The sequence below is a fragment of the Chiloscyllium plagiosum genome, unplaced genomic scaffold (genome assembly GCF_037043375.1).
Source record: "Chiloscyllium plagiosum isolate Xiang-an unplaced genomic scaffold, Cpla_swu_hap1 HiC_scaffold_36, whole genome shotgun sequence".
In the NCBI taxonomy this organism is placed as follows: domain Eukaryota; kingdom Metazoa; phylum Chordata; class Chondrichthyes; order Orectolobiformes; family Hemiscylliidae; genus Chiloscyllium; species Chiloscyllium plagiosum.
The window spans coordinates 13,729,893-14,018,250 of record NW_028270174.1 but is presented as its reverse complement, the minus strand read 5'-3'; the positions used below and the strand labels follow the sequence as shown (position 1 = coordinate 14,018,250).

At 43.8% G+C, this 288,358-nt stretch overlaps 1 protein-coding gene across 6 annotated transcripts; it reads left to right on the top strand.

The window, feature by feature from the left end:
- Positions 1-121,774: 121,774 nt before the first annotated feature.
- lef1 (lymphoid enhancer-binding factor 1) lies at positions 121,775-285,996 on the top strand. Of its 6 annotated transcripts, none has more exons than XM_087979973.1 (10): positions 121,775-122,435; positions 123,060-123,126; positions 123,350-123,486; positions 208,252-208,384; positions 216,221-216,311; positions 223,727-223,849; positions 224,209-224,371; positions 227,659-227,766; positions 231,645-231,696; positions 285,184-285,996. In XM_087979973.1, the coding sequence occupies exons 1-10, from the start codon at positions 122,214-122,216 to the stop codon at positions 285,258-285,260; spliced, it is 1,173 nt and encodes a 390-aa protein (XP_087836099.1). In that variant the 5' UTR covers positions 121,775-122,213; the 3' UTR covers positions 285,261-285,996. The 6 variants fall into 6 exon arrangements, with proteins under 6 accessions (XP_087836099.1, XP_087836100.1, XP_043530262.2 ...); XM_087979974.1 differs by having other exon boundaries at positions 121,777-122,435; positions 231,648-231,696; positions 285,184-285,995; XM_043674327.2 differs by lacking the exon at positions 285,184-285,996 and adding an exon at positions 272,135-273,524 and having other exon boundaries at positions 121,781-122,435.
- Positions 285,997-288,358: the final 2,362 nt, after the last annotated feature.

Genomic DNA, 288,358 nt, shown 5'->3' with positions numbered 1-288,358 from the left:
TTTATACACCATTCCCTTTGAAATAAAGGCCTAAATTCCATTTGCTGTCCCTCTCATCCTCTGAATCCAGATGCTAGCTTTTTGTTATTCATGGACAACGGCTTCCAAATCTCTCCATTCCACAGCTTTTTATAATTCACTGATGGGACATGGGTGTCTGGCTGGGCCAGAATTTATTCCCCGGCCTTATTTGCCATTGAGAAGTTGGTGGTGAGTGCTTTCTTAAACCACTGCAGTCCACCACTGCAGGTTGGCCCACAATGCCCTTAAGGAGGGAATTCCAGGATTTTGACCCAGCAACTCTGGAAAACAAATAATATGTCCACTACTTCTCCCTTATCGATCCTGCCTGTTACCTCCTCAAATAATTTTAATAAATTTATCAGATGTGTTTTTCTCTTCATGAAGCCACGTTGGCTCCATGGAGTCCCTACACTGTGGGAGCAGGCTATTCTGCCCATCAGATCCTGACCAACCCTCCAAAGATCATCTCAACTTATCCCTTTAACCCTGCATTTCCCATGGCTAAGCCACCTAACCACCACTTCCCTAGATACTATGAGCAATTTAGCATGGCCAATCCACCTAACCTGCACATCTTTGGACTGTGAGGCAAAATCCACATCGACGCAGGGAGAATGTGCAAACTCCACACAGACAGTTGCCCAACGATGGAATTGAACCTGGGTCCCTAGCACTGTGAGGCAGCAGTGCTAACCACTGAGCCACTGTGCCGACTTCACTGACTAGATAATGTAATTCTAAATGCTCTCCATTTAATCTTCTATAGTAGATTCTAACATTTTCCCAATGATGGATGCTCTGATAACTGACATTGTTTTATGTCTCCATTCTATTTTGAAGGGGGAATGTTACATTGGCCGTTTTCCAATCCTTTGGGACTTCATCCCTGTAATTCACAGTTTGCTACCAGTATATTCACTACACCTCCATCTACTTCTTTAGTAACCCAGGTGAAGATACCTTTGTCATTTTAAACACTTTGAACAGATCATCTCTCAACAAGTGCAATGTAAATCAGCCATTAGCAGTGAGGTTTTAAGGTTGATATGTGGGTGCTGGGATTGGGGGTGGGATTGGAAAGTGGACAACCCTGACAGCCCATCTCTGATTATCCGCAAAGATGGAGCTGGCCTTCTCTTTGAGATCTAATCCAGGAAGCATGGTGTTGAAGGATAGAACTGAAACTAATCTTTATGCACTTTTATCAATTTGTAGTTATGGAGGTACGCATTACAAGCATATACTGTACCTCCCAACACGAACACTGGGTTTCAGTTTGTCCCTGTCTATAAAGACACATATTCAATTAAGTGCAATTAAATATATAAGTAGCATGTACTATTGCAGACTTTATGCAGATGTGCTATAATAATGTTGACACATAAGGAGTTCCATGTCATACAGTCCTGAGGAAGTCCTGAGGCCACTGTCCAACATCTTACCTTTTCGCTTCCTGATTTTCCCTTCTCTAACACATTGCCTTAAGCTGTAAAGTCCTTTTGGGTGGAAGTTTGCTCGCTGATGAGCCTTCCATCCCAACAAGCAAACCTACAACCAGAACCTCAACCTAAGCTACAAATCTTCTGAAGACTCACTGTAAAGCCTTATGTCATCTTGACTGAGTTACCAGTCTGTACAAGTTGTGCTTGCTTTTAAAAACACCACTTCCTAGTTTCCACTGTAGCTTTGTAATGGGATAAGCCCAAGAGATGTGAGTGGAAAGGCAGTCACCTTAACCCATTGCAGCAGAAAATGGGGCATCGGTATTTTTCAGGTTGGCAATATTCAATGAGTGATGTGCCACAGGGATTGGTGCTGGAACCTAACGGTTTACAAATTATGTAAATGAGTTGGATGAATGGATAGAAGGTTTGATCACTAAATTTGTTCATCACACAAAAAAAACAGTAGGAAAGCAAGTTGTGAAGAGCAATAAAGGATACTTTGGAGGGATATAATGGATTAAAAGAGTGGGACAAAGATACGGCAAATGGAATATAATGTGGGAAAATGAAGAAGAATTTAATCTAAATGGTGAGAGCATGCAGAGATCTGAAATTCAGAGGGATCTGGGTGTCCTAGTGCATGAATAACAAAAGGTTGGTATGCAGCTACAGCGAGTAACTAGGAAATCTAATAGAATGATATTATTTATGGAGAGTGGAAGCAAATGCAAAGGTATTTATACGAGCACAGCTGAGACTACACTGAGAGTCATGTTCACAGCATTGGTGACCTTATTTCAGGAAGGCTGCAGATGCCTGGCATGGTGACTTAGTGGTTAGCACTGCTGCCTCACAGTGCCAGAGACCTGGGTTCGATTCCATTCTCAGGTAGCAGTCTGTGTGGAGTTTGCACTTTCTACCTGTGTCTGTGTGGTGCTCCAGTTTCCTCCCACAGTCCAAAAATATGCAGGTAAGATGGTTTGGCCATGATAAACTGCTGTGGTATCCAAGGATATGTAGGTAAGGTTGATTAGCCATAGGGAATGCAGGGTTACCCATAGGATCTGGGTGGGATGCTCTTCAGAGGGTCAGTGCATACCCACTGTTCCCACACTGTAGGGATTCTAAATGTGATGGATTCAGTTCTGCAAAGGGTATTCCAAACTCATGCCTGGAATGAGTGAGTTGTCTTATGAGGAAGTGTAGGACAGGTTAGGTTTGTAAACTCTGCTGGAGTTTAGAAGAGTAAGAGGTGATTTGATTAAAGTATCGAGGATTCCAGAGGGTCTTAATGGAGAGAATGTGCAAGAATCTAGAATCACTGAGGGATCACTGTTTAAAACCAAGAGTTGCCCATTTAAAACAGAGAAGTGATTCTTTCCTTTCGGAGGATTTGGAATTCTATTCCTCAAAAGGCAGTGGCAGTAGATTCCTTAAATATTTTTAAGACCGAGGTACATAGGTACATAGAGGAGGGTCGGCAGGAGTGTGGGTACAATTAGATCAGCCATGATCTTATTGAATGGTGAAAGTGGTTGAATGGCTCACTCCTTTTTCCTGTTGGTGTGTTCATGATCTCTACAGAAAGGACGTATGCAGGAATACTAAATCTTTGAATACCTAGAAGGATCCCTGGGAACAGTTATTTTGGAGATTTCTTTGGGTTTTCTTTTGCTGAGTTCCTTATCGAAGCTGGGATAGTTCTCCTCAGGACTGGAGGAGAGGTACGTTTAGTGTTCAGGAATTATGAGGGAGTTGTGGACAGTGGACAGGGTCAGTGAAACGAAAAAGAGGAACTTGCATTGACAGAAGGGTCGGTAACCAAAGGACACTGACTTTAGATAATTCATAAAGCAGCCAGAGAGGAGATGGGGAGAAATTGATTCTAGCATGGTGAGTTGTTGGAACAAACTGCCACAAAGGCTAGTGATAGCAAAATCAATGAATCAAAAGGCGATTTTGGATGTAGACTTGAAAAGGAAAATTCGAGAAATTTGCACACATAATGAGACTGACACTCCATATGCAGTACTGAGGGAGTGCCATCCTGTCAAAGATACCATCTTTCAGATGAGACCATAAATCCCTTATTACCCTCTCCAGTGGACATCGAAGATTCCATTGTGCTATTTGAGAAGGAACAGAATTTACCCAATGTCCTGACAAATATTTATCCAGTTCTGAAGGATTGTCATATCAAAACATTACTTCTCTGTTTCTCTCTCCATGGACACTGCCAGGCCTGCTGAGCACGTTTTGTTTCTATATCTTAAAACTTCTCCATTGGCTATACTGTACTTCAGACTTTCGCTAGGTCTTAAGAGGCTGTTTATAAACATAATTTCTTTCCGTCTTTTAGCGATAACCATGCACATGCACACAAATTTTCTTGGAAGCTAGCAATGTGGGCACAGCTTTAAGGATTCCACTTGAAAGAGTTGAACAATAGTCACATATTTCAGTGCCAACTACAAAGTTTTCCCTCTGGCTATATCTGAATGCACGCAAGTGTGCAAAAACATGAAGAGTTGTCTGAGTGGATTGCGCACGGCCTCAGTCAAGCTTAGCAAATTGAGAGTAATCTGTGTCGTGCAGTCTATAGCCAGATATATGAGGTTTAAAAAAAGTTATTTGCATTCATATAGCACCTCTCATGACCACTGGATGTCTTACAGCATCTTACAACCAATGAAATACATTTTGAAGTGTTATTCATCCTTGTGTTGTAGAAAACTCGGTAACCAATTTTCACACAGAAAGTCCCCCCTAGAGGAAAGTGCAATCTGCAAATAACCTATTTTAAATCAGGTGGCTTGAGGGGATAAATACTGCTCAGAAAACCAGGGGTTACTCCCTAGCTCTTCACTGAAGTAGTAATCCATTATATCCACATGCAGGCAAAGAGGGCCTTGAGTGGAAAATGGCTCTTTCGACAACACAGCAGTCCTTTAGTACTCCACTGGAGTGTCAGCCTTCATTTGGATGGTAACCCAGAGTCTAGCGACAGAGAGGTAAGTGTATTACCAGCTGGGCACCTTAGCCACCTTCTAGCTGACAACGAATGTTCACAATTTCTCCTCTGATGACCTGCAAATATAATAGATTGTCACCTCCCTCCAGCCTTGGGTGCAGATAGCTGTGAGGAGAGTGAGGACAGTGCACTGTTATCCCAGAGGGGCTGAATGGTCTCTGCAGCACGTACAGCACAATCACATTGAGAATGGCATTTTCAGCAGGAGATGAGCCGCCTTTACTCATATCTTCCATGTGCTGAAATGTCATCATTCAACATCCCATCTCTTTAAGTAGCAAGCAACCGCCCTTTAACATCTGTTGTACAGTATGTCCTTTGACTGAAACTGCCAAACCACGGACCCGAGGCAGGATCTTTTCTCAATAGCTAATTGTTCACGGCTGTGGGGGTCTGCTGGCTGGGCCAGCATTTGTTGGCCCTCCCTAATTGCCCCAGAGAAGGTGCTGCCTTCCTGAATTACTGCAGTCGTTCTGCTGTAGCTGCGCCTGCAGGGGCCTTAGGAAAGGATTTTCAGGATTTTACCCCCACGACACAGGGCTGTGGAGGGGGGGGGGGGGTCAGTTGTTAACACTACTGCCTCACAGTGCCAGGAATCCGGGTCCAATTCCACTCTCAGGCGACTGACTGTGTGGAGTTTGCACATTCTCCCCGTGTCTATGTGGGTTTCTCCGGGTGCTCCGGTTTCCTCCCACAGTCCAAAGATGTGCAGGTCAGGTGGATTGGCCATGGGTAATTGCCCGTAGTATCCAGGCTAGGTGGATTAGCCATGGGAAATGCAAGGTTACAGTTGGCGATGGGAAGCCGTTCAGGGGTTCAGTTTGGACCTGATGGGCCAAATGGCCTGCTTCCACATTTATAGGGATGCTACGACGGTGAAGCATTGATTCAAGACAGGACCATGGCTCAGTGGGAAATGTGCAGGGTCGAAGCTGGGCAGGAGAGACAGGCATTCCTTCAGATGACTGAGACTGCAATGACGCAGGTGGCAACCATAAGCCAGTCTGGCGGTACGGCCTCCACTGCTGGTCCTGGGGGAGGAGGATGTCTCATCTGTTCACCCCTCCCCCCACACTGTCCTGCAGGACCTTGAGGCTTCTGCCCAGAAAGGGTGTGATTTCCCCTGGGTTGGCTAAACACCAGGCAAATATTAGCAACCGTGCAAAGCAGCTCCAGGCTGAGAATGCTTCATAGAAATCATAGAAACCTTACAGTGTACAAACAAGCTATTCGGCCCATCGAGTTCACACTGACCCTCCAAAGAGCTTCCTACCCAGACTTATCCCCCTACCTTATCCCTGTAACATTACATTTTCCATGGTTAATCCACCTAACCTACACATCCTTGGAGGAAACCCATGCGGACATGGGGAGAACGTGCAAACTCCGCACAGACAGTTGCTCAAGGCTGGAATCAAACCGGGTCCCTGGCACTGCGAGGCAGCAGGGCTAACCACTGGGCCACCATGCCGCCCAACCACAGCTTTTAAAGATGCTTTGAGTACAATGGATTCCAGTGAATTCTGGGACATTCTGGCTGTGGTGAGTTGTTCCAGGAATGGTGCATGGTGAGGTGGGGCAGAATTTGGACATGAGGCGTGCCACTGGGGTGTGGCAGATGATTAACGAGGCCTATTGGGTAAGGTATGGTTGTAAAGCACGCTGGGCCTCGCTGTGAGAAACCTGAAAAAAAAATCATAACTCAGACTTGGCCACAATTTGTGGAAGTTTTAACCCAGTGTGTTGTAGCCACAGCAGTGCTGGGAGAGACTCTGGTTTGCATGTGATGCTCAAAGCACAAAGTGTGTTTCAAGGTTACTAACCTTTCAGCCGTCTACCTCCACCATTGAGAAGGCTCACTGGATCAAGCTCCAATCAGGTTGTTACTAGCTTCTTGGCAAATCACAAGTCTCGACATTGAAACCTTGCCTTGCCAGAAGCCGCTAGTGAATTGGAGGCTGCCAGCGCCAAGGTCCTGGAGATTGTCACTCGAGGCTTTTGTCTTCAATGGTGAGTGAGCTAGCCATTTTCTTTCAGTTTCGCAGCATGGGCAGTTGGGAGGAGAAAGGGGTCCAGGAGTTTGAAGGCAAGGGCAGGGGTTTGGTTTTCAGTGGCCATTCATTGTTTCTCCATCCCTGCCCCACTCCATCTGCACCTTGCAGGCAGATCGTAATGCTTTTCTCTCCAGGCAGTTCTCTCTCACCTGGCGTGAAGTAGATATTCAGACCCACAGATAGTTGAAGCCCTTAAGAAGCTGTTCATTGATTTCTTTAGGTCTTTAGTTGGTATTGAGTTAAGAAAGTCCTTTAGGCTCTCTTGCCCAACACTGAACTGCTGAATTAATGAGAGGGATGCATGTATCTCTCCAAGGCCAACTTGCTTAATTATTTGCCCTTACCACCTTCTTCACTGGTTCCAAGAAGGGTATAGCTGTGCCATCTCTGTCCATTCAGAAATCCCACCACATGGGAAAGTTGTCAAATTACTGTTATTTTTCAGTGAGCAAGGAGGGAAACCCTGCTGAACAATTCTTCTGCCCTCTGTTTTCGACATCCTGGCTTGCAAATTTATAACATGTTTGTCACTGGTACTAAAGAAGCAGATATGGAAAAGTTGAGAGAAAGAAGTCAGAAAGAATATGCAATTCATGCAGCACTATTTATGACTTTGAGATGCCTTAAAAGTCCTTCACACCAATTAAATGCAACGCAACAGTGACCACACCTCAAATGTTGAGAGCATTGCCTTATTACGCTAAAGGTTAGCTGTAAACTGCCTTGCTGCAGATAAAAGTGTCATACAACTGATGCAATGTATTGACGCTTTGATCTTTTACTATAAATTCTGTATCCTATGATCCTGCCCCACTAGCTACCTGATGAAGGAGCAGCGCTCCAAAAGCTAATGCTTCCAAATAAACCTGTTGGACTATAACCTGGTGTTGTTTGATTTTTAACTTTGTGCACCCCAGTCCAACAGTGGCACCTCCACATCATATATAAACAAAGTTCACCCCAGATAGGACGAATTTTGTTTATTGTACGTTTCATTGTATGTTCTGCTATAAACTGTTGCGAAATGCCAAGGAGCTTTCTTTGCTTGAATGAGTGAGTGGAGGATCTGACCATCATACGTACATGTACTGATTTCCACATTATCGATCTTTCAAATGAACTTCTCTCACATTACCTAATGGAAGCGTACTAGTGTCATTCCAAACATTGCTTCTTGAAAATCTTGCTCTAGCCGCCATCCTTGCCTCAATGGATAGCCCTTCCAAGTTATGAGAGGTTCAGGAGTTCAAGACCCACTCCAGTGATGACAAGGTATAATTTATGTTGCCACCAAGGACGTTGAGTAAATGTGACATCGTCAAAATGGTTTTGATGAAAATGTAGACTGAGATACCCTTTTGGATGGCACAATTTGAAGAAAAACAAGTGTGTTGTCCTTATCAACATTTATCCCTCTCCCAACCCCATTGAAGCAGATTTTATCTGATCATTTATTTTGCTGCTTGTGGCTCCTTGTGGTGTGATAATTGGCTGCAACACTTGCTGACATAACAACTGCTCTTCGAAAGGTATTTCGGTGCCAATGGAGCAGAGTGGGGTATGTTGACGACATGAAAGGTGCAATATAAACATTAGGTTTCTGTCTGACCATTCCCGTGTTCTGGGAGAATTCTTGAACAAACTCTGACAGGGTTTTCTGTCTCTTGGCAAACTTTTCAATAGCTACAGAAAGATCCAGCTCAGGAATCGCCACAAGGTCGTGAACTATGGTGATGCAAACCCGAAACCATTAAAAGAATTTGTGTAGAGTTGGCAAATGTCAACAGCGAATATAACATTCTGGCAATGGGCAGGCACACAATCTGGAACATATGATTCTGATAGCTATGCAGTACAGTCAGGCCAGTTTTGGACATTTGAAAGGAATTCCCACCCCAATCATTGTACACAGAGATCCCTTTATCTAAATGCTATTTGAGTGACTCACTGACTTTGGGGTTCCCATGAAATGGAAAAAGCTCTTTGATTAGTAAACATGTCAAACCCTTTCTCGTTGGGTTAACCCTTTTTGTATAGTAATATGTAAGCTGTTTACAATCGATTTTAAATTAGTTCTAGCACTGTGTGAGGCATTAGCAGCAGCATCTCTTGTAGTTGGGGATGAGTAGAAGATCGTAATGCCCCTTCTGTCACTCTAACACGACATGGTTGATCTAACCATTATCTTAAAATGCCCATCTTTCCTTCCCTGCCTCCTACAAAGTATTTACTCTGCCCTTCACATGAAAGGGTGCCACCTGATGTCGTTCTTAAATAGTCTAATTTGAAGATTAAAGCCCTTTGTTCCAGATTTTAACAATAACAACTTACATTTATATAGCTCCTTTAATATAGTACAAACCCCAAGACATATCAGCGAAGCATTATTCAGCTAAAGGTTAGCAGGTAACAAGATATTCAGAGAAATTAATAAAACTCAATAAAAGAGGCAATTTTACAGGATCATCTTTGTGTGTGTCTGTCTGAGTGTGTGAGTTAGTGTGTGCGCATATGTTGTGTGCATGTATGTGTGTGTGTTTATGTGTGTGTATGTGTGCATATGTATGTGTGCTTTGTGTGTGTGTTTATGTATGTATATGTGTGTGCACATGTGTGTTAACAAGGTTTCAGGTTGCAGGGAAGAAGTTACAGATGTTAGGGCTAAGGCAACTGAAGGCATGATCATCAACGGTAGAGCAAAAACTATTGTCAATGTTAGGAAAACCCGAATTAATGTTTTGCAGGTATGTCGCTGGTTGTAGGAGATTAAAGGGATAGGAAGGAGAAAGGCAGTAGAGGGATTTGAAAATGAGGAAGAGAATTTTAAGGTTGAAGCATTGCTTACCCTGGAGCCCAAATTTGGCTGAGCTGACTGAATGGCACAGTTTAAAATAGAATACAAGTAGCAGAATTTCACACAAGTGTAAGTCTTTGGAATGTGGGGAATGGGAGATTGGCCTGGCTTCCAACAGAGAAAATAATTTCTCTGCATCTAAATATAAGAATATAATTTAGAACACCTCAACTAGATCAGGGCTCAACCTTCGAACCTAATGGAAACACGAGGCAAGTTCATACAACCTGAATTCATAATTTAACCTTTTAAGTGCTTGCATCATTCGGGGGGGGGTGTTTGGCTTTATCTATTTCTCATGAAATGCTGCCACCAGAACAGGACGCAATGCACCAGTTGGCTGTGAGTGAATCTCTGCTTATATTAGTGGCAGCGTTAGACCGGAATCAGCCTCCCAAAAGCTGAGTCAATAGTGGTACGCAAGTCTGTAAAACACCTCCTCTTCAACAGGAGTAAAATCACAGGGCTCCTTTCCAAAGAGAGTGAATTGATAAATGTCCTTCAGTCCAGGAAACATGAACCAATTTTATGAGATTGTGAACCCTCTGAAAAGAGCTGTGAGAAATTAAATATGAACATGGGTTTCTCCCAGGCATTCAATGATTCTGAGGAGGGTAGGGAATGTATAACTTTGGCTGAACCCTACAAAGAATCATTCAATTGTCTTTTTGGCAGGTTTCCTCTCCATAAGCGAGAGAGTGAGTTTTCATCGAATCCCTACATTTTGGAAGCATGCCATTCGGTCCATCAAGCTCATGCCGACACTCTGAAGAGCTTCCCATCCAGACCCACCCCTCATAATCCTGTATTTTCCATGGCCAATACACCTGCACACCCCTGGACACTATAGCACGGCCAGTTTACATAACCTGCACATCTTTGGACTGTGGGAGCAAACTAGCGCACCCGGAGGAAACCCACGCAGACATGGGGAGAATGTGCAAACTCCACACAGTCGCCCGAGGGCGAAGTCGAACCCCTGGTGCTGTGAGGCAGCCGTGCTAACCACTGAGTCACCATGGCACCCTAGCTTTCTCGCAGTATTTTCCCAATCTCTCCTCATTATTTATACACCACCACCACCATCACTGTCACCCATCCCCACCCTCCCCTCATCATGGTGCCCCCACTTGTCCTGATCACCTGCTCACTGTAGGCTGTGGTTGAGGCCACTGCCAGGACCTCCCAGGATTCCTGGCACTAGTGCCATCTTTAAAGCCCAGCCGGGCACCCAGTCAAGCACTGCCAGTCTGCAGCTCAGTGCACAAGTCATTGTATTTGTCATGGGCAATCAGACAGAGGATAAATGCCACCTGCTCTGCCAATGGAGATCTGGAGGTTGTACTGGTGGGGGTGGGGGTGGGGGAGTGGGAGAATGAGCAATTGCTGCCTATGGACCGTGCCCTGGGGCATTGGTGACTGAACTAAGAGCAAGTGACAAGACAAGTCATCAAGTTACTATTCTGGTTTCCATGCCAGGAGCTGTCGTTGCCTAGTTTCTATCCAGTGGCTGGGAGAATGGGACATCGCGCATCAGAGAGGTGAGGTCATGCAGTCATGAGGATGTTAATGCATACTTAATATATTCTCTCACCAATGAGAATCCTGTCCTTGGTTGGAAATTGGGACTTGCTGTTATCATTGGAGTGGCACTCCTGACTGCCAATCTCACGTGATTCTCCCAACTCTCTCACCGATGCATGTGTCATTCAATATCTGGAACAGACTTGATGAGCAAGAGGATTCTAAAATAGACCACTGCCTCCTCAGGATAAGTCAAACATTATTCCACACTAAGGTGCAGTTGCACAATATTTTTTTTTAGTCCATTCTTGCTTTTGGCAAGAATTGAGCTGAAAATGTGTTGCTGGAAAAGCACAGCAGGTCAGGCAGCATCCAAGGAGCAGGAGAATCGACGTTTCGGACATGAGCCCTTCTCCAGGAATGAGGAAAGTGTGTCCAGCAGGCTAAGATAAAAGGTAGGGAGGAGGGACTTGGGGGGAGGGGCGTTGGAAATGCGATAGGTGGATGGAGGTCAAGGTGAGAGTGATAGGCCGGAGTGGGGGTGGGCGCGGAGAGGTCAGGAAGAAGATTGAAGGTTAGGAAGGCGGTGCTGAGTTCAAGGTATTTGATTGAGACAAGGTGGGGGGAGGGGAAATGAGGAAACTGGAGAAATCTGAGTTCATCTCTTGTGGTTGGAGGGTTCCTAGGCGGAAGATGAGGCGCTCTTCCTCCAACCGTCATGTTGCTATGGTCTGGCGATGGAGGAGTCCAAGGACCTGCCACTGTAAAAGCTTCCACTGGCAAATAACAAGGAAACATTGGTTAAAATAAATGGGGGGGGGGTGCAGTGGTCTCCATTACAGGGGATTTATAATGGGCACGAGCAAAATGGCAGATAAGCTAAATGTTTTCACTGAGGAAGAGACTAGAAAACTCACAGGATTAATGGTGCGAGTGACTTGGGTGAATGAAGGAAATTAGCATTCGCAAGAAGATTGTAGTGGAAGAAATAACGGGGCTGAGAGATGATAAATCTCAGAGTTTAGGAACTGGTCAGTGTTGAAAGGCGTGGTTATAGAGATAAAAGCTGAAAATGTGTTGCTGCAAAAATGCAGCAGGTCAGGCAACATCCAAGGAGCAGGAGAATCGACGTTTCGGGTATGACCCCTTCTTCAGGAATGGGAAGTAGGGCTCGTGGCTGAAATGTCGATTCTCCTGCTCCTTGGATGCTGCCTGACCTGCTGCGCTTTTCCAGCAACACATTTTCAGCTCTGATCTCCAGCATCTGCAGTCCTCACTTTCTCCTAGTGGTTATAGAGATAGTCAATGTCTTGGTGAGCACCCCTCAGCCTCCGATGCTCCAGGGAAAACAGCCCCAGCCTATTCAACCCCGCCCCCCAACACAGTCCAACACTGCACCCCCACTCACTCCCAACCCTGTCTAACCCCGTCTGCCCTCCAACCCAATCTAACCCTACCGTCCAACACCATACCCAACCCTGCCCCCATCCCAGTCTAACCCCACCGTCCAACACCATACCCAACCTCACCCCCATCCCAGTCTAACCCCACCGTCCAACACCATACCCAACACCGCTCCCAACCCAGTCTAACCCCACCGTACAACACCATACCCAACACCGCCCCCAACCCAGTCTAACCCCACCATCCAACACCATCCTCCCGCTCCCCCCGCCAGTTCCCCCCAAGCCCGTCCAACTCAACACCATCCCCGTTCCCCCCACCAGTCCCCCCAACCCCGTCCAATCCAACACCATCCTCGTCCCCCCAACCCCGTCCAACCCAACACCATCCCCGTCCCCCTCGCCGGTCCCCTCAACCCCGTCCAAGCCAACACCATCCCCATCCCCCCCGCTGGACCCCCAACCCCGTCCAACCCAACACCATTCCTGTCCCCCCCACCGGTCCCCCCAACCCTGTTCAAGCCAACACCATCCCCGTCCCCCTCACCCTCACCCCAAACCCATCCAACACCGACACCCTTCCCCCCACCCCTTGCAACCCCGTCCACACACCCCCCCTCTCCCGGGCAGCCAGACTAGACATCAACAAGACTGCTGCTCCTGTTGCTGCTGCCTTTGGGGGGCAGGAAGGGGGTGGTGAGTCTCCAAATAGCGTGTATGCACGCATGCACACGCACACACGCACACACACACATACACACACACCTTTTTATCGCAACTTTTTGACAGATTCCATCTTTGCCCTGTACAAGGCAATGTTGGAGAGATTATCTGGGCAAGGGGCGTTTAGGGTACACCTTTGTGTAGAACTCCAAGGAAAGTGTTGAGGGGAGAGAGAGAGGGCAGGAGGTCAGTCATTTGGAGACAGTGCCTGGGCTCCCATCAGTTCAGGACTGTTCTCGGCAGCGTTTCAGTAAGCAGAGTTCACTTTTAATCACTGCCTTTGATGTAATATATATAAATGATGAGAAGTAATGGACCTAGCACTGATCCTTGTGGCACTCCACTGGTCACAGGCCTCTAGTCTGAAAAACAACCCTCCACCACCACCCTCTGTCTTCTACCTCTGAGCCAATTCTGTATCCAAATGGTTATTTCTACCAGTATTCCAAGAGATCTAACCTTGCTAACCAGTCTCCCATGGGGATCCTTGCCAAACGCCTTATTGAAGTCCATATAGATCACGCCTACTGCAGTTAGGTCTGAGATAAGGAGATGTTTTTTACTCAGAGGGTTGTGACCCTTTGGAATTCTCTACCACAAAGGACTGTGGAAGCTCAGTCTTTGAGCATATTTAAGGTTGAAATTGATAGCTTTCCGATTACCTGCACCATACAGAAGTATAGGGATGGGCTGAGTAAAAGGCATGGAAATGTTTGAGCAGCCGTGATCGTATTGAATGGCAGCGCAGGCTTGATGGGCTGAATGGCCTACTCCTGCTTCTATGAAACTATGAGACAACATAATCAAAGACCCCTCCCACCCCAGTTGTACCCTCTTCCACTCTCTTTCATCAGGCAGAAGATATAAAAGTTTGAATATGCATACAAACAGATTCAAGAATAGCTTCTTCCCTGCTGCCATGAGATTTTTGAATGTACCTCTTTAATATTAATGTTGATCTATCTCTGCACCTTTTCTGTGGCTGTAACATTGTATCCTGCCCCCTGTACTGTTACCCTGATGCACTTGTGCAGTCCGCTCTGTCTGTAAAGTACATAAGACAATGCTTTTTACTGTACCTCGTGTACGTGACAATAACAAATCAAATCAATTGAGACTGAGTAATGATCGAATCTGGTACAGGAAGGATAGGCCCAAGGAGATTTCAAAACAAGTCACAGCTAACCCCAAAGATACAGAGGATCACGTATGTGCTGAAAGTCTGGTCATTGTCATTGCTGCTTAAATTAATCCAGCGACAACTAATTCCTGCTTCTTTGGGCGTGTCACAATGCCCCTTTTTAGATGCTGGTGAATTGTCCAACTGTGCAACTAATGTGTCCCTCTGACTGAATGTACTGATTGTGGCTGTTACCCTCAAACTCAATTCTTGCACAATGTCTAATGGAAAAGTAAAATATATTATTCCAAATATGTTTGTATAATCTTAGTAACATATGCTCAAGTGACATGATGGAGCAGGAATTAATTTGTCTCTTCAAAGAAAACGCTGTGGTAACATCTTCCCTTTTTATAAACGTTCCATCTGTAATCAATTAAGAGTTTTAGCGCAAATATATTTATCTTTCCTACTGTTGATGAACTTCATTGTAACTGAATATGGAAGTTGCAAATGAGGTATGCATTAAAATATTCAACAGGAGGGGTCTAATTTACTCTTCATGTGGCAGCTTCAATATTTCTGACTTAAATTATCTCCAACAAGAAGGGAAGAGAGAATATGTCCCGTTGTTGCATGCTGAGTATATGGAAGAATGGGATTGGATTGTTACAGCATCTTTCAATGGCACAGGATGTCCCAAAGTGCTTTGCAGCATCAAGGTACTTTTGAAACATCATCCTGGATGATGAGGAGATGATTGTATGATGGAATTTTTTATTTATTCATTCAGGGGATGCATTTATTGTCCATCAGGCAGTTAAGAGTCAACCACATTGCTGTGAATCTGGAGTCACGTATTGGCCAGATCAAAGAAGGAGAAAGTGGGGACTGCAGATGCTAGAGATGAGAACTTAAAAATGTGTTGCTGGAAAAGCGCAGCAGGTCAGGCAGCATCCAAGGAACAGGAGAATCGACGTTTCGGGCATAAGCCCTGAAGAAGGGCTTATGCCCGAAACGTCGATTCTCCTGTTCCTTGGATGCTACCTGACCTGCTGCGCTTTTCCAGCAACACACTTCTAAGCTCAGATCAAAGAAGGACACCAGTTTCCTTCCCTGAAGGACAGTAATGAACCATTTGGGTTTTTCCTGACAATCTACAGTGGTTTCATGATCATTGTTAGACTCTTAATTCCAGATTTACTGTGGCAGGATTTGAACCCAGGACCCCAGATTAATGTTTCAATGATAATAACATGATTGCCTCAGATAATAATAATGTCACAGAAATAGTAATATATGGTCCCAGGGTGATTGTCGGGAGTGTAGAGTCATACAGCAAGGAAATACGTCAATGCCAACCAGATATCCTAAATTAATCTAGCCCCATTTGCCAGCATTTGGCCCATGTCCCTCTAAACCCTTCCTAATCAAGTACCTATCTAGATGCCTTTTATATGTTATAATTGTACCAGCCTCCAGTACTTCCTCTGGCAGCTCATTTCATGCATGCACCATGTGAAGAGGTTGCCTCTTAGGTCCCTTTTAAATATGCCCTCTAGTTTGGGACTCCCCCACCCCAGGAAAAAGACCATGGCTATTCATCTTGTCCATGCCCCTCATGATTTTATAAACCTCTGTAAGTTCACCCCTCAGCCTCCAACATGATTGCATTCCCCAGCATGGTAGGGGGTGGAATTTAATTCATAGGTTCTGTCCATCAATAAAAACCTGGAATTGAACGCTAATTTCAGTCAAGGTGAAAATGGGCTGCATTTTATAGAGCACTCTATTCCAAGCATCTGGCACCTGTCTCCTGACTGAAACCTAGGTTGTCAGACATGTGGAGATATCATGCTGGGAGCAACTTTAATGGGGTGGGTGGAAGATTCACCCCCTTCCAAACTCTCCACCCCCGCCAAGGAAAGCTGCCCACTAATCAATGTCAGGGTCAAATGATGACCATCGCTCAGACTATATACAGCCCCCAGGAGGTGACGAAAGGAGCCTGGACTTAGTAGGTATATTTGTAGGCCTGACTTGTAAACTCTCGTTGGAGGGTTGGGAATGTGGACGAAGCTTAAAAATTACCTACCTGATGGAATTATCATTGATTCTTTAAAATGAAAAGCCCTCAGGTTCACTAATGTCCTTTAGGGAAGGAAATCTGCCATACTTACCCACTCTGGGCAATGTGTGACTCCAGACCCACAGCAACCTGGGCTTCAAAGGTCGGTGCAACATCGAGGGCTGAAAGGCCTGTACTATGCTATCATGTCCTATGTTTTATGTTTTATGTAAATGATTCTGAACTTCTCTCTGAAATGACCTCACAAAATCACTTAGATATTCCAAACCAGATGTTCAAGAAGGCAGCTTGTCATGACAATGAGAGATGGGCAATGAATGCTGATGCAGCCAATGATGTCCATACACCCCACTAAGTATGCAGGGTGACCAGGCCTGAGTGAAGCAGAGTGGAGAGATATTTCCAGGAACATTTTCTCCTCAATAGTAGGTCAGGATTCAGGGAGGAATTTCTGTCACAGTACCTTATCTATTTTTCTGAGGTTCCTGTGACTCGTTGGCTGGAGCTCTGACAGACAGTTGGTAGACATCCAGCCTGCATCCTCCCTTCCTGCAATGGAATTTCAAGTTCTCCCCTCTTGACCATTTTGCCATTGTGAATCAAGAAATAAATATGTGTAACAGCGGTTGAGGGGACCTGCAGAAAAAAAAGGCACTGGAGTTTGTTGTGCGAGGGATTCAGAACTGTGGAGCAACTTTGCAATGATGTCATGGAGCTGCACATTGCTGGGGCATAAATATACTGATGTGGGTGGAGTTAGAACATTCTGGAAAATTTTAGTAGGCCACACAATACTACCTCTTCAGACTGGAAGACTCACCCAAGCACATGGACATCAACACATGAAGATGAGCTTCATCTTTTCCAATGTTCCCTCAAACTGCGCATACTATGAGTACACGAAATGGCTTCCAGACACATCATGGAACATGCACATTGACCTCATACATCTGCAGAGCACCAGGACAAGTTCCAGGGAATGTAGATCCTTACCTAATCTAACTATAAGATCAGAGCTTGGTCTATCTATGATTAGCGAGTTTTAATATTTTTCATATTAATGTGTAATAAGTAGTGTTATTTTGAAGTGTAGGCCTGCAGTCAATCCTTGACTTTGCCTCCTTGATAACCCAGCTGCATCAAACCCAGACTCATGATGTAGCATCAAACCACATGATAAAAGAGAATTCATAATGTTCGTCCTGAAGATCTGATGTCTCACTGACCCTGGATCCTCAACCACAGCAGCTAGAAGCATTTAAAAGCAATGCTCTCTTTCTGAAACAGAGGAAGTAACTGGAACAGGCATAGAGAGTGCTGGAGAATCTCAAGCACTGTGGAGTGAGAAACAGAGTTACTGTTTTGAGTCTGGTATGACTCTTCAGTATCAGGATATGAAGACAAAAACTTCTCAATTAGAAACATGTTTGTCCAGTCAGAGAGCTGGTGAATTGTTTAACCTCAAGTTAGAATCATAGAATCCCTACAGTGCGGAAACAGGCCATTCGGCCTGTTAAGTCTGCACCAACCTTCCACAGAGCATCCCACCTAGATCCTTCCTAACCTTATTCAATGTAATCCTGCATTTCCCATGACTAATCCACCTAACCTACACATTCCTTGACACTATGGGCAATTTAGCATGTCCAATCCACTAACCTGCACATCTTTAGACTGTGGAAGGAAACCGGAGCACCCGGAGACAATCCACAAAGACACAGGGAGAACGTGCAAACTCCACACAGACAGTCGCCTGAGGATGGAATCAAACCTGGATCCCTGGTGCTGTGAGGCAGTGTTGCTAAACACGGAGCCACCATGCTAAATAAAATGCATTGTCTTGTTGCAGTGAAAATCTTATTTTTTATTCATCCATGGGATATGAGCTTCACTGGCTATACCACTATCTATTCCCAGAGAGCCCTTAAGAGTCCTACATTTCTGTGGGTCTGCAGTTATATAGGGAAGACCTACAGTGGATTCCTTCCCTGAAGGATAGCAGTGAACCAGGTGGGTTTTTTAAAAGAATTGATATGGTCACCACTAGGCTAGCTTTTAATTTTCATTGTAGGAGCAAATTTCTGTAGATGTTGGAATCTGTCCTGAAAACAAAAAATGCTGGAAATCACAGTGGGCCGGACAGCATCAAGAGAGAGAGGGCTAATTCACGGTTCAAGTCTAGATGATTCTTTTGATTAAGTCATCTATACTGACCCACTGTGATTTCCAGCTTTTAATTTTCATTGCCATCTGCCATAGGGGGCGTTGAACCCATGCCCCAGGTATATTAACCTGGGGTTCAAGATTACCTGCCTAGCTTCATTATCACTATGCTACCATCTCCCATGGTCTAAGGGTTTAATTGTGTTAAGGGTGACCAAGGGTACCACTACGCAGAAGTGGATACTGCTGATGCTAGAGATTAGACTCAAGATTAGAGTGGGTGCTGGACAAGCACAGCAAGTCAGGCAGTATCCGAGCAGTAGGAAAATTGACATTTCGGGCAAAAGCCCTTCATCAGTTGTCCCTAAATGTATTGATACAGGTTAATAAAACCATAAAAATAGCAATCAAATCCCTGGGGTTCATTTCTAGGGGATAAAATTGTAAACAAGTGAAGTTATATTTAAACAAAATGTCTGGAACTTTCATTAGATCACACGTGGAATATGTTGGCCAATTCTGTTTTCCATATGATAAAACTAACATAAAGGCAAAGAGGAATGATGTCAGAGCTGGAAGGACTCATAATAGAATCCCTCCAGTGTGGAAGCAGACCATCTGGCCCATTGAATCCACACTTACCCTCCGAAGACCATCCCATGCAGACCCATCTTATTTCCATATTTCTCATGGCTAATCCACCTAGCCTGCACATCTATAGACAGTGGGAAGAAACCAGAGCACCCAGAGGAAACCCGTGCAGACAATGTGCAAACTCCACACAGACAGTCTGGAAGCAAACCCAGAACCATGATGCTTTGAGGCAGCAGTGCTGACCACTGAATCACTATGCGGCCCAGCAGAAAGATGGAACAGGCTGTGTTTTAGCTCAGAAAGAAAATATTGAGAATTGACCTGGCAGTGGTTTTCAAGGCTCTGTAGGATTTGATCAAGTAGACACAGGAAAGATACTTGGATTTGTGAGTGAGATCAGAACTTGGACCCATAAGTACTGGATTGTCATTAATGAATCCAAAAGGAAATGAAGGTGAAACCTCTTTATCCTGAAAGTTATTAGCATATGGAACTCATCATCAAAGAGAAGAGATGGTTCACATGCATGTATTCACAAGAAGACAGGGAGGAAGTAATTTAAGGAAGTTTTGATCGCTTAGATGGAGAAAGGGGTAGGCTTTAACGCTGCCATTGAGCCATTCGGAGGAATGATCCAAACCATTGTACAAAGGAGGACATAAAGAAGCTGGTATGTCACCCTGCTAACTGAACGCATAACCCTCAATAGGGGCAAGGAGATAAAGATAGAAGAGATGAAATCAGAACACTGAAGTGTCTGGATGTTGATAGATTCTAAGTTAGCGAGAAAGATTGAAGTCAAGATATGTAATATGTCAGTCCTTTTGTGGCCAGAGTTTGACTTCCTTGGTCTTAACCCTCTCAGTCATGCATGGATATTTTTAATCAAATGACTTTATCCAGAGATGCTATTACACACCTGTAAAGCAGTTGAAACTTGAACACGCTTCTGTTCCATCACAAGAGCCCTTACCCTACTTGTAGTGGTTTTTCCAACACTTGGCAACGGATTCATGGTCATCATTGGACTCTTAATTCCAGATTTTTAAAATTAAATTCAAATGCCACCATCTGCTGTGGCAGAATTTGAACCCCAGGACACTACCCAGAGTAACAGTCCCATGAGATTACCACTCCTCCAGGGAAAAGTAACCCCAGGTATATTCTATACAAACCTATTCATAGATGCTATTATACACCTCTAGAGCAGCTGGAACATGAACACATGCCTCCTGGTTCAAAGGTAGGGGCACAACCTTTGCATCAAATGATTCCTGCCCTACATGTATGTGCTCAGACAATGAATAGCCACCACCTGTTTCTTCTTAACCCTAAATAAAGACATTATAAAATGTAACAATGTAGTTAACCAGATATTGACTTTTGGGGTTGCAGGTTGAGGAACTCGAGTCAGTTATTGAGATGAAGAAGGGTAAGACTACAAAGGCATTTCAACGCAAGGATGAGATTTCTGAAATGTAAGTCTTTGGGAGACCGAGAGCAGGACATTGTTCACAGTAGGATATAGGCAGCAGACAGCTGACTGACACAGTTTATCACTGGTCTTTGGAGTACCTCCAGGACATTGCTCCGTTTGTGACTTGAGAACCTAACGAGCTATTAGGTTCACAGCCAGCACTTTAATTCAGGGCTCATCATGAACAGGCAATATGAAAACGAGACGGGATTTATTTTAATCCAGGCTCAGTATTAAAGGCTGACAGGTGATAAAATCAGCTTTTAATCCCATGCTCAGCGTCAAAGATTCTTCACAATCAGAAGCTATGTTTTACAACTCGAATTTTCACATAAAGACAGTTACGAGAATTGCACATGGTGATATAATTTTTATGTACAAGTTCAAAAGCTGTGAACAAATATTTATCCATGTAGCTATATACAAGTAAAAGAATGGAGTATGACTTTGGATTTTTCTCCTTCCAATTTGTGTGAAATTGCTTCAGTCATGTTTACTAGTGAGATCGAGAACCGCTGGGGTCGCTTGCCACAAATACCACAATATTCAGCTGGTTCTAATCTATGAAATGAAATCATTCCACACACCAAAAAGAAACTCTTCATCTGCAAAAAGAATTAAACGCAAAGCAAGAAGTGCAAGATGAAAGATATTATGCTGCATCGTATCAATAATTATGGTGGGAGTTGGTTACTTTTAGAAGTGCTGTAATCAATGACTGCACTTTAATCATTGTGGCTATCATCTAATATAAACCATTACATCTAACAGTTCAAATTTCTAATTGCATGTTGTTCCACTAATTGTATGAAGAAGTATTCAAAAGTATCTAAAAGATTTTAGTAGTTTACACAATCTACAGTTCATTCTTAAACCACAAAGTGCTGAACATGGTTGAGACTACAAGGCTTCAACATTATTTCTCTGCCTTTCTGAGGGCGATAACTGATGGAATAACTCAAGAAGCTGTCTGCCCTTTGACAAAGTGTTAGCCATGTAGCCTACCTCAATGTAATTGGTTTTGATAATTTGGAACCCATAATATTTTATGTTGATTACAAATTCTAGTTGAACACTAATGGCATATATGAAGGAAAAAGCTTGCATGAGCTTGCATTTATATAACACTTCTGTCTCAGCAACATGGTCATTGCTGATTTATTGACTATGATCTTCCACAACCAAAGAGATGATTGATTCAAGTCACTGGTGTTGGTTGAAGAGTAGATGTTGTTCATGGCACTGGAATATCTCCCCTATATTTGTTTGAACAGCGTTGTGGGATCTTTCCATGCATTTGAGAAGGTACTTCATTGAAATGACAGCTCCAGTCTCTGGAGTGACACTGAGCCAAACTGATGAAACCTGTGCACCTTAAAGGTTAGAGGACCCATTTTAAAGATGACTGTAGATGTAGGTTTTGCTGCATATCTTTGTCATACTACTCTGAATTTGGGTTCAAGAGAGACTGGAAGAGGAGAATCATAGAATCCCTACAGTGCAGGAGCAAGCCATTTGGCCCATTTGAGTCCGCACTGACACTCTGAAGAGTATCCCACCCTGACCCAACCCTGTAATCCTGCAACTTCCATTGCTCATCCATCTAGCTTGCATAACCCTGGACACCATGGGCTATTTAGCAGGGCCTATCCATCTAACCAGCATGTCTTTGGACTGTGGGAGGAAACCACAGCATTCAGATGAAACCCACGCAGACATATGGGGAAAATATGCAAATGCCATACAGACAGTCACCTGAGACTGGAATAGAATTCGGGTCCCTGGCACTGAGAGGCAGCAGTGATAACTACTGAGCCACCACGCCACCCCAAGGCAAAGTGAAGGACAGTCTTCAGGCTTAGGAAGAATGAGACAATTTAGTAATCCTTCACACTAAATGCTGTTATGCATGGCAAACTAAGCTATACCAAGCTCTGACTTATCAGTAGATCGGCAAGGGCTACACTATTTTCTTCATGTGTTCATATCTACGTGTTCTCTATGCTTCACCCAGACAGTTTCATTCCAGTTTGTCTTTTAAAGTATTTTAACTCAAGTTATTTTAACTCTGCTATGCTGTGATATTTATGCTCAGTGATGTGCACTTCCATTACATCACGACAAATTTGTCCCACAGTCCTGAAGCCGGCACATTTCAACATACTAAGGGGCGGCATGGCGATTCAGTGGTTAGCACTGCTTCCTCATAGCCCCAGGGACCTGGGTTCAATTCCAGCCTCGGGCAATTGTCTGCGTGGAGTTTGCACATTCTCCCTGTGTCTGTGTGGGTTTCCTCTGGGTGCTCTGGTTCCCTCCAACAATCTAAAAATGTGCAGGTTAGGTGAATTGGCCATGTTAAATTGCCCATAGTGTTTGGGAATGTGTAGGTTAGCTGCATTAGTCAGGGTAAATGTAGAGTAATAGGGGACTGAGTGTGGGTGGGTTACTCTTTGGAGTGCCGATGTGGACTTGTTAGGCCAAAGGGCCTGTTTCCACACTGTAGGGAATCTATTACTCCCGTAATCCTTCTAAAGAACAATGGTGTGTTCAAACTCCCTTCAACAGAATTGAACAGTAAGTGGTAGGTTTTTCTTGAATCTGGCTTAATTGGGAGCACCTCATCTCTGAATCGTAAGAACCTGAGGTCAAGATTGACTCCAGGATGTGAGCATTCAAAAGAAAAATCGAGGTTCCCTACACACTACTGAGGGAATGCTACACGATCAGATTGGCAGTCTTCTGACTGAGTTGTTATATTGAAACCCCATCTGGCTGAATGGAAAAGATCCCAGTATCGTGTGATAAACAGATTTGTAGGAGGTGAACTTGACAAACCTTGGTCTTCTTTGCATCCAATATTTCCTATCTGTTCTAAATGATGAACCGTGGTCCTTTAGCCCCTAAAGAATTGGAATTTGGGATTTGATATTGAGGTCCTGAAGACACCTCTTACTTTGCGATTGACATTGGAAAAGTAAATCCCTAAGTTATTAGGAAGGTAATATGAAGATAGTCATTGACACTCCCCTGAGCCTATTACATCTCTCTAAATTAAACAATAAGCATGATGACCACTGAGAGATTTGACCTCAGATTAGCCCACCCAGGTTGTCATTGACAATAAAGAGCGCACAAACACAATTCAGATTCTCATTACTTTAGAGTCAATCAGCTCGGAAACTGGCCGTTCAGTCCAAAAGACAGCTATCCAAAGCAACCTGATGTCATATGTAATGTGAAACTTCTGAACTTATCTGTGCCACGAGTAGACATATTATGCAAAGAGATTATTCCTTTAGAAAGATTTTCACCAGACACTACATAGTCTCTATAGAGTTTAAAAAAAATCACACAACACCAGGTTATAGTCCAACAGGTTTATTTGGAAGAAATACCACTGCTCCTTCATCAGGTAGCTGTGGAGCAGGATCATAAGACACAGAATTTGGAGATCTCAGTGTCGTGCAACTGAAACGATAATCTTGAACAAACCTAGATTGCTGTTAAGCCTTTCATCTTTTAGAATGGGTTGCAGGTTTCAGTTCATTATATATATTATCTCTATTTCTCATTTTCTCTATAGAACATACTCCTGCCCAATCCAAATGAGTGAAAAATGCTATACGTACAGATCTGGTTTTGTAGGCTAATTTCACCAGCAACATTTATTTGTGAGGAAGGAGATTACACAGAAGCAACAAAATACAACAAATAACAACCAACATAATGCTTGATTTAAATACTAAATTTAAATTGTCCCCAAATAATAAATAAAATCCAAAGTCTTCATTACAGATTGTTTGGATGGATGTAGCATGAATGTGTGAGTGTCATGGATGCTGTCAGTGCCACAGTAAAGATATAGACAGTCACATAGGGAAATGAGCATCCTAACTCTGCTGTCCAGATATATTCATGGCTTCCTTTGAAGTTGAAGTTGGCTTCTTTGAAGAACACCCTAGATCAAAGCAGGTTTTTTTTCCCACTAGGCATGCAAACATGTTATTGATTAATTTCACAATTCCAGAATATGAACTGTAGCCCCTGGCTGTGTGTTGGTCTCGTTTATTTCTTGACACCTGACTTGCATATCAAACAGCTTGATTCCACGAACAATCCTGAAGGGTCAGGCAGGTATACGTAACTTTCTTACGGATTTAACATGGTAACAGCACACAGGAATTCCTGATGCAATTAATTTATGAGTTAAAGCAATGAAATTTGTCAGCTAACCACACCTTGAAATTAATAGCTCTTCCTAGATTTGCATATTGTCTTGACTATAAAGTCAATTTTTTAAGTGTAATATTTTGGTGTAATTAAAGACTGTTATGATAAAGATGTGCAGAGCCTTTGCAGATTGAAACAAGATGAAAGTCTCCCTTCACCTCAATAACTACAGCCTCTAGTTATGAATAAAGCAGCTGGCAACTGGAGATGGCATCTTGAAAAATGTTTTTAAAACATCAGTTATCATCATAAGAACATAAGAAACTGCAGCAGGAGTATATGATTTGGCCCTTGGAACATGCTGTGCCATTCAACAAGATCATGGCTAATTTTCTACATCAATCCCACTTTCTCAGTTTATCTCACCTTTACTACAGCATCAAAGTCTATCACCAATTTCTTTGAATCTATTCAATGGCTGATGTTCCACAGCCTTCAGGAGTGGGATTCACAAACTTCTGAGTAAAGGAATTTCTCAGCTTCAGTCTTAAATGGCCAACCCCTTATCTTGAGACCCTCAATTCTAAGCTCTCCAGCCACAGTAAACAACCTCCCAGTCCCTGCCTGCCAAGTTATGAACATCTGAACAAGGAACAAGAGCAGACCACTCCACCCTTCTAGCCTGCTTCACCAGTCAATGGGATCGCGGCTGATTTAATTTGAATCACAACTCTACATTCCTGCATATCCCTCATAATCTTTCATCCCCCTTTGGTAAGCAAAATCCATTTACCTCTGTGAAATAACTGCACAGATGCTGGTATCCTGTCACCAAGTCACTCTTTATTTACTTGTGCATAGTACACTGGTTGTGGCCAGCCATCTCAGAGTCAGTCCTTAACTGAGGAGATTCTAATCAACTGTTTTTTTTTTGCAGCTGAACATAGCCCAAAGAATTAAAACAAAAACACAAAGAAAAGGAAGGCAATGTTTCAGATCAAACGGACTTTTCCCCAGTATGACACTGGCTGTGGCCAGCCAGCTCGCAGTCAGTCCTCTACTGAGGAGATTCTAATCTCCTGGTTATATTGGTCAGCCAGGGCTTTCTTGATTGGGGTTGTTAACCCCGGCCAAACAATTACCTCATAGTCAACAAAGTCAACGTGATTCCAATCTCCACACCTCTCCCCGACTAAGTCCGGGGATGTAGGCCTGGTCTTTGGCTTGAAGGTTTTCCTGCAACATTTTCACCCAGGTCCCGTTCCTCTAACTCAGACTCTGACACAGGAGGCATGTACCAGACCGTAACTTGTCTCTTGTCCAGAGCATCTTGGGAGAGTCTCCTTCTCTTCTTTCAGCAGTAATGCTATCAGAACTACATTCATCTCTGACTCTGAGGTTTCCTCGGCTCCATTCGGAGGGGGTGAACGTATGGTTTCTGACAGGCCATCTGGCTGTTCTGAGAGGCCAGGTGTGTTTTGCCCCGCCCCATTTGTGAGGTGATAGCTTTCAGGTGATCCACATGTTTGTTCAGGACTGTGTCACCTACCTTGTGAGTCACGGGACCTGACCTCATAGAACATTACAACATAGTACAGGCCCTTTGGCCCTCAATGTTGCTCTTACCTGTGAAAACAATCTGAAGCCCATCTAACCTTGCATCAACCTCACCTCATACCTGCACAGGGCCGTGTCTTTGGTTCCAGCAGCAAACTCTGTTCCCCGAATGAAATTGTCTCTGTCACTTAGAGGAGGCATGAGGCTGGCATTGGTGATACTACTGCTGTTTCACCCTGTGCCCCCTCCCTCCCCAAGTCTGGGAACACCAGGTTTAACCTGGAGCATAGTCTCCTTTCCATCAGCAACTCTGCCAGAGCTTTCCCTGTTGTTGTGTGTGGAGTGGTCCTCTAATCAAATAGGGACAGTTTGGTATCAGTTGACACTGTAGGCTGCTTCTTTAAGCCTGCCTTCAACTTTTGGATCGTCCTTTCCACTAGACCATTGGAAGATTGATGGTATGGAGCTGTCCTTATGTGCCAAATGCTGTTTGACTTTCGGAAATATTCAAATTCCCTACTGGTAATTGTCCGTGACTAATATATCCGAGAGACCGTGTATCATGAACGATGCTCACAGCTTCTCAATTGTCATCTCAGTTTGCCGAATTAATTTTATGCATGTCCAACCAATTTGAATGGGTATCCATAATGACCAGGAACATTTAGCCCATGAAAGGACTAGCATAGTCAACATGTAATTGAGTCCAGGGTTTATCTGTCCATTCCCATGAATGCGGAAGTGCTGCTGGTGGCAATATTTGTCCTTGTTGGCACTCTAGGCTCTGCCCCACCAACTCAGCTATGCCAGCATCCAATCTCAGCCACCAGACATAGCTTCTTCATTTTGGAAACCCCTGGATGACCCTGGTGGAGTTCAACCAGTACCTGGCTGTGAGACGTGGTTTACTGTTTGCTTAAAATCCCCACAAAGGTGGTCCAAGCCATCAGACTTCATAATCGGTATGACCGGTGTTGTCCATCCTGCAAACTGCACCAGTTTGATGATTCCTTTGACTCTCCAGCCTCTTGGTTTATGCCTTTACTTTTGCCTGCAAGGTAAGTGGCTCCAGGCAGGCCTTGCGAAATCTCAGGATTGCTTCCTGGTCAACATGTAAAGTGATTTTGGCCCCTTTGATAGCCCTTAGCCCTTCTTGAAATACTCCTGGGTATTTCACCATGACTTCACTGAGGCAGCCATTTTCCAAATGAAACATATTGAGCCAATTCAGGTGAATCTTTCTCAACCAATTCTACCCCAATAGGCTTGGGCCCGAGCCCCTTACTACCATCAGTGGTAACTCCACCAACTGCTCCTCACAGAATTTGGACCCGAAGCCGTACCCTTAATCTGCAACAGTTCCCCAGTGTATGTTCTCAGTCTGGCTGAGGTCTTGTGCAAACTTAAGGATTGGAGTCCCAAGTGAATCTTGTTCAGGATAAATTCTGTAACCACACAGATGTGCTGGTATCAGCCTCCAAGGGAACTGGGTGACCATTTAACCAAACATTAATTGTAATTGGTTCTGATTTGTGTGATACTAAGCAATTTAATTGGTCCAACCCGCATGCAGGGGGATTTTCCAGGGTGTGCACCCACCTGGGTACCAGCCTATGAGTTTTCTTAGCCAAGTCAGGCCTTGTAGGACTCTTTTACTGCCTCAGGTCTGCATACTGACAGCAACTACAATAGCTTGCCAACCCAGATCCTGAAGAACTTTTTAGCCACAGTCCGAGGCCCGGCTTTGTTGTGGTGTCCTGCTGTGGGCTGGCCTAGGATCCATCTGCTCAGGATATGCCCTGCATGAGGCTCTATGATTGCCTCCACTCAGGTGAAGGAGTCGACTTCTATTGGGATGCCCTATAGTTCCCATATTTCACTTGCCACATTTTCTAATGACACTGCCAATTGCAGTGCCTGTTTAAAGTCCAGTTGGATTATGTCATTAATCCCTCATACCAAACAGTCTCTCAGCAGCTCATTCAGAGTTAACCCAAAATCACTTGACTCTGCCAGTTGTCTCAACCTTGTCAAAAATCCTGATACGGGCTCCCCCAGTTCTCTAACAGCCAAATAAAACCCGTAGTTTTTCAGAATTACTAGAGGTTTGGGGTTGCAATATTCCCTAACCAACTTTACCAACTCTTGGAAAGTTTCAGCGTCCAGTATCTCTGGGAAAGTTAAGCCCCTTATAACCGAGAATGCTGCGGGTCTGCAGGCAGTCAGAAAGATTAATCTTTGCTTTTCATCTGCCCCAATATCATTTGCACAGAAAAAATAGCACATTCTTTCCACATACTGGGCCCAGTCTTCGACGGCAGGATCAAATGAGTCAAGTTTGCCAAATAAAGGCAGGATGCCAGAAATGCTTACCCTCACTCCAAGATGCCTGTTGAAAGCAAATGTTCTTCAGACGTGTCCTGTTTTCTCTAATAGTCACTGAAATAACTGTACAGAAACCGGTATCTCATCACAAAGTCACCCTTTATTCACTTGTGCATAGTATACTGGCTGCAGAGTCAGTTGGCTCAACTGAGAAGATTCTAATCTCCTGGCTATTTTTTTCTTTTTTTTAACCTATTTTCTCCTCACCCCACCCCCTGCCTAATACTACCATACAGCAGGAGTGCTTCTATTTCTCAGCACCCACGTTTGTGTGTGCATGTGTGTGTGTGTGTGTGTGTCGGTGCAAGATACAGTGAAAGCGCCAAGTGAAAATAACTTTATTAACAGTCCACCAATGTTAAAAACATCCGTGAGGCCAATGAACCAGCGACTAGCAGCGCACAAAGCAAGCAATACTTGCGTGAGAAAAGGTGAAGGGGAGGATAGGGAATTAATCAAAATAGAATTGGAGCGGGAAATAAAGCATCTCCTGGTTATGTCAGTCAGCCAGGGCTTTCCTGATTGTCCCAGTTTAACAGTGCACACTGACTGTGGCCCAGTCAGCACAGAGTCAGTCCCCTAGACTGAGGCAATTCTAAATCTCCTGATTATATTTTTTTTCACTGTGGAGATTCTAATCTCCTGGTTATATTTTTTATCTGAGGAGATTCTGACTTCTCCGTTTATATATATTTTTCTTTTACCCCCACACTACCGCCTAACTGCGACAGTGCTTATTTTTCCCCAGCGCCCATGTTGTGTGTGAGACACAGTGAAAGACACAAGGTGCACAAATCTTTATTCGTTCCCCACCACCAGGAAGAAAGGAAACTCCAGAGTGGCCAGTGACAAGCAGTGCCCTTCTCAGAGGGCAATGCTGTGTGATCAAACAGTGAAGGGGAGGGCAGGAATTAAATCAAAATAGAGTTGGAGGGGGAAATAAAGCATCTCCTGCTTTATTTATACTTTTTTTTCGCATGCTCTCCTGGTAACTTTTTTTCTCTTTCTAATACCCCCACACTACCACCTAACTGCGATAGTGCTTATTTCCCATCCCCCCCCCCCCCCCCCCCCCCCACCCCGTACCCATGTTGAGTGTGTGCAGGTGTGAGACACAGTGAAAGACACAAGGTGTACGAATCTTTATTCATTTCCCACCACCGAGGAGCAAGGCAACGCCAGAGTAGCCAGTGACAAGCAGTGCCCTTCTCATCAAATGGCAATGCTGCATGATCAACAAAGTGAAGGGGAGGGCAGGGATAAATCAAAATAGAGTTGGAGGGGGAATAAAGCATCTCCTGGTTATATCAGTCAGCCAGGCGTTTCCCGATTGGCCCAGGTTAAAGACCTCATAGTCGACAAGGTCAACCTAGTTCCAATCACGACACTCTGCATTAAAAATATTGAAAGATTCTGCATCCACTGGCTTTTAAGGAAGGGAATTCCAAAGACACACAAGTCTCTGAGAGAAAAAGAACATTTCCTTATCTCTGCTTTAAATGGTGACTCCTTTTTTTTTAACTATAACCCCTAGTTCTAGGTTCTCCCACGAAAGGAAAGCACCCCTTCGACATCCACCTGGGTAAGTCCTCTCAGAATCTTATAGATTTCAATTAAATCAATTCTGACTCAATTTGCCATTTGTTGTGTCAATGTTGGAGAACCACAAAAAAGATAGAAGTTGCATCTAATGCTGGATTGATTGAAAGTCAATATGAGTGAGAATAGTGTCTCATGATAATTGTGATGAAATACATCTACAAGTTTTCAGCAGGGCTTGGCCTAAGGAAAGGTTTATACACCAATGCATTATATTTCTCATTCATTTTCAGCCTTAAGTCCAGATAGAGCAGACAGATAGTGAATGGTGATTTATCAAGTTTGGCCACTTCCAGGTGGGAATGCAATCTGAATTATGTGCCAAGCCATCTTGGAGCAGCAGCACTAACATTGAAACCTGTGATTGGGATCTTACCCCACCACCCATATGACCTGTTATTCTTGTGATGGCAGTCTTGTGAATTGCTTTGAGGACTTTAGGGCCAATGTGAAGAGATGGAGATGGATTTCCCTGTAACATTGGTAGAAAACTCAGTTACCTATGCATTAGGGGATGACACTGAAGCTACAGTGTTGGAATGGGAGAAGCTCTTATGAGCTTCTTATGAGCATTTTATTCTCATAAGTATCTATATGCAGTACAGGTAGACAGGATGGTGAAGGAGGTATTTAGCATGCTTGCCCTAATTGGTTGGATGTTGCAGCTGTACAAGACATTGGTAAGGCCGCTTTTGGATACTACGTACAGTTCGGTTGCCCTACTATGGGAAGGATATTATTCAACTGGGAAGATTTACAAGGGTGCTACCAGGATGAAAAAGTTTGAATTATAAGGAGAGGCCAGCTAGGCTGGGACTTTATTCCCTGAGCGTAAGAGGCTGAGGGGGTGACCTTACAGAGGCTTTTAAAATCATGAGGGACGTGGATAGGGGGTGAATTGCCAAAGTCTTTTTCCTCTTTTTAAAACTAAAAAGTGTAAGGTGAGAAGGGAAACTGTGGGGCAACTTTTCATGCAGTGGGTGGTGCGTATATGGAATGAACTACCAGAGGAAGTGGTAGAGGAGGCAGATACAATTACAGTATTTAACAGGCACTTGGACAGGTACATGAATAGGAAATGTTTCGAGGGACCTGGCCAACAGCAGGCAAATGGGACTGGTTTAGTTTGGGAAACCTGGCTGGCATAGACACGTTGGACTAAAGTGTCTATTTCCATGCTGTATGACTCTACGACTCCATAAGTAAGAGAATAGTTTCATTAATACTTGCTCAACAAACATTTTCCAATCAATTGGGTTTGGGAAACAGAAAATTACAAGTTAAGTATTTTGAGGTAAGTACTTTCAACCAACCTGCTCAAACATGTTGTGACACATTTCCTGTACAGGTGGAATGTGAGCCTGAGACTTTGTATTCCAAAGGCAGGACACTACCACTTGTACACTACAATTTTGAAATAGGTGTCCTGAACACTTGGTATTAATGCGGCAAGCAAGTCTTTACTCTTATCACGTCATGAGAAATGAAAAAAAGAATAGAAAGCCCAAAGTCAGAGTGCCAATTAAGCCAAGTAGGGAAGGTCGGATGACTATAAGAAGGTAGTCAAGGAAGGAACAACAGCTCTGATGAAGAGTTATCTAGGCTCGAAATGTTAGCTTGCTCTCTCTCCATGGATGCTGTCTGACTCACTGCGATCTTCAGCAGTTTTTGTTTTTAGTCAAGGTAGGAAGATTATTCATGGAACCGAGATCTCAAAAGGCAAAAGATATTAACGTTGACTAGCCCAAACATATTTTTAAAGCTATTTTTGAAGATTCACAGACCAATTCAAGTGGAATGACAATTTCAAGATGAACTGGCCAAACGGAAATTGATGTATCAGTTATTGTAAAATCAAATTACTCATCTTGAATATGAGTGTTACTTGAAAAGACACATTCTATTGAAGTTTTTTTGTCTAGCACACATCAGGACAATTCACAAGAATGACAGAAAGCGAAAACAACATTTATGTATAAGTAAAGTATGCTGATTGGTTTAAAGAAGGATTTGCAGTTAGTTGTTGGTCATTACCAACTGGTGCATTCTCCATGACAATGCGTCAACCAATCTGAGTCGACTTGTTAACCAACCAATGTTTTCCTCTTATATCGTGTAATTGTTGTGTTTTTTTCTTTATATTGGTATTCTTGCAAATGTCCTGATGAGTGCAAGAAGATGCACTTTGATAAAATGTTTTCCTTTATCATAGAATCCTAAGGATTTACAACATGGAGTGGAAGAAGACTTTTCAAACCGCTGTGTCTGTGCAGCAAATTAGGGTAACATCAAAATCAAAACTACTTTACACCACGCACCAAGCAGATGCAGGACATCACTAAATGACAAGATGTGTTCAAGCAGGTTTTCACATTTGTTTGCACACCATCCTTAAATTTTACATCCAGCTGAAACTGTACAGCAGAGGAACAAGTGACCACCCAGCCCCACCCCCTCCGGAGCAAAAGGAACAAGATTGTTATTCATGGGAAACACCTCATATAAATATTCAGTGAAGTAATTGTTTAGCCTGAATTCAACTGTTTGAAGATTTTGGATTAACGCATGACTTTATCAGAACAAAGCACAGTCATGTATGTTATCACAGGCTGAGGGAAGCAAGACATTTGCTAGATTAATGCATGCTTTTCATCAAAGTGGGATTTAATCATTTTTGATGATCAGCTCTGCGATGGTTACAATACTACCTGACCTGCTTCAGTCAGTCAATCAGGAGCTGCAATGATCACATTGTATGCAGTAATTCAATATTGACTAGCGAATGTAACGTGCACAGACAAGATAGATATACCGAGAAGAATTGCTGAAGATCCGAGTGACTCGAGTTGAGAGAATTCACAATATGCTTTAATCCAGCAGTTAAACTAAGGAAATGAATTTTCTTATGTGGCCTTTTTTATCTATCTCCAACCCAGTTGCCCTATAATCCTCTGCCTTATCACCAATGCCTTAAAACCTCTGACCCATGTGATCTATTGTCAATCCTTTAACTCCTTTCATCACCCCCATAGTGATCCTGCCTTCTCTTCTGGAATTCCTTCCCTCAATTTCTCTGCCTCTTCATCTTCAGGATCATCATTAAAATCTATTGCTCTGACAAATATCTTGCCATCCCCTTTGGTGGATTTTTTTTTTCTTGTGCTGTATGAGGTAATCCAGAGGTGTGTGGTTTAATAATCCAGTGTATGTGTGTTTGAGTCCCACTGAGGCACCTTTTGAGTGTCTGAACTCAGGTTCAGAGTAAACCTTGAAATAATAAACCTGGTATCAGTAAAGGTTAGCACGATGCTGAATGCCCCTGATCATCTGTGTCTTTATACAGGGGAAACATAGCCTTTGTGGTTACACCGGCTCGAAATGCATAGCCTTAAGTGAAGACTAGTATTGGAACAGTTGGATATTGATAAGAAGAAAAACATTAACTGCAGAGGATGGTAGGAGTCTGATAAATTGATTATAGCCACCAAATGTTTTTTAACTTCATTAGTCGTGAGCATTGCTGGCTGTACCAGCATTTATTGCCTGTCCAAGTGGTCCTTGAGAAGCTGGTAGTGAGCTGCCTTCTTTAACAACCATGGACTCCCAGTCCATGTACTGTAGGTACACCCACAATGCTGTTAGTGAGGGAATTTCAGGATTCTGATCTAGCGACAATGAAGGAACCACAATATATTTCCAAATCAGGATGGTGACTGGCTTGGAGTGTGGTGTTACAGGTATCTGTTGCCATTGTCCTTCTAGATGGATGTGGATTTGAAAAGTGCTATCTCAAGGTGTTTTGTGAATTTCTGCGGTGCATATTATAGATAGTACACACTGTTGACACTGAGTGTCGGTGGTGAAGTTATGTGGATGTGGTGCCAAACAAGTGGTCTGCTTAGTCCTGGATGGTGTCGAGCTCCTTGAGTGTTGTTGGAGCTGCACCCATCCAGGCAATTGTGGAGTATTCCTTCACACTCCTGATTTGTGCTTTGTAGATGACGGACAGGCTTTTGAGAGTAAGGAGGTGAGTTACGCATGGCAGTATTCCTATCCTCTGACCTGCTCTTGTAGTCACTGTATTTGTGTGGTGAGTCCAGTTAAGTTTCTGGTCGATGGTAACTCCCAGGATTGTTGATAAAAGGGATGATAATGTTATTGAATGTTAAATAGCAGTGGGCAGATTCTTTCTGGCATTTGTGTGACAAAATTATATGTCACTTGAGAGTGTAGTGCTGGAAAAGCACAGCAGATCAGGCAGCATCTGAAGGAAAACTTCTTCAAGGTAGGCATCCTTGGAAGAGGCTTTGCAGTAGGCTTCGCAGTAGGGTTGAAATCAGCTCGGAGAAAGTGAGCACGGCAGATTGTGGAGATCAGAGTTGAGAGTGTGGTGCTGGAAAAGCACAGCAGGTCAGTCAGCCTCCGAGGAGGGCTTATGCCTGAAATGTAGATTCTCCTGCACCTCGGATGTTGCCTGACCTGCTGTGTTTTTCCAGCACCACACTCTCAATTCAGCCCCTTAAGCCTGTTCAACCATTCCATTGGACTGTGGTTAATTCGTAACCTCAACCTACTTCCTCACTTTTAACCCATACTTTGGTCAAAATCCTGGACCTCCCTTCCTAAAGGTGAATGTCCCTATATCTAAGGGCAGCAGCAGGTCAAGAAGCAGCAAATCATTACTCTCTGGAAGGCAATTAGGGATGGATAATAAATACCAGCTTAACCAGTATTGTCTGAATGAATAAAGAAAATTATCTCATTTACCTCACAAAAAAGCTTTTGATAGCTCTCTTGAAAGTTTCAATTGACCCAATGTTCACGGTTTAGAGACAGTTGCTTTTTCCATTTCCCTTTTGGTGAATAAACCTCAGATTCCATGCCAGCATTTCTCCCATGCAGACAGCCAAATATATTCCTCCAGTTAGCACCACGCTTCAGGATGCTGGTAACCCCATCAAGTAAAGTCAGGAATGTATGGTCTAATTAAAATGTGCAATTAAACCTGAATATTCAATTACCTCATTAAAAAATTAATGTGAATCACAGACCAACATCAAAATTGTGTAAAGAAGTCATATGAAAGACCACATGGTAGATGGGGTAAACATAGAAATAAATAATTGAGTAACCTATAGAAAGGTCTAGTTACAGCCCTCCTGAGACCATTAATATGTCTCTCTGGGAATTAAAGCAGTCAGGATAGATAATATGTAGGTATGATTCAGACTGATATCTTGGAGATCACTGGAGGGGCTGGAGAAATAAGTTCGAAAAGAAATTAATTATGGTCAAAGAAGCAGCAGCAGGAAGAGATACTCATGGGTCAAAGGATACTTTCTAATTCCATGTTTTATGTTGACTCTCACAGCTCAACAAATACAAACACTGCCATCCAACTACTAACCAACCCTGTATGGAACTCTGTCCTAAAACTGAAAATACTGAAATATTCATCAAAGTACAATAAATTAGAATTCAGAGACTATCCCCTGAATGATACAAGTGAGATCCCCTTCAGGCATTACAGGAGTCAGAATTCACTTCTTAAAAATTCTGTTTCATATGTTTCTCAAACTTAATTCTCTCCAGTACAGATTGGTTACATTATTTTATACTTTTAAAAATCACCTAATATTCTTGAAGTGCTCCCATGGTGAGGTTACCATGTACACTGACTCACAGTAAGATAATTGCATGATGCAGGTTATCACATTTTGCCAGATTTCTTCACCATCTCCAGATTTGACTACTTCCAGTATTCTTCCGTCAGTCTCACCTCCTCCAGAAACGCCTGTCCTTTCAACATGTTGCTGCTTTGGCCTAAATCCATGAAGTGAAAAGTCAAGGATTCATCATGTGTTTGCTGGCTTACCTTGACACCTGGTCCTCTAAGACGTTGAACATATAACTTGTAGCCCTGTGTTCAAACATCTCCCTGATCTCTCCCTACATAACGTCCCCCAACCCTTAACACTCAGGGAACTCTTCCAAGCTACAACTTTGGCCTCTTTTGACTCCACTCTCTGAAGTTTTCTTCATAAATTGTACCATTGCTTCATCTCTCAGTCCTACTTTGAAATCCTGCCAAGAATAAAGCTACCCCTTTTGACCAAGCCTATAGTCACCAGTGCAAACATTTCCTTCTTTGATTTGGTTTGATTCTGTCTATTTTGTTCCTGCAATGTGCTTTAGATTGCTTTTCTACATTAAAGACACTGTACAGGTACAGGTTATTTTTGTGCATTGATTTTTACCTAGAATTTGCAAGTTTCTTTCCCTCACTATATTGAGTGGGGCCCTCCTGATCAGCTGAATGAAATTTCAGATGCAGCCTTTGAAGGGGCTGTATTGTCTCCTGAAGACTGAGGTCAGTGGATTTAAGCCAAATCTCCCTGGAAATGGAAGGTTTCCATCCCCTAGACTCAGATTCATGTCTGCCATAGGTCCTTGAATAGATCAGAGGAAAATGTTATTTTCTTGCTGCAGGCCTCATCTATTATATGAGGCAATGTAAGTCAACAACCATAAAAATAAGATACTCAGTGCATCTAAAGAAGCAATTATGGGCACAGAGCTTGTCAAAGAGACTGCAGGAAACTTTGATTTGTAACGTCAGTAAAACCAACATTGGGATCACAGGGTTGCATGGAGGCCAATCAGCCCACCAAGTCTTTCCTAGTTCTTCACAGAGCAATCTAGACAGTCCTTATTCCCCACTCAATCTCTGTGGCCCTACAAATTTATTTCCTCTCAGCACAAATCCAATTTTATTTTGAAATCATTGATCATGGAACACAGGGAGAACTAGCCATCTGGATACAGAACTGGCTCGAAGGTAAGACAGAGGGTGGTGGTGGAGGGTTCTTTTTCAGACTGGAGGCCTATGGCCACTGGAGTGTCACAAGGATTGGTGCTGGGCCCACTACTTTTTGTCATTTATATAAATGACTTGAATGTGAGCATAAGAGGTATAGTCAGTAAGTTTGCAGATGACACCAAAATTGGAGGTGTAGCGGACAGCGAAGAAGGTTACCTCAGATTACAAAGTGATCTTGATCAGATGAGCCAATGAGCTCAGGAATGGCTGATTTTAGATAAATGTGAGGTGCTGCATTTTGGGAAAGCAAATCTAAGCAGGACTTATACACTTAATGGTAAAGGCCTAGGGAGTGTTGCTGAACAAAGAGACCTTGGAGTGCAGGTTAATAGTTCCTTGAAAGTAGAGTCGCAGGTGGATAGGATAGTGAAGAAGGCGTTTGGTATGCTTTCCTTTATTGGTCAGAGTATTGAGTACAGGAGTTGGGAGGTTATGTTGTGGATGTACATGGCATTGGTTAGGCCACTTTTGGAATATTACATGCAATTCTAGTCTCCTTCCTATCAGAAGGATGTTGTGGACATGAAAGGGTTACGAAAAGATTTACAAGGATGTTTCCAGGGTTGGAGGATTGAAACTATATGGAGAGGCTGAGTAGGTTGGGGCTGTTTTCCCTGGAGTGTTGGAGGTTGAGAGGTGACCTTATAGAGGTTTATAAAATCATGAGGGGCATGAATAGGCTAAATGGACAAAGTCTTTTCCCTGGGTTGTGGAGGTCTGTTAAAAAACTGTTAATCGCAGCCTTTAACATATTGACTAACTTGTATGATCAAACAGTCTTGTTTCCTTCAGATAGTCCTGGTTTTTCATTACACATCCTGACATCCTGATGGGTTTTCTCCAAACTACTCAAATTTCTCACTTTGGAAAAGCTGCCCAGCCAATGATTGTCCAGTTTCCATGGCCCCTTGGGGAGGCAGGGTGGGTCGTGGGTCGGGTGTATGGGGTGGAGAGATTCAGATTTGTGTGAAATTGTGCTTCCAAATTTCATCATTAAGATTGTTTCCCTCTGTTCTGGATTGCCCCACAAGAGGAAGTATTTCTTTGCATCCAGGAAGAGATGAGAATGGGATTTGGGAACAGTTGTGGTTCATTCAGCACTTGTCTCACCATTCAACGGGAATGCTCCTTTCCTGCTTGCTACTCTCATGACCCTTGACTCTTTCCTCGATTATTAGATGATCCGACTCAGTTATGGATAAATTCATTGATCCAACATCCACAATTTTTATGGTGAAGAGATTTTCACTAATGGAATGGCCCATTGGAAGAAGACATTTCTCCACATCTCTGCCTTAAAACGGAAACATCTTATTCTTAAACTGTGTCTTCTACTTGTAGTCTCTCCTAGAAAGCGTTATACCTTCTCAGAATCCAGCTTGTCAAGTCCACTTGGGATCTTCTATATCTCTATACCGTCAACTCTCATTCTTCTGAAGCTCCAATGGATACAAATTCCGACTTTCTGGATAAGCCCTTCAACCCCGGAATGAGTCAAGTGAACATTTTTCTGAAGTGCTTCTAATTCAATTACATTCTTTTCCAAAATTAGATACCAATGTTTTACACTGAGCTCCCAATGTTATCTCACCAAGGCCTTGAACAGCTGCAGTAGAGCATCTCTACTGTTGTGTTCCATTCCTTTTGCTATAAACATCAACCTTCCATATACCTGCTCTACCTGCATCCTAACTTTTGAAATTCCTGAACAACAGATCTCTTTGGGCCTCAAAGTTCTGCAAATACTCTCAATTTAAACAATATGCTGCCTTTCTCCTCTTCCTGCCAAACCGGACAAGATCACATTTTGCCACATTACACTCCCTCTATCAAATGTTTTATCTACTCACCTAGCTATATCCCTTTGAAGACTTTCTACCTCCTCTTGTAACTTACTTTCTTACCTAACTTGGTATCATTGGCAAATGTAGCCAGTTTACACTTAATCTCCACATCCAAGTCATGAATGCAAACCCTAATCTGTTTATGCCCCACCACTGATCACTATTGTACTCCACTATCAATATCTTGCCAATGTAAAGAAGACCCATTTGTCCATACTCTCTGCTACTTATCAGCTAACCAATCCTTTGCACACACTGATGTGCTACACAATACACCACCAGCTCTATTTTTTTGTATTCATGTGTGAAGCAGCATCTTACCCAATGGCTTTTGAAAATCCACAGGTTCCCTTTTGTCCACCTTGCTGGTTGCTCCTTTAATAACTTAACTACACACAGTTTCCCTTTCACAAAACCATGTTGACCCTGCCTGGCCACATTATGATTTTCTAAGAATTTGTTGTGAATGACCAAGAAGCGGGTTAAAATGACTTGAGCCATATGACCCCTCCTCACATGATCACAAAAGAGGAGTGAATAAAAACGGTGAAAAGAGCAAATGGTTGTGTATAACTGACATAAGAGAACTCAGTGAGTTGGGCTTTGTGACAGATAACCCAGTCGTGAATAACTTCATGGAAAGGTGCAGAAACAGCAGTTCCTGTTCACAACAAACATTTTCATTTATCCTAATACAACAGCTATTATTCTTCATTTAAAGCAGAATACTTGACAAATTTAAGAATCCAGTGACAAGATTTTTTTCATCAAAAGACAGCTTTTTAAACTTATTAAACCTGGAGGAAATAATAAAAAGCAAACTCAAACACGCACACACAAAAATACATGTATCAGGTCTTGAAAAAGAGGCAGTGTCTGGTACAGACAGGAAGGGTAAGGGCACATAGCTTAAAGGCCATTAGAGTCATAGAGTCATAGAGGTGTACAGCACGGAAACAGACGCTTGGGGGCCAACTCGTCCATGCCGACCAGATATCCTAACCCAATCTAGACCTATTTGCCAGCACCTCGCGCATATCCCTCTCAACCCTTCCTATTCACATACCCATCCAGATGCCTTTTAAATGTAATTGTACCAGTCTCCACCACATTCTTTGGCAGCTCATTCCATGCACCACCCTCTGCATGGAAAAGTTGTCCCTTAGGCCGCTTTTATACCTTTCCCATCTCACCCTAAACCTATGCCCTCTAGTTCTGGACTACCACACCTCAGGGAAAATACCTTGTCTATTTATCATATCCATGCCCCTCATGATTTAATAACTTTCTATAAGCTCACCCCTCAACCTCTGACACTCCAGGGAAAAGAGCCCCAGCCTATTCAGCCTCTCCCTATAGCTCAAACTGTCCATTCCTGGCAACATCCTTGTAAATCTTTTCTGAATCCTCTCAAATTTCGCAACATCCTTCCGGTAGCAGAGAGACCAGAACAGAACGCAGAGTTCCAAAATTATCAAAGGATATTACAGCATAGAATAAGACCACTCAACCCATCATGTCCATGCCAGACATCATGTACCTATCCAACACCTTCCCATTTCCCAACACGTGGCCCATAGCATCTCATTATATGACATTTCAAGTGTTCATCTAACTACTTCTTAACCATTGTGATGGCTCCAGCCTTGACCACCCTTTGAGGCAGTGTGTTCCAGAGACCCATTACATTTAGGGTGAAAACAATTCTCTTTAAATCCCTTCTAAACTTCCTACTCTTTACCTTCAACCTATGCTCATTGGTAACGACCCCTCCACCAAAGGGAAAAGTTGATTCCTATTGACCAATATACATATGTCCTTCATGATCATGTACACCTCCATCAGGACTCCTGCCTCTGAATTCTCTGCGAAGGAAAACAACGCTAGCCTGTGAAGTCTCTCTTCATGGTTGAAATTCTGCAGCCTGGGCCTATTCTGGTATATCTCTTTTGCATCCTCTCCAGTGCAATCATGTCATGTGGTGTTCAGAACTGCACACAATACCCCAGTTGTGGCCTAAAAAATGTCCCATGGAGCTCCATCATAACCTCCCAGTTCTGTATTCTGTGGCACGACCGATAAAGGCAAGTAACCCATCTGCTTCTTAACCATGCTTGTCTTCAATGATCTAGGTACATGTAGATCCCTGATCCTCAATGCTTTCCAGAGTGCGACACTTCGTCATGTACTCCCTGGCTTCATTAGTTCTCCAAAAATGTGTTACTTCGCACCTTTAAGGATTAAACTCCAATTGCCACTGTTCTGCCCATCTGACAAGCCTGTCTATATATTCATGCTACCTTCTAAGATTAATGCACCATGCTCCCCCCAATTCTCTGTCCCTGCACACTCTTTACAACAGTGCTATTAAAACACTCCATAGAATAGTATCCTTACAGTGTGGAAGCAGGCTTTTCGGCCTAGTGAGTCCACACTGACCCTCTGAAGAGCATTCCATCCTGACCCACTCCCCCACCCTATCCCTGTAACCCTGCATTGACCATGACTAATCCACCTAGCTTACATCCTATGGACATTTTATTATGGCCAATCCACCTGACCTGCACATCTTTGGACTGTGGGAGGAAACGGGAGCACCCGGAGGAAACCCACGCAGACACGGGGAGAATGTAAAAATTCCACACAGATAGTTGCCTGAGGCTGGAATTGAACCCAAGACCCTAGGGCTGGAAGCAGCAGTGCCACCCCTTAAATCTACGTTGCCTCTCTCTTTATCCTTTCTGCCAAAATATATCACCTTATACTGTCCTGTATTAAATTACACTTGCCATTTGTCTGCTCAATCCATTAGACCACCTTCTGTTGCAACCAATTGGTATCATACCCATTGTTTATGCTCCTCCAAATTTGGGCTATTGGCAAGATTTGAAATTTCACTTACTTTACAATATCCAAGTCATTGAAACAAACAAAGCAATATCCTGAGTGCTGACACTTGGGCAGCACCCTGTCTATTATCTTCCAATCTGTAAAATACTAATTTATCACGATTCGCTATCTCTCTCCTCATGCCACTTTTTCATCTAAGTTCACACTGGTCTCCTCCTCCATAAAGCATCCGAGGAGCAGGAAAATCGACATTTCGGGCCGGAGCCCTTCATCATCCTGATGAATGTCAATTTTCCTGCTCCTCGGATGCTGCCTGAACTACTGTGCTTTTCCAGCAACCCACTCTCAACTCTGATCTCCAGCATCTGCAGACCTCACTGTCTCCTACTCCATAAGTCTACTCCATTTGTTATTTAGCCTTTGATGTAGTACTTTGACAAACACACTTTTAAAATCCATACACACAACATCCATTGCATTACCCTCACCAAACTTTAGTTTTATTTCATTAAAAGGTTAGTCCAGCACAATGTGTTTTTTTTAGAAATTACTGCTAGGAATACTTAATCAACAAAAGCCTCCCAAGTGCTCATTGATATTTTTTCATTGATATTGCTTTGAAAACCTTCCTGGAAAAGCGCAGCAGGTCAGGCAGCATCCAAGGAGCAGTAGAATCGACATTTCGGGCATGAGTCCTTCTTCAGGAAAGCCTGAAGCTTCAGGAAGCACCGCTGCTTCCATCGCTGGGGTCTTGGGTTCAATTCCAGCCTCAGGCCACTATCTGTGTGGAATCTATACATTCTCCCCGTGTCTGCGTGGGTTTCCTTCGGGTTTCCTGAAGAAGGGCTCATGCTCGAAACGTCGATTCTACTGCTCCTTGGATGCTGCCTGACCTGCTGCGCTTTTCCAGCAACACATTTTCAGCTCTGATCTCCAGAATCTGCAGACCTCACTTTCTCCTTGAAAACCTTCCTCCCCACTAACCATTCTTTAGTCACTAGGCTTATCCTTTAAGGGAGTTATATTTGCCACTGACCTTTCCTGGCACCTCTCCTTCTCTAGGGAAGATTGGAAAATTATATTAAGCCCTTCCACAACCTTTTACGTCAACTGCCATTCTATTCCCATACTCTCTCTTTACCACTCACTACATTAATTAGGTAACTGATTACAATGGATTCAGTACCGATGGTGCTTAGACACTGTTCTATGTGGGAGAGAGTTATTTCCAATTGCACTCCTGAATGGCCTAAGTCCAACTTTGACCTGGTTGAGATACAATTTAGGAATGGTTTTAAGAAAACGAAACCACGTCACCATGGCTTTACTGTGTGGGAATAAAGCACCTTGGGAAACAAGTGTTTGCTGGATAGTCACCACGTCTGTCTAAAAGGAGATAGTGTGTTTTATTATATGCATCCAATTAAGTCCAGAGAGATCAATGAAGACTGCTGTAAAGATATGGTTGCCTTTGTGAAGTCATAAAATAAAAGAAATGCCTCCATCTAGTCAATATTTGGATAATGATGAAAGAAGGAATAATTAGTTCATTTTATATTGTCTATATGCAGTTTCAATCAGATGAAGTGTGTCAGTTAGTGATCAGTCTTCTCATTGCCGGCATTTATTTTACTCTAGGAGTTCCGACATTGATGTCCTTACACTAAGGTTATTGTCTGTCAACAATCACAAACACCATGTTTTATGCCAGAGATGACCCTAATCAGTGGAGAGCTTCCCCTTGCGATCCCCACTGAATTAAAGTCTCCTATACTCAGCATTGAACCAGGGTTGGTCATTGGCTTGATGGTAGTGATAGAGGGAGGGATATGTTGGCCATGAGTTGACACATTTTGCCAGTGAATGCTCAGTTCATAATTAATCCCACTTAACATCATCATGGAGGATTAGATTAGATTACATTACATTACAGTGTGGAAACAGGCCCTTCGGCCCAACAAGTCCACACCGACCCGCCGAAGCGTAACCCACCCATACCCCTACATTTACCCCTTACCTAACACTACGGGCAATTTAGCATGGCCAATTCACCTGACCTGCACATCTTTGGACTGTGGGAGGAAACCGGAGCACCCGGAGGAAACCCACGCAGACACGGGGAGAATGTGCAAACTCCACACAGTCAGTCGCCTGAGGCGGGAATTGAACCCGGGTCTCTGGCACTGTGAGGCAGCAGTGCTAACCACTGTGCCACCGTGCTGATGTCCCCAGTGTGTAGGTGTAGCTTGGCTGAGAGGTAACTATTCCTGCCAATGTTGTCATAGTCAGGTAGATTGGTGAGAACAAAAAGGAAAGCTAAGTTATTTCCTTGTGGTGGCACAATTGGAAACTCAGTCAGGCAGCTATGTCCTACAGGGTTTGGCCAGCTCAATCGGTAGTGGCACTACTGAGTTAGTGTTAATAATGAACATTGAATTCTCCCAGGCATAATCTGTATACTCACTAGCCATGGTGCTTCCCCCCAGATGAAATCGATTTGTTGGTTACCAGTTTTTAATCCAGCTTTGTTTAAGTCAAATTTGTACACCGTAGGAATTTAAACTCATGTCTTCTCGAATAGTAGCAATTTCCACCCATAAATATAGCTGCCGCAATAATCAACCTAATACATTTCTATAGCGCCTCAAACCATCCCAAAGCATTTTGTAGCCAATTAAAAGCACTTGAAGTGTAATCACTTTTATAATGTAAGGAATGTGGCAGCAAATTTGCAAACATCAAAGTCTTATAAAGCGCAGTGTGAATAAGACAAGATAATTTATTTCAGTAGTGTTGGTTGAGAGATAAATATTAAGCAGAATTCAGGAGAGAACTCACCAACTGCTTTTCCAATGTATGCTTTGGGATCTGAGGGGACAGATGGGATCTTGGTTTAATGCCACATCTGACAGACTGTACCTCTGATACTGCAGCTCGCTCTCCATGTTGTACTGAAGAACCAACTCCGATCATGTGCTCATGTTTCCAGAATGGGTCTTGAACTTTTGGATTCAGAGGTCAGAATGCTACCAACTGAGCCATGCATACTGCTTCCAATCTGTAAGATAGCACAGAAACCCATGCAAATGCCCAACCTTCAAATGCAAGGGTGTGAACAGCAAAAATACATAGAGTTGGCAGGTGAATCCATCCCAAAGGTCCCCAAAACCTTCCAGAGGATTCATACCCAAAGGCAACAAAACAATTCCTCCCACTATCACATAGAATGGAAGGAAATTAAGATGAGCTACTCATCCAATCACAGACTGGTTCTCTCCCGTGCTTGTTGCTGATAGGCCCACTGGTGAATTGGCAGCAGCAAATGTGGGAAGGAACTGGACTGTGATTGGATCAGAAGCCAGTAGTTAGGAAAACAGAGAGTCAGTGGGAGGGTTCTATGTCCCCAGTCTGGAGTGGGGTGTCTGACCTGGGAGGGTGAGAAAAGAGGTTGCATATTGTTGCTGTGAGGGTGAAATGCTGGGAAGAAAGAAGCTGCAAGGGGGTAGTGGAGGACAGGGAAACTGCAAAAAAGAGAACAATTATAAATTGTAAAAACTCAGCTTACTGGGATCCAAGCAAACTTTAAATCACTGAGGGAATTACTTAGCTGAAAATTGATGTGGAATCTTTAGTTTAAGATTTTGTAAGTTGAGGAGTTACTATATTTGGAAATAGTGTTGTGAATCCGAGTGTAATGAACACTGTCAATTGGAGGAGAAAGTGAGGTCTGCAGACGCTGGAGATCAAAGCTGAAACTTTATTGCTGGAACAGCACAGCAGGTCAGGCAGCATCTAGGGAACAGAAGATTTGACGTTTCGGGCACATGCCCTTCTTCAGGATTCCTGAAGAAGGGCATGTGCCCGAAACGTCGAATCTTCTGTTCCCTAGATGCTGCCTGACCTGCTGTGCTGTTCCAGCAATAAAGTTTCACACTTTGTCAATTGTCAATTGAAATCTGAGAACCAAATTGCAGTCAATAGGGTTGTAACAACAAATATAAAATCTTCCAGCCATGTGTGATGGTAAAACATTTGCCGATCTTACCAATCTGTAGAAGGCATATTTATGTTGATGGCTTTTTGTATATAGAAGTGTGTCTCAGATAATTTGAAAAAACTTTTGTTAATTTCTACCTGCAGTCTTTTACTAATTAAACTATTTTGGTTTCTCGGAAATCAATGTTGTCCTTGTGTATTGTAGTTTTAAGTTCAGTAAAGTGGTTCATTATTGGAGATATTGATGAATCGTTTGAATATTGCTTCCAGGTGAGTTCAACTATTCTATGTGTCAACATAAATACAGAAGATATTGTTACTATGTGACTGCACCAACTAATAAATAAGAGTGAGAGTGAAAATGAAAACCCATAAAAACCCAGAAAGTAAACCCTTGAGATAAGCACTCATAAGAAACAATACTTTGTCCCTGGGTATGAATATTGCTGATTGCATCATAGCAATGTGGGCATCTTTTATTATTCCAATGCGTGAGCACCATTAGGTTTATCCCTTCCTTGGGAAACAGCCATGATTTATCTTCCTTTTGCAAAAAGTTTTCATTTCGGGCAATTTCAAAGAGACTTCCTTCTCCAAAGATAATTGGCGCTATATTCCCAGACGTCTTGAATTTGTACCATCTTTCTGGAGCTTTAGCACACACTGACTTTTGATGAGACCAGGTTTATTGGTCCACAACTTTAGTCTATTCTGTTTGAAGATGTGTTCTGGATGCTCAATCAGGATTGACATTGTACTCCTGTGAAGATCTGCCAAAACTGGTGCAGCACAGAGAGATATCACACAGAGCTGCCTGCTTGAACACTACTGGACCCTCCTGAGGAAGAAATAAACATTGTTGGACAGAAACGTCTTGACAATTCACTTGGAATAAAGCATACAGCACTGTGTCTCTTGTGCCCTATAGTCCTGAATCTGGCATTGATGTCCTTCACAAAATCTTCAGCCAACTTGAAAATGTCCTGCTCTGTAATACTGTTTGATCAAAGAGCAAAAAGAATGGTATTGATATCGGAGACTTTACAATCCACTATTTGGAATAGAATCAACGGAGATTGAAGAGGGCCCAGGGACAAACTGACCTGGGGACTCTCGTGCACAAACCTTTGAAGGTGGCAGTGCAAGTCAATAAAATTATTGAAAAAACATTAGGGATCGTTAGTATTATAAATGGATACAAAGGCCAGAATTGTCCTGGCAACAGTGAGGTTGGGATGAAGTCTATGGGCTGAACCTGGGCCAGAGGGGATTGGGAACATGGATGGTTACTTTACTGTTTGCAGCCAATGAAAAGACCCACTAATCCACTAATTATGAATGCCACAGTGCCACAGAGGGCAATGGTCCTTGCTGAGGCTCCAAGGTGAAGGGGAGGGCATCTCGAGTTTGGTGTAGGGTAAGGACTGTTTTGAGTTGTGTTGAGACCAGATGGGAAGCTCCTGCTCTCCAGTGGATGTGTCCGAGTCAAGTGAGTGGGCAAAAGCTTGGCAGACGGAAAATAATGCATGGAAAGGTGAGGTTACACATTTTGACACAGAAGGTTAGAGGAGCTGGATAATACTCAGGTGAAGAAAGAATGGAAAAAGCTGCGGAACAGGAGGATTTGGGTATCCTTTCCATGAATTACAAAAAGCTAGCATCCACATTCAGCAGGCAAGAGGGAAGGCAGATGTAATGTTGACCGTTATTTCAAAGGGAGTTGGGTATAAAAGTAGAGGGGTTTTGCGAAAGAAAGAATTGCAAGGTATTTGTCAGACCACAGCTGGAATACTGTGAACAGTTTTGGGCCCCTTACCTCAGGAAAGATATATTGGCATTGGAGGCAGTCCAGAGAAGATTCACTCGGATGCTCTTGGGTATGGAGGGACTAAGAGAAAGTGAGGACTGCAGATGCTGGAGATCAGAGCTGAAAATGTGTTGCTGGAAAAGCTCAGCAGGTCAGGCAGCATCCAAGGAACAGGAGAATCGACGTTTCGGGCATGAGCCCTTCTTCAGGAATGAGGAAAGTGTGCCCAGCAGGCTAAGATAAAAGGTAGGGAGGAGGGACTTGGGGGAGGGGCGTTGGAAATGCGATAGATGGAAGGAGGTTAAGGTGAGGGTGATAGGCCGGAGTGGGGTGGGGGGCGGAGAGGTCAGGAAGAAGATTGCAGGTTAGGAAGGTGGTACTGAGTTAGAGGGTTGGGACTGAGACAAGGTGGGGGGAGGGGAAATGAGGAAACTGGAGAAATCTGAGTTGAACTCACCTTCCTAACCTGCAATCTTCTTCCTGACCTCTCCGCCCCCCACCCCCACTCCGGCCTATCACCCTCACCTTAACCTCCTTCCACCTATCGCATTTCCAACGCCCCTCCCCCAAGTCCCTCCTCCCTACCTTTTATCTTAGCCTGCTTGGCACACTCTCCTCATTCCTGGAGAAGGGCTCATGCCCGAAACGTCGATTCTCCTGCTCCTCGGATGCTGCCTGACCTGCTGCGCTTTTCCAGCAACACATTTTCAGGTATGGAGGGACTGTCTTGTGAGGAAAAGTTGAGTAGATTGGGCCTGTACTCATTGCAGTTTCGAAGAATGACAGGTGACCTATTGAAGCACAGATTCTCGGGGGATTTGATAGTTTAGATGCAGAAAGATTGCTTCTCTCACATTGTGGGAGAGTCCAGAGGGTATAATCAGAGGGCATAATCACAGAATATGAGGTTGCACATTTAAAACAGATGTGAGGAGGAAGTTCTTCTCTGAGGGAAAAGGCAGGTAAGTGAAATTGAGGGTGATCAAATCAGCCATGATCTCATTGAAAGGCAGAACCGAGTCAAAGGGCTGAATGGCCTACTTCTGTTCCTATGGCATATGGTTTTATAGGTCACAGGTTGGTCACTGTTGGTTTCCCTCTGTGGGGTAGGCATACACCTTAGAAACTCAGGTCCACACTCTAGAAGACTTTTCAAAGCAATTCGGCCAATGGATTGAGGAGAAGCAGATGGAGTTGAGTTTAGATAAATGTGAGATGTTGCATTTTGGTAAGGCAAATCAGAGCAGGAGTTATAGAGTTAATGGTAGGATTCTGGGGAGTGTTGAACAAAGAGTTTAATCCGGACAAATGTGAGGTGATGCATTTGGAAGCTGATGTACAGGTGGAAATTATAAAGTGAAAGGCAGAACCCTTAGGAGTATTAATATGCCAAGGGGTCTGGGTGTGCAGGTCCACAGATCACTGAAGGTGGTGGGGCAGATGGATAAGGTAGTTAAAAAAGGCCTATGGCATGCTTGCCTTCATTGGAAGGGGCATTGTGTACAAGGTTAGACAAGTTATGCTGCAGTTTTATAGAAGTGTAGTTAGGTTGCACTTGGAATATTGGGTACAGTTCTGGTCACCAGACTACCAGAAGGATGTGGATGCTTTGGAGAGGGTACAGAAAAGATTTACCAGGATGTAGCTTGGTATGGGGGGTTTTAGCTATGAAGAAGGGTTGGATAGACTGGGTTTGCTTTCACTGGAATGCAGGAGGTTGAGGGGGGAGACCTGATAAAAGTTTAGAAGATTGTGTATGGCATGGATAGAGTGGAAAGAATGAGGCTTTTTCCCAGTGTGGAGGGTCAATTACTAGGGGACACATGTTCAAGGTGCAAGGGTTGATAAAAGAGATGAGTGAAGCAAGTTTTTCACACAAAGGGTGGTGAGAGCCTGGAACGCGCTGCCAGAGCAAATGGTGAAAGCAGTCACAACAGCAGCATTCGAGAAAAACCTGGATGAATACATGAATAGGAAAGGAATAGAGGGATACGGATCTTGTAAATGAAGACAGTTTTAGTATGGAAGGGCAAAATGTATTGGCGCAGTCTCAGATGTGTGTTCCTGTACTGTATTGTTCTTTGTTCTTTGTACCCAGGGGTGCAGGTGCATAATTCTTTGAAAATGGAGTCGCAGGTAGATAGGGTAGTGAAGAAGGCATTTTGCACGCTTGCCTTCATTGGTCAGGACATTTGAGTGCAGGAGTTGGGATGTCATGTTGTGGCTCTACAAGACATCAATGAGGAAACCTTTAGAATACTGCATACAATTCTGGTCGCCCTTCTATAGAAAGCATGTTGTTAAACCTGAGAGGCTGCAGAAAAGATTTACAAGGATGTTGCCAGGAATGGAGGCTTTAAGTTATAGGGAGAGGCTAAATAGGCTGGGGTGATTTTCCCTTGACCGTCAGAGGCTGAGGGGTGATCTTATAGAGGCTTGTGAAATCAAGAAGCACATGGATAGGGTGAAGAGTCAAAGTCTTTTCCCTGCAGTGGAGGAGCCTAAAACTAGAGGGGATAGGTTTAAGGTGAGAGGGGAAATATTTTAAAAAGACCTGAAGGGGAACATTTCCATGCAGTGTGTGTATGGATTGAACTGCCAGATGAAGTGGTGGAGGAGGGTACAATGACAACATTTAAAAGACATTCTGGATGGGTACATGAATAAGAAGGGTTTACCGGGAAATGGGATAATTGTCGGCAAATGGGACTAGGTCAGATTGGGATGTCTGGTTGGTGTGGACGAGTTGGGCTGAAGGGACTGTTTCTGTGTTGTAAGACTCTATGACTGTAACTGGAAGACTCTCTGTGCAACAAGTGCTGCATTCCAATGCTAATAAAATGTCTGAGAATTAATCAATTTAACCAGCTGTGGCATAAAGATGTCAGATTTTACTCCATCCCTTTCTCTGCCATTCTCCAGCCTTCTTTAAGGAGCTAGTAAAATCAGAGCTGGATACAGAGTTCAAACGCAAGAAGATGATCAAACTTCTATAAATCTCCAGCCGGGTCTCAGCTGATTATTGTGTCAATTCTGCGCATCCCACTTCATGAAGACTATTATGATCTTGAAGAGGTGTAAAAGGGATTTATTAGAATTATATCAGAGATAAGGAGCCATCATTATAACTGGGGCTGGCCTCCTTAGGGGCTGAGAAAATTCAGGGAAGATTCAATTGTGCTGTCCAAAATCATTACATGTTTTGATAAAGAGGGAAGGAATTATTTTATTGGTAGAAGGACTTGTAACTAGAGGCCAATTTTTTTCAACTTGCCTAAAGATCCAGGGAGGAAATGAACAGAATATTTTATGCGGTGAACGTGTTATGATCTGGAATTCGCCACCTGAAAGGGCAATGCATGAAGATTCAACAGCAAGTTTCAAAATGAAGTTAGATAAATGCTTCAAAAGAAAGAGCTTGCAGGACAGAGGAGAAAGAGGATATTTCAAAGAGCTAGTATAGGATGAATAGACCAAATGGTCTCCTTTTGTGCTGGCTGAGTCTATGATAGCCCATGCAGCACTTTTCCAAAAGGAAGAGAGGGAGAAATCGGATAACTGAAGGCCAGGATGTCAACATTAAATTTTAGCAACCTCTTAAAGTTATAAGATTTTATGAGGACAACGCTGGTTCTTAGTACAGCCTTTAATATCTTAGTCCAACTTAATTCTTGCATAATAGGCTATGATATTGAAAACTAATTCAACACACAATTGACCTCAAACACTCAAGTCCAAATGACAATCCAATTGGGGCACAAAAGAAATCTCTCTAGCTTTGCTTTGGAGTATTTCTAGGTTAAGAGTAAAACATTTCCTGACACCACGTTTTGTTAGCAGTGTTTATTTTGAAAGCTAGAAAACTAGAGAGGAAATGTGCCATTCATGGGGGTTAAACAAAGCATAAAGGATGTGGTGTTTACAACAAAGTTATGTTGACTTCAGGATCTAGGGCGTGTGAACCACAGGCCTATATAGCGTGGCTCAAAAATTCATCTGCAGCAAAAAAAGGTCAAGAGGTCCCCAGCAGAAACAATGGACTCTCGTGATAAAGGAACACACTGCAAACTTTAGCTCTTACTTTTCAAAACGCAAGCACATAATGAGAATAAAGGGATTTATTTACAGTGCAGTCACTGAACCAGTTTTTGTAACACTCTGGCATAACTAATTTTTAAAGTTCTTCCATAAAACATTTTGACTTTGGAAGAAAGAAGACAAGATTATAGAAAATTTCCTCACATTAAATGGCATGCAGGATTGACCAGTTTGCATTTCTCCTCTGAAGATCAACTTTGAACACAAGACTTTTATATCCTGGTTGTATGAACCAGAATGTGGACATCAGGGTAGAAACAGAGAAAACAGGAACAGGAGAAGGCCATTCAGCCCTTCAAGCCTACACAGTCCATCCAATGTGCTTGTGGCTGATCATCTAATTCAATCCCCCTTTCCTCTATCCTCCCCATACCCTTTGATCCCTTTAGCTCGAAGAACCTTTCTCTCTGGAGACAAGGAGGAAGAGAGGTGACCTGATCGAGGTATACAAGGTAATGAGAGGCATGGATAGAGTCAATAGCCAGAGACTTTTCCCCATGGTAGGATTGACTGGCATGAGGGGTCATAGTTTTAAGATATTAGGACAAAGGTATTGAGGGGACATCAGAGGAAGGTTCCTTATGCAGAGTTGTGAATACATGGAATGCGTTGCCAGTGGTGGTGGTGGAAGCGGAGTCATTAGGGAGATTTAAGCGACTGCTGGACATGCACATGGACAGCTGTGAATTGTTGGATGCGTAGGTAAGGTTATTTTATTTTAGATTAAGATTAATCCTTGGCACAACATTGTGGGCCAAAGGGCCTGTTCTGTGCTGTACTTTTCTACGTTCTATGTTCTATTAATTATATCCAACTCTTTCTTGAAAACATTCAATGTTTTTGGCCTCAGCTGCTTCTGTGGCACAGAGTTCCATAGGCTCACCACTCTCTCAGGGAGAAAGACATTTTCCACATCTCAGTTAAAACCCTGTATCCTTAGACTGTGACCCTTGTTTCTGATCTCACCAGTCATAAAGTGAAGATATTAGCTAGTGGCAAGTTTAGCATAGGTGGACAGGGGATATATTTGAGATATGAGTTATTTTAACTCTCAGGAGATATAGTGAGGAAACATAGTCCCACGTGAATAGATTCAGGATTTGCTCTATTCATCCATCAGGTAAATTCTACAAAACTGGATGAAAAGCAAAGTTGGAAGCAATGTCAGGATAGTGGTAAAACATGGCTTATCTTCCATTTTCTAACTTCTGTTCTCTGATTTTAATATCTGAGACCTTTTAAAGGCTAAAATAATTTTAAGATGATAAAAACTGACTTATCTGATCACAGAGTGAGGCAGGTTCAACTTGGAGTAATTTATTGAGAATAATTTACAAAATCTTGAGAGACATAGATAAGGTGAATGACAAGTGACTTTTCCCTTGGGTGGGGGAGTTCAAACCTAGCAGACATATTTTTAACATGAGAGGAGAAAGATTTAAAAAGGACACAAGGGCCAATTTTTTTACGCACAGAGTAGCTAATGAGTGGAATGAACTGCCAGGAAAAGTGATGGATCCATTTACAATTATAATGCTTAAAATACATTTGGGTAAGTTCATAAATAGGGACAGTTTGGGGGGATATGGACCATGTGCAGACAGGTAGGACTAGTTTAATTTGGGAACAGGGTTGGCCTGGACTGGTGGAAGGAAGGGTCTGCTTCCATGCTGTGTGATTCTATGACTCTATGAAATTGCCTTTTTATCCAAAGACATTGTAACTAGTCGCCGAGTCATGCATCAAGAAACTCGCATCTCCTGTTTCAATTTGCATATCTCTGATAAGTAGCACAAATTGGACATAAAAGATTGCATGCAAAATGTTCAACTTGGGGAGACAATGGGACCAGATGTGGGAATATAAAAATGAATCCGAATTCAGCAGCTGATTTTGATCAGCCGAAAGTAGAACAAACTATGGATTGGTAACTGTGAGGAATGGAAGTCCCTCTCTGACTCCCTGTCCTGCCTTACTGCCCTCCTGAAGACAATGTCTGCTGAAAAAGCAAGTTGGAAAAACAACCATTTCCTGAGAACTCAAAGATAACTGCAATTTTGCAACTGCTGAGAATATATGTCAAGCCTTCAACTTTTGTAATCTGATGTTAAAATCTAACACCTCAAGGACTAGGCTGGTTAGCAAGGTTAGATCTCATGGAATACAGGGAGACCTAGCCTATGTAGACAGACATGACTCGAAGATAGAAGACAGAGGGTGGTGGTAGAGGGTTGTTTTTCAGACTGGAGGCCTATGACCAGTGTAGTGCCACAAGGATCGGTGCTGGGTCCACTACTTTTTGTCATTTACATAAATGATTTGGATGTGAGTGTAAGAGATATAGTCAGTAAGTTTGCAGATGATACCAAAATTGGAGGTGTAGTGGACAATGAAGAAGGTTACCTCAAATTTCAACGGGATCTTGACGAGATGGGCCACTGAGTTGAGGAGTGGCAGATGGAGTTTAATTTAGATAAATATGAGGTGCTACATTTTGGGAAAGCAAATCTTAGCAAGACTTATACACTTAATGGTAAGGTCCTGGGGTATGTTGTTGAACAAAGAGACCTTGGAGTGCAGGCGCATAGATCCTTGAAAGTGGAGTCGCAGGTAGATAGGATAGTGAAGAAGGCATTTGGTATGCTTTCCTTTATTAGTCAGAGTATTGAGTACAGGAGTTGGGAGGTCATGTTGCAGTTGTACAGGATATTGGTTAGGCCACTGTTGGAATATTGCGTGCAGTTCTGGTCTCCTTCCTATCGGAAGAATGTTGTGAAACTTGAAAGGGTTCAGAAAAGATTTACAAGGATGTTGCCAGGGTTGGAGGATTTGAGCTCTCGGGAGAGGCTGAATAGGCTGGGGCTGTTTTCCCTGGAGCGTCGAAGACTGAGGGGTGACCTCATAAAGGTTTATAAAATCATGAGGGGCATGGATAGGATAAATAGACAAGGTATTTTCCCTGAGGTGGGGTAGTCCAGAACTAGAGAACATAGATTTAGGGTGAGAGGGGAAAGGTATAAAAGAGATCTAAGGGGCAACTTTTCCATACAGAGGATGGTGCATGGAATGAGCTGCCAGCAGAAATGGTGGAGGCTGGTACAATTACAACATTTAAAAGGCACCTAGATGGGTATGTGAATAGGAAGGGTTTAGAGGGAAATGCGCCAGGAGCTGGCAAATAGGTCTAGATTGGGTTAGGATATCTGGTCGGCATGGACGAGTTGGCCCCCAAGCGTCTGTTTCCGTGCTGTACACCTCTATGACTCTATGCCTCTAATGGCCTTTAAGCTATGTGCCCTTACCCTTCCTGTCTGTATCAGACACTGCCTCTTTTTCAAGACCTGACACATGTATTTTTGTGTGTGCGTGTTTGAGTTTGCTTTTTATTATTTCCTCAGGGTTAGTAAGTTTAAAAAGCTGTCTTTTGTTGAAAAGAAAATCTTGTCACTGGATTCTTAAATTTGTCAAGTATTCTGCTTTAAATGAAGAATAATAGCTGTTGTATTAGGATAAATGAAAATGTTTGTTGTGAACTGGAACTGCTGTTTCTGCACCTTTCCACGAAATTATCCATGACTGGGTTATCTGTCACAAAGCCCAACTCACTGAGTTCTCTTATGTCAGTTATACACAACCTTTGTTGCTCTTTTCACTGTTTTATTCACTCCTCTTTTGTGATCATGTGAGGAGGGGTCATATGGCTCAAGTCATTTTAACCCGCTTCTTGGTCATTCACAACAAATACTTTAGAAAATCATAATGTGGCCAGGCAGGGTCAACATGGTTTTGTGAAAGGGAAACTGTGTGTAGTTAAGTTATTAGAGGAAGCAACCAGCAAGGTGGACAAAGGGGAACCTGTGGATTTTCAAAAGCCATTGGGTAAGATGCTGCTTCATACATGAATACAAAAAAATAGAGCTGGTGGTGTATTGTGTAGCACATCAGTGTGTGCAAAGGATTAGTTAGCTGATAAGTAGCAGAGAGTATGGACAAATGAGTCTTCTTCACATTGGCAAGATATTGATAGTGGAGTACAATAGTGATCAGTGGTGGGGTGTAAACAGCTTAGGATTTGTATTGATGACTTGGATGTGGAGATTAAGTGTAAACTGGCTACATTTGCCAATGATATCAAGTTAGGTAAGAAAGTAAGTTACAAGAGGAGGTAGAAAGTCTTCAAAGGGATATAGCTAGGTGAGTAGATAAAACATTTGATAGAGGGAGTGTAATGTGGCAAAATGTGATCTTGTCCGGTTTGGCAGGAAGAGGAGAAAGGCAGCATATTGTTTAAATTGAGAGTATTTGCAGAACTTTGAGGCCCAAAGAGATCTGTTGTTCAGGAATTTCAAAAGTTAGGATGCAGGTAGAGCAGGTATATGGAAGGTTGATGTTTATAGCAAAAGGAATGGAACACAACAGTAGAGATGCTCTACTGCAGCTGTACAAGGCCTTGGTGAGATAACATTGGGAGCTCAGTGTAAAACTTTGGTCTCTAATTTTGGAAAAGAATGTAATTGAATTAGAAGCACTTCAGAAAAATGTTCACTTGACTCATTCCGGGGTTGAAGGGCTTATCCAGAAAGTCGGAATTTGTATCCATTGGAGCTTCAGAAGAATGAGAGTTGACGGTATAGAGATATAGAAGATCCCAAGTGGACTTGACAAGCTGGATTCTGAGAAGGTATAACGCTTTCTAGGAGAGACTACAAGTAGAAGACACAGTTTAAGAATAAGATGTTTCCGTTTTAAGGCAGAGATGTGGAGAAATGTCTTCTTCCAATGGGCCATTCCATTAGTGAAAATCTCTTCACTATAAAAATTGTGGATGTTGGATCATTGAATTTATCCATGACTGATTCGGATCATCTAATAATAGAGGAAAGAGTCAAGGGTCATGAGAGTAGCAAGCAGGAAAGGAGCATTCCCGTTGAATGGTGAGACAAGTGCTGAATGATCTACAACTGCTCCCAAATCCCATTCTCATCTCTTCCTGGATGCAGAGAAATACTTCCTCTTGTGGGGCAATCCAGAACAGAGGGAAACAATCTTAATGATAGATACATGCCATGAAATTTGGAAGCACAATTTCACACAAATCTGAATCTCTCCACCCCATACACCCCACCCACGATGCACCCTGCCTCCCCAAGGAGCCATGGAAACTGGACAATCATTGGCTGGGCATCTTTTCCAAAGTCAAAAATTTGAGTAGTTTGGAGAAAACCCGTCAGGATGTCAGGATGTGTAATGAAAAGCCAGGACTATCCAAGGGAAACGAGACTGTTTGATCACACAGGTTAATCAATATGTTAAAGGCTGCGATTAACAGTTTTTTCTGTTAGTGACGGATACCATGGAATTTGGAACAAAGTCAGGTCTTTGAGACCATGAGCTAATGGAGGAGCTGGCTCCTGAGGCCTATTTTTGCTCCGATGCAACGATTATCGATCTGACTGGTTGAAGATGCACCCATCCTGTTTCGTGAGGGGAGATGATTGAATTGCCATTATTGTTGATTTTGTTGACTCCACATTTGGACATTAATTACAAAGCAGCCTGTCTGCCAATGATGTGTTACTGGGAGCCTTCTTAAAGTAGAAAGAAAGAATTAACTCCAATGTAAGTCTTAATCATTGCATAAAAGGCAAATTGATGCTCCAGGAATTTTGGCTTCTTCCAGAGCATGGAATACTGTCCAACTTGTGTAGACTTATATGGAGCTTGCCATTGTAACTCTGTGTACAGTGTGCTCTGTGTCTCATAGAACAGCAGAGTGTCTAATAATATATATTTAGGGCACATTAGACATCATTTATTGCTTCAAGTCAGTGGAGCTGTTTTGGACAAGGTTAATGTCTTCATATAGACACTTTAGTGTCAAATAATACCTCATAAGCTTCTACAAACTACTCAGTAAAAACAATGGACTCAGAACCATTGGATAGGATGTGGAGGTAGGCTTGCTCACTGAGCTGCAAAGTTCATTTCCAGACGTTTCATCACCTTACTAGGTAACATCTTCAGTGGGTCTCCCGGGAAAGCACTGTTGATAATTCCTTCTTTATATTTATATGTTTGGGTTTCTTTGGGTTGGTGATGGCATTTCCTGAGGTGACCTCATTTCCTGTGGTGATGTCATTTCTTGTTCTTTTTCTCAGGTGGTGGTAGATAGGGTTAACTCGATGTGCTTGTTGATAGTGTTCTGGTTTGAATGCCATGCTTCTAGGAATTCTTGTGCATGCCTCTGTTTGGCTTGTCCTAGGATGGATGTGTTGTCCCAGTTGAAGTGGTGTCCTTCCTCATCTGTATGTAAGGATACTAGTGAGAGAGAGTCATGTCGTTTTGTGGGTAGTTGGTGTTCATGTATCCTGGTAGCTAGTTTTCTGCCTGTTTGTCCAATGTATTTATTACTGTCCTTGCACGGTATTTTGTAAATGGCATTAGATTTGCTTGTTGTCTGTATAGGGTCTTTCAAGTTCATTAGCTGCTATTTTAGTGTGTTGGTGGGTTTGTGGGCTATCTAATCATTGGATAGATCAGGAGGGTTGGGGACTCTTTTGGTGCAGTGACAGTGACAGTGCCCCTTCCTCAATCAGAACAGTTGGGTTTAAATCCCATCTGCCACAGAAATGGGCATTAACATGTCCAAACAGGTGGATTAAACCCCTGTAGCTGAGGAAAATCAATCAAACGTTGGCATGGAATTCCACTACAGTAACAGAGAAACCAGTATTTATTCATCACTTAAACTCCTGAATATTTCCCTGTTTCTTTCCCTCTCATATCCTGCTTTGGCTCCCCCTTAGGTTCATTGAAACTATTGGGTTCAAGTATTCTCCGTGATAGAGGAATTTCACATTCTCATCACTCTCTTGGTAGTGAAGTCCTTTCCAATTCCCTACTTTATTTCTTGTGCTTATCTCATGGAGTTTTGCTGTTCCCCGCTGTTGGAGAATTTCCCACCAGTAATGAATGCAGGGCTTTGGGGGATGTGTGGGGAGTTAAATGCCCTAAAATTGACTTTGAGTTTTGCCCTCTTCTAAGTTTTCCACAGGTGGGATTGAAAATATGCAGGTGACCCCCCTACACCCCTCCAGTAAGTGAAACTAAGAGATAAGGAAGCATTTGGTAAGTGAAAATGAAGAGTTCCGTATATGGCCAGTCAAGAGTCTATTGTTCACAGCACTCCTTTGCAGAGACTGCTTTCCTTGCTTGATGGGTGTTTGCCAACTTCTTGAAGGCACATCAGTGACCCCCCAGCTGGAGGGGATGGATACTAAGATCCAGTTCCAGGGAGGTGAGACCCCCACTATCCCTAGCACTGGGTTTACAGACAGACAATTAACTCTCTCAACAAGACCAAGCACCAGTGCCTCCGGCAGCTCAGTTTTTATGGCAGGTCGATTGCAGTCTCTTGGAAATGAGCTGTCTTGCAGACGAGGATCTGGGCACGCATTGCCAATGATGGACAAAGCACCTGTCATTGGAAAGTCACTCCCTGTCTTCATGTCTCTATCATAAAACCAGATCCATGACCATTTCCTGCCATGCCTGAGTGGACTGAGACATTGTCCACTGCTTACCATCCTTCACCTCACTGTAGACCTTAAGATACTTCAGGACCTCCAGTTAACAGTGAGTGACCCTCAGGTCAGACTTCCCAGGTCTTGTCTCCATAGCTGAGGCTGCTGTAGCCTCAGAAATACAAGTCCTGGACAGCCCTTGTAAACCATTCACTGGTCCCTCCTCATTTACTACCCTTCCATTGACAGATCTAGCATTGATCTGGTTTTTGGGTCCAACACAATTGCCAATATGACATGGTCGGTGTGTTCTCTATGTGTTAGCCCTTATAACGTAGAGCATGAAGACTGGAATCTTGTAGAGACAGATGTCTTCAAGTTTGTTACAACACTAATTGCTTACATTGCTATAAGATCTACAAATTACAGTGTGGATTCAGTGCTTGCGCTGTGATGACTGATTAAATAATAATAATAACAACAATAATGGCTATCAAAGCAGGGCAGATACCTTGAAACTGGAATGTCACATGTCACGATGCTGTCTAACTGCCTTAAAGGTGTACCACATGTCGGGTCCAGAACCTAAGCAATGGCACAGCAAGGATGCTATCGCTCCAACATTCCCCGCTTAGAGAGGAATCTGGAAATGGAATGCTAATCACATAGCTCAGTCAAATGTGGAGATGATTCAGAATCATAAACGCAACACAGAGTCAAAGAATAAGCTGGAGGGGTTGAAAAATGACTGAGGGTCAGCTGAGATAAAAGTCGGAGTGGGAATGGATTCATAGAATCATAGAGTCAGAGATGTACAGCATGCAAATAGACCAACTCATCCATGCCGACCAGATATCCTAAATTAATCTAGTCCCATTTGCCAGCATTTGGTTCATATCCCTCTAAACCCTTCCTAGTCATATGCCCATCCAGATGCCTTTTAAATGTTGTAATTATAGCAGTCTCCACCACTTCCTCTGGCAGCTCATTCCATACACACACCACCTTCTGCATGAAAAGGTTGCCCCTCAGGTCCCTTTTAAATCTTTCCCTTCTCACCTTAAAGCAATGCCCTCTAGTTTTGGACTCACTCACTTCAGGAAAAAGACTTGGCTATTTATCCTATCCATGCCCCTCATGATTTAATAAACCTCTATAAGGTCACCTCTCAGCTTCCCACCCAGCCAGCCTCTTCAGTCTCTCCTTATAACTCAAACCCTCCAGTCCTGGCAACATCCTTGTAAATATTTTCTGCACCCTCTCAAGTTTAACACCATCCTTCCTATAGAAGGGCAACCAGAATTGTACGCTGTATTCTAATAGTGGTCTCACCAGTGTCCTGGACATGAGCTGCCAGCGGAAGTGGTTGAGGCGGGTACATTAACAACACTTAAAAGGCATTTGGACAAATACATGGATAAGAAAGGAATATAAGGATATGGACCAAGTGCAGGGAAATTAGGTTAGCATGGATGGACATTTTGTCGGCATGGACCAGTTGGGGCTAAAGGGTCTGTCTCCATGCTGTAGGACTCTATGACTTTATAACTCTAACTGCAACATGATATCCCAACTCCTATACTCAATGTTCTTACCAATAAAGGCAAGCATGCCAAATGCCTTCTTCAGTACTCTGTCTATCTGCGGCTCCACTTTCAAAGGACTATGCACCTGAATCCTATGTCTCTTTTTTTTGGCAGCACTCCCAAGGACCCAACTGTACAAGTCCTGGCCTGGTTTGCCTTACCAAAGTGCAATGCCTCACATTGATCTCAATTAAACTTCATATGCCATTCCTTGGCCCATTGGCCCATCACACTAATACGAACTACTGCTCTGAACTCTCAATATCTCATTTCTAAAGCCCTCCCTCATCCCAACTGTTCCTTTATCTGTGACTAGCATCCCCCAATCAACTATTGAAAGTGCCTGTTTAATACTGTCAAAATTAGCCTTACTGCAATACACAGATTCAACTTTTTGATCAATTCTATCCTTTTCCATAACTATTTTAAAATTATTAGAATTATAGTCACTTGCCCCAAAGTGCTTCCCCACTATCACCTCAGTCACTTGCCTTGTCTTGTTTCCCAACAGAAGGTCCTTCTCTAGTAGGTACATCCACTATTGAAAAAGGAAGTTTTCTTGTGCATACTCAACAAATTCCTCATCTAACCCCATCACACTGTGACAGTCCCAGTTTATGTCTGGAAAGTTAAAGTCCCCTACCATTACAATTGGTTCTTTGTAAAGATATAGGGTTTGTGGAAAAAGATTTTAAAAATTCTTGAGGTTTTCCAAACGCTCAGTTGGATTAAATTGTAGACCATTCAAGCTTAGATCATGGACAAGCAATCCAATGTCACAACAGCAGCGAGAGAATTGAGAGAAGTATTCAAAAAGCTGCAAGAACTTGGCTTGTGCATGCCAAACATGGGGAGGTTTCCTTTTCACAATAACTGACATAATAAGTCTTATCCATGTCAGCACAAAGTGTTATCAAAGTTAGTCGTCTAACTCCAAATTGTTCAGAAGGCAAGTAAGAATGAGAAATTAAGTGAAGCCAAAAGTATTTATGTAACACCTGTCTTGACTTCACAAGGTTGCAAACCATTTCAGACCCAATTAACAATGACTGGAGCACAGTCCCTATTGCGATGCAAATCTAATAGCAGCTAATTTACCTACAACATGTACCTATGAGCAGTATTGTATAATCAATGATAGAAGACAATTTTATTTTTCAGGGACAGTGAAGTTGCAGCTTCAGTTTGACAGCTTAGATATTGCTTCCATGTCTTTTGACTGGAGTTGGAAACCACAAGTTTCTGACTCAGAGGCAGGAGTATTGACAGCTTGGCCAAACACAACAGTGTTAAAGTTTTCACATTGTAGAACTGGATTCATGGACAAATGTTTTACTTATAATTCACACACGTCTTTTAATGGGGTGAATGGGTGATTCACCACCATCATTACTGGTTTGCTTTGAGTGTTAAGTTGTGCAACAGTTGTAACACATTCTCACTCCAAATCATGGTGTGTGTTAGCCTGTGACCTCCTGTGGGTCTGCTTAAAATAGCAAGAAGGAATTAACTCTGATTCATAATTATTACATGAAGGCAAAATTACTGCCCTAGGAATTTTGGCTTCATCTAGAGCATGGAGCATTACCCATTCCAAGTCGTCATTCGTGAAGCCAATAGTTGTAGCTGTGTGCATTGGGCTTGGAATTTCAGAGAATATCAGACTCTGTAACCGCACATCACCAGCAGGACATCGTGTTGATTTGGGTGAGGGTGATTCTGGAGTACTGTGTCCAGTTCACCCTGTTATAGAAAGGACATTATTAAGCTACAGAGGGTTCAGAAGAGATTTACCAGGATGTTGCCAGGTATGGAGGGTTTGAGTTATAAAGAAAGGCTGGGACATTTTTTCACTGGAGCATAGAAGGTTGAGAGGTGACTGTACAGAGGTTTATAAAATAATGAGCTGTGTAGATAGAGTTAATGGCAGGTGTCTTTTCCCCAGAATGGGGGATTTCAAGACGAGGGGGGGCATTCTCTTAAGATGAGAGGAGAGAGAATTAAAAGAGGTGCAAACTTTTTTCACAGAAGGTGGTATGTGTGTGGAATGAATTTCCTGAGGAAGTTGTGGATGCAAGTATGGCTACAGTGTTTAAAAGACATTTAGATAAATACACGAATAGGAAAGGTTTGGAGGGATATGGGCCAGGAGCAGGCAGATGAGACCAATTTAGTTTGGGATTATGTTCGGCACAGATTGGTTGTACCAAAGGATCTGTTTTGGTGCTGTATGGATCTATGATTGTGTGATTCTATAAGTGAGGCAGCATTCAAAGGACATTACTTGCTCCGAGTTTTGAGAAGATTTGTAGCTCAGGTTGAGATTCTGGATGTAAGTTTGCTTGCCGAACTGGAAAGTTCATTTTCAGATGTTTTGTCACCATACTAGGTAACATCTTCAGTGATGATGTTACCTAGTATGGTGATGAAACGTCTGAAAAAGAACCTTCCAGCTCAGCGAGCAAACCTACATCCAATTACTTGCTCCATTTGAATTGTGTTAACCAGCAACATTAATCTGCTCTTTTCAGTGACCTTGGGGTGGAGGGGATTGCACACAGCAGTCCCATGTAACTACAGATTTGTGGTGATTTACGGGCTCCCAACCCCAGTTGTTTATGTTGTGGAGTCTGTGGACCGTGTATATATTGGTTGTGGGCAGTTCCACCCCTCTTTTTAGCTAACTGGAAACCCTTTTGCTGTGCTTCTGATCATGCTTCTGCCCCCATGCTCCTGATCTTTGGCCGTCTGATACGGAAGGTTGTGGGCAGATCGGAAGACCTATTTGTGGCTTTGCTCTTGGGCGTGGTCAAGTTGTCTTTAGTAGATCCAGGCTGCAGGCAATGGAGGGGGTCATGGATGACAATTGCCTGCCCATGTTCTGTGGCTGTGTTCGTTCCCTGGTATTGTTGGACTGAGAGATGTGGGCACCACAGAGGATAGAGTGCATTATAGCCCTCTCCCACTCTCTCCCTACCTCTCCCTCACCTTTGGTGTGATTGCATTACCCTTACTGGGTTCTACATATAAACTGATTAACAGGAAACATGAGTGATTTGCTGGTGGTGGTTAATAGATGAAAATTTCGGTGGGTGAATTGGCGGTAGGTTGTGTGTGATAGCACTTCCAGCTATAACGAGAAATAAAAAGGAACCTGCTGTTTTCAAATGGAATAATACCCCACTGAACTTTGCAAAGATATCATTCAAAGAATGTGGAAGCAGAACCGAGGTGTGATAAATTGAAAGGGTCAACCAATGGTTTAGCTAAAGAGGTATGAATTAAGGAGAGATTAAAGGAAAACAATCAAAATAAGGCATTTGACAACAGAATGCACTGCTATTAATGGTGAACAAAAGACTGAGTTAGGGAATTTAGGTGGGCTGTGCATTTGGACGAGATATTGGAGATTGGAAATGGACTAGTCCATTGATAGCCCTTAAAAAGAAAATTGAAAATTTTAACTTGAGACATTTTGGGCTCAGGAGTCAACTTTTGTTAGTTAGGGGAGAGTAGATCGACTCTATGGGTGTTGCTGCCATTTGTTGTCCATTCCTAATTGCCCTTGAACTGACTGGCCAATTCGGAGTCCAGGTAAGTGCCAAACTACATTGCTGAGAGTCTGGACTTCCCAATGGCCAGGCCTGTTAAGGGGCACCAAATATCCTTCCTCAAAGGACATTCGTGAACCTGATGCATTTTAACAACAATCAATGATAATATCATGGCCGCCATTACTGAGACCAGCTTTTAGTTCCAGGTTTTATTCGGCAGATATTTGAACGAGGTAAAGTTTCTATAGAATGCAGGGTGAGAGTGAAATAAATCCGCAGAGGTCAGTATCCTGTCACCAAGTCACCCTTTATTTGCATGTGGAGAGTCTTTGACACTGCTCCAGCTCCCTCAGAGTCCGCTCTCAGAGTGAGCAGAACCTCTGACACTCACGTTTATATCTGTCAGCTAGGACTCCCTGATTGGACCAGATTAACAGCCCCAACCAGGAAACCCATATTCTATGAGGTCCACCTGGCTGACCTCATTACAATCACTACAGAGAGGACACCAGAGTGGTCAAGTATGGAGGTGGCAAAAAATGAATGAAATTAGACAGCAAATGGGCTGAGGAAAAAAATAGAGCAATGAATATACTATAATGTATATTGAAGGTCTTTGAAATGGAGAGGATATGAAATGAGAAGATCACTCAGGATCTAGTAGACAGGGAGAGAATGGAGAGATTGCCAAGGTTGTAGGGTTGGTGGCAATGGCAAAAACAGATGACCTTCCAAATGTTTAGTTAGAGGAACCTGCAGATCGAAGCTACAATATTTGACAAGCAACTTGCTGTCACAAAAGTAGTGCAGGGGTGTGTGCAAGAAAACAGTCAGGACTTGAACAGAAGTTGAGAAGTATTCAATGAACCATGGCTAATACCTTTAGTCTCACCCATATAGGTACAATTAACTCAGCAGAAAATACAATATATGTTGATTAATCAACCCCAAATTGCTTACATAATAGAGTCATAGAGTCATAGAGATGTACAGCACGGAAACAGACCCTTCGGTCCAACCTGTTTATGCTGACCAGATATCCCAGCCCAATCTAGTCCCACCTGCCAGCACCCGGCCCATATCCCTCCAAATCTTTCCTATTCACATACCCATCCAAATGCCTTTTAAATGTTGCAATCGTAGCAGCCTCCACCACTTCTTCTGGCAGCTCATTCCATACACGTACCACCCTCTACATGAAAAAGTCAGCCCTTAGGTCTCTTAAAGAGAGAATGAAAGAAAGTAAGAAAGAGAGAAAGAAAGATAAAAAAGAGAGAAAAAATCAAGAGAAATAAATTAATGTCATAATTTATATAAGAATTTTTATGTTCTTAGGATACCCCAAAGCACTTCGTAGCCAATGAAATGCCACTAAATCCCTCTGACTGTGATAATAATGTAAGAAATGTGACAGCCAATTTCCACACAGGATGTTCCTGCAACAGCCATGAAATAAATTTGTGTTACCATCTGTTTTCAGATGTTGGTTGAAAAACAAACATTGGCTAATGCAAACATGTAAAATCACCACCTCTCCCTGAACTAACACCTAGCATCGTTTAAGTTCCACTCTGGGCGTCAGTGTTTGCTTCTCATCAAAAGCACAGCACATCCAACTGTACAGTACTCCTTCAGGACTGTTAGCCTGGATAACTTCCCAATTTTGTGAAGAGGGAATTGAGTCCTCAATGGTTTGTCTCACAAATGTGCATGTACTCAACTACATTAAGGCTGAACACCCAGTAGCTTGATGTCCCACAGATCAGGATAGCCCAAGTCTAATATTGTTTTGTGTCGAGTTTGCCAATGATTAAACTGCTTGTGTGCTGACATTAGCTACATAAAAGACTGGATAAAAAGCGAAAGAACTGCCGATGCTGGAAATCAGAAACAAAGACAGAAATTACTGGAAAGGCTCAGCAGGTTTCGCATCATCTGCGGAGAGAAATCAGAGTTAATGTTTTGGGTTCCCAAAACATTGACTCTGATTTGTCTCCTTAGATTCTGCTGAACCTTTCCAGCAATTTCTGTCTTTAGTACAGAAAAATCTGGACTTGTGAGACCTTCCACAATCGAATTGTCCACTAATAGGACTTAATTGGATACAAAATGGAATGCAACACTGGCATGATCAGACGCTGCCAGTACATTGGTGTCTTTGGAACAAGTGGAAATGGAGGAACTATGATGGAGAAGGGAACTTGCTGTCTTTTTGTTATTAAACATGAAGACAAACAGCTCCCCATTTTTGCTTTGAAAGGCTCAAAATATTTTAAATGATTCCAGTTCGTGTGCGATTCATTTTCCAGCTGCACTTCGCCTGGTCTTATGAAACATATCCAAAACATGAAGACGTGCACTCTAAAGGGAACCAGTCACTGTATTCTGAGATAGCCTTCTGTCAGCTGCCTGCCATTGAATTCATAAACATAACGGCCCCGGTGTGTTAGTCAATAGATTTAATTATTACTCATGTAATTAGGAACTCATTGAATCTCAATTACACATTAAGCTACAAATCATTCTCAGTTGCAACAGATACTCATTTTGAAAATGCATGTGTTTTCTTGCAATGTGTGTGTTTTTTTTAAGTAAATAATTGTATCGTTATTGGAATTCTAAGTATTGTGCCTGATCCAGGTTAAAATAAAAGCGTGTATTAAAGAAGCAAGCTCAACAAAATACCCTTTGATTTGAAGACATAGCTACACAAATATCTTGTAGACAAAACAAGCTTTGATGATTGAAGGGAAAAAAATACTGCACGGTTGTGGGAATTATGGTTGATGTAGTGTTCTTTCAGCAACTATTCAATCTTGCAGCTGTTTGAAATATGAGACAGAGAGAAAAAAATCAAAGGAGTGGGATTCGTTAATGGGCAAGGTTTGTGGCAGAGTCTGTTAATATCATGGTTCTACCACATATATAAACAAACTACAGCCAATCATTTTCTTATGCTCTCATCTAAATTTATAATTTTTATAAAAAATCTTTTTATGTATCAATTGCATTTTAAGCAGGGCAGTTATCTGTATGATGTCGTCAAAGAGCCTACAATGGAACAAGAAGTTCAATAGACTGCCTGTGTGCAAGGCCAGAGCCGTATTAATATAATGCATTTTCTTTAGAATTAAGTCAATGTTGCAGAGATAAGGGTAGGGTATTCTCATATGAAAATGCATATATTTAAAACCTCAAAGGGAGAGGCTGTTCAGTAGACAGTATCAGACCCAGAAGACATATTTCTGAGTCAACTGTTGCTCTTGCCCATGAGTCAGAAAGTTTGGGTTCGAGTCCTGCTCCAGAATATTCATAAAAGAAATTTCAAAGCTGATGTTTCAATTTTCTTTTGGTTTGCATGTGACGCTAAACTGAGACTTTTTCTCACGTGGATGTAAAAGATCATTTCAAAGAATAGAAGGGAGTGCTGCCTGTTGTCCTGGCCAACATTCGTCCCTCTATCGACATCACTGAAACAAATTACCAGGTCACAGATCTTGCTGTTTCTTGGAAATATGTAATGCGCAGTCTAACTACACTGTCACCAACATCGCCAGTGACTAGACTTTGAAACTGCATCACTGACTGTAAGGTATGGTCCGATGTTGTGAAAGCTACTAAAGAAATAAGTCTTTCCACCAATCTGCGTCTAGCATTCTAGGGATGTCTTTCTGTGTGCAAAGTGCCATCTAACCCTCGTTATACTCTCCATGAGATTCATTTCTCTTGAAACAGACAGAATTGTAACCTCTATGGAACAAATTGCCACCAAATCAAAAAGCACTAGCTAGATTTCAATTCCACCTGAAACATAGACTTCAGAGCAGCAGCCTGTTCCATCATTCAATTAGATCATAGTTAATTGGGTTGTGTTCCCAGTCCACATTCCTCTCTGCCTACCATTACCATTGACCCCCTTATCAATCAATAATGTGTCTAACTCTGCCTGCAACAAATCCAATGAACAAGCCTATTCCACCCTCTCAACTCTGCTCAGATCACATATGTTTCGATGGGATCATTTCTGATTCTTCATAACTTCAATGGGTGGAAGTTCAGACTGTCCAGCTTTGTTTCATACCCTAATCCCTTCAACCGAGGAATGGGTCCAGTGGCTCAGTTGCTTCTAATGCTGTTTTATCCTTCTGCAAACACAGTGAACAAAACTGTCCTCTACCTCACATTGTAGCTGAGATTTTCCATTTTGCAGTAAAGTGTGGGGGCAGGAGGAGACTTACTGGATCGACTTCCCATCAACTAGTTGTTAAGAGCTGACCAGAAAGTCTGCTAGCCAATCAGAAGCCAGTACCATCTGGGGCTTGGACATTATTGCTGCAAGTCTAGTCTTCAGCAGATCCTACACTGAGATGTTTCACTTTTAGGTCTGTTTGGTTGGAGGGGTGTTGCAGGGAGAATGGTTTTGGGGCAAGGAGAGAGGTGTGGCTTTTCGCGGTCTCTCCCTTGCCAAACCCCCTCCACCGCCATCACTGCCCTTGGTCGGCACCAGTAAATGGGATCCCCAAACTAGCAGGCAGGGTGCCCAGGTTTTCCAGTGAGGGAACCAGTCAAATGTCTTGCCTGCCTTACTTTTCTTCCTTACTGGGAGAAATCTTTGCTGAGAATTATTAAATATCCCCTTTAAAAACCAGCCACTATTTCTCTACTTTCCTGGCTATGATTGTTGTTCTTGATCAAATATCTTGATGCCTAATGATGAAAATGTCAATTCCAGTAGGAAAAGCAGATCAATGATAAACACTAGGACTCCGAGAAAGTTTTCTATGGAATGTCCAGAAAGCCCAACACTTACATTCTCATTTGGTTTAATGTCCCTTTTTTTAACAGGATATTACCATCAGACATGATCTGTTGAATGGCCTCCTTCTGTACTGTAAAATTTTATGATTCTATACCTACCTTGACATCATTTTATCTCACTTGAAAAGCAATCTTTAAAACTTCAATTAGCAACCAGAGTATGAGTCAGTATATTTTTGTTTCAACAGGAAATACTGATGTCATCATTGCCGGAAATAGCATGGAAGACCTGCTGTGCTTAACAAAGAGAAGGTGTGTCATTAATGTTATGGAATACAACACATCAGCATGTGAGAGGCGCAGTGTTTAGTTTCTGACAGGCTAACGAACATGCTTATACAAGTTCCTCCAGAGACAGTGAAGAAATTCACTGAGCGATGTCTAGATTTCTGGACAGTAATTAAACATCAAGGCTGTTTTGCAGAACTGGAAGCAAGTTAGATTTAGTGTGCATTTGAAAAAAAGGCAACAGGATTATTGGTGTTAATAATGGCTAAAATGTATCTCTCTGATCATTCAAAGTCACTTCATTCGCCATTAGGAAATTAAATGGTCCATTAACCTGAATTAACCAATGTATAGGACAGAGCAGTGCAGAAACTTCGAGGTTGAAACTGTCAGATACCTTCAATAAAGGGACTTCATTCAACACTTTTTTCTTCTATAGTATAAATTCTGGTGAGTATTTGCAATTTGGCATTCTTGTATTGGTCCTGACAAGACAAAAAGATTCAAAAGCATGTCTCTCTTTTCAGTACAGTTCACAACACTTTGCAGTGTCTGAACTAGGCTGTGGTATATGCAAGTAATTCCTAGACATAGACCAGAGGTATCCTGTATGATAAGAAGAAAGAGCGAGCAAGGGTCTTGATGGGAAAATTCCATCTTTTTATAGATAATTACAGAGGAGGACGGATATTTAGTCCATCTTAATTTATTCATTGGGCAAGAATGTAGACCTGGAATTTCAAGAGTCTTTCCATGTTAGAATGGAGCTGAGAAGCTTTTAAAAATGGTAAGTGGCAACAGTTATGGGGATCCTCAATCGCAATCCCATCCTGTGGGCTTTTTATGATAAGAGCACTGCATTCAGCATTCCGGTTATTGACTGTTTGCAGGTGGGAGAGTGTAGTTGGGGGGGGGGGGGGGGGGTCACATGTTAAACCAAATCCCTCCCCTTAATTTTATAATATTGAGCCTGTTTTGTTAGAAGTCATAACATCTCAGAAAGAGCCAGAAACCATTGAGACAACCTCCATCCCAAAAGTGGGATCACATAAAGGAAGTCAGTCACTTACTCCCGGTATTCATTCACCACCACTGAAATACTCACAGAGGCCAGTATCCCGTCACCAAGTCCCCTTTATTTATATGTGCACTGTACATGGGCTCTGACCAGCCAGCTCAGTGCTAGTCCCTAGACTGAGGAGACCCTCTGAGTCTCCTGTTCATATCTGCAAGCCAGGGCTCCCTGATTAGTGCAGGTTAACATCCCCAAACAAGGATCCAACCATCAATGAGATCTACCTGGCTCTGGTTTCAATCACTTCAGACATTATAGCAAGGATGTGATTGTCCTGGAGAAAATGCAGATGAGATTCACCAGGATGTTGCCTAGGCTGGAGGGTGTTAGTTACAAAAGGAAATTGGATAGACTGAAATTGTTTTCCTTAGAGCAGAGGAGATTGAGGGATGTAACCTGACTGAAATATATAAAATTATGAAGGTGATAAATAGCGTAGTCAGGAAGGAGATGACCCTGTTGGTGGTGTATCAATGACCAGTGGGGCATAGATTTAAGGTAAGGGATGGAAAGTTTAGAGAGATGTGATGATTTTTTTTATTTCACTCAGAGGGTGGTGGAAGTCTGGAACTCACTGCCTGAAAATGATAGAAACCCTGACAACACTTCAGAAGTGTTTAGATATTCACTTGTAATCCCAAAGCTATAGGTGCTGTGCTAGAAAATGGGATTAGAATAGTTAGGTGTTTTTTTTTGACTGGTGTAGATTTGATGGGCTGAAGGGCCTTTCTGTGTTGTAGATATCGCTGACTCTATGGCAAGCTTTGGAGTTCAAAATAAAGAACTCATTTTTTAGGTTCAAGAGTTAAAAGTAAGTTAGATGTGTTTTTTTGCTAAAGTGATTAATTATAAAATTAAGTTCTGTAGAAGTAAGATCATCATTACTTTCGTCATCATTGTGTAAATGCTCCTTTGCATTCAAAACTGAAGAAACATTGTTTTGCAACTCTACTCTAAAAGTCTGTAGTGAAATAAATGCCCAGAGTTCTTTTTAAATTGAAAAAAGAGTTTTCCGCTTAGATTCAAAGGGGTAAAAGCTCTCATCTGCTCCTGGACAGCTTTGATTGACAGGACATCTGGCTTAGCATAAAATGGACTTTCTTTTCAGCTTCAACAGACTCCATTGCTTAGAGTTCCCACTCTAAACAATTTACTCTGTACAGTAATCCCAGTTTATTATTACAGCAATGCTCATTATGAATACTTGGCTGAAATTCAAAATCTCAAGAATCACTCAACTCAGCAGGAAACTGTGCTCACATTTTAAGTGACAGTTTTAAAAGATTCATAAGGGATTATCTGACATTTGCAGTGTAAACTAAATAAATGCTTAAGCGTGTAAATTAGCTTGTTGAGCTGGAAGATTTGTTTTCAGATGTTTCATCACCATCACTAGGCAACATCATCAATGAGAATCTCACCGAGCAAACTTACATACTTATCATCAACCTGAGCTACAATTCCGCTAAAAGAAAACTTGCTTATACAACAGATTGACCATTTGAGAGGATTTAACATTTTTTTGATTAGTTTTATGAATGAGAGTTTTTTTTCAGTATTATGTTTGTTGAGTAAGAACTCCATTAGATTTGTTCGAAGCTTGATTCTATTTACATCTCCATTTCAAAAACATGGTTCCTGAGGTCTTCCCATCTGGGATATTGGGGATTGATGGAGAACTTTTAAGGTGGGCTAGCATCATTGAGGTGAGTGGCCCTCATCCATCTTTCTACTGCCTCCGCAGGACAACAGGAAAAAGGTCAGGCATTTTTTGAGAGGAAATGGGTTTAACAGCTCTGAAAGCTTGCCACTGACTCCATTGATGTTTTGGCCCCTATAGTTTCTTCCATTTAGCATAGCAGTTTCTCAAATGATTCCAGGAGTTTTACCTGTACACCGCTCTCTAGGAGTCTATTTCAATTGTTAATCACTCTTTGTGTGAAGGAGAACTCATGTCAGCCCTAAATTTACCTTTTACTTTGTGAATCTGTATTTCCTTGCTCTAGTTACAGAGTCATGGAGTCACAGAGATGTATATCATGGAAACAGACTTTGATCTAACTTGTCCATGCCCACCAGATATCCTACATTTATCCAGTCCCATTTGCCAGCAATTGGCCCATGTCCCTTTAAACCCTTCCAATCATATACCCATCCAGATGCCTTTTAAATGTTGTAATTCCTCTGGCAGTTCATTCCATACATATACCATACTCAGCATGAAAAGTTTGCCTCTTAAGCCCCTTTTGTATCTTTCCCCTCTCGCCTTGAGCCTATGCCCTCTAGTTTTGGACTCCCCTCCCAAACCCCCCCCACACAAACACAGCCCATGGAGAAGACCTTGGCTATTCACCCTCTCCATTCCCCTCATGATTTTATAAACCTCTATAAAGTCATCCCTTAGCCTCTGACGCTTCAGGGAAAATAGCTCCAACCTATTCAGCGTCTCCCTATAACTCACCCTCCAATAATTTAATTTGAACACTACAGGTTTACTTTTTCAATATCATTAGTTATCTTAAGCAGATCTGAGTTTTCCCCCCTCCTTTGTTTTCTTCCATTCTGTTTGGAGGCAATGCTTCAGCCGCCTTGTTCCAGAACTCTGAAATTCCTTCCCAGAGCCTCTTTATCTCCCTATACCTTTCTCTCATCTGTGAAGGCATTACCTTTTGTTATCTGTCCTGCTGTCTCCCTATGTTGCTTCAAGTTGACGTTTGTTCAATAATAACTCCTGCAAAGTGCTTTATTGTGTGTTGTTGTGTTAAAGGCACTCCATAATTTGTTGTTATATCCCTTTTATGTCATCACATCCCCTGAGTGTCTTTCTCTTCAGACCGGAAGTGTCCTTCAGGCCCATGTCCTTCCATCCATCTTTGTATCTCAGACTTTGTCAGTTGCTCCCCTCTGCCCCATCTCCGCCTTCCTTATTATCCAGTAACCAGAATTGGACTGAGCACTTCGGGATCTAACCGTGACCATGACTTTCTCTAACTTATATTGTACTACCTTGGCTATATGATTCAACAGTCGTGAGGGTGGTGCTGGAAAAGCACAATAGGTCAGGCAACAGCCGAGGAGCAAGAGAATCAACGTTTTGGGCATAAGCCCTTCATCATTCCTGATGTGCACTTACTGTGCTTTTCCAGCACCACATTCGCAACTCTGATCTCCAGCATCTGCACTCCTCACTTTCTCCTATATGATTCAACACTCTATTGAGTATGTAATAGTTCTCTGCATTGTTTGAACATAATAGGAGTAATTTTAATTCTTGCCAATGGACAAGGAAAAGAGGACAGTAGTGGCTCAGTGGGTAGCTCTCCTGCCTCTGAACCAGGAGTTTGAGTCCCATTCCAGATCTTGTTGTCTTTGAAAGAACACAGCGATTAGTGCAGGCAAGTCAATGTCTATTGATACCAGTCAGCAACCTGGGTGCACAGGGAGGGTTTGCAGCAAAAGAGACGTGTTTTATTATTTCAAAAATATACTTTATTCACAAAAAGAACTTTGTATATACATAGTCACAAACACAGTTCGGTTCTGTACAGCAGCGTATCAAAGAAACAAACAAACATTGAAGTTTGACTCTATCCAAAACAAACCAAAGACATCTCTTACACATACAAAACTATATCTACATGCATTTGAGGCAATAGGAGGGTCCCCTAACTGAGCAGACTCCCATTTACTTTCAGTAGGTAGACCTTCAATAAAGCTGCCCCAGGCTTCAGTGCATCCCTCAGATGTCTTGACCCTTGGAATGTGCCAGTCTCCAGCAGTTGCTTGGGGTCAACTCCTTGCTCTGGAAGACCAACGAGTTTCAGGCAGACCAAAGAGTATCTGCAGCTTTCTTCCTAACAGCATTCCGAGTGCCTCTACACCACGTGGGATACATCCTTAACCCCATCTTAGTTCTTCAAGCAAACAGCTCACCACCATTACCGAGCCCAGGGTAATTAGCGATGAGATAGGACTGCTGGCCACGTCCCACCAGTGATAGAAAAGCTGTCAGATGCAAAGGTAACTAATGTTATAGAAGCGTTCAGCCCATTTGGGGGAGTGTGGGATGCTGAAAGAACCAACCAATGGGTGTAAAACATATTGTGGATTCACTATCAGTCATTTGAAACCCAGAGATAAGAGTCAGCATTGCCAGGTAGACTTCTGAGTCATTTTCAACATTGAGGGCACTCCCCTCATGTGTCCATCTGCTATTATTTTGTTCTTGATGCCCAATGCAGGAGAGTGGCCCCACCACATCAGTGTACAGGGGACTGCAGCAGACTGAGCAAGAACTGAGCAAAAATCAGAGGTTTCCTCCCCTCAGGGCCATTGACCCAGTTGGGTTTATCTACAATTAATCAAACAGCTTCCCAGTCACTTTTCTTTTATTATTAACAGCTGCTTGCTTCCAGAATTATTTTTAACGCGTTAAATTAAAATTTATAGGCTGCTGTGGTGGGATTTGAACTCAGATTGTCATCCCAAGCCTATAGATTACCTGCTCAGTAATGTAAACACGACATTACAGTATCCAATCTGCATTGTTCTTTACCCTTGCCTGCATTATATTACATCTCCCATTGTTCTGCCTACACACATGTTTTGTCCAGCGCTTTCTACGATTTCTGAGCTGCCTCCTTCATTTCCACTGCCCCTCCTCGTTTCAGATCATCTGCAAGCATGACTAATTTGTGCTGCGTTTCTGAATCCAACTCTTTGATGTAAATTGGAAACAGTAGTGGTCCCAGCACAGAGCCCCTGGGCATCCCATTCACTGTTTTCCCACCTCCCCGCCTCCGCACATAACCCCTCTAACAAGCACCCATTGTCTTCTACCTTATAACCCGCTTTCTTAACCATTCCCAAGATTGATCCTGTTTGGAACATAACTGTAAGCTCTTGAGATGGTCAAAATGTAGTGAAATACTCAAGGATGCTACAGGTAAGCTCTGGGATTTCCTTACTGCCTCTTTACCCTTTCTCCAAAACATTCCTTAAAGCCGTCCTCTTCATCTAAAATTTTGGTCATCTGACCCAATATCTTATTGAGGGTTTGGTGTTTTATTTCTTTTACCTGGTTCTTTGAAGAGTCTTTAATTACAATTAATGTGCTTTATAAATTTAACTTAAATTTAGTTGTGAGTTACATCTACACAAATGTAAGACTTCCCAAATTGTTTCACAGCCAATCAAGTTCTGTTGAAGGGCTGTAATGTCACTGCTGTCATGTAGAAAAAACAGCACTAAGTGCACAGCAAGATCCCTCAAACAGAAATGAGGGCATGATCAGTCAATCTGTTTTTGACTTCAATTTAAGAGGTTCTGATTTCACATCTAGACACGTCAATCCAGGGTGATGCTACAGTGCACTGCTGAGGGGACACTACATTTTAGGAGGAGCTGACTTCTCAATGAGACAATGATTTGAGGTGGCGTCCATTTGTTCAGGTGGCCATAATGGATTGAAGTTTAAAAGGGACCGCATGGTTAAAATGTATATTTGATCCATAAGCCAGAGAGAGATTATCCAAAGAGCAGGAGAATCAACGTTCCGGGGTGATGAAGGACTTACACCCAAAATGTCGATTCTCCTGCTCCTCGGATGCCGCCTGACCTGCTGTGCTTTTCCAGCACCACACTCTCGACTCTGGTCTCCAGCATCTGCAGTCCTCACTTTCGCCTAGAGACAGATTATCTGCTCATTGGATCGTGGGAGCTTGCTGTGCCTAAGTGAGTTGGGAGGCTCGTCCACACCACGACAGTGTGTGATCCCATTGCAGACCACTGACTCCAATGCACTTTTGGTTGCACAGAGTGCTTGACAGGCGCTACGCAAATGCAAGTTCTTTCCTTGCGCATTTCAGTTCAAGCTCATTTCTGACCTCATATCGGAATATCTAATCGAGCCTCGGTCGCAGTGGCACCAAATGAAAAGCTGGTTCTCAAACCCTGGTGCAATTCCCTGGGGATGCTGCCACCCAGATTCCTGCAGGCTGTTGGTGGTTCCCAGTTACTTAGCTCCCTGGCTGGCACCTTGAAAGTCACCACAGAGAACCGTGACGCAATTGCGCAGCTGCAAACTTCAAGGGCAAGGTCAGAAACCCACTTAGTAAGGAGTCAGTCAGAGACCCATGGGTTAGAGTTAAATACGAGCAAGCAAATTCTCCCTGAGCTACTCGCTGCTGCTCAGAGACCAGTCGACAGAGCTGCAGGGGTGACCCGTCTCTCTGAGTGAGTTGCTGGCTAAACATTTTGGGAAGAGAAATAACAGGGAGTACGCCCTTTATTGGACGAATACAAGCGCAGGATACGAATTTGCATCAGACTTTACCTTGGCAGAAGGGGCAGGCAATAACAGTTTAGAGGCACATTGCTAAAGATGGCACAGGGCTTCCTTTGAAGGTGGCCGGGAGATTAGTCAGTAAAACATGTGATGCCTTGGTCTATATGAGTAGGAGAATTGAGCATCAATGCAGGGAAGCTATATCAGGTCTGCTCTCTCACTACAGAGAGACGACTAGTGGTGGTGGTTTAACCTGGAGTCGCCACATCTCAGCCAAGGGGTAAGATTGAGGAGAGTCCTTCATGGTAAACCTAGCTGCTGTGGGAATCGAACCTGTGTGTTAGTGTCACTCTCTATCGTAAACGGGTGGCACGGTGCCCTGTGGCACATTCTCCCCGGGTCCGCGTGGGTTTCCTCCGAGTTCTCCGGTTTCCTCCCACAGTCCAGCGATGTGCAGGTTAGGTGGATCGGCCATGCCAAATTGCCCATAGTGTCCCAGGATGTGTACGTTCGGTGGATTAGCCATGGGAAATGCAGGGTTGTGGGAATAGGGTAGAGGGGGTGGGTTTGTGAGTGGGATGCTCTTTGGAGGGTCAGTGTGTGTGAACTCGATGGGTCGAATGGCCTGCTTCCACACTGTAGGGATTTTATGGTTCTTTTCTATTCTATGAAACCAGCCACCCAGGTGGAGGTTTTATTGAGATGGACAAGATGATGATGGCTTTGAGAAAGTGAACAAGGAAAGGTTGTTCCCATTAGCTGACCTTGTTAAGCATTAAATTGGAGGCAAAATCGAGGCTTGGGGACAAGAGGGACAGGAGCAAGAGTTTGGTTTTAGCACAGTGAGTGATCATGATCTGGAGCTGCTGCCCACTGGTTGGTGGAAAGGGCGATGGAGTAATAAAGACATACAGCACAGAAATAGACTCTACAGCTCAACTCGTCCATGTCGACCAGATATCCTAACCTCGGTGAAAGTAAGGACAGCATGATGCTAGAGATTAGAGTCGAGAGTGAGGAGCTGGAAAAGCACAGCAGGTCAGGCAGCATCTGAGCAGCAGGAGAACTGATGTTTCGGGCAAAAGCCCTTTCCTGAGAAACGTCGATTTTCCTGCTCCTTAGATATCCTAACCTTATCTAGTCCCATTTGCCAGCCTTTATCCCATATCTCTCCAATCCTATTTATATACCCATCCAGATGCCTTTTAAATGGAACGATCAATGATTTTTCTTTGTTCTTTCATGGGGTGTGGGTGTTGTTGGTATGCTCTGCATTTGTTACCCATCCATAATTGCCCTTTGGACAGAGTGAATTTGTTGGCCATTTCAGAGGGCAGTTAAGTGTTAACCACATTGCTGGGGGTTTGGAGTCACATGTAGGGCACACCCAGTAAAGGAAGGCAGATATCCTTCCCTGAAAGGCATCAGTGAACCAGTTGGACTTTTATAATAATCGATATCAATTTCCCAGCCACCATCACTGACACTAACTCTAAAATCCAGATTTACTGGGATGAATTCAAATTCCACCCATCAGCATGGTCTATTTGAACCCGTGTCATTGGAACATTAGCTTACTGTGGCTACAAGGGCAGGTCAGAGGCTGAGAATTCTGCAGTGAGTAACTCATCTTCTGACTCCCCAAAACCTGTTCCCCATTGACAAGACACAGGTCAGGAGTATGATGGAATACTCTCCATTTGCTTCGACAATACAGTTCTGGTCGCCTCGTTATAGGAAAGAGGTGGAAGCTTCAGAGAGTGTGCAGGGGAGATTGACCAGGATGCTGCCTGGGCTGGAGGGTATGTCTTATGAAGGAAGGTTGAGGGAGCTAGGGCTTTTCTCATTGGAGTGAAGAAGGATGAGAAATGATTTGGTAGAGGTGTACAAGGTGTTGAGAGACGTAGAGTGGATAGCCAGAGTCTTTTTCCCATGCTGAAAATGTTCATCATGAGGGGCCATAATGTTAAGGTGATTGGAGGAAGGCTTAGAGGAGATGTTAGAGGTAGGTTCTTTACTCAGAGAGTGGTGGGTGCGTGGAATGCACTGCCAGCAGTGATAGTAGAGTCAGATACATTAGGGACATTTAAGCAATAGGCACATGGAAGATAGTACAATGAAGGGTATGTAGGTTAGTCTGATCTTAGAGTAGAATAGAAGGCCTTTCACAAACTTGAGGGCCCGTACTGTGTTATACTGCTCTATGCTCTAACACTCAAGAAGCCCAAAAGTGTTTATAAAAAGCAGCCCACTTGATTGACTCTCCAAATAATATATTCACTCCAGTGCACAGTAGCACCATCTACAAGATGTCTTGCAGAAATTCACCAAAACTCTTTCGACAGCATTTTGCAAACCCACAACCACTTCCACCTCTATGGCGAAGGACAGCGCACAGAGGAGAACATCACCAGCTACAATGTCCTCTCCTTGCCATTCACTATTCAGATGTGGAACCATATTGCAGTTCCTGCAGCATCACTGGCTCAAAATTCGGGAACTCCCTAACAGCACAATGGGTCTGACCTGCAGCCCAATGACTGCAGAGGTTCAAGAAGGTCAAGGGTGATTTGGAATGGGTAATAAGTGCTGATCTAACCAGAAATTCCCATATCCTGCAAAGGGACAGGAGGGACCTGTACCAATGGAATGATCTCCACCTTGAACCAATCTGGAACCAGTGTTCTATGGAAAAAGATAAATAGGGTCATTACTGGGACTTTAAACTAGTGAGTTGGGGGTAAAGGGAAAGGGAAAACCACAAAAAGTATGATGGTAAATAAAAAGGAAAACGGCAGGTTAGCACGTGTGCAGGAGGATTTAATTGAATTGCAGACAATGAAAGAAGCAATGGGGAAGGATAACTCAGGAGATATTCTTATTGAAAATGTTGGAATTCATAAAGAGGGTACAAAAGCTAGCATAAGAGCACTTTACCTGAATGCTCGTAGCATTCGTAACAAGATAGATGAGTTAACGGCACAATTCATTGAGAATGAATATGATTTACTGACCGTTGAGGAGACATGGTTGCAATGTGGTCATGACTGGGAGTTAAACATCCAGGGGTATCAGACTATTTGGAAGGACAAACAGGAAGGTAAGGGAGGTGGTGTAACTCTGATAGTTAAGGACGACATCAGGGCAGTGCTGAGGGATGATACAGGTTCTATGGAGATTAGATTTGAATCCATTTAGTTGGAAATTAGAAATTCTAAGAAGAAAACGTCTCTGATAGGCGTAGTCTATAAGTTACCGAATAATAACATCCCACTGGGGTGGGCAAGAAACAAAGAAATAACTAATGCCTGTAAAAGTGGCACAACAATTATCATGGGGGATTTTAATCTACATGTCAATTGCTTGAACCAGGTCAGTCAGGGTAGCCTTGAGGAAGAGTTAATTGAATGTAACCGCGGATGTTTCTCTAACAGTATGTCATGGAAGAGATGAGGGAGCAAGCTATCCTAGATCAGGTTCTGTGTAATGAGAAAGAATAATTAATGATGTCATAGTTATGGATCCTCTTGGAAGGAGCAATCATAGTATGGTTGGATTTCGAATACAGATGGGAAGTGCAAAGATAAAATTCAATACCGGGGTCCTGTGCTTAAACAAGGTGAAACAGGTAATTAAGAAGGCAAATGGAATTTTGTCCTTCATTGCTAAAGGGATTGAGTTTAAAAGCAGAGAGGTTATGTTGCTGCTGTACAGGGTGCTGGTGAGGCCACATCTGGAGTACTGTGTGCAGTTTTGGTCACCTTATTTGAGAAAGGATGTACTGGCACTAGAGGGGGTGCAGAGGAGGTTCACTAGGTTGATTCCAGAGTTGAGGGGTTGGCTTATGAGGAGAGATTGAGTAGACTGGGATTATGTTCATTGGAATTTAAGAATAATGAGAGAGGATCTTATGGAAACATACAAAATTATTAAGTGAATAGATAAGATAGAAGTAGAGAGGATGTTTCCACTGGCGGGTGAAACTAGGAAAATTAGGGGTAGCAGATTTAGGACTGAATTAAGATGGAACTTCTTCACCTAGAGGGTTGTGAATCTATGGAATTCCCTGCCCAGGGAAGATGCTGAGGCTTCCTCAGTAGATGTTTTTAAAGCTAAGATAGATAATGTTTTGAACAGTAAGGGAATTAAGGGTTACAGTGAGAGGATGGGTAAGTGGAGCTGAGGCCATGAAAAGGTCAGCCATGATCTTATTGAAAAGTGGAGCAGGCTCAAGGGGCCAGATGGCCTACCCCTGCTCCTAGTTCTTATTGTCTTATGTCCATACTATAAAATCTAAATGTGGGATAGAACTCATGCACTCTGACATATAGGAGCACTGCAAGCAGAAATATAAGCAGAGTTCAGTAAAAAAATTTCATCCAAGAGTGGGTTAAATCTGCACGTCCTGGTCCAATTTCTGATTTGAGGTGCCCTGATGTCATGAAAGGTGCTATACCAATTCAATTCTTTCTTTTCTTCATGAACACCTGGGCTGTTCATTTATCAGGGCATTGCTAACCACGATTAAATACGCAGGTACATCCACAGCGCTGTAGAAAAGAGAGTTCTGGCATTTTGACTCAGTGATGGTGAAGGGATAGCGACACAATTCCAATTTGGGATGAGCCATGGCTCGGAGAGGACCTTGCCGGTGCTGGTGTTCCATGTCCCTGCTACCTTTGTCATTCACCACGGGAGACCTCAAGGTAGGTACTGACTACAGAGCTGTATGTACAGTCAGGAAAATCTTGAATATGCAAAAAAGGTTTGTTTAACTGCGAAGACTTGTGTTTCTGATGTGCCTACAGTTCCTCTTTTAAGGACTTATCTTCAAAGACCTGAATGGTAACATAAAAGGATGTTCTTTTTGTACGCAATGCTGTGTGTATCCATTAAGCAGCTTGCATGTCATTCAACCTATTAATTTCCTTTCAATAATTAAATGTCCTTTGTTTCTCTCTTACCTTTTATCCCATCCATGCTAACATACTTATTTTCAGTTTTCAGTTCAGTTATACCAGAAACATTAATGTGTCTTTTCTCTTTTTTAATGTATTGTATGTGCTGTGGAACCAATCACTACCAGCAAATGTTGGAGTGGTTTGTTATCACCAGTGCTCCCCTTCTAGGAAGAGAGATGAGATAGGCCGGGAGTCGTTTTTGTTAGTACAGAGACAGCTAAGGACAGACCTGGCATACAAAGTTATGAGGGGCTTAGATAGGGTACATAACGAAAACCCTTTTGCCTCAGTAGAGGAGTCAATAACCAAGGGACACAGTTTTAAGATGAGGAGCAGAAGGTTAAGAGTGAATTTGAGGAAAAGATGTATCACCGGAGTGTGGGGGGCACATCTCGAGAGAGAGGTGGGCACCGTGAAGGATTTTGTGTTTTACTTCCCCCTCCAACTCCATTTTGATTTCGTCCCTTCCCTCTCTCCCTAAACCCTCGCCCCCCCTCCCAGTTTTGACAGTTTGCATTGACCTTAACGTGCTTTGCATGTAAATAGTTAATTGGCTACACGGGTGTTTTATTGATGATGGCTAGTGTCTAAAAAGGAATAAAAAGATTCCGGTGATTTTGGTGGCGGCAAAGTCACTCAGTTGAGAGTGTGAAAGCACTTCTGGATATGAAAAAAGATAAAGCAGACCCAGTATTGGTCGAAGGTGATTGGAGCCTTTTTTAGTGATCTGAAAAGCCTTCTGTTGTGTTGCACTTCAGCCCCACACTTTTGATCTTTGGGCACCCAGTGTGGGCAGTCCGGAAGACCTCCTCGTGGATCTGCTCCTTGGCCTGGCCAGGCTGCCTATAAACAGGTCCAAGCATTGGAGGCGGGTCATCTCCGCCGACTGCCTGCCCCTCTTCCACAGTTATGTCTGAGCCTGGGTCCTTGGAGAGGGAGCACACACAGTCCATCAATGCTCTCCATGCCCCTAGAGAGAGGTGGGCATCACAGGAGATAGACTGCTTTATTTCCCTCTCCCCCCCCCGCCCCTTGTAGGAGCTCTTTTATCGCACAGATTGAGGCAGTTGATGTTGAAGACTCAACAGCACTTTTACAATGATAGCTAGTGGCACTTACTCTGCAATAACCCACTCACTGATGCATATGCAACTCCTAACCTCATGATAGCCTGGGTCCAAACGTGAGTAAAAGGATGAATTCCAACGGTGAGTTCAGAATCACTGCCACTAACATCAGGCAGGATTTAATCGAAAGTGGCATCAATGAATCCTAGGAAATTTGAACTTATTGGGAACCAGGAGGGATGCCTCTCCTTCAACAGCACCTTTCGAAACCACGACCAATCGTATTGAGAAAGGCAATGGCAAAGATACAAGGCTGTACCATTTGGAATGCCCTCTAAGATTTTAACCATCCTAACTTACAAATATGTCATTGTTCCTTCAGTGTCACTGGGCCAAAATCCTGGAACGCCCTTCCTAATGGCATTGTGGGTCTGCTGACATCAGATAGACTGTAGCGATTCAAGACTTCATGCTGCCTTCTGGAGAGCAAGTGGAGATGAGCAATAAATGCTGCCCCAGCCAGTGAATGAATGAGGAAAACACAACAAACTTCATTATTATCTAAAAACAATCCTCTTTTGTAGATACTGTACAGTGGTGTGTCCTCTACCATTAAGCGCAACATAAGTCCAAGACAAAGCAAAGACTAAGGGGGTGGGAGGTGCTTGGTGGCATCCAACTACCTCAAATAACCCTTACTTGAACCACATACTAGTAGAGGTGGCAGAAACCACAAGGTACTGTGGGCTGTTATCCCGGAAAATATCACAGTATTTCCACTTTGAGTTGCATTTGAACCTCATTCCGAACAGATGTGCTGCACGGAGTATAGAATATGCTCTCCGAATACTGGGTTGACTTTGCTGGTCAGAGTAACCATTGGTATTTCTCCTCTGGGGTGGGCCCCATTCTAGACTCTGGAGGCCCCCTTAGTATCCTGTAATTAGTCAGTGATGCCCAGTGGGGGGGTGTCGGCTGATGGGTGTGGCTGGTCCTTCAAACTCTCAGCAGCAAGGGCAAGTGGCTCGTGTCGGAGAAGGTATTCCATTGACAGAAACTGTACAAAAGACAATTAGAATCACCTCTTCCTTTGGAAGTGGCTTGTGTGTGAGTCTTGTGTTGGGACCTGCTCTGAGGCACATGACACCGGATCACTTCCCTAGGTCACAATTCCCAGTTAGGTTTTAGATTACTTACAGTGTGGAAACAGGCCCTTCGGCCCAACAAGTTTACACCACCCCACCGAAGCGCAACCCACCCATACCCCTACATTTACCCCTTACCTAACACTACGGGCAATTTAGCATGGCCAATTCACCTAACCTGCACATCTTTGGACTGTGGGAGGAAACCGGAGCACCCGGAGGAAACCCACGCAGACACGGGGAGAATGTGCAAACTCCACACAGTCAGTTGCCTGAGGCGGGAATTGAACCCGGGTCTCTGGCGCTGTGAGGCAGCAGTGCTAACCACTGTGCCACCGTGCCGCCCACTGGACATGCAAATCTCAAATTCAGAAAAATCTGCTGATACAACGTTAAACCATGCCACGGATTGCAGACAGTTACCTGTGAATGTGAAATCTGATGTTGCTGCTGGTGCAGTTTGCCTATAACACATGTGGCTAGTAGCCAGGCCATAGCCTTTCAAGCTGTAGTTTCCAAATGTGACAATCCTCCCTCACTATGACGAGAATTTATTTACAGGTTCATTGCAAGCACTGAGCACTAATGCTTGGCTGTGACAGATCAGAACACAAATCAGTTCACACTATATCAGTAAAAATGCACAATGTTTTCACTCTCCATGTAATTTGACATTAATCATATGAATCCGGAACAGAAGGAGGCCATTCAGCCCCTCAAACTTGTTCTGCCATTCAGTAAGATCACTGCTCCATTACCCATGATAATCTTTCCCTTCTTGCTTATTGAGAATCTATCTACTTCTGCCTTAAAATATTCAAAGGCTTCCTTCCAACATCTGTGCAGGAAGAACTTGAATCATTTTAAATCATAGATTCATAGAGACATAGAGCTATACGGCATAGAAACCAAGCCGTCAGTCCAACTTGTCCATGCTGACCAGATATACTAAATTAATCTAGTCCCATTAACCAGCATTTGGAAGTCACCTGGCCTTTTCTGTTTAATGCTCACTTCCTGTTTGCTGTTTTCCCTCCATGCTATGTCCTAACATGACAGGCAATCCTGTTAGAGATGGTGGCATAACAGTTTGCTTCCTGGTTCTTGTCCATTACATTCTGACCTTTACACCGCTGAGGCTAAATGCCAGCTCGCGGACACCTCCTCCTACTGCCCCCTTGACCATGACCCCCACCTCCCACCACCAAACCATCATCTCCCAGACCATCCATAACCTCATCACCTCAGGAGATCTCCCATCCACCGCCTCCAACCTCATAGTCCCACAACCCCGCACCGCCCGTTTCTACCTCCTGACCAAAATCCACAAACCTGACTGCCCCGGCCGACCCATTGTCTCAGCCTGCTCCTGCCCCACCGAACTCATCTCTGCATACCTCGACACGGTCCTGTCCCCCTTAGTCCAAGAACTCCCCACCTACGTTCGGGACACTACACGCCCTCCACCTTCTCCATGATTTTCGCTTCCCTGGTCCCCAACACTTTATCTTCACCATGGACATCTAGTCCCTGTACACCTCCATCCCCCATCACGAAGGACTGAAAGCCCTCCGCTTCTTCCTTTCCCACTGTACCAACCTGTACCCTTCCACTGACACCTTCCTTCGACTGACTGAACTGGTCATCACTCTGAACAACTTCTCTTTCCAATCCTCCCACTTCCTCCAAACGAAAGGAGTAGCCATGGGTACCCGCATGGGCCCCAGCTATGCCTGCCTCTTCGTAGGATATGTGGAACAGTCCATCTTCCGCAGCTACACTGGCACCACACCCACCTTTTCCTCCGCTACATCGATGACTGTATCGGCGCTGCCTCGTACTCCCACGAGGAGGTTGAACAGTTCATCCACTTTACCAACACGTTCCACCCCGACCTCAAATTTACCTGGACCATCTCAGACTCCTCCCTCCCCTTCCTAGACCTCTCCATTTCTATCTCGGGCGACCGAATCAACACGGACATTTACTATAAACCGACCGACTCCCACAGCTCCTAGACTACACCTCCTCCCACCCTGCCCCCTGTAAAAACGCCATCCCATATTCCCAATTCCTTCATTTCCGCCGCATCTGCTCCCAGGAGGACCAGTTCCAATACTGAACAACCCAGATGGCCTCCTTCTTCAAAGACCGCAATTTCCCTCCAGACGTGATCGACAATGCTCTCCACCGCATCTCCTCCACTTCCCACTCCTCCACCCTTGAGCCCTGCCCCTCCAATCGCCACCAGGACAGAACCCCACTGGTCCTCACCTATCACCCCACCAACCTTCATATACATCATATTATCCGTCGTCATTTCCGCCACCTCCAAACAGACCCACCACCAGGGATACATTTCCCTCCCCTCCCCTATCAGCGTTTCGAAAAGACCACTTCCTCCGTGACTCCCTTGTCAGGTCCACACCCCCCACCAACCCAACCTTCACTCCCGGCACCTTCCCCTGCAACCGCAAGAAATGCAAACGTTGCGCCCACACCTCCCCACTTACTTCCCTCCAAGGCCCCAAGGGATCCTTCCATATCCACCACCAATTCACCTGCACCTCCACACACATCATTTCCTGCATCCACTGCACCCGATGTGGCCTCCTCTATATTGGGGAGACAGGCCGCCTACTTGCGGAACGTTTCAGAGAACACCTCTGGGACACCCGGACCAACCAACCCAACCACCCCGTGGCTCAACACTTCAACTCCCCCTCCCACTCCACCAAGGACATGCAAATCCTTGGACTCCTCCATCGCCAGACCATAGCAACACGACGGCTGGAGGAAGAGCGCCTCATCTTCCGCCTAGGAACCCTCCAACCACAAGGGATGAACTCAGATTTCTCCAGTTTCCTCATTTCCCCTCCCCCCACCTTGTCTCAGTCCCAACCCTCGAACTCAGTACCACCTTCCTAACCTGCAATCTTCTTCCTGACCTCTCCGCCCCTACCCCTCTCCGGCCTATCACCCTCACCTGAACCTCCTTCCACCTATCGCATTTTCAACACCCCTCCCCCAAGTCCCTCCTCCCTACCTTTTATCTTAGCCTGCTGGACACACTTTCCTCATTCCTGAAGAAGGGCTCATGCCCGAAACGTCGATTCCCCTGCTCCTTGGATGCTGTCTGACCTGCTGCGCTTTTCCAGCAACACATTTTCAGCTCTTTACATTCTGGAATCAGCCACCCAGGAAACGCAAAGCTTGGTTTAAAGTAACAATCTCTATCTCACCCCTGGTCTTTTCTCAGTTTTCTGTCCCATCAGCACAGCAGAGATCAGGAAGTCACTCTGAACAGTAAATCATATTATTCCTTAACCCCGAATGAATTCATTGCATCGGTCTCTTTGTGCAGGGTTTTCTATGCATCATATCATGAGAGGATGAGAATGTTGAATCCTGTCATTAGCTCTCTAGGACCTTCTCAATGACATTCACAGCTGGTCTACTACACTGACCGAGTTGCATCATGCTTTGTAGCCTCAATATCATAGAATCATAGAATCCCTACAGTGTGGAAACACAAGCCAACAGCAGGAGGACAATCATCATGCACACTGTGGATCTGAAGCAAAGACAGTTCAAAATGAAAGTCCAATCTCAGTTTTCACAGGAAGTTCAGACAATTGTTTTATACTTTGTCTGCCATATTGGTACTGCGCTGGGTTTATTCTAAAATATTAATGCATCAATTTCACTGGATGGGTGTGGAAATGTCAGTCAGTTTTCTAGCTCGTGGTCCACATCCATTTGTTAAGGATCTGGTGCCCTGAGGTAGATGTAAAAGGTTCCTTGACCTTATCTTGAGGAAAAGCAGGAAAATTCACCATGCAATGTTTAGATCAGAATGGTGCTGGAAAAGCACAGCAGGTCAGGCAGCATCCGAGGAGCAGGAAAATAGACATTTCAGGCAAAAGCCCTTCATCAGGAATAGCCATGCACCCCATCTAGTGTGATTTACACTTCCCCCAACATTACTCTTTAGTTATTACCACATCGCTGTTTGTGGGATCTTGCTGTGCTCAGATTGCCTGCCGTGTTTCCTACGTGGTGACTGTAGCAGTATTTCATTTGCACTTCACTGGCTGTGGAGAGCTTTGGAATCCATGAGATGATGAAAAGCACTATGGTGGCAGGCCATTGTCCACTCTTACCCCACTGACAGCTGCTTTGTAACTTCAATATCATTGAATCCCTAAAGTGTGGAAACAGGCCATTCAGCCCAACAAGTCTCAACTGACCCTCCGAAGAGTATCCCACCTAGACCCATTCCCCTACCTATTACTCTACATTTCTCCTGACTAATGCACCTAACCTACACATCCCTGAACACAATGGGCAATTTCCTATGGCCAGTTCACCTAGCCTGCATACCTTTGGACTATGGGAGGAAACCGGAGCACCCTGAGGGAGAATGTGCAAACTGCACACAGACAGTCACCCATGGGTGGAATCGAACCCAGGTCCCTGGCACTATGAGGCATCAGTGCTAACCACTGAGCCACCATGCTACCCTGAATTTCTTTGAGTGGATCTAATAGGGGCTTGAACGACGTGGGCGAAATCCTGGAAAATCACTTCAGAAGTTGGACGAGGCCTTTGTCAACACTGGGAGCAACTTGTTGCATTTTCAAACAGTTCCGGGTGTCAAGATGAGATTCTAACTGGGAAGCAGTGAGCTGCTGATTGACATTGGGGTTATTGTTGGTTGCCTGCCTCATTGGCTGCAAATCTCACCTCATGGGTATGCAGTTTCCTACCCTGCTGTGAGGAAACTAGTCCCAACTTGAAAGTCAAAGTGTTCATCTGTGCCACCATCTTGGACACCCACCAACAACATCTTAAAACACACTCCAGTGCACCAGTGTACCCACCCAGTGTCCACAGACACTGGCATCTGACAGTTGGCACCTTTCTGAGCATTTAGTCACATCAACTCAAGGGCAGCCTTCGATATCAGTCCAGGCAATTGGGAGGAGGCAGTTGGCCACTTTGCCCAGTCAGGATCAGGGTGGTCTCCTCAAAGGGGGTGAGGAGCCAAATGTCGGGAGTCCCATCACCCATCTTGACTCTTAGTGCACTGTTTTCTCCTGCAATTACAGAAAGAGAGGGATTGAGTGTGGTGGAAGTGGGTGGACACAGCCGTTAGTGCCATGCAAAGGGCATGCAGTGTTGAGAGGGACGGGTGTTGGGATGGGTGAGAGTCAGCGAGGGAAGCACCAGTAGGAGAGATGGAGCATGAACCTTGGTGGGAGCTGGGTGCTGTAGCAGAAACAGAGTGAGGAAACAGAGAGAAGGTAGTGGAACTCATCCCAGCAAAATGGAGATGATCATTAATCTTCTTCATATAGCACTGGGTGTTCCTCCAGATGGCTGAAGCTTCTTCAACACAGCATGAACAGAGCTTGTCCAGGAGCAGGAAGGTCTTTTAAAGGTGCTATGATGCTGGTCCATTCTGGGATATGCCAGCAGTGATGAGTTGTACTGAGAACAACGAGTGGTAGAAGGAGGCTAGCATCAGCTGAGAGCGGTGACTAGGGGCAGGGTGGGTAGTTAACGGCGTGAGTCTGGAGGGAAACGATGAGAAACCTCACTCAGCCTCGACAGAAACCCTCCATGAAACTCAGCAAAGCTGACACTTAGTCAAACAAACAAACCATTTGACATTTTATAAATGGCAGAAGGAAACGCCCACATTAAAAATTGAGAAGTTTTTTTTACTTATTGCACCTGAGGTGCGGGAATGATGGTTAAATAAGTTTTCATATTTAAAGCAGAGATATACAAGGTCCACTTTCGACCACCTCAGATGGTGATGGCTAGCACGTGGGGACATAGCTTTAATTTGAGAGGTGATAGATATAGGACAGACGTCAGAGGTAGGTTCATTACTCAGAGAGTAATTATTTCTGCTAATTTCTGCTGATTTTTGCTCATTTTGAGGTGGGGCGCACTCCAATAAGATTGTGAGGGTACTTGGATGTAATTTGCCATTGGCAATGTTGGGTGCAATTTCTGGTCTAAATTTGTGTGTTATGTCCAAAAGGTAGCGCCGGGCTCTGGTATTTTAGTACTTGCAGGAACTGGAAAACATACAAAAGCGACTGTTTGAAAGAAAACAGTCTTACCATAGATTGCTCTCATTCAGGGGCTTCCCAAATGAACTTTATTGACCTGGTGATAATCCCCTTTGATGTATCTTTCTCATAAAGTTTCTCATCCCCTCAACTGGCTTCAAATTTAATCAGGGACAGAACAGATAAGGATACACAAGGGTGTGTCAAAGCTTGCTTAAAATGTGAGCAGACTGCTTCTTTTGGGTTGCATGTGTTGGTGACAAATATCTCTCATCTCGCTTGGCAGCTTTAAGCTGAGGATGGAAATGATGGAATCATTCAAATGGAAAGTCTGAAGTAAAGCCAAGCAATAATATTAATCATTTCTCCCACCATCCAATGGGGATAAGGAGACATCGGCTTTGAGAGTTACTGTACAGAGAGCTTCTAAGTCAAGGCAGCAATAGGTTTGATTCTTGATTTTTACTGTTGAAAAGGACATGGAAGATATAGAATGTTGGAATGTTGGTGACATCTTGAAAAATGTCCATATTACAGAGGCGGAAATGCTGGATGTCTAGAAATGCATAAAGGTGGATACATCCCCAGGACCTGATCAGGTGTACCCTAGGACTCTGTGGGAAGTTGGGAAATGATGGCTGGGCCTCTTAGTGAGATTTTTGTATCATCAATAGTCACAGGTGAGGTGCCAGAAGATTGGAGGTTGGCTAACGTGGTGTCACTGTTTAAGAAAAGTGGTAAAGACAAGCCAGGCAACTATAGACCAGTGAGCCTGACGTCAGTGGTGGGCAAGTTGTTGAAGGGAATCCTGAGGGATGGGACGTCCATGTATTGGGAAAGGTAAGGACTGATTAGAGATTGTCAACTTGGCTTTATGTCTCACAAACTTGATTGAGTTTTTTGAAGAAGTAACAAAGAGGATTGATGAGGGCAGAGTGGTGGATGTGATCTGTATGGACTTCAGTAAGACGTTCAACAAGGTTCCCCATGGGTGACTGGTTAGCAAGGTTAGATCTCATGGAATACAGGGACAACTAGCCATTTGGATACAGAACTGGCTCAAAGGTAGAAGGCAGGGGGTGGTGGTGGAGGTTGTTTTTCAGACTGGAGGCCTGTGACCAGTGGAGTGCCACAAGGATCGGTGCTGGGTCCACTACTTTTCATCATTTATGTAAATTATTTGGATGTGAGCATAAGAGGTACAGTTAGTAAGTTTGCGAATGACACCAAAATTGGAGGTGTAGAGGACAGCGAAGAAGATTACCTCAGATCACAACGGGATCTTGATCAGATGGGCCAATGGGCTGAGACGTTGCAGATGGAGTTTAATTTAGATAAATGTGAGATCATGCCTTTCGGGAAAGCAAATCTTAGCAGGACTTATACACTTAATGGTAAGGTCCTCAGGAGTGTTGCTGAACAAAGAGACCTTGGAGTGCAGGTTCATACTTCTTTGAAAGTGGAGTTGCAGGTGGATAGGATAGTGAAGAAGGCGTTTGGTATGCTTTCCTTTATTGGTCAGAGTATTGAGTACAGGAGTGGGGAGTCATGTTGCGGCTGTACAGAACATTGGTTAGGCCACTGCTGGAATATTGTGTGCAAATCTGGTCTCCTTTCTATCGGAAAGATGTTGTGAAACTTGAAAGGGTTCAGAAAAGATTTAAAAGAATGTTGCCAGGGTTGGAGGATCTGAGCTACAGGGAGAGGCTGAACAGGCTGGGACTGTTTTCCCTGGAGCGTCGCAGGCTGAGGGATGACCTTATAGAGCTTTACAAAATTATGAGGGACATGGATAGGATAAATAGACAAAGTCTTTTCCCTGGAGTGGGGGAGACGGCATATTAGAGGGCATGGATTTAGGGTGAGAGGGGAAAGATATAAAATAGACCTAAGGGGCAAATTTTTCATGCAGAGCGTAGTACATGTATGGAATGAGCTGCCAGAGGAAGTGGTGGAGACTGGTACAATTGCAACATTTAATAGGCATTTGGATGGGTATATGAAAAGGAAGGGTTTGGAGAGATATGGGCCGGGTGCTGGCAGGTGAGACTAGATTGAGTTGGGATATCTGGTTGGCATGGACGGGTTGGACTGAAGGGTCTGTTTCCATGCTGTACGTCTCTATAACTCTATGACCCCAATGCTGGATTAGCCAGTCTCAGGATGGATTGTTGTGGAGATTCTACATTTAGGATCTCCAGGCAGAGAGTGGGAGGTTAGTATGGCTCTGTTTCCTGATAGTGGAGATGATCTCCCCAACTGGGGATGTGTCTTCTAGGTGAGATTGCCTCTCCACCTCCCATGGTCTGTGGAGTAATATCAGACCCACGTCAGGAACATACTCACCAGATGTGTTGTTGGAAAGGTGATGCCATTTGTGGGATCACGGGTATGTGGCTTCAGGGGAGACAATGAGCACTTTTTTCATAAAAGCATCAAAATTCGAAAAGGAAACAGGTGTATGTAAAAAAGAAATGTTTGATGTTAGTGGTATATTAATTATGCTGTTAAGATACACAAGTGAAGGGTGTTAGTTAAGTATTGAGAATGCTTATCTTTGGGCCCTTGTGGTGCAGTGGTAGTGTCCCTACCTGTGGAGTGGGAGACCCAGGTTTAGTTCCCACCTGCTCCAGAGGTATGCAATAAAATCCCTGAACAAGTTGGTACAGAAATATCTTTAGAACACTTATAAAGAGGAAATAGCAAGTCACCTGCTTGTGGCTTGTTCCAAGACCTGGCCAAAGTGGTCATTAGTAGGTCCTGATAGTGAATTATCAATTGGGTACGGGGGTCAATAAACCAACTACCTGTTTATCTTCCATGAGGAGCATGTGGTATCCAGTGAATGCTTTATCCCTTCTGTAACTGGTGGGCACCCACTGGGTGTTGGGGTGCATCATAACCCCATAACAACACAACATTTTAATTTGAATGAATAAATTTCCTCTGAGATTTTGCCAGTCAAGTGCACTTTTAAGGAACTGTCACCTATTTAATTTGACTGAATTTGGTTTGGTTGTTTTGATTGGTTGATTAAAAACTATAAACAGGGATTGTAGGAATATTGGGATAGTAAGTCGGAGGCAGACAGATGAATTGTTGCTTTATTCAAATAAAGGACTTGTCAAGATTTCTGCCTGGATTCCTTCTTCAGCATCAGGGTCATAATCCATTCCGAATGATTTTATTTTTAACATTATTTGTTTGTGAGATATGGGAATCACTGGCAAGGTCAGTGTTTATTACACATCCTTTATTTGCCCTAGAGAAGGTGGTTCTGACAACTGAATGGCTTGAAGGGTAATAGTTAAATGGCAACCACGTTGTGGTGGCTCTGAAATCAAAAGTAAGCCATACTGGGTAAAGATGGTAAATTTCCTTCTTTAAAAGACAATAGCAAACCATTTGTATTTTTAAAACAATAGGATATTGTTTTGTGGTCACTAGTGTAGGCTTTTAAGTTCCTGATTTATTTGATTAACTGAATTTAAAATTGTCAGCTGTAATGGTGGGATTTGGGCTGATATTTCTGGATTATTAGTGCAGACCTCTGCTTAATGTACCGGTAATGTCTGTTTGTCGTGGATATGGGAGGAATTTCAAATCTCTTTATCATTTTACATACTTTGATTAGATTGTCCTCCAACCTGCTAGTCTCAAGTTGACCTTATGCAGCTTTCCTCATTACTTAACACTTTAAATCCATCTACCATCCTGGAGAATCTTTTATTGCATTCCCTTCAGAGCCGATGTGTCTTTGCAAAGGTGCGATGTGCAAATGGTTCCTGACCTAAAGCTCTGTACAACTAAAAGCATAACTTCCTTAATTTGTATGGCATCCACTCCTTAAAGGCAAGCATTCCACCAGCCTTCTGTGGAATGGATCAGACCACAAGATCATAGAATCATAGAGTGGTTATAGTAGAGAAGGAGGACATTCATTTCACTGTGTTCATACCGGCTCCATGCAAAAGCAATTCAGTTAGTTCCTCACCCCTTGCCTTTCTCCTGTGGCCCTGCAATATTTTTTCTCTTGAGATCATTATCCCAAAGCCTTTTAAAGCTATGCTCGAATCTGTCTTCACCGCAAACTTGGGCACTGCACTCCAGACCTTAACCACGCGCGGTTGTTTGAACAGAAGACTTTTTCCTTATGTTGCCTTCGATTCTTTTGCCATTCATGTCAGTGTTCGGTGTTCTTGCCTTTTATTTACTTTTTCTAAACTCAGTCCAGCTGAGCTCTCGGTCTCTTTGCCAAAACCTCACATGGGACTGAGTCGAAAAGGAAAGAAGGTTGTCCGTAACTAATCTGGAAGGAGACCAAACACACTGACAGTGATGGTGGTGCCATCACATTCTGAGCTTAGTTGGCCTAAAACCTCATTACTGAATCATTTAAACCTTGAAGAAATCCCAGAAGAAGGTGGCTTATAATCCATGAAAGAAAGAGTTACAATGTCATGCATGTACCAATGTATTCAATTTTATTATAATAAACCTCACAATTTTTATTCACTTTCCACTTGGTAATTTTCTGCCTCTCTCTTTTGTTGAGATGACAATGATCATTAACAAGATGACATGATATTTCTAGACACTAGAAAGACTTTGCAGCTCAATCCTGAAATTCCTACATCTTTTGTTTTCAGAATCTAGTATCTGGTTGTAGGATAAACAGTTTTCACCTCCATCACAATCTGTGGAAGCCCAGTCACACATATAGAGTTATAGAGTCATGGAGATGTGCAGCACGGAAATAGACCCTTCGGTCCAACTCGTCCATGCCGACCAGATATTCCAACCCAATCTTGTCCCACCTGCCAACACCTGGCCCACATCCCTCCAAACCCTTCCTGTTCATATACTCATCCAGATACCTTTTAAATGTTGCAATTGTACCAGTCTCCACCACTTCCTCTGGCAGCTCATTCCATACATGTACATGCATGAAAATGTTGCCCCTTAGGTCTCTTTCATATCTTTCCCCTCTCACCCTAAAACTATGCTTTCTAGTTCTAGACTCCCCCACCCCAGGGAAAAGACTTTGTCAATTTATCCTATCCATGCCCCTCATGATTTCATAAGCCTCTATAAGGTCACCCCTCAGCCTCCGACGCTCCAGGGAAAATAGTCCCAGCACATTCAACCTCTTCCAATAGTTCAAATCCTCCAACCCTGGCAACATCCTTGTAAATCTTTTCTGAGCCCTTTCAAGTTTCACAACATCTTTCCGAAGTATAGAATCACACAGCACAGTAACACATCCTTCAGCCCAACCAGTCCATGCCAACCATAATCCCAAACTAAACTATTCCCGGATTTGGAGGTGCTTGTGTTGGACTGGGGTGTACAAAGTTAAAAATCACACAACACCAGGTTATAGTCCAACAGGTTTATTTGGAATCACTAGCATTTGGAGCGCTGCTTTTTCATCAGGTGGTTGTGTGATGAAGAAGCAGTGCTCCGAATGCTAGTACTTCCAAATAAACCTGTTGGACTATACCCTGGTGTTGTGTGATTTTAACTAATCCCACCTGCCTGCGCTTGGCCTATATCCCTCAAAACATTTCCTATTCATGTACTTAGCCAAATGTCTTTTAAACATTGTAACTGTATCCACATCCACCACTTCCTCTGGAAGTTCATTTCACACACAAACCACTCTCTGTCTAAAAACAATTGCCCTCATATCTTTTTAAAATTTTTCTCCTCTCATCTTAAAAATATGCCCCATTATCCTGAAATCCCCGACCCGAGGGAAAAGACATTTACCTTATCTACACCCCTCATGATTTTATAAACCTCTATAAATTCAGCCTCCTCCAATCCAGTGAAAATGTAAAGCAGTTTTTATTATCAGTCCTAAATTTGATGCAAATTACTCTTAACTTGTGTCCTTTTGTCCAATTTGCACAATTTATTTAAAAATAGTATTTCAGGTTTACTTTTTCCATTGGTTGGAGATACTATTATACGCACAAAGGAAACACAGTATGGAGGAAGTGAAACTCTGAGGAATTTTCCAGTCATTCTTTCTCACTTATTTCTATAAAACATACTCTCTTTTTAAACTGAGAAAGCATCTCTTGAATAGGCACTTGAAAAGGAGATAAAATTGCAGGCCCAGTGATGAAAGAGCAGGCTGGTGTAGGATTAATTGGTCAGCTCTTTGCTGGGACCAAATGGCCATCTTCCATGTTGTATGGACCCCCGACTCTGGGGATTAGTCTTGTAGCTGATCTGCCTCCAGACCTTGTCTGTGCCCCTTGCATCTCAGTGACTAGAACACAGGGGGCTGTCTGAACTGAGTTACGTACAGTTTGATCATTGTCTGAGTTCCACAATACTGTTTCGCTTGTTCCTGTTCAGAGTGTTAGTGGCCAAGCTGAGTGTTACTTTGCTTTGGTTGGAATGTTTTGTCTCTGCTAAGATTTTTCAGTTTTCGTCAACCTTTCCCCAGTGATTACAACAGTAAGTAAGATGTCTTTAACAAACTTATTCATTACCAAATAGATGATGCAGTGTTATCCCATTGCAGACATTAATTTCAGGTATCATTATTGCAATGAGCAGAATGGAAGTAATCCCTAGAGAATAGATTGTAATTTTGGTTTGTAATGAGTGAGTATGTTGGGGTTTTCTCTAAAAAGATACATGGATGTGGATTTGATTTTGCGACTATGTATTAACTAATGCGACATTTCAATTATTAGTTTTAATCTTTGACTCATTTTTAAGTTGTTTTTTAATCTATTTTTAGCTTTCCCACCCAGATATTCATACAACATTCGGCAACTGGGCACATGATCTAATTCCTGGAAACTGCCGATTCTTTGAGGATTGCAAGAAGAGTCTAGGTGGTCTTGTTAGTGGATTACCTTGGTGGTCTACCAGTTTGGAAGCCCATGGAACATGCTTGGAACCTTTCAGGGGCAGTACCATGGGTAAGTGCATTTATATAGTAGCTTCAGTGTAGAAAAATATTTCAAGGAGTGCAAGTCAGACAATGTTGACACAAAGCCAAAACTATTCATATAGGAATTACATTAAAATAGTGCCTTTAACAGAAGGAAATGAGCCAAGGTGCTTCACAGGAACATTATAAAACAAAGCATGACACAAAGACTCAAAAGAGATATTGACAAAAATCTTTGTTCAACAAAGTAAGTTTTAAAAAGTGACTTAATGGAGGAAGGTGAGGGAGAGAGGCGCTAGAATTTACATTCTAGACAACCAATGGTGGAGCAATTATGATTGAGGATGTACAAGATACCAAAGTAGAGTCGCAGATTATTACAGAATGGAAAATTGCCCTTCGGCCCACCACATCCCTGCCAGTCATCAAACACCTATCTATTATATTCCCATTTCCAAACACTTGGCCCATAGCCTTGTACGCTATGGCATTTCAAGTGTTCATCTAAATATTTCTTAAATGTTGTAATGGTTCACACCTAACACACCCTTTCAGACTCCGAGTTCCAGATACCTGCCATTCTCTGAGTGAAAATAAATTCTCCTTAAAACCCCACTAAACCTTCTGTCCTTTACCTTAAATTTATCGTCATCGCATTCTATTTAATTCATTTTTTATTTAATTAACTTGATTTTAAATTTACGCCCTCTGCTAATTGACAAAGGGTTGGACACCTTGCAGAAGTGGGGAGAGTTGAAGCATGGAGGAATTTGTAAACAAGAATAAAAAGTTTGAAACCAAGGCATTGTTTGATCAGGAGCCAATGTAGGTCAGTGCAAGCACAGGATTGATAGGAGAATGGGACTTTTAACACATTTATTGCATGAAACTTGGTAACCAGCTGATACCATGAGGGTTACAGAGGACATGACTCCACCTCAGATAAACTGAACTTTTTCCCAAACAGACATTTTATGCATTGGACAAATATAGAAAAGCAATTAATTATTGCAAGCCAATGTTTGCACATTCGGCCTCATGAAATATCAACTTGTTGAAAAGGACTATTTGTACCTTTTCGAAGTAGCTGAGTTCCGTGGAATAAATTCTTCTATTTCTGTTAGTTAAAACCGGCACTGTCCATCAATTCAAATAACCATCAGCCTGAGAGAGGAAGTTTAAAAATGCACGAAAACAAGACAGCAAACACTAAGCAGGGCCCGAAGGGAACTGGGAATAAAATGGCAGCAAAAGGCAGTGAGAAGCAGAGGAGCTCAAAGACGGAGGATCTACAGATTGAAGAAGCAACTTCACTCCTGAAATTGGCATCTGGTCCATGGCTGAAATCAGCAGCATCATTACTGTTCATGATATATTTGAGCACAGCCACTTGGCCTTACAGAAGACAATACTGAGCTATCCTCTCTCAGGATATCCAGATCACAGTGTGTCCACTCCTGCCCCAGGGAGCTGACCAAAGAATGACATGTCAGCAGGGACAATGGCCGGGACCAAGTTACACCAATTCCAAGTGAAATTCCGCACTGTACTGAAAAGAACACAATGCATTCTCAGTGGTGCAGCACCGGACAGTGGAATCTTTTGATCACAGTCCAGTTTACGTGGGGAGGGTGTTCACAAGTTGAGGCAAAGATCCTGCTGTTCTGATTATTCCACTGTCTGAGAGCATTGTCAAACTCGATGTGCTAATGACGAGGTGCTAATATATCTATGGACTGATACACTTCAGCTTTTCATATTTGGTTTCCTCATAGGAAATCAGATTCCAGAAGAGCTTTTATAGATATGAAACCTCTTGGCAGAAGAAAAGACAGAGATCAGCAGTGAAACAACAGGAATTGTGCCATTTCATACACTGTGGTTACAGGAGGAGAAAAACAAAAACAAAACTATTATCTTACAAATATGTGCAAAAGACACTGAATTAACTAAAAGTCAGCAAAAACAGAGAAGGATTTGTTCTGGCAGATTATTCCCTTCCCATCATTAACTGAAAGGTGAGAGCATTAACTTTACTCATGACATTTGTATTGTGGCTGAACATAGTGAGGGTCGAATTTAATGGCCAACACCCTGGTCAGTTTGGTGGCTGGGGACATGTAATAGGAAAGGAAGGTGGTGGGTAGAAACCCTGCAGCCTTCCATGCTCCATCCCAATTACAGTCATATTGGCAAAGCTTGTGGACAATCTTGGAGAAAGTGAGGACTGCAGATGCTGGAGAGTCAAGAGTGGAAAGGTATGGCGTTGGAAAAGCACAGCAGGTCAGGCAGCAGCCGAGGAGCAGGAGATCGACATTTCACTTATGCCCAAAACATTAACTCTCCTGCTCCTCAGATGCTGCCTGACCTGCTCAAATTTTCCAGTGCCACACCTTTTGACTTGTGGACAATTTTCCTATTCTGACAATTGAACCGTTAAATGGGTCATTGATGTTCAGTTAAGAACCCCATCCTGTTGGTGCTAGAATTCACCCAGTAGTGAGTAGGGAGTTTGCCTTCTGGGATAATTTTCTAACCTTTGGTGGTCAGATGTACATGTGACTCCAGTCCAGTCATGTGGTCAGAAACTGTTTGTGTAAGATGGTGCCTGCTTAGTTCAGGATCTGTAAACTGTACCTTTAGTCACAGAGAGTCAGTGGTTGGTTCAGCACAGCACTGAGAGACAGAGAGAGAGACAGAGAGAAAGAGAGAGCTGCATTATGGGAGGATCTGTCCTTTAGATAAACTTGTTAAACCATGCCTGCCCTACCTGTGTAAAAGATCTACTATTTGATGAAGAGCAGGATAATTCATGAGCATTCATCTCGCAAACATCAGGCATAAAAGGACTCATCCTTAATAACTTTCAATACAGGTTAGATGCTATATTTGTCTAAATATTGAGAATGACTAGACCTAAAATTAATGAATTGGCTGTGACCTGACATTGAACATAATGAGGATGTGAGAGTAAAGAAATTTCAGCAAATCAGAAGGTTGTAGTTTTAAGGTACAGCTCCAGAGACATAATCCAGATTAATATTTGACAGCGATGAGCAAAGTGTAGGGGGCACCATGATTTTCGGATGAAGTAATAAGTTGAACCGACATTCCACACAAGTGGGTGTAAAAGAAAATCCCACAGCTACGATCACACTGATACGGGTGATGTAGACATTGTCACATTGCTGTTTTGGGATTGTGCTCTGTGTAAGTTGGCTACAAATTTTCCCTCCAATATAATAGCAGCCACACATGAAAAATATATCATTGGCTATGAAGGAATTTGTGACATTTTGTGAGCATCACTAAAAATGAAAGTATTTCCTTATGTATGGGTACACTTTTTAGCATTTTGTCATCTGTGGCTCAGATGGTGACACACTGAATTAGAAACTTCTGAGTTCAAGTTCCATCCCAGACTGGAGCCCAAGAAGCAAGGCTAACACTCGATACTCTATTGAGGGAGTGCTGTACTGCTAAAATCTCGAATGTGTCTATATAAATGCAAGTCTTTCTTTCTTTCTTTCATCAGCCATCCTGACTTTGACAGAAAAGGGACTATGGCAATTGATCAACGTTTCTCAAAGCTGAATTGGCGCTGTGATTTTTCATGCAAGACTTGCAACAAATAAGAAAAGGGAATGGCCTTTTGAAAATATAGGAGGGGTCAATAGGAGTTTGTGTTTCTCTTTTAGCTGTGGGCAGTGAGTTCCTATTGAATGATCAGTCGAAACTGCGGCTATGTTGTTTACAACTGAAGGTTACTGCTCGAAGAGACATACAATCACTCACTGTGCCTCCCTCCCAGCTAAAACCGGTCTGGCTTTATTTAAAATCCTTGTTGATAATTTTTATCACCCATTTTAATACTTTGTACACAGGATGTGGGAGTTGCTGGCCAGACCAGCATTTATTGCCATCCCTAAATACCCAGAGAGATGGTGCTGAGCTGCCTTCCAGGATTTCCAGCTGAGTTCCAGGATTTTGACTCTACAACAGTGAAGGAATGATGATATAATTCGCAGGACACTGCAAGGCCTGTGTGGGAGCTTGTAGAAAATATTGTTCTTATGCTGTTCTTGTCTTTCTAAGTAGTACAGATTGGATGGTGTTGTTGGAGGTATCTGGTGAGTTCTTACATTGCATCATGGTGGTCAGCATGGTGGCTAGCACTGCTGCCTCACAGGACCAGGGACCTGGCTTTGATTCCAGCCTCAGGTGACTGTCTGTGTGGAGTTTGCACGTTCACCCCCTCCCCCGTGTCTGTGTGGGTTTCCTCCCACAATCCAAAAGATATGCAGGTCAGGTGAATTGGCCATGCTAAATTGCCCATAGTGTTAGGTGCATTAGTCAGGGGTGAATATAGGGTAGGGGAATGGGTCTGGGTGGGTTACTCTTCAGAGAGTCGGTGTGGACTTGTTGGGCTGAATGGCCTGTTTCCACACTGTAGGGAATCTAATCATCTGAATGGTGCACACTGTAGTCACTGGGCATTGATGATTGAGTAATAATGATACTTTTTCAGGATAGATTTACTTAGCTTTCCCTGTATTGCATTTTTCATGTGTCTTCAACGCAGATGGTAACTACCTTAAGTCCTTCAGCCCATGAGCAAACTGTGGATGAAAATAAAATTGAAGGACTTTATGTGGGGATGAATTTTCCTAGAATTTGGCAGTGTACATTTCAGAGAGTTTCATGGAGATTTCTCTCCCTGAGCCCTAATGGCTTTTCGCACTGCTAACTTCATTAGTTATGCACCGTACCTTCACAGTTCACATCAACTCATGAGGAGCTCTCCCTTGCCAGAACCTTCTGGCATTCCTGACACCAATGCCATATTAAATTCCCAGCTGTGCACCAGTTCAATGGCTGTATGCCAGGAATTGCCTTTCACTGTTTGAAAACATCAGGAATTGGGCGGAGTGATGGCTCAGTGGTTAGCACTGCTGCCTCACAGTGTCAGGCCTCCCCGCCCCCAGCCCCATACCCCCCACCCCCCCCTCCCGGATTTGATTCCAGCCTTGGGTGGCTGTCTGTGTGGAGTTTGCATGTTCTCCCTGTTTCTGCATGGGTTTCTGCCAGATGCTCTGGGTTCCTCCCACAGTCCAAAGGTGTGCAGGTTAGGTGGATGAGCCATGGGAAATACAGAGGATAGAACGGGTGGGTCTGGGTAGGATGCTGTTCAGAAGGTCAGTGTAAGCTTGATGGGCCATCTGTACTTTAAGAGATGACTGAATAAGGAAGAAAGTGAGGACTGCAGATGCCAGAGATCAGAGTCAGAAAGTGTGGCACTGGAAAAGCACACCCAGTCAGGCAGCATCCAAGGAGCAGGAGAATCAAGGTTTTGAGCATAAACCCTTCATCAGGAATGACGCTAATAGAGGGAGCTGGAGAGCAGGACCATCCTCTTTTCCCCTGGACTGTCAGAGCAGACCCTGATGCCAGACCTGGCCTGCCTGTACTGGGAGCGTTGTGAACAAGGTTTACCAGACTTTTGAAGAAGGGTCACTGGACTTGAAATGCTAACTCTGTTACTGTCTCCACAGATGCTGCCATGGCCTGCCGAGTTCCTCCAGCAATTTCTGGTTCAGGTCATCAGCATCTGCAGTTCTTTGTTTTAGTTTAAGGAATAATATCTGGAATGGGTCGGCTCTCTGAGGGGGAAAGTTTGGCGAGGCGAGGCTTATACCTGCTGGAGATTAGAAGAGTAAGAGTTGATTTGATTGAAATGTAAAAGCTCCTGAGTGACTTTGTGAAGAGGGTACTTTCTCTGGTGGGAGGAATATTGAACTGGGGGTCACTATTTTTATGGACTAGGCGAGGCGACTAAAAACATTCTGAAGTAGACAGCCCAGACCATAACTTCGCAATTAGTTTTGGTAAGTGTACAGTGAAAATTACCCGGAATGAGTTAGTGAGGTTGACTACTAGATTTTAAAACAGACAAGAATTTATTCACTAAATTACACAATGAAACACAAGGAACAGAATAAAGAGCTCCTAGAGAACTCAGTCTGTCCAAACTAGACTTAATAATGCTATTCCGAATATACACAACAGTACCAAAAAGCAAATCCCTTTAAAGACCAAAATAAATGGAACACATGTTTACAGGTTGAAGTTGAGGGCAGAAAGAGAGAGAAAAGTTCCACACAGCTCATTGTTGACTGAACTAAGGTGGAAGGTGATGAAGGAGCAGCACGCTAAAAGCTTGTGATTTTAAACAAACCTGTTGGACTAGAACCTGGTGTCATGTGACTTCTGATTTTGTCCACCCCAGCCCAACACCAGCACCTTCACATCCTGGCTATTGAGAGAAAGCAGAGTTAACATTGTGGGTCAAGTGATCAGTTCTGAAGAAGGGTCACTGGATCTGCAATGTAAACTCTGCTTTCTCTCCTCAGAAGCTGCTGGACCTGCTGAGCTTTTACAGAAATTTCCGTTTTTGTTTCTGATGCCCTTCTCTAGTTGGCTTGAGACGGTTTAATAACATGAACATAAAAACGAGGAGCAGGACTAGGATTTTCCAGTGATTTCTGTTTATTTTTCTGATTTCTAGCATCTGCAGTTCTCTCTTTTCAGAAAAGGGCATGTGTGATATCAGCCAAACATATAAAAACTGCTTCTTTGTTTTTCAACTAGACATGGTCTTTATTTCAATGCTGCAGCATGCTTCTTGCTTCAGGGTCTACGGATGATATTTCAATCACAGAAACATTGAGTAGCAAGTGAAAACACCATCTAAACACGCATTTTAAAAGTCCATTTCCACTCACGGTGTCTTTGTGTTTGAACTTAACAAGCTGGGAGTATGTGAGTAAGTAAATGATTTGAGCTGGTCCTCAAAAGATCAAAGACATCTCTCTCCATTAGTGAGATTCCACGTACAGTAACTTGAAGGTTACTTGTGCACAGCGATGGGGCAAGGCAAAGAGGCAGGTCTGTATGCCCCATCATAATCAATCTAGAGAAAGCAGTATGATCACAGGTACCTCAGCACCAATTGCATACGAGTTCAGAGCACGTTCACTTTAAAATGAAGTCATATATTTAAAAGATATGCCTGAAACATTGATTCTCCTACTCATCGGATACTGCCTGACCTGCTGTGCTTTTCCAGCACCACACTCTCGACTCTGATCTCCAGCATCTGCAGTCCTCACTTTCTACTTATATATTTAAAAGTATAATATAAATAAATCCATTAACTTGGATCATTTTGGATTGGTTTTCTTTCTATTTGCAATTTGGGCAAAGCAAAATGAGGGGAGCTGTTTCTTGACAGCGGAATACATTCTTGAAACTTTATTGCTGGAACAGCACAGCAGGTCAGGCAGCATCCAGGGAACAGGAGATTCGACGTTTCGGGCACAGGCCCTTCTTCAGGAATGGTCTGAAGCGGAATACATTCTGTCCATCAACGTCAGTGTAAGGTCCTCCTCAGCGTAAGCTCCTCATCTGCCATATTGTCAGTGTGTGCAGCCAGTTCAGGGCAGCTCCTAAAGCCAACCCTTGTCCAGACACACTACAGTATAGTAAATACTAGTCTAAGCGCATGATTCTTGTTCAGGGGCTTACCATCATGTTGAGATGCAGGAGGTCCCGGGTTCAAATTGCAGATGAACCCTCGATTTGTGTCTCGGGCGACTATCTGTGTGAAATTTGCACTTTCTCCCCATATCTATGTGGGTTTCCTCCAGGTGCTCCGGTTTCCTCCCATAGTCCAAACCAACGTGCAGGTCAGGTGAATTGGCCACGCTAAATTGCCCATTGCCCAAGGTGCATTTGTCAGAAGGAAATGGGTCTGGGTAGGTTGCTCATCAGAGGGTCGGTTTGGACTTGGGCCAAATGGCCTGTTTCCATACTGCAGGGAGTCTAATCTAAATAGAGTCATAGAGTCAGAGAGATGTACAGCATGGAAACAGACCCTTCGGTCCAACCCGTCCATGCCGACCAGATATCCCAACCCGAACTATGTCCCATCTGCCAGCACCAGACCCATATCCATCCAAACCCTTCCTATTCAAATACCCATCCAAATGCCTTTTAAATGTTGCAATTGTACCAGCTTCCACCACTTCCTCTGGCAGCTCATTCCATACATGTACCACCCACTGTGTGAAAATGTTGCCCCGTAGGTCACTTTTATTTCATTCCCCTCTCACCCTAAACCCATGCCCTCTAGTTCTGGACTCCCCAGCCCCAGGGAAAAGACTTTGTCTATTTACCCTATCCATGCCCCTCATAATTTTGTAAACCTCTATAAGGTCACCCCTCAGCCTCCGATGCTCCAGGGAAAACAGCCCCAGCCTATTCAGCCTCTCCCTGTAGCTCAAATCCTCCAACCCTGGCAACATCCTTGTAAATGTTTTTTGAACCCTTTCAAGTTTCACAACATCTTTCCGATAGGAAGGAGACCAGAATTGCACACAATATTCCAACAATGACCTAACCAATGTCCTGTACATCCACAACATGACGTCCCAACTCTTGTACTCAGTACTCTGACCAATAAACGAAAAGCATACCGAACGCCTTCTTCACAATCCTATCTACCTGCGACCCAACTTTCAAGAAGCTATGAACCTGCACTCCAAGGTCTCTTTGTTCAGCAACATTCCATAAGACCTTACCATTACGTGTATAAGTCCTGCTAAGATTTGCTTTCCCAAAATGCAGCACCTCGCATTTATTTGAATTAAACTCCATCTGCCACTTCTCTGCCCATTGGCCCATCTTGTCAAGATCCTGTTGTAATCTGAGGTAGCCCTCTTCGCTATCCACGACACCTCCAATTTTGGTATCATCTGCAAACTTACTAACTGTACCTCTTAGGCTCGCATCCAAATCATTTATGTAAATGACAAAAAGTAGAGGGCCCAGCACCGATCCTTGTGGCACTCTACTGGTCACAGGCCTCCAGTCTGAAAAACAAGCCTCCACCACCACTACCCTCTTTCTTCTACCTTTGAGCCAGTTCTGTATCCAAATGGCTAGTTCTCCCTGTATTCTGTGAGATCTAATCTTGCTAATTAATCTCCCATGGGGAACTTTGTTGTACGCCTTACTGAAATCCATATAGATCACATCTACCGCTCTGCCCTAATCAATCCTCTTTGTTACTTCCTCAAAAAACTCAATCAAGTTTGTGAGACATGATCTCCCACGCACAAAGCCATGTTGACTATCCCTAATCAGTCCTTGCCTTTCCAAATTCATGTACATCCTGCCCCTCAGGATTCCCTCCAACAACTTGCCCACCACTGACGTCAGGCTCACTGGTCTATAGTTCCCTGTCTTGTCCTTACTGCCCTTCTTAAACAGTGGCACCACGTTAGCCAACCTCCAGTCTTCCGGCACTTCACCTGTGACTATCGATGATACAAATATCTCAGCAAGGTGCCCAGCAATCATTTCTCTAGCTTCCCACAGAGTTCCAGGGTACACCTGATCAGGTCCTGGGGATTTATCCACCTTTATGCGTTTCAAGACATCCAGCACTTCCTCCTCTGTAATTTGGACATTTTGCAAGGTGCCACCATCTATTTCCCTATGGTCTATATCTTCCATATCCTTTTCCACAGTAAATACTGATGCAAAATATTCGTTTAGTATCTCCCCTATTTTCACACAAAGGCTACCTTGCTGATCTTTGAGGGGTCCTATCCTCTCCCTAGTCACCCTTTTGTCCTTAACATATTTGTAAAAACCCTTTGGATTCTCCTTAATTCTATTTGCCAAAGCCATCTCATGTCCACTTTTTGCCCTCCTGATTTCCCTCTTAAGTATACTCCTACTGCCTTTATACTCTTTTAAGGAATCACTCGATCTATCCTGTCCATACCTTCCTTCTTTATGGCACTCTTACCCATGGCAAATGCTTTGGGCTATGCCAAGCTGGAGCATTGGGTAGGCATTGGATGCCAGGAGGATCACAGAGTTATTGTAGGTAGTTAATGAGGCAAATTTGGGATGATCGCGTGAGAACATTTGCTAAGCCCCTCAGAGAGAAATCCTCCACGAAACCGGATGCAAGTGACACTTGACCAAAACGTGGTAAGATTCAGGACAAAGTGAGGACTGCAGATGCTGGAGATCAGTGTTGAGAGTGAATGCTGGAAAAGCACAGCTGGACAGGCAGCATCTGAGGAGCAGGAGAATTGACGTTTCAGGCATAAGCCCTTCATCAGGGAAGTTTCAGCGCAATATTTCTATTTTTCTAGTCCCATTCCACCCCAAGATGAGATATATTGACTGTTAGTGGATGAAAATTTGACACCTTTGTGTGACTTGCATATTGACAGGAGCATTTCGAGTCATAGAGATGTACAGCATGGAAACAGACCCTTCGGTTCAACCCGTCCATGCCGACCAGACATCCCATATCCTTCCAAACCCTTCCTATTCATATACCCATCCAGACGCCTTTTAAAGTTGCAATTGTATTAGCTTCTACCACTTTCTCTGGCAGCCCATTCCTCACATGCACCACCCTCTGCATGAAAAGGTTGCCCCTTATGTCTCTTTTATAACTTTCCACTCTCACCCTAAACCTATGCCCTCTCGTTCTAGGATCCCCCACCCCATGGAAAAGACTTTGTCAATTTACTCTAATCATGCCCCTTGTGATTTTATAAACCTCTATAATGTCACCTCTACACGTCCAGAACAATTTAAAATAGTAAGGTGGGGGAGGGGGGTGGGGGAGGGGGGGTGGGACCCAGGGAGATGGTGATCAATCTGAGACGGGTATAGTTGAGAACAGAAGTGAGTCAAACAGTCAGGGCAGGCAGGGACAAGGTAGGACTAATAAATTAAACTGCATTTATTTCAATGCAAAGGGCCTAACAGGGAAGGTAGATGAACTCAGGGCATGGTTAGGAACATGGGACTGGGATATCAGAGCAATTACAGAAACATGGCTCAGCGATGGGCAGGACTGGCAACTGAATGTTCCAGGATACAAATGCTACAGGAAGGATAGAAAGGGAGGCAAAAAAGGAGGGGGAGTGGCACTTTTGATAAGAGATAGCATTACAGCTGTGCTGAGGGAGGATATTCCCGGAAATACATCCAGGGAAGTTATTTGGGTGGAACTGAGAAATAAGAAAGGGATGATCACCTTATTGGGATTGTATTATAGACCCCTAATAGTCAGAGGGAAATTGAGAAACAAACTTGTAAGGAGATCTCAGCTATCTGTAAGAATAATAGGGTGGTTATGGTAGGGGATTTTTACTTTCCAAACATCAGCTGGGACTGCCATGGTGTTAAAGGTTTAGATGGAGAGGAATTTCTTAAGTGCGTACAAGACAATTTTCTGATTCAGTAAGTGGATGTACCTACTAGAGAAGGTGCAAATCTTGGCCTACTCTTGGGAAATAAGGCAGGGCAGGTGACTGAGGTGTCAGTGGGGGAGCACTTTGGGGCCAGCGACCATAATTCTATTCGTTTTAAAATAGTGATGGAAAAGGATAGAACAGATCTAAAAGTTGAAGTACTAATTTGGAGAAAGGCTAATTTTGACAGTATTAGGCAAGAACTTTCAAGACTGATTGGAGGCAGATGTTCACAGGTAAGGGGACGGCTGGAAAATGGGAAGCCTTCAGAAATGAGATAACAAGAATTCAGAGAAAGTATATTCCCGTCAGGGTGAAAGGGAATGCTGGTAGGTGTAGGGAATGCTGGATGACTAAAGAAATTGAGGGTTTGGTTAAGAAAAAGAAGGAAGCATATGTCAGGTACAGACAGGATAGATCGAGTGAATCCTTAGAAGAGTATAAAGGAAGTACGAGTGGATAAATGCCCAGGACCTGATCAGGTGTACCCGAGAACTCTGTGGGAAGCTAGAGAAGTGATTGCTGGGCCTCTTGCTGAGATATTTGTATCATCGATAGTCACAGGTGAGGTGCCGGAAGATTGGAGGTTGGCTAACGTGGTGCCACTGTTTAAGAAGGGCAGTAAAGACAAGCCAGGGAACTATAGACCAGTGAGCCTGACTTCGGTGGTGGGCAAGTTGTTGGAGGGAATCCTGAGGGGCAGGAAGTACATGTATTTGGAAAGGCAAGGACTGATTAGGGATAGTCAACATGGCTTTGTGCGTGGGAGATCATGTCTCACAAACTTGATTGAGTTTTCTGAAGAAGTAACAAAGAAGATTGATGAGGATAAAGCAGTTGATGTGATCTATATGGACTTCCGTAAGGCGTTCGACAAAGTTCCCCATGGGAGACTGATTAGAAAGGTTAGATCTCATGGAATACAGGGAGAACTAGCCATTTGGATATAGAACTGGCTCAAAGGTAGAAGACAGAGGGTGGTGGAGGGTTGTTTTTCAGACTGGAGGCCTCTTACCAGTGGAGTGCCACAAGGATCGGTGCTGGGCCCTCTACTTTTTGTCATTTATATAAATGATTTGGAGTTGAAAAATGTCATGCTGGAAAAACACAGCAGACCAGGCAGCATCCGAGGAGCAGGAGAATCGACATTTCGGGCATAAGCCCTTCTTCAGGCATTCAGTTAGTAAGTTTGCAGATGATACCAAAATTGGAGGTGTAGTGGACAGTGAAGAGGGTTACCTCAGATTACAACAGGATCTGGACCAGATTGGGCCAATTGGCTGAGAAGTGGCAGATGGAGTTTAATTCTGATAAATGCGAGGTGCTGCATTTTGGGAAAGCAAATCTTGGCAGGACTTATACACTTAATGGTAAGGTCCTAGGGAGTGTTGCTGAACAAAGAGACCTTGGAGTGTAGGTTCATAGCTCCTTGAAAGTGGAGTCACAGGTAGATAGGATAGTGAAGAAGGCGTTTGGTATGCTTTCCTTTATTCGTCAGAGTATTGAGTTCAAGAGTTGGGAGGTCACGTTGCGGCTGTACAGGACATTGGTTAGGCCACTGTTGGAATATTGTGTGCAGTTCTGGTCTCCTTCCTATTGGAAAGATGTTGTGAAACTTGAAAGGGTTCAGAAAAGCTTTACAAGGATGTTGCCAGGGTTGGAGGATTTGAGCTATAGGGAGAGGCTGAACAGGCTGGGGCTGTTTTGCCTGGAGCGTCGGAGACTGAGGGGTGACCTTATAGAGGTTTACAAAATTATGAGGCGCATAGATAGGATAAATAGACAAAGTATTTTCCCTGGGGCTGGGGAGTCCAGAACTAGAGGGCATGGGTTTAGTGTGAGAGGGGAAAGATATAAAAGAGACCTAAGGGGCAAACTTTTCACGCAGAGGGTGGTACATGTATGGAATGAGCTGCCAGAGGATGTGGTAGAGGCTGGTACAATTGCAACATTTAAAAGGCATTTGGATGGGTATATGAATAGGAAGGGTTTGGAGGGATATGGGCCGGGTGCTGGCAGGTGGGACTAGATTGGGTTGGATATCTGGTCGGCATGGATGAGTTGGACTGAGGGGTTTGTTTCCATGCTGTACATCTCTATGACTCTGTGACACCCCTCAGCTTAGAGTCATTTTCTCATTCCAAACAAAGTGATAGAAAGCTAGCACACACAAACATGAAGCATACCCTCCTGTTATCAGTAGGAATGCCTGAAGTTTAATATCAGATTGAGTTGGGCATCCAAAACCTCAAGACAAATAGTGAGTGAGAAAGAACCCACAGCAACACACAGTTCCATCAGTCAGTGCGTTTTAAGGGCTAAATAAATGTTCTGTGAGCAAAGTGTGAAAATGAAATCCCTACGAGCAAACTATAAGCGTTTGCCAGAAGATATCATTCACCTTTTGCAATGTGGTTTGTTCTATGAGGTTTAACTACTTTGTTCTTTTTATTCACAGGCTATGGGTCGTTTCAACAGATTTTCCATATTTCCACATCCTCTGCTATTGCCTGTCTTTTGGCCTAACAAACAAAAAATACTTATTGTTATTTAGCCTGGTTTGTAGCCTCGGGGCTTCCAATAGCACTTCATAGTCAATTAAGGATTTCTGAAGTGCAGTTACTATTATAATGTAAGAAAAATGCCAGCCAATTTACAAATTGCAAGGTGATAATGACCAGATAATCAATGCTAGTGTTGTTAGCTGAAGAATAAATTGAGAGAACTTCCTGAATCTTCTTCAAAAGTCTGTCACAGGATTCTTTACATAGTCCTGTAAGGGCAGCCATTTGTCACGTTCTCAAATAACTCCCTCAGTATTGCCCTCGAGGGTCTGCCCAGATTTGTATGCTAATATCTGCCAACTCTGATGTAACGTCATCCATTTGAAACTTTAATGGCGTTTCTCACTCCACGTATGTTGCCCGACCTGCTGAGTGTTCTTCACCATTTTCTATTTTTATTTTGGTTTTCAAGCATTTGCAGTTTTTTGCCTTTGCCTGCCTGGAAAGTTTGTGAGTAAATGTGGGCTTCTTCAGTTCTGAAGAAGTGTCTTGGGACTTGAAACATTAACTCCGTTTCTCTGTCCACAGATGCTGTCAGACCTGCTGAGCTTTGCCAGAATCTTCTGGTTTTATTTCATTTTTCCAGCATCCAGTGTATTTCGTATGTTCATTTGAGTGAAAATGAAATGTGAGAACAATTGTGAAGACCTTAATGATTAATAGTGATAGAATGCATAGTTCTATTAGCATTAATGCAACTCATTTACCTCAAAAGCAGCATAGATGCCGGAATTCTGAAACATAAACAAAAAGTGCTGACCCTTCTTCACTGGACTCGGAACGTTAACTCTGTTGTCTCTCCACAGATGCTGTCAGACCTGCTGAGATCCTCCAATAATTTCTGGTTGTGTTCCACCTACCTCAATGCTCACTAATCCAGCTTTAATAAGCTACAATATTGTGTACCTTTACTGAATGAAATATCAGTCATGAATGTGTCAATGCACTGTGGTATTTGAACACGAGTGCAGTTGACGATTTTGAGCTGAAGGATATGGGTGTGTCTTTCATGCTAACTGCATGAGATTGAGTTAAACTCCAAATAATCAAATGGGAACTCCTCTGCGCCAGTGATTTTCAAACTTGTGTGTGCCTGTGTCAAATATTAAGACATTTCCAAGGAACCCCTGTCCTAACTTGTAAAAGATGGTGTCAGATGGGGGTCTTAGCAACTGAAAGCCGTCAATGCTGATAATGTTTAAAGACTTGGAGACGCCAGTGTTGGACTGGGGTGGACAAAGTTGAAACTCACACAACACCAGGTTATAGTCCCACAGGTTTATTTGGAAGCACTAGCTTTCGGAACACCGCAACCACCTGATGACGGAGCGGCGCTCCGAAAGCTAGTGCTTCCAAATAAATCTGTTGGACTATAACCTGGTGTTGTGTGATTTTTAGCTTTTTAAAGAGTATGAGCTTGGAATATAGATATACCAGGATGGAGCAGTTCATTTGTTATGTACCACTACTACAGGATTCACAGTCTACTCAGTTCATCAATGTTGCACTGTGGCAGCAGTGTGTACAATCTATGCAATAAATGAATAAATAAATGATTTTATTGTTACATGTATTTTACAGTAAGAAAAACAATAAAATACAGTGAAATGTTTTTCCATTGGTAATGCGATCCAGCACCATTTCGAATAGTATTTGGCAACATTAAATTTATTGTCCATCCCCCATCCATCCGAGAAGTTGCAGAAGGCTCTTTAATCCTTTGTAGTTCTTGTGGACATGGTATGCCCGTGATGTGTTTGTCAGGAATTGTGAACTGCAGCGATGATGGAACAGTCACATGATGGAGTTGTGTGACCAGGAGGGAACCTACTGTTGATAATATTCCTCCAACATTGTTGCTGTTTGTTCTTCTTGTTGCTGGAGATGGCTGTGGAGTGACCTGCCATTGAGAATGAGTTGAGATGTTGAGCTGCTATATCGGTGGAGATGACGTTGGCAAGGTCGGCCCAGCGGTGAAAGATGGAGCCTGAGGATTGGTGTCTTCCTTGTTGGTCTGGTCCAGTGCTGGTGGCAGTGAGGCTTTAGTGGAAGGGCATTACAGTGACATTGATGAGATGGGCCCAGCAGCGAGAGATGTGACTCTGACAGGAGTGGGTGTGGCGCAGGTAGTGGTGAGACAGTAATGGAGGAGAATCAGCCCAGCACCAAAATATGGCGCCTGAAGAGTGGGCAACTTCAACATTGGTTGAGTCTAGTGTTGATAGCAGTGAGGTGTTAGCGGAGGGATAGCCATGCAGGCCTTGTTGATGATGGAGTAAGTGAGGACTGCAGATGCTGGAGATCAGAGCTGAAAAATGTATTGCTGGAAAAGCGCAGCAGGTCAATCAGCATCCAAGGAGCAAGAGAATCAACGTTTTGGGCATGAGCAGGGCTTATGCCCGAAATGTCGATTCTTGTTGATGATGAGCTGGCTCAGGACTGACGGACTCTCTTTAAGCTATACCTTTCTACAATTTTGTTCTTATTCTCAAACTATTCAAAATGCCACTGGATTGTGGCAACAGTGAAAAAGCCTTTCACTATATTTTGCTGTTTTACTCACTGTAACATACATGTAACATACATGTGGTGGCACGGTGGCACAGTGGTTAGCACTGCTGCCTCACAGTGCCAGAGACCCGGGTTCAATTCCCGCCTCAGGCGACTGACTGTGTGGAGTTTGCACATTCTCCCCGTGTCTGCGTGGGTTTCCTCCGGGTGCTCCTCCCACAGTCCAAAGATGTGCAGGTCAGATGAATTGGCCATGCTAAATTGCCCGGAGTGTTAGGTAAGTGGTAGATGTAGGGGTATGGGTGGGTTGCGCTTCGGCGGGGCGGTGTGGACTTGTTGGGCCGAAGGGCCTGTTTCCACACTGTAAGTAATCTAATCTAATCATTTATTCATTCATTGCATAGATTATACACACTGCCACAGTGCAACACTAGTGAACTGAGTAGACCTTTGAGTTCAGTAAGAGTGCTATATAACAAACAGCCTGCTTCATGATAATATGTGGGGTGGAATTTTCTTAATCTTTTTAAAAACTGGGTATGGAGGTGGGTTTAATAGTGGAAGGGACTTTCCTCAGGGTGAAGGTCATGCTTTTCTATGCAGTCACATTCTTCATAGCTCATTACATACTTACGTGTGACTCAAATGCCGAAGTTTATGGACAGAAGGTTCTGAATCCCACCGAAAGTTTCCAGGCTCCAACACTTGGGCACCAGTTTTAAAAGACACCCAGGTGGCTCTTCACTGTCTGAACTCCAGGAGCACCACTCTATCTCTGTTCATTAACTCTACTCGCCACTGGAGATATCAGGGACCGGGCAAAAAAGAAGCCATCAAACTTTAGTGATGCATCCAGTTAAGTTCTCTGCAAGAGAGAAAGGGCATTATTTTCCCTATGGATGCAGCGATTGGCTGTCCTGATTGACAAAGGCAGCGTGGACAGACATGTTTGTAGAGGGCAGCACCCAGGGACAGCTCAAGAGAATCTAGCTCTAGTGTCACAAGAGCATGAATGATCTGCTGTGATCCACCAGGGCACTAGCTAGTGTCTGCTCAATGGTTCATGCTCCTGTGTATGTGAGTTAGTAATGTAACATTGCTTTTACAGAGACTATCACACAGGAGATCAGGTGCCAAGCAACAGAGGTCTCAAATGCAGTTAATGGCTGTCACTTCATTGTAATTCCTGGCACCACAGTAGTACTGCCTCTCACACATCTGCTCAGGCAAACACTAAAAACATAAATAAGCTACAACACCCAACAACTCCATAAGACTACGAGATAAAAGAGCAGAATTGGGCCATTCAACACATTGGGTCTACTCTGTCATTCAATCATGGCTGATATGTTTCTCTACCCCATTCTCCTACTTTCTCCCTTAACCCTTGATCCCCTTATTAATCAAGAATGTGTCAATCTCTGCCTTAAGTACACTCAATGACTTGGCCCCCACAGCCCTCTGTGCCAATGAATTCCATTTAAAAGGCATTTGGATGGGTATTTGAATACGAAGGGTTTGGAGGGATATGGGCCAGGTGCTGGCAGGTGGGACTAGATTGGGTTGGGATATCTGGTCGGCATGGACGGGTTGGACCGAAGGGTCTGTTTCCATGCTGTACATCTCTATGACTCTATGTTGCAATAATGACTTTTATCTGGAAGCTGAGTTTTTGCCCAGTGCCCAGTAAAGTTATCCTATCTGCGACATAAAATCTCTGCGCATGTCCCAACAATTCTGCCTTTGATATCTACTGAGACGAACAATGAGTATTCCATCAGAATCCTCACTCACTGGGGAGACTTTGAGAGACCATGAGATGATCCAGAAGTGGCAGACCACACAGACTCTCTTCTGCTTTTATAACTACAGTGTAGACCTAATTGGTCTCGTTCAGCTTCTGATCACTGACCCAGAGTATACCAATAATAAACATCTTGCTCAGGTCGATGTCATTGAAGATCAAAGGAAGGCACTGTTAAAGAGGTCAATGTCCACCCACTAGTGTGCTGTGAATGTCTCCTGGCATTTGGGTACTGTGCCCTGCAGTGGGTCTCTTCATTACTGGAAACAAGCGAGTGGAACTGTATCAGTACACATCTTTTTATAGCAAATGATGGAGAGAATGTCATTCATGAAGCAGCTGAAGATGGTTGCACTGAACCATATTTTCCTGAGATTAAGTGAACAGACAAAAACTGGCAAACTCTCCTGCTGTTACATGGAAACGTAGAAATTCAGCCCTTAGAGGCTGCCCCACCATTCAATATGATCATGTTTGATCATGCAATCTCAGTATCCCACTCCCACTTTCTCTCCATACCCCTTGATCCCTTTAGCTGCAAGGGCCACACCCAGCTCCCTCTTAAATATATTGAACAAACTGGCCTCAGCAGCTTTCTGTGACAGAGAATCCCACAGGTTCATGACTCTCTGAGGGAAGAAATTCCTCCTCATCTCAGTCCTTATTCTTAAACGTTGACCCCTAGTTCTGGACTTCCCTGACATTGGGAACATTCTTCCCGCATCTAGCCTGTCCAGCCCCATCAGGATTTTATATGTTTCTATGAGATACCCCCTTCCCCTTCTAAATTTCAGTGAGTACAGGTATAATATGAGAACACAGGATATAGGAACAGGCGGAGGCCATTCAGTCCCCTGAACCTGCTCTACCACACAGGATCATAGCTAACTGCCTCTGATCTTAATTCCACTTTTCTATCTGATTGCCATAACTTGTGGCTTCCTTGTCAATCTATCTAACTCCATCTTGAATAAATTCAATGAACCACCCTCCACTGTTTTTTGGGGACGACAATTCCAAATACTATTGAATCTCTGAGAGAAATATTCATGTCGGCTCATCTTAACCTAAAAGGGATTTTTAAACTGTGTCCTCTCATGCTTGCCTCTTCTACAGGAGGAAACATCCACCTCATCCAGTCCCCTCCAAGACCATAGGAAAACGTGAGGACTGCAGATGCTGGAGCCTCATTCCTGATGAAGGGCTTATGTCTGAAACGTCGATTCTCCTCCTCCTTTGGATGCTGCCTGACTGGCTGTGCTTTTCCAGTACCACACTTTGCCCCTCCAAGATCATATATTTTTTCAATTAGATCACCTCTCATTCTTCTGAACTCAAATAGGTGCATGCTCAACCTTTTCAATTTTTTTCATCAGACAAGCCCTTCATCCCCCAAAGTGCCAAGTGAACCTTATCTAAACTGCTTTGAATACAATGATAGATTTTTTTCCAAAATAGAAACCAAAATTGTACACTCTGGTCTGCCAAGGTCCTGTACAGCTGCAGGAAAACTCTCCTCATTTTATATGCCATTTCCTTTGCAATAAATGCCAATGTTCCATTCACCTTTCTGTTAGCCGATGCATCGAGTTGCAAACTAACTTTTTTGTGATTCATCCACAAAGAGAACTAGATCTCACAGAATTCTACAACATTCCTCTATTTAAATGGTATACTGCTTTTCTATTCTTACTGCCAAAGCAGAAAAATTTACATTTTCCCACAGTTTACTCTAAATGACAATATTTTGCCCACTCCATTAATCTGTCTATATCCATTTGCAGACTCCCTATCTCCTCTTTAAAATTTACCTTCCTACTGTCTTGGGTTTCATAATCAAATTTAATTACCCCACACTTTGTTCCTTCATATGAACAATTACTTTAGATTATAAATAGTTGGGACCTTATTACTAATGTGATGATGCTGTCACTTTAACATGTTATTTTGTCCTGAATATTTTTTTGAAGGGAGGTTGTAAGGTAGAGGTAGCAAACTGGGTATTGAAGACGACTTGAGTAAACAGCTTCGGAGACCTTGGATTTGTTTAACAGCCTGAATGGGTGTGGCCAGCTCTCTCAGATCCAAATTTCTGGGTTTTGGTTTCTTCAGTAAGATAAGAAGCCTTTCGGGTTTGAAAAGAGTTGGAAGCTTCAGTGAATGTCTCCTGGCTGCTTTTTTCTCTGAATTTTCTCTTGATGTTTTGTTTTCCCTCATGGATTGGAGAACTGCAAGTGAGAATGTGTGTCTGAATTGGCCTTTTTGCCAAGGGTTGGTGCTATATTGGAGCAGTTAATTAGTAATAGTTACTGTATCTGTTATTCAGTTAAGTTTTCCAATAGTTAACTTATTCTAAATTTCTCTTTCTTTTGTTTGTATTTTAACTATAGTGTTTAAATAAATTGTGTTCTGCTTAAAGTTGAGTAGTTGGACTGGCTGCATCACATCTGAAACATGACACTTCACATCTACCTTTAAAATAAGAAAAAGTTAGGTTATATGCTACCTTCTTAAAATATTTTGAGGGGGCCTGGTCTGGTCCATAGCACAAATCCCTGTGGCATCTTATGAGGAACTGTTTACCAGCCACTTATTTTTCTTCTTCCTTTTAGTTAACCAAACAATACTTTAATTAGGTGAATGTGTTAGCCCCAATTTCAGGATTTTTAAAAAAATCATTCACGGGATATTATGTATCATCCATCATTAGTTGCCCAGAGTGCAGTTAAGATTTAACCACATCGCTGTGGGTCTGGAGTCACATGTAGGCCAGACTGGGTAAGGATGACAGGTTTCCCTCACTAAAGGGCATTAGTCAACCAGATTTCTTTTTTATTAAGATCAACAGTGGTTACATGGTTGCCATTAAGTCATCTTATTTTGAATTAAATTTCACCACATGCCAAGTGGTGATTCAATCCCATGTTCCCAGAACATTAGCCTCAGGCAATGGATTACTAATCTAGCTACAATACCATGACACCAATACCTTTATCTGGAAGAGTACAATTGTGGCGACTATCTCTGCGGCCATTTCTTTTAAGCTCCTTTGATGCAGGCCATTAGTTCCTGGAGATGTTTTCTCTTCACCTTCCTGGGGTTGGTGGAATCAATTGGGTGGACAGCTGGCATGTGCTGCCAGGTCAGGCTAATAACGTGGGTTTAATTCCTGCACTGGTTGAAGTTTCCCTTGGGGCCTTGGAGGGAAGTAAGGGGGGAGGTGTGGGCCCAAGTTTTGCATTTCTTGCGGTTGCAGGGGAAGGTGCCGGGAGTGGAGGTTGGGTTGGTGGGGGGTGTGGACCTGACGAGGGAGTCACGGAGGGAGAGGAGGGAAATATATCCCTGGTGGTGTGGTCCGTTTGGAGGATATCCACCACAAATTCACCTGCACCTCCACACACATCATTTATTGCATCTGCTGCACCCGATGTGGCCTCCTCTATATTGGGGAGACAGGCTGCCTACTTGCGGAACGTTTCAGAGAACACCTCTGGGACACCCGGACCAACCAACCCAACCACCCCGTGGCTCAACACTTCAACTCCCCCTCCCACTTCACCAACAGCATGCAGATCCTTGGACTCCTCCATCGCCAGACCATAGCAACACGACGGTTGGAGGAAGAGCGCCTCATCTTCCGCCTAGGAACCCTCCAACCACAAGGGATGAACTCAGATTTCTCCAGTTTCCTCATTTCCCCTCCCCCCACCTTGTCTCAGTCAAATCCCTCGAACTCAGTACCACCTTCCTAACCTGCAATCTTCTTCCTGACCTCTCCGCCCCCACCCCCACTCCAGCCTATCACCCTCACCTTGACCTCTTTCCACCTATCGCATTTCCAACGCCCCTCCCCCCAAGTCCCTCCTCCCTACCTTTTATCTTAGCCTGCTGGACACACTTTCCTCATTCCTGAAGAAGGGCTCATGCCCGAAACGTCGATTCTCCTGCTCCTTGGATGCTGCCTGACCTGCTGCGCTTTTCCAGCAACACATTTTCGGTATAGCTAATGGTCAGGCTTTAGAGAGCAGGGCGAGTTATTGGCTGCGCATAGGAACGTTTAAAAGAAATAATAGCTGGGGTGGGGGGGTTGAATGATCTTGTAGAATGGTGTCACATTGACATGCACTTCAGACGCCTGGCTTGATATTATGATTGCAAAGTACACGAAAAATGCGCAAGTACTCAAGTACAAAGTGTTGAGAGAGTTCGAAAATAATAGTGAAAACGTGTGGAGGGTTAATGTGTCAGTTTAAACAGAGCTCTCGATGAAAAGCATACAACATTTTAGAGTGGATCTCCTTATTGAATCTGAAATGTCGACAAGCTATAGCTTAGATTTATGAAATTCAGAGTTTTATTCACGCCCCCTCTGAAGTTCTGTTGCTTTTAAAAACGCTGGATCCGCTCCAGCCTTGATTCCCTCCATACTGTGGTCCAAATCCCAAGCCTTTGATCTCCCTGTGTGTCTCATTTCGCGTCTTTCTGCCTTTTCCCCTTACCCGGAAGTGAAGCGGTGCAGCCTCGGTTAGCACACGTGGAAATAACTGCGCTTTGGTTCGGCATTTTTCCAAATGTAGGCAAGAGGTTTGGTGGTGGTGGTGGTGGCGGGGGGGATGGAGGACAGAGAGAAGAAAGCGGCCGTCGGAAGATCAAAGGCACGGCCGGCTCCACCTCCTGCTTTTTTTAAAAAAAAATCAGCCCCGTGTTTAACCCTCTTCTCACGCAATATGCAGCCTAGAAATCTGTGCTGCAGCTACAAGGCTGCATTTATTTACACCGACCCAGAACCTCTCTCTCTGACATTCTTATGATGAGAGCAACCGGGGCAGTTGTGATTTATCTCCCTTAACACGCTTTCACTTCTTCCCCCCCCCCCCCCATCCCAAAAAAAACATGATTGGGAGTTTTCCCGTCGGCAAGATGAAAGTGACTTTAGCAAAGAAAGTTTCCCACACCGAATTGAAAGTTGTTTTTAAATCTCTCTCTCTCTCTCACTCACTCAGTTGCTGGGGACTTGTGTCCCTGACTTTCTGTGCTCGTCGGTCAGATCAAAGACTGCTCACCGTCTTTTAAACCCAATCCCCTCTCCCGGATTCTGTCTGTCCTCGCTGACCCACCATCCCCGCACTTTAGACCTTACCCATAAGGGTAGGATTGGGATTTGAACCTTTTGTTTATTAAATTCTGCTTCACGCTCGCTGCAGACTACACCGGCACCTAAAACGCCAAGGGGAAGGAAAATGTCTTGTCAGTTGTTGATGCTGCGTGTTTTAACTCTGAGGGAGGCTCTGTCGGTCACATCAGACAGTTTGAGTGCCCCTATCACTTGCAATTCGCTTATTTTCTGTGCGTCAATCCCACTCATTTCGGTCTAACAGGTTGGCTGTCTCGAGTGCTGCGTTGGAGTAGCAGCTTCCAAGCTAATGGGGTTTGGCATCAACCAACACCACCGCTCCCCACCTTCCCTTCTGCCCACCCACCCCCCTCTTCTTTCTTTAATAAAGCGCCAAACTATCACAGGAACTGATGAAATTCTTAGGAATGCCCCAACTCTTCCTAAACAGTCTTACACCTCAAGAGGACAGCAACGGGGTTGTAGTGTTTTAAAAATCGTGTTTTTAGAGGATCAGTTGTGGAAAACGCGACACACAGACGGAGTAGTGTAATCTAACAATGACAGTCGCGGCCATCCGGCCCATCGTGCCCGTACTGGCCCTTTGAAAATCATATTGCCCTGCACGTTAGACCTGTCTTTTTAAGTCCACATCCCCTGCCCGTGTATCTGATGCAATTAAAGTGCATCTAACTAGGCATTTTCTGTCGATAGAACATTTAGATCTCCCGTGTTAACCTTAGATGTGATATGAATTAAGAAGGGCGAAGCATTTTTGACACCACTTTTATTCAAAATAAAGAAAAGATAGCATTTCCTCATTATTACTAAGCCTGACATATTCAGGACGTCCTGAGAATGTTTACTTCCCATGGTCTCCCTGAAGTTTCTTTATCTCGGGCAGAAGTTGCAGGATTTCAAACATATTTATTTACACGCGGTTCAGGACAGCTGAGATTCAGACCAAAATCGAGTATAAATAATAAACAGAGAGAGGGGTGCACGTTTGTAGTGGGGACTGTTTAAATGTTGCTTTGAAATGTTTCCCCGGTCTAAGCATAATATTATTTTCCTGTCTGTATGTGTGTTGAAAACAGAACTTTTTTTTGCAAGGAGGCATTACTGTAGAGAAACCCCTACTGTACCTGTACTTGATTGGATCTTGTGTTTTGATCTAAAGAGCCAAGTTGACTTGGGTCGTGGGACGTTTATTCCAGGTCTTCAGTCAATTTTAAATCTGGGGCAGTGGGGTTGGGGGTGGGAAAGGGTTAAATCAGCTTACTGATTAAAATTCCCTGGTGTACTTTTTACAGTTTGATCTGTGTGTTTTTTTTTAATCCAAAGATTGGGTTAGCTGACCCTGTGTAACTGCACAAACAGAACGTGGGGGGGGTTTGGGGGGGGGGTTAAATTATTCTTGTGCATTGATTGGGTGGAGGGAGGATGGGGGTGAGTGCAATTCTTGCTGTGTGCAAAATCCCTCCTCGATCCTTGCCTGCAGAGGCTGCTCTGCATCTCATTAGGAGTTGCAGAAGGACAATTGTAAAGCTTTCTCTGTCGATCAGAGCTGTCAATCACTCTGGCGGCAAGGCTTTGATCTCCCCCAGTCTCCCTCCTTCCAGCCTGTTTTTTTTTCCTCTCTCTTTCCTGAGCTGCATTACTCTCTGCTGTCTCCCAACTAGTCTTCTTGGGCTTGCTTTAACTAGCTTCAGTCCCCAGAAAGCAGAAAGTAGGCGAGCAAATAGTTTGCACTGAAGCAGGCAGAAACCTCTTTCTGAAAAGTAACGATTTATAGTAACAAAACAAAAGGACTGGCTTCTTTTTTTGTTAATAGTCAGTTCCCCCCCCCCCTCCCTTCAAGATTCCAGATCGTTTTGCCCCCAAACATTGCTAAAGAGCAGGGGGAGGCATCATTAGGTTCTGCTGAAACTTCAGAAAGCAGGGATGCCGCAGCTCAACAGCGGTGGCGACCCGGAGCTCGGAGCCAACGACGAGATGATTTCGTTCAAGGACGAAGGGGAGCAGGATGATAAAATCCTGGCGGAGATCAGCGCCACCGAGGAGAGGGATCTGGCCGACCTGAAGTCCTCGCTGGTGAACGAGACGGAGACTAACGCGGGCAGCGACAGCAGCAATAGCGGCGGCAGTAACCCGGCCGAACGGGAGGTAAACTTATCCGGCTATCACACACAGTAATGTCTGACACACACACACACACACATCCGAGATAGCACTCACACAGACAGATACCCCCCCACACACAGATACAGATACCCACCCACCCAGATACAGATACACAGACAGGTACCCACACACACACACAGATACACAGGCAGATACCCACACACACAGACAGATACCCACACACAGATACAGATACACAGACAGATACACACGGATAGAGATACACAGATAGCTCACACACACAGACGGATACACAGACACATACATACACAGATACACAGACAGCACTCACACAGACATATACACACACATATACAGAACATAGACACAGACAGACACAGAAACACACACAGAGACAGCACACACAGACAGATACAGACATACACACACATATAGGTACAGACACACACAGATACACAGATAGCACGTACACACAGATACACAGCCAGACAGACACACAGATACACACACTCATACAGACACACAGACAGCGCGAAACCGCGGACAGTCATCCCCTCTCCATCTCCCTTTCTTCTCTCCCTCCCCTTTGTATATTTATAAAAGCACACACACACGTATGAAAACTACTTGTTACTGACTTTCTAGGTAGGCAGACGGCCACAAGTTAACGAGGAGCCCTTTCGGGACAAAGCGAGAACCAGTATCGAGGAGGGTGAGCAGACTCTACGTCTCTTCCGAGTCAACTTTTGCATTTCATTGATTCATGTGTGTGTGTGTAATTTCTGGTGTCACCCATTCTTAACCCCATTTCCCACAACTTCATCCCCTCTCTCTGGGTCCTGTCCCTCCGTCCCACCTGCCCTTCCCTAAAACCCCATCCCCTTTCCCTCATTTTCTTTTTCCTACCCCCACCCACCCCCCCCCCCCCTCTTCAGTAGGGAAGAGACAGGATACGGCGATCTTCAAAGGTCCGGCTTACTGCCCCTACCAGCCAGGTTATGTCATGGTGCCTAACATGAACAACGACCCTTACCTGAACAACGGTTCCCTCTCACCTCCAGCGCCCAGAACGGTGAGTCACCAGACTCCATCAGTATTGCTTGTTGTTAATTGATTATTTACAGGAAAATGTGAGTACTGCCGGACATAAGTAAACAACAGTGTATTAAATCCCTTCCTTCCCCTTAACCCCATCTCCCCACCATACCCGAGGTGTTACACAGGTACAGTTCCAAGGGGTATTAGGTAATTGTCGGGTATTAAACAGACTCAACCCCTATTTCTCCTTGCATTAAGCTTTCCCATAGTAAAGCGTCGTCACCTTTTAAGAAACTATCAGAGTACAGTCAACTTTTATTTTGTTAAAATTATTTGTCAATGATTTTAAAAACTAATTCAGAGAAGAACATGATTTTTTTTTGCTGTTGTTTGACCTCTCTTGTACCTCGGATTGTTTTGACTAGCAGCAGCTCCAGAAGCTTGTCTCTCTGGTAGATCAGAGATTTCTCTCTCTCTCTTGAAGCTAACCCGCCTCAGAGCACGCCAAATAAACACAAGGCAGTTTGAAACCGCTAAGTTTAAACAGGCCAGAAGATGTGCAAACCAGCAGGGTCCTGCTTTTTTCTAAAAACATGACTGAGAAGGTGCCGAGTGGGGGCAGTTGTTTACTGTCTCTGTCTCTTCACCATCCCCCAGGGTGAGAAGGGGATGGCGGTTTGAGGGGGAAGGGGTGTGAGAGAGGTCTGTTGATTTAGGAGCAGAGTCTCTGCTGTTTGTCATTGGGAGAGTGCATGCTGATTGTCAGACTGCAGTTTTATTTGCATGTGCCTGAAGGAATCCTACACTTAAAAAACACCAAGGGGAAAAGAGAATGTCTGTGGATTTAAGATTTAATGGAATCAAGGGAGGTTACGAAAGTATTCTTTATAATAGAATATTTAAGTTCAGTGCTATATGACCACAGGTCTGATGTCATGTAAATCTGCAGTTTGAAATTGGTTACCTATGTTGCGATGCTGACCGAAAAACCACAAAGCTTCTTCCAAAGCAAATTGGCTACAAGGTTCCAATCCAGAGCCAATGTGGGTTAAACTTTCACTGCAGGTGCAAAGCATGCTATGATGTTTAAACCTTAGAAAAAAATGATATTTTGGCTGTGGTTTATACCACAGTTGTGAAGAGACCTGCCTGAGACACAAGTGTGGGCCTACAGGTTTTGTTGATGCCTGTCTTTGACATGCGCCCATGTAGGTTTTGAGGTCTTAATATAGCGTTAACTTAATCATCCTTAATTCTGTCCTCCTTCAAACTGTGGATGGTTTTGTAAATTTTGGAGCCTGTCTGTTTTCCAAGGGGTTTTCTGATTCTGCCCAGAGTGGTTTCTAAGCCCAGCCTTGGTTTTCACTTTGCTATCAACAAACCATGATATTGTCAGCTTTCATACAGTGCACTGATGTCTGTTTCACCAAGAGCACTTTCAACTGTGGCACAATTGCATGTTTGTGATCTAGAGTAAAAAATACATACCAAGCAGCTCTGAGCGTCAGGACAGACAGCGCAAGCACTGACACTTTCCTGTAGAGAACGTGGGAGAGGTGAACTAATGGAGATCTCTCAAATGATGAAGGAATTTGATAGAGTAGAGATAGAGAAGTTTCCACTTGATGGGGGCGAGTTCAAAACTTGGAAATGGTCATCAATAAGACGTTAAAAATTCTGGAAAAACACACCTCTACTCACAATGGTTGCACACCATATGATATAGACAATGTAAATAGCAAAGATACATTTAAAGAGAAGCTGGATAAGAAAGTGAAGGAGGACAGAATAGAAAGTTTTGTTTGCATGTTATGTGAGGTGAAGTAGAGCAGGAAGAGGTTTGTATGGAGTGTAAATACCAGCAGAAATCTGTTAGGCTGAATTATCTGCTGTAAAGGCTGTGTAGCCAATGTAATGTAATTTGGTGATTTCAGTTTAAATTACATTGATTTAATGTGGACTTCAATAATGTCACAATATTTGATAGTGTTGCAACATTGTGCATCCCAATGTCCTATTGCCTTCTACCTGCATGAATTCCTAATTCCTGGTGACTGCTGTATGTCTGCGATGCTGCTTCAGGCAAAGCCAGGTAAAGAGCAAGCAGGCCTGCTGCCCAAACTAGAAATTGGGACGTCAGGCATACACAATTTTGCAGCATCCTATAATTAGAGTGTAGGCAGGTGTAGATTGGAGTGGAGTACCCTTTTTTTTGCATTATTTGATATGGGTGTTTCTTTGACTCCAAGTCCTTTTAAACCAAGAGTCAAATCTAACCCAAGTTCTGTCAGCCAAGTCGGAGTTTATCTCTTTTTACAATTACACAACGTCTTTCCCTGATGAGCTTTCCCATTAGAATATGACATGTCCTTGATTCTCTGACTAGCTAATCCTGTATTGCAGTTGAAAACCAGAGCTTCAAATCTGCATCTTAATGTTGGCAATTTTTTTCTGAGCAAATGTTAATTACAATGAGTGTCTTGCAATTGGGAGTGTATGTATATGAAAGCATCCAAAGAGATACCAGGTATTATGCAGTTGTAATCATGGATGGGTCTGCAGTTCATTTCTTACAGAATTTACACATAGCACTGTGTTTACAATGTAGAATCTGTTCAGTTATTTACATGCTACTGTGCCTTTGAAGCAGGACATGCCTTGGTTGGTTTCAAATGACAGGTGAGCGGGATGAATTACGTAGAGGTTGGAGGTATAAGGAAAAAGATAGGGGTGTTAGGCCAATAACGGATTCAAATGCATTTCACACATTGAGCTTTGGTTTAGTTTGGCTGCGTGAGGTGCTAATACAAAAGGATTGACACTGCAAATGCTGGAAAGCTGAATTATAAACAGGAAATGCTGGAAATACTCAGTAGGTCAGGCAGCAAGGTACTAGCCTGACCTTGTAGTGAGCAAATTTATGCTTTTTTTTCCTCAACCCTGCTTGCCCAATGTTCACAACATTTGCAAATTTTGTATCTAAGCAAATTATTCATAAAGCTAAATTTTTTTTTTGGAAAGAATTTTGCCAAACTGGGTTTAACTTGAAGTTGCCAGTTTCCGCTGCCTTTGTGACAATGTGACATGAATGGATTGGGTCTTCCCTCTCACCTGGTTCATAGAAGATGTAAAATCACCATTTGATAATTTTGTTCAAGCAAGTGGAAAGTTATACTAATATTGGAGAGCAAGGAAACGGAGCTTTGCGCTCCTCAGGGTTTGGAACAGATAGATGCAATTATTACCTGATGTGGTTTGGATAATCAATGTGGGGAGTGAAGATGTGTGTCTCACCCTCATTAATGAAGGGGAAAGCTGTAAGCTTCTTGTAAACAGTCTCTGACAGAAGAAGAGAGCTTGAATTGGACTTTTGTTTTTACAGTGCTGTGTAGATGCAGGATAGTGAGCAACAGATACAGTCAAAAATAAAGTCAGGTTCATGTTTTGCAAGCCCAGAGACCTCACTGTGGTCTGCGGTAGGATTTATGCTGCAAGGTAAAAACATGTTGCAATTTCATGTAGCTTGTTCAAAGAATCTTGTGAATGAGCAAATGTTCAGTGGCCCCATGTGTTTTACTAATTCTGATTTACACTATTCACAAGAGCAAAAATCTGCAAATGGTTACTTTTGCCAGCAGCTTATGATTATCGTGTCCATATGTTGACGATCCCTCCCAACTTGTGCCAGATTCCAGTTCTCCCATCACCCCTCACTCACCTACATTAGCTTCCAGTCCGGCAATGTATCAATTTAAAATTGGTGTTCTTGATTTCGGATCCCTCCAAAGCCTCACGTAACTCCTCAGAGGCTTTGTGACATTTCCCAGTCCCACAACCCTATGAAAACTTTGTTGGTTTTGATAACTCTGACTCGTTGTCAGCCCACCCACCCTAACTTCATTATACCTACCCTTGGTGGCTTTGCTTTGAGCCCTCCAAGGCTTAACTTCTCGGATAATCTAAATCCAGTTTATATCTCACTCCTCTGTCTAAGACACAGGCTAAATATTACCTCCTTGACCAAGTGTTGGGTCCCGTGTCCTAACATTCCCTTGTTTGGCTTGATGTCTATGTCTGTCAAATGCCTTGGAATGTTTTATCAATAAGAAGTGCTATATAATTGTATTGTGGCATTGTCATTTGCCTGTGTTCTGCTGTTTTCAGCTCTGTGCTGTGTCCTGCCTGTTAGAGCCCCCTCTACTTCAACCACGGTTATCTCGTACTTCTTTAAACTTTAAATGGTCAATTTAAAGTTCTTGTTGCGTTGTGTACTGCAGCTGCCTGTTCGTTGATGGTAATCATAATATTGACATCAGGGAGCTGATTTGCCTCATCACATCTTCTATGGTAAGCACACTGTTAATCGTCAACCATTAGAGGTAGCAACTGTTGAGAGAGATGGGTCTCTCTCACCACTAAGCTCACTTTTATCAGATAGTGAAACATACAGTTTAATTTTTTCTCACTGTCTGCGTGAACACATGTTCAAACCAGTCCTGTTCCCACATTGGTGAGGTGAGAGATGACTCTTGGAGAGGGTACAATCGAGCCTTACGTTTGTACATCCAACAGTGTCGCCTCTGTTGCGAAATGTGGTAAATAAATTTTATCCTCATTGTTGTTTCGATAGACTGGTTATCATTTCTTAACTTGTCAGGAGAGATTGCAGCATCGTTTTATCTGAGAAATGATCTTTTCTCTAGGTCTAGACAGATGGTCTGAAACACCAGAACAGCATAAAAGATTTACACCGTATCTCGTTGTGTCTTTTTGATGGAATTATGTTATGCTATATCATCTGACCAGCTCAGCAAAGTTCAGAGTGATAGAATTGGGCACAGCCACCTTAGGACTCAGAGACGGAACGATCGCCCAGGGCCCCCAGTCAAGTTTACTGTCTAGTGATTCACTTCCATCAACCTTCAGTGGAAAGCACACCTGACAAGCTCGATTGCTGAGGATATCTCATGCAGTCGAATTGTTCAGCCAAGGCTAGTGATTGGTTCCAGTTGAATGGTAGCCAAGCAAACATAAGCACATTTCCAAAGACTCACTTTGCAATTTCTCCCAGATTGTGGAGATGCTACATTCTGATTCACTTTGTGGGAATGAGGCAGTTTCATAGCATTGAATCAATCAGAAGCATATCTTACTCTGCTTTCCTCAGGTCCCTTCCCTTTGTCCCACGTAGGATTTTATTTGATGGTGGTGGTTAAAGAAACACTTTTTGTTCCTTGTTGCACAAGTACATTTTGCTCTCGTGACAGAGAAGCAATATAAAACAAGCAATTTTACTGAATCATTGTAAACAAAAAAAATTCTTCAAAACAATTTGAAGTAGATAAGTGTGTCTTCCTCAGTGTAACCAGTGAAAGGGTTAAAGAATATCACATCTGCTCCGAAGTGAAATATTTATGTTCTGAGATCAAAAGGAAAAGATGCAGCACATTCCTGCATATCACTCATCTACGTTTGGAAGATCTAACAGCATCAAATAATTCTGAAACATAATTGTAAAATAAAATAGGATGTAATATTCATAATGGTGGTTTATTTACTTTGTTTAGATATTGGTGATTATAGTTTCTCCCACAGCAAGTCACATTTCTGGTAGAATTTTAGCAGATAATTCTGGGTTAAGTTACAGCATGTCAATTTGATGGAGAATACAGGGTTTTATTTTTAAACATACATTTATAAAAGTTCAGAAGTTGCACTTTGATTTAGATGTATCTAAACACTTGTTTAATTCATATTGAATTATTGTGGAATTATTAATCCATTTATTTTCCAGTAGGTTAGCACCTCTGCTAAAATAGGGAACAAAGTCATTTTCACATTAAATGTTGGTGACTAAATATTGCAGAACATAATTTCTAGGCTTATGTCTTTAATCCCCTTACCATCAAGTGCAATTGCATCATAAAGTGTTTAGTAGAGTTGTGTATAGTAATAAATCACAATGGTTACCCTTAGTTGTAAAACACCATTTTAGCTAGACAAGGCTACTTTCTTCAATTTTTAAAATGCAATCTTCATTGTATTAACTATGAACAGTGAAAGCTATGGTGATTCTTTTGGTGTTTAATCTTTTTCTTGCTGTTTGGCAATATAGTATTCAGTAAAAGGAACCAAATGATTTATCATGCTAACCCATAAATGTGGGTGTTCTCTTTGCCTTTATGCAGCTTTCTTATTACATGAAACATTTATTGAAATATATAAGATACTACAGTGTACTAGTCAGCTAACCAACTTGTCCTGTTGACTTGCCTTTCACGAAGGTGCTGCCTGCATTAGTCCTGACCCGACACCCCTGTCGGCCCGACCTCGCTCCCCTACTGTTAGCATTAACGACAGACAGAGCTTCAAAGGTTTGCTATAATGACAGACCAAAACTTCAAAGAAGAAAATATAGCAGGGTAACCACTAATGAAGAGAGATCCCGCAGAACTATAATACAAAACATTAACTCTCTTATTTTCCAGTATGACTTTCTTGGTCCCCACTGAATATTCTTTAGATCATTACAGCCAACAAGCAAATATTTAATAAAGGCTTCTACTGTGTCTTACTTTGTTTAATTTTATTGATGAGTAACAAATTTATTCAAATTGTGGGGAAAGTGAAGCGAGTCTGTGCCATTTGAGTGCAAGAGTGTGCACTCTGTACAAGGAATGGAAATGGTTTGTACACTAAAATAGAACAAAGAACTGTGGATTTGAACCAAAACCAGAAATTGCTCGGGAAATTCAGCAGGTCTGGCAGCAACTGTGGGAAGAAAGCAGAGTTAATGTTTCAAGTCCGGTGACCCTATCAGCAGAGTCACTTTTTCCTAGTTGGGAACAGTTCTGATGAAGAGTCACCTGACTTGAAACGTAAAGTTTAACTCCAGCAATTTCTGTTTTTGTTGGAAATAATTTGTGTCGCCTTTTATGTTTCACTTGTTAGGTGTTATTGAACATTTTGAGAAGCTTGGGTTTTATTACTAAGAAATTGCATTGAACAAGAATCTGACGTTGTACACCACACAGTCTGAAGCTTGTTGCGAAGCAGAATTGCAGCTCGGAGTTGAGATGAAGTTGTAAGATGCTTAAAAGGTGTTGCAAGTTTCCTGGTCTGTTGCAATGTCATGAGATGTTAGCATCCTGCAACACCATCTGTTTTATTCTTTATCATCTATGGATTGAAGTTTTGTGTGTCAGCTTTTATTGTCCTTAGTGCGTTTTTTTTCTTGGCAACAGGAGGTTTTGGATAAGGAGATACAGCTTTCTCTCTTAATTAAGTGAATGGATGTACTGTTGTGCTGTTAACAGAACTAAAGGGACAGTGAGCACCAATTTGCTGAGTTGTAAAATAAATAGCGTTATTTATATGGAGCTTTATATCGAGTTACAGAATTGTACAGCATGAAACAGATCCTTTGGTCCAACTCATCCATGCTAACCAGGTATCCTAAATTAATCCAGTCCCATTTGCCAGCATTTGGCTCATACCCTCTAAACCCTTCCAATTCATGTATCCCTCCAGATGCCTTTTAAATATTGTAATTGTACTCGCCTCCCACACTTCTTCTGGCAGCTCGTTTCATACACACACCACCCTCTGTGTGAAAATGTTGCCCCTTAGGTCGCTTTTAAATCTTTCCCCTCTCACCTTAAACCCATGCCCTCTAAATGTGGACTTGCCTATCGTGGGAAAAAGACCGTGGTTATTTACCCTATCCATGCCCCTGATGATTTTATAAACCTCCATAAGGTCACTCTTCAGCCTTCGATGCTCGAGAGAAAATAGCTGCCACCTATTCAGCCTCTCCCTATAGCTCAAACCCTCTAACCCTGGCACCATTCTTGTAAATCTTTTCTGCACTTTTTCAAGTTTCACAACAACTTTCCTATTGCAGGGAAACCGGAATTGTATGCAGTATTGCAAAAGTGGCCTCACCAATGTCCTGTACAGCCACAACATGACCTCCCAACTACTATAGTCAGTGCACTGACCAATAAAGGCAAGCGTACCAAACACCTTCTTCACCAAACCCGTCTACCTGTGACTCCACTTTCAAGGCAATAGGAACCTGCAACCAAAGGTCACTTTGTTTGACCATACTCCCCAGGACCCTACTCTAAAGTGTCTAAAATCCTGCCCTGATTTGCCTTAGCAAAATGCAACACCTCACATTTATCTAAATTGAACACCTTCTGCCACTCCTTGGCCCATTGGCCCATATGATCAAGGTTCCATTATAGTCTGAGATAACCTTCTTCACTGTCTACTACATCTCCAATTTTGGTTATCATCTACAAATGTACCAAGTATTCCTCCTATATCCATGTCCCACTCACAAATCCATGTTGACTATCCCTAATTAGTTCTTGCCTTTCCAAAAACATGTACATCCTGTCCCTCAGAATCCCCTCCAACAACTTATGTCCACTGATGTCAGGTTCTCCTGTCTATAGTTCTCTGACTTTTCCGGACCACCTCCCTTAAATAATGGCACCATATTAGCTAACCTCCAGTCTTCTGGCATCTGACCTGTGGCTATTAATGATAGATATATCTCTGCAAGGGGCCTAACAATCATCTTCCTAGCTTCCCACAAAGTTTTAGGAAACACCCGATCAAGTCCTGAGGCATTATTCACCTTTATGCGTTTCAAGCCATCCAACACCACCTCCTCTGTGATAGGGACACTTTTCAAGATATCACTACTTACTTCTCTCAGTTCTCTAGCTTCCATGTCCTTCTCCGCAGTAAATACAGAGGCTAAATACTTGATTAGAATCTCACCCATATCCTGTAGTTCCACACGTGGATGGACTTGTTGATCTTTAAAGGACCCTATTCTCTCTTTAGTTACTCTTTTGTCCTTAATATATTTGTAGAATCTCTTTGGATTCTCCTTAACCCTAGCAATTTTTGAGAAGATTTGTAGCTCCAAGTCCATTTGCATTCCTGATTTCTGTTTTGTGTGTATGTGTCCTTTTTTTTCTTGACTAGAGTCTCAATTTCTCTCATCATCCAGTATTCCCTGAACCTACCTTGCCCTTCGCACTAACAGGAATGCACTATCGTGTATATAGTGCAAAAAGAAGAAAGATATTGCATTTATATAGCTCCTTCCATGCTTCAAGATGCATCAACATTCTTCAATGTCAGTTAAGTGATCTTGAAGTGTAGTCAATTATGTTGGCAAACATGGCACAGCAAGATCCCACAAACTAAACAGGAATTCACAGAACAGGCAAACTCATTCACATCGTTGAATCCACATTTACCATTTTTCAGAGAAATCCACTTCCCTGCCCTTTCCTCATATGCATCTAATTTTTTTTTATAGTTCAAGTATTTATCCCAATCTCTTTTGAAAGCTACCAGACTATCTGTACCAGCCCTGTCAGGTCACATAATTCAGATCCAAGACATCTATTGTATAAAGCGTTTCTTTACATTGCGTGTGGTTGGCTTGCCAATCATCGTAAATCTGTGCCTTCTGATTATCAACCTTTGGAAAACAGTTTGTCTTTGTTTAATAATCACTTAACCTGGTCTTGTACTGTTGAGTGAATGTTGACCTCTGTTATTTCTTCAAATAGTGACAAAGGAACATTATAAATCAACTGCTTTGCCGGACGCATCCCTGGTTAGTAACTGATCTGAAATGTAGTATCACTGGCGACGTAGCACTCATTCGATGCTGGGGCGGTCAAAAATAGTCCAAGATAGCGATGGGACCAAACTGATATCTTGTGGCAGAGTTGATAATGCAACAACTTTTTCCTAAATTCATTTATGAAAATGAATGTTTCTGGCAAGGCCAGAATTTGTTACCTATCCCTTTTTAATCTTGAATTGAGTGACTTACTAGACCATTTTCAAGACTAGTTAAGAGTTAGCCAAACAGCGATTGGTCAGGAGAGCCGTGTAGATCAGACAAGGTAAATGCGGCACATTTCTGTAGGGTAGGGAAATGGGCCTGGGTGGGATACTCTTCAGAGAGTGTGGACTTGTTGGGCCGAAGGGCCTGTTCACACACTGTAGGGATTCAATGATTTCTAAATGGCCTAGTGGGATTATTGCTGGATTGTTAATCCAGAGATGCAGCTGAGACCACACGTTTGAATCCCACCATGGCAGATGGTGGAATATGAATTCAATTTTAAAAGTCTGGAATTAAGAGTCCAATGATGACCATGAATTCATTGTCGATTGTTGGGAAAAACCCATCTGGTTCACTAAAGTCCTTTAAGGAAGAAAACTGCCATCTTTACTTGGTTTTGTCATGTGACTCCAGACCCACAACAATGTTGTTGACTCTTAACTGCCCTCTGGGTAATTAGGGATGGGCAATAAATGCTGGATTAGCCAGTGATGCCCTCATCCGTGAATGAATTTTAAAAAATGAACCAGATTCCTTTTTGTAACAGGGTCTAAATTAGAGTGGTGCTGGAAAAGCACAGCAGGTCAAGCAGCATCCGAGAAGCAGGATTTTCCTGCTCCTTGGATGCTGCCTGACCTGCTGTACTTTTCCAGCACCACTCTAATCTAGACTCTCGTTTCCAGGATCTGCAGTCCTTTTTGTAACAGTCAATGATAGTTGCCATGGTCACTGTTACTGAAGATATTTTTATAGTCCAGACTTAGTAGGCAAGTTTAAATTCTGCCAGCTGTTCTGGGCAAAGCCAGAGCAATAGACTGGGCCTTGAGCCTGCTAGTCCTGTGAGATTACTAGTATGTTACAACCTCTCCTAGTTTTTTCATGCTAAAAGATAAGAACATAATGGGATGGCTCTGTTGCTGTACACTGAACTTCCTCTAATGTTGCTCTGAATAACACCACAAACCAATGATGGAAAGATAGGATGACTCTGGAAGGGATGCATTTGGAACCTTACTAATGTTCCACTTGATAGCTGCTTGGTTTCAGCTTGCTAAGTTGCATCAACATCATTGCTAGGTGGAAGCGTGAGCCTTGGCTGTTGACTTGGTTTTGGAGGCTTTGTTGTGGTTGGTATGTCCACAAGGGAACAGCACACCAAGAATTGCAAAATGTTTCTGAGATTTCTTGGCAATTTGGTTTTGGAGTCTTCTAAACATATTTATCCATTCTCATACCTGCCAGACAGCCCAGATACACCAAGAAAATATCTAAACTGCAAAATGGTGTTATTATGGTCACCATAGAGAGTTAAAAGTTGAGAGGATGGCACATCAAGATTTAATGTTTTAGGATATTTACTGTAACAAGAAGACAAAAAAATACTATTGACTAAACATTGCCTTTCTGGCAACTTGTACTTTAAATCACAGATATGAATACCCACTTTTTATAATTAGCACAATTGATAAACACACTCAGTGGGCATTCAGTTCTAATAGAACTGATGCAAAATTATTTTCCATTTTAAAGGGTTTACTCCTGTCCTTTTCCTTTCTGTCTGCTAATTTCTAACACCAGGAACTTCCTGGTGACAATATGTTTAGAAATCTTCACTTCAGTGCAAATAAAATTAATCTTCCAACTTTGTTTCAATTTTTCATAAATTTGATCTTTTCAGTTCAAGCACATACTTCCACGCAAAGGCTGACACGATGAACCATAGCAGCATTTGACCTTCTCGCTGTTCCCTCTGTCTCCTGAATCCTGCAAGTTCTGCCTGTGAGATGTGCTGATATTTTAGGAAAGCCTGTGACCCATACCACAATGGCTTCCTCTTTGCCCTTCCCACCTCAACCGATCTGAACAATGGATTTGGGTAGACATACTCATTAGCTATCCCTAACATCCCAACACTTTTTTCCTGTTAGTACTAAATGGGCAGTTTAAAGCATAACTGTTTACAACTGGAAATTCTCAACATCTTTCTGTGGCTTTTGAGACCCTCAGACTCTCCACTGGCTTTACAGTTCCATGGCCATTGTTTACAAATGTGAATACCTTGATCTCATTGGCTTAGTAAGTCACTCAGTTCAAGACCAAAAAGGGATAGGCAACAATACCCAAATAAAACAATATAACCCTGCTGTCATCTCTTAATAGGTGAAAATGTGTTGCTGGAAAAGCGCAGCAGGTCAGGCAGCATCCAAGGAGCAGGAGAATCGACGTTTCGGGCATAAGCCCTTCTTCAGGAATGAGGAAAGTGTGCCCAGCAGGCTAAGATAAAAGGTAGGGAGGAGGGACTTGGGGGAGGGGCGTTGGAAATGCGATAGGTGGAAGGAGGTCAAGGTGAGGGTGATAGGCCGGAGTGGGGTGGGGGCGGAGAGGTCAGGAAGAAGATTGCAGGTTAGGAAGGCGGTGCTGAGTTTGAGGGATTTGACTGCGACAAGGTGGGGGGAGGGGAAATGAGGAAACTGGAGAAATCTGAGTTCATCCCTTGTAGTTGGAGGGTTCCTAGGCGGAAGATGAGGCGCTCTTCCTCCAACCGTCGTGTTGCTATGGTCTGGCGTTGGAGGAGTCCAAGGACCGATGGAGGAGTCTCTGAACTGTTCCGCAACTAGGCGGCCTGTCTCCCCAATGTAGAGGAGGCCACATCGGGTGCAGCGGATGCAATAGATGATGTGTGTGGAGGTGCAGGTGAATTTGTGGCGGATATGGAAGTATCCTTTGGGGCCATGGAGGTTGGTGAGGTGGTAGGTGAGGACCAGTGGGGCCCCACTGGTCCTCACCTACCACCCCACCAACCTCCATGTACAGTGGATCATCCGCCGTCATTTCCGCCACCTCCAAACAGACCCCACCACCAGGGATATATTTCCCTCCCCTCCCCTATCAGCGTTCCGAAAAGACCACTCCCTCCGTGACTCCCTCGTCAGGTCCACACCCCCCACCAACCCAACCTCCACTCCCGGCACCTTCCCCTGCAACCGCAAGAAATGCAAAACTTGCGCCCACACCTCCCCCCTTACTTCCTTCCAAGGCCCCAAGGGATACTTCCATATCCGCCACAGATTCACCTGCACCTCCACACACATCATTTATTGCATCCGCTGCACCTGATGTGGCCTCCTCTATATTGGGCAGACAGGCCGCCTCCTTGCGGAGCGTTTCAGAGAACACCTCTGGGACACCCGGACCAACCAACCCAACCATCCCGTGGCTCAACACTTCAACTTCCCCTCCCACTCCACCAAGGACAAGCAGGTCCTTGGACTCCTCCATCGCCAGACCACAACAACACGACGGTTGGAGGAAGAGCGTCTCATCTTCCGCCTAGGAACCCTCCAACCACAAGGGATGAACTCAGATTTCTCCAGTTTCCTCATTTCCCCTCCCCCCACCTTGTCTCAGTCAAATCCCTCGAACTCAACGCCGCCTTCCTAACCTGCAATCTTCTTCCTGACCTCTCTGCTCCCACCCCACTCCGGCCTATCACCCTCAACTTGACCTCCTTCCACCTATCGCATTTCCAACACCCCTCCCCCAAGTCCCTCCTCCCTAGCTTTTATCTTAGCCTGCTGGGCACACTTTCCTCATTCCTGAAGAAGGGCTTATGCCCGAAACGTCGATTCTCCTGTTCCCTGGATGCTGCGCTTTTCCAGCAACACATTTTCAGCTCTGATCTCCAGCATCTGCAGTCCTCACTTTCTCCTCGTCATTTCTTAATAATCAAACTAACCAGGCTTGTAGTCAGGCAGTGTTCAGGACTGGTCAGATGAACCCTTTTCTTTATCGTAAATTTAAATACGGTCCCAAATCAGATCTCATAAACCTCATAATTGCATGAGTCCATGGAATTAAGTTGACTGTAATGATAAGCTCCAGTGTTTCTCAGCACAATGGCATTTCCCAGAGCCTTGCTTAAACAAGTCTGTGACAAATCACAGTGAATTATTGAAGGGGGTTTTGGGATTCTGTAGGTGATATAGGAATCAAAATCAGCACAGAGAGAGGCCATTCAACCCATCTTTCCACTGCAAAAGAACAATCGAACAAGTTCCTTTGCACATTGCTCGGAGGGTCTTTTCCCTCCAAGTATTTATCTACTGAACCAACTTCCAATGCTCTTTCAGGCAGTGTACATGAGAACATACCTTTTCAAAAACAACCTGGGTGTGCCTTGCCATTAACTGAATCTATTCTTCAGGAGAAAGTAACGGCTGCAGATGCTGGAGCTTAGAGTTGAGAGTGTGGTGCTAGAATAGCACAGCAGATCAGGCAGCATCTGAGGAGAATCGAGGTTTCGAGCATAAGCCCTTCATCAGGATTCCTGTGCCTATGTCTGGAACATCGATTCTCCTGCTCCTTGGCTGCTGCCTGACCTGCTGTGCTTTTCCTGCTCCTCGGCTGCTGCCTGACTTGCTGTGCTTTTTCAGCACCATGCTCTTAACTCTGAATCTATTACTTGCAGTATTTTAAAGTATGACATTCATTCCACTTTACCTGACTCAGTCATCATATCAGACCAGTTCTATCCATTTCATTTTTTTTTTGTTGAAAAACCTGTCAGGATGCAGCATGCTCTTTGGCTTGGCACACCCCGTCTAGGCCTTTACAGAAACTACAGGTTGAACTGTTTACCGCAACAATGATAATGTGCATTTGTATGGTGCCTGCGATACAGTGAAGCATCCCAGGGTTGCTTTTCACCAGCAATTTGGCATTAAGCCCCGTGTGGAGATATCAGTGAGGTTGGCCACCTGAGCCTATCAGCTGTGAAAGCAGGATAAACACATTACTTTGTTTGGTATTACCGTGGCTTCAGGGTGGATTACTACACAAGCATTCTGTGGTGGAATGGGGTGACATTATACAATCTAGCTCTTCCTGTTCCATATCCCCTTTTAAAATTTAAGTTTCAACTAAAACTCTGGTGTTTGAACAGAAATCATACCTGACAGGAGGGACGAAGGTGACGAGATTCATTCCATTCACATCGGAAAACAGGAAGCTGAAAGACTCTCTGTCTAAAATTTGCTCTTAAAGGGGCCGTAACCTTACTCAGGGATCAGAGCCCTGGGACTCTTCCACTCCCAGTCTGTCTCAACCCTTAACATCTTAGACTTGATACACGAGCCCCTGAACCAGATGGTAATGACCACTTTTTTATAGGTGGACAGACAGATGAGGCAGGAGAGCTGGTGGCTTTTAATCCAGAGACCCAGGTAATGTTCTGGGACATGGGTTCAAATCCTGATAATGGTGGAATTTTGCTTCAATTTAAAAAAAAGGAAAATCTGGACTCAGAAGTCTGATGACCATTGTCAATTGTTGGAAAACCCCATCTGTTTCACGAATGTCTTAAGACCATAAGAATACGAGCAGAAATGAGGCCATTCAACCCATTGAGTCTGCTCTGCCATTCAGTCATGGCTGATAGGTTTTTCTCAACCCCATTCTCCCTCTTTCTTCCCATAACCATTGATCCCCTTGACAATCAAGAACCTACCTATCTCAGTCTTAAATATACTCAATGACCTGGTCTCCACAGCCTTCTGTGGCAATGAATTCCAAAGATTCATCACTTTCTGGCTGAAGATGTTTCTCCTTATGTCTGTTCTGAAAGCTCTTCCCTTTACTCTAAGTATTTTAGGGAAGGAAACTGCCATCCTTATCTGGTCTGGCCTACATGTGACTCCAGACCCACAGCAATGTGGTTGATTCTTAACTGTCCTCGGGGCAATAAATGCTGCCTAGCAAGTGACACCCTCATCCCATGAATGAATAAAAGGGAAAATGATCTTTCACATGTTTGACACGCAACTCATTTTGTTATTTTTGAGTTGATGCTTTGTGCAGGATTATCTCTGGTTTGAGTCCGGTCTTTCCTGTGTTGGTGTGGGAGGGTGGAGCGACTCATCATCATGTCCTCTGTCCCTTTCCATCTGGCCTTGGTGTGGAGTTATAGACTTGAACCAAGGCAGGTAGAATCTACACATGGATCATAAGATGACACTCAACCTATGTGATGCTTTGTAATCTTTGACCTTTAATTACCTATGACCTCAGTGTTGATCCTTGGAAGCCTGTAAGCTGTCCATTGTTCTGTCTCCTTCCATTGATTTTTGTGACTCCCAAGGCCTGTCTTTTTTTTAAGTGCAGAAGTACTCCTGATTTTTATAAGCAAAGCCCTTTTCCCAAGTGAAACCCAGCTGAATAGAAATGTGTTTTCCGCTGTGTGGGCAGAATTTGGTAACTGAGATTGGCAGGCCTTTTTGCTTGATTTCCCAACTCTCATTAGTCAGTCAAAAAATGGAATACGTTGTGGTTTACATGTCTAACTAATAGCAAGAAAATAACATGATCAAATACTCTGTTTTAATAATGTTAGTCGAGATATAAACATTGCTTTGGACACCGGAAAAATTTCCAATGCTTTTATTCGAATGGTGTCATTGAATCTTTAATGCCTACCTGGGAGGGCAGAATTGGGCCATAGTTCAATGTCTCATCTGATAGATAGGGCTTCTAATAGGGATCAGCTATTCCCCCTCCGCAGTACTGCATTAAAGTGCCAGCATAGATTATGGGCTCAGGCCTCTGGAGTGGGACTGAGAACCCTTAGTAAACCCCTTTGCCTGACTGTTTGGTGGGCCGGCTGTTGCACTGGGGATTTGGCACCTGAATATGACAGGCCCCTGGTGAGATCCAGCCTTCCAGGCCAAAGGCTGACAGAGCTGAGGCACATTGGTGCATTCAGGCTTCAAACCCCAACAGGACTTCCAAAAGGAAGGACGAGAGACTGCTAGGCTTGTGTCCAATTTGACAAGCCCCTACTGCAAAAAGAAATCTGAGACTCTATCACTACATTATCAGATATTCATTAGGCCTTGGATTACCAACACTTTGTTAAATATGTGTTACAATATTTAAGATCAGCAAATATTTTTAACTTTGCTCACTTTGGATCTGTATCAGGCTCTTTAGACTGAAGATGTTATGGGACTTTTGTGATTGGCGAGGACTAAACCCTTTTCTTTTGGTGGAAGACTCTCAATTGCTTATTCATTTAAGACAGACAAAATCAAAACCACAGTCTAAACCCCTTGACTGAAAGTGAGACCCCATGTCTGTGCAGAGTGAGGTGCTCCAGAATGACTGGGTTTATCAAAAGGTCCAGATCGCAGGTGAAACTGGCTCATGGATTCAGAAGTGAATCACTTCATAAAGTAACAGTTTCAATAAGGAATTCAGGAGAAATGTCTTTCTCTGTAGAAGGGTTTATATGTGAAATGAAATGGCTGAGGTGAATAGCGTAGACACATTTAAAGGGATGCTCGAGGTATATCCAGGAAGGAGAGAAGAATAGGAAGATGCATTTGTGTGCTGCCTGCAATACAGTGAAGCAGCCCAGGGTTGCTTTTCACCAGCAATTTGGCATTAAGCCACGTTTGGAGATATCAGTGAGGTTGGCATAAGAATAGGAAGATATGTTGACAGGTATCTTTCTGAACAATCTATAGTGTGCCATACCTCAGAAGCAGATGGGACTTGAATTTGGGCCTTCTGACCCTACCAACAAACTACGAAGTCCCCTTGAGTGTAAACTAATGGGGTGAGATAACAAAAGGTGAGAAAAGATATAAGTGGCATTCAAACACATAAACCTGTTGGACTAAATGGCTTCACGCTCTACATGATTCAGCATCTTGAAGGATCATCCCTTGGACTCACGACAAGTGACTACAGAACAAGGAAAGGCCATTTGCCTGTTAACTCTGTAACTTCCTGATGATGATTCTATGGTCTTCTCGTCTTGAAGTCTTCTTTCACTCACAAGCAATTTCCCTTGACCAGTTCAAGTTCCAAACACCCTTTAATGCATAAAACACAAAATAAGCGATTCAACTCTTCAGATCCTTGATATCCTTACCTTCATCTTTCATGGTCAGCTAGGTGGGAAAGTCTCCTGCAATTCCAACTTGAGATGAATTATCTTTAACGGGGAGGCTCTGGAAGGGGCCATAACCTTACTCAGATATGAGTGCCCTCATGTGCTGGCATACTGGGGCTCATTCACCTGGCACACCTCATCCGATGTGTCCTACCGTTGACTTGTTTCCATCTACGTATCACTTATAGGAAAAAAACCAAACCTCAAAAGATGATTGTATGCAGTTGTAGAATATGGATGTAAAACGACTGGAGGGTTAACTGACTAGCTTCACCTCAGTATCAATACAGTGGAAAGAAGAAAGCTGTGGACTGGGATTCCCTGTCACCCATTTTGGTTTTTCACTTTCCTGTTGAAGTGAGGTTATTGTGAGCTGATGGATGACTGGATGTGACTTACCTTGTATCATACAGCTGTTGTCACCTGACACCAAAACTGACACCAAGAAATCCACTCCCATTCCCCCACCCCCACCAAGCAAGGAGTCACATCATCAGGAGAAGACTCACAGAGGAGAAAAGTGTTGAAAAGAGTTTAAAAAGAAGGCGGTTCAACTTCCTGTTTTCCAACGTAAATGTGACGAATTCTTGTCACCGTCAACAGTACTGTTGTCAGGTGTGGCTTTTTGGAGTGTTGGAATATCAGGGCTTTAGCTGAAGGATAATGTGAAAAGAAAGGGACATGAATGGAATGAAGTGACCATATGGAGGGAGATGATGGCCTAGTGGTATTATTGCTGGACTGTTAATCTAGAGGCCCAGGTAATGTCCTAGGGACATGGGTTTGAAGCCCACCATGGCAGATGGTGGAATTTGAATTCAATCAAAATTTGGAGCTAAGAGTCTGATGATGACCATAGTCCATTGCTGATTGTGTGGGAAAAATCCCTTTGGTTCACTAATGCCTGCCTTTTAGGGATGGAAACTGCCATCCTTACCTGGTCTGACTTGCATTTAACTCCTGAACCACAGCAATGGGGTTGACTCTTAACTGCCCTTTGGGCAACTAGGGATGGACAATAAATGCTGGCCTAGCTAGAGGTGCCCATATCCTGTGAATGAATAAAAAAAGCAATATTTTACCATCCACATTGTCACCCCCTCTGCCAACTATCTGTAGTAATTGTTGGAAAAAGGAAGCTGCTTGCACTTATGTAGTCCCTTTGATGCTGTTACACAACCCAAGCCCCTTCATCTTAAAACATTTGAAAGCAAATTTTGATAGTTCGCCCCACAGGAAGCTGTTGTAACCAAAGACGTTGGTGAAAGGTGCAGGTTTTAAGGAGCATCTTAAAGGAGGAAAGTGAGGTGGAGGGAAATCCAGACGATTTGTTGGTGGTGTTGGACTGAAAACTGAGGATTCAGAGGTGTGGAGACACCTTGGGAGTGTTGTGTGGTTGTAGGAGATTACAGGTGTGAGAGGGTTGCATCCGTGGTCAAGGTTACTTGGAAACAAGCGCGGAAATGATAAACTCAAGGTGATGCATGATCGGGGGCTGATGTCGGTCTGGCAGTGCAGTGGTGATGGGTGAGTGAGTCATCGGGCAGATTAGATCAAAGGCAGCAGAATTTCAAATGGTCTCACATTTATAATGTAGGGATGGGGGACGTCAACAAGAGTACATGACAATAGTTGAGTCTAAAGGTAAATGGCAAACATTAAGTTAAAACCATAGATTGCTGGGCGAGTTTATTTCCAATCACTGAAGCAAGCTTTATGTAGAGAAGTGCTGCTCTAGAACTCACACAGGAAGGAGTGGGAGAGCTAGTGAGAGCTGTGTCTTATTTTTTCTGTCTTCTTTCTTGCACTTCTGGTAAAATTGCCTTGCACTACAAATGGGGTACAGCAAGCAGCTGAAGTTGGGTTGGTGGGATGGCAGCGGGGAGAAGAGAAGCCTGTTTAAAACCTTGCTCAGTGTTTTGTGAATGATCCCTTAACAGGATTGACTTTAAAAGAGTTCAGAAAGATTTACAAGGATGTTGCCAGGGTTGGAGGATTTGAGCTACAGGCTGAATAGGTAGGGGCTATTTTCTCTGGAGCATTAGAGGCTGACAGGTGATTTACCGAGATCTATAAAATCATGAGGGGCTTGGATAGGATAAATAGACAAGGTCTTTTCCCTGGGGTGGGGGAGTCCAGAACTAGAGGGCATAGGTTCAGGGTGAGAGGGGAAAAATTTAAAAGGGACCTAAGGGGCAACTTTTTCACGCAGAGGGTGGTGTGTGTATGGAATGAGCTGCCAGAGGAAGTGGTGGAGACTGGTACAATTCCAACATTTGAAAGACATCTGGATGGGTATATAAATAGGAGGTGTTTAGAGAGATGAGGCAAGTGCTGGCAAATGGGACTAGATTAGGTTAGCATATCTGGTCGGTGTGGATGAGTTGGACTGAAGGGTCTGTTTCCGTGCTGTACATCTCCATGACTAAGTCAGCCAAATACTACTACCACCTTTCTAAACTGTGCTGGACCAGCACTGATCTGGTCTAGACTCAACATTGTAACAAAAATGTTCTACATCTCCAGTCTTCCTTTTAAGAAGTGCAACCAAGCACCCACCTTAAAGGAACTAATGCAATGACTGCACACAACAAAGAAATATTTGAGGGAACTTTAAATACCAAAGCCCTGATTTTAACCTCACCCGTCTGGTAGGAATGAGTCTGACACATGTTTTGACACCCACGCAATCTTGAGAGGAGATTTGATCAAGGTTTTCAAAATCAAGAGGGACTGGAAAGGGCAGGTGAGGGAAAGCAAAAAACTGTTCCGGCTGATGGAAGGATTAACAACCAGAGGGTAGAGATTTAAGGTAATTGGCAAAGCAAGCGCTGGTGGTGTTGAGGCCAAATCTCATGGCAGGAGTGGCCAGGATCTGGGATGCATTTCCTAAGAGTGCGTTGGGGGACAGGGAGATTGAGTGAGGCTTTCATGGGGGAATTGGATTGTTAATTGAAAAGGAAGAAAGCACAGGGTTTTGGGGAGAAAGCAGGAGAATGGCACCAAATGAATTAGTCATATGGTAGGCCCATCACAGGCACAGTGGGCCAAATGGCCTCTTTCTGCATTGTCACAATTCTGTGACGCTTCAGTGGTGCATTGAGATAAGGTTCGGGTGAGGGAGCTCATGTCCTGAGTGCAATTCGTCACTGCATACATTCCTTACGCAGTCAGGACGTAACTTCTAGCTACTTTTACACAGTGTGTTGTTGGGTGCAGAAAGGAGAGAATCCAATAGGTTGGCAACCAAACAGGAAAAGTTACCTCAGCCATCAACTGTTCCAGGAATGGTCGGAAACTGTGGGTGTGAGCTTGTTTGTGTGTGTGCGTGTGTGTGCGCTTGTCTGTGTGTGTGTGTGTGTGTGTGTGTGTCTGTGTGCGCTTGTCTGTGTGTGCCTGTGTGCGCCTGTGTGTGTGTGTGCGTGTGTGTCTTGCAATGCAGAAGCCAAGCATCTGTACCTGAGCAGATATCTTATCTGATGCGTTGGTGAGATGGGAGGTGGGAGAAGGAGGTGTAGTGCGTTGGTGTGTTTGAGATATGCAGAGATAAGAACGTTCAGGTAGCTCCACTAACACAGAAAATAAAGTTAACCACAGTTGCACCTGGCGATACTGTTCATATTGGCTTGACCTTTTGCAGAAGAGTTGCTTTGCTTTTTATTGTCTAGTATGTGTGCATGTGTGTTTGTATAGCTGGTACACACTGCAGCTGCCTTCCCACTGAGATTAAGCTCACACACGGGTACGGCACTGTTAGCGTCCTACATGTAGTGTTATTGTTTAAGCAAGATTGCTTTTTTTCTTTTGTGATTAACATTCTGAGCAGTTCTAGTGAAACTGAACCTACCTTTAACCAGCCTTTAGCATGATAGATAATATCGATCTCTTGCTTTGAGTAGCAATCTGCTGTGGTAACAATATGCAGAAGGGCTTCACAGAAGTGTAAGGGGGGGAAACTATAGGGTACCGAAGCCAGAGGAGAGCAGTTTTGATCCCCCTCCTGCCCCCACTCCCACCAAGGCAGGGTTCAGGCTGAGTGCAATGTAAAACTTCAAAAAATGTCAAATCTGAACCTAGCCTACCTCTAACCTTTCCCTTTCTGGTTTATGACAGAGATGGGTATGGCCAAGATGGGAAACTAACTTCTTTCCAGGACACAGTCCCATCATTTAGATGTCTTAATATGGCTGTTTTGATTCTCGTTTTAAATTTAACCGTTTGTTGGCTGGTGTTGGAGACGGCACATGCTGAGCGTTAATGGAAGCAGTGAATGCTAAAGGTGATGGATGGGGTGTCCATCATTGGAAATGCTTTGCCCTGGATGGTGCTAAGCTTCTTGAGCTGCACTCATGCAGACAAATGGAGGATATTCCATGACACTGCTGATTCATAGATGTTAGACATGCTTTGGGGAGACAGCAGCTGAGCTACTTGCTCAGAACCCCTAGCCTCTGACCTGCTCTTGTAGCTGCAGTATCCATATGGCTAGACCGTTAGGTTTTTGGTGACTCCTGTTGATGGTTGCGGATGTGGATTCAGCAATGTTAATGCTGCTGAACATCAAGGGCAAACGGTTAGATTCTCTCTAGACATTTTTTTTACAATAAAGTAAGGTACTCTAAAGTTGCAGTTCAGGGCAGTCATAACAATTTGTGTGTTTCCTTCATTGTCAATAGAAATGTGCAGAAAACACAAGTAGACACGAGATTTTAAAGCTGCTGTATCCAATGCAAGAACTTTGAGTATTTTATAATCTTGCAAGCCATCCTTTTTTTTCTCAAAAGCAACTATATACAGGTAATAAATAACTATATACAGGTAATAAATGCAACGTGCATGTCCTGAGAATTAATAAAGAGAAAGACAAAAGTTTTGGGGTGATTATAACTTTGGGCAAAAGTTTAAAATGGAATTGCTTGCCTTTTGCACATCATTCTGAACAATTTTCTTTAACCCTCAAGTCACTTCAATTGGGCATGCAATGTTACTGGTAGTTGATTCAATGTCACCCATTTTTACACCTTCATTCAGTGTTAAAAAGACCCCTATGGTGTCTCAGGCGTATCTTTGCTCTGGCACAATTGTTGTAAAGGTGTTTTATTCTCCCTCAGTACCCACACACACACACACCGGGAATGAGGCAGTCTTTTGGTTCTTAGCTGTGTCTTTTCATGATGTGCATGTGTTGGTGATGTGCATGGGGTTTGAGGTCACACTGATGTTGTATTGCTTAATTCAGATCCCTTATCATTGGACTCTCCTAATCTTCAGTTCATTCATGTCTACTTGATAGAATTGGTTCTGTCTTTTATGTAGGAATGTAAACATGTGAGAGGCTTTGCAAAAATTACTTGTATACATCTTTCATTTGCATAATTGTCATAAATTACTTGAATTCAAATCAGGATACAGAGGGGTCATCAGCTGACTGTCCATTACGGCTGCTCGCAAATGTTTTTGTTATGAGTCTTAAATTTCCTTTGCTCCTATTTCTCAAAAGAGGAGTAAGGAATGAATGTTAAAATGCCATCATTTTATTGCTGTGTTGGTCTGTGGCCAATTGGCTTTTTCACTTGAGTTACAATAACTGAGAAAAGCAACATATCTTTGGGGCTTTGTCATAATTTAGAAAGTAAAGAACTTTTACCTGTGTGGTCCCAGGGAACTAATTCTTCACCTGAATCGTAATATAACTACTTCACTCAATACACTTTGGTCAGTTAACTGTTGGCCCATTCAGAAGCTGGACATTCCTAAAACTGCAATTCATAGAACTCATACACTTAATAGTAAGTTCTTGGGGAGTGTTGCTGAACAAAGGGACCTTGGAGTGCAGGTTCATAGCTCCTTGAAAGTGGAGTCGCATGTAGATAGGATAGTGAAGAAGGCTTTTTTTTTATGCTTACCTTTATAGGTCAGAGCATTGAGTATAGGAGTTGGGAGAACATGTTGTGGCTGTACAGGATATTGGTTAGACCACTTTTGGAATACTGTATGCAGTTCTTATCTCCTTCCTATATTAAGGATATTGTGAAACTTGAAAGGGTTCAGAAAAGATTTATGACCATGTTATCAGGGTTGGAGCGTATGAGCCATAGGGAGAGGCTGAATAATTGGGGCTCTTTTCTCTGGAGCATTGGAGGCTGAGGGGTGACCTTATAGAGGTTTATAAAATCATAAAGGGCAGCGATAGGGTGAATAGCCACGGTTTTTTCCCCAGGGTGGGGGAGTCCGAAACAAGAGGGCATAGGTTTAGGATGAGAGGGAAAATATTTAAAAGGGACTCAAGGGGTAGCCTTTTAACACAGATGGTGGTGTGTGTATGAAATGAACTGCCAGAGGAAGTGATGGTACAATTACATCATTTAAAAGGCATGTGGATGGGTACATGAATAGGATGGGTTTAGAGGGATATGGGCCAAATGCTGGCAAATGGGACTAAGATTAATTTAAGATATCTAGTCAGCATGGATGAGTTGGACCGAAGGGTCTATTTCCGTGCTGTCCATCTCTATGACTCTATAGAAGTGATGAACAGGAGTTTTAAAAGAAAAATTGAGTAAATCTCCAAAATTGAGAAAAAGGGCAGGGCATGGGAAGAGAGTTGGGATTAAACACTATAAAGGTTGGAGAAACTCAGCAGGCATGGCAACGTGTGAAGAAATAAACAGTTAACGTTTCAAATCCTGTATGACCCTTCTTCAGATTAAAGTTTAGTGGGAGATATAACCATAGTATAGGTCCTTGAGATGACAGGAAAATTAAGTATTATTTTTTGGAAAAACATTTACCAGGTAGCTAAAATAATCCAGTTCGGTCCTAACTGCTCTTTTATATTGTAAGATAGAGAAAGTAAGAGGTGTCGGTGTGTCAAAAAAAGATGCTTTAAGTCTGAAACCAGGATACAAAGTTCCATAAAGATTCGACAGGCCTCTGTGGAGAGAGGAATGGAAGATTAATTTTCTGAAGTTGGTGACCTTTAGTCAGAACCTCTTTGAGATTGGTATAGAATGGGAATTGATGGGAAAGTGAGTGTTGATTTAGGAAGTGACCACCATTAGCAGTCAGGAACCTCTGCTGGACATGACCACTGTTCACTATTGGGAACCAAGGGGATGATAATACAGCCCCCTGCTCTCAGGCTTGAAGGGAAAGACATTAAGTCTTGTACTCTATACCTACTCACCCACTGTAAACTAGGTTGGTTGGGGGATGCGTGGGGAATGATTTGGTGGATTTCCCATCCTTTAGTCTATTGATGCCAGTTAGTTGCAACTAAATTAAAGGTGAGGAGGGTTTGGTCAATGCCAGGTGGGAAACCCAGCTGAATGGGCAAACGTTGGACAAGGAGTAAGGGACCACTATTTCAGACCCCCTATGACCATCGGTGGAAGCCAACACCACCCCCCCCCCGCCCTACCTCCACTTCCACCTGCACATGTTTAGCCCTGTGCCCCCCCCGTCCCTGTTAACCATTTAACTCTGTCTCTGCCTTCCATAACCCCACCCTTCACCACCTCATCACACCCCTTTCCAGTGCCTGCCAATCTGCTGCTGGAGGAATCCCAGATGGGATTTTACCCAGGCTCCTTGCTGTGGTGGATCTACCTGCACTCCCTGCAGTGACCACAACTCCGGTGGCGCTGCTGGAACTACAGGGTTACTGGCCATTTGATTGGCCAGTGGCTGTCTGAAGTGGGGATGACTTCTTCCAGAAAGAATCGGGGAGGATGTCCAAACTCAAGCTACTCAATGTTGCTCCCAGCTTTAAATGTCAGCAGGTGAGTGCCAGAAGGGAGGGGGGGCTAGTTTCCCTAGCTGGGGGTGGAGGAGATGGGGACTATGGCAGCCCAGTAACATTGAAGACTCATAATAAATCTATTTAGAGTGCTAGAAAACTACAGTTCTTAACTTTTTTTAAATTAATTCATGGGAAGACTGGCTAGACCTGCATTTATTACCAACGACACAGTTAAGAGTCAACCACATTGCTGTGGGTCTGGTGTCACATGTTGGTCAGACCAGATAAGGATGGCAGTTTCCTTCCCTAAAGGACATTAGTGAACCAGGTGGGTTTACCTGACAATTCACAATGGATTAATTATCATTACACTCTTAATTCTAGATATATATTGAATTCAAATTCCACCACCTGCCATGGCAGGATTCAAACCCAGATCCATAGAACATTACCTGGGTCTCTGTTTTAACAGTCCAGCGATAATATCGCTAAGCCGTCACCTCCCCTGTGGTTAAAGCTGCCATGTGGTTACATTCTAGTGTTAACTAACATTTCACCCTACTTCTGATGGTATTGATAATGGTGTGCTAACTCCCAACACATCCTGTTCGCCTGTCAGTGGTATGCTTGCTGACACAAACAAGGCTGCACTTCTAAAATTCTCATCCTTGTTTCCAGATCCCTCCGTGGCCTCAGCCTGTTCCTACCTTTGGAAGCTTCTCCAGTTGTACAACCCTCTGACCTGTCTGCATTCAACCCCCCCCCACCTCGAAATCCCCTGCAGCTCCGGGCAGTCGTAGCTGCTTGGGTTCTAAGCCCTGGAATTTCTTCACCTCAGTACTTTGTTTTACTGCTTAGAAACTTTCCTTAGGTCATCTGCCCTAACATCACCTTACGTGGATCATTGACCAACCCACAATCATACCTTTGTGACGAGTGTCAGGATGTTGAGTGCTATGTTGTATAAGTTGGTAGGGTCTGTTGAGTCATTTGGAGTGGAGAAGGTGGAAGGTGTTCAGAAAATGTGATGATTTCTTCCTACATTGCCCTTAATAAGTTGTTATCCATGGAAAAGCTAGTGGTTTGTTCAGTTCCACGTTCTTCTCTTTGAGAAGGTAGCTTGGAAGGGATTGAGTAGCACAAACACTTATAGTGCAAAAGAACACTGGCCTATGAAGAGGAAGTACAAGAGGGGAAACAACACATAAAAGCACAGTTACCTCAGAGACAGATTGTGGAAAATAATTAACTTGTCACTACTAGCATTGTCCATACCCTGGTTGCAAATTAAATGATTCCCGTTGCACAGAACACATGCCTCAAGCCACAGTCAAGCACCACATTATTCACTGATCTCAGTCAAAGCTGTGTGTGTGACGTGATCTGAAGCTAATAAAACATAGGCCTGAAGCAGCTTTCCTCGACCATATACCACAAGTGCCTGATTGTCCTGTTCCAGTATCGTCTTGTGGATGGGTAAAAAGTGGAAGTGACTCCCGCTCCTGATAGAACGATTACTTTGTACGAGATGTTAATGACCTGGATTTTCAACTGTAGCCCTTTTGTTACAATCTGGTGCAGCTTATTTTCTTACTTGCCTTTTTTTTAAAAAATGGTGGCCCTCGCTCCATTTGGATGATAAAGTGAAATCTGAACAAATTGCCCTGCCACAGATCCAGGACCTGTCCTATTGCTCACTCACATTCCCTGCCCTTTTCCTTCTTATGAACCCGTGGAAGATCTTGCAATCTGTTTGAATCTGCCTCGCAGATAGTTTATTCTTATTTTCCAACCGGCAAACGCTTTGTCGTTTACTTGACCACCCTTTGCTGTTTCTAAAGTCTCACAGTTGTCAGGCTGACCAATCTTACTGATCAAAATTATTAACCTCTCTGTTTAAACTAATGCTATGCTTCCCCATTTTAATTACCCATGGATGGATCAGTTTCCTCTTTTGAGTCTTTGGCTTGAAATTCATGCAGTAAGTACCCAGACTTCCGAGTTCCAGGCCTAACTAAACTTACCTTTAAAAGCGAAATACTGCCGATGCTGGAAGTCTGAAACAAATGCAGCAGAGAGAGAGAGAGAGAAAAAAAACATTTTAGATGCAGTATGATTCTGCTTCAGAACTTTAGAATAGGGTTTCCCCGGCATTCTCTGTTTTTTTCCCTGAACTTGTCATTCACTATTTTGCCAAGACCCTGTTAAAATGGTGACTAATTTCACCTCTAATGATGGAAAATCATCCTGTGCCTCAGTGGACGGCTTATAAAGGACAAATGGTTCCTTTCTCCCTCAGACTAGGCGGTCTCTCTGCATTTGTTCCATTGTTGCTGTAATGTCCCAGACAGTGGGACCACCTCAGGGCACCAACCTGGCTCTTTATGATGTTACCAGCAACTCCCCCATCCCCTGCGGTTATGGCCTGGGCAATAAAAACTGAACGGCCTACTTTTGTTCCTACGCCTTAGGGCCTGAAGGATTTCTCTGGCGAATTTTGAAGGTGAAGCCTCTGTGGTCCTCCCGGACCATAGGGCTGCTGTCTCATTAAAGGGAGATGACTGCTGGTGGTTTATCCTGAGGGTCACCACACCTCAGGTGAGGGGAGAGAGGTGGAGAAGGAGAGTCCTTCATTATAACCTCAGCATGTGTGAGAATTAGACCCATGCTGTTAGCACCGCTCTGTACTGCAAGCCAGGCCCCACCCAGCCAACTGAGCTAACTGACCACCTCAATAGAATGAATGTTCACTGAGAATCCTGGAATCACTTTTTGATCCTTCTGTCAGTGCCCATTTCTCCTGCAGTGAGGGCGCTATCTAAGTGTGGTGTCTCACTGTGGTTGAGTTCAGGCTGGCAGTACCTGCTCCGTTTACTAAACCCTCAGCTCCCTTGAATGAATTTTGACTCATCAGCTGCTAACACATTGCTGCATTTTGACTAAAGGCTGTTTGCAAGAGTGTAGCAGCATTGTAAAACGTGTGAGTAGTGCATCAGATGACTGGCATTTGCCTCCATTGCTGAAATGCAGTACAAATGAACACTGTCTCATTTCACACTTTCACTTGATTGTTTCCTGTTTAGGTTGAACTTGTGAGTTTACATTTAAAAGTGAAAAATTAAATTACTATCTCCCCATCCATGCACCAAGTCAGAGAAAATAGGCACACTACATTACTCACTTTCTTACTTGTGGGTTTCTTTTAAAATATCATTTAGCGTTTTTTTCTCATGCTAACTCAAGAGTTAAAATATAACTGCAACGTGTCACATTAACATCATTTATTTTTGTCTGCTGGGTTGGAAAGGGATGAGCAACAAAGTATTGGGAGCTATATTCATTTTTCTACAGTTTGAAATTTTGGACACAAATTGGAAATGAAGTTGGATCCAATTTTATAGCTTTTTCACGAAAGGTTTGGGGCTGAAATTGATGGCAGCCAGTGTAGAGTGGTTGGTTGTTTGCCTGAAAAAAAGACCTTGGTGCAGGAGGAGAGCAGAAACAACCAAGAATCATTCAGACAAGGCTTCTTGTCATCTTTTCTCAGATGAGGATAATCACACAAAACGCACCAGCAGCTCAGTGAGGATCGTGTTCAAATTAATGGCAGGAGTGAGATTTTGTTTTAAAAGATAAAAGAAATTGCTTGTTACTATGGCAGGGTAAATACAAATAGCCAACTAGGTTTCAGTGGCTTATATTCTGTTAACCTTAAAGGGGATAATTTGGCAATAACTCACTCGGCAGGAAGTTGACCGCTCCTTCTTTATACCACCTTGGTTTGCTTCCCATTACAAGTGTCATGTAAGTTCAGGCAGTGTGAATGTGCGACTGCTGAGCTGATCGTCTATTATATGTGGAGCTTCAACACCAAAGATAATACCCATTTGTCTGTCAGGGTGCTGGGGTCAGTTAGCTCAGTTGGCTGGATCGAAAAGTGTGTCACTGGAAAAGCACAGCTGGTTAGGTGGCATCCGAGGAGCAGGAGAGTCGACATTTCGGGCATAAGCCCTTCATCTGGAGTGTTGGGGGGGAAGGTGAAGGGGGCTGAGAGATAAATAAGAAGGTGGGGCTGATGAGAAGGTAGCTGGGAAGGCAATAGGTGGATGCTGGGGGGGGGGGGGGGGGGCTGAAATGGTGATAGGTCGGAGGGGAGGGTGAAGTAGATAGGTAGGAAGGAAGATGGACAAGGGGGGACAGTTCAAGGGGGCGGTGTCAAGTTGGAGGGTTGGATCTGGGATGAGGTGGGGGGGGAGGGGAGATGAGGAAACCGGTGAAATCAACATTGATACCGTGTGGTTGGAGGGTTCCAAGGCTGAAGATGAGGTGTTCCTCCTCCATGTGTCGGGCGGCTTGGATTTGGCAGTGGAGGAGGCCCAGGACTTACATGTCCTTGGCTGAGTGGGAGGGGGAGTTGAAGTGGTCAGCCACAGGGTGGTGGGGTCACTTAGTGCGTGTGTCCCAGCGATGTTCCCTGAATCATTCCATGAGTTGGCGTCCTGCCTCCCCAATGTAGAGGAGACTACATCGAGAGCAACGGATGCAGTAGGTGAGGTGTTTGGATGTGCAAGAAAATCTCCACCTACCCCACCCCCCACATTCCTGGTGAAGTGCTTATGCCCGAAATGTTGACTCTCCTGCTCCTCGGATGCTGCCTGACCCGCTGCGCTTTTCCAGCATTGCACTTTTCAACTGATCTCCAGCATCTGCAGTCCTCACTTTCTCTTAGTTGGCTGGATGGCTGGTGTGCAATATGGAATGATTCTAGCAGTGTGGGTTCAATCCCCACCTCAGCTGAGGTTACCACGAAGGACTGTCCTCCTCAACTTCTCCCTTCACCTGAGATGGTGACCGTCAGGTTAAACCACTCCCAGTCATCTCTCTCTGATGAGAGAGCAGCCCTGTGTTCTGGCAAGGCGATAATGACATTACCTTTATCTGCTGGGGATTCCAGTATGCGATCCTTAAAGGGTAGGGGGTTTGGATTTGGGTGGGATGCTCTTTAGAGGGTTGGTGTGGATTGGATGGGTCAAATGGCTTGCTTACCCACTGTAGGGAATCTATGATTCATGTTGAAGATTCATGCAAATGGATGTTTCCCACTTCCCATCTCAAGGATTTTCCATCTGTTTTATTTTGTTTAATGAACACACAAAGGAGCATTGAAGTAGGAGCAGATCAATCAGCCCCTCAAGCCTGGTCAACCATGCCGTTAGCTCATGGTGAAACTGCGCTTCCTCATTTACCCACCTATTCACCTAAAACGAGTCTTATCCATCTCCATCCTGCACAGTTCAAAGATTCCAGTAGAAGAATTTGTGTGTACGTTTGTTGGGCACCTAAAGGCCAACATTCCTGTCTTTGTTTTGAGAATTGGGTTTCTGAGTGGGCTGCTGGAAGGCATCGTGTGGTGTTTTCCTGGAGATTACTTAGGATCGCAGAGAGACTTACCTCAGCTCAGAGCTCCTGGGGTGGGGAGCAAATCAATCAGCTGTTCTATTTCCTTTGGGTGGAACCTCCCAAGTTCACTCATGTTCTTAGAATCCCAACAGTGTGGACGTAGGCCCTTCAGCTCAACGAGTCCACACTAACCCTCCAAACAGTGTCCCACCCAGACCCACCTCCCTACCGTATCCTTGTAACCCTACATTTCCTCATGGATAATTCACCCAGCCTTCACATCCCTGGAGACCATGGGCAATTTAGCATGGCCAGTCCACCTAACCTGCATATCTTTGTGGGAGGAAACCAGAGCACCCAGAAGAAATGCATGCAGACATGGGGAGAATGTGCAAATTCCACACAGACAGTCGCCCGAGTCTGGGATTGAGACCGGGTCCCTGGTGCTAATCACTGAGCCACCATGTTACCTTGTCTCGTATCAGGAGTTATTGTATGAAAAGAAGAAGGTTGGAAGAACCCCAACCTCCCTTCCAACCCCAAAATGCCCAGCTGTAGCAATCCCTTATCAAGTGCAATGGTGCCTGATCAAATGGAAATACTTCTTGGGCACCAGGTCTTGAAAAGTGACAGCGCTGCTTGATTAAATTGTAGAAAGGGTCAACAAAGGAGGAATATTAACGTGAGTAACATTCCTTTTTCTGATGGGATCTGGGCTGAAACAATGAGTTAAAGGTGATAGGATAGTGAAATATAACCTGTGAATGAGTGGAATGAGTCTTTTAGATTTTGAGAAATTGAAAATGCTCATGCGGATTGTTTGCTGTTAGCTCCGTCTCAGTCTCATTTCCCCTCTCTTCAGAATAAATCTAAATTGGCCCATTGAGGCTTAATGCAGTTCTGTATCTATCCGTCTGCTCTGTGTGTGTGTGTGTGTGTGTGTAACTGTGTATGTGTCTCTTTCTGCTCTGTATGTCTGTGTCTTTGTCTGCATTTGTCCACCCTGTGACTCAGCATCTGTGTGTGCGTGTGTCTGTGTCTTTGTATATGTCTTTGTATGTGTGTTTCTGCTCTGTATGACCATGTCTCTGTCTGTGTTTGTCCACGCTGTGAGTTTGCATGTCTGTGTGTGTGTCTCTACTCTGTATGACCATGACTCTGTCTGTATTTGTCCACTCTGTGAGTCTGCATGTCTGTGTGTATCTGCACAGCTTGCCTGTGTCTTGATGTATCTAGATATATATAAGTATCAGTAACTCTAAGCGCTCTGTACGTGTGTGTATTTTTGCATTACATGGTTTCAATTTGGAAAGATTTGTAGTATATCCACATGCATTTTTAGTCTGTCTCCGCTTGCAGTTTTCCAAATCTTCCTGATAGAAGAAATAAAAATGTTAGTGGTTTAGGATTGGAGCCGAACTCAAAGAAATAGTTGTGGTTTCGGCTGGGTTTTTTTTCACAAAAATGTCTGACTGTTGAAACATATGTGACTTATTTGGGTTAGTTAACAAAAGCGGACTTTGTGTTTTGTAAAGCAAAACGGGTCATCGTAATTAAAGGTTTTATCTGCAGCGTCCGTTCTCCTCCTGAACATCCCAGTCAGTCAAGTAATTATCCTATTGTGGCCCCAAATAATCTTGTATTCCACCCCCCCCCCCAACTTCCACCGTTCAAATGAGCCCACACCAACTGAAAAACGTTTCCTTTCAATAAAGAGTAAAAAAAGAGGAATAATATAAAATTAGAGTATCGAGTGATTTGCTTCTTATCCTCGTTAAAGTCTAGAATTAATACATTTTCACTTGTGAGCGGGTTTGTTGGAAAAGATCAAGAAACATTGTTGGAGTAAATGGGTCAGGGGTTGAGGGAGGGTGGGTACAGTGTGTTTGAGGGAGAGAAATCACCTTTTGCAGCTTTCCTCTCTGAGTTGGCTATCGTTCAGCTGGTAACCTCGGCTGGCAGCCTGGGGAATGCAGTACAATGGTGAGCCATGACAGTGAGAGTGGGGTCTGAGTTTAAAAGCCTCTCTATGGTCCCAGCCTTGGCTTTGATCTTCAAGAGCTGCCTTCAGGTTGGCTGACTGAGAGGGAAGAGTCTTCTGTTCAGCCTGATATCAATCAGTTCACACACACCACCCCCTCCCCCCCCCCACACACACACACACACAAACCCCATCACCGCACAATTACGTGTAATTCAACCTGCATGGAAATAAGGCAGAGATTAGGGAGGGGACATTGTTCACTGAGAAACCGTGTGTTGATGGAGCTGGCAAGCTCCAGTATCCTGCTGACACACTCACTCACAGTCTCAATGGGAATAATAGATATGTGGCAGGAGGGACGGTGACAAATGCTGGTCGCACCATCCAACTGAGCAGAAAATGTGGTTACAATTGGGGATTAAGCTTTCACATGTAACCCTATTTCAACCAGCTGGATCGCTGCAGTGATCTGATCAGACCTGCCGATCCAACGCGCAGTGCTCTCACAGAGACCACCTCCCTCCCTTTTGAAGGATCCCCTTCTCGAGGGAGCAAGTGTTCTCACAGCGCACACTGGCCAAGGGGTTCCATTTGTAATGTGGAATTAAAATTTAAATTAAAAAGCCCTTTGTGTGAAATTAATTCTCGGCCCTGTGTTGTGAAAAAGGCATGTGGTGTAGAGTTGATTAGGTTTGATATCAGCCTGCAGATAAAATTTCTCTAACCCAAGGCCAGTTCTAACCTGACGTTCACTTCAACGATGTTTCCTCTCCCTAATGATCTGTGGGTTTCCCTTCCCGGCAACAATTTTCAAATTGATCAGGGTCGTTTCAGTGATTTAATAACCATTAAGAGGGTGCTGTATAATCTGTGGAAATGAAGGACAAGTTGACGACGGCTAGCGACCTGGAGCCATTTAACCAGTCGCAGAACACAGATGGCCATTTGGCCCCTGGAATCTGTGCTAGCTCTCTGACAGAGCAAACCAATTGGTCACTATATGCTCAGCACGCTTGTCAATTCTGCAGATTTTCAAGGCCAGCAATGGACGCTTTGGGAAAAAATGTGTGCAGTTTTGCCTTCCTGATTTAAGCAAGGATGTAAATTTACTGGAGGGTGTTCAGAGAAGGTTTACGAGATTGTTGGTGGAGTAAGTGGCTTGACATGAGGAAAGGTAGGCCAGACCTATTTTCAAGGCAAAAGTGACGACTGCAGATGCTGGAAACCAGAGTCTAGATCAGAGTGGGGCTGGAAAAGCACAGCAGGTCAGGCAGCATCCGAGGAGCAGGAAAATCAACATTTCGGGCAAAAGCAGACCTATTTTTATTCGAGTTTAGAAGGAAAAGGAGTGATTTGATTGAAATTTGCCAGATCTTGAACAGCCTTGACAAGGCGACTAGGCTATTTCCTCTTGTGGGTGAGTCCAAAACTTAGGGGGCACTGTTTTAAAATTTAGAGGTCACCCTTTTAGGACAGAGCTATGGGGATTTTTTTTTCCCCTTTGGACCTGTTGAGGAAGTGGGGGTAATTTAACATTTATAAGACAGAGGTAACTGGTTCCTGTGAGAGCAGAGAATCTAAGATTCTTGGGGCTTGTTCGGAAAGTTGAATTCAGAACACAACAGATCAGCCATGATCTTATTTTCAATGGTGGAGCAGGTTTGAATGCAGATGACCTACTCCTGCTCCCAATTCATATGTTCATAAAAGACTACTCCAGCTCTCAGTCCAATTGTTTAAACGCCATGGGGCAGTTAGGACATTTTGTGTCAGCCCAATGGAAAGCAGTTAGATCAGGCAGCTGTTCATCACAGCTGATCAATAGTGTGCATTTTCCACCAGCGTCCAACCTCAGAATGACCTTTCACACTCACGGATCTGAACTTGACACAATCATGTGAAATCAGCAACACTTCCATTGAAAGATTGAGTGCAGAGCTTTGGGTAAAGGTGTTGTCTTCCTGTCAGTTTATGTTGCCAGCAGCAAATTTTGCTTTCCACACACTGCAAAAGCTTCATTATGGAATTGGTTTTCTTCAGATTATTAGTGTTGTATTTTGAGTGCCTCCTCTTTCAACTCGATATTACAGTCATTTGGCTACTTAGGAACTGGATGATTGTGCCTGTAACGCCAATGTGAGATGTTGCTCCAAAGTGCCATCAGCAGCTATTACAGTATACAGCCAACCTAGTCCGGGAAACATAGATTTGGATATGGTGTGTACAACTGTATATACATACAGCAAATGTGCTTTACCTTGCATGAGTGTGTACAGCAGTGTCTGTTTATACAGTGGTGTGTGTCAATGTGTCTGTGTTTGTGTATGTATCATAGAGTCATAAAGATATACAGCATGGAAACAGACCCTTCAGTCTAACTCGTCCATGCTGACTAGATATGCTAAATTAGTCAAGTCCCATTTCCCAGCATTTGGCCTATATCTCTCTAAACCCTTCCTATTCATTTACCCATCCATATACCTTTTAAATGTTGCAATTGTACCAGCCTCCACCACTTCCTCTGGCAGCTCATTCCATACACGTACCACCCTCTGCTTGAAAAAGTTACCCCTGAGGTCCCTTTTAAATCTTTTCCCTCTCACTCAACAAATGCACTCTAGTTTCAGACTCCTGTACCCTGGGGAAAAGACCTTGTCTATTTACCCTATCCATGCCCCTCATGATTTTATAAACCTCTATAAGGTTACCCCTCAGCCTCCAATGCTCCGGGAAAAACAGCCCCAGCCTATTCAGCCTCTCCCTATAGCTCAAACCATCCTACCCTGGCAACATCCTTGTAAATCGTTTCTGCACCCTTTCAAATTTCACAACAGGGACAGTGGTCTCTATGCATTGTGGCGAGATCTTTTTTCTGTCCTTGCTGATGAGCCATTTGTAAGGATAATAGAAGTGGGCTTTTGTCAGGACAGATACAGGAACAGGAGAATAAGTCATTGTTTCCTTTCCTGCAAGGAGTGCTTGGAGAGCTATTCCACAAGTAACGAAGTGGCTAAATCCAGTGTCCAGTGTCAGTGCCAGTTCACTGCTGTGCAGCAGTGATTGCAAGTGAATTATGCAGCATTATGAACAAAATAGTGGCTGCATATTGCTGTATATTTCATGCTGTATCTACTCCTGAGACTCTACCCCTGACCTCTTGCTCATAGTAAGTCATTACACACTAGTCTCCACCAGACCGTTGATAGGTGGTTTGGTTGTAGGATCCATTGCAGTCAAGTGCCCAACTGTGGGAGCTGGAGTTTGATTATGTTGCTGTTGCTTGTTCAGTCTCTCATGGCCTTTGTCACGGCTCAGTTTGATTCCACACAAGTAGGAGGCCAGATTCTGTGATAGGATGCACAACCCCAAACATTGTATGACATTCACTGATAGAACTTTTTGTTTGTCGTGAGTCTTTGGAATTCCCTTCCTCCGAAAAGCAGTGAATGTAGAATCTTTAAATATTTTTAAGGCAGAGATTCTTAATTACCGAGGGCGTGAAAGCTTCTTGGGGGTGTGCAGGAATGGAGAATTGAGTTAGAATCAGATCAGCTGCGATCTTATTGAATAGCAGAGCACACTTGAAGGGCTGAGTGGCCTCCTCGAGGTTTGTATGGATCACTTCAAGAAAAAGAGACCGAAGGGGCAACATTTTCACACAGAGGGTGGTACGTGTATGGAATGAGCTGCCAGAGGAAGTGGTGGAGGCTGGTACAATTGTAACATTTAAGAGGCATTTGGACGGGTATATGAATAGGAAGGGTTTGGAGGGATATGGCCTGGGTGCTGGCAGGTGGGACTAGATTGGGTTGGGATATCTGGTCGGCATGGACGGATTGGACTGAAGGGTCTGTTTCCATGCTGTACATCTCTATGACTCTAAAGAAAGAGTCAATTGCAACCAATTCACACACAGTAATACCACATGAACCATTGAGATAGATGATCAAACCTTCTGGTTTAGGTGTTGATGAGGAAGAAGTATTGATCAGAACACATAGTAGACCTCCCGTGCTGATCTTTGAATAGTGTTGTGGGATATTTTAAGTCCAGTCGGGAGCATAGATGGACCTTGATTAGTTCAAGTTGGAAAGAAGCATATACTTACAATACTATGGGCAGCACGGTGGCACAGCACCAGAATCCCGGGTTCAATTCCCACATCAGGCAACTGCCTGTGTGGAGTTTGCACATTCTCCCCGTGTCTGTGTGGGTTTCCTCTGGGTGCTCTGGTTTCCTCCCACAGTCCAAAAATGTGTAGGTTAGGTGAATTGGCCATGCTAACTTGCCCGTAGTGTTAGGTGAAGGGGTAAATGTAGAGGAATGGGTCTGGGTGGGTTGCTCTTCGGAGGGTCGGTGTGGACTTGTTGGGCCGAAGGGCCTGTTTCCACACTGTAAATAATCTAATAAATACCAAGTCCCTTTAACTTGCACCCTCCTGACCAGATGCAAAATCGAGGTTGAATTCCTGCCTGAGCTGCTGAGTACTTTGTGCTTTTTGGTTCAAGTTCAGATCTGTTTTGGTAGGCTAGATTCCTGCTTTGTGATTGAGAATCTGGTCAGAATCTGTTAAGGTGCTGAGCTTGAAGGAAGGGGCTGGAGAGGGACCAGCAACACTCCCCGTTCCAATTGTCAGAGTTTCTCCCTTTTTGGAAGGTCTGGTCGGACTATAGACCAGGCGCAGTGTAACACTGCCCACAGCCTCAGTTGAACATATTGAGGTGAAGAAAAGCCTTCAGAAAAAAACATGGAGAACATTGAAACAACTACAACAACAATTACAATTAGCCTCTCTCATGGAGGAAGATACTGCAAGGCAGCAATATCGAATAGAGTCTGACATTGAGCCACATAAAGGGCAGTTGTGACAAGTGACCAAACACTTGGTAGAAGATGTAGCTTCTGAGCAGTGTCTTAAAGGAGGGGAGAGACAAAATGAAAAGGAGGGGCTCAGGGAGTGTATTGTCAGGCTAAAAGTACCGAATGGGTTCTTTAAGGTCTGATCAAAATGAGTGCAAGAAGGCACATGCAAATCAACATGTTGCTAAGTTATTGGGTTAAAATCCTTAATACATATATGAATTAATAATTGTTAGTTTATACTACTGATACACATATGTATTATAATGTTATATAATTAAACAACGTATATAGTTACAGTATTAAACAACTGGGATATAAAGAAGTGAGTCTCACACTGGCTTTCTATCCTTCAGGGAGTTTGGTGATAGTGGCACTCAGAGTACTATCTCCAATTCCATGGTACCAGCCTCACAAATCCCAGCCCAATGGTGCCAAGTCCAATGTGTGGGGCAACATCTCTGACGGTATTGCTATTCTGATTCTCAGGTTACATGCTGAATCCCCATTTGGTCATAACCTCAGCACTTTCCCAGCCCCCACAAATAGGCGGCAAACAAATCCGGGGGCTACACAAGCAGACAGTTCCCGCTGACCTTCAAGATCAGGCAGGTTCCCCGCCCAGTCAAAGCAGACTGTTTTTACATCAGGCCTGATTTTCATATACTAATCCACTTTACTTCAATTGCTCATTGTCATGTTCAGTTAACCCTTAACCATTAACTCTTAATGGTCTGGTTTGACGATGTCATTCTTTAGGCCAACCACTGAGGGAGGGAATTCCAGAGCTTTGAGGCCAGACACCTACAGACAGAGCTGCGAGCATCAGAATCAAGGGAGGCAGTGGTGCACAGATTGAAGGAGGAGAGGTATCTCGGAGTATTGTTATGACCAGACGAGGTCACAGAAACTAGAATGTGGGACAAAGCCAATAGGGGATTTGAAAACAATAATGAGAATTTTAAAATTAAGGCTTGATCAGGAGCTAATGTAGAGGTACAAGTGCACTAGGCGAGTGGGTCTTGTGCAGTTTTGGAAGCAGTCGGCAGAGGTTCGATTGAACATACATTTCTTGATGCTGGAAACCAGGAGGTTGCCCAGGACTGAATGAGAAAATGAAAAATTGTGTCTTTGGTAATTGTCAGTGACTTGTAGATTTCCTTTTCAAAATGTTGATTCTCCACTTATTGGAAGAGCTGGGTAACAGAGTGCACTGCAGTCTGTAAATTATTCAAACATTGTCATCGTGTAGCCAAAATCCGCTTTCTTCTGGGCTTTTGTAGCCTTTGGGGTGTAGGTAATGAAATCTGCATTGCTGATAATCCAGGGCTTTGTAACTCAACTTGGTTACATGAATCTACTCAAATGTTTTTATACCTTTTGAAAAAAAAAATTATTCTTGGTGAACAGCCTTCTTATGAAACGTTTTATGAGAGAGGGTTAATAATTGAAAAATAAAGGGACATGATTAACTCTCTTATATGTAAGGTATGGAGCATAATAAGCCTTCTAATACTGTCTGCATCCTGCATTTTAGTCAGAGCACTAGGGAAGAATACATTTTTCTTTTATCTGCAAAATGTACCTTCAGCAGAAACAGTGGATAATGACACCTAAAAGGCTATACAGTCTCCCGGCTGATGGTCTATAGAATCAGGTAAGTCTTTTATGCTGTTTAAGGTTAGACATCAGAGACAGCGAGTCACTTTGAGTGCTGATCTTCAAACAATGAGTCAAAACAAAAAAATCAATCCACTCAGTCCCCGGGTGCAGTTATCTGAAGATGAAAGAGAAAGTATAAGAATGGTGAAGCTGATGGAGGAATGAAAGCCAAGGGAATGCAAGAGGGCAAGTGTGAGGATGAAGTGGACCCACAACAACATCAACAAATGGAATCTTATCAGGGAAGCATAAGGCTGTCAACTCTGCTTGTTTCACTTTTACATTTGCTTTTTTTTGAGGATCTACACTGGACAGAGTCAGTTTCACAGCTGAAATACAGCCTGATAAAGCATGTTGACTGTACAGTGCAGTCCTAATCAAATCTATTTGCAAAATGCAGTCTTAATAAACATTGTCAGATATACTGTATAGTTCTGATAAGTAACATAATCCATAAATGCAGAATCCTTACCTGAAACCTGTCTTGTTTCTCTACATGATGAATCATAGTACAGTCAGACTCGGAGTCTGTGTCAGAATGTTTCTTTTCATTATTGCTCAGTACTGTACTTCCCTTAGACCTTCACAGCAATACAGTGTACAATGTTTAACACATATTTCAGGGTCCCATATTTCAGAGTTGTTGCGTATATTACGTTATGTTTCGTTGATCCTATTACTCAGGACTTTTATGCAGTGTAGGATTTATTATCCTGGAGTTGGAAACTGACAGGCAATGATATTTCTTAAACTTTACAATCAAAGAGGAAGGTTGTTTTAAGACATACATTTTAAAATTTCTTTATTGCTAGAGAACAGACGTGATCCAGAAATTCAGAGGAAACCAACAAAGGAAGTTTCAGTGTACGTGATCGAAGGGGTTGGCGTGTCCCTGAAATGGAAAATGACTGCCAAGTTGTCGCTACATGTTCCTGTTTCCTCCCCATTATTAGATCACCTGGTAGACTTCAAAGCATCTGGAAACTTGTGAATAGACATCTGAAGAATGCCAGACAGACCCGAAACCTGTGCAAATGTTGCTCATCAGGAATATCTTTTTTATATCCAGTCACCTACCTGCAGTAGTTCACGCTCTTGTTGTTTGATTTTTGCTAATTCTCTTTGTTGAGCTAAGCCTGACAGGTTTTAGTGAGTTCACTTTATTTTCCTGAACATTTCTATTTCTGCCCCTGAGAATTTTTCATTCAAAGTGTAAATAGTAGAAATGGCAGTGATAAAGTTCGTGTGTGTGTGTGTCTGTGTGTGTGTGTGAGAGAGAAAAAGAGAGAAAGAGAGAGAGATGTCTGTGTGTGTAAGTGTGTGTGAGAGAGATGTCAGTATGTGTGTTTGTGTGTGTGATAGAGAGGGAGAGACGTTTATATGTGTGTGCGTATGAGACAGAGATGTCTGTATGTGTGTGAATGAGAGAGAGATGTCTGTGTGTGTGTGTGTATGGATATGAGAGAGATGTCTCTGTGTGTGTGAAAGAGAGAGATTCTATGTGTGTGTGTGAGAGAGAGATGTCTGTACATGTGTGAGACAGTGAGGATTTTTCAAAAATATATTTTTGTGTAGGGTTGTGTATTGAGATACAGAATATATTTGTTTGGGACGGAGTTAAATATAATTGTGTGAGGTGGGAGGTGATTGCGGTGGTTGAGTACATTTGTCAGTGTAAGTGTGGGAGTGTATCGCAGTGACTAGGACGCCTCGTTGTTGGAGAATGTGTTTGAATGGAAGAGTGTGTGCTTGTTTGGGCAAGAAACCCTGTGCTTTGGAAGCAGGTATTTTGTTGGCTATGAGTCTGCGCATGTGTCTTTGGGGGAGAATGCCCAAGAGTGAAGCCTTTTGGTTTGCAGATGTGTTTCCTTCTTGAATTTGGGTCACGATCTCAGAGGTGAGCTTCATCAGATTAGCATGAGCACAATCTTCACAGTCAGGAAACCCTGGGTTCAACCAGGTTTAGGCAGAAAAGCAATTTGGAAAGAACAAATAAAACATTTGAGATAAACGTTTCCAACATAAAGTCAGCAGTTGAAGGTAATGGAGGTGAATCAGGATGTTTGCTTTGCACCCAAAGGGGTGACCGTTTTGTACATGTCTCCTTCACACAGGCACAAACAGAATTCATTGCAGCAATGTGTCAGAGCTGCCGTATGCCAGTGCTGGTATTTCTGGATATGTTCGCTTTCGTTATGCTTTGGGCTTCATCTTCTGTGAGTTTAATCTGAACATGAAAGGGAAAACAAGAACTTGAGATTTATGTAGCGCCTTTCACAACTTCAGGGCATCCCCAGGCTCTTTACAGCCAGCGGAATATTTTTGACGTGTTGTCAATGTTTTCATGTCATTAAGTTAGCCAGTTGACCCCTGCACCTGAGTTTCCTTCTAAGTTTCCAGCAGATGTAGCTCCAAAGATCCATAAAATCAGCCCTTTGCCTGTTTAAATCAGTGAGTGAAACAATCCCAATGGATTCATTGGAGACCGGTCGTTCAAAGTGTTAAGGTTGTCCCTGAAGAAAGTGAGTTGAGTTCATATTGGGGTGGACTACTGACAGTTGCAGATTTTCACAAAAGAAACCATGCAAAAAGGTGCTCAGGCACAATTTAAGGTGATCAGTTATTTATGAGTTTTGCCTCAGAGAGCACATCAATACAAGAGAGCACATCAATACAATGTTAAACCTTAAAAGTTCTCACAGCGCATCAAAACAATTCATGGACTGCTGGTGCAGAGGTGTGATTTTCAGTGTGTGTGTGTGTGTGTGTGTGTGTGTGTGTGTTGTGTGTGTGTGTGTGTGTGTGTGTGTGTGTGTGTGTGTGTGTGTGTGTGTGTGTGTGTGTGTGTGTGTGTGTGTGTGTGTGTGTGTGTGTGTGTGTGTGTGTGTGTGTGTGTGTGTGTGTGTGTGTGAATTCTGAAATGTAACACAACTGTGACACCATCCGAAAACAATTTAGATTTCCACGTGCTTTTAGGAAGGGGTGAGGAGGTGCAGGAAGGTAATTAAATCCACCTTTTCAATGTGAGGGTTACAGAGCTTTTGAATTCATTTTACAAGTTGCATATTAGCCAGGGGCTCTCAGAGAAATATTAACAATATTTTTAAGAAGAGCAAGGAATATTTTTAATAAGGCATGCTATTCTGATTATATACAACGTGAAAACAGAAAGTAATGGAGAAACTCAGCAACTCTGGCAGTATCTGTGGAGAGAGAACCAGAGTTAATGTTTTGAGTCCAATATGACTCTTTGGACCTGGAAAGTAATTTTTATTATGCATTGTTAGTTTGAATTTTGTTTTTTATTTGAGAGTTCATGCAGATTTGGCTGTGGGTGATTATGCTGGAAGGTCCTGAGTGAGCTTTGTCCAGCTACGGTGCTGCTGGAACAAATCCCAAACCCTAAGCTAGATTCTTGCTTCATTTCATTACAATGTCAGCTCAGGAGACTGATACCAGTGTCAGGCTGCGCTTACTCCATGAATGCAGCATCTGTGTGGAGCGACTGTTCTGACTGAATGAGCTTAAAAATTCAAAAGCTCAGCACCACTGCAAGGAAGGCATTTAGATAGATATGCTGGAACACCAAAAAAAATCATTCATTGTTTGCAAATGGAGTTTGAAATGCCCCAACTTTGGTTGTGTAAAAATTTGCGTCTTTAACTTATCCCAACTTCTGCATCTTTTTCACCCCAAGTGCTGAACCGTACATGATTCTAGTTACTCAGGAGAAAGTGAGGACTGCGGGTGTTGGAGAGTCAGCGTCAAAAAGTGTGGCGCTGGGAAAGCACAGCAGGTCAGGCAGCATCTGAGGAGCAGGAGAATCGACGTTTCAGCCATAAGCCCTTCGTTAGGAATGTGGCTTACGGCACGTGTAGTTACTCTTTCCATGTTGCAGACTCTGAATGTCAGATTGCAGCCCTTCCTTGCCAAAACACTGCTCTCTTCTGAACCATGAGGTTGTGAATTCAGGTCCATCTCCAGCAACTTGACCACCGTAAGCCGGGCTGACTCTCCAGCGCAATACTGAGGGAGTGCTGCGCTGCCAGGCAGGACGTTAGACTGAGACCCTGCTTATTCTCTTATTTGGAATTAAGATTCTTTTGGCCTGATTTGAGAGAAAAGCAAGAGAGGTTTCTTTGATGTTTCGTGCTGAACCAAAAATCACTGAAAGCAGATTAATTGTTTCTCTCAGTGTTGGTTTGTGGGCTCTTGCTATGTGAAATTTGGCTGCTGCTTTTGCAGCATTACGGTGAGAAGCAGTTAATTGCCAAGTGAACAGACATGGACCATTCAGGAAGGAGTGCCCTCAATGCAAATGCTGCCTTTTCAACTCTAGCCACACAGCCTCAATGTACTGCTCAGAGGGGCATATTCGAGGCTACATAAGCACTACCGATATCCTGCACCATCCAGAGGTTGAGAAAATGGGCTTCTCTTTTCTGCGTCAGGGATCTGGTGTCTGTTCTGTGCTTTAGAAAGTGTAAATCCTTCCACGTAAAAGCCAGCCTGGCCCCATCCGGAAACAGAGAGCATCCTGTCGGGATTGCTTTGCACTGCTCTATCAGGAGCATCAGGAGCCTGATGCATTTGTAATATTGCATTCTGCACCTACCTTCCTTTCACCTCCTGCGGCACATAAGCATCATTGTGAAAAATGTTCACATTGGTCAGGCTGTGGAAGTAAGAACTGGCCTTGCATTTTATTACCACATAACTATTTGTATTTATGGACTATCTTTAAAAGAGACAACGAGGCAAGTTGCTTCACTTGGGCGTAAGGGCAGTGGGAGCTGAGATACGGAGTGGGTGTCCAAGATCTTCTTGAACTGGTTCAATCAGTGAGGAATGAAGAAGGATTAACTACTGAGATATTTGCACCAAGTTCACCATTGACAATGCCAAATAAGATAAAGCCAAATTTCATTCCAGGCTTCACAATTTTCTCTTGTGTTGAATGTGGGTGTGATCAAAGCCATAGTTCATGCAGCAGGTGAAACCTACTGGCTGACCCTGTTGGGAAGCAGTACTGAGTTTGGGCATTCTAGATGTGGCAGGATAATGGCTGCTTGTCATGTATGTTAGTGAATACTCAACATATTGTCCAGATGGTTCTGTCGTAGAGAAGGAGCCATTGTAAGTTAATGTTTGCCAATCGAAGGGAGATGAGTCAGGTACATGCGCGACAGGTTGTTGATTGTTATCTTAAGGTCTCAGACTAATCTGAGACTGCTCCACCAAAGAGTAGTGAGAAAGATCCTCAGATAGCACCTTCCAAACTCGTGACCGCTTCTGTCTGGAAGGACAAGGTACATGGGAACGCCACCAGCTGCAAGTTCCCCTCCAAGCCCCTCACCATCCCAACTTGGAAATATATCTCTGTTCCTTCAGTATCGCTGGGTCAAAATAAAGCCATCAGGCAAAAGAAGATGAAGTAGGCCATTCAGCCCATCAAGACTGGGCCACTATTTAGTGAGCTCATGGCTGATCTGATAATCCTCAACTCCACGTGTCTGCCTTTTCCCCACAACCCTTGCTTCCTTTCCTGATTAAAAATCTGTCTTTGACAGCTTGGAATATTCTTAACGACCCAGCCATTGCAGCCCTCTGTGGTAAAGAATTCCACAGATTCACTGCTCTCTGAGAGAAGAAATTCCTTCTCATTTCTGTTTTTAAATGGGTGACCCTTCATTCTGTGATTCTCCCACACAGGGTAACAACCTGGAACTGCCTCCCCCCATGGGATTGTACACGTCACATAGACTATGACAATTGAAGCAGGAAACTGATCACCATCTTCTCAAGAGCAACTAGGGGCGGGTAGTAAGTGCTGGCCCCCACACCCAGATGCCATGAAGGGAATAATAAAGACATCTACATAGATACTTACATTTGGTTTGACCTAAGCTGACCAAACACAATCTAGAAGTGAGTTACAAGGCTGTTTCTGTTAATTCTCCCATTCCTCCTTTGGGTCTTCCTCATGAACAGTGTTGAAACTTTATTGCTGGAACAGCACAGCAGGTCAGGCAGCATCCAGGGAACAGGAGATTCGACGTTTCGGGCACAGGCCCTTCTTTTCCTGAAGAAGGGCCTGTGCCCGAAACGTCGAATCTCCTGTTCCCTGGATGCTGCCTGACCTGCTGTGCTGTTCCAGCAATAAAGTTTCAACTTTGATCTCCAGCATCTGCAGACCTCACTTTCTCCTCTTCCTCATGAACATTCTTACCCCCTGAATTTCTTCTTGCTTGCATATGCCATCTTGCAACCCTGTCTGCTTTCAGGGGCTTGGCGATATGATGTAGAAAAAGAAGCTGGGGGTTATTTTGACGTTGAATTGAATGGAAGTGGCAGTGAGGAGATCTTGATCATTGGGTGGCAGGGTGAAGGGATTGGATAGTGGAAGGAGAGATGCTTTCACACTGTGTTGAGACAGTTGGTAACTGATGTGTCACAGCCTCTGTGCGTCTGCCAGCAATAAGCTGTGCGGACTTTGGTACTGTGGTGTTATGATATTTATGATTTCAAGGATGTGGGCATTACTGTCTGACTGGGCCAGCACTTGTCAGGAGTCTCCTAACCTTCCAACTGTGGTATCGGGAGACTCTCAAACTTCGAGCTGTGCGACAATGCTATTGCACCAATCCATCTTGGTGAAGCTATGTTGAAGGAGCTATTTATATTCAGCTAAGCAGCTTACTACACTCTCCAACAGAGTGCCTTATATGTGATATGTGTAATGCCTATAACATGGCATCAGTGTGTGCATTTTTCCTAAGATTGCAGTAGTTGCTGAAGGACAAGTATTTGTGCAGTGTGTTGCAGCTCTGTCTTTTTTTTTAATTAAGTGTTTCATAAAAGGCTTGCCTGCAGCACCAGGGAAACAGCCGGGTGCCAACTGGTGATTTATAAATTTCCTGGCCCCCGGACATTTCTTGGGATGGGAATCAACTGTTAGTGTCTTGCCTGTGGGTGACTTTATACTTAACATTGATGCCTCTTTACCATCATTTGCATGAGGGGCAAATGATGTTGGATGTGCGGTATTCTGTATTGATTTTGTCATGACTTCCAACGTTGGCTTTTTCTGGTAAACATACACATATAGGACAGGAGCAGGAGGAGGCCATTCGGCCCCTTCGAGCCTGCCCCGCCATTCATCGCCTTCATAGCTGATTATCCAACTCAATAGTTTAATACTGCTGTCTCCCCATTACCTTTGATCCTAGTCACTCCAAGTGCTACATTTAGCCGCCTCTTGAATACATTCAATGTTTTGGCATCAGCTACTTGCTGTGGTAATGAATTCCACAGGCTCACCATCTTTGGGTGAAGAAATGTCTCTTCATCTCAGTCCTAAATGGTCCACTCCAAATCCACAGACTCTGACCATTGGTTCTGGATGCACTCACCATCAGGAACATACTTCCTGCATTTACCCTGTCTAGTCCCTATAGAAGTTTATCTGTATGAGATTTCCCCCCTCACTCGTCTGAACTCCAGTGAAAACAATCCTAACCTAGTCAATCTCTCCTCAGACATCAGTCCAGCCATCCCCAGAATCTGCCTGTGGGCTAAGTTAGTTGCATTCCAAGATGGTCCAGTTATATTCCACACCCCTGTGGACCCTTTTAGACTGCTTAAGGCCTGCCTTCCTGACCAAGCATCTAGTCATTTACCTTGTTGTCACCTCTTTGGCTCACTGTCAATTTGGTGCCCGTGTGCATGCTTGTGAAGCAACTTGGGCAACTTAATGGGGTCAGAGGCGCTATGTAAATGCGGGATATTAGTGTTGAAAGCCACCTTCTCCACATTGGAGCTGTTTGTGAGGAGACGGTTTTTGGAGAAGCTCGTCTAACTTTATGTCCGAGATGTGCACCAGCCAGGACGGAATATTTGTAAGGGAATCGCACTGGGATCCAGGAGGGAGTGTGGAAGGGAATCGCACTGGGATGGGGAGTGGAGTGTGTAAGGGAATCACACTGGGATGGGGAGGGAAGTGTGTAAGGAAATCGCACTGGGATGGGGAGAGGAGTGTGTAAGGAAATCGTACTGGGATGGGGAGGGGAGTGTGTAAGGGAATCGCACTGGGATGGGGAGGGGAGTGTGTAAGGAAATCACACTGGGATGGGGAAAGGACTGTGTAAGGGAATCACACTGGGATGGGAGGGGAGTGTGTAAGGGAATTGCACTGGGATGGAGAAAGGACTGTGTAAGGGAATCACACTGGGATGGAGAGGGGAGTGTGTAAGGGAATCACACTGGGATGGTGAGGGGAGTGTGTAAGGGAATCACACTGGGATGGGGAGGGGAGTGTGTAAGGGAATCACACTGGGATGGGGAGGGGAGTGTGTAAGGGAATCGCACTGGGATGGGGAGGGGAGTGTGTAAGGGAATCGCACTGGGATGGGGAGGGGAGTGTGTAAGGGAATCGCACTGGGATGGGGAGGGGAGTGTGTAAGGGAATTACACTGGGATGGGGAGGGGAGAGTGTAAGAGAATTGCATTGGGATGGGGAGGGTGTGCTGTGTGTTCTTAAAAACAATGGTCTGCCAAGTCAATCAGAACAACATGTTTGGAAAACGTGAACTGTCAGTATAGTTTACAAATAAATGACAGGGTAGTTGTTATGGGGGACCTCAACTTCTCAAATATTGACCAGGAATACTCTCGTTCAAGTACTTTAGCTGTGTCAGTTTTTGTCCAATGTGTGCAGGAGGGTTTCCTGACACAGTACGTAGGCCAACAAGGGGTGAGGCCACATTAGATTTGGTGCTGGTTAATGAACCAGGCCAGGTGTTAGATTTGGGGGTAGGTGAGCACTCTGGTGATAGTGACTACAATGTGGTTATGTTTACTTTAGTAATGGAAGGGTAGGTGCATTCACCAGAGAACAAGAGCTACAGCTGGGGGAAAGGCAATGATGATGTGATTCGGCAAGATTTAGGATGCATAGGATGGGGCAGGAAACTGCAGGGGATGGGCACAATAGAAATGTGGAGCTTATTCCAGAAACAGCTGCTGTGTGTCCTTGGTAAGTATATACCTGTCAGACAGGAAGGAGTTTGTCGAACGAAGGAGCCATGGTCACGAAAGGAGTTGAATCACTTGTCAAGAGGAAGAAAAAGGCTTATGTTAGAATGAGATGTGAAGGCTCAGTTATGGTGATTGAGAGTTACCAGGTAGCCAGGAAAGACTTAAAGAGAGAGCAAAGATGAGTGAGGAGAGGACATGAGAAGTTATTGGCAGATAGGATCAGGGAAAACCCTAAAGCTTTCTCTAGGGGTATAAGGAATAAAAGAATGACATAGAGTAAGATTAGGGCCAATCAAGGACAGTAGGGGGAAGTTGTGTGTGGAGTCAAAGGAGATAGGAGCTGCTAAATGAATATTTTTCATCAGTATTCACACTGGAAAAAGACAATGATGTTGAGGAGAACAATGAGAAACAGGCTACTAGAGTAGATGGGATTGAGGTTCACAAGGAGGAAGTGTTAACAATTCTGGAAAGTGTGAAAATAGATAAATCCCCTGGGCCAGATGGGGTTTAACTTAGGATTCTCAGGAAAACCAGGGAGGAGCCAAATCTTTGATCTTTACATCGTCATTATCTACAGGAATTGTACTAGAAGACTGGAGGATAGCAAATGTTGATCCCTTGTTCAAGTAGGGCAATAGAGACAACCCTGGAAATTATAGACCAATGAGCCTTACCTCAGCTGTGGGTGAAAGTATTGGAAAAGGTTATAAGAGAAAAGATTTATAATCATCTTAATAGGAATAAGTTGATTGGGAGAGTCAGCATGGTTTTGTTAAGGGTAAGTCGTGCCTCACAAACCTTATTGAGTTCTTTGAGAAGGTTACCAAACAGGTGGATGAGGGTTAAGCTGTTGATGTGGTGTATATGGATTTCAGTAAGGCATTTGATAAGGCTCCCCATGGTAGGTACTGCACAAAATATGAAGGCATAGGATTGAGGGCAATTTAGTGGCTTGTATCAGAAATTGACTTGCTGGAAGAAGACAGGGCGGTATTTGATGGGAAATATTTATCCTGGAGTTCAGTTACTAGTGGGGTACTGCAAAGATCTGTTTTGGGTCCACTGCTGTTGGTCATTTTTATAAATGACCTGGATGAGGGTGTAGAAGGATGGGTTAGTAAATTTGTGGATGACACTATGGTAGGTACATTTGTGGATAGTGACGAAGGATCTTGTCAGTTAAAAGGGACATAGATAAGCTGCAGAGCTGAGCTGAGAGGTGGCAAATGGAGTTTAATGCACAAAAGTGTGAGGTGATTCACTTTGAAAGGAATAACAGGAATATAGGGCATTAGGCTAATGGTAAGATTCTAGGTAGTGTAGATGAGCAGAAAGATCTCGGTATCCATGTACATAGATCTCTGCAAGTTGCCACCCAGGTTGATAGGGCTGTTAAGAAGTCATACGGTATGTTAGCTTTTATTAGTAGAAGGACTGAGTTTTGTAACCATGAAGTCATGCTACAGCTGTACAAAACTCTGGTGCGGCCACACTTGGAGTATTGCGTGCAGTTCTAGTCACCACATTATAGGAAGGATGTGGAAGCGTTGGAAAGGGTTCAGAGGAGATTTACTAGGATGTTTCCTGGTATGGAGGAAAGTTTTATGAGGAAAGGTTGAAGGACTTGAGGCTGTTTTTGTTAGAAGAAAGTTGAGAGGTGACTTAATTGTGACAAAGAAGATAATCAGAAGGTTAGATAGTGTGGACAGTGAGAGCCTTTTTCCTCAGATGGGGATGGCCAGCATGAGGGGACATATCTGTCCAATATCACCCATCAATTTAAAGCTATCAGAGGAAGTTTCTTTACACAGAGAGCAGTAGGGGCATGGAACTCACTGCCTGCAACAGGAATAGATTCGCCAACTTTAAGGGCATTTAAATGGACGAAAATGAAATTGTGTAAGTTCGATGGGCTTCAGATTAGTTACACAGGGCGGCGCAACATTGAGGGTCAAAGGGCCTGTACTGAGCTGTAATGAACAGTCAGATTTTCAACATTATTGTTGGCCATTTGCAAGTATCTTGGTGATTTGATAAAACAGCATTTATAGTTCATGTAACTGAAGCTTCACTGCATGGATTGAACCTTAGATTAATCAGTTAAATACACTTCCTGCATAAACGTCCCACAGAACCTGTTTTATCTTGGTTTAATATGTTCTCTAGGGGGGTTTACTATGCAGATTTTTGTTCTAGCTTTTACTTTGGGGCACGCTTTACGGTATTAACTCTCCATTAATTTTCCTCCTGAAATTTAATACACATGCAATCCTATAACCCATCTCATTACCCAAGGCAAACGCCAGCCTAACTGTGTGGGGACATCTCTCCTCAGCTAATTGGGCCGCCTACAATCTCGAGACCCACATGCCAAGAGACCGGTCTCTTGATGAAAAGCATTCTATTTGGATTAATCGCAGTGGAAGAAAAGGATGTGTAGTAGAATGCCGAACTGATCAGCAAACTCCCAACTGCAAAGCTGCAGCGTTCTATTGAAAAGCTTGCACTGTGTGTTTTTATTCAAGCCCAGGGTCTATTTGCTGGTGGTGTAAGTACCCAGTGTATTTTGGTACCTGTGTTCTGTTTTCATTGTTGGTGACGGAGTAAGCCTTTGCTAAAATTGTCATAAAACTCCGGCATAAGCAGAGTTTAATCATTACCAAATAGATGCATTCTAATTTCCTTTCAGACAAGGGAACCTATGTATAATTTAACAGTTCTGAACCATTCTGCAAACATGACATGAATATTCAGTTGCTGATTATTCAGTATGAATCGCATGGACATTTTTAAACTTCAGATTTATCTGTCTTGACAAGTATTTCCTGTAACTCTGAAGCAGGCTGCAAATTTTGAATAAAAATATAGTCTATCTTCCCTAGAATCTTGAAGATGAAGTGCCCATCTAATTGAGGTGTTTAAAGTATTAAATGGATTCAGTCTGATGGATGAAATTAAACTATTTTCTTTTGTAGGGCATTCAAGAACAAGAAGCAAAACCTTAAAAGTTAGAATTAACTTATTCAGGAATCAAGTTTTCTCACAAAGAGTGCTGGAGTCAAGGGAACATCTCCCCAAAAGCCTGTGGGAAATGGAACAATTGAAATGTTATCACTGGATAAATGGGTGGCACGGTGACACAGTGGTTAGCACTGCTGCCTCACAGCGCCAGAGACCCGGGTTCAGTTCCCGCCTCCGGTGACTGACCGTGTGGAGTTTGCACGTTCTCCCCGTGTCTGCGTGGGTTTCCTCCGGGTGCTCCAGTTTCCTCCCACAATTCAAAAACGTGCAGGTTAGGTGAATTGGCCGTGCTAAATTGCCCGTAGTGTTAGGTGTAGGGGAATGGGTGTGGGTGGGTTGCGCTTCAGCGCGTCGATGTGGAATTGTTGGGCCGAAGAGCCTGTTTCCATACTGTAAGTAATCTAATCTGGATACGGAACAAAGGTGGGACAAATGTGGGCTAATACAATGACATAGCAGACTTGAGGAGCCGAATGGATCAGTGGTGCTGGAAGAGCACAGCAATTCAGGCAGCATCCGAGGACAGGGAAAATCGACGTTTCGGGCAAAAGCCCTTCATCAGGAATAAAGGCAGAGAGACTGAAGCGTGGAGAGATAAGCTAGAGGAGGGTGGGGGTGGGGATAGAGTAGCATAGAGTACAATAGGTCAGTGGGGAAGGAGATGAAGGTGATAGGTTTCCAGCATCTGCAGTCATTGTTTTTACCTTGAGGAGCCGAATGGCCTACTCCTCGTCCTGTGTTCTTTCAACTTTTTAGGTGATTTTCGGAAAGCTGCCTTGATGTCAAACTCATGTGGCTCCTGACAGTCATCAGTGAGAATCTTGCCTCTTGCTGTCCAAGACTGGGAAGGGCTAACCTATCCCAGATCATTTAACAGTGATGAGAACCTGGTACCGCATGGACTGTGGGATCGAGTGAAGCACTTCTTGCAATACAACTTCAAACTTAAAACAACAGTCAAGAAGTGACAGCGGCACGGTGGCTCAGTTGTTAGCACCGGTGCCTCCGGTTCAATTCCAGCCTCAGGCAACTGTCTGTGTGGAGTTTGCACATTCCCCCTGTGTCTGAGTGGGTTTCCTCCCACAGTCGGAAGATGTGTAGGTTAGGTGAATTGGCCATGCTAAATTGTCCGTAGTGTTCAGAGTGCATTAGTCAGGGGAAATGTAAAATAATGGGGAATGGCTCTGGGTGGGGTACTCTTTGGAGGGTCAGTGTGGATTTGTTGGATCTAATGGCCTATTTCCATGCTGTAAGGATTCTATTTCTATTATATAAGTCAGGTAACACACCCTCTGATTCCCCAAAACCTGTCCACTATCTACAAGGCAGAGGTCAGGAGTGAAATGGAATACTCCCTGCTTGCCTGGATGGGTGCAGCTCCAACAAAACGAAAGAAGCTGAACTCCATCCAGTACAAACTTAATTGGCACCAAATGCGCAAACATCCACTCCCTCCACCACTGAGACTCTGCAGCAGCAGTGTGTACCATCTACAAGATGCACTGCAGAAATTCACCAAAGATCCTCAGACAGCACTTTACAAACCCATGACTACTTCCATCTAGAAGAACAAGGACAGCAGATACATGGGAACACCACCACCTACAAGTTCCCCTCCAAGCCATTCACCATCCTGACTTGCAAATATATTGCCGTTCCTTCGCTGTATCTGATCAACATCCTGTTACTTTCTTCCTCATGACAATATGAGTCTACCTACACCATCACGGGCTGCAGCAGTTCGAAAAGGCAGGTCACTACCTCCTTCTCAAGGGTGTGCAAGGAATGTGGAATAAATGCTGGGTCATCCATTGACATCCTCAACCCATGAGTGAAGAGAAAAAAACCCCATCCCAGGAACGAAAATGCATGAACAGAAAGAAAAACCTTTGATTGAAATCTACTAAAGTGGACAACTTCTCAAAATATGTGAAAGTATTTGGATGTGAGCATAAGAGGTATAGTTAATAAGTTTGCAGATGACACCAAAATTGGAGATGTAGTGGACAGCACAGAAGGTTACCTCAGGGTACAATATGGATCTTGATTAGATGGGCCAATGGGCTGAGAAGTGGCAGATAGAGTTTAATTTAGATAAATGTGAGGTGCTGCATTTTGGGAAAGCAAATCTTAGCAGGACTTATGCACTTAATGGTAAGGTCCCAGGGAGTGTTGCTGAACAAAGAGACCTTGGAGTGCAGGTTCATAGCTCCTTGAAAGAAGAGTCGCAGGTAGATAGGACAGTGAAGAAGGCGTTTGGTATGCTTTCCTTTATTGGTCAGCGTATTGAGTACAGGAGTTGGGAGGTCATGTTGAGGCTGTACAGGACATTAGTTAGGCCACTGTTGGAATATTGTGTGCAGTTCTGGTCTCCTTCTGGACTCTCCGTGTGTAAGTAAAGGGTGACTTGGTGATGGGATACCAGCCTCTGTGGAGTTATCTCAGCCTGACTTTAAATGCATTAGGGGATTGCAGTCCTGGATGTGGTCAGTGTGGGTCTTTCTGGTGAACATTTATACACTGATATTTTAACTTTTACCTGGCTGCCCAGCTGTGGAGGAGCCTAGTACAACTGCAACATTTAAATGGCATTTGGATGGGTATGTGAGTAGGAAGGGTTTGGAGGGATATGGTCCGGTTGCTGGCAAGTGGAACTAGATTGGGTTGGGATATCTGGTCGGCATGGACGGGTTGGACCGAAGGGTCTGTTACCGTGCTGTACATCTCTATGACTTTAAGTTGCACGGAGTGTGCAAGACTGAAGTTTCTGTGCATTGTTGTCAGAATGCCTCTGTAGTAATGGGGACAGCCAATTAGAATATAGGCTCCCTGATTGGGGCTGGATTAGTGGTGCTGGAAGAGCACAGCAGTTCAGGCAGCATCCAAGGAGCTTCGAAATCGACGTTTCAGGCAAAAGCCTGTTAATCCAGTCCAATCAGGGTGCCCTGACTGGGAGATATAACTAGAAGTATTAGAGGTTCTGTTCACTCTGAGACCTGTCTCTAAGGGAGCTGGATCAGTGTCAAGGACTCTCCGTGTGTAAGTAAAGGGTGACTTGGTAATGGGATACCAGCCTCTGTGGGGTTATCTCAGCCTGACTTTAAACACTCCTTTAGGGGACTGCAATCCTGGATGTGGTTAGTGTGGATCTTTCCTCACTGTATTTCTGGTGAACATTTTTATACTCTGATATTTTAACTTTCCCCTGGCTGCCCAGCTGTGGAGCTGCGTGTGAAGGTAGCACAAGTCAAAGACCCATCTCCCTTTTCACTGCCTCAGGCCAGCCCACACCGGTGAAGCGCTTGTGAAGTGTGTACCTTGGGAATTTTGGAAGCCGATTTAGACACAGCAAGCTCCCACAAATGGCAGTGAGCCCAGAGGAGTAATAAAGACCGTTCGCGTGACCGATTCTGTGCCCTCATCCTCACTGGCTATTATGTTGAACAAAATACGGAATTAATAAGTGACCTGTGAAGGGTTGATAAATTAAAATGTTGTAAGAAAAGGTTTCAGTTCTCCTTCCTACAGAGAATTCACTCGATTGCTACGTCAGTTGCAAGGAATCAGGAGGAAAAGGTGGGAGGTATGTTGGATTGGTTGGGATGTATCCATTGGATTTTAGAAGAATGAGGTGATTTTATTTGAATATATAAGCCTCCATGCTGGGGCCCTTGTGGTGCAGTGGTAGTGTCCCCACTCTAGGCCAGAAGACCCAGGTTCAGGTCACAACTGTGTGTGTTTTAACACATTGAAACAGATTGATTAACAATGAAAGCTCCTGAGGAGACTTGACAGGGTTTCTTCTGATTCATTTGTGCAATGTTTTGTCGCTGCCATTTTCTGCGTGCACTATAGAAGATGGTGGGCTGCCTAGCCACCATGTTGTTGGTCAGGGAGTGAATACTGACAGGATATTTCTTCTGGGGAGCGAAACCCAAACTAGGGAACACAGGCTAAAAGTAAGGAGCTCCCACTTTAAAACTGAGATGAGGAGGAATTTGTTTCTCTCAGAAGTTTGAGAGTCTTTGGAACTCACTTCCCCATAGAGTGGAGGGAGCAAGGGAGTGGGGGCGAGGGGGGGTAGGGACAATATCATTGTGTCACAACAACCTCCAAATAATCACAGTAATCTGAACTCAGGTTCTCATGTTTACTAAACACTTTAATAAACCATTGAGCCACAGCACTGAGCTTCACTGCAGTATTATACTGTGCTTAAAATAAAATTGATTTGTAGAGCAACATTGTAATTAAGTTTGTTACCAAGTCTTTGACTGCTGTCAGGCTGCTATCTTGGCAACGGAGCTGATGGGCTATATCGAGCTGAGGTTAATGGAACGGTATCTTCTGGTTTTAAGAGTGGTGTTTACAACGCACACAACTACAGCTAGTGGATTCGTTCTGACAGGTTGGCTGCTATTATTTCCTGCTTGTTCCTCTTTGCTAATTAAAGGTTTTAATTTGAAGGGGAAAACAAAAGTGAAAAAAAACAAGCCCTTGGCACGTGTGAAATACCACGGAAGTAGCAAATGCATGTTACACACAGCGATGAGCTACGGAGTGTGTGGTGCAGTCACAAGAATTACCTGAGGATACATTGTGGTTTTATTAAACTGAGAGCAGAGGTACGATCAAAGTGGGTACATTCTGCAAATAACTTTTTGGAACCTGGTAGGTTTTGTCACTAAATATAATTGCATTTTCTTTCACTGTAGAGACAGTTTTTACTCCAGTGGAGAAAGATCAGGGACCTCTTCCATTGATTGTAGAGCTCCTGATAAAGACTATACACAAAGTGATTCTTGTGAGAGGACAGATGCTTGTGCCTTTTATTCCCTTGTACTATGTGCATTAAGTTATCAGTTTTACTGCAGTGTTTGTGTGTTTGTTTTTTCTCTGACACACACACACAGACAGTAGTGGCGTTTCTTTGTCCCCTAGGGCTCGCACAGGCCTCATTGCATATAAATTACTAATGTGAGAAGTAATTATTAAAATTCTTCTTCCTCTTTCCCACTTAGTGCAGGGTGATAATTGCCTGTGATATCACAGGAGATTGGTGCTCTGTTGGTTATACACAACAACATTGTGCTAATCATCGTGGCAGGTTTTGGGTTGTTTAATTTGACATCTAATTATTAAGGGTTGATTATTACACGGCTGTGGGAAAGAAGCTCTAAGCTACCTTGTATGGGTTGAATGTGTTTGTGTAAGGGGAAGTGGTGGTCGTGGGTGGTGGGGGGGAAGGTATTGAGGGGAAGGGAATGATATTTTGCATTTTGAAGTTCCTGTGTGAAAAACTTCCAAATAGTGTTAATCACTGTGTTTGTTCTTCAAGTTCTCGTAAGTTCAGTGTCAATCGAGTTATGTCTCCTGCTTAGTCTCCTGATATTGTACGCTATTTCCAGCAAATGTCCAGAATCTTGCTCTTTGCGTACATTTTTCTGAAAGCATCAGTTTCAGATTTTAGGGCTTGGAGGGCAATGAATAAACCAGCATCTTTTCTCTTTGAGGGTCATCTCCATGGATGCTGCCTGGCCCTCTGTGATCTCCAACATTTGTTGTTTTCAGTTTGGATTTCAGCGTCTGCAGTAATTTGTTCCTTCACTGAAAGTGCCCGCTAAGTGTTTACCACTCCTAAAACACCTTCAAGAAGAACTACCTGACTGAAAGTGCCCAAGGATGGGCAAGAAAAGCTGGTCCAGCCAGCACTGCTCCAGGTCGAAAGAACCATTTGAAAAATATCCTGTATGTAGAAAATCTTCCTTCGCATATCCCAAAGCACTTTACTGATAATGAAATGCTTTTGGGAGGCGTGTCAATGCCGTAGGAAACTCAGCAGCCAATTGGTGCACAGCAGGATCCCACAAACAGCACACTGATCGTCTGTTTTAGTTGAGTTGGTTATGGGATTGGCCTAGATACCGGGGTAACTCGTTGCTCTTATTTGGAAGAGTAACATGGGATCTTTTTGTGGATTAGTGGTGCTGGAAGAGCATAGCAGTTCAGGCAGCATCCAAGGAGCATATCTCTCCACGCTTCAGGCTCTCTGCCTTTAGTCCTGATGAAGGGCTTTTGCCTGAAACGCAAACACCTTCCTATGGGATCTTTTTGGTTCACTTGAGCGAGCAAACACGGCCTCGATTGAATGACTCATTCGAAGGTAGCATCTTCAACAGTGCAGTGTTCCCTCAGTACTGCATTGGAATGGCAGCCTAGGACTTTCTGGCCAAGTGCCTGTTATGGGACTTGAACCCTCAACCTATCACCTTGGAGTTAACTAAGTTAATTCTGGCTGACTCAAAACCTGATATAAGATATAATAATAATTCCTAATGTTCTACCACTATTTTCTCTCTTGATCTTTCCTTCGGTTTTTCTGCTTCCACCCTTCCCCTTGAGGCTAATTATTCAGATGGACCTTTTGACCTCTGCCAACATAGCCACAGAATTGGATTTGGTCATTGCAACTTCTTATAATAGTGTGCAGTGACTTGGAAATATTGCCGTAAGAAAATACCCCAAGGTGTTGCAAAATATAACAGAACCATCTGAGGATAGAGAAAGACTTACATTTATTTAGTGCCTTTCATAGCCAGAGGACAGTCCAAAGCCAGTGAAGAAAGTGGTTGTCTCTTGCTGTGTAGATATGACAGGACGTTTGTACACAGAAAGCTCCCGTGAAAAGGATAGAGTTAATGACCAGATGATTTGTTTTTGTGATATTGATTGAGGGTTAAATATTGGCCAGGGCAGTACAGAGAACTCCCCTGCTGTTCTTTGAAATAACATCACAAGATCTTTCATGTCTACCCAACACAGCAGACAGAATTTCAGCTTCTCATCCAATAAATGGTACCCCCAACAGCGCAGGACTCACTCAGTTCTGCATTTGAGAGTACCAGCCTTGACGTTTAGCTTGACGCAGGTCTTGAACTTATAACCTTCCAACATAAAGATGAGGGTACTACCAGTGGAACCACTGTTGCCATCTCGAATAAAACTAGACTTGAAGCTTGATTTAAAGAAGGTGGTTTCAAGACACATGCTTTTTTTATTATTCATTCACAAGATGATGGTGTCACTGGCTAGGCCAACATTTACTGCCCATCCCAAATTGTTAATTACATTACTGTGGGTCTGGAGTCACATATATGCCAGGCCAGGTAAGGATGGCAGTTTCCTTCCCTAAAGGACATTAGTGATCCAAATGGGTTTTTCCTTCAATCAATGGTGGACTCATGGTCATCATTAGACCCTTAATTCCAGATTCTTTATTGAATACAAATTCTACCATGGCAAGATTCAAACCTGGGTCCTCAGGACTTTACATGGGCTACTGGGTTATCCAGCGATAATATTGCTAGGCTATTGCTTTCCTTTGGGGAGGGGAGAAAAATCGAGATGCAGAAGGGTTTAGGGAAGGAGATCCAGAGGTGAGGGCCTGTAGATTTTGAGCTCCCGGCACAGCAGATCGAAAAGACCCCTGTACAATCATAGTCATAGTCACAGAGAGATACAGCACAGAAACAGACCCTTTGGTCAAACTCATCCATGCCAACCAGATGTCCGAAATAAATCTAGTGCCTGTGCATTCAGCAGTCTGACCAAAGTCTGCACAGATTGGGTTGACTTCTAAATTGGTGACTACCTGATGTACACTACTTTCTAACCTAAAAATTATCCTCATAGTTAAACTGGGCACCAAAAGTAGAATGGCCATTTTAAGTCTTCTTTTTAAATTCCTCTAACTTGGAAGTAATTAGCTACAATCCACAACGAACAATAATGAAATCTCTGTATTCAAGGGAGGCAGTCAGTTACATAGCTGGAGGGGCATTGAGCATGAGACAGGGTAAGGAGGTAGGTTTACCATGAACTATTACAGCAGGTATAGGGATTGGCATCATTCTACAACACGGTCTGCCAGTCAAATCCACTCAGAAGAGATGTTTATCAGTAAATGGCCCTGAGGTATTTGACTCTTTAAATCTTCAATCATTGTGAAATTCTCCAAATTTCCATCCATCCTTTGGTGAATAAGTAGCTGAAGGAGTCAACAGAGCCAGGAGCTCACAGATATGAAGACCGGAATGGAACAAAACCTCTCAAGTTTCCAGATGGAGCCCAACATCATCAAAGAACCTTAGGCTAGGTTACTGAATGGTTTTTGCCTATCTTAGGGAAGGCAGAAGGATTAAAGGATGGAATTTCCCAGATTTGGACTCAGATGGCCGAAACCACAGCCACCAGAAGTGGCTTCTGGGACGTCAGGTAGATGAGAGGTCAGGATTCCAGGGAGATGGTGGTGTAATGGTAAAGCTCAGGCGAATACTCTTATTGACGTGGGATCAAATCCTACCATGGCGCCTAGTGGAATTTGCAATTCAGTTCAGAAATTTGGAGCATAAAGCTGCTCTCGCCATCAGTGAGAATGACAACTAACACTCCATCTGGATCACTAATGTCCTTCAGGGAAGGAAATCTTACCTGGTCTGGTCTACATGTGACTGCAGACCCTTAAGGTTGATTCTTCACCATTCTCTGAATTGGCCGAGCAAGCCACTCAGTTCAGGGCCAATTAGGAATGGGTCAGAAATGCTGGCCTTATTAGCAATACCCACATCCCTTGGAAGAATGATTTTTATGAAATAAATGATGAAAATCAAATTATGGGAGGATTGCAGGGCTAGAGGTAAACGTCTTGTAGAGGAAATATATCACCGTTAGTTCAGTATGGGGTCAAAATTTGGAAACTCCCTCCCTAACAGATTGGGTTTTTCCTGCACTACATGGACTGTAGCAGTTCAAGAAGGCAGTTCACCCCCATCTTCCCAAAGGCAACTGGAGATGTGCAGCAAACGATGGCCCAGCCGGTGATGCTCATAGCCCACAAAGGTGGGCAAGGAAAGGCCACAGAGGGAGTCGAATACATGAATGTGAGTTTTAAAACTCGGGCATTGGTGAGCTTGAAGATTAGTGAGACTAGGGGTGATGGGGGTCTCAGGAGTGAGTCAGGAAATGGTGAACAGAGGTCCACGGCATATTGACAGTCTGACAAGCCATGAGTAGAATGCAGACCCACAGTGGCTTCTGGTCAGTTTTTTTGTCTGTGGCCCAGTGTAGCTAAGAGGCACAACCCGAGTGATTGTCAGTGCGTCCCCATCCTTCCACAGATGTGCAATGGAGAGAGTGGGCTCTTGCTTGTACTGCATGGAAACAAACTGAACATGCTTTTAGTTTAGAGTGTAGAACATTACAGCACTGTACAGGCCCTTCGGCCCTCAATGTTGCGCTGACCTGTGAAACCAATCAAAAGCCCATCTAACCTACCCTATTCCATTTTCATCCATATATTTAGCCAATGACCATTTAAATGCCCTTAAAGTTGGCGAGTCCACTACTGTTGCAGGCAGGGTGTTCCACACCCCTACTACTCTCTGAGTAAAGAACCTACCTCTGACATCTGTCCTATACCTATCACCCCTCAATTTAAAGCAATGTTCCCTCGTGCTAGCCATCACCATCTGAGGAAAAAGGCCCTCACTGTCTATCCTATCTAACCATGTGATTACCTTATATGTCTCAATTAAGTCACCTCTTAACCTTCTTCTTTCTAATGAAAACAGCTTCAAGTCCCTCAGCCTTTCCCCATAAGATCTTGCCTCCATACCAGTGTGTGACTTCTTCCACCCACCCTCAGTAAACAAAACGCAGAAGCGATTCGATTAACTAAGGGCTGAGACAGTGTTTCGTCACGGTGATATTGAAAGCCACTCCCTCAGAATTTCATCAGTGATTTGAACTTTTTGCTCAAATTCAGATGATGTGGCTTAAAGTTGGATTGTCTAGGTAAGGATCACCTGGTCATATAAAGCAATTTAACAAGCTTTTTAAAAAAATTCGTCCGCAGGTTGTAGCCACCAATGGCTTGGCCAGAGTTTATTGCCCATCACTAATTTTCCTGGAGGAGGCAGTAGTGAGCTACCTTCTAGAAACCTTTGCAGTTCTTTGGGTTCAGAGAAACCTACAGTGCTGATACAAAGGGAGTTCCGTGATTTTGACCTTTGCATTCACAGAGTGTGTTTCACAGCTATCAGAAGTACTTACAATTGCAACCAATGAAGTACTTTGGAAGCACATTCACTGTTGTAATTCGGGAAATACAGCCTCACAGTGTGCTCCTGGTGGTAATGACTAACTGGCCTGTTTTGTTTGAGAGTTAAGTATTAGACAGGGCACCACACCGCTGCTGTTCCCCCAAATAGCTCCTCGGGATTCTCTGTATTCCCCCGACAAGGCAGAAGGTTCAACATCTCACCTGAAAGACAACCCCTCCAACAATGCAGCCCTCCCTTCCTTATTGGGTCCCTGGAGTTTGAATACTCATTTACTCTTAAGGATGTAACTCAGCACCTCCTGATCCTAAGGCTGGAACACTACCACCCAAGCCATGATGCAACAGCATGTGAGCAGGGTTAAGTTTTTGACAGTCACAGTATTCAAGATTTCTTCATTGATTCTCTGAAGCTTTTGGAGCTGTCCCATGTATATGTCAGGCCCTTTGAGAGATGAACTGTGGCTTTGTGGGCTGGTTTGAAATGGGTGATGTGAGCCAGTTGTACATTTCCTGAATAGGAAAAGAGCAGCAAGAAGAGTGAGGAGCGTTATCACGATGGGCCTCTCTCTCGCCCTACTTTTTTAATCGACTTATTCGGACATGTGTCTAAGGCAGCTGGGATTTGAACCCAGAACATCTAGGCTAGAGGAAAGGATGCTACTACTACATCACAGTGTCTCACAAGCTTGAAATCCATCCCTTTTAATTGTCAATATTGAGCTTAATTTGACTCTTGGCCAATAGTTTGAAATAATAGTTAATGAATGAAGCTTTCTTTATCCATTCCCACTGGAATCCTTCCGCAAAGACAAGGTTACCTCGATTGACCCTAGTTATTTACTTTTCACTTATTCAAATTTCTGTTCTATGAGCCCAGTTATCGGCTTTGAGGTAATTTAAGGTATTTTCTGAATGTCATTCTTTCTAATATTATATACAACTCGATGAGATTTCCCTTTCCCCCTCAGCTTGACCACAAGGAGTTAAGCTTCTGTCATTCCCCTACATTCTCTAACCCCCTCCACATTGGGATCACTCTTCTCACTCTCCCGTGCATCTTTTCTGATGGACTCAAATCAGTGACTGGATCGTGGTCCTGACCCTCTGCTGAATGCTTGCTTTCCTTGATATTGCGTTCAGAGAACACCAGCAAAAATACAATTGCACGTGCAAACTGAAGCAAAATGGCTGGCTGCCTATCTTCTTGTAGCTTCTCTCCAGTCCTCCTTCCTCAATCTTTCTCTCTTGTCACTCACTCTGATTTTCACCCCTTTCTCCAGTCCCTCCTTCTCGCGCACAATTTCATTCCCCTTTCACTTCACAGCACTGCTATTTCTTCCTGCACATTCCTATTTTTACACCATTCCTTTCCCTTCCCTTCCCTCCCTTCCCCCATCTCCTCCCTCGTCATCCTCCTGCCTTTCATTCTCCCACCTCATATTGCCTCTCCTTTTCCCTTTCCCTTCTCCTATCTTCGCTCCTAGCCCCTCTTTCTATCTCTCCCTCTGCCACTCCCATGTCACCCTCCACGGGAGTTATCAATTTTGCAGCATCACTGGACCCATGAAGCCCCAACCTTATTGGCAATGTTTATGGAAGCAGTGAACAGTGGGAGTGAGTTAATCAGTTCCCCAGTGAATGTATGCCTTCTCTTGTCATGTTAACATGGGCACGGATGACCAGCATTGAGGGCAAGATGGGAAGAAGGAAGCAGGGGGGTCGAGCAAACAAAATAGAGGGGGAGCAACTTGATTTTTGCGCTGTAAGCTGGTGAGCGGATCACAGGTTGTTTTTCAGCTGCTTAGCTCTCCAATGGCTGCCGGGCAAAATGGCGCGTGGAAGCTTCCGGCACTGATTCCAGTTCGCTTGATCCCATCGGCAGTGGGGGGAGGTGGCTGGTTCTCATCTGTCAGGCACTGAATCCGCTTTCATAGCTTGACGCCTACAGGCACATTATTTTCATCAGCTGATGGTTTCAAGGAATGCAACCCCGTCAAAGGAACCTTTCATTTCAAATATAAAGCTACCTGGCAAATACTTTATCGGTCGACTCAACCGAAAGAAACACCAGGGAATTACATTTTTCTGCCGACGCTTTATCTGTGGGGCTATGTTTTCCTCCTTTGTTTTCTTTTCCAAAATGGCCACCGTGTCTGTTATTTTTAGGAGCTGAGTTGCCGTAATCTGCTCTTTGTCCTCTGAGTGAGTAAACAGCCGGAATTACTGCCAACTGCGTCTTGAACGATTTTCAACAGTTCCAATTGAATATTCATCAGCGAGGATTTAGTGCAAAGCGTACACGGCAAGCAAAATTAAAGCCGTCAACCAAATTCCATGTCAAAAACAAAAGCACAAATGGAGCACTATCACGATCTGCAGGAAGCCTTCAGATTGTCCGTTTACCACCGCCTACGGCACAACGTTAGACTCATGGCCTGATCTCCAATCCCCTGAAGAGTGAGATTGGCTTCACTAATCTCCAGCATCATTAATGTTGTTTCATTGTAAAATCATTTGCAGGCCATTTCTTACCAAATGCACTGCTAACGGGGGTATCAAGAGCAGTGTCTTATTGTGTTACATAATACCAGGGGATAAACCCCGCCAACAGCCGATTACATTAATGCTCAATCCTTCCAGGGGCACCCCTCCGCAAAAGAAGCTGTTACAACCACCGTCCAGATTCTTGTGGGAATTATTTTTGCAAAGGGTGCCTGCCACTGGAAGTTAATTCATGCTTCTCAGTTGTGGTTCAATCTGAATGTGATTGATTCTGTTGAGTAAGGACATAGATAGCTGCTGCTATCCCATGTTCCATCAGCAACCTTCCCGGTAGATCGTGCAGTGACCAGGATGATGGACAGCAAACTAGGTGGGCAGTTGGCTTTTGTCATCCAACAGTTCCATGCTGTTGATCGCTATTTGTTTGCCAGCCCCTGGAATCAGCACAGCAAAGTGTGAAAAGGAAACACAACCTCAGGCTTATTTTATCTACACTTCCACCTGCCTGATCTGCTCCACGTAAAGTCCAATATTGTTACTCCACGGTGCAAAGGAAACCTCTAAAAACACACATTTGTAATAGATTCGGAGATCTGGGTTCAAAAGCTGAACGTTCTGTTTTAGCTGCCAATATGAAGTGAAGACATCCTGGCCTTAGCTAGAAATCATCAGAAGGATGGAGTGGGTGGGGAGAGGGTTTGGATTTTAATGAAATCTGCACAGCTACTCATTTCTCTGTTGAACTCATTGATAAAACTGCCTTTGGCCCGTCAGATTGGGTTAAGATAGCTCGCCTAAATTCAGGTCCGGAGTTTAGTGCAGTTTCCTAACCAACAGCATATGATCCCACCGATGACTAGTGAACACCAAAGGGCGTATGGTAAACTGACCCAACTATTGATCCACAACTTTGGACAGCCTCACTTGGGAGGTTGGAGTGAGAGAGGAGGTGGAGAGATGAGTTGGAGGTCTGTGTGTAGTCAATGAGACCCATGATGGAGGAGGTACCATCAAAGGGTGGATGAGCTCATCTTTGAAATAACCAATCCACAGCTTGCAAAATGTGACCCAGTCACCATAGTCAACAAGTCAGCTGATGTGGATAATCCAATAAAGAAGCCCAGGGCTCACTAACCCTGTCTTAATGGTCAGAAGACCATGTGACCACAGTCACTGATAACACTGAGCCTACACCATCGTAACGGAGGTTCAATGTTAAGAATATTTCGGCTTTGTTGTGGACTGTCCCCAAGTTCGCACAGAGGAAGTATCAACCCTATTGAAGTCATTTAGTATTTTAAACACCCTCGATTAGACCACCTCCCAAACTGCTAACCTCAAAACAAATCAGTGGTATTGACTATTAGGAGTAAAAAATACATGCAGGCCATGGCCTGTGACATCCTGTGAGGGATCAAAGAAGGAGGAAAAGAGACTACCAGAAAAGGTGAAGATTGCTTTGCCTGCACATGATTGGTTAATGGAGGCTGGACTGATCAATACAATGACCATGATTGCGGAGACCCGAACTGAGAATCTCTAAGGAGCAGTTTTCGCTCCTCTCACCCTTGCATGAGTACAGCTCGTTTTGCTATAACACCCGTTTTGTCAACATGAATTCACTGTAATGCAATTTACGAATGAGGGCGCTGTTTCCACAGCGCAAACCTCTCAATCGTATGTTGGCTATAACGTGATTACATCCCCAACACCTTAAGCGCTGTTTCCAAAGCGCGATTTTCTATAATGTGGGGTTGCACAGGAACACAACCATCGCATTATAGAAGAACTGACTGTAACTGAAGATTCAGCTACTTATCAAAGTACATCATTGCCTGAATCAAATGGGCATGGAGCAGGGAAGGGAACACTGTTTGGGGGAATTAGTGGTGCATGGCGCAATGGGGTGGATTTTAGTTTTAGTTTTGTGACTTTCCTGTTTCCTTTACCCAACCGTGCCATTTGAAAATCTCCACTCAGTGAGGGTTTCTCAAATGAAGATGATATTTGTGCGTATGGCCGAGCTGTTTAATATGTTAAATGGGTAAGAATAAGATGATAGATTTTTTCTGTTTTAAACTTATGTTCGCTTATCCAAGAAGATAAAATGTAATGTCACCAGCCGGAACAGTGCCTAATAACTTTAAATAATCCACGTGCCGAAGGACTATTCCAGAGCTTTGCCCTTGCATAACATAGCTGGCTGTAATGATAATGCAGCTTTTCTTTGGTGTATTTTAATGACCTTGAGGTTACGTTTCAACCAGGAAATTAATGAACTTGTCCGAATAATTCCTGATCACTGTCATGAAAGACTTTGATCCGAAGGGTTAGTCAATCTGCTGTGGGTCAGCCTTGACAGAGCAGGGTCAGGACTGAGTGCAAGACACACACTATCAGGGACCATCTCCCTGACTGGAGTTCCAAGGCAAAAATGCAAGGTGACAGCTAGAGTCTCTGAAGACAATCTGAACACAAATAGTGAAACAGGCATGTGAACGTACAACCCATCAAACAACCCAGAATTGCTGATGGTTTTTAAATGTCTGAGTGATTGTTGTGCAATCTTCACCTCTTCTGGTAGTCTCTTTTCCTCCTTCTTTGTTCCCTCACAGGATGTCACAGGCCACGGCCTGCATGTATTTTTCACTCCTAATTGCCCCAGCGAAGGTGATGAAAGGCTGCTTTCTTGAACTGCTGCAGTCTGTGTGCTGTAGGAAGCCCTGCAGTACTGTAAGGCAGGGAGTTCTGGGACTGAGAAAAACCTCAGGAGCAAGCAGCACAGTTCCAAGTTAGCGTGGTGCACGGCTTAGTGGGGAGTCAGTACCCTTCTTTGCTGAACATCACTCGGAGAGGCATCCAGGGCAGCAAGGGCATGGAATGTGTGCGAACTGCGGGACATCAGTGTCCAGCGTCAAGACTGGCTCAGTGACACCACTGGTGGCCTAGCTCAGAAGGGCAGATGTGCCAGTTTGTGTCTGCAGTAGGTGGTGAGGAAATCAACAAGAGGGAAGACTGTGTCTGACCTGTTGCAGATGTATGTGAGCTGCTGTATTCTTAGTAGGAGAAAGTGAGGACTGCAGATGCTGAAGGTCAGAGTCGAGGGCATGGTGCTGGCAAAGCACAGCAGGTCAGGCAGCATCCGAGGAGCAGGAGAATCGATGTTTCGGGCGTAAGCCCTTCATCAGGAATTTTTAGTAGCTCCCCACTGAGAACAATGGTGGTTCATGACATTGACTGGGTTAAATGTGATAGATTCAGAACGGAACTTGCAACTTAAAATCGGGCTTCCTGAGGCACTAGGGTTAAGCCAAATTGGCAGAAAGGCAACCCATGCCCAGTGCTATGGCGCATCCCATACTCAATTGCTAATGTCAATCCAGGGACTGGCCCTACATCAATGAGGAGTAAAGAAGTATATGCCAGGAAAAGTGCCAAGTGGAGTTAAATAAACTAGTAAGGGGCCAACCTTACGAAGCTACAGCAAAGGATTTAATGCAAACAGTGGAATTAGAGTGGTGTGGAGAGAACTGAGTAATTCCATACCCATGGGTCACATCAAAGCTCTGCAGGGCCGACGCAAGGATGGCTAATAATTAAACAGGTAACAAGAGGAAGATGCTCTGTAAACACGATGCCAGTTACAATGGTGGCAGGGCCTAGCACACATGTAAAAGATAAAGCTGAATTGTGTGCGATCACCTTCAGCTGGAAACTGAAGGACTCCATGTCAAGGAACCGCTAAAGGCACTGGATACAGTAAGGATCTACCCTCTGACAGCATCCCGGCAATATTACAGAATGAGCCCACAAGCAAAACTGCTAGAGTACAGCTCCAGTTGGCACCTCCCTGAGAGTTACCCAGATATGTTCTGTCAGCAGAAACCACGGCAAATACAATCATGGTGATCATCATCTCACTGCTCTTGGGTATCAGCAGTGGAGGAAGGGCCCCTCCACAGGGCTGTCACTTACTCAGTGATTATCTGCTCACTGCTCCATTTGGCTGTGGCCAGGGGCACACAGCTCCTGACTTCCCCAAAAACTTCGTTGTAAATGTGGACAAAAGAGGGGAGCCGAGAGTGACCATCCCTAACATCTTGGCTACATTTGACCGAGTGTAGCATCAAGGTACCCTAGCAAAACCAGAGTCCGTGGGAGTCAGGGTAAAGTTGTCACTAGCTCGAGTCACACTTGACACAAAGGAAAATGGTTGTGGTGTTTGAAGTTTAGTCAATTCATTCCCAGGACATTGCTGCAGGAGTTACTCAGAGTAGTGTCCTAAATCCAACTTCCAGCTTCCCCATGAATATCATCAAGTCAAAATGGGTGATATTTGCTGATAATTTTTCAGTGTTCAGTTCTGTTAGCAACTCCTCAGATACTGAAGTCTAATTGCAGCATGACTTGGGCAGCATTGAAGCTCAGCCAGACAACATTTAGGCCACCATTGCCAAGCAATGACAATCTCCAGCAAGAGACAATCTAACCATCTCCCCTTGACATTCAAGGGTGTTACCATCACTGAATCCCCGCCGATCAATGTTCTTGGGGTTAGCAGTGACCAGAAACTGAACTCAACGAGCCACATAAATATTGTAGCCATCAGAGCAAGGTGGAAGCGTGGAATCTTGTGGTGAGTAGCCAGTTTCCTGGCCCCTCCCCACCATCTATAAAGCACAAGTCAGGGGTTTGACAGAATACTCTTCACCAACCTGGATGTGTGCAGCTCCAACAACACTCAAGACGTTCATCACAATCCAGGACAAAACAACTCATTCGATTGATCCTGCCTAAAATGTTCAACATTCAATTCCTCTGTAATCAGTGGACCGTCATAGCCACGTGTACCGTCTGCAGGGTGTACTGCAGCAACTGGCCAAAGCTCCTTTGACGAGACTCTCCCATCCTGTGACCCTTACCATCGCAAAGGTCAAGGGCAGCAGGCACGTAGGAACACCTGGGCGGCACGGTGGCCCAGTGGTTAGCACTGCTGCCTCACAGCGCCTGTAGACCCGGGTTCAATTCCCGACTCAGGCGACTGACTGTGTGGAGTTTGCACATTCTCCCCGTGTCTGCGTGGGTTTCCTCCGGGTGCTCCGGTTTCCTCCCACAGTCCAAAGATGTGCGGGTCAGGTGAATTGGCCATGCTAAATTGCCCGTAGTGTTAGGTTAAAGGGGTAAATGTAGGGGTATGGGTGGGTTGCGCTTCGGCGGGTCGGTGTGGACTTGTTGGGCCGAAGGGCCTGTTTCCACACTGTAAGTAATCTAATCTAAAACCTCAGAGTTCCCCTCCAAATCCCACACTACCCTGGAACAATATCGCTGTTCCTTCACCGTCACTGGGATAAAATCCTGGGCCTTGTTTCCTACCCCTTGCAGTTTGCAGAAGTACATAAAGCCAACTCTTCAGAATGTGCAATAAATGCTGGCCCAGCCAGGATTGCCCACATGCCAGGGATGGATTAAACAGAAAAGTTGGCAATTGCTGAGATGTGTGGTGCTTGTATTTACAGATGGTAATGTCCTGCCAGATCAGCTGTGCATTCAGAGACTGCTCCTCACTGTGGAGAGGGGATACTGTGAAGAGACATGTTATTGCAGATGCAGAATTGACCTGATTCTGCAGGCGTGCTGTCTTTCACTCACAAACTGCTGCTTCTCTCTGTTTCCATCCTGCAGGAGAGAAGAAAAGGCCAGAGCTTAAATTAAAATCCTGCAGTTTCTTATCTGCTTCCCACATGAAGGCAAATCTGAGTTGAAAACCGTAAAATTAAGAGAAGATCGGGGATAGTTTAATTCAGCAAATCCATCAGTTCGGCTTCTAGTCTGTGTGACTGGAGGGAGGAAAGGGGTCAGATAGACACTAATAAGGTGCAAGCTATCAATTTGCTTTTCACATCGAAGCATTTGTACTTACATTTAGAGGGAGGTAGGGGTGCAAGGGCTGTTGGTATTTAGACGCTGATGGAATATCTCTGATGGTAGATTTCTGAGTCTATTTCGTGTCGGATTTAGATATCAATTCCTCCAGCCCAATATGTTACAGACAGCAGCATTGTCGTGCATTTCTCATTGTTCTCACAACTGGGTTGAATTTAGTTTTGCTCTGATTATTTCACTCCTGCCTGCCTGTCCTCCTGTTGCTTCTGCATTTCCTCCCTTTGACTCATGACGGCTTGGACTGGGTTCAGGTTATGGCTATTCCTGCCTGGGATTGCACTCAGACCCTCTGACCAAAGACTCGGAGTTTCCCGGTGCATTTTCCCTTCTCATTCCTCCTTTTGTTTCGCCTTCCCCCAAGTACGGGTGAGCAATCAAACCCAAGCCCGCCAACTGCCCTCTGAGGTGAGTATAGAGGATCCAAAGGTGATGGTGCAGAACAACGGGGGAGATCTCTGTTGCACCGTCAATCAGCGCTTAAGACAAATTACCATTTCATTTTGTTTTATTCATTCACAGGATGAGGGCATTGTTGCCCAGGCTAGCATTTATTATTGCCCATCCCAGAGAGCATGTAAGAGTCAACCATATTGTTATGCGTCTGGAGTCACATGCAGTCCAGACCAAGCGAGAATGGATATTAGGAAATCAGTTGGGTCTTTCCAACAATTGACAATGGAATCATGGTCATCATTAGACTCTTAAATCCAGATTTTTAATGAATTCAAATTTCACCACGTGTTGTGGTGGGATTTGAACCCAGCTCTCCAGAACATGACCTGCATCTCCGGATTAACTATGTAGCGATAACACCACAGTCCACCCCTCCTTCCTATTTGCTAAATGCCGTTTGTGGGAGCTAGTTGTGCCCATGCTGGCCACTGTACATATGACCATATGCAAATATGCAAACAAGGAACAAAACTAGGACATTCAGCCCTTCAGTCCTGCTCTGGTATGCTGTCAGATCAGGGCTAACCTGATTTTGACCTCAGCTCTACATTATTGCATACCCTCAACAATCATTCAGCCCCTTGACAATGAAGAATCTGCCTCTGCCTTAAATTTATTGAAAGATTCTGCCCTTTGAGGAAGGGAATTCCAAAGACACACAACCCTCTGAGAGGAAGGAAACATTTCCTCATCTCTGTCTTAAAATTCATCTTCCTGTGATGCCTATTGATGGCGCCACCCGGTGAGCAGTCTGGTGGCTCAAATTTTGGGAATTTGGGTTCACGCCTCACCAGGAGGTACCATCAATTTAAAAAATAACTCTAGAATATGAAATATGACGGCCATCATTGATTATTGGAAGAGGAAGCCATTTTCATTCATTGATGTCCTTTAGGGAAGGAAATTTGCTGCCCTTACCCGGTCTGGCCTACATGTGACTCCAGACACCCTCGGCAATTTAGCTGCTCCCTGAAATGGGTGACTGAACCATTCAGCTGAGCTCCAATTTGGTATGAGCGACAAATACTGGCCTGAAGTCCCTCAGCCTTTCCTTGTAAGACCTTCCTTCTATACCAAAGAGCATTCTAGTAAATCTCCTCTGAATCCTCTCCACATCCTTCCTGTAATGCAGTGACCAGAATTGTACGCAATACTCCGTGTGGCCGCACCAGAGTTTTCTCTTCACAGATGCTGCCAGACCTGCTGAGCTTTTCCAGCAACTTCTGTTTTTGTTTCTGATTTGCAGCATCCGCAGTTTTTTTGGTTTTTAATTTAATGTCAATGAAATCCATTCTTTCTTCCAATAGCTATGCCCTTAGCATTGAATTGGATTCCTACCTACTGTGTAGAATTTTGATTTGCCAAGTCCTTTTGAATGAGTTCATAGAAACCCCAACAGTGTGAGAGCAGACCGGTCAGGCCATCGAGTCCACACTGACCCTCCAAAGAGCATCCCACTCAGCCCCATCCTTGTATTTTCCATGGCCAATTCACCTAACCTTTGGATTGTGGGAGGAAACCGGAGCACCTGGAGGAAGCCCACGTGGACACGGGGAGAATGTACAAACTCCACACAGACAGTCGCCTGAGGGTGGAATCAAGCCTGGGCCCTTGGTGCTATGAGGCAACCGTGCTAACCACTGAATCACCATGCCACCCTGGGTGGTGATGTACAGTCCAGGTTTCTGTCCTGAAGGCTAATTGGCAAAGGCAGGATGTTGTAGCCACTGGGGTATAGTGTCGGGGTATTGTTTATTAGCTTTTATGACAGGCTTCTGACCAGCACTGGGATAAACTTAGGAAACCTGGGAGTTGGAAAATGAATTGACTATTGATGAATATTTGGAAAGTATGCCGGCCGTTTAGTTGACAGTGCAGAGATATGAGGGTACCACACTGTCAGAGGTGCCATCTTTGATGAGATGTTGAATCAAGGTCCTGTATATCAACTCAGGTTGGACAAGAAAGATCTTTTACCAAAATTTTGAAGAGCAGGATAGCAATTCCACCTGTATCCTCACCGATGTTCAATGCTTAGCCAACATCCCTGAAACAGACTCTCTTATTGTGGATGGAAAGTATTTTTGGACATCCTGAGAACATGGAAAAAAGCACATTTCACTGTATCTTGTTCTTCTCCTTCTCAGTCGGAATGGGAAGGCAGTGCACCATGAGGATAGACAGTCTGATGGTGGGCGTGCAAGAGGGTAAGATGCCATGTGAGCTGAAAGACCAGAGTTGCTAATCTTAGTGTGCGTGTATTTGTGTGTGCGTGTGTAAATGTGTAAGCAAGCCCCAGTTATTGATAGACGTTACAATTAGGAAGAGGGTTATGTTCCATTAAATGCCTTCCGTGATTTTGTTTCCAATATATTTGTTCGTGCAACATACACTGCCAATCCTTAATTGCTCTGGAGAAGATGGTAATGAGCTGTGTATCTATAATCTCTGCAGTGTTACTTGACTTGCACATAAGATGCAGCCTTTAGTAAGAATTCAATAATGCCGACATTAAGTAATATACCTCTTGGTCTTTCTTGATTCTTGTGTAGTTCCCAAACGCAAAAGAGAAGATCTACAATATTAAAGTATTGGGTAGATTGAATTTGCCTGCAGGTAGGATTTGCGAGAGTGGAGAGAGTGGAATCTCTGAACCTGGCATTGTTGGTTTAGATACCTTCCCCCACTTGCCTGCACCAAGTGTTTTTATGCAGGCCGATGCAATTTAATCACGTGCAGGATTGTTTCAGATCTGTTATTTGCATAAAGCCTCATTGCAACAAGCTGCTTCTGTTGCTTTGTGTTCAGGCTTTCCCATCCTTGCCTATTGTAATTCTAAGATACACGCACATTGTACTGTTGTTCAGCAAATGGAGATCACAGCAAGGGGTTTAGATGCTGCTACCCCTGACTACAGACCTCTCAATGTTTGGGATTGTTTGGTTTATTCATTCATGGGATGAAGGTGTTCCTGGCTAGACCAGCATTTCTTGCGCATCCCTAATTGCCCAGAGGGCAGTTAAGAATCAACGGGCGGCATGGTGGCTCAGTGATTAGCACTGCTGTCTCACAGCACCAGGGTCCCAAGTTCGATCCCAGCCTTGGGCAACTGTCTGTGTGGAGTTTGCACATCTCCCCGTGTCTGCGTGGGTTTCCTCCGGGTGCTCCGGTTTCCTCCCACAATCCAAAGATGTGCAGGTTAGGTGAATTGGCCGTGCTAAATTGTCCATAGGTTAGGTGCGTTGGTCTGAGGGAAATGTGTCTGGGTGGGTTGTTCTTTGGAGGGTCGGTGTGACTGGTTGGGCCGAAGGGCCTGTTTCCACACTGTAGGGAATCTAATCACATTGCTGTGGGTCTGGAGTCACATGTAGACCAGACCAGGTAAGGATGGCAATGTTCTTCGCTAAAGGACATTAGGGAACCAGATGGGTTTTCCCAACAATTGGCAATAGATCATTAGACTTTTAATTCCAGAATTTTTTGGAATGTCAAACATTCAGCCCTCAGATAGCTCCAGGATGTCTCCTTCCAGCATTTATCTATAACATTAAAATGTCTTGCTTCTGGCACACCACACATTCAATGCTGACACGTTACACTGGGCAGAGGCAGGTAGAATTGAGTGTCACGCTTTCTCAATTGGCTTAGGTGGGGACCATCATGCTATTTCCCTGCTCAGGTAAACTCATCCACCTCAAGACCAGAAATTTGATCAACAATTTAACCTATCCAACCAAATCTTGCTGAGAAGGAAGAAAACCTTTTGTCTTCCTCTGGTAGAACGTAACACAGGAATACCAAATTTCAAATCTTCATGATATCTTCCTCAATTGATTCCGTCCATCATCGTGGATCTTTCCGGACCACTTAGCAATTAGATTATTAATTCCTGCAAACATAAGAACGAGAAGCAGAATTATTCAGCCCACCAAGCCTGCTCTGCCATTCATTTAGATCCGTTTGTGCTTTAGATTCCACATTCCCATTTAGCCCAAAAAACCCTTCAGTTCCCTTACCAATCAAGAACCTACCCATGCGTATTCAGAAAAATTCAATGACTGCCATCTCTACCATCCTGTGGGGCAGGGAGTTTTAAAGATGCCCAGAGAGAAAATTGAGGATGATCAGCCATGATCATATTGAATGGTGGTGCAGGCTCGAAGGGCAGAAGGGCCTACTCCTGCACCTATTGTCTATTGTCTATTGTTTCCCTCATCTCCGTTGTAAAAGGGAAATCCTATTTTTTTTAAACAATTTCCCTCCTCCACCCAGTTCTAATGCATCCACAGAAGAAGTATCTTTTCCACGTCCACTTTTTCAACATCATTCTGGGTCTCATGTACTTGCCAAGTCATCCCTCACTTTTCAAAACTCCAGTGAAACAAGTCGGGACTAATCAACTGGCATATTATTAAAAATTATAATTCAAGTAATGCAAAAACTGAACTAATGTCATTAAACCACCCAGGAAATTTTTAAATTTAATATTCAAAGCTGTCTACTGCCAGTGGAAAATACTTTCATACTTGACTGGGGCTGTACTCTGGAAATCAAGCAAACTCTACTATTTCTGAAATCATCACAAAAGTTAAATATTTTTATCCAAGTATGCAAAGTGTACCTGTCTTTTAAGACTTCGGTTAACGTAAAGTACAGACTACGTTTCTGTACGTAACAGAAATTGCTATTCATTACAAATACTGGATTCTAGCTACAGTAAATGAATTGTAAATGTGTAAACTCTACTGGTTAAATTCTAAGTCAAGATTAGTGTGGTGCTGGAAAAGAACAGCAGGTCAGGCAGCTTCCGAGGAGCAGGAAAATCAATGTTTCGGGCAAAAGCCCTACATCAGGAAAGCCCTGCATTATCATCACTATTTTGCCCGAAACGTCGATCTTCCTGCTCCTCGGATGCTGCCTGACCTGCTGTACTTTTCCAGCACCACACTAATCTTGACTCTGATCTCTAGCATCTGCAGTCCTCACTTTTGCCTGGTTAAATTCTAACCCTGTTATAACCTCCCACTACGCACACATGCAGACAGACAAAAAAAAAATCGGTGTTGTGGGTGGAAAGGCAGTTCAATGACCCCTGTCCACAGGGTTTGCTGAGTGAATCCTTTCGGTTTGCCATGCTTTGCTGCTCCTAGATCTGTTTTCGCCAAGTACTTTCACTTGACTGCAGGAGGCAAGGACTGATTGGTTCACAACTTATAAAGTCTCTGAATTAATGGTTAAAAGCATCATTTTACCACAACTGGTGAGGGAAAACAAACTGGCTTTATTCGGGCATTAATTTTTTTTTTATTTCCGAGAAAAGGACACCACCTGCCCTTCAGAAGGTCCAAAGGCATCTGGCCACATCGTTCACACCTACAAGCTGCTGAGCCACATCAGTGCCAATCGCGTAGCTGTTGGCAGGCAGAAGTCTTTGTCCACAACAACTGCTCACAGTTGCACAAACTAATCAGCTAGTTGTGGCCAACTAGATCTCACCTTGTATGCTCACCCAGTGCTAACTGATCTGCAGTAACTTGCCCCTCCCTGTCACTGCTTGAACCAGCAACAGTGTAAACAGCACTTATAATGAGTGTTGATAGCTTGCATTTAAATAGTGCAACAATTCCTTCTGCAATCCTTGCTTTTGAAAGCAATCCTTTTTTCCCATTTCAGTCTACTGTATAAACATATAGAAAAATATTTAAAATGCAGTCAGTTTTAATATAGTTCCGTTTTCGTGTGATCTTGTGTTATAAGAAAATTGCGCAATAGCTGCGCCATTTAAACTAATGGGGTCAGAATTGCGTTATAGCCAATACAGATAAGGAAAGTTCGTATTCTACAAATCAAGGTCTGAATTCTTAAATTGCGTTAAAACCAATTTGTGTTGAAGAAACATGTGTTATAATAGTGCTGACTGTACAGTTTTTTTTACCGTAAGTTCCCGGCAAGAACAGTGAGAGACAGTGAATCTGGTGGGACAAGTGATTGAGGAAGAAGTCAATGAGGATGTGGTCCAGATTGTTTTTGAGGAGGTTGGAGAAACCTCTATCCCTGAGAAGTAAATTAAATTGACTTTGGCTGGGTTAGCCTTTGTGGAAAATGTGACATACACACTTTCCTGTCACCATCTTTAAACGGTTTTGCAGGGGTATGGAGCAGGAGTGATGGACACCATACAGCACCCCTTTTTATGTTTGCGTTGGGTCTACAACCTGTCCCAGGTGGGTACCACAACCATCCAGCTATTCCTGAGTTAACACTGGCAGATGGTGGGCAGGAGTGTGCACCCCAAGGACTGCAGCAGTTCAAGACGCCAGCTCAGCACCACCCTCTCCACTATGATTAGAGTTGAACAATAAATACCAGCCCAGTCACTGATGCCCACATTGCCCGGATGAATGAATGAAAAAAGGTCAGAGTCATCTAGACTGGAAACATTGGCTTGCTCTCCCTCCATGGATGCTGTCTGACCTGCTGTGAACTCCAGCATATTCCAGTGTTTGTGGTAATTTGTTCCTGCAGCAAGATATTCCTGCATTCTCTTCGGAGCTTTAGTCCTGTCTCTCTGATTGAGCTGTAATGTCAGTGAATATTTCTCTGAACATCTCGTCCCTGTCAGGGCAGTCAGGTGGCCTAGTATTACCTCAGTTCAGCTGTCGTCTTTCACTGCTAAACGTGTGAATCATTAGCGATGTTGTTGAAGAGATGAAGTGAGTCAGACATCGAACACCTGGCACCTGGATGTCTCAGTACTTTCTCAACTGGCTCCTTACCTAAGGCTAACCTCCTGATGGGACCCATTACTGAGCAGCCATTCTAGGTCTTGGTGATGTAGGCGGCTGGGCCTGTTTGAAGTTTCCTAGCCCACAAGATTTAGAATAAAATAAAGCTCCATGGGGGCCACTTCCTCCAAGAGATTGAGGCCTTCACTGACCATACGTAATATCACAGCATCACTTCCTGGCGAGACCTTGTTGTTTTAATTAGTACAATGTCGTTACAATGGTGTTACATGTTATTTGCCCTCTTGCAAAACTTGGTTCAACCTTGCCTCTGCAGTTAAGTATACAGTGCCTTCACGTCAATGCTTTTGTTTGGTGCAGCATAGCTCACTAGAGCCACCTGTCTGACACACTTTCTTGGCCTAGAACATAAAACATTGGCTTTTAAATTAACCTCTGTATGAGTATTTCCAGATGCATACAACAGGTTTTTTTTACATAGTGTATTTTTATTGTTTGAAGTGTAAAATATTCTTGTAGTTATGACAAAGCTGATATTGTGATATGAAAAACAACTTGCATTTATATAGCATCTTTCACAACCTCAGAATGCCATAAAGTACTTCCCACCCAATGGAGCCATTGTGCATTGTACTTGGTGTTGTTGTGAGAGGAAAAACCAACCAATCAACACTGAGCAAGGTGCCACAAACAGCAACTGAGAAGCAAGGCTATTTCATTGCTTTTCCTTTGCTGTGGGAGGAGGTAGTTCTTGAGGAGTACATATTGGATAAAATATCAGGGAATATCTGCTGTTCCTCTTTGCAATAACTCCTGGGAAGTCTGTCTGTCCCTGGGAGGCTGTCTGTCTGTCCCTGTGAGTCTTTGAGGAGAAAGTGAGGTCTGCAGATGCTGGAGATCAGAGCTGAAAATGTGTTGCTGGAAAAGCGCAGCAGGTCAGGCAGCATCCAGAGAACAGGATGCTGCCTGACCTGCTGTGCTTTTCCAGCAACACATTTTCAGCTCTGTCCCTGTGAGTCTGTCTATCCTGGGAATCTGACTCACTGTCGCTTGGAGTCTGTCTGTTCCAGGAGTCTGTCTGTCTGTCCCAGGAATCTGCGTCTCTGCCCTGGGAGTCTATCTGTCTGTCCCCAAGTTGGTCCATCCTGGGAAATCTGTCTGTCTGTCCCTGGGAGTCTCTCAATCCCGGAAATCTGTCTCCCTGTCCTGGGACTCTGTCTGTCCCCAGAATTGGTCTGTCCCAGGAATCTGTCTGTCTGCCCCTGGGAGTCTGTCTATCTGTTTGTCCCAGGAATCTGTCTGTCTGTCCTGGGAATTTGTCTGTCCCAGGTGTTGGCAAAAATGAGGACTGCAGATGCTGAAAATCAGAGTCAAAATGTGTCACGCTGGAAAAGCACAGCTGGCCAGGCAGCATCTGAGGAGAAGGAGAGACACTTGAAACATCAACCCTCCTGCTCCTCAGATGCTGCCTGACCAGCTGTGCTTTTCCAGCGCCACACTTTTTGTCCTGGGAGTTAGTCTGTCCTGAGAGTCTGTCTGCCTTTCCCGGAAGTTGGTCTGTCCTGGGATTCTGTCTGTTTGCTTCGGGATTTGGTCTGTCCCCGGAATCTGTTTGTCACGGGAGCTGGTCTGTCCCCGGAATCTGTCTGTTTGCCTTGGGAGTTTGTCTGTCCTGGGAGTGTGTCTGTGTGCTGGAGAGAGCAGACAGAGCCTCAGTTTGACATCTCTTTGGAAAGTCAGTATTCCTTGTTTTTAAAAGGATTGCAACCCGGAGGGCACAGATTGAAACCGCTTTGTGAAAGAAGCAAATGTGAGGCAATAAAAAGACTTTCTTCACACAGATGAGGCTGGGATTGAACCACATGGATGGTGTGGGAAAGGCTGGACCAGTAGGGGCCTTCAAGGGGACATTGGGTGGTATTTAAATACACACGCAGTGATAATGTCTGTACGGAAAAGGCAGGAATTTGGCACTAATTTGGAAAGCTCTTCATAACCTCTCACTGATCTAGTGACTGTTGCATCATGAGATACGTATCTACATGTCACCATCTTACTGTTATGTCTATTTTTGTTAGTTAGCTTGGCTGGATGGCTGGTTTGTAATGCAGTTACTAACCCTGGCAATGTGGGTTCAATTCCTGCACTGGCTGAGGTTACCATGAAGGTCTCTCCTTCTCCACCTTTGCTTGAGGAGCAGGGCCTGTCAGTTTAAACCATCTCTCTCAAACGGGAGAGCAGCCCCCTGGTCTGGTAGCACGCTGCTGACTTTACCCACATGGCAGAGAAACTCAGTAGATTTAGTAGTATCTCATGGAGAGAGAAACAGAGCGAATGTTTTTACTGGTCTTCCTATTTTTGTGAAACTTGAACGGGTTCAGAAAAGATTTACAAGGATGTTGCCAGGGTTGGAGGATTTGAGCTACAGGGAGAGGTTGAACAGGCTGAGGCTGTTTTCCCTGGAGCGTCGAAGGCTGAGGGGTGACCTTATAGAAGTTTACAAAATCATGAGGGGCCTGGATAGGATAAATAGACAAGGTCTTTTCCCTGGGGTCGGGGATTCCAGAACTAGACGGCATAGGTTTAGGGTGAGAGGGGAAAGATATAAAAGAGACCTAAGGGGCAACCTTTTCACGCAGAGGATGGCGCGTGTATGGAATGAGCTGCCAGAGGAAGTGGTGGAGGCTGGTACAATTGCAACATTTAATAGGCGTCTGGATGGTTTTATGAATAGAAAGGGTTTAGAGAGATATGGGCCAAGTGCTGGCAAATGAGAATAGATTAGGTTGGATTATCTGGTCGGCACGGCTGGGTTGGACCGAAGGGTCTGTTTCCGTGCTGTACATCTTTATGCCTCAATGACTCGTCTCCTGAACTTGTAATGTTTCCCTCTCTGCCAGACCTGCTGATCTCTCTCCAGCAGTTCATTTTTTTTAAAAATCACAGGCAGGTGCACAGCATAAGGTTCCTGAGAATCTGACAGGCCAAAGGCTGCTCCTGGCACAGTGCAGGACCACTTTCCCACTTTGACCTTTTCTCACAGCTTATCAAAAATTGTCCCGTCTCCATCTGTGGTACAACGGTGCCAGCTCAGACATGGCTTGAAGCAGACAAGATTAAAACAAAATACCCTTCCTGCAGCTAAATATTTCCCCCATGTACAGTTAGCCTGGGAAAACCAAAGGAGTAAAAGTGTTTAAATGTTTCATTTAAGGAAAAGGGTAATGAGTAAGCAAAAGAATTTACAGATCTGACCTTTGTTGTACTGATAAAAAATATTTGTGGCATTTGATTGCAGTGTTATGAGGATTCAGTGCACTGTTTTACTCAGATGTGTGATTGAGGCTAGATTAGATCAGAGTCGCTTTGAGTGTTCGAGGGGTTACTGCTGCAGTTTCTCTCCTCCCACTTCTTCAATTTTGGCAGGACTTCTGAGTTGGGACAAGGTTAGAACCGGAAGGTCAGGGGTGTAATGTTGACTTTAGAAAGTGAAGATGAGAGGTCTATGTATCGCTGTCAGTTCAATTGTTGTCGCTGCCTCTTAGTACATTAACAAAGGTTTTCTACCTCCGCAACATTCTTCCAGGACTACACCTGCCCGATAATTGACTTCCCATTCCAGTTCAGCTCTAGTGTGGGTCACCTTGTGAAGAAGGTGGTAAGCCTGGCACCGAGAGAGTGTGTCACCATGACGAGAGTTTGTTTGGCACATCGTGATGCCAAGCCCCATGCTTGTGGATCTCAAAGCTGTATCATTGTAGGAGCCATGCAGTCATTTATGGCACAGAAAGTGTCCATTTGGCCCATCAGTTCTATGCCTTGGTGGAGGACCCCACCTGTCCCAGGTGATCTTCGATATTCCCTTCCAGTGCCCATTCAATTTCTTGTTATAATCAATGAGAGTCTCCACTTCCTATAGCCTCATGGACACTGAGTTCCAGAGGAGTTGCAATCACTGATGGGTGGCACAGTGGCTCAGTGGTTAGCACTACTGCCTCACAGTGCCAGGACCAGGTTTGATTGGGGTCTCAGGCAACTGCCTGTTTGGAGTTTGCACGTTTTCCCTGTGTCTCCGGGTGATTTCCTCCCACAATCCAAAGATGTGCAGGTTAGGTGGATTGGCCATGCTAAATTGCCAACCATGTCTTGGGAATGTTTAGGTTGCGTGGATCAGCCATACGAAATGTGGGATGCTAGGGTTGTGGGCTGAGTTGGGGTGGGAGGCTGTTTGGAGAGTTAGTGTGGACTTGTTGGGCTGAATGGCCTGTTTCCACACTGTTGGAATTCTACAGTATAGGTATTTAATCAGGAAGGTTTTGGGGACAAGGCAGGAAAGTGAATTTGAGGATTAGCCACAATTTCATTGACTGGTGGAGCAGACCTGATGGGCTGTATCTGGTCTGCTCTGCACCTACATGTTATGGTCATGTACAAATATAAGGCTCTTCCTCAAATCCTCTCTGTGTCTCTTGTCTAAAACTTTAAATTGATGTGCCCTAGTCCTTTATGTGCTGCTGGGAACAGGCTTCCCTAGGTTTGCCTCATCCAAACCCATTTCTGCACTAAACAAATCTCCCTTTAACCTCCATGACTTGAAGAGGAACAATCCCAAGTTTCTCCATAAAACCTGGAACTCAAAATGCCCTTCACCAGAACTGACGCAGATGGTGAGATACCTCCTGACCACGAGGCTGAGTGCATTGGAAAGACTTTCATCTGGGTTTCTCTCAGAAAAGAGGGTCCAAACTCTGTGTGTGCGTGTGTGTGTGTCTGTCAATGTTTATGTGTGTGTGTGTGTGTGTGTGTCTGTCAATGTTTGTGTGTGTGTGTCAGTGTGTTTGTGTGTGTGTACATGACTGTGTGTTTGTGTGTCAGTGTCTATGTGAGTGTGTTTGTGTGTGTGTCAATGTGTGTGTGTCTGTGCTTGTGTGTGTGACTGTGTGTGTCAATGTTTGTGTGTGTGTCTCTGTGTGGGTGTGAGTGTACCTGCCTGTGTGCGCGTGTGTACGTGACTGTGTTGTGTGTTGGTGTGTTTGTGTGTATGTGTATGTTTTGTATGTGTGTATATTTTGTGTGTGTGTATGTCTTTCGTGTGTGTGTGTGCATGTATATGTGTGTGTGTGCATGTATATGTGTGTGTGTGCATGCATGCATGGTGTGGTGACATTGAGTTGCTGCTGTGTACATTTTCCCACAGCATACCAAGGGGGAATGGTAAATTTGATCATAGTCACTGAAGCAAAACAATGAAGGGAACTGAGTGGTTTTTAAAGTTTTGGGTATAACGTTGGATCTGGGCAATATCTTTGTTTCTCTTTTTTCTGGCGACAGTGGCATTGTTCACATGCAGAAGCCCCTCCCTGTCGCCCCCCCTTTTGATTTTTCTTTAATTCGTTCACAGGATGTGAGGTCACTGACTGGGCCAATATCTATTGCTCATCCCCAATTGTCCAGAGGGCAGTTAAGAATCAACCCCATTGCTGAGGGTCTGGAGTCACATATAGGCCAGATCAGACAAGGATGGCAACAAAAACAGAAAATGCTGGAAAAGCTCAGCAGGACAGGCAGCATCTGAGGAGAGAAATCAGAGTTACGTTTCAGGTCCAGTGACCCTTCCTCAGAACTGATGGTAGCTAGGAAAGTGACGGTTTATAAACAGAAGACAGGGTGGGGGGAGGGGGTAAGGAGTAAATGATAGATGGGGATGGAGCCCAAAGAGAGAGAAGAACAGTTGGACCAAGAAGGAGTGGGTAATGGTTTGCCTGGGAGGGTGAATAGCTGTTAGTAGGTAATAAAGAGTTGTGTGTAATATGTGAATACAAGGTTGAAGAGTGTGGTGCTGGAAAAGCACAGCCGTTCAGGCAGTATCCGAGGAGCAGGAGAGTCAGTGTTTCGGGCATAAGCTCTTCATCCTGATGCTCGAAACGTTGACTCTCCTGCTCCTCGGATACTGCCTGAACGGCTGTGCTTTTCCAGCACCACACTCTTCACTCTGATCTCAGCTTCTGCAGTCCTCACCATCTCCTGCGTGAATACAAGGCCTGGTGTGTGGGAGTTGCGGGAGAACATGAAAGAGCTCAATATTAAGTCCAAAAGGCTGTCCAAAAGAGGTCCCAAGTGGTCAGGAGGTTAGTGAGCAAAATTAGGGCACATGGTATTGGGGGCAAAGTACTGACTTGGATTGAAAATTGGTTGGCTCACAGGAAACAAAGAGTAGTGATAAACGGCTCCCTTTCAGAATGGTAGGCGGTGACCAGTGGGGTACCGCAGGGATCAGTACTGGGACCGCAGCTTTTTACAATATATATTAATGATGTAGATGATGGTATTAATAGTGACATTAGCAAATTTGCTGATGATACAAAGCTGGATGGCAGGGTGAAATGTGAGGAGGATGTTAGGAGATTACAGGGTGACCTGGACAGGTTAGGTGAGTGGTCAGATGCATGGCAGATGCAGTTCAATGTGGATAAATGTATGGTTATCCACTTTGGTGGCAAGAACAGGAAGGCAGATTACTACCTAAATGGAGTCAAGTTTGGTAAAGGGGCAGTACAAAGAGATCTGGGTGTTCTTGTACACCAGTCAATGAAGGTAAGCATGCAGGTACAGCAGGTAGTGAAGAAAGCTAATAGCATAACAAGAGGGATTGAGTATAGAAGCAAAGAGGTTCTTCTGCAGCTGTACAGGGCCCTGGTGAGACCACACCTGGAATATTGTGTGCAGTTCTAGTCTCCAAATTTGAGGAAAGACATTCTGGCTATTGAGGGAGTGCAGCGGAGGTTCAATAGGTCAATTCCTGGAATGGCGGGACTACCTTACGCTGAAAGATTGGAGCGACTGGGCTTGTATACCCTTGAGTTTAGAAGGCTGAGAGGGGATCTGATTGAGACGTATAAGAGTATTAAAGGATTGGACACTCTGGAGGCAGGAAACATGTTTCCGCTGATGGGTGAGTCGCAAACTAGAGGACACAGTTTAAAAATATGGGGTAGGCTATTTAGGACAGAGATGAGGAGAAACTTCTTCACCCAGAGAGTGGTGGGTGTGTGGAATGCTCTGCCCCAGAGGGCAGTGGAGGCCCAGTCTCTGGATTCATTTAAGAAACAGTTGGATAGAGCTCTCAAGGATAGTGGAATCAAGGGTTATGGAGATAAGGCAGGAACAGGATATTGATAGAGGATGATCAGCCATGATCATATTGAATGGTGGTGCAGGCTCGAAGGGCAGAATGGCCTACTCCTGCACCTATTGTCTATTATCTAAAATGAGATACTGTATCGCAAATTTCCGAAAGTGAACCGGATGAGATTTGACGACCGTTGGCAGTGGTTATGTGGTTGCTGTTACATTTCATTGTTCCTGATTCCTCACATGGTGTCACGGTTTACTGGCCGTGGCCCTGAACTTGTATTGCGTGCGGTTCAGCCGATGCAGAAGGCTCTGACGGTGAAAAGTTTCTCAAAGGATTTTCTTTGTTGTTGTCTCTTCCAGTCCAACAAGGTGCCCGTGGTGCAGCCGTGCCATGCAGTTCACCCGCTCACGCCCCTCATCACCTACAGCGATGAGCACTTTGCCCCTGGATCACACCCCACACAAATCCCCACAGACATCAACTCCAAAAGAGGTGAGAAGTCTTTCACATGCACACACACTCACACTTATCGAACCCCAACCTGGCAAATTTGAAACGTGAGTCACGTGTTTTTGTTTATCGTTATTCAGCTATGTGATAAACCTCACTGGACTGTTTTTCTGCGCTTAAATCATGGCACAGCATCTACTCAAACCTCAGCATTTATTGTGGATGCATTTGAGAGAGTTACATAGATGGTTGGTCATAACCAACTCGACGAACGTACTACAAAGAAAGGGGTGGCTTTCACTGGAAAATTCAGCCACTGCAAAAATATTTGCAATTGGTTATTTTTGTCAAAGAGTATCTGCAATGGGAGGAGACCATTCAGCCCATCATTGCCGATGCCTCATCAGCTGTGTATATCTCATGCAGTGTTTGCTGTCTTTGTTAAAAAAAATTTGGGTGGATTTTGACTTTGTCAGGTAATCTTGGACTGATCTGCAAAGGAGAGGCATAAAACAGGCTGCTGGCTCACTATTGTTCGGTCCACACTTTCACACACAGAAACACTATGTCCACCAGGTAGGAAGCAAAACAGTCATCGCAATCCATTATAGCTGCAGCTCCAGAAACCAATTGGCTGAATCCTTTGTATCTGAACATAGTTATTTCCTGAGTTGAAAAATGTGGTGCTGGAAAAACACAGCAGGCCAGGCAGCATCCGAGGAGCAGGGGAATCGTCGTTTTGGGCATAAGCCCTTCTTCAGGAATGAGGTTGGTGTGCCAAGCGGGCTGAGATAAAAGGTAGGGGGGAGGGAATTTGCGCCCACACCTCCCCCCTTACTTCCCTCCAAGGCCCCAATGGATCCTTCTATATCCATCGCAAATTCACCTGCACCTCCCACTCCGCCAATGACATGCAGGTCCTTGGCCTCCTCCATCGCCAGACCCTGGCCACACGACACCTGAAGGAAGAGCGCCTCATCTTCTGCCTAGGAACCCTCCAACCACACGGGATGAATGTAGATTTCTCCAGCTTCCTCATTTCCCCTCCCCCCCACCTTATCTCAGTCCCAACCCTCGGATTCAGCACCACCCTCTTGACCTGCAATCTTCTTCCCGACCTCTCCCACCCCACCCCCTCTCCGGCCTATCACCCTCACCCTCACCTCCTTCCACCTATCGTATTGCCAGCGCCCCTCCCCCAAATTCCCTCCCCCCTACCTTTTATCTCAGCCCGCTTGGCACACCAGCCTCATTCCTGAAGAAGGGCTTATGCCCGAAACGTCGATTCTCCTGCTCCTCGGATGCTGCCTGGCCTGCTGCGATTTTCCAGCACTACATTTTTCAACTCTGGTACTCCAGCATCTGCAGTCCTCACTTTCTCATAGTTATTTCCTGAGCCCATCACTCCGTTTCCACTGCATTCAGACACGGTGAATGGCACCAATACTTGTTGGTGTACTGTGTAGCTCAGCAAACATCAAGACTGTGTGTTTCCATCAGACAGGAAGGAAGGAATGTTAACGCAGAAGCTAAACTGAAAGCAGGGTTGCCTTCTTGCTGTTAGGTTTGAGAGATTGTTTGTGTGTTTTGTACGTGCATGTGTGCAAGAGTATATGAAGGAGTGTCTGAGAGAATGCATTATGTGTGACCCTGTGCATGTATGTGCATGCATGTGCTTCATTGTGTGAGGCTGTATATTTGTGGTGTGTGTACATGTACATGAAAGATGGTGTGAGTTTGAATATGCGTAATTGTGTGTGCATGTGTGACTTGGGGTTGTTTGTAACTGTGTGTGAGCCTGAATTTCTATGTATGTACATGTGTCTGTGCATCAGTATCTATGAGTGTGTTTGTGTCTGTGAGTGTGTGTGTGTCTGTGTGAGTGAAATGTGTGTCTGTGTGTGTGTGAGTGAGAGTAAGTGTCTCTCTATGTGCCTGTGTCTGTATCTTTGTGTGTGTGTGTGTGTGTCTCTCTCTCCATGTGTGTCTGTGTGAAAGTGTGTGTGGCTGTTTAAAGTAACATAGTTCAGGGAAGCTCACTGGGTGACTGTACACCCCCTGATGTGGGTATTGATGATAGTCCCAGGTTCTACTCTTTTTTTTTGTTCCTGAGTTAGTTGTTGAAGAAGGAATCCCAGCCCGATTCCTGCCTTGATTGGTGTCCAGGGAAACCCGGGAGTCCGTCCTTGGGGAGCACAGTATCAGGTTGACACAAGCTGCTTCACCTTGGTCCAGCAGCCGGGCAGGCCTGGGGAGATTGGAGATGGCTCATGGTGTTGGCAGAAATCTGGCATTCATGGAACAGTCTGAGGGAGTGCCTTATACAGAAGAGTGATGGGAAGTGAAAATATTCTATCCAGCTTGTGGACTTGGGTATTGAAGGAGGCAGTGGAAGTGGAGAGTGATATAAACTTTCAGGAGACTGATGGCTCAGCTGTCATCCATGGTGACTGACCTGAAGGGTAATCTCTTTCCTCTCTTTCTGAAGGAAGTTGGGACACTGTCGAGGAAGAGCTCTCCTAGTCACTGCTTCTTTCTGTAACCAGCTGTACACAGCTTCTCTCATTCCTTCTCTTTTCCAGCCATCGCTTTCTCTCTTCTCAAACGCTGGAGAATTGATAAAGACTGGTCCTTGGCTGATGCAAAAAATTAGCTTTCTGTCTGGTCAAAGGTCATCAGTCAGAAAGAGCCATTTTCTGATGTTCCGATATTTGGAGCTGTCTCTGTACCTGAGGACAAAGCAGAGAGCGAGCACGGTGTGTAAGAAAGGTTTGAAGAAGCACAAAGCCCATAAACTGTAGCTTCAGTGAGAGAGTGGCAGAGCAATAATGTCTCAAGACTCATAAGCAAAAGCTGGGGCTTGGGTTCGATTCCCACCATGACAGGCAGTAGAATTTAAATTCTAATGATCAACAAAAGTAAACTTGGAATTGAAAGCTAGTCTTGGAAATAGTGACCTGATTGCTGTAAAACCCTGCCTGGTTCTCTGATGTCCTTCAGGGAAGGAGACTGCCATCCTTACCTGGTCTGACCTACATGTGACTCCAAACCCACAGCAATGTGGTTGACTCTTTATTGCCCTCTGAAATGACTTTGGTAAGCCAGTCAATTCAAGTGGCAATTAGGAATTGGCAGTAGATGTTGGCCTTGCCTGTGGTGCCCACGTCTGTGAAAGAATAAAGATAAAACAGTGCCCCAACAGATTTAACAAAATTGGGGGTAACAGAGATTCAGCAAGATACCTGTGACCAATTTCAGAAAATCACCAGGCCCTGAAATGTGAGTGTGTGACAATGGGCAGACATGTTAGTGATGTTGCTGGAGGATTAAGTATTGATTAGAAAAACGCCCCTACCCTGCTTCAAGATAGTGCCATTAAATCTTTCACATCCACGAGAGAGAATGACAGCGTAATCGTGCCATACAGCACAGAAACAGACCCTTGGGTCCAACCATCATCCGAAACTAAACTAGTCCCACCTGCCTGTGCTTGGCCTGTATCCCTGCATTTCTTATTTGCGTACTTGTCTAAATGTCTTCCAAATGTTGTAACTGTACTCGCATCCACCACTTGCTCTGGAAGTTCAGTCCAGATATGAACCACTCTCTGTGTAAAAAAGATTGTCCCTCATGTCTTTCTCTTCTTACCTTAAAGATATGCTCCCTAGTCTGAAATGCCCCGCCCCAGGAAAAAGACCTGCAGTTCACCTCATGCCCCTCATGATTTTGTAAACTCCTATAAGGTCACCCCTCAACCTCTGATGCTCCAGTGAGAAAATATCCCAGCCTATCCAGCTTATCTCACGCCCTCCATTTCCAGCAACATCCAGGTAAAACCCTTATGAATCCTCTCCAGCTTCATTATATCCTTCCTCCAACAGAGCGACCAGCACTGGTCACAGCACTCTTGGTTTAGTATCTTATCTCAAAGGCAGCACTTCCAACAGTACAGCACTCTGTCAATGCTGTACTGGAATGTCAGTCTAATCTGTGGTCTCAAGAAATGACTGGACTGAAATGAGGGAAGTGTCCTCTCATTCAGCAGTGACGCTATACAAAGAATTCAGCCTTTGAATTGGAGTGAGGCTGATGGTTCTGTAGCGTGATGTCAGCAGTGTTTTGGTTTAGTTCTGGAGCTGCACTGATTGCTTTCTGTAGCGACTGGCCTCCGCTCTGTGTAGATTGACCATTTGTAGGTATTTGCAGGCTGTCCAATGTGGGGTTACTTGCATCGAGGTTGGAAAGCTGCCCAGGTCATTTTACTCAATGCAGTGTGAGAGGTTCAGAAGTCTAATTGTATTTATGTGTTGTAACATTCCAGTTATTAAAAGGTAGTGCAATAATGCTGTGTTAGCAATTGCCCGATGGGGAGTGTCTATCTCCTTTAAGGGGGAGGGGGATCTTAATGTGGAAGAAAGCCTCAATGCATTTTACTGAGTTTGCAGAGACATCGTCAGGTATACCATAGAATGCAAAGGGCTATTTAGGATTAAAACTCTGGTTTAATCCTGCCAGGCACTTTGGAAAGCTGTAAGGCTTCATATTCGCAGGTTGTCAGTTGAGAGAGTTCTCCTGGCATAGCTTTGGTTGTTAAATGCGACACATGTAGAACTATTTGACCTTGAAGCCCTAAGGAATCAGTGTGATGAAGAGCTTAGTTTGAGCTGGAGTGACAATCATGAGGCAAATGAATCATATCAAGTGTGAGCATTAAGGGGCTGAAAATTATTCTTAATTAACCGCTGATCCTGTAAAGTTGCAGATGCTGGAAAACCCTGTGTCTTGAGAGAGAAAGAAAAAGAGGGAGAGAGCTGAGAACAGGCCCTGGAATATTTTGTAGCCACAGTGTATTACTTTCTGTCAGTCTAGGAATCCTGAGCGCAGAACGCTGGAAACAATATGGTTTTTATGCACTTGAGAAATTGAAATTGTTCATTTTAGTTCAGGTCCTGGGTGTTTAGGTGGGGAAGGATGCACCACGGTAGTCAACACAAGATTAAATCAAACTGTCGAGATGCCACTGTCATTGGCTCCTTTCTTTTTGAAGCCAGAGAAACGGAACATTTTAATTTCGAATCCTAAGGGAATAGAATCCCTGCAGTGTGGAAACACCAACTCCACACCAACTCTCCAAAGAGTATCCCACCAACACCCATTCCCCTATTACTCTACATTTCCCCTGACTAATGCACCTAGCCTACACATGGGCAATTTAGCATGAGCAATTCACCTAATCGGCACATCTTTTGGATCGTGGGACGAAACCAGTGCACCTGGTGGAAACCTACACAGACACGGGGAGAATGTGCAAACTCCACACAGACAGTCACCCGAGGCAGGAATCGAACCCAGGCCCCTGGTACCATGAAGCAGCAGTCATAACCACTGAGCCACCATGGTAGAGCAGGACATACAGGCAAAGAAAATCACTGAGCAACTCTGCCGGAACTTTAAATCCAGACTGATGCACTTGTTTATTTTCTAATAAGCTGCCATACTTGACAGTAGAGATTAACAAATCACATCGATCAAGGAGAGAACAGAGGATGGTTGAACCCGATAAAAATTTGGTTCAGCTTTGGTTTGTACAGATGAGAACAATCTTCTGCTTTGATTGGTGCTGTTTTTCTGGGACACAGGAAGGACTGGCTCAGTCCCTTAAGCCTCTACCCCCATTCAGTCAAATCATGGGGGAGCTATGGCCCAACTCCACCTCCCCACCTTGGTCATATATCCCTTTCCATCCTTAATCAACTTCAGATTTAACATGGACCATTGACCCGTCACCATTTATAGTCAATGGAAGAAGTTTCAAACTTCTACCGGTCACATTGTGTATAATTGTTGTGTAACTTTACTTTTGAAAGGTATTGGTCCAGTGTCTTTGATTACTCCTGTAATCCCAGATTCCCCATCTAACAGAAATAATTTTACCTTATCTTACCCCTCTGTTCTGGCTTCACATCTGAAAAAAACTTCCATCAAACCACCCCTTGGCCATCAAAATTCCAGGAAACAAAAGCCTAATACGTATATTGTCTTCTTGTAACTTAACTCATGGAGTCAGGTAGCATTCTGGTAAATCTGAGCTACACTCCCTTTAAGGGTTAGTCGATCTTTCCCCTGCTGTTGTTAATTTTACTGGAATACATATTTCATTTTAAAAGGTGTGTTGTCAGAAAAGCTTGAAATGGGCTGATGAAAGCTCCTGTTCCCCAGATTTGGGGGTAACGGTGTTGGACAGGGGTGGACAAAGTTTAAAAAATCACACAATACCAGGTTATAGTCCAATGGATTTATATGAAAGCACTAGCTTTCGGAGCGCTGCTCCTTCATCAGGTCTTTGTTGACTCTGTTCCCCAGAATTGATTACTGGAAGGCAGCCCAGTGGCTCAGTGGTTAGCACGGCTACCTCACAGCGCCAGGGACCTGTGTTCAATTCCACCCTCAGGTGACTGTGGGAAGTATGCACATTCTCCCTGTCTGCATGGGTATCCTCTGCACAGCTCCAGTTTCCTCCCACAGTCCAAAGATGTGCAGTTTAGGTGGAATGGCCAAGGGAAATTTCCCATTCCGTCTAGGGATACAAGAGTTAGCCATGGGAAATGCAGGGTTACAGTGTTGGGATAGGTCTTAGTGGGCTGCTCTTCGGAGGGTCAGTATGGGCTGAAAGGCCTGCTTCCACATTGTAGGGATTCTGTGATTTCTCTCAGATGTATATATCTCCAACAGGGAACACATCCATGTAAGATCCAATCAGAAGACAGCTTCGGAGTAATAAGCCTTTTAAATCAAGGACTGATGAACCAACACCTTGAAAGTTTACTGTGGACTGTCCGAGGGGCAGATTGTGGACTGTGTTGCTGACTCCAAGGCCGCAGTTTGACGGACATTCAGTTTGAACCACTTTCTGTTTTAGGGAAACTTGATAGGGATCCTAGTTTTGGTTGTGATCAAGTGGAGGAGCAGAGATCCATTCGCAAATGTCTCAGTTGTATGTTTATAAACCCGCTTTGTCAAGCTTACCAACCATTTTAACACAATTAAACTCTTAGCCTTGCTTCGACACAGACTCAACTTTCATCAAGGAAGCACGTTGAAATGTTTTGCTACATTTAAGGAAAACTGTTGTTGAGAATATCCTTTTAATCTTACCTTTTGCATTTTAATAAATTTGCAGATCCTTACTTTAAATAACTTGAATGAGACAGTTAAAGCCAAACAGATATCCAGATGGACTGATACTAAATGAGACTAAAGCTTTATAGAGAAGATTTAATTTGAAAGATAACCACATCCTGAACTACATTTCATGTGCTATCCCATTTTAGTCAAGATATTTCAGTCTTGAGCTTGTGTTCAGAGGCTCTTTGAGCTGAAATACTGAAAACGGACAGTTTGACAGCAGACAGCAATCACATTCAGACAAGAGAGGAATAATTAATCTAAAAGATTATAAGATATTAATTTTTGTTCCTTCATTCAGGTGTACAGGAGAGATTATTGTCAAATAGGGAATAGCAAATGAGCATGCTGTGGTTAAAGATGAAATGTCAAAGAGGCAATTTCATTATTAATTTTTTTTATCAAAACGTTTATCACCCGGCCCTCAAATCAGAAAAATATTGCCAGATTTAATTTCTGTGATTATTTATGACTGATTCTATCCTAACAAAGTTGAAATGCAAGCAATTTAGTTAATCTTGAGTAAATAATAAGATTTGGCGTTTTTAAAAGAAAAGCTGAAAAGGTAATTTCTAATTATTTCCTGTCTGATGCACATCCTTTACATTTTGTATAATTATATTGAAGTGACTTGTGGTAATCTGATATGCTTGTGTTTTGTTCTCACCTGGACCCTTGCTCCCCTCCGCACAGGCATGCAGAGACACCCCGCAGGTCCTGATATCCCCTCCTTCTATCCCCTGTCTCCAGGTGCTGTTGGACAGCTCACGCCCCCTCTCAACTGGTAAGCCTTTGTTTCCCTTTGAACTTTAGCAAGTCGGCTGCAAGACCCTCGTCTTTCTTTTTAAGCTCTGTCAAGACTTTGAAATTGAGACTTGCCTCAGAAGTGTCGTGAGACTTTAATTGCTAAATTTGGGGAAAAGATTGCAGTGGGCTATCGACTCTGCAGTTTCACACGAGCACGAAGCAAATTGGTGTCAAAATGCATCCTGGGTAGTGCTGCAAGAGGCATTGTTGTAGCCAGGAATGTCAAGATTGCAACAGGCATATCAGGGCTCAACAATATCTATGTACGAGTTGGTCTTGTGTTTGGCCCTCCATCTTCATTTGATGGTACCTGTGATGTTATGTAAGCTCCAGTTTGTGACCTGGCCCCTTAATTATGCTTTGGAAATGACTCCTGAGCATCCAGTTTTGCTCAGTTTAAAATCATAGTGTCCCTACAGTGTGGAAGCAGGCCATTCATCCCATCAAGTCTACACTGCCCCTCTGAAGAGCACCCCACTCAGCCTCACCACCCCCCAACCTATTCCTGTAACCCTGCATCTCCCATGGCTAACCCAGCCCCTCTACACATCCCTGGATACTATGGACAGTCCATCTGCACATCTTTGAACTGTGGGCAGAAGCCGGAGCATGCAGAGGAAAGCCACACAGACACGGGGAGAATGTGCAAACTCTACACACGCAGTCACCTGAGGCTGGAATTGAACCTGGGTCCCTGTGCTGTGAGGCAGCATCACTAACCACTGAGACCGTGCCGTCCTACACTGCGGTTGCGTCCTGTCTGAAGTTCAGTGTAGGTAGAGCCAAAAATATCTGTTCACATTTTCAGAATTGGCATCATTCTGTGGCCTTTCACTGGCCTGTAAGATGTGAAACTAAACTAAATTCAACATGAAGGCCCCCTACTTCTCAACCTCTTGCCCTTCCCTGATGCGTGGTGACCCTCAGGTTAAACACAGCATCAGCCGTCTCTCTCTCTCTCTCTCTCTCTCCTCTCTGTGTCTCTAATGAGGCCCTTTTGTACGATAGGACTTAGTCTTTATCTAAATATAAAATTTGAAAACACCACTTAAACCATATAAAGCTCTAGCTTATTCAACAATGTGACTGTTCGATGTCAAATTTTCATTGTTCAATGAAAGATTCCAATATTAAAGCAAGCACCATAAGCCAGACTCTTTTGGAGTACATTTTCCAGTCAAATATAGTCATGTGGATTGAAATCAGTGTGTGTGTTTGTGTGTTAGTTAGCAGGTTAAACAAAAAAAATCATTATTACCCTGTTTCTTTGAGGTGTAAATCATTTATTTTTGCAGACTACAAAACAGACGAAATAAAGGTAATGGAAGGGTTGAGGAAAATAATTGAATGTGGTTTAGCTAGGCTACCAATAAACTGAGCCATGACTGTACATGATCTTTACAATACTTAGAAGATCAGAGTCATAGAGGTCCACAGCACAGAAAACCACCCTTCAGCCCATCGGGACAGAACCATTCAAAAGCAACTGCCTAACTTCTAATCTCATATACCAGCACTGGGCCTGTAGCCATGTGTCACCACTACCGCCACCACACCCCTCCCCTACCCCCGGTCCCAAACAACCTGCACCCACCTATCACCTTCCCAGCTACTTTCCCCTCCAAGCCCCATCCCCACCCTCCTATTTATCTCACAGCCCACCGCCTCCCATTCCTGATGAAGGGTTTATAGCTGAAACGTCAACTCTCCTGTTCCTCGGATGCTGCCTGACCTGTTGCGCTTTCCCAGTGCCACAATTTTCGACTCTGACTCTCCAGCATCTGCAGTTCTCGCTTTCTCCTCATCCCTGTGTGTGCCTTGTGTGCCTTGGCAATGCAAGTGTACATCTAAATCCTTCTTAAATGGTATGAGGGTTTCTGTCTCTATCACTCTTACAGGCAGTGGGTTCCACCACACTCTGGGAGAAGAAGATTTTCCTTACATCTCCTCTAAACCTCCTGCCCCTAACTTTAAACCTATGCCCCCTGGTCATTGATGCCCTCACCAAATGGGAACGGCCCCTTATAATTTTATACAGCGCAGTCATGTCCCCTTCAATCTCCTCTTCCCTAAGGAAAACAATCCCAGTCTGTGCAATCTCTCTTCACAACTAAAACCCCAGCCCAGGCAACTACCTGGTGAATTTCCTCTGCACCCTGCAATTTGCCATTTGGATGGTTAGTACTCAGTAGTTCCCCATGATAAAATGACATGCCTAGACAGTGACTGACTAACAAGAGTTTCATAGGTTTTGACAGGGTCATGCTGCTTCTCCATGCACTACAAGAGAAGGGTGACATGTGGAGATAGTCTGAAGCCCAAGACAAAGTCCCGATCTTAACTCTGCAGTCAGGAATGGAGGTGGATTGTCGGAGTGACATTGATAGAGAGCAAGCTGCCTGTGTGTTGATGCACGTGGCATGGTATGGTACCCACGTTGTGTGCATCCTGTTGCAATTGGCTACTTAATTGCCACCATAATTCAAACTAATTCAGCCTGTGGTTTCCTTTCACAGTCCAAAGATGTGCAGGTTAGGTGAATTGGCCATGCTAAATTGTCCATAGTGCTCAGAGATGTGTAGGTAAGCTGCATTAGTCAGGTGTAAAGGTAGGGTAGGGGGCGTGGGTCTGGATGGGTTACTCTTCAGAAGGTCGGTGTGGATTTGTTGGGCCGAAGGGCCTGTTTCCACACTGTAGGGATTCTACGATGATGACTCTATGATAACATTGTGTGAAACAAGTACATTTCAGAAACTGGAAAAAAAACCTAGCAAATTAGAATTTAAAAATAAACCAGGCGATTCGAAGAAAAAAATACATTTCAGAAACTGGGTTGGAAACACGGACTATCACACATTCAACTGTTTAGATACTTCAATTGCTGTGAGCATCTAACTTAAAAAATTAATTAGAATGTTTTATCTGATAGAAAGCACAATTATTGCAGTTTAATCCATTTTAACCAGAGAACAGCAAAACCAATGTTATTTAGCTTTTAATTGATCAAAACAGCTTTTACTATTGCTCATCTCTCACGTTTTAAATTGCAACAAATATGAACATAGCCAGTGTAGAGGAATTGGACTCAATATCTAAATGCAACCTTCAAAGTTTTGCTCAAAAATAAGAGTTATATAAACATTTGTGTATTCTGACAGACAGGAAATTAGCAGGTGGCATAAAATTGCAGGCAAGTTGAACTGTTTAAATGAATGTATTCAAATTGAACTGATCCATTTCCCAGTCAGATGTAGAGAAAAGGGAAGAATCTGTGGGGACCAAACGATCAATTCAATGCTCCATCGGCCCAGATAGATAATATGATGGCAACCCTGCTAACGCTCAACCCAGTGTGGTGTGCCTACATGAGGATCCTTCATACTCTTGTTCTCCCACCCCTTGGGTCAGACAGTGTGACTTTCCCTTGTATCTGATACCCTGCCCTCACTTTCTAGTCAATCTGCTTTCCTGCACTGCCGGTCTGCTAAAGGCCTTCAAGAGGGGGTTTGAATCTCATTCCGCCAGCCCTATGGGTGATCAGCTCCCCACTTCCTTCGGAGCTCCCCTCATCCTCCCTGCCAGCAACCCACCTTCCCCAACCCCTTTCACCACAGCCCCCACCTTGACTGAGAACAGGGATCCTGATGGACATGTGACTAGATGAGGAGCAATTTATGGGAAATATCTGTTCCAAACATAACATATCCAAGCTTCTGCTGCGGTAATAAGATACAAAAGGATCATTGGAGCCTGTGTTCAGAAGTGCTGGAGCTCCTCATGGTATTGTGAACCTCACCAATATGGGACAAACTGCACATTCACTCAACTCTGGGATGGGGAACGTTGTGATTCCCGAATAACTGCTGCATGTGTGCATCCAACAGTTCCTGGGCTTCTTATGTGGAAAGTGTCACCTGGTTTTTCACTGTGAGAAGCGCACTTTCACTGTGTTTCTGGCGCTTGCTTATTTCCACAGTTGGCACTCAGTCCTTGTAGCTGTGACTGTTTTTTTTAGCCTGTGGTAATCACACCTTTCTGCACAGTTTGACAGTTCTGAGAGGAAACAAACATCATACCCTTTAAATTGTCACTTGGCAGTACAGAACTCAAAACTTGCTGAAGCTTTCTGTCTTGCACTCATCAGGACAATTGCAAGAAAACCAACTTTCAACTGCTCACTACAATTCATGCTCTACGAGACAGCGTGCGGATTAATTGACGAGCCAATTGAGTACCCCAAGGCATTATTGTAGAGCTATAGAGTGTATATGTTTTAAGGCTGAGGTAGATAGGTTGTTGACTAACGAGGGAAGTTATCCGAGACAGAGGGGAATGTGGGGATAAGGCTGCAGTCAGGTCAGCCGTGATCATATTAAATGGTGGAGCAGTCCCAAGAGGATGAATAGTCTACTCCTGCGCCTAATTCATACATTTGTAAGCATGTCTATAAACAGCAGGGAATTATTGGCTCCCAGATCTTGCTGGAATTCAAAAAAGGTGCAAGACTTTAACACTCTATTTGCAGAGAATATGTCCCTCTGTGTGAAGGGAGGGGAGATGAGCAATGAGTGTACTCAATTGACTACTTTGGGTTGATTCTTAGTGTAGCTATTAGCACGCTCAGAATTGTTCAGCAATTAGACACTCAACATTTTATAGTAGATTTGTTTTGGGTTTTTCAAATGCAGGCATTAATGTTCTGTTACAACCAGCCAGAAGGATAAGCTGTTTGATCAGTCACAGAATGTCGCTCAGTTATGTGGTAGGCAGAATGTCTCTTTGCACTGATGGCAGTGTCCTGTTAATGAAGTATATGCTCCTATCGCCAATGCATAGTTGCACTATGGAAGGGCTGGCCTTAATCTGTTATTCTGATGTTTTAGATATTGTGCCATCCCAGGGTAGACCTCTCAGAATTGAAATTGGCAGCAATGTATTACAGCTTGTAATACATTTAACATTCTAACGTTTGTCCTGATGGGAGCAAGACAATAAGCTTTGGAGACGTGTCTGTTTAAATTCAAATGCTCTTTAAATTGTTGAGTCTTGGGTGTGCAGATGAGCAGAGAGATCTCGGTGTCCATGTACACAGGTCCCTGAAAGTTGCCACCAGATTGACAGGGTTGTTAAGAAGGCATACAGTGTTTTGGCCTTTATTAATAGAGGGATTGAGTTCTAGAACCAGGAGGTTATGCTGAAGCTGTACAAGCCTTAGTACGGCCACACTTGGAGTATTGTGTACAGTTCTGGTCACTGCATTATAAGAAGGATGTGGAAACTTTGGAAAGGGTGCAGAGGAGATTTACTAGGATGTTGCCTGGTATGGAAGGAATGTCTTATGAGGAAAGGCTGAGGGCCTTGAGGCTGTTTCGTTAGAGAGAAGAAGGTTGAGAGGTGACTTAATAGAAACATACAAGATAATCAGAGGGTTAGATAGGGTGGACAGGGAGAGCCTTTTTCCAAGAATGGGGACGGCAAACACGAGGGGACACAACTTTAAAGTGAGGGGAGATAGGTATAAGACAGATGGCAGAGGTAGTTTCTTTACTCAGAGAGTAGTAAGGGTATGTAATACTTTGCCTGCAATGGTAGTAGATTCGCCAAGTTTATGTGCATTTCAGTGGTCATTGGACAGGCATATGGATGTACATGGAATAGTGTAGGTGGGATGGGCTTTAGATTAGTATGAAGGGCAGCGCAACATCGAGGGCCAAAGGGTCTGTACTGCACTGTAATGTTCTATGTTCTAAAAGGAGCAGAAATCACTACTTCCTTCCCCTCAGTCTTTCTTTAACTTCCCCCATGCAACTAAAGTTACATTTAGATAACTAGAGCTTTATTTTCAAGACGGTCCCTCTGTAGTTTTAAAAATGAAATATTACGCAAAGGGTAATTCTCGACTGTAATGTTAAAGTTTGCAACCTGGGATCTTGGTTCCTCACATAGATCATGGCTGCTGAGCTTTCATCTAATTTGACTGTCAGCAAAAGTTTAAACGTTCCTGAAACCTGGTGACCATCCTTTGATAGAGGCAAAGGTGTTTTGTACCAGGGTGCAGGTGCAGGAACATTTTAAAGCAATCAGCCCAAGTGCCTGTCAGACAGCAAAGAGTTAAGTATAGGATCTGTTAGTCTTTTCTGGAATTTTCCCCTTATTAATGTTTGGCAAGGGGCAATGCCCATTAAGTATATTTTAGTACACAATGATAATTGTTTCCCTTTCAAGTATGATCCCACTGGCTAATTAACCCAGCTGGTCTTCCCAATAAAGCACGGCTGTTTTAAGGATCTTTGTACCCAAATGAAACTTGAGCTTCAGCCACATTCTTTCGGTTCACATGATCCAGCTCCCTAGCCCAGAGCACACAGCTCCTTCTGGGTTTGTTGCTGTATTCCGGACTGCAGTAGTTCCTCCTTTGATGAGACTCCCGCATTAATAATGCACCTTCAGTCACAGGTTTCAAAGCATTGATATATGGAAAGCATGCTCTCCTTGATCCCAAAGATCTTTCCAGACCCAGCTCTTCCCTGGTCCTGGTCTGGCATTGGAACTAACCTGACACTCAGCAGCTGCTACCTGGTTGGTACCAGGCACAGTGGCACGGATAAGGAGCACCGTTCAGATTGTAATTGCCTCGGCCAGCACCTCTCTCTCATCGGCCGTGCCAGGAGCAGCTCAGATTATTGTCAAGAAACATTGGCTTTCTGCAGAGTTGTATGTTGCAAATCAGCTGAGACACACCCTATGTCCCAAAGTTTTAACTAGATAAGGATTGACTCTGTTTCAGCATTGCAAAATAATTTCTTTTTTTGACTATTTTCCAATTAAAGGCAGCTATATGATTAAAAACAGCATTAACAATTCATTGTTTGGATTCAGTATTCTGTCCAATATTGTTTGAAAGTGCTTTTGAAACACTGGTCCATATTTATGCAGAATAACCTTGATTATCCGGGTGGGCGGGGTGTATTTTGTTTGGATAACTGATTGTTCGTATAACGTTTTTACGGGACCTTGAGATCTTGTTCGGATAATCTGAAATTTGGATAATTGATGTTTGGATAACCAAGGGTGTTCTGTACACAGCCAGGTGGCTGATTAACTCAGTGGCTGGTTTGAAATACAATGATGCTTGCAGGATAAGTTTAATTGCCAAGAGCAGCTGAGGTTACCATGAAGGGCTCCCTTTCTCTACCTCTGCCCTTGCCTGAGATAGTGACCCTCAGGTTAAACCACCAGCAGTCATCTCTCTCTAATGGGAGAGCAGCCCTCTGGTCTGTAAGACTGTCGCAATGAAGCTCTATATGCCATATGACCACAGTGTAATGTGATTTTAGTGAGTTTGGTGCTTTTTTCCAATTTAATTTCTTCTCCTGTATCTCCACTCCCCAGGTTCTCTCATCCAATGGTCCATGGGAACCCGAATCCTCCTACCACTGGTATTCCACACCCAGCCATTGTGAACCACCAAATCAAGCAAGAACCCATTCACAACGAGATTGAGCACATGGACATGTAGGTTGTCAAGTTGAAGAATTGCTGGGGAATTTCTTGGGAAAAGCACTGGTTGTTCAAAATTTTAACACTCGGTTTAGCAGTTGTTTTTTTAGGCAGGTACATGGAGTTGAGCTAGGAATAAGTCAATGTCTAATTGGATGTTGGAAGAAGCTTGAGGGGCTGAATGGCCTCTTTTGTTCCAATGCTGCATATCATGTTAGGAAGATGTCTAAATTCTGACTCTCCTTTCTTGATGAGGAGGGGTGGGGGAGGAGGTGTCAGATTACAGAGAGAGTGTTATTCTGTGCTTTAATTATTGCTTGAACCATGGGACTGATTGAAATTGGTTAGATGTACCTTCTCGTTTTTGTCTACAGAAAACCTCACCACGAAACAAGGAAGGAACAAGAGGCCAAAAAACCTCACATCAAGAAGCCTCTCAACGCCTTTATGTTGTACATGAAGGAGATGAGAGCAAATGTGGTGGCAGAGTGCACATTGAAAGAGAGTGCAGCTATCAATCAAATCCTCGGCAGGAGGGTGAGTAGCCAATAGAGCGATAATCAAGCGCAGCATCTCCTGTGTTTTGTGACCTGGAGTTGGATATTTATTAGATTTGTGGCCACACAGTGCTGGCTGTTAAATGCTAAGTGAGCTGGGCAGGGCGTGTTTTCCATAGATACATCCATTTCACTCTCCTTTTCTGATCTGCAGCCGTTCATCTTCCTGCTTGAGTGCAAAGATAAGAACACATAGCAGTGCTGGCAAGTATTGGTTGACCATCCCTAATTGCCCCTGAACTGAATGGCTTGCTAGGCCATTTCAGAGAGCAGTTAAGTATTAACCACATTGCTGAGGTCTGGAATCGCAAGTACACCAGACCATGTAAAGATGTCAGTTTTCCTTCCCAATAACCCGTCCTCTGTTACCTCATGTAAGACCCTGGGGCTGATCTTTTGTCAAACGCCATGAGCCTGATGTGATTTGAACATGCAACCTTCTGATCTGGAGTCAGACGCGTTACCATTCCACTACAAGCCCACAACTGACTGGGGCAGCATGGTGGCTCAGTGGTTCACACTGCTGCCTCATAGTGCCAGGGTCCCAGGTTCGATCCCAGCTTTGGGTGACTGTCTGTGTGGAGTTTGCAGATTCTCCCTGTGTCTGCATGTGTTTCCTCCCACAGTCCAAAGATGTGCAGGCCAGGTGAATTGGCCATGCTAAATTGCCTCTAGTATTAGGTGCATTAGTCAGAGGGTAATGGGTCTGGGCGGGTTACTCTTCGGAGGGTCGGTGTGGACTTGTTGGGCCGAAGGGCCTGTTTTCACACTGTAGGGAATCTAATCTAATCCAATAATTGATGATAGCTGTCATTGCCACCTTTACTGAGACTCACTTTTTATTCCAGTTGAATTCAGACTCCACCAGTAACCAATGAAGGTTTGGAAACAATGACCCCAGTATATTAGTTGGATCCATTAGATTATAGTTCAGTGATGTTACGACTACACCACCATTGCGTGTTCACAGTTTATTGGGAGTGGCTCCATATTCTAGTGTAATTCATTTTTAATATATATTTTCTCTCCCTCACGTTTGCCCCAGTTGTGTTCCTGGGGGTTTCAGTCCATAACCACCAACCCTGCTGCCTTGCTCCACACCTGCCTCGCCCAGTCAAACAGCTTTTATCCACACCACCAGTACTTCAAAATTGGCAACCAAAGGTGTTCAAATAAAATAATACAAAATAAGCGGAGGGGGAAGTGTCCGCCTAGTTGTATTGTCAATGGGCTGTTAACCTACAGACCCAGGTAATATTCTAGGGGATCTGGGTTCAAATCCTGCCACAGTAGATGATAGAATTTTAATTCAATTTTTTTTTAAATCTGGATTTAAGAGTGTAATGATGACCATGAATCCATTATCCAGTGTCAGAAAACCCCATCTGGTTCACTAATGTTCTTGAGGGAAGGAAACTGCCATCCTTACCTAGTCTGGCCTACATGTGACTCCAGACCCACAGCAAGGTGGTTGACTCTGAACTGCCCTCTGGGCAATTAGGGGCGGACAACAAACACTGGACTAGCCAGCGGTGCCTTGTCCCGTGAATGAATAAAACAAAACACTCGATCTTCTTTAATGATTCTGGGATGTCTCTTCTGAGTGACATACGGCTGACTTTAATTCCTGAAGACTCCTGGAAAATATGCATCATGTCGGCAACAGCCTTCATCACTGTCTCTCTTTCGCTCTCTAAACCATATCAGTGCTGGGCATATTTCCAGCGAGTCAGAATTGTGCTCGCTACTCTGTTAGGGAAGCCAACATTGATGGTGTAAAGGTAAACCACAGGAAATTGGCCATAGGTCATCAAAAGTTCCTGTGCTCACCCATTGACATTCCCACGAGAATAATCCCTGTCTTTCATTCCTCACACAAGTCACTAGTGTCAGTTTTAAGAGATATCTGCCCCTACAGTTACCATTGCCTCTGGCTGTCCTTCTTTGTTCTGTCATTTGATACATAACGAGAAAAAGTGCCTCTCATGACCCCCCTTTTTAGGTTTGACAAGTTTTCACTGCAGGCTGTATCTGAAGGGTATGTATGAGCGACAGCCTCCTTTATTATAAAAGGGATGAATGCAGAGGCAGAGAGAATTGAAAATGAATCAAAGGAACTGTTGTCTGAGGAGCTAACAGTACATGCCGCAGTGACACGGGGGAACATCAAGTCGGCAATTCAGTTTCAATGATTTATTTCCAGCAGATCTCCAGTTCCTGCCATTGGTCAACAAAAACGTCCATTTTAGGAGTGCATTGTCTTCCTGACTCAACTGGATTACCTGATTGGCTGTCAGGTGTTTCTTCCCATTTGTGGCATCTTCAGAATAAAGAAAGGAGACAGTTTCCAGTAAAATAATCTTTCAATCGACACTAGTGTCCACAAGTGTTTGCTGTGATATTTTGATTTGTCGGTCAGTGGGTAGGAACAGGAATTGGAGACACTTGTTAGAAAGTGTATAGGTTGTGGATACAGTCTCATGTATGGAATAGGCTGCCAGAGGAGATAGTGGAGGCTGGTACAATTACAACATTTAAAAGGCATCTGGATGGGTGTATGAATAGGAAAGGTTTAGAGGGATATGGGCCAAATGCAGGCAAATGGGACTAGATTAATTTAGGGTACCATGGAGTCGGAGTGAAGGGTCTGTTTCCATGCTGTACATATCTATGACTGTATGGTGATTCATATTCCGTTCCCATTTTCTCTCAACAGAAACAGAAATTGGGTTCATTTGCAGGTGAGGGGGCAGTGTAGACAGAATATTGAGCAAGAGTCAGTGTGTAGTGCTGGAAAAGCACAGCTGGTCAGGCAGCACCCGAGGAGCAGGAGAATCGACATTTCGAACATAAGCCCTTCATCGGGATTGATGCCTCATTCCTAACGTAGAGCTTATGCCCAAAACGTTGGCTGTCCCACTCCTCGGATGCTGCCTGACCGGCTGTGCTTTTCCAGCACCACACTCTTTGGCTCTGATCTCCAGCATCTGCAGTCCTCACTTTCTCCTAGAGTATTGAGCAAGGTCAAGTTTACACTCCGCCTTATGTATGAGCAGGGTGCCTCGTGATGTGTTGCTAGGCTACGGGCCTGCAATTGTATCGATTCCTTTCCGCCAACGAAATGATTCCTTTGCAGTGAACTGTGACAGGAGTAGGCCATTCGGTCCCTCGAGCCTGGATCATCCTACAGTAGGATCGGACTCCAGTCCCCCTCCCCATTAACCTGTGAATGTTTGAGTAATCTCCTCCTACCTCTTCTTGTTACAGTGGCACGCTTTGTCTCGCGAAGAGCAAGCGAAGTACTATGAACTGGCACGCAAGGAGCGGCAACTCCACATGCAGCTCTACCCCGGCTGGTCTGCACGAGATAACTATGTAAGTTTCTAGTGTTTCTATCTGGGCACTTCCAGAGGCCTTTCATCCCTCTATGAGGGAGTTCGCAGTCCGCATAGCAACAAACTTCCAGCTTGAAATAACTCAGCTTCGCGGGTGCAGAGAGTGTTATCTTTATGAGCATCAGTTATGCCTTTATAAAGCACTCTCTCCTGTTCAAGCTCATTAAGCCTAAGCCAATAGGTGACATCACTGGACTATAAGTGTGAGGTTCACACAACTCCGAGTCCCATGTGGCTTTTAAGTTTGTTTTTAATCTTCTTTATGACTTATTCAGCTCATTTGTCAATATTTTATGATGTGACTCTGCAGCTGTGAATCATTTGCAGCCGGTGCTTGTGTTACTTTGCAAAGTCTCGGAGTGACTACTCAAAGGAAATTGTTTCCAGCCTCTCCAGTTGGCATCTGTGTCAGTGCTGAAGGACAAGTCTTGCTCAAGGAACATTGTGCCCAGTGGATTAGTGGCTGCAAACCTATGAAGGACGAGAACTGGGTGTAATTTCCCCATGCGCTTGCTGTCAGCACAGTCAGTGGGATTGACACGTGTTTGCAAATCAACAGCAAACGCCTCGCCAGATATCAGGGAGTGGCTGATTCCTCAACATTCAGCTGGCACGCTGGTCCATTATCGATCAGCAGGGATGAAAATCCCAAATAAAGGGCGAGTATTGGCAATGCTGAAGCCAATAGAGAGAATGCGGGAACAACTCAGCAGGTCTGGCAGCATCTGTGGGGGAGAGAAACTGAGTTACATTTCGTGTCTGGGATGATGGTTCTTCTGAGGAAGAGTTATACTGGGCTCGAAAAAATTAACTCTGTTGTTCTCTCTCCACGGATGCTGAGTTCTTCCAGCAATCGCTGTGTTTGTTAGGGAAGAAAATCTATTGGGTTCGGTTCCAGGTGGAATAGCCATCCTTGCTGGTTTCAGGTGATGGTGATGGAGATTGCGCCAATTCTTTCACTGTCTTTTAAACTGACAAAGGTGGAGCAAATCCTTCCCTTTGCTCTATCACTTTTCTCCTTATCTTTCTTTCCTGAGGAATTTGACCATTTTTAATGACATCACACAAGATTCACTTGCCTTGGCTACGGGACTAATTATTTACAAAGATTTTGGCAGTTACATTTTTGCAAGTTGTTCAATCACAAGGTGAAAGTAAAAGACCCCCCAATATTGGCACATACAATCACCAAAGTTAGCGAAGAGGGCATTTGATATGCTTTCCTTTATTGGTCAGAGCATTGAGTATAGGAATTGGGAGGTTATGTTGTGGCTGTACAAGATATTGGTTAGCTACTTTTGGAATATTGCATACAGCTCTGGTCTCCTTCCTATGAGAGGGTTGTTGTGAAACTTGAAAGGGTTCAGAAAAGATTTATAAGGATGATGACAGGGTTAGACAGTTTGAGCCTTAGGGAGAGGCTGAATAGGTTGGGTCTGTTTTCCCTGGAGCTTCGCAGGCTGAGGGGTGACCTTATAGAGGTTTATAACATCATGAGGGGTATGGATAGGATAAATAGACAAAGTCTTTTCCCTGGAGTGGGGGAGTCCAGAACTAGAGGGCATAGGTTTAGGGTGAGAGGGGAAAGGTATAAAAGAGACCTAAGGGGCAACATTTTCATGCAGAGGGTGGTGTGTGTATGGAATGAGCTGCCAGAGGAAGTGGTGGAGACGGCAATATTTAAAAAGCATCTGGATGGGTAAATGAATAGGAAGGGTTTAGAGGGATTTGGGCCGGATCCTGGCATATGGGACGAGATTAGGTAGGATATCTAGTTGTCATGGACGAGTTGGATCGAAGGGTCTGTTTCTGTGCTGTACATCTCTAAGACTATGACTCTATGAATCCATCCCTCCCCTCAGTAAGCCATGGGCCGTGAGGCTGGTTACAGACATTCTACGAGCTGTCCAACTGAGACTAACCAATTGGGGGTTGGTCGTGAATCCTTGCTGGGGTTCAACTACTCCCACCTCCATCTAACTGAGGGGTTTTGGAGCACCGAGAATCGTTATAGTGGAAGCTGAAGCCCCTGTTCATTTCTATCCAGATTGCTCTACGTCCTGCCAATCTGTCACAAGTTGGATTTTGACTCCAGTTTAACTCAGGCAGATGTCACAAAACCACATTGCGCAGAATTAAACCCTGGGCATAAAGCAATGTTTGAAATCAAATCAAAATAAAGCCATTTGATTATGTCCTTGCAGAAGGTCAAAGCCACGTTAAAAAAAATCCAGTATTAAATTTCAGGCAGAAGCATTCTAAAGGGGAGGTTAGCATTTTAAACAGGTAGAGTTCCAAGGACATTTCATCCTTTTCCCAGATTGAGTCACACCCACTATCTTATTGTGAAGTTGTGAATAGATGCTCTGTTAGAAAGCTATTGGACCTTGGCTCCCTATGTCTCCATGTCATTTGTTACAGTACCCACACTGTAATATGAGTCTTGTCACAAAGCACAGTAGACACTTGTCACACTGTTTTAGACTGAGGCTTGCTTTAATTGGTTCTGTTTTTCAGTGACAAGACACGTCAACCAAAGTTAATTTGCATTTGCAATTTCTACATATGTAAGTGAACTGACAATAATTGAACTTTCACTTGTCTTCATCCAATTTCTCCTGAGCTTCTTTTTTTGCTTTGTCTTGATTGATGAGAGTCATCCAGTGCAAACGTAATATTAAACTTGTATGGAGCACTGGTTCCGCGTCAACTGGCGTATTGCAGGGAGCTCAGGGCAAGAATGCTTTTCGGAAAGATGTGAAAGCATCAGAGAGAGTGCAGAAAAGGTTCACAATAACGGTTTCGAGGTTAAGGAACTTCCGTGATGTGAAATTTAGGTTGTTTGCCTTGGAGGAGGAGAATTGCTAGTAGTAGTTCTCAAAATCAGAAGGAGTCTGGGTGGAGTAGAGAGGGAAAGGTATGTTCACGTTGGTGGAAAGATTGAGAACACGAGAGCACAGATTTAAGATGAAAGAACCAATGGAAAAATTAGGACAATTCTTCAGACAGCAATCTGAAGGGCAGTATAATATTGATGGGGAGGCAGATTCCATTGAGCCATTCAAGAAAGAATCAGATTATTATCTAAAAAGGGAGAATGGGGAAGGCCACTGAGAGAAGCTTGAGGGTGAGGCAGGAGGTAAATTGTTCCTTCAGCAAGTCAGCACAGCCTACAATGGCTTTCGGTGCTGTTGAGAGTGTGTTGCTGGAAAAGCACAACAGGTCAGGCAGCATCAGAGGAGCAGGAAAATCAACGTTTCGGGCCGGAACCCTATATCAGGAATGGAGGGCTTCAGCCCGAAACGTCGATTTTCCTGCTCCTCTGATGCTGCCTGTCCTGCTGTGCCTTTTGAGCAACACACTCTCAACTCTGATTGCCAGCATCTGCAGACCTCACTGTCTCCTCTTTCTGTGCTGTGCCCATCCTGTGAAGTGCTTCATTGACTGTGAAGCACTTTGAAACAAACAATGGTTGCTAAAATCACTGTGTTAGTGCACATCTTTTTTTTTCCATTTCCCTACACTGCGTACCTGGACTCTGCCAATGAGGAACAAAGTTCCCATTACGTACCTTGTGCATTGTATATCTTGTGTTGTGCATATCTTGTATCTATGTGATTGAAACAGTATTTATAATGACATTATTGATAAAAATTGGCATTTGGCAGTAGCACAAAGTTGGTGATAATGAATTGTGAATGTTAATGATAATCAGAATGGAACGCTTGGCCATTTTGTACTGCCTGCCAAAACAGGTGTCACCCCCACTGTTTTTATTTTGTGGGATTGCATACAATTGTTGTTCCGTTTGTATACATAACTGATCTATAAAATATCTTGAATTTGTTTCAAATGTTGAAGGGAAAGAAGAAGAAGAGGAAACGTGAAAAGATGCAGGAAACCACCTCAGGTAAGAATTAAAATGATATTATTACAAGATATTGTAACTTATTTCAACAAAACTTTGTACTTCTATGAGAGCTCAGTAACAAGACTGTCATTCATTGCAATCCTGCTGCGTTGAATTGATCTCCTTTCTATCCAGTTGTTTGACAGTGGGAATGGGTTTTCTGAAACAACTGTTAGACCCCTCTCTTAGCCCCTTCCCGACTGCACTTTGCATTCTGAAATCAGACAGAGCAATTTTTGAGACTGTAGCGGGTTCATGTGCAACTCTTAACAAAGCATATCTCTGACTGCTTCTCTTTGATGGAGAACCTTAGAATGGAGTGTCCATCCATTTCAGTATCTTCCTGAGCTGCAGCAGTGAGATGCCTCCCACACAGATCTTATTGGGCAGTTTCATGTGCTGTGTTCGTCCTCTGGGTCTCATGACTTCAATCATACCATGCATCACCCTTGACCTTTCACCTCTGGAGCATGTCTGTCTCCTGAACAGACTCAGTTGAGTAACACTGCCTGTTTTTGAGGGAGTTTTGATGTCAGAGGTCATTGGGGTTGGGATAGTGATGACATGTGGGGATTTTGTTCTGTGTGAGTTTCCCTGCTGAGTTATGTGGATGGTATCTAATGGGGTCATACTTTGAAATTTCTACAGTGACATGTTGAGAGTTTCAGCTGATTCAAGCAGAAGAACATAATGAATTGTCCTATTCATAATTGCATTCACACGACATTAGTTCTTTTGATCCTGTGTTTTGCCACAGAAATTATACAGCAGCTTCACATATCATTGGAGCAGATTTTCACAGAGTTATGGAGCTTTAAAAATGACAGGCAGGAACCAGACAGAGACATCGTGCTTCCACAAGTCTAGTTTTTTTTGCCAAAAGAGGAAAGAGATCTTATTTACCACGAGAGGGAGAAACTCAAACTCACCCAACCAATTTGAACCTGATGCTGAGTTCAAAGAAATCCCATTTTGACTGTTGCAAGTACATTTAATCACAAAGTGGAAATCAAAATTGATAGAGTTGGTGTAAATGCAATTAAAGAACAGTTAAAATCTCGATTACGGCCATGAGCTGAAGTTCTTGCATGCCCCTGCTCTTTAAACTTTAAAAAAAATTGTAACTGGCAGTGAGAGCTGAGAAAAATAAGCTGTTTGCAGACTGCTTTGATTGACAGGTGTATGTTGGAAAGAAAATAGCATCTGGTCTGCAACGTCAGGAGAACACTTTGTTGACACCACACCTAGGGTGTTATCATTGCCAGTATGAATGCTTGGCTGAGTTTCAACTGTTGTATTTAGCTCAGCAGAGGGTTCTGAGTTCCCTAGGAGAAAGTGAGGACTGCAGATGCTGGGGATCAGAATCAAGAGTGTGTTGCTGGGAAAGCACAGTAGGTCAGGTAGCATCCGATGAGCAGGATCTTTCCTGATGAAGGGCTTATGCCCAAAATGTTGATTCTCCCGCTCCTCGGATGCTGCCTGACCTGTTGTGCTTTTCCAGCACCAGACTCTTGGTCCTGAGTTTCCGGCTTGGTTGGAAAGTTAAAGAAACTTTTGGCTGTCTTTGATGTAGGTCTGAACAGAGATTTGTTTTTGTAAGTAATTAACCACTCGAGATTTGAAAGCTTATAATGGGTTCTATGAATGGGATTTTTTTTCTCTATTAAATATGTAAGGAGTAAAAGCTGTGTTAGATTTTTGAAGGTTTGCTTTTTCTCTCTAAATGACTCCTGAGTTCGGTGGCAGACACCGGCTGAGTGACATGGAGCTTATGAGGGCACACGGGGGTGGATGGGTGCATGAGTAGACATTGAGTTGGCATGGAGGGTATGAGGGTGCAGCGAGTCAGGAAGCTTCTCAATGTGAACTACCCACCTCAGTAGACAAATGCTGACCTATTGTGTCTGTCCATTATTGGCTTCTGACCACGTAGACCTGGTAGCCACAGAACAAATAGTATTCCCGGTGGTCGAATAACTCCCACAAGATGGCAGAATTCAGAAAAGCAAAGGAGTATCTCTTTCCCCTAGCTCCCTTACACTCCCAAATCCCAGCACTCTGTTCAAAGTTGCACTGAGTACTAAGGCGCACTAAGGTGTCCACATATCTGTTCTGAGTTAGCTCACCTCCCCTGGCACAGGGAAAGCAGTTTAAACTACTTTTTTTTAACTAACTTCATCTGCTTTCCAGTGGAGAACTTGCATATCTCTGCTCATGCCTAGACGAAAGTTGGTAATGATAAACTTCAAGAGGACTTTGGCTTTTTAAATGGGCAGACTCTTGGCTGGTGCAATTTAATGCAGAGATGTGTGAAGTGAAACATTTTGGCAGGAAGATTGAGGAGAGGTGACATAATATAAAGAGTCGAATTTGATCAGACATGCTGGAATGGAGAAACGTGGCTGTGCATTTGGCCAAATCATTGGAGATGGCAGATTGAGAAAGTAGTTGAAAGTATAGAGGAGCAGCATAGGGTGGCATGTTGGCTCAGTGGTTAGCACTGCTGCCTCACAGCGCCAAGGACCCAGGTTCAATTTCATCCTCAGGCGACTGTCTGTATGGAGTTTGCACATTGAGCTTGTCCCCATGTGGGGTTTTGTCCAGGTGCTCCTGTTTCCTCCTACAGTCCAAGTTGTTTAGGTTAGAAGGACTGGCCATGCTAAATTGTCCACAGTGTGCAGGCTAGGTGGGTTAGCTGCAGAAAATGCAGGGTTACAGGGATGGGGTGGGATTTCCTTTTGGAGGGTTGATGGGCTGAATGGCCTGCTTCCACGCTGTGGGGATTCTATGATTCTACACAATCCTAGGCTTTATAAATAGAGGAATAAAGTCCAAAGCCTAGAGGTGATGGTGCACCTCTGTAAAACTCTCTGGTTTGGCCTCAGCTGGAGTTTTGTGACCATTTGTGGGGACACCATGTGATGGTTCCATAGAATCCATATAGTGTGGAAACAGGCCATTTGATCCAACAAATTCACACTGACACTCTGAAGAGTATTCCACCTAGACTCATTCCCTACCCTTTCCCTGTAATGCTACATTTCCCGTAGCTAACACACCAAATCTACACATCCCTGGATGCTGTGAGCAATTTAGCATGGCCAATTCACCCACCCTGCACATCTTTGGTCGATGGGAGGAAAGGAGTGCAGACATGGGGAGAATGTGCAAACTCCACACAGATAGTTGCCCAACGGTGGAATTGAACGCAGGTCCCTGAAGCTGTTCAAAGAACCAACCAAAGAATGGGAGGAGAAACTCTTTTAAGCAGCAAGTTCATTGATCGGGAACTCTTCTCTGGAGAGTGTGATGGAGTTAGATTCAGTCAGAGTTTCCAAAAGAGAATTAGAGGGGCACCAGATGAGAAACAAAAGAGTCCTGGTCCTGGGAAACACTGAGAGAGTGGGACTAACTTGTAAAATATTTTTCATAATGCCTGCACTCTACAAGGCAATTGCTGGGAGGATATTGCTCCTCATCAGTGAGCCCAGAACCAGGGAAACACTTCAAAATAACAGGTGCCCCCATTTAAGATGAGGATTTTTGCTTTCCTCTGAGAGTCACGTATGTTTGGAAATCTTGGAACAGAGGGCAGTGGAAGCTGCGTCATTGAATCTGATTCACAGCTGAGTTATACAGAGTCTTCATCAACGAATGAAATGAGGAGGATGGGGATCAGGCAGAACAGTGGAGTTGAAGGCCGCATAATCAGATCTGCCATCATTTTACTGAATAGTACAGGGCAGTTTGATGGGCCGAATGGCCTACATTTCCTAATTTTATTTTCTTAACTGGGATGCTTTTGCGGAGAGTTGATCTAGACATGAAGGACTGTAGGATCCTTACAATGCAGACAGAGGCCACTCAGTCCATCGAGCCTGCACTAACCCTCTGGAGACCATCCCTCTGAGACACCCATGTGACCCTGCATTGCCCCCTACCCTGCACATCCCTGGACACAACGGACAATTTAGCATGGCCAATCCACCTAACCTGCATATCTTTCAACTGTGGGAGGAAACCGGAGCACCCGGAGGAAACCCACGCAGACGCAGGGAGGATGTCCAAACTTCACACAGACAGTCACTCGAGGGTGGAATTGAGCCCAGGTCCTGGTGCTCTGAGGCAGCAGTGCTAACCAACGAGTCACCGTGCCACCCAATTGGCCCCTGTGCTGTAACGTTTCTACAATTCTATTTAATTGTTATTTGGTCAGTCAGTACAAGTGCCCAGAGCCAAACCAAAGCCTTTTCATTTGCCAAGTTTGAGATGAATAGTTGGCAACTAATCTGTAGAGGGGTCACTCCTTGGTAACAAGTAGCAATGTTCTCTCCACAAGTGCAAAAGGGGTTTCTCCTGACACCCCATGGTTAGTTGCGTAGGGGCCTTGGCTTTTCTTGACCTTGTTTAGCAAGGAACACACTCACCGTCAAAACTCAAACCCTACCAATTGACAGATGGGGGCTTGTCACAAGGAACTTGTTGGTGATATCCATGTTTCCCATCCTTTGATCCAATGGGTGTCTGCCGGTGGCCTTGCTCAAGGAGGTCACTTCATATGGGAGCCAGAGAGAGAGGGGGAGCAGTGGTTGGAACAGGTCATTACGGTGTGGGTGAGTGAGGCATACAACAAATGTTTACAACCACAGCCAGTTGGTTTTCGTCAGTTGGCGAATGTGTGGGAGGAGGTGGTGACGTTTGCATGGACAGGAAACCAGTGGAGGGCAGTGTGAGACTTGCTATTTGTGAAGTGAAACCATCTGATACATGAAGTGTCTCGATGGGCTTCGTAGCTTGTGATTCGGTAGGATGCTACCTGAATTAACATGGAGGAGGCTAACAGAACTCAGTACACCCCAAAAGGCACGTGGGATTTTAATTATTGGATTTCATTCCTCTGGGTTTAGTGCAGTCACTGCACTGATGGACACAGTGGGAAGAACATTGTTATACCTGTGACTAGATAACTATCAAGGGCCTTTCCTGATAGTATCTTGTGGAGTGGAGACCTGTGTATCTCAGATTGGAAGATGCTTAATCCCGTTGTGTGAATTTGGCAGGACCAAGCATTTAAATTCTCTTTCCAACTTTGTGAAATTGCAGCTAATTGCTTTGAGCAGGCCTTCATCTGAACGGTGCATTGCTTTTACTTTTAATCCTTTTTGCTTTTATTCCTGCTCCTAACCAGGATTGGAATTTTGTGTCATGTTTTGTGCACTGGATCACAAACATCATTATAACCATAGCCAGCCATTCAACCTCATGGCGCCATTGCAGCCTTAAAGTGAGATCGCTGCCTGGAAATCTTTGAACCTTGCAGCACAGACGGAAGCCGTTCAACCCATTATGCCTCTTCAAGAGCCACCTAACTGCCCTGTGCTATCTCCATACATTTCCCTTTCAAATACTTATCCAGCTCCCTGTGGACGATTGAAGCTACTTCCAATGTTGTATCAAGCAATTCAGTACAGATCACGATCACTCATTGTGTGAAAAACCCTCTCATTTCCACAAACCCAGACTCCCACCACCCCAACTTTTGCTCCTAGTTTTCTTGAAACATACGGATTTGATTATTTTAGTTTAATAACCATGTTTTTACACATTTTTGTACTCTTTAATGACAATCCTGATCCTTCAGTTCTACATGCTAGCATTCACCACTTAAGAGCTAGAAACATATCTCATATACACAATGTCATGGTGGGATTTGAGCTCGAGATGTTTTTGGCTAACTCATTCAGGCTTGATTATTGATCTTAGCAAGTTTTGAGAAGATTTGTAGCTCAGGTTGAGGTTCTGAATGTAGGTATGCTCGCTGAGCTGGAAGGTTCATTTTCAGACGTTTCGTCACCATAACCAGGCAACATCTTCAGTAGGCCTCTGGAGTGCTATGGTGACGAAACATCTGAAAGCGAACCTTCCACCTCAGTGAATAAATCTACATCCAGATTACTTATCTGGTACAATAACCATTTAAACTCCTTTCGATCATACTAAGTGCCATCATAGACCGCCACTCGCTGACCTGTACTGCTTGTGGTTTTGGAGCAGGTTGAACTGGTGGTGACAATGTGAGTGGAAATGAATAAGGGATCAGGGTTTCGAAAGCAACCCACCCTTTTCACAAGCATCTGTGATGGGAGTCACTGAACGAAAATCAGAACTGGAAGGTCTGTGACAGGAAACGCTAACTGAACAATGTTTTTGCTCAATTGTCAGCACCTATTAACCCTCTCACTGGCCTAGAAAGGAGCAGCAGAGAAACTAAAATTAGCTCTACAAGCTTTTCCAACCATCACCTACAATAAGATGGAAATCCAGCCTGAAAGCCTTCATTATGTAGGCGCTGAAACACAGTTTATATACAAAATGCATTTTAAAAGCTGTATATATTGATATAAGAGTTCAGATTCATTTGCTTTCCATCTCTAATTTCTGTACTAGTGTTTATATGTTATTACATTATGACACTTTATTTGCTCACTTATTTATGCAAGATAATCCCATCAAGTAGTTTTGGACATAAGGTTTATATTGGCAATATTGCAAGAAAGGCAATTTGATAAAAGACTGTTATAATAACTATTGGTTAATTCCTATTCGCAAGGACAAGAACAGGCAAGTGGCCATTGCTACATTAGCCCTTCACATTGGAGATAAACAGTGGGATTGTGCTCTGGGTCACTGTCCAAGAACCCAAAACGTAAGACTAACAGGGTATCACAAGCAGCTTGGGAGCTCTGTATGGATAAAGAGGAGTTATGTCCTCATTGAGGAGGTCCTGAAGATCAGCAACAAAAGGCTAGAAATTCTAGCCGTGATGAGAATGGCCTGGGAGGAATTTACCATGGAGGACACCGTCATGATGCAGATTAAAAGACGAGCCAAGAACTCACCAGTAGCATTTCATTCTGCAACTGCCCCATGTTCATCCAGACATCAGCGCTTGCAGTAATTCCATGGCTGTGACAGACATATTGATGTGAGTGTGGTGCTGGAAAAGCACAGCAGGCCAGGCAGCATCCGGCAAGCAGGAAAATCGACATTTCGGGCATAAGCCCTTCATCACCCGAAATGTCGATTCTCCTGCTCCTCGGGATGCTGCCTGACCTGCTGTGCTTTTCCAGCAGCACACTCTCGGCTCTGATCTCCAGCATCTGCAGTCCTCACTTTCTCCACAGATATATTGACAGAAAAGGCACAGCCGCTCACAAGTCTTGGGGCAAATATCTCACAAATGATGCTTTCATTCTGCAAGTTTGAAGAACCAGCCATTGAGAACCCTCTCAGACTTTACAAGTTTCACCAACATTCTTCCCAGGTAACACTTTCCAATGACAGGTGCTAAACTAGCTGACCTATAGTTAACGTGTTTTTAGTCTCCTTGTCTTTTTGAATGAAGGTATTATATTGGCAGTTTCGAGTGCGGAGTGAACTTCCAGAGAAAATGGCAGGTGTAGGTACAGTGACAATGTTTAAAAAACATTTGGATAAGTACATGAATAAGAAATGTTTGGAGGGATATGGGCCAGGCACAGGCAGATGGGACTATTTAGCTTGGGATTATGGTCAGCATGGACTGGTTGGACCGAAGGGTCTGTTTCCATGCTATATGACCGGTCTAGCAAGTCCTCGAAATTTGGCCTCTTGACAATCCCTGGGATTGCTCTGCTTTGGTGACCTTCCAGGAAGTGCTGAGGTTGGAAATTCTCTTCCCAAACCCCTTTACTTCTCTTTTTAAGATACTTATTGATACCTACTTCTCCGGCCAAGTTCTTGGTCAGCTTTTGTGTTTCTGTGTTAAAAGAATGCTATCCTATAACACGCCATGAAGTGTTTACTATGGTAAAGGTGCTATATAAGTGCTGCTTGTTTCTGTTGGATGATAGCAAAGAAACGATCTAGCAACATGGCCATCTTTAGCACAGAACTTCTGAAAGCATTTCACATTTACTGGCTGTTTTTAAAGGTCAGTTATTTTTATAGAGACATTGGATACATCATAATGTCAGGAGCAATGACGTGATCATTCATTTGGTGTTTTTTTGGCTGAGGAAGAGGTGTTGACTAAGCCACGAACTCTCTTAGTCCTCTTTGGTGGTTGATCTTTTACGTCCAGCTGAGCAAGCAGACAGGGTCTTGGTTTGAGGTGTCATCAAAACGTTGACAATGCCAACAATTCAGGATTGCATTGAAGATTAAACAAGGGCAAATAAATTCAGGAGGTCAGATCCGAAACAATTACAGGGACCTAATTTCTACAGATTACCTCTTCCTTAATTCTCCTTTAAACTGAGCTTAGCTTCTTTAAGCTTCAAATAAACCTTTCAGGGCTTTAACTAAACAATTCTGTTCTGGAATAGCAAAACTAAACTCCTTACACTGAGAGGATTCGTTATTAACAGTTCTAAACTGTCTCTCTTCTTTAGATATTAAGCTTCAGACAAGACTTCTGAAAAACTGCCAAACCAAACCCAAACAGCTTTTCTCAAGTGATAGGTGTTTCTCCTAATGAAAAGAAACAGAAAATCTCTCCCTGAACTTCTAAACTGAAAAACTAATTCTCAACCATTTACTTTGTTCACTCACAAACTCCAGTGTAAGCAAATCCCATTGGCCTCTAAGTGTTATCTCTTTCATACTTTTAAAAAACAAATCAGTCGCCATGGCTACAGGAATACTTACAAGTTAATCATTTAACCAAAATGCACATGTCACTACCTGAATTCCAAACTCTAAAATAAATGGCATTAAAATATATATAACTCGCAATCACTACCATCACAAGATCGACTCCATAAGGATTGTATGGTGATCAGTGCTACTTATACTGTCATGGACAGATGCATCTGCAACAGACTGGGTTGTGAGGATGAGGTCATGTAGGTGGCACTGGTTCCCTCACTACCTGCTGCACCCAGGTTAGCAGCAGTATCCCTCAGAACTCGACCAGCTCCATCATTAGTGGTGCTGCTGAGCCCCTTTTGGTAATGGACATTGAAGTGCCACACCAAGAATACACTCTGCATCCTTGCCACCCTCAACACTCCACCAAAAGGTATTCAGCATGAAGGTGCTTTGATTCAATAACTGAGTGAGGGGGAGGAGACGGGAGGTTGTGGACATTACTCAACAGACGGTTTCCTTACCCATGTTTGACCTGGTGTCCTGACTCCTCCTGGGGTCCAGTGTCTATGTTGAGGGCTCCCATGGCTACTCCTGCCAGACTGTGCCATCACCTCTGCTGCCTTGGCAATGATGTTGTCTGGGACATTGTGTCTAAAGTGCAATTCTATCCGACCTGTGCTGTGAGACAGCTCTCCCCATTTTGGCATTCAACCCCAGTAGCTTTGGGGTTTCTAGTTTTGGGGCGACATGGTGGCTCAGTGGTTAGCACTGCTGCCTCACAGCACCAGGGACCCGGGTTTGATTCCAACCTCGGGTGACTGTCTGTGTGGAGTTTGCACATTCTTCCCGTGTCTGCGTGGGTTTCCTTCGGGTGCTCCAGTTTCTTCCCACAATCCAAAGATGTGCAGGTCAGGTGGATTGGCCATATTAAATTGCTCATAGTATTCAGGGTTGTGTATGTTAGGTGCATTAGTCAGGGGTAAATATAGGATAACAGGGTAGGGGAATGGGTATGGTTGGGTTACTTTTTGGAGGGACTTGTTGGGCCGAAGGGCCTGTTTCTACACTGCAGGAATTCCACGGTAGTAACGGAGTCGGCAGGGATGAGAATGTGACTGTCGTTTCCGGTACCTCCAGGTACTCCAATGATTTCATTCCGTTTGAGTCTTTTTAGCAGTTTAATATGATTGAATGGTGTGCTGGACTATTTCAGATGACAGTTAAAACTCATGACAGTGAGCATATTGCTGTGTGTCTGGAGTCACACGGGGGGGACAGATCTGGTCGAGATGGCAGATTTATATTCATAAAGAGCATACATGATCTACTTGAACAATTGGCAATGGTTATTCTTAGAATTCAAGTTTGTAAAAAAGGCAGAATCTACCCTCTACCCCAGTGAGATTTGAACCCAAGTCCCTAGAGCATAAGCTGGGTCTCTGGATGAGTAGCTGAATATCAATGCCACTGTGCCATCACCCGAACCTTATTGAGAACATTTGAGGAAGCTCTATTTCTAGCGAGGTGTTATTTCTTCATGCTTGCTATTTTAAAACTATGCAGCCACCTGCTCACAAACCTGCCCTCCCACCCCCTCACCTTTGCACAGCACCGAAGTATCTGGAAGCAATGATTGGTTGCCTCTCCCCAATGTTTAATGAGAATCGATCAAAAGTGAGTCAAGCGAAACATTTCTCAGAAAACCCTCTGCCCTGCCTTCAGTTCGACCACAGCTGGTGTGTTCCTGGTACTGAACACCCAACAACTTCAAAAACCAGCGGATGTCACAATACTTGGGCCAAGCACGTTTGGGTGATGCACGCACTGGGCACGTTTCCCGGAGAGGATTTGGACAGGCGGTCACCGTAACCTTAACAAAACTGGGAAATTTCCCGGGTCATCCCACCTCTCGTTCTGAAGCTTGTGCCGGGGATGGGGAGGTCTCAGTGAAAGGTGCCCCACGTCAAAAAGGAACCACTTGCGTCCCTCCTGCCCCCATTTGTTTCTCTTTGCTCGTCCCTCCCCAGCAGCGACCTGTTTGCCTGATCCTGCATGAACGGCTGGCGAGAGCAGTAATGGAGGTGCACAGGGTGAAAGCTCTTTGTACTGATGTTTTGCTGCTTTGCTCAGCCAGTCCCACTCCTGAGACACATGCAGTCCCTTTGATGTGCAGATCACTGAGAGACAGACTCTTGGTTTCAAGATAAATAAAATGGTCCTTTGAAGGATAGCGGGTAATTTATTTTTAGACTTGAAGCAGACATTACGGGCTGGAAGATATAGCCAGGGCATGTTTTATTGGACCAGGACTTGGCACTGTGCCAGCAGCATGAATGCAAGCACAGAGGCTAGTTTGAATATTAAGCATTAAACTTTATTCACATCCCCACAGTCTCTTTCCTGGGGAGGTTCAAGGGGATTCTTGTGAGAAATCAGGGCGAACTTATCAAAACACATAGGATTCTTCGGGGACTTGACAGGGTAAGTATGGAAAGGATGTTTCCCCTCATGGGAGAGTCATGATCCTGAGGGCATCATCTCACAATGAGGGGTCACACATTTAAGACATTGATGATGAGGTATTTGTTCTCTGAATCAGTGGAATTCTTTTCCACAGATTTTTACTCATAGAGTCACGGAAGCGTACGGCACGGAAACAGACCCTTCGGTCCAACCCGTCCATGCCGACCAGATATCCTAAATTAATCTAGTCTCATTTGCCAGCACTTGGCCCACATCCTTCGAAACCCTTCTCATTCATGTCCCCATCCAAATACCTTTTAAATGCTGTAATTGTACCAGCCTCCACCACTTCCTCTGGCGGCTCATTCCATACACGCACCACCCTATGCGTGAAAAAGCTGCCCCATAGGTCCCTTTTAAATTTTTCCCCTCTCACCCTAAACCTAGTTCTGGACTCCCCCATCCCAGGGAAAAGACCTTGTCTATTTACCCTATCCATGTCCCTTATGATTTTATAAACCTCTATAAGGTCACCCCTCAGCCTCCAATGCTTCAGGGAAAGCAGCCTCAGCCTATTCAGCTTCTCCCTACAGCTCAAACCCTCCAACCCCGGCAACATCCTTGTAAATCTTTTCTGAACTCTTTCAAGTTTCACAGCATCCTCCAATAGGAAAGAGACCAGAATTGCATTCAATATTCCAAAAGTGACCTAATCAATGTCCTGTACAGGTACAACATGACCTGCCAACCCCTATATTCAAGGCACTGACCAATAAAGGAAAGCATATCAGATGCCTTTTTCACTATCCTATCTACCTGCGACTCCACTTTCAAGTTAACCTGTACTCCAAGGTTTCTTTGTTCAGCAACACTCCCCAGGACCTTGCCATTAAGTGTATACGTCCTTCCCTGATTTGCCTTTCCAAAATGCTGCACCTCAGATTTATCGAAACTAAATTCCATCTGCCACTCCTCGGCCCATTGGTTGATCTGATCAAGATCCCATTGTAATCTGAGGTAACCTTCTTCGCTGTCCACTACACCTCCAATTTTGGTGTTATCTGCAAACTTACTAACCATACCCCTCATGTTCATATCAAATAATTTATATAAATGATGAAAAGCAGTGGATCCAACACCAATCCTTGTGGCACACCACTAGTCACACGCTTCCAGTCTGAAAAGCACCACACTCTCTGTCCTCTACCTTCGAGCCAGTTCTGTATCCAAATGGCTAGTTCTCCCTGTATTCCATGAAATCTAACCTTACTAACCAGTCTCCCATGAGGAACCTTGTTGAACGCCTAACTGAAATCCATATAGTTCGTGTCTACTGCTCTACCCTCATCAATCCTCTTTGATACTTCTTCAAAAAACTCACTTAATTCAGTGAGACATGATTTCCCACCCACAAAGCCATGCTGACTATCCATAATCAGTCTTTGCCTTTCCAAATACAGAACAATCTCGTTTATCTGAATGAGACGGGCAGGGAATAATTTGTTCAGATCACTGATTGTTTGGATAACTGATTGTTCGGATAATGGATAACATTTTTAAGGGACTTTGAGATCTTGTTTTGATAATCCAAAATACGGATAATTAGCGTTTGGATAACTGAGATTGGTCTTTACACATAAATCTCATCCCTCAGGATTCCCTCCAACAACATGCCCACCACCAATGTCAGGCTCACCGGTTTTTAGTTCCCTGGCTTTTCCTTACCACCTTACTACCAACCTCCAGTCTTCCAGCACCTCACCCATGGCCATCAGTGATACAAATATCTTAGCAAGGGGCCCAGCAATCACTTCCCTAGCTTCCCACATAGTTCTTGGGTACACCTGATCATATCCCGGTGATTTATCCATCTTTATGCACTTTAAGCCATCCAGCACCTCGTCCTCTGTAAAATGGACACTTTTCAAGATGTCGCTATTTATTTCTCCATGTGCTATATCTTCTATTTCCTTCTCCACAGTAAACACTGCTGCAAAATACTTGTTTATTGTTTTTCCCCATCTCCTGTGGCTCTGCACGTAGGCAACCTTACTGATCTTTAAGGAGAGAAAGTGAGGACTGCAGATGCTGGAGATCAGACCTGAAAATATGTTGCTGGAAAAGCGCAGCAGGTCAGGCAGCATCCAAGGAACAGGAGAATCGACGTTTTTGGCATAAGCCTGAAGATTCCTGAAGAAGGGCTTATGCCCGAAACATCGATTCTCCTGTTCCTTGGATGCTGCCTGACCTGCTGATCTTTAAGGGGCCCTATTCTCTCCATAGGTACCCTTTTGTTCTTACTGTATGTATAAAATACCTTTGGATATTCCTTAACCCTATTTGCCAAAGCTATCTCATGTCCCCTTGTTGCTCTCCTGATTTTCCTCTTAAGTATACTCCACTGCCATCATACTCTTCGCGGGATTCACTTGCTCTATGGTGTCTGTACCTGGCATGTAGTTCCTTCTTTTTCTTAAAAATCACACAACACCAGGTTTTTAACTTTGTACACCCCAGTCCAACACCGGCATCTCCAAATCATGACTTCTTTTTCTTGACCAACACCTCAATTTCACTAGCCATCTAGAATTCCCTACAGCTACCAGCCTTGCCCTATCAGGGAATGAAGGATTATGAGGATAAAGAATTGAGAATGATTAGATCAGCCATAACCTCACTGAATGGCGGTACAGACTCAATGGACCAGATGGCCTCCAGCCGCTCCTGTGGTCTTCTCAGAGTACAAGGGAGTTCAGGCAGAGGTAATGACACTGGGAGTGGGGCTGGGGCAGTGTTAATGTCACTGGGTTAGTAATCCAGAGATTCCTGGTAAAGTGCTGTAGGGATGCAGGAGACTGAGGGGTAATTAAATTCAGTTGATAAATGTGGAATGGAAAACCAGCCTCAGTAGTGGTGGTGACTATGAAACCATCTTTGGTTGGAGTGAAATGTCCTTTCGGGAGGGAAATCTACTATCCTTACCTGATTTGGCCGACACAAGCTCCACAGCAACGTGACTGATTCTAAGTGATCTCTGAAATGACCTGCTAGGCCATCCTCTCCCAGCGAAATGAGGAATGGGCATCTCTTGAAAGCATAAAAGAACATGGAGAGGGGTGACCTTTATACTTCTCCCGGGGAAGGGTTGTTGGACTCGAAATGTTTACTCTCAACAGATACTGCCAAACCTGCTGAGTTTCTCCAGCAATATTTGTTTCTGTATCTTTCAGATCTCCACAGTTTTTGTTTTATTACATCCGCATTGGTCTAATTTGTTTAAAAAGCTTTTGTGTTTGCCAGCGACTGTTGGAAGCACTTCAAAACCTGCTCACGAACAGGTTTCTCCAACATCTTCTGTAGCATCTTTAAGATGGCCACCACCCATTATAACATGACATTGATAATTAAAATGCCCCTGAATTTAGCAGAGGGATCAGTAAAGGGAATGAAAATGGAAACAGTATCAACTGCTGAACTGGTGCAATTTGAACAGGTTTCATTTCACGAAAAATGGGGTGCATTTTGCACCTCTAAAAATAGTATTCTGTGCAGTCAGTAGACAGATAGCAGCCATCCACCAAATGAATGTCTCCTGCATTCCTTTCTTGACCCACGTATCAATTACTTAATTCTCTGTCAATGCAGAAGAATTGGTTCAATGTTCAAATTATACTTCAACACCAATTAAGCAACATGGTGGCCTGTCTGGTACACCTCATGCCCTTTGATGCCTGATTTGCTATATCCTGTGATTCTATTCCAAAACTTCCGTCTATTCCTACATTCTCCCCACCTATTAAGAAGTCCTTGAAACCTAACTGTGAATGACTGTGTTTGGTCGCACTGAGAACATAAGAACTAGGAGCAGGAGTAGGCCGTCTGGCCCTTCGAGCCTGCTCCTCCATTCAGTAAGATCATGGCTGATCTTTTCACGGCCTCAGCTCCACTTACCCGCCTGACATTTTACTGGAGGAAAAGCACTAAATAAATTCACTACGTACAGGTTTGTCCTATATCTGTTGGACTTGAATGGAAGGTGATTTCATTGAGATGTACAAGTTCCAGTGGGAACTTGGCAGGGTGGACACTGAAAGGATTTTTTCTCTTGTGCAAAACCTACGGGTAAACTGTTTAATCAGAAGGGGTCTCCAAAATTAATATGAAGGTGAAGAAAAATGTTTCTTTTGGAAGATCATGACTGTGGAAATCTCTTCCCCAGATGGCAGTAGAAAGCTGGGTCATTTAATACTCTAAGACTGAGACCAAAAGACCTTTCACCAGCAGAGTCATATAAAGTTTATTGGGTAAATGCCGGTGTGGGAATTGACACCACAGTCGGATCAGTCATAATTTTATCAAATGGCAGAACAGGCTTGAGGGGCAGAATGGCCTAACTCTGCTCTAGTATTTTCAATCTGTTAGATGTCTTATATGATTTCCTTGTTGACTTTTTGTCTTAAGTATATTTATAAATCGAAGAATAACTTGCATTTATATAGCAACATTCACAGCCTCAGGGTGTTCCTAGATGCTTTAGTCATTGGTATCCTTTTAATCCTCTATTGTATTGTCAGAAAGCAACCATTTGCACACAGCAAGCTCCTACAGATTAAAATGAGAGTGCACCCAGATAATTTGTTTTATTTATATTGTTTGAGGGATAAATGTTACATTGTTTGAGAGATAAATGTTTGACATCATTTTTCAAGAACTGCCTGTTTTTTTGGAATCTTAGAATTGTTACACTGCAGCAGAAGGCTGATCGGTCTATTATGCCAGCACTGGTTCTATCGCCCGTGGCATTCTCCTGCCTTTACACCATTTCTATCCAAACAATCATCCTGTGCCCACTTGAATGCCTGGGAGAGTGCCCAAGGCTCTTTTATGCACACCTGGGTTCAATGTTTCAAGGAAATTGTGTTATCATTTGTTAGGCATTTATTTTAACCTATAATGTGGCCCTATCATTCCAGTGGTTTAGTGCCTTGTTGCACTGGATAAGATACTGTCATTTACTATCCACATTGTTTGCAACACACACGCACTCCACTATCTCCCCACTGAAGCCTTCCACCATCTCCCCCTTCCTCCCTCATTACAAAGCTGTCCCCTGTATCATCGTGCTTTCACACAGTTTAATAGTAAGATACATAACTGCCTCTACACCTCAACCCCTATTTTATTGCATTTCTCCGGAGCCTCTGCATCGTGACTTTTAACAATTGTAAAACAGATTGTCCAAGCCTTTCATTTCTCAGTCTTCCCAGACCGGAGCAAAGATTGGCAAGAGGATTCAATACAGCCAGACACTCAAATTGTCAACCATTGTGGTGTTTTTGTTTTGGTTTTGTTAAGATTGTAAACTGAGCATGTAGGTGTCAATCAAATGCTATTTTCTCAAAACATTGCTGTTCTTCTGACATGTCTAATAGCTGGCACACTGCTGTCTTCCTACTGTGGCAAATGTATGCAGATCCCAGTAGCTGCAGTGGATTGGGGATTAGTGGAATTAGCTCCCTGGAGCAGTAAGCAACTCGCCTCCCGTATTAGCATGGGGCAATATCTTTGTTTCTTTATTCATGCCCCATGCAGACCATAGCGTCGAGTTCAGTAATATAGATGTCTCCTCCTACTTGGCAGCCTCACTGGAATCCCCATTTATTTTTCTCTTTTCTGAGTCAATTCATTCCCTTAAACAAAGCACCAAGCATTTTAGTGATTTAAAAAAACCCCAATAAATTGACAATAATTATGCTCTTGATAATATGTCAGGGAAGTGTTCTAAATGCACAAAGATTTATTTGTCTTTTGCCATTGTGTATATTTTACATTCAAGCTTGCAAGGTGGTTCAATGGAAACCAGCAGCATTCAATTACAAAATACATTGTGCCTGCTGTTTATGATGTGTCAGTGAGATACTGGGCTGGGTTGGAGGGGGTGGTATGTGGGCAGGAGAAGGGAAAATGAGTATTTTGCTCTTGCAGCACTGCAGCTCATGTGCAGGTAAGATGAGAACTGGAAGTTGCTAAAGTATCTGCTAAAGTGAGACAGCAGCGCATATGTGTGTTTACAGTTAGATCAGGCAACTGATAAAGTCATCTAACCTCACAGTCCAACGACCACAACCTCCATCGCTCCTGGGTTTGTAAACGTTACCCGCTGTGGTAGCTGTGCTGCTGAGAAACGCTGAACAGACCCCGAACCTCTGTTTTCGCAGAATGCAGGCAGCTCTGAATTGATAACACAACCATCAAAACTGATGTCTGTTTGTGTCTGTTGTTTCGGGAAGCTGCGAGCACACATTTGAAGATTTTTGTTTGTAAAACCTGCCTTTCAAAAAGCCCACTGTCTCTCCATTTGTTGGGTACAACAGCAATGAATAAATAAATGATTTGTGAGGTTGTTATGGACTTCTTGCCATCTCTGAGTTTTGTTCTGAAGCTGAAATTCTTTAGTGTTTTATATATAAGACAAGGTTTCAGGCTACTTTATAACAAATTTTAAAGAAATTTTAATTTTCTGAGTTGTTGTTTAACATATTTTTGTGCTGCTGGATGCTTCTAATTGCAATCGAGATAAAAACAATGAACTTCAGCACCTAGAGATATTCTTGTGTTTAAAAATCCAGACACAATAGATTCTTGTGAAGAATGTTTTGATTTGATTTGCTTGCATGAGTTAAGTTTAACAAAGTTTGCTGTTTTACCTTTAATTTTACATTTACATGCAAGAATTAATATTTTAATTTTGGAATGGATGAAATCCAGATTAAAATCACTCTTTTATATTAATGCTTGTCAGTCTCAGAAAGAAGCTGCTGTTTAGTGCCTGTTGTTACGGATCACAACAGCAAGAAGGTTTTTTGCTGCTTCAATGTGGAATCAGACAAAAAAAAATTGACATTGTCAAAATAGGGAGATACCAGGAGGGAATGAATATGAAGGTTTAGTCCCTAAGGTAGGTTTTAAAGAGAGACTTAAAGGAGATGGAGGTTTTAGAGAACGGGGAAGGAATCCCAAAACTTTGCAAGATAGGCTGAAATTACAGCCACAAACCATGGTATGATGTGAATTGGGGAAAAACATTAGCATTGGTGGAAGTACAGATATCTCAAAGGGATTTCGGATTGAAGGAAGATGGGGGATCTGATCACATCAAACTTGGTGCATACGATGTACAGTGCCAAGAAAGAGGATTATTTGAGGTTGTTAGCAAGAAATCAAATGATAAACATGGACACAATGCAAAAACGTAGTGTTACACTGTCTCCTCAGGACCCACATTTTCAATAGACAATTACTCTCTAAAATTGAACTGACCTTGGAATGTCGATGAATATTACAACCAGGATAGAAGGGATGGTGAATGGCTCCTGCCTTTTCCCACTGCTCATTTAACTAAACAGGTCTTGTAAAGAAAGGATATGTTTGATAATTCAGCATGTGCAAACTGTTTGAATGAAGTTACTATAAGTGACATAAATAGACAGCTTATCTTGAGATTTTCAAAAAGAGGGTAGTATTTATTGTACTTAATCCAATCTAAGATAATAAAAATGGTCCAACTTTCACACATATATTCTCAGGTTCACACATACAGAAATAGATTACAAAGTGGGAGGATAGATTATGGGATAATTTTAACAGACAGTGAAGATTAAAGTGATATGGTTCTTGTTGGTTGATGACTTGGGTGAGTCCAAGCTGGCTACAGGAGTTCCTCTATTCAACACCAAGGCAGTTGGAAGATTGAGAAGATGATTTGTCTATTCTTCTGGAGTAGGACTGAGTTCCTTATGCAGCATGTGGATAGTCAGGAACAAACAAAGGGTTCAAACTTGAAGGCATGGATGGATAGTGAAAGAAATCCAATTACAGATCTTGCACCTTGCCCATCTCTTCAGTTTCTGTGCTCTACAGAAAAGCAGTTTCTTAAACACAAAAGAAGGTTAACTGAAGTGTAACTTAATCCTCTCTCTCCGACTACCCAGTAATCCAAGTATGGTCATGGCTGGAAGATTCCACTTGCCTGGCCTGGGTTAAATGGAGTTGGAGGGCGTGGGAGAGAAATTGTTCCTTGTTGGATTACATCTGGATAAATCCTTTCATATCAACAGTCCTGTTCTCCAAGTGATTACATCTAGTGGGGGAGTCCAGAACTACAGGGCATAGGTTTAGGGTGAGAGGGGAAAGATATAAAAGAGTTGTAAGGGGCAACTTTTTCATGCAGAGGGAGAGGTGCATGTGTGGAATGAGCTGCCAGAGGAAGTGGAGGAGGCTGGTACAATTACAACTTTTAAAAAGGCATCTGGATGGGTATATGAATAGGAAGGACTTGGAGGGATATGGGTAGGGTGCTGGCTGGTGGGACCATACTGGGTTGGGATATCTGGTCGGTATGGATGGGTTGGACCGAAGGGTCTGTTTCCGCGCTGGACATCTCTAAGACTCTATGACTCTCGTGATTTCTCCTCACCCATTTGAGTATCCAAGTGACGGTCAGGTTGCTTTGCTAAGAGTCTAGAAGATAGTCCCCATTCACACATTTTCAAATTAATTATTTCTGGTGAGTCTGCATTCAGGTTGTCTCCATTGTATTGGCTTTGGAAGATGCAAATCTTAAGCTATCTTTGGCTGTAATTCAAGTCACTAAAATGTGGGTCAAGTCTTTTAGTCCCCTCCAGCCAGTCAATTCAAAATATCATTTTTGGTTTCAAGCATTATTTCAGCACATGTAATGGATTGTTAACTTACTCACTTTCCAAAAGCATAGCAACTTTATGCAACTTTCTATTTTTTACAGTGTCCCAGAGTTAAATGTGTGCTAACAAGGAAGGGGCTTTGCAAAATAAAAAACAGCAGAGTTCAGTTTTTGAACTGGCTGAGGAATACCATCACCTTCTAAACCTCATTCCTTGTCTGAGACATGAGAATGTTCAGGTTAAACTCACCACCAGTCTTCTCTCTTTCATGAGAGAGCGACCGATGGCCCACTTCTTCTCAGTTTGCAGTGGGAAATCTTCTACTGCCAGATGACTACTGAGCCTCTGAGTGTGGAGAGTTACAAACAGATCCTTTCTTGAACTGCTTTCACACCATACAGTGTTGCACCTTCTCATGGAAAACAGCATCTAACCATTCTCTGAAATTGAATGCCAAAATATAGAGTATCCTGTATTTTGCTAAATATAAATGAACTAACCGTGGAGGTCATCCCAGCAATGGCTGCTCCTTTCATATCCACTTTGGATGGCAGCTGGGGGTATAAGTGATCTGTTCCCCCATGTCGATTTCTGCCTTCAACAGGGTATTTGTACCTAATGAGGCAATACTTACATTAGCTCCCTTAACATAAGAACCAGGTTTGGGTAATCTAGTACTGACTGAGAAGTTCAATAGATATTTACTACAGTTCATGATATTAACACAAATTACATTTACTTCAGGGTCTGTGATAACACTAAGATATTCAGTTACAAACAGTAGCATTCATCCATCATAGGTCATGCTTCAGGTGATCTCCAGTAAGATGGTGACTGAGACCTTTGGATCATAAGGTCATGTATCATAATATCGTGAGCATAGCTCTGAATACTAAGCTGTGAGACACAACACAACAGAGAGTTCCATGGTTCCAGTGCTCCCTAGTCTAGGAGTGATCAGATAGAAAACAGGGCCTGAAGTAGAGACACTCCTTCTCATATAGTGGGGGACGTATGCCATTCAGAGAGCTCTTGTACGTTATTTTCCTTGACTCTTTATCCTCCTTGTGCCCATTTACATTTATAAAGCTCCCATATGAGAAAAAAATTATCGCAGCCACTCTCACCATATTAGCATCACTACTCTCTCTCCCACTCCCTCCGGACTCCATTGTGTGTGATGGGTGTGATGCAGCAAATCACCAAGCCTCCTTAGATAGCCCTTTTCAGAGATGTGGCCACTAGCTTACAAGGTTGAAGGCAGCAGATACTTGGAAACACCACCCCTTGCAAATTCCCCTCCCAGCCTCTCATCGCCCTGACTTGGAAATATATCACCTGTTGCTGGATTGAAATCCTGATGTACCCTCCCTAACAGCATTATGGGTCCTCGTCCAATACATGGACTGCTGTCGATCAAGAAGGCAACTCACTACCACCTTCTCAAAGGCACATAGGGACGGGCAATATATGTAGGCCCAGCCAGTGATGCTCACATCCCATGAATTAAACATTATTTTAAAAACCATAACAAGTACAGAAATTTCAACACTGCATTACACCAGATTCATTCCTATTTGGTCAATCAGACATCAGAACGTTTAGGACAATAGAAACAGAATCACAATAAAGAATAAATAAAAGAGGGAAGGAAAGAAAACAGAAAGAATAATAAACACACTAGACACCTCTCTTCCAAAATGCTGTAATGTGATAGTCGATACATGAAAATAAATCCTCAAAAAATGTCACCCCCGTGACACCCAACCTACAGCTTTCCGTCTTCTAGCCTGGGCATCAGGCAACAGGAACAAGTATCCTTATGTCGGCTAATGAGCGAAAAGTAAAGCAACTCGTAAAAACAGCCTTCAATCTGAAAGTAATGGCCTTTTCTGCACTTTGCTGCTTTCAGAATCATTGCCATAATAGGGAAGTGTTTATTTAAATCTCTAAAATTGATAAAATTGTTCAGGAATGATAACATACAACTATAGACCAAGTTGCTATTTCTGAGCTCAGCCCTGCCTTTGTTCTGAAATATTCGAGCAAGGTGGATTTTGACCCATCCTGCCCAGCTGTTAAATCCAGGTGGACTATTTGACCAAGGGGGGAATCACTAAACAAGCTGGACCCTTGTCCAGGGCAGAGAATAGTACAGAGAAATTGGGATGACGGAAGACTTGGAAAGTGGACCTTGATGGAGAAAGGCACATTACTTGCGGTAGAATAATGGTTCGTTAGTCCCTGACAGCCACAGTTTGACTGAAGAAAAAATAAATGGACAAATCTCTTTGCCTTAATTTTTTTTTTGGTTTTGGAACTAAAGATTTCTTGTATTGAGATGAGAAAGAATCCAGCCCCTTTTTCCACACTGAGCACTTCATCCTTCAAAGCCTCCCTGTTCTTTGAAAATGCCTGAACAAATGCATATTGTACTATCCATTGAGATTGTTGCCCCGTTAACATCCGGACTCAAACTGCACAGTGAAATGATCTTGGAGCATTGGCTTTTGTGCCTGTACATCAGTGGAAATTAGCCGACATAAGGATACTTGTTCCTGTTGCCTGATGCCCAGGCTAGAAGACGGAAAGCTGTAGGTTGGGTGTCACGGGGGTGACATTTTTTGAGGATTTATTTTCATGTATCGACTATCACATTACAGCATTTTGGAAGAGAGGTGTCTAGTGTGTTTATTATTCTTTCTGTTTTCTTTCCTTCCCTCTTTTATTTATTCTTTATTGTGATTCTGCCTTCCCTCTATGCACTATCTACAAGCTTATGGTCACCTATTGCTTTCCTCCACTGGACATGCTATTTGTTTCAATGTTTCTCTGTCTTTTCTCTTGCTGTCATTCCCCCTCGAGCCTTTCCCAGTGTGGCTGCCCATTGAGAATGCCACGGATTGGTTCCAGTCCCTGAATTTATGCAAATGTGTCTCCCTCTGAAGGTAACAAGGACATGTTTGGGTTTGCTGGAACTTACTCAAGCATCGCCCAGCATCCAAATGAGGAGTAATCGGTCCAGAATTGGGACCTAGAATTTATTTTTTAAGCGAATGTCAGTCAACAGTTTCCACAAAGGAAACCAGCTCTGAAAAATAGGGTGCGTATCTTATCTCTGGGTTGAGCATTTTCCGTGATGTTGCCACTGGCTCTCTTCAGTGGTCTGAAAGTGCAATCAAGTCAGAATACTCTCGAAATCAATTTTTTTGGGGGGTATGTTTAAAAGATTCAGGAAAAGGATGTGAGTGTGGTTGGCTGGTCCAGCTATCATTACCCATCCCTAGTTGGCCTTAAGAAGATGGTGGTAAGCTACCTTCAGTCCATGTGCTATAGGTCAACCCACAATGAATGTACCAGCTTTTTGACCGAGTGACAGTGAAGGAACAGCGATATATTTCCAAGTCAGGACAGTGAGTGGCTTGGTGGGGAACTTGCAGGGGGTGCTGCCCTTGTCCTTCTAAAGGATAGTGGGAGCAGGTTTGGAAACTGTTATCTAGTGAATGAAAATTTATGAAAGTAGATTTATGAAACATTTTTAGGGATCGAATTTGCTCTGACTAATGACACAGCACAGGCAGCAGTGAATTGATGCCTATTTTCTAAGCTGCCATTTGACACCAATGGAAAGAGTTGGGGTGGGGGGGGGTTGGAAGTGAATTTGCTGGTGCCTGTTTTGAAATCTCCCCATTGCCCACTGACCTTACTTCAGTTGTTCCTACATCCTCTTAATCTAATTCAACTTTTGTCTTCATTCTTTCATGGAATATGTCCATAATCAGCAAGCCCAGTGGTTGTTGCGATTCCTAATTTCCCCTGTAGGAGGTTGGTAGCGTATTGCCTTCTGGAACCACTGCAACCATAGAGTTATACAATATGGAGAAAGACTCTTTGCTCCAACTAGTCCAGGTTGACCATGTTCCCAAACTAAACTAGTCCCACCTGTCTGTGTTTGTCCTGTATCCCTTTAAACCTTTCCAATTTACAAACTTATCCAAATGTCTTTTAAATGTCGTAACTGCACCCGCATCCACCACTTTCTCTGGCAGCTCGTGGGGAAAGGGAGGGTTTTGCTCCAGCAAGAAACAATGTTTTGAAAAGTGGACAGCAAAAAAAAAGAGGGGAGAAACCTTTTTAAACAGCGAAGGGTTGGGATCTGGAACACACTTCCTGGGTGGATAAGGGAGGCAACTTCAACCATGACTTTGAAAAAGGGAGTTGGATAATTTCCTGAAGAGGGGGAATTGGCCAATGGGGGGTGTGGGGTGAAGAAAACTCAGAAAGGGGGGGATCAAGAGAAGATGTGCTTGCAGAGAGCTGATGGGCCAAATAGCCTCATTCTCTGTTGAAATTGTTCTGTAATGAACTTGTAGGCATGCTAGCGAGTTTTGAGAAGATTTGGAGGCATGCTTCCTGAGAAGCATTTTACAGCATGCAATTCTGGTCTCCTTCCTATCGGAAAGATGTTGTGAAACTTGAAAGGGTTCAGAAAAGATTTACAAGGATGTTGCCAGGGTTGGAGGATTTGAGCTACAGGGAGAGGCTGAACAAGCTGGGGCTGTTTTCCCTGGAGCGTCGGAGGCTGAGGGGTGACCTTATAGAGGTATATAAAATCACGAGGGGCATGGATAGGATAAATAGAGAAAGTATTTTCCCTGGGGTCAGGGCGTCCAGAACTAGAGGCCATAGGTTTAGGGTGAGAGGGGAAAGATATAAAAGAGACCTAAGGGGCAACTTTTTCACACAGAGGGTGGTATGTGTATGGAATGAGCTGCCAGAGGAAGTGGTGGAGGCTGGTACAATTGCAATATTTAAGAGGCATTTGGATGGGTATATGAACAGGAAGGGTTTGGAGGCATATGGGCCGGATGCTGGCAGGTGGGACTAGATTGGGTTGGGATATCTGGTCAGCATGGACGGGTTGGACCGAAGGGTCTGTTTCCATGCTGTACATCTCTATGACTGTATGACTCTAAGCAGTGTTTTAACCTTCATTACCTCTGTCAGGAAGACAGTCTGGGCCTGGGGTGTGCCTTCTTTTGTTTGTGGCTAAAGCTAGACGATTTTTAGATTGTTGCTAGGTTCGATGAGACTCAGCGATCACAGCACGGAAGGCTTTTTCCTAAGCTGCCCCGTGTCTCTGGGTTATTGCTGCTAGCTCAGAGCGCCTTCACTTGTAAACAAACAGCCGAGTGGTTAACAATGTGTCAGGTAGATTGTTTCATGCAAACAGGATGCTCAGTATTTACACACCCACTGATCTGAACAGCGATAGCTGGCCTCTCCTGACCTAGCCCCTCACGTTTCGGGGCCATTTACAAATAGCCCCTCTTTCTGCTGGGGCGTGAGTGCACTCAGTGGTTGTGGTTTATGAGCTGAATTTCTGATTGTTCTTTGTTGGGGGCAAAGGGAAAAAAATAAACAACTTGCTGGCAAACATTGTTCAGCTCATCTCTCCACCCCAGAGGTTAGCATAGAATAGAACACAACCCTTACAGTGTGGAAACAGGCCTTTTGACCCAACAAGTCCACACCGACCCTCCAAAGAGTAACCCATCCAGACCCCTTCTCCTACCCTATACTCTTCATTAGCTAGACAGCTGTACCACCCACCTAACACACCCCATACCCCCAACACCTCGCCCATTAGAGTCATAGAGATGTACAGCATGGAAACAGACCCTTCGGTCCAACCCGTCCATGCCGACCAGATATCCCAACTCAATCTAGTCCCACCTGCCAGCACCTGGCCCATATCCCTCCAAACCCTTCCTATTCATATACCCATCCAAATGCCTCTTAAATATTGCAATTGTACCAGCCTCCACCACTTCCTCTGGCAGCTCATTCTATACATGTACCACCCTCTGCGTGAAAAAGTTGCCCGTTAGGTCTCTTTTATATCTTTCCCCTCTCACCTTAATCCTATGCCCTCTAGTTCTGGACTCCCTGACCTCAGGGAAAAGATTTTGTCTATTTATCCTATCCATGCCCCTCATAATTTTGTAAACCTCTATAAGGTCACCCCTCAGCTTCCGACGCTCCAGGGAAAACAGCCCCAGCTTGTTCAGCCTCTACCTGTAGCTCAAATCCTCCAACCCTGGCAACATCCTTGTAAATCTTTTCTGAACCCTTTCAAGTTTCACAACATCTTTCTGATAGGAAGGAGACCAGAATTTCACGCAATATTCCAAGAGTGGCCTAACCAATGTCCTGTACAGCTGCAGCATGACCTCCCAACTCCTATACTCAAAACTCTGACCAATAAAGGAAAGCATACCAAACGCCTTCTTCACTATCCTATCTACCTGTGACTCCACTTTCAAGGAGCTATGAACCTGCAATCCAAGGTCTCTTTGTTCAGCAACATTCCGTAAGACCTTACCATTAAGTGTATAAGTCCTGCTAAGATTTGCTTTCCCAAAATGCAGCACCTCGCATTTATCTGAATTAAACTCTACAAGGTCCAGATCACAGGCAAGTGGTGCATTTGCAGCTACCCAGCAGGGATTGGCTATTGTACTTCCCCCCACAGTGGAATTGCCTCTCTGCACTCACACCTGCCCACTAGCTGCTGGCCAGAGATTTCAACAGCACTGGAGCCCTGACGGGTCATCGCCAATGAAAGGGAATGAAAAAACGGCACTTTAAAAATCAATGTGGCCCCACCGAAGCCATTGGGTCTAAAGACATTGAGTCTCGAATATTGCAGTGATTGGTTACAGAAGTAGAAATTATTCTGTATGTGTGTCTGCATCTGTGTGTGTCTGCGTCTGTGTGTGTCTGCGTCTGTGTGTGTCTGCGTCTGTGTGTCTGAATGTGTGTTTGTGTGTCTGTGTGTGTCAAGGTGTGTGTGTCATGGTGTGTATGTGTTTGTGTGTATGTGTCTGTGTGTGTCAGTGTGCGTGTCGGTGTGTGTGCATGTGTGTCTGTGTGTGTCTGTGTGTGCACATACACGTACATGCTATTGGAGGGAGGAAACAGCAAGAGTAAACAATGAATGAAAAGAACAGAAAGAACTCAGTTGTTGGAATTCAGAAACAAAAACTGAAAAAGCTCAGCAGGTCTATGGAGAGAAATCAGAGTTGACGTTTTGGAGAGAAAATGAGGTCTGCAGATGCTGGAGATCAGAGATGGAAATGTGTTGCTGGAGAAGCGCAGCAGGTCAGGCAGCATCTAGGGAACAGGAGAATCGACGTTTCGGGCATTAGCCCTTCTTCAGGAATGAGGAAAGTTTGCCCTTCCTTAGTTTTGGGTCCAGTGACCCTTCCTCAGAACTGATCCTTCTCTCTCTCTCTCTCTCTCTCTATACAGATGCTGCCAGACCTGTTGAACTTTTCCAGCAATTTCTGTTTTTGTTTCTGAATTCCAGCAACTGCATTTCTTTCTGTTTTGATTCAGTGTTTTCTCTTACTGTTTCTATTCACACACACCCACACCCCTGTAGTCACAGGCAACGTTCCTGATGTTCATCTCTACCTACAGCTGTCACAGTCTCCCCAGTGAACTGTATCCTGATGCCACCTATATTGTACTTTGATGCTTGCCCACTCTCTACATCTGTCTCTATATTTTGGCTTTCTCCCCACTGGTTACAAAATCTCAACGCTCCCAGAACGTTATCAAGAAGCGAAAGGAAATATTCTGTGTTCGCTAGATTTCCTGCATGTACCTTTGCTTCCCATTGCCACAGGGTGGAAACATTGAAAATCTATGTGACTTTAGAACTGTCGTAAGCCAATGTTGTCAAGCATTCATGAATCGTCGTTTGATTTCATTTTAAAGACTTACCATTGAGCAGCCAATTCTGCGGCTGAGTCCTTTGCCTCCAAGTCACAAGGCTCCTTGGTCAAGCACCAAAACAGAGCTCAAGTATAAGCGTCAAGGCAGACACTCAAGTCGATGTACCAAGGTGCTGACTTTCTGGGTGAGCTGTTACATCGAACATTAAAGGACTCTATACATGGCATTTACTTCACACACTGCTCAGCTTCTTGAGGCCAGCCAAGAAATTAGCCAGAGTGAGTTTATTAATCAATGTGATCAATATGGTGGACGGCGAAGGGATAACTGTGAAACACCATCAAATGAAAGAATAGTGGTGGCGAGAAGCAATGAATCTTAGCTCTGACCAGAACATTGTCTCTCGTTAGTGCTTATTAATGTAAATACAGGCTCGCTCACTAGCAGTGATCCTCATGTTGGCTCATTTGTGAAGGGAAAGCTGGTGAGGTATTGTGTACCCTAGTTAATGACAGAGCTGAAAGCACCACTTCTATTGGCACGGGAGGTGGCTGTTGGAGCCTATCTTCAGGAATATAGTACAGATCCTGTCCTGTGTAATCTATTTGCACTTAGTTATGTGTATCGACTGTATCAACTGGTATGAAAAATTGAATTGCAAAACTTGGCATTGGTTTCTTCATCTTTTGAACTTTTTTTATGGGAGGTACCTGTCACTGGCAAGGCCAGTGTTTTCTGTCCATCCCTAATTGCCCTCGAGGTAAGTGGCTTGCTGGGCCAGCCTGTGACTCTCTTGTCCAACATAGACCAGGCCAGGTAAGGATGGTCAATTCTCTTCACTAAAGGACAGTAGTGAGGCAGATATGCTTTTAGAGCAGTCAATGGTAATTTCATGATCACCATCATTGAGATGGGGGCCTAGATTCTCAACACGACAGAGGCCAGTGGGAATCTCAAGTCCAGCGTTTTGCCTTTTTTTGACAGCAGCAGCCACTCAGCTATACTCAGTTCCTGGAGGCAGTGGGCTATTTATATGACCACTCGCCTCCCACTGAAATCAGTCTTTGGAATCCCTGATGTCTGGAACCTGGAGTGTGGAGATTAGATCAGATGCGATCATGTCTATTCCCTGACAAGGGGTTAGGGATCCTTTTGGGTTGGGGGTCAGGGATCCTTTGCAGTAGGGGGTCGGGAATTCTTTGTAGTTGAGGGTTAGCGGTCAGGAATCATTTTGGGTTGGCGTTCAGGGATCCTTTTGGGTTAAGGGTCAGGGATCCTTTCTAGTGGGGGGGTCATGGATCCTTTGCAGTAGGGGGTCAGGGATCCTTTTGGGTTAGAGGTCAGGGATCATTTTTGCTTGGGGGTCAGAGATCATTTTGAGTTGGGGTTCAGGGATCCTTTTAAGTTGGGAGCCAGGGATCCTTTTGAGTTGGGGTCAGGAATCCTTTTGGACTGGGGGTCAGGGATCATTTTGGGTTAGGGGTCAGGGATCATTTTGGGTTGGGGTCAGGAATCATTTTGGGTTGCAGTCAGGAATCCTTTTGGATTGGGGGTCAGGGATCCTTTTGAGTTGGGGGTCAGTGATCCATTTGGGTGGGGGTCAGGGATCATTTCTATTGAGGGGGGTCATGGACCCTTTGCAGTCAAAATGTGAGGGTGGGGGTTACGGGGGAAGAAAGAAATGCTACAAAGTGGAGAAAAAACAAAGGGGAAGGGAAAGGAACTGGCGAGCTGAGGAGCATTGCACTCTGCTGAGGGTGAGGGAAGGTGAGAGGAGGCGTGAGGGCTGGAGGAATGGTTTATATTTTGCCCCTTTTTGAGAGGTTGGGTACCCATTTAAACCTGGTGTGGAACACCTTTAGCGCAAGTGAGGTACCCTCTAGGATCGTGAAAAGGGAGGCTTGCATGGAAAACGCACAGGAACTAACTGTGACTGCCAAAGCTTTATTTCACTTTAATGTTTCATGGATTGTGGACAAGATTATGGACAAGACCAGCATTTGTTACCAATTCCTAACTGCCCTTGAACCAAGTGCCTTGAGAGGCTATTTCAGGGGAAAACTGAAGGGAAACTATATTCTGATGGGTCTGGAGACACTTCTGGGGGAGCATGCCTGTTTAGTGAACCAGATGGGTTTTTACAGTTGTATTTTCATGGTTACCATCATTGAGATTAGCTTTGGAGAGGGTGCAAAGAAGGTTTACCAGGATGCTGCCAGGACTGGAGGGCTTGCCTTATGAAGAAAGGTTGAAAAAGCTCTGACTTTTCTCTCTGGAGAGAAGGAGGAAGAGAGAAGACCTGATTGAGGTATACAAGATAATGGGATAGAGTCAATAGCCAGAGACTCTTCCCCAGGGCAGGATTGACAGGTACGAGGGGTCATAGTTTTAAGATATTAGGGGAAAGGTATAGAGGAGAGGTCAGAGGTAGGCTCTTTATGCAGAGAGTTGTGAAGGCATGGAATGTGTTGCCAGTGGTGGTGGTGGAAGCAGAGTCATTAGAGACATTTAAGCAACTGCTGGATGGGCAAATGGAGAGCAGTGAGTTGAGGGGTGCGTAGGTTACGTTATTATATTTTACATTAGGATTAAACCTCGGCACAACATCGTGGGCCAAAGGGCCTGTTCTGTGCTGTACTTTTCTACGTTCTATGTTCTATGTTAAATTCCAAGTTTACTTGTTGAACTCAAATTCCACCTGGCTCTCTGTGCTATGAGTTCAGTGACATCGCTAATAAACCATGATCTTCCCTAACCAGGCTATTTTTATGCTGCAGTGTGTAATTTAGATGGAAAAGATGGCCAATATCTATCCATCAATGACCTCATCATCTGCCTTATTTCTGCTGATGGCACTGTGTTGTTCACAAATCGCCCACTCTTTAAAAGCGCTCGTATCAATTCCACTGCCCTGAATAGTGACGGCGGGGATGAACTATATTCAGGCTGTGTACACTGTGGAAATCTTGGTAATAGTAGTCAGTAGCTGACTGACAGCCCTCTTGCCTTTCGAGGTTAGAGGTGTTCCGGGTTTGGCTGTGTCTCCTGATAGCGTGTGGAAAGTTCAGAGCCAGCACACTTTATGAACTGTCCTGCCAGGAAAATACATGGTGGCACCCACTGACAAATGTAGGAGTTTCACGGTCATTATTGTATGACTATTTATGGGATCTTCCTGTGGGAAAATTTGCAGTTTTTTTCCCCCTAAATTATAGCTACGTTCCAAAAGTGCTTTATTGGCTGTAACATTCTTTGAACTGGACGAAGTTCTTGAACTTACCTGTACTTCCACCAATGTCATCTACTGTATCCGTTGCACCCGATGTGGTCTCTTCTACATTGGGGAGACAAGACGCCAACTTGCGGATCACTTCAGAGAACATCTCTGGGACACCCACACCAACCAACCCCACCACCACGTGGTCCAATGCTTTAACACCCCCTCCCACTCCACCAGGGACATGCAGGTCCTGGGCCTCTTTCATCGCCAAACCATTACCACCTGATGCCTGGAGGAAGAATGCCTCATCTTCCACCTTGGGATCCTGCAACCATGTCAGATCAATGTGGATTTCACCAGTTTCCTCATTTCCCCTTCCCCCACATTATCCAGGTCCCAAGCCTCCAACTCAGCACCGCCCTCCTGACCTGTCCATCACCTTTCCCATCTATCCGCTCCACCATCCTCTCCCACCTATCACCTTCTCCCTCACCTTCATCTACTTATCATATTCTCAGCTACCTAACGCCCAAACACCCCCCCCCATTTATCTCTCAGCTGCCTGACCCATAAGCCTCATTCCTGATGAAGGGCTCATGCCCAAAACGTCGATCTCCATCTCCTTGGATGCTGTCTGACCTGCTGTGCTTTTCCAGCACCACACTCTCGACTCTGATCTCCAGCATCTGCAGTCCTCACTTTCTACTAAGTTCTTGACAAGCAATATGTAAATGGAAGTTTTTCAGTTCTTCTACCTGATAACCCAGCTCTGCTGTAAGGTAAGGTTATGGTAAATACTGCACTGGAATCGTTTGTTTTGCAGGCAATTAAAAGTATGAGTGTCTTTTCTGGGAGGGTGCTATAGGAATTCAATGGACACATTGTAGGACCATTGTCCTTGGAGAGTTCAAGACGAAGAGGAGATTTGATAGAAGTTTTCAAAGTCGGGAACAGTCTGGACAGTGTGGATATGGAGAAACTGTTCCCATTTGTAAATAGATGGAGGGCGCAGTTTGAAAATGTTATGCAGATGAAGCAGATGTGAGGTGAGAAAGCAGTTTTCCACACAGCGAGGAGTTAGGGTCTGGAATGGACTGTCTGGGAGTGTGGTGGAGGCAGGCTCAATCAGAGTATTCAAGAGGGCATTTAAATAAGAACAGAGGAAAGGCACGAGATTAGCACCGATGTTCAGAGTGCCAGTGCAGGCACAGTTGGCTAAACTGTGTCATTACAATCCTGTGATTCTCAGAACTGGGGAATACAGGGCTCTGTTCCTGGACTTTCACTGTAATCCTCAGTTGAAGTCTGTAAGTGTGTAATTGTTATTTAGTCGTCTCGACAGCTCCCAGACTAAAATCAAAGGCTCATTGTTTCCTGCGTGAATGGCAGCAATTGTTGCTGTAATGATATCTTTTTGTTTCAAGATTGGATCAGCTTGGTCGCTGCTGCTTCTCTGTAGAGGCTCAGACACTGAGCTCACTGGCCGATTCACTTTGGGTCTGTGACACTAGCCTGAAGCTAGCAAGCAGATCACAAAACAGTGGACAAGAACAGTTATTGGAGCAACTATTCATAAAGACTGCAAACAGTGTCACCCGGCTTTCCTTCCCCCACTTTTAGAGGCTAATTTGCAGAGAACAGGGTCCTGTTTTGTGCTCTGTGAAATATTTCTTGATTATTCTGATTGGTTGGTACAAGGGATGTCAAATGTGTGAAACAGGGACGCGTTGAGCCCTCTTTCACTGCTAAGTGGTAAGATGATCAATTTGAATTGCATTTCTACACACGCCTTTGTGACTTAGAATGTACCTCAGCACACCAACCCATGTAAACAGATAGAGTAATTGAGATGTACAGCACGGAAACAGACCCTTTGGTCCAACTCATTTATGCGAACTGGATATCCTAAATTAATCTAGTCCCATTTGCCAGCACCCGACCCATATCCCTCCAAACCCTTCCTATTCACATACCCATCCATGTGCCTTTTAAGTGTTGTAATTGTACCAGCCTTCACCACATCCTCTGGCAGCTCATTCCATACATGGACCACCCTCTGCGTGAAAACATTGCCCCTTAGGTCCCTTTTATATCTTTCCCCTCTCACACTAAACCTGTGGCCTCCAGTTTTGGACTCCCCAGCCCCAGGGAAAACTTCTTGTCTATTTATCCTGTCTCTGCCCCTCATGATTTTATAAACGTCTACAAGGTCACTCTTTAGCCTGCAGGGCTCCAGGGAAAGCAGCCCCAGCCTATTCAGCCTCTCCCTACAGCCCAAACCCTCCAGCCCTCACAATAAAGTGACTGTTTACAGGTCATGAGCAAAGACACAAAATTCCACAGTTCAGAGATACTCTTGGCAGTCTATTCAAATAACAAAAGACTTACCATTACTATTTTACCGGTTTGTGTGTTAGGGAATCATTGGTGGCTTACCATGTTTGCTGGAGTTTTGATCTAGAGAGGAATTAACAAGAAGGTTCTCTGAAGCAGTCCATTGCTTCAGTCGGGATTGTTGGAATTGTGACTCTTTCAGGTTAACAGTACTGCTGAAATCCAGGGGTACATTTGAGTTTGGATTCAAGCCTCTTGACAAAGACCTTCCTTGGCAGGTTTCCTTCCTGCAGGTTTATTTGAAGTCACAAGCGTTTGGACCGCTGGTGTTTCATCTTAAATTTTAAGTTAACCTGTTGGACTGTAACCTGGTGTCATGTAACCTTTAACTTTGTTCATCCCAGTCCAACCCCAACACTTCAGTAGCATGGAGTCCCTGCAATTAGAATGATAGATTCCCCACAGTGTGGAAACAGGCCCTTCGGCCCAACAAGTCCACACCGACCCTCCAAAGAGTAACCCACCCCGACCTATTCCCCGATTACTTTACATTTACCACTGCCTAACCTACACATCCTTGGGCAATTTAGCATGGCCAATTCACCTAACTTAGACATCTTTGGATTGTGGGAGGAAACCGGAGCACCCAGAGGAAACCCACGCAGACACAGAGAGAATGTGCAAACTCCACACAGACAGTCGCCCGAGGGTGGAATTGAACCCAGGTCCCTGGCACTGTAAAGCAGCAATGCTAAACCCTGAGCCACTGTGCCACCCCTATCTGTGAGCTGTACATCATGACTATTTATAGGAAACATACAAGAGATGATGAAGCATAATTAGTGCATGGCACAATGTGTGTAAATGTACAAACAGTTCTTCCCCACCCCACCTCAATAGTACACACAATATTAATGATGATTAGTAATAATGACAATGATCAGTCAATACTGAGCTGTGATGGAGATTTGCTGGCGCTGGAGCTGTTCCAAGGCAAGATGTTTATGATAAAGGGAGCTACATGTAAAACAAACAGCTTTACAGCACAGGGATTTCCAATTTACAAACTAATAACTGAGATAAATAATCCCCTCATAACTATTTTGTCCTGTTCAAAGATTTTTTTTAAAGAATAGTATATTTACAAAATTTATAATCTATTTTCCTGCCGATTTATAATCTGCAGAAAATGTCAGTTGCATTTTAAGTAACTAACTTGTGAATTTCAAAATGCTTTAGGCAAACTGTATTTGGAAAATGTTATTGATTCGCACTATTAAAACGAGACTGGATCATTTATTAAATATGTATAAAATAATTTAGAAATATCACATATGGTGTTTATATAAAAACACTGTGACTGATAGCTTGCCGACTTCTTTCTGGCTGGAGGTGCTTTGAAGAAGACCCAGACGGCAAACGGGGAACTTAAATGTCGCAGATTCTTTCTTGTCCCCTCTGCGATTGATTCCTGGTCTGATTGGAGGCTTAAAGTTGCAGCTGCCCTGAGCCCAAAGATCAACAGAATACCAAGCGCATCCTGCACTTCCCCAGCTTGACCCACCCCTTTTTCAAGCAGTGTAGCAGCATTCAGGTCAAAAGGAAAATGTTAAATCTCTTGGTGACCCCCCCCCCCCATCCCAGGTCCTTTCACACCTTTCCACGTGAAGCAGCATTTCACCTGTATCTCCTCCAATCTGGTCTTACGGGTATGGAATGAGCTGCCAGAGGAAGTGGTGGAGGCTGGTAAAATTGCAACATTTAAAAGGCATCTGGAGGTGTATATGAACAGGAAGGGTTTGGAGGGAAATAGGCCGGGTGCTGGCAGGTGGGACTAGATTGGGTTGGGATATCTGGTCAGCATGGACGAGTTGGACCGAAGGGTCTGTTTCTGTGCTGTACATCTCTATGACTCTGTGTTCTACTGCGTTCACTGCACCGAATGTGGCCAACTCTACACTGGAGAAACCAAATTCAAACTGAGTGACAGCTTTGCAGGACACTTCCAGTTCATGCACAAGGCCCCAGCCTTCCTGTAGCCGGTCATTTTAACACAGTACCCTGCTGGTATGCCACCTTCCCTGCTGGTATGCCACCTTCCCTGCTGGTATGCCCTCCTTTCTGTCCTGGGCCTGCTGCAATGCTGCAGTGAATCGCAGCACAAACTGGAGGAACAACATCTCATCTTCAGACTGGGCACTTTACAACCTTCTGGACTTAATATTGGGTTCAACACCTTCAGATTGGGAACCCACTCCCATTCCTTCCCTTTCATTTGGCTTTACCTGTTGTATTCCCTGTCACCATGTCCTCTCTGCCCTCCCCCCAACCCGATGGGACTGTCTGTTCTTTCCAATCTGGTAGTTAGACACACCATTGTTCTACCATTCTCACTTTCTGATCACTTAACCCACTCCATCAACTCCCTCTCTCCCCCAGCACTCCACTCCCCCTCCCCACTGTAGCATAAATGTTGCCTCCTCCACACTTCGTGTCAGCCCTGATGAAGAGTCATCTAGACTCAAAAAGTGAGCTTGCCCTCTCTCCATGGATGCTGCCTGACCCACAGTGATCTCCAGCATTTTGTTTTGTTTTCAGTACAGATTCCAGCATCTGCAATAATTTGCTCCTCCTTTCAGCTCTTTGGTGGGTTAGCCTTGACATTTCAGATCTCCATCGTCATCATTGAGAATGACCTGGCATTTACATGGTGACTTGCATGATTTCAATTACTTGAATGCCAACAAATGATACTTGCAGTAAAGTGCCAGGGTTGTAAACAGCAGTCAGTCTGTGCAAACCAGACCCCACAAAGAGAAAATGGGCGAATGATGAAATAAGCAATGTTTAGTGATGTTGGTCGGGAGATAAATGTGGACCAAGGAACCAGGAATAACCTGCAGTTCTTCACACTTGGGATTGTCTTCATCTGCGTGAGAGAGGAGAAGGGCCTTTGGGTTCACCCCTCATTGGAAGGCTGGCAACACTGTCCCTTTGTACTGCACTGGACTACTTACACTGAACAAATCATGTAAGTGCCTGTAGAACGCAGCAACCCTGCAGCAATAAAACTGAACTGTTGATCAGGGATGTAACTTAATTCTGAATCACGGGCAATTCTACACAATAATTGAATTGGGCTGATGGAGGGCAATATAGAGGGCCCGGGATGACCAGTCTGTTACCTAAGAATGAAAATATGATCCCAAAGAGAAAGCATGGCAGCCATTTTTAGAGATTTGTTTATAATTTCCAACAATGTTTCGGCCTCTAATGATTTAGTTGTGTAAAAGTTCCCATCCTGGTCTCGCTGAAACATTGGTTTAATCAGGGATACTTTAGTTCCTGAGGCTGAAGGTTTCTTGTCTTTTAATTGGAGGGGTATTGATTGGGACAGCTCTCCTGAAGGAATGTTCTTTGTAATCCAGAGCCAGGGAGGTTCAAGAACTTATGAGACACATTTCTCTTAAGTATCCAAAATTACTGGAGGCTTCCCACCAGCTCGCACTGAAGCTGAGAAATGTGTGGAATAGCTGAAGGGGTTTAAGACACCCAGTGGGACTGGTGAGCAAAACTCACTTCCTTCCTTCATTAGTGACAGCCCTTCATTGTGTTCACCTATCCCCAAGACACAATCCTTTGTTGGGAGAGGAGTCTTTCATTTATAAGTCTTCTCTGACAAGTATTGATGCATCACTTCAAGCTACTTAAGATGGCTGAGGGGTGACCTTATAGAGCTTTATAAAATCATGAGGGGCGTGGATAGGATAAATAGACAAAGTCTCTTCCCTTGGGTCGGGGAGTCCAGAACTAGAGGGCATAGGTTTAGGGTGAGAGGGGAAAGATATAAAAGAGACCTATGGGGTAACTTTTTCACACAGAGGTTGGTACGTGTATGGAATGAGCTGCCAGAGGAAGTGGTGGGGGCTGGTACAATTACAACATTTAAAAGGCATTTGGATGGGTATATGAATAGGAAGGGTTTGGAGGGTTATGAGCTGGGTGCTGGTGGCAGGTGGGTCTAGATTGGGTTGGGATATCTGGTCAGCATGGACGGGGTTGGATCCAAGGGTCTATTCCCATGCTGTACATCTCTGTGACTCTATGACTAACTGCAGAGAAACAAGCCATTCGGTCCATCTGGTCAATGCCAATGTTTATGTTCACACAGACCTCCTTGTACCATACTTCATCCAAATATCAATGGAGTCTAGTTTATCTACTTTCCCCTGAAAAGCATCTATGCTGTTCACCTGGACTGCTTCTACTGGTCACAAGATCCACATTCTAAGCAGTCTCTGGGTGACAACATGAATTTCCACTGAGTTATGAGTAAGGATATGAGATGTTGGCTGTATTCTTCAAATTCCCTACCAACAGAAACATTTCTATGTCTACCTCTTCAATATTTTAAAGAGCTCTTAATCAGGTCATCTCTCAGCTTGGTTTTAAGAAAAGAAACCCAGTTTGACCATTAGATCCACTCAGTTCTGATACCAACCATTGAAATCCTTTTTGCACTATATAAATATTGTGGCTACAAGAGCAGGTCCGAGGCTAGGAATCCTGCAGCGAGTAACTCACCCTCTGATTTCCCAGCAGTTTGCTCACCATCTACAAGGCACAATTCAGGATTAAGAGGGAATGCTTCCCACATTCCTGGATGAGAGCAACTCAAACGGCACTCAAGAAACTGCACACTATCCTCTGGGCAAAGTAACCTGCTTGATTAGTCAAACATTCACCACCTTCAACATTCATTCCTTTCACCGGAAAGGCATGTTGGAAACAGTGTGTACCATCTGCAGGATACGCTGCAGAAACTCCCTAAGGTTCCTTTGAGAGCAACTTCCAAACCCATTACCCCCCCCACCCCAAAGGGGACAAGGACAGTGTCCATATTCAGACATCACCACCTGCCTGCAAGTTCACCTCCAAGCCACACACTGTCCTGACTTGGGAATAAATCCTTCACTGTCGCTGGGTCAAAATCCTAGAAATCCCCTCTAATAACACTATGGGTGTCCCTACGTCACATGGACTGCATGGGTTCCAGAAGGCAGCTCACCACAGCATTCTCCAGGCCAATTCGAGAATGGCAACAAATGCTGGCCCAGTGACACCTATATCCCGTCTATGAATAATAATAAAATATCTTTCCAATGCTTCCATATATTTTCTCATTAAACAGACAGAGACCAAAACTGTACAAAAGCAGTCGAATGAAGATCCTGATCAGGTTTATCATAATCTCCCCCATCTCAACTGAGTAATGAACCCTTGCTATTTGGTTTGTTCTTTTAAATGAGTTGGTTGATCTGATTAATAATTTTAGTGATCACTGTAGCTGTGTCCTACGTTGTGTCTTTGCCCCATTTGCATATGGCTTTCTAAGGTAAGTGATGGCAGAGGTTAGGCTGTAGGTCTATGAAAGGATCAACTGAAAACCTTAAATCTGTATGTTCCGACAGTCACTTGCAAACGCGCAGTGAGATATTGTTGAGGGTGGGGGGGGGGGATGGAATCAATGGGTGGATGAAACAAAAAAAACTGCAAGAGATAGAAACAGGAGTAGACCATTCAGCCTGTTGAGTTGGCTGCATCATTCAGTCCCATCCTGGCAGATCTTGGACTTTAATTTTACTTTCCTGCCCCCTTCCAGGATTCCTGAAAGATCAGAAATGTGTCTATCCAACCCTCAAATGCTGTCAACAGTGGGACATGCACCAAGACTTTCATTTATATATAAACTTTCACATCCTCAGAATGTTACAATCTGCTTTCCAGCAGTAAGTTGAATAACCTGTTTTGGGTGTTGGTTTGGCAGGGAATGTTGTCCAGAAAAAGCTGGAAGGTTCACTTCTTCAAATAATGCTTACTGGGATGAGAGGGAGAACTGACTTGACCCCTCCCTCAATCCACCACTTTGGTATTGGTCAGGTCGGCTGCTGTCCTTCCATCTACCTGGGAGAAGAGGCGTGGCCTAGTTTAGCATCGTATTCGAAACACAGCACCTCTGACAATGCAGCACTCCCCTCGGGACAGCGGAGGGAGCGTAATGAGCAGCAGGAACCTTGGCTGATTTTCCAGCCCAGCGATGTCAAGGCTAATTGAAACAGCTCCACTAACAGCTCCAGAAAGCAACCAACTCTAACAACCAGGATCTGAACCTTGGACCTTCCTTGTTCCTTTGGCTCTTAATTAACAAGAGATCAGAGCCACACAAATGAATCAGAGGGTGAAATGCATGGTTGGGCCTGCAGTGATACATGTTATTTTCCCTATTGTCTAATTATCCTGACAGAGACCAGAAAACTAATCAAAGCTAGCTTACTGTGTAACTCTGTATTGAGAGATGATCTCCTACTAAGGAACGTTGTGAAATATCTCAGTTTAATATTCAAATCTGCTGCTTGAGCTGAGTTACTTAACCTCAGGTTAGGCTTGAAGAGTGCAGGACGGTATCAGTCAGGGTTCATTAGATTGGTCCCTGGTCTGTGAGCATCCTTGTATATTGAGAGGTTGAGTCAGTTTAGCCAATGTTGTCTAGTGTCTAGAAGAATGAGAGAGGGTCTTATTAAGGGTGTGAAGGGGGTGGACATTGAGAGGTTGCTTCCCCCTAACTGGGGAATCTAGACTATGAGGCCACAGTCTTGGGATAATTTGGAACTGAGATGAGAAATTCCTTCACTCAAGGGGTTGTGCAAATCTCTGAATTCAGAGGGTTGTGGATGCCAAATCATAGCCTGAAACATATTCCAAGACAGCATTTTGGTTTCGCAGAGAGTAAAGGGATATGGGGAGTGAGTGGACTTGGAGCTGAAGATCACACTGAATGGTGGAACCTGCTTGATGGTCTGAATGGCCTACTCCTGCTGCTGGTTGATCTCTTATTGCTCCTCAACATTCTCCAGTGACTCCTATTGGGGAGTGCGTGCCTTCGGACTGGGGTTGGACTATGTTGTGATGCCTTTGGTGAAGGAATAGCCTGCCCCCCTCCCCCCACCCTCTCACACAATTATCAGCCATTGGTGCCTGAGGAATCCTATCTCAACATGTGACAGTGCCCAAGGAGGATGTTGGAGTGGAAAAGACGGAAGGAGAGGAAGAAGAAGAAGAAGAAGATGAAGATGAAGAGCTAGGGGGAGAGCAGAGAGGTAGCAGGGCAAAATCCTGACCCCGTTCTGCTTCTGAAAATAATGGTGGGGAGTTTTGCGGGGTTTTTTTTTCTTTAATCCCCCTCCCCCCCCGGCGGTATAAGAAAAGAAGTGATTAAAGTTTGTATTTTCTTTCTTGGATGACTCTTGCCTCCCCGAATATTCACTTGTTTATTTCCTTCTCACAGGCCACTCACCAAAGCTCCTACTCCTGCAGCCAGGAGAGCAGGATGGGTTGGGGCACAGACTACTCCGCGATTGTCAGCAGCGCTGTTCCATCATCAGCCAGCAGAAGGCGCAAACCAAGTGGGCCGAGCCCGACGATGTCAGTTTTTTCCCTCCTCCACCAGAGATGGAACGTCTCACTTCCAAGTGGTGCTCCATCTAGCAGCCCACCTGAAAACTGACACACGCAAGCACCAAATACTTAATCAGAATAATAATTAATAAAAAAAAACAAACACTCGCCCGACTGAAGCCGTCCATTCTGAGTGGCAGGAAGCTCCAGGACTCGGAATTTTGGGAGCTTTGTGTTTGGGAACTTGATCACTCATTGACTTGAGCAACTGGGCTGCTGCCAAGACTGTTGTATTCATTTGATCGTACTGTTGGACATGCCCAGTTCGACTCCAGATGACCCCCACCTTCCCCCCTTCTCTCTTTCCCACTCGAAGCGGGAGCCTCTCACCACATCGGTCATGCTTTTGTTTTTGCAATGCACCCTGTTCCCAGTTTTCATTTAAACACAGAGGAGAGTGCTGGGCTTTCCGTGCTCCATCCAAGGAGTCACTCTGCATGTGTGCTGTAGGGCGGAATTGAGAGTTGGGTCTTCCTTTTTTTCCTTAAGGAAATACTTTTTGTTTTGATGTGGAAGCTCTATCCCCAAGTGGCTTTTCAACTCCCTGCTACAGTGCGCATACACCTGACTTTAAGAAGAAAGGCGACCTAAATTGAGATTGCAGTAAGCTAAGACCAATGTGTAATATAGGCGTCCATGACCTTGTTTGGCTGAAAGGACATTTATACAGTTCCCCACTTTGTCCGCTATCACACCCTGGCTCTATTTGGTTCTGATCCATTTGTAATCACAATTGCACTTAACAGGATGGTGATACCAACATCCATGGTAAATGGGAGATGCGCTTCAATGGGTGTTGATTCGGGGCAGCCAATGTTGTACCCCCCCACCCATGCTCCCAGAAGGTGCATTGGTCCACACAGTGGCCCTGTAAGGTCAGGGCCACAGTATTAACCTACAATCGAGGGCTTATGGACCAGGTTCTATCACTCTAGGACACCAATGCTCCTTCTTCAGAACTGCTGCAGGACATTGTTCTATTTAAAAAGGTAGAAAGGAAAAAAAACTGGAACAAAATATTAAATGGTGTCTTTTCATTTAATGAGTGTTTTGATTGAACTGAAGGGACAGATTTGTAGCAAAGAAATATCTTTCACATTGCAGACACAGCGGGAATTCTTAAGTAAGCTTTCTCAGGAGCTGTATCATGATACTTATTCCTTTTAAAGCAGATTTGAAATTTTAAAAAATAAAGTCAAAAGCTGTTTTTTTAAAAAATATTTTAGTGTGGTTTATCCTTTGTTCACATGGAGGCACTATAATGTTGCTTTTGTGACATAAGGGAGTATAAAGGGTTATGTTACTGGGTTAGTCATTTAGAGACCTTCAACTAATCTGAGATGTCGGGAATTTAGAGCTTGTCATGGCAATTTGAGTTCATATTTAATAAAACACCAGAAAAATAGCAAGCAGTTGTCAATAAAAGTGACCAAACAATGTTAGGATTATCATAAAAATCTAACTATTTTCAGTCATGCCCTAGAAAGAAGATAATTTCTCTTCTGTATGTATTTTGGTTCACACGTGACTCCAATCCCAGACCCATTATGGTTGACTCAAACCAGCCCTCTGAAGTGGCCTTTATTAGGGGGGTCAGAGTGCCTGAATAGGCATTATCAGTGACATCCAAATCCTGATAGTGGGCAAGAAAAGAGAAAACATCTTTCATTGCAAAACCCCCAAAAAAAGCAGAGACAGCTGGCACAATGCACTTTGATCCTGCTCAAGGTTAGGACTCTGTTTAGGAAACAAAGGCTCCAATTCAAGAACCAGACCTACCCGTTGACGTTGAAGGACAGCGTTTCTGGGTGCAGAAGATTTGAAAATTCTGACAGAAATCACATTTCTTCCAGTGAGGAAGTACACTCCTTGCTGCTAATGGGAAGCAGCTTTATATAAACGTGTGTGTTGCCTTATTGCTGTGAACTTGCTGGCTTGAAGCCTAAAGGGCCTTTCCTATGCAGGAAGCCAAGTGTTTTTATTTGAAGCAGACAGGAAAGCCTTCCTGGCAAGAGTAACCCCCCTCCCCCCCCCCCCCACCCTCCCTGTTTGGCATTTCTTTGGAATCGTAAGGGATACAATAAACTAAAACTGTTACCATCAACTCATCTCCAATGTCTTGTCAGCTTTGAAATCAGAAAGCAAAGCTTCAGTTACGTATTCACCAACACGTGTGACCTACAGCACTCACTGATCTCCGCCAGCTCACACTGTCACTTTATGTGTCAGGGTTTTGGAGGGGGGGGTGGGGGGGGGGAGGTTGTGATATCATGTGGTTCTTTTCCAGTTGGAACCCCTGTGAAGCCTTGATTTTGTACCAGTCGCTTGCTACTAATGGTTATTACACACCCAGCAAACCTGTGAGCTGTGCTTTTACAACAGCACATAGTGAAGCATCAGAGCCATAATTCAAGAGAGTTTTCATCTTGATGTCATCTTTTCACTGCTATTGGAGTCACTGGTGATGATGTTTCATTTTGTGACACAGGGCTTCTAATTCAAAAATTCCAAAATTGTTCTTTATAGCAAGAGATTTAATAAAATAAAGTTAAAAATGAAATAAACAATATGTTGAAACAGTCTTGTAGGTTCTCTTCGATGCATCTTCATATCTTAAAGTTAATGTCCACTTGAAAAGCCTTGTCAGTCAGTCTTAAGGAACAACCTTTTCACCCAGAGGGTGGTACGTGTATGGAATGAGCTGCCAGAGGATGTGGTGGAGGCTGGTACAATTACAGCATTTAAAAGGCATCTGGATGGGTATATGTTTAGGAAGGATTTGGAGGGATGTGAGCTGATCGCTGGCAAATGGGACTAGATTAGGTTAGGATATCTGGTCGGCATGGACTAGTTGGACCGAAGGGTCTGTTTCCATACTATACATCTCTATGACTCTGTGAGCTCTTCCTGTGTAAACATCCAGCCCATGTTGAGGAAGATTTCTAGGAGAAGGGGTGCTGTAGGTGAATAGTTGAGCGTAAATAACAAAATGAAGAGACTATATCATTCCTGATCACTCACTATAAAAGGAAAGGAATTAAAATATAACAATCTATCCACAAACAGTTGCAATGGCACCTTGTTGGTGCAGGAAGCCTTGGTTAGCTTTTACATCTGAGTGGAATAGTCTTTTGAGTTTCCTTTTTTGAAATTTCATGATATGTGCCTCAAGGCCTTGGCTTGCTGCCCCTCTCTATTTTAAGTGAAAGATTAGCCCATTGATTTCACATTCCAGGAGTGTAGAGTCAATTCCACTGACAAACACTGTCCTTTCAGCTTCATTTTATGCTGACTCATTTTGCATTTGAGAGCCACCTCGTTTCCAGAGGTGAGCATCAGAGGTGTGGACATTTTTCTGGGCAGAAAGTGTTGTTCAGTGCATTTTCTCGGCTTGACCAGAGTCAACTGGTCAGGTGACACTGTGGGCAGATCTAAGGTTATCGACTTTGGATCAGAGAAAGACAAATTAGAATGCCAGCAAGTGTGAAGGAGCAAAAATGTATACTGTCGAAGGATGAGGAAGAAAATAATCCACCTCCTGACCCTGGCTAGTATAGGTCACCAAGTCAATGATAAAGTTAACAGAAAGCTGTTTATTGCACCAGTACAAACTACATTCAAATCACTCAAACATGCCTGCCTCTTCCAGGGTCCATGTTAGATCCCTCTCCCATGTCATCACTGACGTTATCACGATTGAATTTTTTCACTTTTACAGACATTAATCCTTTCAAACCCTTACACAACATCTCCCCCCCCAAGTCCTTTTCCTGAGTTATTATCCTGCTACAGTGTAGACAGATCATTAAGAACTAAGATGGCACAGTGGCTCAGTGGTTGGCACTGCTCCTCACAGCGCCAGGGAATGGGGTTTGATTCCACCCTTGAGCGACTGTCTGTGTGGAATTTGCACATTCTCCCCATATCTGCATGGGTTTCCTCCCACAATCCAAAGATGTGCAGGTTGAGTGGATTAGCCATGGGAAATTCAGGGTTACAGGGATAGGGTAGGGGGGGTGAGTGTGGGTGGGATGCTGTTCGGAGGGTTGATGTGCACCCAATGGCCTGTTTCCACACTGTAGGGATTCTGAGAGAATGTTAGCCTCTGTATCAAAGGGATTGGAACTGCCCGATGAAAATGAAATGCTTCATGTATATAGAACCTGATTAAGACTCCGCTAGAGTACCTCATGGAATTTCAGACACCGCACATTTTCACCCAAAGCATAATTAGATCAGTAGCTTGTTCTCCTAGAAGGCTGTGGATGCTGAGTTAGTGAAACTTTGAAACCTGAGCTCAATAGGCTTTTGATGGTTTAAGGACATTTGAAAGGATATGAAGCAAAAGTGGGTAAATGGAGGTTAGGTACCGGTTAGCTCGGTTTTAATTGAAAACAACTCACAAGCTTAAACCTCAAATATTGCAGATGCTGGAAATCTGAAAGAAAAAATAGAAAGTGCTGGAGAAACTCAGCAGGTCTGGCAGCATCGGTGGAGAGAGAAGCAGCATTAACATTTTGAGTCCAATATAACTTCTTCAGAACACTTCGGTTCTGAGGAAGAGTAATACTGACCTCGAAACATTAACCTTGTTTCTGTCTCCACAGATGCCACCAGACTTGTTGAGTTTCTCCAGCATTCTCTCATACTTAATCCTATCTCCCGACACAATCTAGGATCCTTTTAAGTATTGAAAGAACTTATAGAACGTGTTTTTCAAATCCTTTGAAAGCCCGAACACACTTTACAGTACTTTGGAAGTGTAGTTAGTCTTGCATTACCCAAATATGGCAGCTAATTTATGCTTAGCAAGTTCCTACAACAAAAAAAAGGAAAATACGTATTCAAATAATCTCCCTTTAATGGTTTTGGTTGAGGGATCACTGTTGTCCAAGATACAGGGGTAGCTTTCTACCTCTTTCTTTGATTTGTTACGTGCCCCTGTGAATCTATTTCTGAACGAAGACTCCTCCAATAGTACAGCTTTGGAGGTGTCAGCTTTGATGAGGTGATTAAGGCCCTGGAGTAGAGTCTCCCATTAGCGTGACCACCAAGCCAAGCTTTAAATTTTTGGCTGTGGCCATGTGAGGGAGTGGGTTCCTCAACCTCACAACTATTTGTTGGTTTTTATTTACAGTACTCATTTTAAACTGGTTTAACAGGGATTCTGTCCACTTACCCAGGGTTTTCTGTGAAGTACAGATATTCCCTTCCAACCCCTTCAGCTCCCTCTGGTACTTTAAGCCTTCACCCCATCACCTCGAGATAATTTATCCCAGTGCTATTATTTGGTCTCTCCTCATTATTCATCTCCTTCTATCCAGCTGTTGTTCGATTCTCTGTAATAAACACCTCAAACTTGTATAGTGCCCTTGACCACAGTTGGACATCTCAAAGCATGGGATGGCCATTGCAGCATTCTTTGAAATGTAGTCCCTGCTGTACGGCAGGAAATGTGGCAACCAATTTGCAGTCAGCTCCCAAAACCAGCAGTGTGTGAGGGATAGCCATTGGATAAGCATTGGTGAGAACAGGCTGGACTTTGAGTTAGAGCCACAGGAATCTTTGTCATCCACCTGAGAAGGTAGGCAAGGCCATGATTTATTGCCTCATCCAGAAGACAGCACCGCCAACAACAGCGGATGGCATGGTGGCTCAGTGGTTAGCATTATCACCGTTGAATTGTTTCACACTTCTACAGACATTAATCCTTTCAAACCCTTACACAACATCACCCTCCACGAAAGCCATTTTCCTGAGTTATTATCCTACTTTAGTGTAGACAGCTCATTAAGAACTAAGATGGCTCAGTGGTTGGCACTGCTCCTCACAGCGCCAGGGACCTGGATTCAATTTCACCCTTGGGCAACTTGTGTGTGGAGTTTGCACATTCCCCCCGTGTCTGCATGGGTTTCCTCCGGGTGCTCTGGTTTCCTTCCACAGTCCAAAGATGTGCAGGTTAGGTGGTTTGGCCATGCTAAATTGCCCATAGTGGTCAGGAATGTGTAGATTAGGTGCATTTGTCATGGAAAATGTAGAGCAAAAGGGGAGGAGGAATGGGTCTGGGTGGGTTACTCTTTGGAGGGTCAGTGTGGATTTGATGGGCCAAGTGGCCAGTTTCTACACTGTAGGGATTCGATGAACACTGCACTCCCTCAGCGTACGGGAGTATCAACCTTGATTTTTAAGTTCAAGTCCTGGGATGAGACTTGAACCCACGACCTCCTCACTCAGGAGGTGAGAGTGTTACCAGCTGAGTCTTGACTGACAGCTGTGACAATGCACTTTATGTCAATATATCCATTCCAAATTGGGAGACCTTAGGTGAGAACAATGGCTGAGATTGGCAGGGTGGATGTTAAACTGGGGCACTGTGCTCATTGTCTACCTACTGTTTCTGGTGTTTTCCTAAAGTCAGATACATAGGTCTGACCCACCCATCTTCAGGTCAATCAAGACCACCTTGTGAGAACCTCCTGCTGGTATCTTCACCATAGCCCAGGTACCAATATGTCAGGATAGCCCTGGCCTGTCCAACTGGCCACATTGAAGTTACTGCAGCTCACATCTGAGCATGGTTTCCAATGCTGTTGCTTATGGCGCAAAGGCTGCAGTTCCAGTAATGGCCATCACTCCAGAAGGAACTGCTGGGGCGGGAGAGTTGCTATCCATTTGATTGGGCTGTCAGCCCTCGGAGACAGGACACGGTCTGAGATGGGAATGGAAACTGTTTGTGGTTGGCATTTCACTGGATTGTTCGAATCTCCCACTGTAACTGCAGCGGGAATACTTGAGGGCAATTGGTTATGCCATTTCTTAACCTGATAAATCAACAGTGAAGCATTTAGCATATTAGAGATGCTGTATAAATGCAAATTGCATTGCTGTCTGTGGCAATTGTTTACTGAAGTTCCAGGAATGTTGTCACTGGCTTGTTTAGTGGTGCTGTAACTTGTTGTACATGTGCATTGCCTTTAACATAAATCACCTTTAAGGATGCCATATGCAGTCTGCACAATGTTGTGACTTTGCCTGGCAATTAATCTGTTTTGGGTTTCCAAACTGCACACATGGAAATCAGTGGGTTTATTATTTAATGTCTGCTTCATGACTTGTACTGTGTTTTACTGTGTTAAATAAACCAATCCACAGAGTTAATCAATCGCTGAAAAGTGAATTACTGGACCAGACCCGCCCTCTCCATGGGGTGGCATGGGTTCAGTAGTTAGCAGTGCTGCTTCACCATGCCAAGGACCCCTGGGTTCAGTTCCAGCCTCAGGCAACGGTCTGTCTGGAGTTTGCACATTCTCCCCGTGTCTGTGTTGGTTTCCTTCGGGTGCTTCAGTTTCCTCCCACAGTCCAGAGATGTGCAGGTGAGGTCATTTGGCCAAGGGAAATGCAAGGTTACAGGGATAGGGTAGGGGTGGAGAGGTGGGATGCTGTTCAGAGGGTTGCTGTGAACTTGATGGGGTAAATGGCTTGCTTCCTTACTGTACAGATTCTATGATTATTAATTAACATGAGCAAGCTAACCCAGGGTTCTTATTGCACAGTGGTACTGGTCCCTACCTCTGGGTCAGGATGTCTGGGGTCAAGTCTCACGTGACTTGGAGGTGTGATATAACACGTCTAACAATAGTGGCCGTTGGAGCAATGCACTGACGATGGACAGGAAAGGAGTCATAGAGCTTTTACAGCACTTGCCAATATTAAACATCTATCTACTTTAATCCCATTTTCAGGCACGGTGCATAGATTTGTATTCTATGGCATTTTGAATATTCATCTAAATACTTTTTAAAAGTCTTGAGGGTTCCTGCCTCTGTGCTGCTGTTTTTGGTAGTGAGGTCCAGATACCCACTGCCCACTGGATCAAAACAACTTTCCTCAAATTCCCTCTAAATCTCCTGATCTTTACCTTAAAACTGTGCCTCATGGTTATTGACCCCACTACTAAGGGAAACACTTCTCCCTCACTGCCCTGTCTATGCCCCTCAGAATTTGGTACACCTCAATCAGGTTCCCCCTCAGCCTTCTCTGCTCAGAGGAAAACAATCCCAGTCTCTTATTCTCTCTTCAGAGTTGAATTGTTCCAGTCCAGGTAACATCCCACTGAGTCAACTCTGCACCATCTCTCGTACATGACCCCTACCACATCAGTATAAAGCACTTCCTGTTGCATTGAAGTGACTTCTCTGACTGGTGAAGTTAAAGGTTGAAAACTGGAATGAGAGTGTCCACAATCATTTTGTTTAATTCTTGTGGCGAAAGCTTGAACTAATAATCCATGAGTAGGAGATCTAATCTCAAAGGCATTCTGAGAATTTGAGCTCAGTTCTTAAAAAGAAAAAAAATCTAGAAATGGAAAGCTCTGTCTTTTCAAGTGAGAGAACTTGTTGGATTGACCAGAACCCCAACTGGTTAACTAATATCACTGCTCTGGTCAATAGGTGACACCCAACCATTAGACAATAAGGTATAGGAACAGAATTAGGCCATTCGGCCTATTGAGTCTCCTCCACCAATCAATCATGACTGAAAGGTTTGTCAATCTCATTCTCCTGCCTCTCCCTGTAACCATTGATCCCTTTACTAATCAAGATCTTACCTATCTCTGTCTTAAATATACTCAATGACTTGGCCTCCACAGTCCTCTGTGACAATGAGTCCCACAGATTATCCACCCTCTGGCTGTAGAAATTCCTCCTCATCTCAGTTCTAAAGGGTCATCTCTTCAGCTGCTAGTCTCCTACTAGTGGAAACATCTTCTACATGCCCACTCTATCCAGGTCTATCAGTATCCTGTAAGTTTCAATCAGAACCCCCCTCATCCTTCTAAACTACATTGACTACAGACCCGGAGTACTCAACCACTCCTCATATGACAAGCTCTTCATCCCTAGGATCATTCTTGTGAACCTCCTTTGGACCACATCCAAGATACAGGCAAATCCCAAGGCTGATTGCTGAGTGGCTTGGTATGTCACTCAGCTGTGTTAAGTTGTTAGAGATGTCGAGCTAGAGAGCCCGCTATTATCAACTTACTGGAGTTGGACAACAAGAGCAAACTTTGCTAACGATGCCCAAGAATTATAATCTACAAAAGGCCTGAGTACAAATAAGCAACTATAGAATAGAAGGGAACTGGGGGGAGAGAGAAGTTTGAGGCAAGGGATGAGATGCTGAGACTAAGTGATTGAATCAGCAGGAGTGACAGATTGAGAGCAGCCAGTGCTAACAATGAACAAGAAGACTGATCAAGAAAGTACAGCATACGTCTGACTCAAGGAGGGGCACTAGTCAAGTCATGAGGAACAAGCTGTGGTGCTGTGATGATGAGTAACAGTTGGTGCAAAATAAGAAAAGATAAGACAAAGGCAACTTGAATAAACTCCGGTGGAAATTTAAATGCACTGATTCAATCTTGAAAGAGCATCAGCGCGCTGCTTGTATTTTCCCACTGATGTCACTTTCTGGTTTTAAAGGCCATGGAGTTCTCTGAAATACAAAACCAAGACTTTCAAGGGAGACAGATTTGTGAATGTGGCTCAGCAAAGATTTTTCTGCTCCTGTGCTTACTTGCAATCCCAGTGGCCTGTAAAAGAGCCCTCAGGTTTTACCAGAGCAGGTACCCAGTGCTGCACAGTGATTCCTGTCTAATGACAATATTCTTGGGTAGGGTTGAGGCTGCTCTCACTGCAACTGCCAAAAATGAGGGGGAGAGAAGGGAGATTATTATCTGAATGGCAATAGGTTGGGAAAGGGGGAGGTGCAGCGAGACCTGGGTGTCCTTGTACACCATTCATCGAGTCATAGAGATGTACAGAAACTGATCCTTCGATCCAACTCAAACATGCCAACCAGATATCCCAACCTAATCTAGTGCCACTTGCCAGCATTTGGCCCATATCACTCTAAATGCTTTCTATTCATATACCCATCCAGTAGTCACTGAAAGTAAGCATGCAAGTGCAGCAGGCAGTAAAGAAGGCAAATGGCATGTTGGCCTTTATTGTGAGAAGATTTGAGAACAGGAGCAGGGATGCCTTGCTGCAATTGTACAGGGCCTTAGTGAGACCACACCTGGAGTACTGTATATAGTTTAGGCCTTGTTATTGTTAAGGAGGAGTACAACAAAGGTTTACCAGGCTGATTCCAGGATGATAGCACTGATGTATGAAGAGAAACTGTGTCAGGGCTGTATTCTTTGGATTTTAGAAGTTCAGGAGGAACTTCATAGAAACCCACAAAATTCCTACAGGATTAAACAGGATAGATGTAGGAAAAATGTTGGAGGAATCTAGAACCAAGGGTCACAGTCTAAGAAAATGGAGGAGTCCATTTAGGACAGAGATGAGGAGAAATTTCTAGAAAGTGGCGAGTCAATGGAATTCTCTGCCACAGAAAGCAGTTGAGGTAAAAACATTGATGATTTTCAAGAAGGAGTTAGGTTTGTACTTAGGGCTAAAAGGAATCATTGGGTTTAGAGAGAAAGCAGGAGTAGTTTAGTATATTGGATGATCATACTGAACAGCAGAGAGTCCTCAAAGGCTGAAAGCCTACTCCTGCTTCTATTTTCTGTTACTATGAGAGAGGTAAAGACATCTTGGCTGGAACTTTTCCATCCTAAATAGTGTTTCTAAGCATGCCCCTGTTTCACCTTCTCCTCCAGATGATAAATCTGTATTAGACTTAATTCATTCATGGGATGTGGGTGTTTCTGACAAGGCCAACATTTGTTGCCAGTCCCTATTAACCAGGAGAAGGTGGTGGAGAGCTGCCTTCTTGAACCTGCCTTAGTTCTGTGAAATCCATCTTCTGCAAATTCCAGGACTTTGAAACAGCCAGAGTAAAGGAGCAACCGATTCAGTTCCAAGTCAGGAGGCTGAATTGCCTGAAGGATCTTGTGGTATTCCGGTGCACCTGCTGCCCTTGTCCTTCAAGATGGTACAATAATTGCTAAAAGAATTGGAGAGAGATGCGGATCCTTTTTCTCACACACCCAGGGAGCTAAGATCTTGAACCCATTATCTGAAAGAGTGGTGGACATAGGTTTACTTAGGACTGTCTGAAAGCAAATGGACGTGTATCTGAAGTGTGCTAATCTGTGTGGAGAAAGGGGTAGTGGGATGAATTTGGTTAGATCTTTTAAGCAGCTGACACAGACTGGAAGAGTCAAATGATCCCCAATTATCCTGCAACGATTCTATTGTTATGCCACAGCGGTGAACCCCTCTGTAATTAAACCAAACACCCAGAAAAACGCACCGTGTCTCGTAATCTGTTAAAATGAGTGACAGAGAACTCCCAAACTCAACTATTTAAAGAAAATAAATCAATTTACTTTTTAACTCTAAAAATGAACATGAAACAATAACTATTCACAACTCTAATCCTCCTTTCTCTTAACTGCTTATTACCTGCCTCCAACTCTATAACAATTTACTGTTCCAATAAGGCACTTATTAAAATTACATCAAATTAGTTTCAAACCACACAGCTGCTGTCATCTTCTGTGAGTTCACTCTTCCAGCTGCCAAATTTCCTGGTTCGTCTTCATTCTTTTTACTGCGAGCATGTTTCATATGAAAAGGTACCTTTGATAGAGAGGGTTCCCTAATTTCTTGGATCTATCTCGATGGCAGTTTCTCTGTCTCCAGTTTTCAAAATGTCCGCATTTTTATATCCCCCAACATCAGATTGTCTCATTGGTTTGATGTTGGCAAAACAATAAATTCAAACTCAATTAGGTTTTGGTATCCTGGGGCATAATTTAAACTGATTGGTGAAATTTGAATTATTGTCAAAACAGCAACCAAAACTCAGGTATCCATTTCACAGCCAAGTCTTAACATATTTTCAATTTTCCAGTACACTCCAGGATTGCCATCTAGTCATATACACAGGTGCCCATAAGCTCTCAGTTCAGAACATTCACTCTCTCTTAAAGGTACAGTATGCACCTTCAACTTCATAACACTATGCAGTAACAGAGAAACCAACCAAGGAGGTAATCTGGTGAAGGTTAATATTTCAGCTGTCCACGGCCCCTGATATTCCATTTTTTAAAATGAACAAGTCAGAATAATGGGCTATTGGAGCGTAAGAAATCATTGGCTAATGATCCTTTCCAATATATTGGGACATTGGCTTCAATGCCAGTCTCCTGAAAAGTAATGTGTTTCAGTTCCTTTAGCTCAAGCCCATTATAATGTTTTACCTTTTGATGTAGCAATTTGCTGCTCTACTTAAGCTGTTAGTTTGTCATCTTCGGATAGCATAAAAGAAAGAAAGACAAATTTGCGACCAAGAATAGTAGCACATTTGACCCTTATTTGAGAAACAGGAATACACAGAAAGAAAGAACTTGCATTTATAAAGCACCTTCCACAATATCAGAACATCTCAAACCAATTCACAGCCAACAAAATAATCTTAATGAGTGGTCACTCCATCTATGTGGGGAAACACAGCAGCCAATTCACACACAGAGAGCTCCCACCAACAACAAGAAAATGAACGTTGAGTTCAATTGTCAGGCCAGGATATCAGCCGCACATTCCCACTCTGAGTCGTGGAATACATAAACTTTCATGTCTACTTGAGTATGGAGGCAGAGTTTTGGTTTAATAATTCATCAGAAAGAATTCACCCTTTCAGTGTAGCTCTGACCGTAATGACGTATTCAACGTTATGGACTGTGCTTTGAACATAACCTTCTGATTGAGAAGCACCAGCTACCATATTATCTAATTAATGATTTATTACGTTACCGAAGTGACTTCCCTCCATACAAGTGGGGTGGCAATGTCTCATTGTGCTGAGGATTTTGTGTCTGTAGCTGTTCAGATTTCTAATAACCTTTTCCTTCTTTTTAAGGAAAACAAAACGCATTCTCAACATGCAAAGCAAAAGCAGCGACGTCAGGGCCACTGCTGGAGATGGAGGCGTGCTGACAACCTGACCTCACCTCGCGCTCCTGCTGTCCTTTCGATGTCTCTGGAATCCATGTTTGACGTGACTTCCACCCCAGGCAGTTGTGTGGACGCCGTGATCACAACAATGGTTTCTGTTTGGATTCGCTCTGGCACAGAGTGGCACATGGTGGCACCCAGCACAACCTCCCTCACCCAGAACCTGCACCGTACCCGATCACCAGCCAAACTCCATCCACTTTTACCAGACCATTTGTATTTACTCTCACATTTTGGATTATCATCTAACCCTTACAAATCCATTTTCATTCCAAGGCATATTTTAATTCGTGCCAGGTTGCTTATGGTCAATATAAGAAGCAAACATCGCAGGAAATCATTGTAAAGGGGTCACACACAGAAAATGACCTCCTAGGCCGTTTATTCAAGAAAATGTAAATAATTTAATTTTATATCATTTTTCCTTAGCTGAAATCATTTGTTTTCCATTTATTACTTTCCATTATGTTTAATTCTTAGTATACTTTTAAGGGATACTTACTTTATTTTAATTAACCTTAGAGAATCCAGAAAGTTTCTAAAAACAAAACAAGACCCTTTTCTTTCTGCTGGAGAAGGTATTAAGAAAGAAATGGTCCCTGTTGTCAGATTTGTACCAAACACCAAGCTCTGAGCTTCTGCATGCTGCTCTCTGGAGCTTGATCAATGCAGGATGGGAAATGCCTGTGAGGATTACAAAGTTAAAAATCACACAACACCAGGTTATAGTGGAACAGGTTTATTTGGAAGCACTAGCTTTCAGAGCACTGCTCCTTCATCAGGTGGTTGTGGAGTATAAGATCGTAAGGCACAGAATTTATAGCAAAAGTTTACAGTGTGATGTAACTGAAATTATATATTGAAAAAGACCTGGACTGTTTGTTAAGTCTTTTTCAATCCAGTCCTTTTTCAATAAATAATTTCAGTTACATCACACTGTAAATTTTTGCTATAAATTCTGTCTTACAATCTTATACTCCACAACCACCTGATGAAGGAGCAGAGCTCTGAAAGCTAGTGCTTCCAAATAAACCTGTTGGACTATAACCTGGTGTTGTGTGATTTTTAACTTTGTACACCCCAGTCCAACACCGGCATCTCCAAATCTGTGAGTATTGCTCCCTTGCCCATGATAACCTTGATGGAAATGCTGTGGAAACTTAGAAAAATAACATTGAAGGAAAGCACTGTTTCCCTGGTGTTTGGAAGCTTTTATTTGGTTCTTGAAGTTAGTTGCTGAAGATGAATCCTAATAGAAAATACCCAGCTTTACTCCACAATGACAAGGCATCATCTTGGGAGCCAGTCTGTACAACTGACATCATCAAATGTTGCGGACCTTGTATAAGCTATGCCGTCACACACTGTCATTTTAGGAATCTCTGCGTTTAAAATGTTTCTTTAAAAAAGAACTTATGTTTATATGTCATGTGCCCGTCTCTTTACGTTGTAATTATCTCTTAGTCACGTCTTAGTGTTACTTTTGTTTTTGCTATCAGTTGAGTAATTGAATATGGCGTAATGGGTTCAAGCCATTGCCTTTTCTTTAAAAAAATGTCACAATGAGTCAAATCTTTTATGTACAGAATTTGCCAAAATCAGAAATGTCACAACTTCTGTGTGTTTTCTTTTGTGAGAAATAACCATGCAGTACTTTTGCCACTGTCTGTAACCTCAAACCTGCAGAACAAACTAAATATTATTTGAACGCTATGTGTGACTAAACAGATCGATTACATTCCTGCGCACAGCCGTAGTTTACGTTGCTGCAATCCAGGGCAGACCCAGGGCAGTTAGACCAAAACAGGGAGGGATGGGAAAACCTGCAGGTGGAATAAATTCGGGGTTTACCAACCAGACTCACAATCAGATAACATTGTATTGTGTAAAACAAACAACAGAGTCAGCCACTCTTTACACACCCCAGCTGATCTTTTTAGAAAATGGCAGAGCAGGTTCAAGGGGCCAAATAGCCAAGGTTGGCTCTTAATCTGTACATTCATTTCCATGAAAGGGTCAAATTGCCTGGTTTCCATTCTCAACCAAAGCCATCACGACTCAAATCTTTTTGATAAGATCAGCAGAGTTTGATGTTATTGATTTTACACAAAGTCATATGCTGGAAATGAAAAATGCAAAATTAGAAAGAATAAAGAACAATGTAGCATAGGAACAGGCCTTTTGGCCCTCCAAGATTGCGCCAACACATTTTTCCCTTCCATACTCAAACTGTCTTCACTTAGAGGAGGCAAAAGTGAGGACTGCAGATGCTGGAGATCAGAGTCTAGATTAGAGTGGTGCTGGAAAAACACAGCAGGTCAGGCAGCATCCGAGGTGCAGGAAAATCGACGTTTCGGGCAAAAGCCCTTCATCAGGAATTAAGGCAGGGAGCCTCCAGGGGTGGAGAGATAAATGGGGAGGGGGGTGGGGATGGGGAGAAGGCAGCCAAGAGTGCACTAGGTGGATGGAGGTGGGGATGAAGGTTATAGGTCGGAGAGGAGGGTGGACCGGATAGATGGGAAGGGAGATTGGCAAGTAGGACAGGTCATGAGGATGGTGCTGAGCTGGAAAGTTGGAACTAGGGTATATCAGTTTACTCATTCCCCCTCCCTCCCACCTTACCCTAGTTCCAACCTTCCAGCTCAGCACCATCCTCATGACCTGTCCTACTTGCCAATCTCCCTTCCCACCTATCCATTCCACCCTCCTCTCTGACCTATCACCTTCAGCCCCACCTCCATCCACCTATTATACTCTTGGTTACCTTCTCCCCAGCTCCACTCCCCTCCCATTTATCTCTCCACCCCGGAGGCTCCCTGCCTTCATTTCTGATAAAGGGCTTTTGCCCGAAATGTTGATTTTTCTGCTCCTCGGATGCTGCCTGACCTGCTGTGCTTTTCCAGCGCCAATCTAATCTTCACTTAGAGGATCCATACCCCTCTATTCCCTTCCTATTCATGGATTCCTGAATGCTGCTATTGTGTCTGCTTCCACCACCTCCTCTGGCAGCACGTTCCAGGCTCTCACTGCCCCTTGAGGAAAAACGTGCCTCATACATCTCTTTTAAACTGCCTTGCACC

Bases quoted from the DNA above. Each gene is read 5' to 3' on its own strand.
- lef1 (XM_043674327.2), top strand. From the start codon at position 122,214: ATGCCGCAGCTCAACAGCGGTGGCGACCCGGAGCTCGGAGCCAACGAC. The intron at 123,487-208,251 runs GTGAGTCACCAG...TGTCTCTTCCAG, and splicing joins CACCTCCAGCGCCCAGAACG to TCCAACAAGGTGCCCGTGGT. The intron at 224,372-227,658 runs GTGAGTAGCCAA...TTCTTGTTACAG, and splicing joins ATCAAATCCTCGGCAGGAGG to TGGCACGCTTTGTCTCGCGA.